The sequence below is a fragment of the Poromitra crassiceps genome (genome assembly GCF_964638095.1).
Source record: "Poromitra crassiceps genome assembly, chromosome: 1".
NCBI classification, from domain to species: Eukaryota; Metazoa; Chordata; class Actinopteri; order Beryciformes; family Melamphaidae; genus Poromitra; species Poromitra crassiceps.
In genome coordinates this window covers 71,444,322-71,711,821 of record NC_139623.1, presented here as the reverse complement: position 1 = coordinate 71,711,821, position 267,500 = coordinate 71,444,322, and the positions used below count along the sequence as shown (strand labels likewise).

Sequence of the window (267,500 nt, the reverse complement as noted above, 5' to 3'; positions counted from 1 at the left end):
CTGAATAATTTTTCTGATGCTGAAACCATGCTGTATTCAACTGCTAATGCTTACATAACTACTAACTCTACAAACTAACTCTTTTAGACAGAGAAAGCACACATTCTATTAGTTCTTTTTAGATGATTGGTGTTCACGAAGTCTTAACAGAAAAGAATCCTCGGCTCTTGTAAAATGAGCCAGAATCCTCAAAAAAAAACCTGGCAGAACCTACCTACAGCATTGAAAAAAGGGCTGGCAGTCAATGTGTTAATAACTGAAGTCATTTTTAAAATCATTTTGAAAAACATTAGCATCCTGAATTAGAAAGGGAGTGGACGATTTCTACGAGATGAGAGGTTTATTTCAGATGGATTAGAGCTTCCTTCCTAATACAAATTGCTTGAACAAGACCTCAGGGTCAAAACACTGCAGGGCATAAAGTGTTCTAACCTTGAAATGAGCTTTATACCAGATAATATTCTTTTTTTAAATCATTTTCACAAGTCTTTTTTCCAGCACATGGCATAAATATACAACTCTACTGTCCTTTTTGTGTATTTTAGCTCCAAATTCCTCTTGATTCTCATACATTCCCCCTCACAACAGATAATAAATCATACATTTAGAACCACAGAAGATAAATTGTATAAGAGTTGCTGCTGATAGTTAAATCCATTTCCATGTAGAGTAACAACACGCCAGCTCTTTTCGGTGGAAGTAGGCTGGAAACAGTTATGGGAGTTTCACTCAGCAATGGACAGCCCTATCTCCCACAAGAGCTGATTAATGAGTTTCAGTTGGCAGAGGGATTATCTCAGCTCTCTACGATCCATGCTCCGCTTGTTTGCTCATGTGCCTTCCTGTATCTGTGAGAGCGGAGGAAGAGAATTCACAACTGAATGACCTTAAAGGTGACATGCTGTACATACATATAATGCAACAGGGTGGATTTTTCATTTAAGTAGTAAAATTACTCGGGGAAAAATATACTTAAGTAAAAGTAAATTGTATTTAAATTTTAAAACAATTACAATTTCCCATTTGGGAGACCAGACGCTTTTATCCAAAGCGACATATGAGATTTATACTCCACAAGCCGAATGAAGTGCCATAAAGTTCTGGTCCAACAGGACATAGGTGCTACTAGGAGGCAATGCACAGAGTGCATAGAGTCCATAGAGGCAGATAAAGATGTTTTTTATGATCATTATTAGTATTACACAAGCCATCAGGTGAGAAGGTGGTCTTTAGCCTTTTCTTAAAGAGTGAGAGGGACTCTTAAAACTTGAAATTTGAACAGACATTAAACTTGAACTTTCCCATTGAAATATAAAAAGTATACAAGATAATGTAGATTTAAATAAGTTATAAAATAAAGGATAAATACATTGATTAACTTTTGAACTATATTCGAAAATGAAAATATGGGATTTGGATCACTGATTTTCAAATTGAACCTTTAAATTGTCATCTCAATGTTTTATTGATCATTGAATGTAATAAGGGATATAGACACTACCATAGTTGGCCTGCTAGTGCTAAGTGTATTTTACAGTAGTAGCAATCCTAGTTGCTGGGCGGCTGTAGCTCAGGAGGTAGAGTGGGTCGTCCACTAATCGCTTTGGATAAAAGTCAGTCAGTGGTTCGATTCCCGGCTCCTCCAGTCTGCATGTCGAAGTGTCCTTGGGCAAGACACTGAACCCCAAATTGCTCTCGTTGGTGTGCCAGCACCCTGCGTGGTAACCTGCCGCCATTGGTGTATGAATGGGTGAATGTACCTACTGACTTTAAAGCGCTTTGGATAAAAGCGCTATATAAATGCAGGCCATTTACCATTTAGTTGTTAAGTTATAGTAGTCGACTGTTATTGGTGATTTTATTTTATTCTTCATTTGCCAAGATGCTCACATTAAACTATTTCTCCGTTTACAAACAAAAGACAGTTACCGAGTGCTCACTGGTCGGCTCCAGGTGAATGGGAGGTGCTCTTGATGTACACAAATTGATCCAGATGAAGAAGCAGCAGCTTTCTTCACACAGAGTCAAGGATTCAAGTTCAAAAGCCTTTCTTTTCATGGGCATATCAAAGTTAAAAAAATCTCAACACTGCCGACCGGTTTCGACCACGAAGGGTCTTCTTCAGATCGTGCTTCCTACACGTCCTGAAGAAGACCCTGTGTGGTTGTGTTGAGATTTTCTAACTTTGATATGCCCTAGAACAGAGGTTCTCAAATGTTTTTCAGCCAAGGACCCCTTACAAGATAGAAAATATACCGGGGACCCCCTCATTCTGATTTGTGATTTTGGGCTAAGCTTAATTGTTTCCACGGTAACGTGCTTGACTTTTAATTTGATAGGTTTATTATTAGAATGTAATCCATGAACCATTTTAGATTTAAAGCATAAACTATTTTCGTTGAACTATGAAGATTTTGCAAAAAAAAAATATATATATTTTTTTTAAATTACATTACATTTACATTACGTCATTTAGCAGACACTTTTGTTTTGTCCAAAGCGACTTACAATATCACAATTTGTCAACAGTACAGAAAACCACTATGCAACACAATCAATGACAGCCAAGATATTTTGATAGACTAGCACCATGTAGGAAGTAGTTTGAGAAGGAATAAGTAACATGTAGCATTTTTTTTTTTTATATATTTTTTTTATATATATATATTTTTTTTTTACTTGAAAACTTTTCGCGGACCCCCTGGCAAAGTGCCACGGACCCCTGGGGGTCCGCGGACCCCCATTTGAGAACCACTGCCCTAGAAAATAAAGGCTTTTTAACGTTAATATTTTATCTTTAATCTTTTAACTCTGTGTAAGTTCTGTGCCTGCAGAAAGCTGGATAAACTATTTCTCACTTGTTTAACTTGGAAACAACACAGAAATCGAAACACTTCATCTTTGATCCTAAAAAAGCAGGCTCTTAAAAATACCTCAGTGTATATCAGTCAAGATAAGTGTGTGGCAATATAATCTAGAAGATGTTGCTCTGGTGAGATCGTAAACCTGTTTCACATCGCATGCGGATGAGGGTGACTGCTCCGTTTTAGTTTTATTGGATTTAAGTGCAGCATTTGACACTGTCGATCATGATAGGCTTAAGAAATGGGTGGGGATCTCTGGCTCAGCTTTTGAATGGTTCAGGTGATACTTATACTTTATACTACATAAAATAGAAAATGTTATGTTGCGATTGGTGAGCATGTGTCCTCAATTGCCTCATTGACCTTTGGGATGCCCCAGGGTTCAATTTTGGGGCCTATTTCTTTCGGCCTATATTATGCTCCCCCCCGGGTCACATAATTTGCAGTTTAAATATCTCCTACCATTGTTACGCTGACGACACCCAGCTGTACATTTCTGTTAAACCCGCAACCACCAAAATAACCTCAATCTATTGCACGACTGCCTATCCACAATTCAATCATGGATGGCCCACAACTTCCTCCAGCTGAAGTCTGACAAAACTGAAGTCCTCATCATTACTCCCAACCATGAGCCCAATTCAATCAGTCAACATCTCGGTCCTCTAGCCAGTAACATCACCTCTCATTCCAGAAACCTCTGAGTCATATTCGATTCACACCTGAAATTTGATAAACATCTTAACTCCGTGGTTCAGACATGTTATTTTCAACTAAGGAACATCAGAAAACTCCGGCCGGTTCTCCAATCCCATGATATGGAAAAACGTATCCATGCTTTTATTTCTACCCGCCTTGACTACTGTAACTCCTTATTCACTTGTCTCTCCCAAACTTCTCGGAATCGCTTGCAGATTGTGCAAAATGCAGCAGCAAGGGTGCTCACCAGGGGCTCTATCTTCCCTCTGGCCTTAAATTTACGTTTATGGCTTGGCCTGGCGCTATTAGTGGGCGTGGTCAGGCGCATTCCCTAATTTGTCCTTGGCGCTAAACAGCAGAATCCGCAGCGCTAACCATTTAACCACGCCTTTTTAAGCATAGAATTATTCACAAGTGTTGGATTGGTGGTCTCCAGTAAACCAATCACATTCTTCCCTTCCAAGGTCCCGATCCACCGAGATACTCCAGTCCGGTAACTCCGGTTGCGGCTGCATGCTGTCATCTCTTCATGTCAATTTGGATATCTCAGCGCATCACAGATCATAGCCTGAATAAAACTATTCAACCTACAGGCAAATACAGATCTGTTCAGCAGGGCTGATGGTCTCCCTGTACAATATAGAACGTTAACTATCGGTGGAATTACTGATACCATCCACTTCTGTGATCTTTATATGTTGTAAACACATAACTTTAGTGAACAAGCCCCCCCACTCTGCTCATTCGGGGCAGGCTTAGTTTTATAACTTGTAGGCTACCTGCTGCTCCTGCACATCACAGCACAGGCTAAATGATGCGACATAAATATACATTATGTAAAGTCATAAATGTGTTTTTATTGAAAAAGTACCTGTCAAGTAAGCTAAGTGTTGTTGGAGTGGACATCACAGTACAACCATGTTATGTTGTCAAACTCGACTATAACATGTTGTATATCACCTGGATTACATGTACGTTTCACATAGGGTTGTGTTTTCATTTTTATGTTTTATTTTGTCCAATATTGAAATGTTCTAGAATTGCATGTTGTGTTAACATAAATATTATTTCTATCTACCACTTAGCCTACTTAGGCTGATTTGGTTGCTTGTTCTTGTCAAAATGTATTAAGCCCCAATGCATGCTGGGAGAGATGCAAATGTGTGTCTGTGTGTGGCATTTGGTAGGGGAGGGAGGCACACAACATGCCGTGGCGCACTGAATAAGGCCTGGTTTTGAAAAGCATTAACTGCAAAATTAACGATCTTTGGGAAGATCGCTTTAGGCTGGTATTTAAGGCCGAAACGCCCATTCTGGCCTATTCTGGCACTGTGCCATGTCTCTTCAGCGTAAAGCGCATTTTGGGGCGTCAAAACATGACGCTATCTTCCCGAGTCAGCGGAACAGGCGTAAAGCGTGTTTTTTTGCATTTAAGGCCAGTTTAGCACCTAAGGCCAGGGGGAGAATAAAGCCCCAGGACTCGACGTCACTCCCACATTACTCCCGTCTTGGCCTCTCTACAATGGTTACCCATCAAATTTCGAATTGATTTTAAAATACTTTGAATTACTTACAAGGCCTTACATAGCCTGTCCCCTAGCTATATCAGTGACCTGCTAATCCCCCACACACCAGTAAGATCCCTTAGATCATCAAACCTGGGGCTTCTTTCTGTCCCTAGGACAAATTGAAAACGAAAGGTGACCTTGCCTTCTCTGCGGTGGCCCCCAAACCCTGGAACAGGCTTCCTGCTGCCGTCAGGAATTCCACCTCAGTGGAGAGTTTTAAAAGGCATCTAAAAACTCACCTTTTTTCTGCTGCTTTTTTAGACACTGTGCCTGTGGTGTGATTACACCTCATACTGAGCTGCACTTTAAATTGTTATGTTGTAATACTGTTGTAATTCTCTATTATTGTACTCTATCATGTTGTATTTCTATTGTACAGCACTTTGTGACCATGGTCTTTGAAAGGTGCTATATAAACAAACTTTTACTTACTTACTTACTTACTTACTTAGGCTATTTGAAATAATACAGAAAACTTGATCTGTGTTGTATTAAGGTTGATTGACAACATTGAACCATTGATCCTGCAAAATCCCACTCAGCTACATAACTAGCTGACCAAACTATTGTTGTTGTTGTTTTTCTATTTTTGTACTGCTTTTTACTCTGTGATTCTCCTGTATTGCACTGCTTTTTACTATTTCTTATTTTTTTACCATGTTATTTTACTACTGAACTTTACTGTCTACAGTTTACAATTGCTTGTAATGTATTGTGTATTGTGTTCGGACCCCAGGAAGACTAGCGGTCGTTTCGGCGGCAGCTAATGGGGATCCTTTTAAATAAACAAACAAAAGATCTCTTAACCAATTGCCCGTCTTTTCGTTTGAGGAGCTCATCTCCCTAATAAAGGCAGGACCATCTGTGGGTGTGTACAGTATGCGATGTTATACTTTGCATATTCAAATGTGGGGAGTGCGCTTAGGGCAGGCATGCCCAAAGACCGGCCCGGGGGCCAATTGCGGCCTGCAGGACAAATTTTAAATAATGTGGCCCTCCACACAGTATTGGTTACTCAAGAACCAACAGCGCTCTGTGCAGCAGCAGACGGGCACTGCGCCACCGTTTCAGTTAGTCAACCTTTACTGGGTCACTGGAACGCTCAGTTACTTAGTAAAAGGCCTTTTGAAAGACGTTAGGGAGCCTTGTCATGAATGGCTGTAAAGAGATTTATGGACACATCAAAACTGCAGTTAAAAGCTCTTTGAACACTTTCTGAACCACCCAGACATCCTCGTCGTTGGACCGACCAAACATCTCGCTCTGTGTCCAAATTGTGTGTTATAACGCTGCGTGACGTGCAGCACGCTGATTAAGTGTGCTGTTGTGATGGACTGTACTATTGTGGGTTCATATTGAAACGGCACGTATCTAAATAGATAATATTTAAAAAGATAAGATATACAGGTTTCATCTTGGTTGTATCTCTTGCTGTGAATCATTCAAAGACCCAAGCCTTCGAATCATACTATATGGGACTTTTGTCTGCAATATCACACGTACACGCACACACACATGCATGCACGAACGCACAAACACACGCACGCACATGCGCACACACACACACACACACACACACACACACACACACACACACACACACACACACACACAGGTATGTGACTGCATAATCGGGCACGTCGGGCCTGGCCTGGCCTTCAATTATTTTATTTTTTTTATTTTTTTTGTGTGCCCCCAGTCAGGCCACTTACTGAACAGCAGGCCAGGCGCCGCCTACTGGTTTACTAGTGGTTTTATTACTTTATTCAGGGTTAAAGTGGGTGCATCTCATTGTAAAATTGGACTCGGCCCAAATTGGGCTTCAAACGGCCCAAATCTGGCTTCAAACGGCCCAAATTGGGCTTCAAACAGCCCAAATTGGGCTTCAAACGGCCCACATTTTTCGTGCATGTGCATCGGCACGTATCGGCCTGGCCTGCTTGGTATCTAATGCCCAGCCTGAATTATAATCCCAGTCCGCCCCTGCACACACACACACACACACACACACACACACACACACACACACACACACACACACACACACACACACACACACACACACACACACACACACACACACGTACGTACAGGTCATTGTGAGGTCAGTCATTCACATAATGCATTTCCTAGCCCCTAACCTTAGCCCATAACCTAGCCCCTAACCTTAACCATCTAAAAATGCCTAACCCTAAACCTAAACCCACTTCTTACCTAACCTTTAAAACCCAAGTCTTAACCTTCAAACAGGCCGTAAGCTGTGTGAGAAAGTGCGGACCAGCCAAAATGTCCTGGGTGGTATAAAGCTCAATTTGGTTTTGTACAAGAATACACATTCACCCCACACACACACACACACACACACACACACACACACACACACACACACACACACACACACACACACACACATAAACAATGCGTGTACACACACAGAGGCAAGTGAGATGACACAAGTGTTTTGAAGATAGAAGCTGCTGCCTCCCTTTGGACAGTGTAGAGAATGACAGACAGATCGGAGCCAGACTTCAGAGACTTGGCCATTTTCCTTTCAAGTGACCGTGTGGGAGGTTAGGTTTTAGAAGTGTAACATCCAAGCCTAGACAGCTGGCCATAGATCATATCCTTTTGTTTTTGCACTGCCCTCTCTTTGTTGCCGCCTTCCAACACTCATTTCCCGTTAATATCAAGTGTGACCTCCTTTCCTGTGAACTTCTCTGAAGACGAAAACATGTCTGTTCTCACTCACAATCAGTCTTCAGTCTGGTCCAGCCAACACACACAGACAGAATATAATAGGGCTTTTCTTAAAGGCGATCGTGGCCTCTTCAATTTTCACACTTCATTTTTTTCTCCCCCATTTTTGTGAATCTCAATGTAACATTTCAGAACAATTCTGAAACAGAGTGTGACCTTGTAAAGAAATGCAGAGCAGGGCTTGGACCTCTAAAAGGTAAGCAGCCAGACACTGAAGACTAGAGAGTCTACACAAAAAATCATCTTTAATCACAATAAATGATTAACAACTAGAATATCTAAATTTCCTAACGACAATTTAATTGTGCTTGCTGTCCTCGTCACGCCCCGCCTCCTTGAAACGCCCCTGCCCATGCAGCCCCAATCGGCAATGTGTAGCTAGGACGTCTCTAGGTGGTTAAAGGGTGTAGTAACTGGTTGCTAGGGTGTTTCCAGCTGGTCGCTAGGGCGTTTGTAGATGGTTGCTAGGGTGGACTAGGTAATCATGGGGGGGCTATGTGAGTAGAAGCGGGAGGAGCCAAGGAATCCAGGCACGAAATCATTTTGATTGTAGACGCTACAGTTCAAAAGTTATGGACCAAAATGTAAAGATGGCTGTTATAGCGCCACCGTCAGGTGAATCGGTATAATTTTTTAGGTCACAGTAGAAGAGTACGCTATGAACATATGGACCAATTTGGGAACAGTCGCTCTTATGGTTTGTGAGCTACAGGTACTTGATGTTGCTACAGCGCCCCCTATAGACGAAATGACAGAATATTTTTCCTATCAGCTCAGACTACATCCCTCCACACCTGTACCGAGTTTGGTTAGCATCGGACGTTGTGTTCCGGAGTTATAGCGATTTCTGTGAAATAGGCCCCACCCACAGAAATTTGGAAGTCGAGTCTATCGCAACGTTTTTTCAAAAACCGCGAAATCAGTGTTGTGCAGGACAGTCCACACATGATGGGTGCTTTGGTTTGGTGAAGATTGGATAAAATTTCAAGGAGGAATAGCAAAAACAACAACATTTTAAACAAAATTCAAAATGGTGGGAAATATAGTCAGACGGAAATGGGCGTGGCCTATATGAGTAGATGCGGAACGACCCAAGGAATCCAGGGAAAAAAGAAGTTTGATTGTGGACCCTATGGTTCAAAAGTTATGGACCAAAACCTAAAGAGGGCTGTTATAGCGCCACTATCTGGTCAATTGGTGTAATTTTTTCGTGGATAGTAAAAGGCCCCTCTGTGAACCTCCCTGCCAAGTTTGGTAGCTGCACCTCGTATGGTTTCTGAGATACAGCTAATTTAATGCACGATGTTTTGAATTCCCATTCAAGTGAATGGAGATTTTCCCCCGCTTAATTGCAAATAGCAGCCAAACCGCTTGACCAAACCCTTAGCAAAGTCATAGCACCCCTGTCATCAATGAGCCACACATTTTGAGGTCTGGCATGTCTACAGTATGTGCTGCGAAACATGTGGGAGTTATTACCAGGGGCGTAGGCAGAAATTCAATTATGGGTGGGCCTGGATAAAATTGGGTGGGTCTGGATAAAATTGGTGGGGCAATTGCATGACGAAATTTTGCGCGCAAAGCGCGCAAAATTCCTAGATGTCATGAAGTTGTCATGTCAGACTCTGGAGATGATGTGCCCTGCATTTTTAAGCTACAAAACCATTAGCTAGCAAGGCAGCAGCAAGTTTGCCTCTAGAAAACAACCAATTAAAAAAAAAAAAGAAGTGGGTGGGCCTGTGCCTACCCAGGCCCACCCGTAGATACGCCCCTGGTTATTACGCACCAAAAAAGTGCAGATCGAAAAATAGGAGTTTATAGATTGTGCCTTGCTTTCAGCAAGCACAATAGAGACAGTCGGCATGTGTGGGAACGCCCACAAAATGTTAAACGGCTGGCGCACGAGTGGGGTAAAACCGCCGATATATCTCATGGGCTGACTCACCAAAAGACGGTGCTGCGGCTCTAAACTACAGGTTTGGGGGTTCTAGAGCAGAACACAAGACGTCTGCTCAGATGTGCGTTTACTGCGGTGGTTAAATCCCCGATCGTGTCTGCCAGGGCTGGGCTATCAGCTAAATTCTAACTTTTACCCCACCCTGACCACGCCCCCAGCCAGGCTGAGCCAGCTAAACCAGCGTCTATTGTGGGCGTTCCTAGAGCCTGTATGGGCGTTCCCAGACATGCCAACTGTCTCTATAATTATATTGTGCAAGCTGAATATAAAAGTGTTATAGGTGCAACAGTGCTGTAGGCTTACAATAGACACACACAAGTCACAGTGGGCCAAGACAGCGACCCACACCTAAAATTGCAACACAACATGAAACACATTAGCCCCCACGGGGACACCTCGCCATTCCGAAGTGTCGGCATTCCGATCATTGACTTCTATGCTTTCGGAGAGGCGGCCCTTTTTTATCTCCAAAAAATGTTTCGCCGAGAGGTTAGGTTACGCTTAGGCGTGGGGGGTGGGAGAGGTTAGGTTTAGGGTTAGGGTCTGGGGGAGGGTTCTTTCGCAATGGCGAGGTTAGGGTTATAATTTTGTCGGAATGCCGGTATTTCGGAGTGCCGACATTTCGGAATGCCGAGGTGTCCCCAGCCCCCACATACACATAGCATACAATATACAAATGAATATATATACATGAATAAATGGCCAACCCACTCCCCAAGCCATAGCAGCCATGCTCACCAGACTACAGCAGAATATGGGCCCCAATCTGTGCAGCTGCAAGTCGCCCGGGACCCACCGCTAAGACAACTGGACCCACCGCTAAGACAACTGGACCCACCGCTAAGACAACTGGACCCACCGCTAAGACAACTGGACCCACCGCTAAGACAACTGGACCCACCGCTAAGACAACTGGACCCACCGCTAAGACAACTGGCGCTGGGAGGATCCACAACCCATTAACGCGCCGATACAATACAGCACTTAGTTATATGACAGTCATCATAAAACAACATCCAAACCAAAATACAAACATTAAAATACCTGCGCAGCACCACCAGTCGCATACGCCGCTTCCTGAAGCCTGTCTGGCCAATAACTCCTCCCTGGAAATAGTTTCCCAATTAAACCCACACTCAGACGCTTCACTGATGTTTAGGGATATTATCAAATGCACAGATTTACTCTTATACTCAGAAGGTACTCAACATGCACGAGCCACGGTATTAGCTTGTCTTGACTCTGGCTTTCGAAAACACGTCTCAGCTCTGGTTCAACCAGCACGGAAATTGTTTGCTCGTGCCGCCGCCGGAAATATATCTGTGGGAAGACTAGGTCCGCCTCCAATCTATGGCCAACACGCAACCTGACTTGCGTTCTTCAGTTCCACCCGGCCACAAGAGCACAGATTTTGAACATTGCACATAATAGGAGACATTGTACTCTTACAAAGAATGTAACCATGACATCATGCCATGTGTCTGACTTCCTATAGACCAATTTGAGTGGACGTCACGGGGTTACGTCAGTGGTTGCAAAAAACTTACATTGATAGGAACAGAAGTTTATAGGTTGTTCCATTGCAACATTGGTGCACAGCAAATCCGCCATTTTGCCCTGAAAGAGACACCTCTGATTGGCTGGCATGGTTCTATGCTGTTGTCCCATTGGCCATTGTGGCTTTTTTCAAGCCAAAATGGTGGCAGCGCTGTTGTCAAACACATATCAACTCTTACAAAGATACAAATGGGAGTGCTGCATTACGATTACGATTACGATTACGAAAACTTTATTGTCCACAAGTGGAAATTCATCTTTGGTTCCACCGCAGACATGTCTCAAAAGATAAAACACAACAATACACATGACAAACACATGAAACACATGAAACAATGTAATTATGACAAAGAACCTGGCTAGACATCCACAAATAACCACACATCCACAAAACAGTCAACACACATTCATCCACACCGATGCACAAAAGCAGGCTACACCTCCCAATGCAGGTCAAAATGACAAATCATAGGTCTACGACCTGTCCAATTCAAAATCAATTTAAAAAACATTCAGGAGAAGACCTGCTGTACAAAAAACCTCAGCAAAATAAGAAATTAAAACACCACCCTAAGCAGAATCTACCGCATCCTAGTTTTATTTATTGCCATGACAGCATCTGGGACAAAGGACTTCTTATAGATGTTCCTCTGGGTTCCATTGGGTCAAGACATCAATATAGGTTAGCAGAGTAAAAATCAGGTGCTCTTCCAGGATGGGGCATATATTGATACAAGATAAAAAAGAGGTAGCTGTCCAATGTGGTTGCAGGAAATTCCCCAGGTGTTGAAGGCAGCAAAAGGAGACATCCGAGACACTCTGAATCATATTAAAAATCCTTTATTCTAACAGGGATACCAACGCGTTTCCACTCAAAGAGTCTTCATCAGGGTAATGGGAGCAATCACATACAGGTGCTGTATTTAAAGCCCACTGAGGGGTCATGTGATGAGTCACATGGGAGTGATGTAACAAGACCTTTAAAGGAGACACCAGATATGATTGTATATAGTCAACATGGGAGACAAAAGAAAATAAAAAAAACATGGAAAAAGTGTCTTTCCTAAAAAGAACACTTTTTCCATGTTTTTTAATTTTCTTTTGTCTTGTGCGAGGACGATGTCCGGCACTGCCTCTTTGGCCATTTATTTGGATCCTAGACCATCCCCACAGACAGTGAGTAGCGGTTCACTTTCTGCAACCAGTTCAGCCCTGCCCACAAAAATATGTAATCGTTGTTTGTAAACAAAAAAATTGTCTATTGGCAGCTGGGTGTGTCAGAGGAAGGTCACATGACTGTTATATGTCTTCAAATTAAAATTGATTGCAAGTATGTACAGTGTGTAGATTTATTTCACCGACTCTGTAGGCCGTATGGTGTTCTCCCACACACTGGTCACCAACAACAGACGCAATGCTTTAAGATTCAGTCATTACAACCAAAGAAAGTTCACTAACTGGTGAAATTGAACGGCAAAGAAGCAATTCTAGTCAAAATAGCCTACAAGTAAAAAAAACAAATGGTGATGATAAATTGCTATTTATTCACTCATTCATGACCGACATTCATGATCTTCAGCAAACTAAGCTAACTATGTATGGTGCTGAAAGAAGGTAAGGTGTCGGATGTTGCAAGAATACGAGTACCGCCAATCGCCAATCACTTGCAGAAGTTACCTGGTGGTTAGTGTGCATTAGTCAGAGTTAGACAGTAGAGTAGCAGAAGTTACCAGGTGGTTAGTGTGCATTAGTCAGAGGTAGACAGTAGAACATAGTTTGTGGAAGTGCAACACTGGGAAATCCTCTAAGCATAAGACCATATTTGGTCAGTCGGAGGTTTCTATCAGAGGCATTGTATGTACGTAAGAGAGTGAGTCACAGGTGAAACTGGAGAGGGGGAGGGGAGAGAAAGAAAGAAAGAAAGAGAGGATGACCAGCCAGGTAAGTAAGTCAACTACTGTATTACAATCGACTTCAATCACAACACAACATCACAATGTTCAGAAGTATATTGAAATTTAATGAATATGGTGTGTTTTACAATACCATGTGATGCTACAAACAAAAGTCAGCTGTTGAACAAAGACAGAGCAGGTGAGGGAGAGGGAGAGGGAGACTGTGGGTGTAAACAAGGTACAAGGAGAGGTGGGGGGGTGGAGGACCTGAAGAGCAGGTTAGGGATGATGGTTTCCCTCTGTGGCCCCTCCCCTCCAGAGAGCAGATCATATGAACCTGCTCCTCTAAGCCCTCTCTCATTTGACTAACCAGCCTGACTGTCACACACGTACCTCCGTATTTCACAGAAGTAGACAAAGACAAAGGCGTACGTCACTCCAGGAGAGGATCGAAGTGAACATCTGTGAAGTCAAGCCTGACCGATAGGGAGGAACCAGTTTCAAAACAAAGCAACCGCAACAGAGAACGAAACCAGGATGGTGTCCGCCGGGATGCAAATGCTCGGCACGGCCCTGGGGATCTTGGGCTGGATCGGTGCCATCATCGTCTGCGCCATCCCCATGTGGAAGGTCACGGCCTTCATCGGCGCAAACATCGTCACCTCGCAGACGTCCTGGGAGGGCATCTGGATGAACTGCGTCCACCAGAGCACAGGCCAGATGCAGTGCAAGGTCTACGACTCCATGCTGGCCCTCAGCTCCGACCTGCAGGCCGCCCGGGCGCTCACCATCGTCTCCATCATCGTGGGCATCCTGGCCATCCTGCTGGCCGTGGCCGGCGGCAAGTGCACCAACTGCGTGGAGGACGAGGTGTCCAAGGCCAAGGTGGGCGTCGCGTCCGGCGTCATGTTCATCGCCGCCGGGATCCTGTGCCTGGTGCCCGTCTGCTGGACGGCCCACAGCGTCATCCGCGACTTCTACAACCCGCTCTTGGTCAGCGCCCAGAAGAGAGAGCTGGGCGCCGCGCTCTACATCGGATGGGGGGCGGGCGCCCTCCTGCTGATCGGAGGGGGGCTGCTTTGCTGCAACTGCCCCAAAAAGGATGAAGGCTCCTACGCGGCCAAGTACAAAGCTGCCAGATCTGATACCTCAGCGCCGACATCAGGGAAAGACTATGTCTAAAAAAAGTGGGAACCTTCTATTTAGCTGAGATACAGCACCATATTATTGGGACAGATGTACCGGTGCTGCTGGGTTGTTGTGAGTGTTGAGTTTTTACCCATGGCAATTTTTGAAGAAAAAAAAGGCAAGAGAAGAACCTCGCCCAAAGAAGGAAAATGTATTTCTGTGTTGAGGCAGTTATGTGTTTATGTATGTTTGTTGATATGAATGAGTATTCCACTTTGCAACTTTTTTCCTTAAAGTGTCAACTTTACTTTAAGCTTTAACCTCAGTCTTGTTTTAAAAATGCTTCTTTTGTTTTTATGAAATATATGTATGAACTTCAAGTACAAGTAATACTGTAAATAAATATTTTGTTTACAAAGCTGAGACTGTCTGTGCTTGGTTTTTATTTAGTTAGACGTTCAAAATGCAATTGTATTTCATTATACTTCTCTCAAAGGTCCCAAACGGAACGAATAACTTTATTTCACTTTTCACCCACTTTGTGTGTGTCATAGCAATTAAAACCTATTTTCACGGTTAGTCGCATAAATATTCATGCACTATTTCCCTATGATCAAATCAATGCGGAGACCATTTTGAATAACCCCCCCCCCCCCCCCCCCCCCCCCGCACTGAGAACATTTGAGACACATCTATTGTCTGTGTTTCTTGCAGATCAGGTCTAGGTGTGGCACAACAATGAGGAACCAGTCTCTGTTCAAACTGAGAGAGCCTAACTGCAAATTAGCTTGTACAATAATGACTCAAACTGTCATTTGTCAAGAGGGTAAATATTTACCTGCCAACTATTGCCATCACTTTACTTTGATCTTTTGAATGTAATACTACTTTTTCTTTTTACAGTGAATCTTTATGTTTAAAAAAGAAAAATTTAACTACACTTCCTGAGTTGGAAAACACACTTTAGCTCCAACTGCTGCATGCTGTATGACACTCTAAGGTCCTACAGAACAACATGCAGCAGATGCCCATAAAAGCACAATACTGTAGGATACATGAACCTTCTTAAGAAAAAAGTTGTTTTGTGTTCATTTTAGAATATCTACTTCCTGAATTGCTTTAATTAAATGAAACTGAGTGTGGTTTGCGTGTGCGTTTGCTCATCACTTTGTTTGTGTGTGTGTGTGTGTGTGTGTGTGTGTATGTGTGTGTGTGTGTGTGTGTGTGTGTGTGTGTGTGTGTGTGTGTGTGTGTGTGTGTGTGTGTGTGTGTGTGTGTGTGTGTGTGTGTGTGTGTGTGTGTGAGACATTCACACACCAACTGTGTGAATGTTAAACTAAAGATGGTGACTTGATGAAACCCCCAGGATGGAAATCAGGTGTGTGTGTGTGTGTGTGTGTGTGTGTGTGTGTGTGTGTGTGTGTGTGTGTGTGTGTGTGCGTGCGTGCGTGCGTGTGTGTGTGTGCGTGTGTGAGAGAGAGAGAGAGAGAGAGAGAGAGAGAGAGAGAGAGAGAGAGAGAGAGAGAGAGCGAGCGAGCATGCACACAGATGGGGAGCAGGAGCTATTGTTCCCAGTATCGAAGCATTGCTCGAGGTGACAAAGCTTATAGTGTGGGAACAATGGAACACACAGAGAAAAGAGGGACAGGGATATCAAGTCTCCAGCCTGGCCCTTTTGTCTGGGAGCGCAGAAACGCCTCCCTGAACGTTTGAGCTACACCAGATTCCTGTTATACCTTCCCACAGTGAGACCTCCACAGCAGCAGACGTACGTACGAGCATCAGAGCGAAGTGAAACATCTAGTCGTCGTAGCGGTAGAAGAAGAGACCCAACAGCAGCCACAGCTAATTACAACCGGACAGTGTGCAGCAGGACTGACGTGAACATTTTCACAAGAGCGATCCTAGAAGTTCTTCCTCCTAGAAGTAAAGTGTTAGTCATCATGGCTTCTCAGGGCCTCCAGCTCATGGGTGTACTGCTGGCCTTCATCGGCTGGCTGGGCACCATCATCACCTGTGCTTTACCCATGTGGAGAGTCACCGCTTTCGTGGGCGCCAACATCGTGACGGCGCAGGTGATCTGGGAGGGCCTGTGGATGAACTGCGTGGTGCAGAGCACGGGGCAGATGCAGTGCAAAGTCTACGACTCCATGCTGGCGCTGCCCCAGGACCTGCAGGCCGCCCGGGCCATGGTGATCATCTCGGTGATCGTGGGCGTGTTCGGGGTGCTGATGGCGGTGGTGGGCGGCAAGTGCACCAACTGCATGGAGGACGAGGTGGCCAAGGCCAAGGCCTGCATCGTGGCCGGGATCATCTTCATCGTCGCCGCACTGCTGATCATCATCCCCGTGTCGTGGTCCGCCCACGCGGTGATCCGGGACTTCTACAACCCCCTGGTGGTGGCGGCTCAGAGGCGGGAGCTGGGGGCGGGGCTCTACGTGGGCTGGGGCGCCTCGGGGCTGCTGCTGCTGGGAGGAGGGCTGCTCTGCAACAACTGCCCCCCGAGAGACGGCGGGAGAACCTACATGGCCGCCAAGTTCGCCCCGGTCAGGACCGTCTCCTCGGCTGTAGACTACGTCTGAGTGTTGATCTCTCTGAAGGCTGCATGTGTGTGATCTGATAATGACCAGAAATAAGCTTCTCCGAATCACTAAAGAGTGATTCTGAGAATGCAAAAGGGAGATGAGAGCTGTGAAGAAATTCTTGAGGATGACATCTTGCTATGTAGTTGGTTGATATGTTTTGCAGCATTAGTAAAGTAGCACAGAACAGCACAATAAAGTATATCTGCCGAATGGGGGGGGGGGGGGGGAGTAGTCTGCTTATCGATCTGGATGCAATATGTCTGTATCACAAGGATTGTAAGGGATTGTGAGTATACAGCTGCTATCTTTTACTGATCAATCTTTTTCACAACTCAATGTTTCCACCTTTTGTGAATCTCAGGACTGAAAAGTTTGACTTTTGATTAGGAATGAAATTCCTGTGTCCTTAATTTGTCCACTTGAGAGTATATTTCTGTAACTGGAGTTGTTTTATGCATATGAGAGTACAGCACGAAGTGAAGAGATCCGAAGACAAGCACTTCTTTATTAAACAACTTTCTGTCGATCAAAATATTAAAAGATTGTTGGGCCAAGTATACTGTATTATACATCTTAAGTGAAAAGCAAAACTGGTAACAATGAAATAAAAATGACCTAAGTGAACCGACTGGATTTTCATTTTGATACGGTAAGCACAATTCAAACACGTTGTGATCTTTTTTTTTTTATCAAATCATAATCGCAGATGAACTTCTAATTCTCTTTAATGTCAAAATTAACAAATTTTTACATTCTACACTCAACATTCTATACAGCAAACGGCTTATTTCCCGCTCTCGGGTTGTCTCTGTGCATACAGGTCATAAAAGTGAAATAGTGTAAAAGTCTTCCCTGTTCAATACAAGACTCCTCGCTACCTACCACTCCATGATAAGGCGTTCAGGAATGTGTGGGAGTGGACTCATGTATCTGGCCAGCTGAGATGTTTGCCAGCTGAGATGTTTGCCATGGTGTAATCGGCTGCCCTTTTGTATTGAGACAGTAGTAATTTACAGTTTCTGTCTTGAGTAAAATAGACGTCACTGCCAGCAGAGACAACAGGGCTGCACTGTGCATGCTTGGATACATGTTGCTAGGGGAACTGTTTTCTATCTCCCAAAGAATGGATTTTTACACATTTGCCCTGTACTGGCACATCTGCCAAGTCCTGTCAGGTTGATGTATCCTGAAACCACTTAATGGTTTCTTTTTGTTTACAGACATTTTTCATTTGAAACCACAAAGCAAATTAATGATAGGCTCCCCTTGTTTTCACTATTGTGTTTCTTCTTGCATTATGGTTCCCACAGCTGTTGTAATCATACGTCAGGTTTAACAAAAACAATGTTGACAAAAATACAGCATTTTTTCTTTTTTTACTTTAATGAAAAAAAATATAACATTAAATCAAAGAAAACTTGATGAACAAATGTATGATTATGTACCCCACCACCAAAGTGTTTTTGTTGCAAATTGTTCATCGGGCAAAGCTGAGCCTGTTTATTTGTGTAAATTATATCGGAATTATAACTAACTATCAATGATTCTAACACAACAACACATAGACTGAGTCATACAAAAAGGATATTCTTAATGCATGCAGCCACACACACACACACACACACACACACACACACACACACACACACACACACACACACACACACACAGAAAATGATGGGATTATCCTAACATATATGGCACATACCTCAGTCTGTCTTGTCCAGTTAAGAAACAAAAGGCTACACTGTTAGTCAAAACAAATTAGTCAATCACAAAATCACTGCAAATCACAGCTCACACAATTTGATAAGCAACACGTATACCTAATAGGATCAAACATCCTTCAAAAGACAGTCTCTCTTGTCCTGCTGCAAACAGCTCAAAACACACTCAAACAAACTCCTTCCCGGGCGTGGTGGATTTAGGCGGGGAATACTTTGCTCCGTTATAGCGTTCTCCTCCCCTCGACGCCGCCGGACACTGACAGCAGAGGAGAGCGCCGCCGATCAGCAGCAGTCCCGACGCGCCCCAGCCCACGTACAGGCACGCGCCCAGCTCTCTCCTCTGTGCATCCGGAACCATGGGGTTGTAGAAGTCCTTTATGATGGTGTTGGCGGGCAGACACACCGTCACCAGGCACAGGGCCCCGCTCAGGAGGAAGAAAACGCCTGCAGAGATGGCCACCCTGGCCTTGGCTGCTCTGTCCCGCACGCAGGTGGTGCACTTCCCTCCGACCACGGAGAGCAGCAGGCCGAACAGCGAGAGCAGGATGGCGATGACCACCATGGCCCGCGCCGCCTGGAGGTCCGGAGGCAGGGCCAGCAGAGAGTCGTACACCTTGCACTGCATCTGGCCCGTGCTCTGCACCACACAGGTCATCCACAGGCCCTCCCAGATGGTCTGCGCCACCACGATGTTGTTGCCGATGAACGCAGACACTTTCCACATGGGCAGGATGCAGATGATGATGTTTCCGACCCATCCGAGCACCGCCAGCCCCACTCCCAGAATCTGCAGCCCCAAAGATGCCATTTCTTGTTTGCTGATGTGTCTCCTTCTTCCTCTGAGCTCTGCTGCACTAGGTTTTCCTAGAGTGCGGGGCAGTTTTATACACCGATTATCCAGAGCCCCCCTCCCCCCCTTCCTCCTCTGGGTGGGCTTTGGCTACAGTACTTAGATGTACACATCAATCATATTGCCTTTGAGTTCAGACATGGGTCGCCCCTCTTCCCAGATGCCTTTGGTGCCTGTACGAACCGTGCTGAGGAAAATAAACTGTGGAATATTGTGCTTTTAGTCAAGAGAGTATAGGTTCAAAGCCTGTTTGTCCTGCTGGTCGTGACAGTATTCAGATTTTGTAAAAATGTCATATATGAAAATCTACATTTATTGAATCATGAAATAACAGGCTACTTTATATTATCGGACAACTTTTTGTTTAAAAAGATGAATGATTGCTACTACAAAGCTCTCTCAAGTTCATTGCACATCAATGTTTCACACAGTAACAGGGGACTCGGAAACTTTGCAGATGGTAGAAAGGGACCTGACTTCTTCCAATTATTTCTCTGTCACTGAATCTCATTCAGCAAAAGTTAAATGTAAACCACTGAAAGTGATATTTTGATTTGGTAAAACGTTGGCACCTATGGTTGCTGTCATTATTCCTAATTATTCATGTATTTATCTCTAGAGGTATTTGTCATTGTTACATCTTTGTTTTCATGTTAGTATTTCATATGGACCTATGGCACAGCAAATCTCAAAACAAAAGTAAACTTAAAACAGAGTGAATCTGTTCAGATCAGCAGTGACTGACTAATTGACACATCTGGTATCAATAAGCCTTGAGTGTCTGCACAAGTAAAACAAATAAAAATAAAGTAAAATAAAGTGGCAACTGAGCAGCCATCAATCTCATACAATATTATTTGCATTCCATTCTGTACAGACAGTTCAAAATACAACACTGGAGAGTGCTTTAAGATCTTTGCAGACAATACACACAAACACATTCCCATGCAGATGTGCTATTTAGTAATTGAGTCACCACATCATACACCAAAATCATATCATAAGCTCAAATGTATAGTCAAAACCGTTCACATTTCTAAAACAGGATCACAACTTCTTACAAGAAGCTATAGAGATTTGATGGCAACCGGCTCACTTAACGACCACAGGTGTTTTCAATTTGCACAACCAATCACCAACTCTCCAACCAATGGGTATAAGAGACACAGGTGAGACACTTGGCTAAATCAATCTGTCATTGTGAGTGCAGCCACAGCTCCCAGTACTACTGTTGTTTTGTTCCCTGCTGAATTGAGGCAACACTATGGCGTCTGCTGGTCTCCAGGTCTTCGGCATCTTCCTGGCGGTCATCGGCTTTCTGGGAGACATCATCATCTGCGCCCTGCCCATGTGGAGGGTGTCCGCTTTCATCGGCAACAACATCGTGACGGCGCAGGTCTACTGGGAGGGCCTGTGGATGAACTGTGTGAAACAGAGCACAGGACAGATGCAGTGCAAGGTGTACGACTCCATGCTGGCGTTGCCCCGTGACCTGCAGGCGGCCAGGGCCTTGGTGGTCATCTCCATCCTGGTGGCCCTCCTGGGGATCCTGCTCTCCACGGCGGGGGGGAAGTGCACCAACTGCATCGAGGACGAGGTGCACAAGAGCAAGGTGGCCATCGCCGCGGGGGTGTGCTTCATCGTCGGCGGCATCCTCTGCCTGATCCCAGTGTCTTGGTCTGCCAACGAAGTCATCAGGAACTTCTACAACCCCGTCATGGTGGACGCGCAGAGGAGGGAGCTGGGTGCGTCGCTCTTCATCGGCTGGGGCTCGGCCGGTCTCATGTTGATGGGCGGCGCGCTCCTCTGCTGCCAGTGCTCAGGAGAGCGCAAGGATGGAGGAGGATACTCGGCCAAATATTCTGCTCCCCGCTCGACAGCCAGTGGAGGAGCTTACGTTTGACAGCTCTTCAAAGTGCCTTGGGGGGGGGGGGGGATGGCAAACGACCAGCTCCATGAAGTGAACTATTTTAAGTTTTTGAAATGTGTTTTAATTCTGATTTTTACTTTTTAATGCTTTATTAAATGAAATCAAACTTTACATCATTGCATGGCTTTCTCTGGGGGGTGGTGAGGTGTACATGGCATGTGTGCATCTGCTTCAGTGCAGACCACAATGATTCTTTATTCATATTGTATTCCCATGAGTTTGACATGCATTTGGTTTAGTTGCAAACATTTTCCTACCAAGATGACTTCGGTTAACCCAAATTCAGTCATTAGGTTAGTAAGAAGGTTGGCTTTTTGGGGTTTTCCAGGTAAGCAGCATATTGGAAGGGATGGTTTTTTAATCTAGCCCCATTTGTAACTTAATTATTGGGTTACCAGAGTTCCTCCTCAACACAATCTATGCTGTACCTCATAGTAGCTCTGCAAAGTTGGGCAAAAAACGAATGCAAGGTGAATGGGGTCACAGTCCTGTGTGTACAAGCTGACTGAAGCTCACTGAAAATTACTTTGTGCACTGGAAGAAGCTTAGTGAGCCTCAGTCAGTTTGTACTTTGGGGAACGTGACACTGCGCCGTTTTTGCCCAACCTTCCAGAGCTGAGGTACAGCATGGATTGTGCTGAGAAAGAACATTAATTAGTAAGTAACAAATGGGGCTGGACTTTAAAAAATTGCTACTAGCCCATGTACATGAAATGCACACAATACTTCCAACTTCTCGTGGTGTAATCAAAGTCTGGTGGAAGTCCAGAGTTGAAAAGGTGTTGATACCTTGCTTTTAGCTGAAATGTTCACGTCGAGCTCAAAAGTTCCACTGAAAACGTGAGTGTCAATGACTGCTTTTACATGCACACAATATTCCACTTTTTGCCCATATTCTGAAAATGACTATTCCGACTAAATGAATAATCCACTAACATTCCTGTTTACATGGGGGGGGGGGGGAGAGATGCAGTTAGGCAGAGTTTTTCTGTTGAGAATAAAAAGAGTAGCACTATTCTTACCAGCATCACTTGGTCCATTTCAGGAGCAGCTGCTGCTGGAAAGTTTGGCGTTGCGCAGCCAAGTCTTTCATAAAAAGTAGGCTAGTAGTAGCCTACGTTATTACCTCGCATGCTGGCAAGCATTGTAGACTTCCGTGGGCACCACTCTTTAAATATCTCTTTAATTCGCTGTTTCTCATCTCGTGATCAGAAATGTTGGCTTTTCTTTTTGCATGCCAGAGATGATGGATGATATATCGCCCGCCCTGTTCTAGCACACATCAGCTGACCACAAACAGGCAACATGCGTCGCAAACTGCGGTTAAAAACCCTGATTGAGATGCATATTCCGAATGCGCTGTATACATGATCAAATAATCCTCCTAAAACCCGAATAATACTGGAATAACCCAGATGTCTTAATCGGAAAATGCTAAATTCGGGGAACAAGGGCAAATTCGGAAAATGCAACTGGATATGCTGTTTACATGACACTTATCAAATTCAGAATATTGTCATTTTCCGAATAATAGTGGAATATTGTGTCCATATAGACGTCAACTTGGCATCTGGAGAGTTGGTTTATGCCAGTTGAGCAGTAAGGTTTTTCTTTGGTCGGCATTTACTTCCAATTGTTTCTGAGAATCCTCTTGTTTCCCTGGAAAAGTCCACAAATGTTTTGTGGACTAAACTGAACCCGACCTTCCACTGGCATGAGGGTGATTAAGATTTAATTTTTTGGGTGAACCTATCCTTTAAATACTGCCGGTGCCAGATCTCTGAGGTGTGTGTGTGTGTGTGTGTGTGTGTGCCCCCCCCCCCCCCCCTTCCCCCCATCAAGATGACAACACACTCCTTAAACGCTTTCAAAGGGGCTCACTGAAATGCATCAAACTACCCACTTCAAAGTGTAAACTTTAGAGTGACTGAGTGAACAAACCTGCACACATAAGTCAGGGAGTCAATCCTCGGATCCTTAGCTTTTTGCTTCCTAAAGTCAGCGTTTTCTCACTCAAATGAAACTTGCGTCAAAGCTTTCAGCTTGGAGAACAAAACTGTTCTTTATACATGGACGGTTCCCCAGGTAACCGCTTTCCCCTCCCACTTCATACCATGTAAGAATCAAGACAAGCAGGAAACCTGATACACAAACTAGCTCAGTCCCTTCAGTCCCCTCCCTGCTTTCATTACCTGCCTGCAGTGCAAACACATGGAGGATCACACGACGGTAACTAACTGCTTCACCTGTTTTTTTTACCAGCGGTTGAGAGAGAACTGGACAGCAATGGTGATCTGCCGCCGCTCACCTGAAAGGGGATTTTGACATCTTTAATTTTAAACTTATTCCCTCGACTTTGATTTTCTTTGACACAAAAATGAGCAACAATCACATTATTGGTATCTGTCTGGCCATTCTTGGCTTGATGGGCACCATCCTGATATGCGGCCTGCCAGCCTGGAAGGTGACGGCCTTCATTGGGGCAAACGTCATCACCGCCCAGGTCTTCTGGGAAGGCTTATGGATGAACTGTGTGATCCAGAGCACGGGCCACTCGCAGTGTAAGGCCTATGACTCATTCCTGGCTCTACCGCAGCCGCTGCAGGCGTCCAGAGGACTCGTCTGCGTCTCCATCGCCGTCAGCGCGGTGGCCATCGGGCTCACCGTGGTCGGAGGCCGCTGCACCAACTTCTTTCGGGACGACTGGCTGAGGAAATCCAGCCTGGGCATGGCCGGAGGAGTGGTGTTTATCATCGCAGGGGTCCTGTGTATTATCCCGGTCAGCTGGTCCGCTCACGGCATCATCACGGGCTTCTACAACCCGCTGGCCACCCAGGAGAGGAGAGGCGAGCTGGGGGCGTCCATCTACGTGGGCTGGGTGTCTGGAGCGCTGCTCATCATCGGAGGAGGGATGCTGTGCGGCACCTACAGGTGCTGAGGCAGCGGAGAAGATGAGGGACTGCAAATCCCTCAGTCAAATACTGTATTATACTAGAATCAATAATGTCATGTATTTAGTCTCACAGAAGGGAATTATTTCTTATGTTCCTCAGCACTGGGGGAATCCTTTGACTTTCTGAAAAAGATCCCGTTCAACACGGACTTCAACAGATTGCACGATACTGAGATTGTATGACAAATTGATGTGTAAAATGTGAAAATGGCAGAACACTATAATTTCTTTTAGGACATTTTTAAGTGTAGATTAATGCCATACCACTGTATATGACATTTTGCTTTTAAAGTTAAATTAGGAAGTCTAGATTAGCTAACAGTTGTATTGTATTCTGTCAATGTACAGTATGTTAACTAGAAAATCAAATAGAGTCCGCACACTGGATTTTAAAGGCTCCTGGTCAATTTATTAACGTTTCGATCCCAAGGATCTTCGTCAGATCGTCTGACGAAGATCCTTGGGATCGAAACGTTAATAAATTGACCAGGAGCCTTTAAAATCCAGTGTGTGGACTCTATTTGTTTTTCTAATTCTATGATTCATTTGTCCAGCACCTGACTTTTTGTAGATGTGCATGCTCTCCTGTTTTTTCAGTATGTTAACTAAACAGATTTTTGAAGCTGAAATTTTGTGAAGTAAATGTATGTGAAGTGTGGATATTAAATAGCTGGTGTAACTGTAGCCATTTAGTGTCATTCATCTTATTGTTCTTAAAACCAGTTAAAATTCTGCCAATGGTTTGAAGATATGTCACTTTGGGGGGGGGGGGGGTTTCTACCAGTATCAATATCTCAAAATTAAACCAGGGAAAATAAGACAGAGCACTCCACTAGTATGAAGAAATTGTAACTTCAAGAAGTTGAAATGTAATAGAAACAATTGAAATTATCTCACTTCAGCATCCCCCCCCACTTTGTTTCAGAAACATAACAGACTCAGTGTTTTGTACAGAAGACTACAAATACATTGTTGTTGTTGTATATTTGCTACTATATGTTTGCATTTCAGTCCATTTTAGTATTATTTTATCAGCTTTTATCAGACAGACCATATTACATATTACATTAGCACAAATGGGAGACACAATGTGGTTTACATAGGTGTTGCAAAACTGTAATGCTGGTTGGTCAGGATGATTAAAACAATGTCTCTGTAAGCAATGAGACCCAAAAAGAACACACGCACGGACGCACACACGCACGCGCACGCACACACACACACACACACACACACACACACACACACACACACACACACACACACACACACACACACACACACACACACACACACACACACAGAGATGGGCAGTATTTTAAATACATGTATTTCAAATACTTTTGTGTATTTTGCATTAAGCATTTGGCTGGACAGAGAAAAAGTAAGATGTAATCGAGTACCGCAGGGATGATGTATTTTTGTAGGCTTAACCAGAAATGGCCACCATGTTGGTTCTTATGGGGAAAAGGCTGGATTTTAGAATGGGTATTTTGGTAAATGAATGAAATAAGATCTGTGGTTAACAAAAGTTTATGGGAGTGGTAATTTGTGTTCAGCAGGATAATCTTCACAAACAAAGACCACTTTTATGACTTTTAGAACGTTTTCTGAAAATCTCATAAAAAAACACATTTACTTCCGGACTCATTCCTGCGGTACTCTATTTGTATCAAAATACTTTCAGAGCTTGTATTTGTGTATTTTAAAGTTTATTTAAACACAGAAAATACATTGTTTATTTTATGTGATTTTATTCTCAAATTGACATATTTATATCCCCATGTTTAAACTGTGGAATGAAAAAAAAACTCAATGTGAGATGTTGCTTTTTTTTTATCTGCCTCTGGCTTACCCTCATAACAAACCCGACCACAAATCAGAGTCAGAGTAGGGCAGGTCGTGAGTCAGATGGGCCCTTCCCATGGGGTCGCGTTTACCGTGAATATGACATGATCCAGTTGAACGCCCACCACATGTGGTATTCACGACATGTTAAGTGGACCACTTCTGATAGCTTCCAGTTGTGACTTGTGACGTTTTTGGAAAATGGTGGACGCCATGGAAGTTGATGGAAAGTAAATACATTGTAATTTTAGCCATACTAGGCAACTCGCATGCTACGCGTGCTCGATTCCAAGCCTTGGCCGCTGCGTGGGCTCGCCCGCCCTGCAGCTCGCCGAGCTGGCCCTGCGGCTGTGCAGCTCGCATACACAGGTTGCTCCTTGATGACATACTTCAGGGATGCTGGATCACCTGTCCTGGAGCTCAAGATTCAAGATTCAAGATTCAAGATTTTTATTGTCACTCCATGGTACAAGTATCACGTGTGAAATTCTTGTGCTGTGGACTCCGTTTACAACATAGTACAAATATAACAGGGCATATGGGTGCAAAAACAACAAGAGACACAACAAGCAATAAGGCAGTATAGTGATAAGACAAGTCAGAGACAGTGGCATATTCACTGCACATAGGTGCACACTTTAGACGTGCTTAAACATTTTGAATTCTGCGTATTTGACATACAGGTGCAAATAACATATTCCTTATTAAACATACAATTAAACTCGGCATTTTAAATTCGGCGTATTTGACATACAGGTGCAAATAGCATATTCCTTATTAAACATACAATTAAACGTTAGACATACGTAATGGTAGCAGCTACAGTACGGTACAGTGCGGCTACTACACTATTTGTGTATGTTAAGGAGTCTCGTGGCCTGCGGGAAGAAACTGTTCCTCAAGCGATTTGTGCGTGCTTTCGGAACCCTGTATCTTCTCCCTGAGGGTAGCAGGGAGAACAGGCTGTTGTGGGGATGGTTTGTGTCTTTGATGATCTTCAGGGACCTCCTGAGGCACCGCTGTTTATACAGTTCATGCAGATCTGGCAACTCACATTCTGTTACGTGCTGTGCCGCGCGTCTCACTCTCCGTAGCGCCCTGCGGTCCATGGTGGTACAGTTCCCGTACCAGGTGGTGAAGCCGCCAGTCAGCAGGCTTTCAATGGTGCCTCTGTAGAAGTCCCTGAGGATTTCTTTCCTTAGCCCAAATTTCTTCAGGGGCTTGAGTCCGTGTATTCGCTGTTGGGCCTTTTTGACGACAGTGGCGGTGTGGCCGGCCCAAGTCAGGTCCTGGTGGACCCCCCCCCCCCCCCCCTGTAGTCTACAATGATCTCCTTGGTCTTGGAGACGTTCAGAGAGAGGTGGTTGTCCTGGCACCATTGTTCCAGGGCCCCCATTCCAGCTGGCAACATACAGCTGTCCATTGCTGAAGATGGGGGTCTGAAGCCTGACTCCCACTTCTTTCAGTCAGTACGTTTACATGCACAGTTAAGTCGAGCTATGGTTATAGCTTGATTAGGCTATTTACTCGGACTACTGTCCTTGTCCCAGTATACATGCACGGGTGGGAAATCGATTTATTGTTGGGATCATGTTGCCTCCGCTACGATAGGTGCACTCTTTCCCCTCAGGCTCGGCCAATTCTAACAACTGGTAGCAGCAAGTCTCTTAATAATGCAGCTATTTAATAAAAAAATATGATATAATTATACAAACGTTTCCCCTCAAACTACTCAAACTAGGAATTTCGCACGCTAAGCGCACTCGAATAGGGTGGAACTCTGGACAAACAGACTGACACCGCCCACCCACCTAGGCGCCATCGTGCAACTGTGCGCCATCGCCTCATACAGTTGCTCAAGTGACATCACTATGATGTATTTTTTTTTGTATGTTTAAAGTACAAAATACGTATTTGTATTTTGATACATTTTCAACCCAGTATTTTGTATTTTTACATATTTTTGTGCAAGTATTTGTAATTTGTATCACACACACACACACACACACACACACACACACACACACACACACACACACACACACACACACACACACACACACACACACACACACACTCTGAGGCTACTCACTGTTTTGCATAAAACATCTGAATGTACATAAAAGCCAGAATATCTCGACTTGCTGCTCACATAATTACCTAATATGTATTTACAGAAGACAGCTTGGAGCACACACACACACACACACACACACACACACACACACACACACACACACACACACACACACACACACACACACACACACACACACACACACACACACAACCTCCCTCTCTGTTGATCTTTGTGTCATCTGACTTTAGCACACAGTAGAATGTGTGTGTGTGTGTGTGTGTGTGTGTGTGTGTGTGTGTGTGTGTGTGTGTGTGTGTGTGTGTGAGAGACACAGTATGTAACGTCTGCTGTCAGCAACTTACTCTCCATTTCCAGCAAAACAAGAGAGAAATGCAATTGTATTTCTTCAAAGACCCCAAGAAGACTTGAGAGAAAAAATAAGGAAGAAGTATAATATTTTGGAGCCAAATAAGTAGATTTTTTTTTTTGGGGGGGGGGGGGGGGATTAACATTAATATTCTGGATTGAGTATAGTACCAGCAGGTTCTATAGAACTAGATGGGAGGGCAGGGGAGGCTGATTGGAGGCCTGGCACTGTGCCTGATGGGGATTATAGGCGTGTGTGTGGCATGTGGATTGCCCATGTGGCGTGAGACATCATTTGTGGGAGCAAATATTGTAACTGCGCAATCGGTGAGTTGATATGATTCTGAATATCTCATCTCACATAGGCTATATATATATACATATATATGTATATATATATATATATATATATATATATATATATATATATATATATATATATATATATATACTGTATATCTGGCTTGAACTTTTACAAGTTGAGCCGAATCTCACATTTGGGCATTTCACTGCCGTTTCCTCTAAACATCTGAAAACAAAAAGGCAGATTCTTTTTTAGATGGCATTGGATGACGGTGAAGAATTAGCAACGTACTGAGGAATCAATGGAATATCACCATCTATTATGTGAGGGCTATCATTAAAATGTATGCTACACCACCCTACCTTGAACTAGATCAGTCATCTTGATCAGTGTATCTGGACACTGCAATGCAAAACTGACATTTTAACATTAATATCTTGTATCCGGCCTTTGAAGCTCATTTTATGATATATACTTTTTATTGTATTTTCTTCACTGTTTAAGACAAAGAAGTCATATTGGCGTCAAGTGAAATTGATTAAAACCAACAAGATTATCTTCCAGTACTCTAGTGTGATCATTTGACTAAAAATCTAATGAAATAATGCGTGATAGGTCTGGAAACAAGTTCAAATCACTTGCCCTGTTTTGCAGTGTGCTTAGAGCTGAGTCAAACCAAAAGACTTAAAAATGATGCCTCATCTACATCAGTTTAAAAAAACCAAACAAACAAAACCAAACAAACAAAAAACAGAATAAAATAACCACTAAAGCTGCGTTCACACCGACCTATTAAAGTTTTTCGCTAGCATCGAGTTTACATACAAAGTCAATGCAAAGGAGCGATTGAGCGTATATTCGCCCGGGAGAAAAATCGCTGGGCGTGATCCGAGCGACAGAGACAGAGCGATAGGGAGAAAATACGCTTGTGATGAAATATCCCAACTCGAGAGCGAAATTACGCTGGCATCAGTCGCTCGCTGTTCAACGCTGATTGGCTGCCGTGTGAGAGCGAGTCAAGGATCACACTGGCTTGGAACAAACCGCTGGTTTATTGTCTGGCAACAAACCGCATTGACAGCTGATTGACAGGCTGACAGCTGACATGAAGTGAAGTCTGAACTACCGGTATAGAGCTCACGTTAGGAGCATGCTGATAGGCTTAGCTTGTAAACAACTACGGTGGCTCGTAGTGGACAAACATCATGACATTGCGTAACGTTATAGCCCCCAGATGTCCGTCAATTCGTGTGCCTGTTGACGGGCGATTTAAACACAGCGACAGAGCGATTCCAAAGGGGTGAATCGAGCGACAGAGCGAAAAATAAATATCTCGGTGTGAACACAGCTTAAGAGAAGACCTTGACTCTCTCACTGAAGACCTAAGCCTTCCTCTTGCAGGTGTGGGATGGCCTGTGGTTTCACTGTGTGGTCCAGGCCACGGGTCAGATGCAGTGTACGAGGCACAAGGAGCTCACGTTGACCCCCGACATCCAGGCGGGACGTGCCCTCATCTTGCTGTCCATCCTCACCGGCCTCCTGGGCTTCATCGTCACCCTGCTGGGCGGAGGGGTGGTGAACTGCAGCGGGGCCCCACCTGACCCACCCAACTACACCGAGCCTGAGTCCACCTCATCCTCCAAAAAGAAGGTGTTGGAACTATATGCATATATAGGTTAGATACTGTGTAGTGTGTGGGGAATATTGACATTATGTACATTTGTATACTAAGATGAAAATGTATCCTTATTTTGGCGTTGTGCAGAAACTATACACAAAAATGCAAAAATGACCATCTTAGCAAGTACTTTATTTCGTTTTTAATCCAAAAATCATATTCTCTGCAAAACAAGTGAAACTGGAAGGCACTTGGACGACCAATGCTGAACAATTGTCCAACTTGTTAAAACCCAAAGGCATCACTTACTTTTGAAATTAAATTGATTTAGGAAACATACTCTTTGGAATCAAGTCTCCATCTCCATTATGGCTTAAAAAGAAAATGGTCTATTGGCAAAATTCCCAGATCCAGATCGCAGCCAAAATGTGGTCAATCAATTGCCCTTAGCCCAAAGCCTGTCCACCACATTTCATGGCAATCCATTCATGTTTTAGAGATATCCTGCTGACAGACAGACAAACTAACAGGTGAAAACATCATCTCCTTGACAGGGGTAAAATTCCCCTAATTTCATGGGAAGAAGACATGCAAATTTCAGAAACAAATTAAATTGCTTTATTGCGAAACAAACATACAGAGAGCCAGTGGGCATTGTTACTAACAGCATCTAATCAAGGCCGGATCTACCATATGTGCAACCTGTGTGCAGTAGCCTACTGACACAGTGCATGCATCTCAGGCAAACCAGGAAGTCACATTGGTTAGAGAGGGAACCCTGTTTGTTAGTAGTTCTCGCTATGGATTTACTTAGGAAATGATCGTTTCCCATAACTTTGGATTAGGCATCTCGCGCTCTACGCGTGCTCGATTCCTAGGCTCGCCCGTCCTGCAGCTCGCATTCGCAGCGCGGCCTTGCCCGCAGCTCGGCTGCTGTGTGGCCTTGCCTGCCCTATTGGCGTGCACAATGTATCCCTCTCTCTCTCCCTCAGTCTCTCTGCCCCTCTCTCTCTCTCCCCCTCGGTCTCTCCGGCCTCTCTCTCCCTCCTCTCTCTCCCTCAATCTCTCTCCCTTAGTCTCTCTCCCCCTCTCCTCTCTCTCCCTCAGTCTCTCTCGTGAGCCTCAGACTGATGACATCACTGATGTCACTGATGATGTTATCAGTGTGTGTCTGTCTCTTGTGTGTGTGTACAATACAACAATACTGGTGTTGACAGTGTTGACAGTAATAGAAGATGCCAAATCATTCAAAACAATAAGCATTTTGCTTTTAGAAGCATATTGTGCCAGCGTGCAGCGCTGTTCCAAAACGTGTCAACGTGTGTCGTTGCCTGGGAAACGCACATCCCATAATACAACTGTTCGCATCGCATCCCATAATAGTATGATGATACTTGGGATGCCATTGCGAACATAGATGCGAAGAGGTTAGCTAAAAGTTTAGCGTCGCCAGTGAGGGCCCCCACCGTTGCGATCGGGTTACATTTCGAAATCCCTCCAGGCCTGAAAGTTTTTCTAGGGGAAACACTGTACCATATACTGCCATTGTAGTGCTTAGCTAATTAGCAGTGAGGGGTGAAACACACTTTCTAATGCACGCAGCCCTGCTGAAAAAACCAGCATGCACCAGCATAGCTTTTTATGCTGGTGTACCAGCATCCCAGCATCACATGCTGGGATGCTGGTAAATTTGTTGTGTTTTGAAAACACAACAAGTTATGCTGGTGTACCAGCATCCCAGCATGGGATGCTGGTGGTGTGACCAGCATGGGATGCTGGTGGTGTGACCAGCATGCAATGATGCTGGTATGCTGGTGGTGTGACCAGCATCCCATGCTGGTCACACCACCAGCATGGGATGCTGGTGGTGTGACCAGCATGCGATGATGCTGGTATGCTGGTGGTGTGACCAGCATCAAGGTCTTGTGACCAGCATGGGAAGCATACACCAGTACACCTATGCTGGTGTGCTGGTGTGACCAGCATACACCAGCTATTCTGGTGTCAAAACACAACATGCTGGCCTATGGTTGAATGCTTGTTAACCAGCACCCCATGCTGAGAGTAGTCAGACCAGATAAACATCACAAAAGTATCTTTCTTGAACTAGTTAAATGAAGACTATTTCAGGTTTACATAACAATATAATTATTTATTAAATAAAAGCAACACAGAGAGGGAGTGGGAGAGAGAACCGCACATACAGCAGTGCACCTGAACAGTCAGCCTGTACCTGTCTTTATGTCAAAAGTATTAAAAGTAAAAGTGCGACTCAACTCAATTAATGTGCTGAAGGCAATTAAAGACTCATTACAATTAAACTCAATTAAATAATAAAACTACTGACTAATTAACAATAACACAACAAACAGGCAACATCACCCGACAAGAAAAGAGGTCACCCCAGGAACAGCTGGAGAAGAGGTGTGCAGGCAGAAATGTCTGGGAGCAGGCTCAATTGGGGAGAACAGGGAAGAACCGCCAACCACCGACATTTTGTCAATAGCCTATGCTCCCTTGAGGAGCAAAGGCCTTAAGTCAAATCAGAAGTAGAGAATTCCACTGAAAAACAATGCAGATTTATTTTGCACAAAATCTCACAATCCTAAAAACTTTATGGAAAAAAACAATGTTTTGCAGGCATTCATTTACCGTAATTAATTAATTTCAGTTATTGAGAGTTGATTTGAGTTCAGTCGTGGACCAGTGATGTCATTCACAAATCACAACTTAAATCAACTCTCAATAACTGTCAAACTAAATGAATGCCTGCAAAACGGTTTACAGTTTTTGGATATGTGTGAGATTATGTGCAAAATAAATCAGCATTGTTTTTCGGTGGAGTGTCCCTTCAAGTGCTATTCTTTGCTTGTTTGTTTATGTCCATTATTTTCTCTGTGATGTAGCATCCAGGCTTCCCCCCTCGAGCTTCCACATCTGCTTCACCCAGGTTTTGGTTCTGGAGCCATTCTTTGTATCAAACTGAAAAGCAAACAGAGATAAATTAGTGGCAGAGTAACACTGTTCTTTGGTCAATATTTCAACTGCCATTTGAAAAAGTGCTACACAAAAGTGACGCATGAGCTACTTTAAAAATTATTTCACTGTACTGTCTGCCCAGGGTCTAGCTGTACAAAGACCTTTCTGGCTCACAGCCCGATTGGTCCCAAGTTCCCAACACATTTTAAAATTCATCTTGAAGTTGATAAGTCAGATACTGTAAGTGGGGGCGTTAAATCGCACCTTTCTGATCCACCTTGGAACCTGGTAAAACAGCTCATCCATTCCAGACACATTACAATTTGGTAAATAAGAGTCCAAATGCAGTGACACATGCATTAGGTTCCATGGGATCATGGCATCAGCTATGTGCACAAATCATTTATTTAACAAGCCAGTCACCTTTAATTAAAACTACAGCCACCCACAGGATATGTCCATCTAGATCGTTTTGGTGTGAGTTGCTGAGTTTTGGAGACACCGGCCATGTTGTGGTGCTCAAAGCACACACAAAAAATAAAAATAAAATAAAATAAAATAAAATCCTTTCCAGAAAGGATAAAAAGCAAGTAGGCCTAGAGGACCACAGGAATAGGTTTTTGGAGAAAAGAAAAGTTCTCAACTTACTTAACAGATTAATGTGTGTCCTCCACTGGCTGTTTCTCCCTCAATGTATGATATCTCATCGAAAACCTGCACACACACACAGTATATAGACAAAGAGACAGTGTCCATTAGAAAAGCATGTGTGAAAAGCAGCACTTGCCCCTCCCTCATTACCACCACTGAGGTGCCCTTGAGCAAGGCCCTTAACCCCTTAATGTGTGTGTGAGTGCGAGCAGGGCCCACTTGAAAAAGAGATGGAAATGTCAATATGGTTACATCCAAGATCTACAGAGCATTACAGGGAAACAGTTTAGTGACTGTAATATTTGCACAATTGAAAAGTGAAACCCAACGAAAAAGGTCTGGGTCAGTTTCTCTAGCTTTACTTTACACATCACAAATACCAGGTAAGGTAGAGCTTTCCCCCTGTTTTCATATTTATACAGTAATTAAATCAGCTCCACCATTAAAGTCGAAGTGAACCGGAACGGAATGCACCAGCGCGAGCGTCAGACACTGAAAACGAATTGAGAGGCGGACCATATACGTGTCGATGATTTGATTTGACAATTCTGAGGACTGGCTTTGGGATTGGCCAATCCTGGCGTGTTCCACCCGCAAATCCAGTGGGATTCAGCCTGTTGTCATGCTACACGAGTGGGATCCGCAGAGTACCAGGGAGCCAGCTGCTTCGTGCGGGGCGAGCGGACAATCCGATTCATAGGTGCTGTCCGCCCGCCTGGAATCTCCGAGAGACGACCCCTGACAGCCAGGGAGGCTGTCAGGCTCGGAGGCGCGCGCCATTATCGTTATAAATGTAAATAATATTCCTGGAATGCGTGTTTTAACGAGCCAGTTACATTTCTTTGCATTCTTAGACATTACCGTTTGATTTAGTTTGCATAATTGCTCAAGTTAGTAGTTAGTTTATGGGCTAGAAACTCTGCCAGATGACAGGCAAGGCGCCATTTTCGCCTTCATTTGGAAGAGAAAATGATCCTGTAATGAAGATTTGATTGACAGCTGAACCAAAATACTAAACTAAATACTAAACCAAAATACTAGCCTGTTACAATATAGAATTATCACCCAGCCTGAGCCATAACGCCACCACAAGCGCGCGCACGCACGCACGCACACACACACACACACACACACACACACACACACACACACACACACACACACATCACGGTAAAAAAGTGTTCCCCCCTCAGCGGCCACTCTCCTTCTTACAAGTAATTGACTAACGTGAATAACCTCTTTCTGTCGTAGTAAATAACACACAAGTTAAGCCTACTTCACTCACCTCCACAAATAATCTGCTTCAAGCCGCCGGTTCGTTGTTTCTGGAGTTTATTTGAAGACCGGAGCAGTGAGTGCTGTACTGACAATTGACAAATGGTGCAGACAGGTCCAGCCGCGCGAAAGTTTGTTGATGGTCTCGCGCAGCATATCAGAGGCGTTAGTGATACTCAGTTCCATAAAATAGTTCCAATTGAATGGAGGGTATGCAGCACGGACGTCACTTTCCCACTGGAACATGCCCCCTCAATCGGGACTGGCAAAACCTAAAACCTATGGGCAAAACATTCAGCAGGTTCTCTGTTGTTTGGAGCAGTAGGTGTCATTAATCTAGGCTGATTACTGCATTCAAAATCAGTCTTGCTGTCACTCAGTGGGCGTGACCATGCAGTGACTTCTGCCTGTGACATCACGTGCATACCCTCTATATGGGAAAACTGGCCTCAGAAATGAGTCTGACCCACGGCCACCTAGAGTTTAATTAAAGCCTCTGTTACAGTAGAAAACATAACATAGCTTGAAAGTAATAATAATAATAATAATGACGACAACAACAACAACAACAACAACAACAACAACAACAACAATAATAATAATAATAATAATAATAAAATAATAACAATAACAATAACAATAAAGGTAATAATAATAATAATAATAATAATAATAATACATTCATGTGTAATGTTATTTTAAAGGACTATGCTTGATATAGAATTGCATTAGCCTCTTGTATTGTGTTATATTAGCCTGTTACCCTGTAAGGTGTTTTGTTGGGCATGGTTAAAACTTTTTTCTTGTGTGTTGCGTTATTTGTTGCTTATGTTATAACTTGGCCCTGTACCATTTATTTTATCTGGCAAGCTGTCAATGGAGACCAGAAGACGATACAAAATATAAAAAAGAAGGCATATAACCCTAGCCTGGGTAAACCCAGCCTCCACGTGACCTGCTCTCAGACCTGCTCTGCTCTCGTAGTGACTGAGAGCAGGTCTGAGAGCAGGTCACGTGGAGGCTGGGTTTACCCAGGCTAATATAACCCACCCTATAACCCATAGGGGATGGGTGATGGGCCAGATTGTTTCCCAAACTTTTTCACATCAAGGTCCCCTAAACTAGACCACAGACCCCCAATTTTGTGCCAGGGTCCCCCATCCAATAAAACTTTTGCTTTTAGATGTTTTCCTCATGGTTGCCATGGCAGCCATTTTACTTTCCACTATAACCTAATTATTTTTGCATCAAATCTCCTGAACCAAACATGATGACAGAAAAGGTGATGTCTACCCCTTACTGTATGTTTTCATGGTATGATCCAGTGTAGGAAATTAGCCAGGGGCAAGGCCAAATATGCTCTAATAAATCTCAGAATGCACCAAAAAAACATGATCAAGGGGCAAAAATTGTCCCCAAGATTTTGATAGGCCTAATTATATTCTCATTACATTAATTACATTTTCATTTGCTTCTCTAACACACACTAACACAATTAACTTTTGTAAAACACCCCAAAAAGGGACCTGGGCTTGGCCTGGACACGAAAGTTAAAATTAAATCCATGCCATGGACCAGCAGGGTACAGAGGAGGTCATTTCCATTGTGGAGCACTTCACAATCTCCTCCACCAGCATGACCATGCTGGTCAAGCAATCCCCAGCACAACCATGTTGGTCCACCAGCTTCACCATGCTGGTCCAGCAACTTCACCAGCTTTACCATGCTGGTCCACCAGCTTCATCAGCATGACCATGCTGGTCCACCAGCTTCACCAGCTTCACCATGCTGGTCCACCCGCTTCACCATGCTGGTCCACCAGCTTCATCAGCATGACCATGCTGGTCCACAAGCTTCACCATGCAGGTCCACCAGCTTCACCAGCTTCACCATGCTGGTCCACCCGCTTCACCATGCAGCTCCACCAGCTTCACCAGCTTCACCATGCTGGTCCACCTGCTTCACCATGCTGGTCCACCAGCTTCATCAGCATGACCATGCTAGTCCACCAGCTTCACCAGCTTCACCATGCTGGTCCACCAGCTTCACCATGCTGGTCCAGCAACTTCACCAGCAAGGCCATGGTAGTTTACCAGCTTCACCAGCAAGCGTTAGCTGGTGGACCAGCAAGGTAATGCTGGTCCACCAGCATCAGACCAGCACTAACCAGCATAGACCAGCATCAGACCAGCACTAACCAGCATAAACCAGCATAGACCAGCAAGAAATTCATGCTGGTCTATGCTGGTTTTTTCAGCAGGGAGAGGAGAGAAAGGTATCTCCATTCTAGTTATAGCCTACTCTTGGGAATATGGCAAATCGGACTCTCGGGAATATGGCAAATCGGGGAATCTCCAGGAATGTTGGCGTGTCCCTTTAAATACAGATGTTTTGGATATTGCACAGTTCAATGTGAACGATAGGAATCTGGACAAAAACAATGGGTATTCCCAGCCTATGCTGTGATTACCAAATTCAATGACCTAAGGTGAAGACTTTTGCAGTGTTGCTAATCCATCATCATCAAATGCTTGTCTTATAGGCGGCTCTGCTGGGTGGAGCTCTGTGTGTCCTGTCTGCCATCCTGTGCCTGGTGTCAGTCAGCTGGTCTGCAGGCATCACCATCTCGGTGTATAACGACCCTTTGGTGGCCTCGGCCCTGAAGAGAGAGGTGGGCTCGTCCATCTACATCGGCTGGGCCTCCGCCCTCCTGCTGCTCCTCGGTGGGGCCATGATCTGCTTCGTCTGCCGTGGCGAGGAGGAGGAGCGTTCCCAGCCTTCTTACCCATCCTATCACGCCTTCACGCCCTACAGCTCCAGCCGCTTCTCATCCCGCACAGCGGTAGTGACGTCCGATACTGCACGACAGAGCAATTCTTCGGGTCGAGGATCCGGCAGGGGAAGACTGCAAGATCCTCACACACCTAACAGATTAGAGACGGTAGCCCAAGTGTTTGACCGTAACTCACCGAGCGCAGCTCAGAGTGGGGCTGGGGGGTATGATGAGGCTCAGTGGTCGAGACCAGGATCTGGGCGTGGGAGCTTTGGGCGAAACCCCTCCAGCAGGTCAGGGAGAACAGAGCAAGGGAAGGGGTTATTCATGGGAACGCAGCCAAATCAGGGGTCGCTGGTGAACTATGTCGAGTATGGTCCCAGCAGAGCAGAATATTATTACTAATCCGGGATAAGAACGACTGCACGCAGGAGTTACTTAACTGTAAATCGTTTTTATTGATAGTTTATCGTTGATTTACTCGTTTATTCTTTTATAAATTCCCCTACACGAATCAATAAAGTATGACATTATCATTGTTGTTATTGGTGAATGCGTTTCTATTTTTTCATTCACATTTTGCTCCTGACATATTTTGCAAAGCAGCATCAAAAGATTGATCAAAAAACTTTGGGCACACGGGGCTTCCGGTCGCTCCCACAATTTCTTTTCATCTACCTAACATAAAAAACCGAACTACTCAGCTTTAAATTCAAGACTAAGTGGAGACGATATTCGGCTTCGTAACCGAAACGTGCCTCCGAAAACGAGGCAAAAAGACTCAAACGAGCCTCCCGGGGAAACCGAGGTTAGTATGGCCTCCATTGCTGCTCTCCTAGAGGCGCACCGAGAAGCTCTCTCTGCCGACTTTCAGTCAACCATCTCGAAGCTCGTGACGAAGCTCGACTGCATTCAAGTTACAGTATCAGACCATGCTCTTAAGATCACTGCCCTGGAGGCCAATGCGACCTCACAGGATGAACGTCTGTTAGCACTTGAAGCTAGCTGCGCTTCACTAAACGAGAATAGGGGAGAGTGGGGTGAGTTGTGCCAGTGGGGAAGTTGTGCCACCCCTTGTATCTAGAAAACCATAGAAGAAATTGGTCATGTGACCACACATTTTTGAAGAGGCATCCATTTTACTCACTCTGCAAAGAAGGGAGGCAGATTGCACAAGAGCTAAGCACATTTAAGTTCAAAAAACTGTTTTTTGCCTCTCAAAGTAAATTTTTTATGATCAAGGTTTATTGATTGTTGTGTCTGAACAATTATAGACAAGCTTGAAAACATTTCACACATGTGTTAGTGTTTTAGTAAGCTACAATATGAGGCTATACTGTTAGCATGATGTTAGCTCCAAACCAGCTATATGATACAAGTTTGTTAAAATGGTGGGGATGGGGTGATTTGTGCCAAAAGGCCTGGGTTAAGTTGTGCCAGTGCAGTTGCAGTTGATTTAGTGAAATTTTATTTCATTTTGTTCTTAAATGTTTAAATAGACCTTGTTGAAGAATATTGCAGTATTGGCAAGTGTAGCCTGGCTCTGTGATAGGTGATTTTGTTCATTTTGAACATAATTTTTATTTCTGAAAATGTTAAATATGTAGGTCAACTGCTGCTACCGTTTAGCCTTGTTTAACCCTGTTATAGTACACTGGACTTTAGTGTTATCTTTATTTTGTCTTGCTTTGATATAGCATTACAGTATATGAGATGAAAATGTTCTGTTTTACTTCAGTAATCAATGGCACAATTTACCCCAACGTATTCTCTCTAAAGGCACAACTTACCCCGCACCGGGGGCAAGTTGTGCCAAGAGACCACTTTTTTAAGAATAGCCATATTTTTTTAACAGTTTATTTAAGATCCAAAGGGAGTGTTCCCAGTGGTGCACAACATCCTGAAATATATTTACATATTGTAGTTGGAGGCATTACTGTCATGCCCTCACTTTAAAGACACCTCAAGTAAAAAGTGGCACAACTCACCCCACTCTCCCCTAATGCCAAACTGTCAGCTAAAGTTATCGATCTTGAGTCTCGCAGCCGGCGTAACAATATCAGAGTTATCGGTCTGCCTGAATCAACTGAGGGTCCCCATTGTTGTATTTTTTCTACTTTTTCGTCCCAGCGAACTCTTGGCTGTCTGGCTAGCTAAGCTAACCAGCTAAGCTAACTAGCCACTTGTTGACTTTTGCTAACAAAGCCGGCAACATTATGCTAGCGTGTTGCTAAGCTAACCAACTTCATTCATTGACTGTATAGACTTGAAATAACGTTATCGATCCACGGGTCAAACGGATTCACTTTTTTTTCCTCCTCATCGTTGGATTATTTTTATTTACTTATTTTTTTCCCCATGAAGGAATGACTTTTGAAAATCCACCCATTCTGACACTGGTTAGCCTGGGCATGATCATTTTTTCTTTTTGCCCTAGTCTCCATTCGGCTGCCTGACCAGCTAAGCTAACCAGTTAGCTACTTGTTGCTACTTCTACTGACTCTTGCTAGCGGGCCTGTTGTTAGTGCGATGCTAAACTAGCTACCTAGCAAACTAGCTCTACCTGTATAAACTCTGAAGTAACGTCACCGACGTCCGGGCCCATGGATTGATATTTTGTTTGGGTTTTCCTTCACCGTCGGACTCTCTTTTTTCTCCTTTTTCACCCCGAAGAAACAACTCTTGAAAGACTCTAGCGCTAGGTTATATGTATACTTATTTTGGGGTTCGGAAGCTCACTAGGCTTCTCTTTTTAAGTCTTCTCTTTATTTCTAACCCGCTAGCATAGACTCTAAGTTTTTTTGTTGTTGAATTTTCTTCTTATGAATGTATGTCATTTTACATGTTTATTTACTATAAATATGTATAGCAGGGGACTAAGTCAACCAAACAGAATGGAGCTCGGTGTGTGGATGCGTGTGTGTGTGTGCATGCACGTGTGTGTGTGTGTGTGTGTGCGCGCGCGCGAGCGCATGTGTGTGTGTGTGTGTGCCTGTGTGCCTGTGTGTGGATGCGTGCGTGTGTGCGCGCGCGTTTGTGTGCACACACCCGCATGCTGTATGCATGTCATGCTTTTCTTTATTTATTGTCTTTTCTTTCTGTCAAGATTCATGTGCTTTGAATATGTATGCCAAATTTTTAGCACAATGTAACTTGGTAGCCGTACGAAATTACGAATCTTGTGATCCGGGGCTGTTGAGTTACAGCCTCTTTGCTGTTTATTTTCCCATGTTTTTTTATTGCTTTTTCATTATAACCAGTGTGTGTACGTACGCGAGTGTGTGCGTATGTGTGTGTGTGTGTGTGTGTGTGTGTGTCTGTGTGAGTGAGTGAAAGAGTGAGTATGCGGGGGTGCGCACGCCGTCCGTCTATATGGGGGAGTGCCCGTATGTACACGTTGTATTTGCAAAGGTTTAACTTTTGTTTCTAACACTCATTAGTATTAGATTGTGGGAATAGAGGGACAGAAGTATCAGAACTAATATATGCTGATCTTAGGATCAGAGTTAGCGCTGCTGTTTTTTTTTTTTACAGCAGCCTGGTTAGTGGGTGGGGTTGGGTGGGGGGTTGACTCTATGTTTAATGTTTTATTTGTGTTTCTTGATGTCACTTTTTTGTGCTTTCTTTGTTTTTATCTATGTGCTATACCTTCATATGTGTATGTCATCACATCACTTCTCAGTTAGCCCTTGACATTCCAGCATTCCATGTCGATCCCTGGAATGTCAAGGGCATGGACGCATTTGTTAAATGCAATAAGGTATTCGAACATTTGAAACGGTTAAACACAAAAATCGCATTTCTTCAGGAAACTCACCTCAAACCAGCAGATCACCCAAAACTTAAAGGACTTGGAGCTTCACTGCCAGAGATATCAAGCATCTCTCACATATTTTTTGGGCCAGCCGACGCGTTTCGCGTCATCTGGCCCAAGTCCGCCTTGCGGAAGTCGAGGACCTATGAACTACAATTGTTGTGAGCCATGGTCCCGCCTCTAGAGGTCCTCCACGCCCCTTCAGAGGTCTGGAACAAAAACAAAAGGCAGCCATCTTTTTCCACCACCTAGCCTGCTGTAGCTAGGTTAGCTTTCCATAGCTCCTTGCAAAGAGACGATTTTCTCGGGAACGGAAGCACGGACAGACACGGGACTGGCGGCATTGGAAAGCTCGTCAAATTTTACATCTAGTAGTAGGTGCGTTGAAGTAACGAAATCAACGCTGAGCAATGTACCTGTTTTTACACATTTTTACAGAAAATAGTTACAACATCAGATGCGCGTAACTCCTACGAAAATGCCTTAAAATGCATGAATTTTTTTTTATGAAGACATCTCCCGACATATATACTTCGGTTTAAATTTGGTGCAATTTGGAGGCAATTTTATTTTCAATTTTTTCTTCTTCTCTATATGTTTTATTGTCGAAGCCTTCTTCTTCTTCTTCTTTGAGTTTTATGGCGGTTGGCATAATGTGCATTACCGCCACCTACTGGAGTTTGATATCAGCCAAATGCCTGAGGGGTGGGCATGGAAACGAAGGCCACGCGAGCCCAGTGCATTGTGGGAAATGTAGGATTTCGAGTCCCCGCACCCGCCCCTCCCCTCCAACCCCCCCCCCCCCCCCCCCCCCACACAGAGTGGATTTCGGTTGATATCTCTGGCAGTGAAGCTCCAATTTCAAAAATTTCAACGGATTCGAAAACCTTAGGGGCGTGAGATTTAATATATATTCATATTCCCCACGGTAAAGCCGTCCTTTAAAGGAGAATTTCGGTTTATTTGAACCTGGAGCCCTCTCCCCACATTAATTCTGATCTGACGACTCACCCAGTGTTCTCCGTTACGATTTTGATTTTTCTTCCCGTTTTCTACCCATATCGTCATTATATGATCCCTAAAGAAACATCAGAATGTTAATCACCACCGGGCTGTTTCCAGTAGTGTTTACCAGGGATCTCATATCCTCCTCCGGGGTCTGTGTCACCAACTCTCGTCAAGTCACACAGGCCAGCCGGCAGGAAAGTCTCGCGTGACTTGAGAACACTGGGTGAGTCGTCAGATCAGAATTAACTCATTGAGTGCCAAGGACGAGTATGTTCGTCAATTCGTTTAGTAACGTAGAGTGCCAAGGACGAGTATGTTCGTCAATTGCGTTTTTTGACGGTGGGACGTGGATCAAAGCCAGATCCATCTCCTGTGAAAGTATGGTGGATGTTGAATGTGTAAAAGCTATTTTAGGGACCCATTAGGTGGCGACAGTGCTCTCCAGATTAGAGAAAGGCGAGGAAAAAAGAGAGAAGAAGTAATGGGGAAACGGAAATCGCATCGATATGCATGAAGCATAACGTTAGCTGTGCCTGTGAACAGCAGTCAATCTGCTGCCACAATTGAGCCCCTCCGTGTCCGCTGCGATAGCCCCTCCATATGATTTAGTTGCCGACACCAGCGTCTTTCTGAAAAGTTACATTATTCTCAGCTGGGAGCCGGCGACAGGCTGTGAAAAAGCGGGGTGCAGCGCACTTTTCAGTGCAGAGCAAACGCAGAGCAAACGCACTCGCAGCAGAGCCCCAGAGACACTCCCACGGAGGAGGAGGAGGAGGGGGGTGGGGCACGCAGGGCACTACAGCATACAACCATTGACAGTAAACACAGACCCAGGCAGCAGGCTGGATGCACAGAGACAGGCAAACAAGCTAGAATAGGCTATCTGATGCCCACCAGCAGTAAATCAAGACCAGCAAGAAGGTGTAGGGTCTGCGCACGCAAGGGCCAGCGCTGCTGGTTGCAGCTAAAAAATATTATTTGGCCAAACAAAATTCCTTTGTTTTTACTCTTTTATTGAAGGAAATTATTTTTGAGGTGTCATTACATCAGAAAATATTAGCTTCAGAGTCAATGATGTGCTTGAAATGCTTCCTTTCACAAAAGGCTGAATATCTCAGATTCTAAATTGAAACGTGTCTTTTTGCTCAAAACAACCTATATTCTCCGGCTCATAACTAAAGAACGGAAAATGGTATCAATAAACTTTTTTTTGCAGATGATAGAAGAGAGTCTCATCGTTCTTTGTGCGTGTTCGGTGTTTACATAGTAATATCACACAATATTCTGTGGGCCTCGAGAAATCACTGAAAACGCTCTGAAACTCTGGCACTGGGAGCGTCCGTTCTCCAAAAGTGGCTGGCACTCAATGAGTTAATGTGGGGAGAGGGCTCCAGGTTCAAATAAACCGAAATTCTCCTTTAAGAGAGGGTGGGTAGGCCAAATCTATCACTCATCATTCTCAAGTAAAGCCCGTGGGGCTGCAATCCTTATCCATAAATCCATTCCATTCTCCATGACAAACACAATATCAGACCCTAATGGACGTTTTGTTTTAGTTTCAGGCAGTATCAATTCATTTCCTTTAATTTTACTCAACATTTACGCCCCCAATATGACAATCCCAATTCTTTTTTTAAGAGTTTTTGATTTAATCCCAGACAACAATTCAAACATAATAATCGGAGGTGATTTTAACTGTTACTTAGACCCATACTTACTTGTCCACACGCCCACGCTCAAACATATCATCTGTGCAAGTCTTAAATCATTTGATCAAATCGAGGAACCTAATAGACACTTGGAGAATACAACAGCCCACTGATAAAGAATTTTCATTTTACTCACATGCCCATAAATCCTACAGCAGAATTGATTATTTTTTAATAGACTCCCAGTTCATTTCCCACGTTGTTAACACAAAATACCATAACATTTTTATTTCTGACCATGCCCCTTTGTCTATTTCGCTGAACCTCTCTCTTCCTAAACAAAGCTATTCTTGGCATCTTAACCCTTCCTTACTCACCAATGGGAAACTTATAGAATATATTACCACCAAATTAAAGCACTTTATGGAATTTAATGAGTATCAGATTCCACACTATGGGAAACATTAAAAGTTGTTATTCGTGGGGATATAATAAGCAAAGAAAAAGAGAGAGAGGCGCCTACTGGAAATTGAAAATATTCTTCCTTCCTTCGAAGCGGCATATCGGAACTCAAAATCCTCAGAGGACTACAATAAGATATTGAAGCTAAAATATGAATATAATTGTATCCTGGGCGGCCAAATAAACACCCTCCTGTTAAAACTGAGACAAAAGCAATTTAAATTGGGAGATAAGCCAGAGAAGGTTTTCGCACGACAGCTCAAGGGTGATCAGGCTTCCATATTAATCTCTTCCATCAAATCAAAGGGGGGCACCCTGCTGACCAATCCTAAGGAAATAAATGACTGTTTTGACCGAAATGTTTTAGGGAATTCTACAGCGAACTTTACTCGTCTAAGTGTGATTGATGCCACTCGGTCTGATTTGAGTGACTTTTTTGACTCTTTTGAGACACCCAAGCTAGTGACGCTGCCAGAGAGGACCTAGACTCTGACTTTACATTGGAAGAAATAGCTTCCACCATCAAATCATTCCCGTCAGGTAAAGCAGCTGGTCTGGACCGATTCGGAGCCGAGTTTTACAAGAAATTCTGTGACATCCTTGCCCCACTCCTCCTCAGAATGACATCTAGCTCTAATGAGGACAACATTTTGCCTAACACACTATATGAAGCTAACATCTCACTCATCTTAAAAAAGGGTAGTGTGCATGGAAAGACTCAGGTCTCTGAGGACTAACTCAATTAGGAAGTTCTGGGACCCGTTTCTGGACTACCTGGGTGAGGTCAGAAATGTGTAATTTGCCTATTCTCGCACACATTTGAGTAGGTTGGTAGCACCATCTTGTAATGTTTTTGTTTGTTTTTTGTCTCCTATTTTGTTTTTGTTTGTTGTTTTTCTTCTTTCTCTTTTCTGTCTTTCAGTTTGAATTTGTTTACTTGTTTTTTTTGTTTTGTTCAACTTATTTGAAGATTTGTTTTGGGTTCTGTCCCGCCTGCAGCTGTGTTGGTGTTTTTTTTGCTTGGGGTTGTACACCCAATTGCTTATGGCATTAAACTGACGTCTGAAAATGAAACAATAAAAAATATGATATACAAAAAAAAATATTGATCAAAAACATAAAATGATATAGGCTATAATATATATGTACACTTTTTTTCTGAAGATAAAACTCATAATTTTGGATAGCCCATTACATTTGATTTCCCCAGGGATAATATTAGCCGTCATGCTGGTGTAAGGAACAGCATGATGATGACACATCATGGATTAGGTTTAGCACTAACTGTGAACAAAATAACTGTTTCAGCAAGGATCTGTCCTGCTGAAGTGTCCTTGAGCAAAACACAGGGGTGTTGTTCTGTAGCTGAGCTCTGACCTCAGGGGATGTTATCATGTCATGTGTGCAGGGAGCAGAAGCGTCATGCCCATTGTAACTGAGGGGGCAATTGCCCCCTCCGATTTTTGAGAGGTAATTTTTTTATTTTTTATTTTTATTTTTTAATGAACATAGGCTATAATATTATAGGTGGTGTGTGGTAGTTGAAACATAGTTTCAAGTTGATGTTTATTTATGTTTGTATTTAAAACAAAAACATAAATACTGTATAGGCTACATACAGTACAACACAAAAGGCTGTTATTTACCCTTTGTCGCCACCTGGTGAGTAAATATATATAACTAAAACCATTAAAATTGACATCCGGTCCGCGACTTTTTTTCCCATGTATCTACCAGTCCTTGGCACAAAAAAGGTTGGGAACCCCTGCTCTAGAGGACACTAGATGAGACTAATGGAATCTCTTCAATCTGTAACGAACAGTTACCTGCTCAGTCTGTTAATTTAAAATGAGATATTCCTCTAAATCTGGCTTCCCCCAAAACTTTTTTTTGGGGGTTCAGAGTTCAGAGTTTGCCCCCTCAGAGTGTTGGCTTGCATGACACCCCTGGCAGGGAGAGAGTGTGTGTCAGAGATTTTTGTGTCTGTGGTTTCTTTCTTGGGGGCATGCATATGAATGCATGTCTGCAGCATTGGTATACTAAACTACACCAGCGTTCTGGAGCAATCTGGTCCGGCGAGAATCCTTCAGAAACCAGTTTCAGCTTCGAGTGAGAGAGAACAGTGGGAAACTCCTCCTCTATCCCTTTTCAGTGAGGTAGCCGCTGTCAACATTCTCCTCCTCTGAATTGGCGGTAAACCCCACTTCTATCCGTTCCTTTGTCTCTGTTTCTGCTCCTGCCTCTTTGAAGAGCCGTGCAGACCATTACCATGGTGTCTGGAGGAAGACAGCTGCTGGGTTTGGCCCTGGCCATCTTCGGCTTCCTCGGGAGCATCATCATCTGTGCCCTCCCCACCTGGAAGGTCACGGCCTTCATCGGGGGGCCAACATCGTCATGTCTCAGGTGATATGGGAGGTTCTTGTGGATGAACTGTGTGACCCAGAGAGCACGGGCCAGATGCAGTGCAAGGTGTACGACTCCCTGCATGGCCTTACCGCAGGAGCTGCAGGCCGCCAGAGCGCCGCTGGTCATCATCGCCGCATCATCGCCGGTGTGTTTGGGATCCTGCTGGGCGTGGCCGGGGGGGAAGTGCACCAACTTTGTGGAAGAGGAGAGGGCAAAGTGCAAAGTGACCATCGCGGCGGGGCATCATCTTCATCATCGCGGGGCTCCCGGTCCTCGTTTCTGTCTGCTGGGCCGCCAACACACCATCATCCGTGATTTCTACAACCCCCTTATGACCAACGCACAGAGGAGGGAGCCGGGCGCCTCGGCTGGGGCTCGGCGGGGCTGCTGTTCCCTTAGAGGGGGCCTCCTGTGCAGCTCGTGTCCGCCCAGCGATCAGACCGACTATGATGTGAAGTATTGCCAAGGCACGCTCTGTGGACAGCAGCAAGGCACGCTCTGTGGACAGCAGCAAGGCACGCTCTGTGGACAGCAGCAAGGCACGCTCTGTGGACGCTCTGTGGACGCTCTGTGGACAGCAGCAAGGCACGCTCTATGGACAGTAGCAAGGCCTACGTTTAGACCGCCGGCGGACGTGGGGTGAACTGGGATGAGAGAACATAAAGGGAGTTTCCATTTGTTGGAGGAAGAGGAGTTGGCATGGCATGATTATGTTGTGTTACTACTAATGTGGTAACGCGTCAGCAGTATGATTGATTATGTGTATAGTGCTTTAGTCTAATGTTTACACATTGTAATATATATAAACCGTCATTCTTCCAATAAGCGCCTGTACTTTAATTGCTGCCAGTCCTCCATTTTCCGCCGGGGGTCCAAGTTGATTTAGCATAATAAGCGCCTGACCCTTTTTGCCGCCGGGGCGTTTATTAGAATAAATATGGTTTGTTTGTACTGTATGTTTTTGTGTTGACTAAATTCAGTCACTTACGGTAATGATGTTGTTTTGGAGGAAGTCAGGCGGAAGTTTCTCCTCCTGTCAGACAGTTTTATATTTTAATTATACATGCTGTAACCGACAACATGTTTCAAGTATGCATACCGCATTGTTTAATGCTACGGATTCCTGTAGGCAACGTGCTGGAGACACTGTCAACTTACGCTAACGTAGCGTAATGTTACAGTTGTGCCTTGTAAAAGTGCATTTCTCTCAGCGGAACAGCGATCATAAATGCAGTATGGATTATACCCATTATACTGGACATGCATTGGAAACTTGGCGTCTACCTACCGGTATTTGGTAAGTCTGCTTGTTTTGTCTAGTGCCGCAGTGCTGTTTGGTTGGCGTTAGCTTGGTAGCTACGTTAGCGTGCCTTCTACGTTGCTTTGCTGGGAGAGTCTGGCAAGCGAGACTAATAACGTTGCTATGACTTCTTTCCAATGAAACACAACTGAATGTGTGAGCGGTAGGCTAATGTTACTTGTTTCAAATATGGTATGGCTGCTTGGCAGAGGGAGAAGAGGAGAGCAATGAACTGATACCATAACATACTGGTAGTTGGATGATGATGATTATGATGATGATGAAGATGAAGGCTATCAGTTGTTTTCGTTCATTCCAGTCCGTTGTACAATACTAGGCATGTTCAAAACTGCCTGTACCTACCCTCTTGTGTGTACTACTATCTCACTGGTTTAAATAAGCAATTTGATACTTTCCGTTTTTGCTGAGCAGGAATTCTGTACCCAAAAAAATAATCGCCTGGGTCAATTTCATGCAATAAAGAAATAACCACCTGACTCCAATTGCCGCCGAGTCTCCAATAACCGCAGGGGGTCTGAGTCAATTTAGCATAATAAACGCCTGGGCCCTTATTTGAAGTTTTACGGTATAAAAGTATAAAACCTAACAGCATAAACCTTGATGATAGTCACTGTTATGTCTAAGACACCTTGACTACCTCTTCTCTTTTCTCATTGTAATTCATTTATTTCAGTTTTTGTCTGCTTGACATTTTCCCTGTATTATTGTATGCCATAAATAGTATAAGTTAAATAATTTCTAAGATGAATATGATTTCTTTGTATTCTTTTTTAACATTTCTCTTTAGTCCTCTTTTTTCCATCTCATCACAACAGCTTTTGTTTTTCACAGGTACAAGAAGTCTTCACTATTTGATGACGATGCCAAAGGAACGCGCTGAACAGTCTGTCTGGTCTTTCAAGTGTTTGTACATGAAAGAATCCTTACAAACAGGTTTTGTTACAATGTGACCTATACTTCAACAGAAACGTTGCCAAAATAAACACACAGGAAGACCGAGTGATAACTTGCGTATGTACATGTATGTGTGTGTATTCGTCAGTATTACTCATGTTAAAAATCTTCAGAGGATCAAATATAAGTGAATGAAAAAATCAAACATACACACCTGCCCCTCTGTGTGTTTGTGGTTTAAACAGTGGAGGAGTAACAACATTTCTCTCATTTAAAAGGGCTTCACAGTAGTGTTGACAGTAGCAGCAGTTTGCTGTTTGCAATGACAATAAAGATGTTTCTTATTAGATACAGTCACATTTCATGGCGCCTTTAACTATTTCAAGGACACTGTGGACGATTGTGGGTGTTGCATAAAATATGAAAGTGAAATGCTGGTTTGTCATCATTATCTAGCGGAAAAAAGAGAGAGTGAATCTCTCACAGCAGTTGAAGCTTGATTCAAAGGTTTGGGTTTAGCATGTGGGGAGAGAACAACAGCTTCTTCTGCACAACAGCCAGTGCTTGAATGAAACAGAATTTGTCCCAGGAGATTGTGTTACACACTGGTTACACACACACACACACACACACACACACACACACACACACACACACACACACACACACACACACACACACACACACACACACCTACACACACACACACACACACACACACACACACACACACACACACACACACACACACACACACACACACACACACACACACACACACACACACACACACACACACACACAATGGTTACACATCACTCACACACACACACACACACACACACACACACACACACACGCATGCACACGCATGCACACACACACACACACACACGCACGCGCACGCGCACGCACACGCACACACGTAGCTCATTGTCAATTTTGGTATAAAAAACACATTCAATGTGTTTCATTTGCAATGTGATTGTAGGAAGAGGTTACTAAACCAAAACAACCTCACAGAGTAACAGTTTCATAAAGAATATTGTCGGAATAGATAGAGATGGAATAGATAACGAAGGAGGGGACAGATGATGTCACACAGTTTCCTAGCCACCTTCTCTCTCTCTTTGTCTCTCTCTCTCTCTCTCTCTCTCACACACACACTCGCTCCTCCCCTTTCTTCTCCCTATAGGGTAGGTGTGGTGTGTGCCTTCACCTGAGCAGTAGCACACACATACTCTCTTCAGGTGACAGAAAAAGGAGCAGTACTAGTGAAGTAAAGAGAGAAGGGACAGAGAGAGCATGAGAGAGCATGAGAGAGCGAGAGAGAGAGAGAGAGAGAGCAGAAGGTATGTGAGGAAAACAGAGGGGGGAGGGACAGAGGTAGTGAGGTTGTAGACAGATGCACTGTGGCCAAACTGGTATCCAGATACACCTGGAGACAGGTAGGAGCAACAGGAGGCTGGACAGACCAGTGAAGTGCACTGTGTTTCCAGGGTATAGATACTCGGCTAAACTGCAGGAACAATGACGGAAGAGAAACACAGAAATGGAGGCTTATGAGCCGGGAAATAGAGAGGGAGAGTAAGAGAACGAAAGAGAAACTAGGGAATTCTGTGGAGGAGGAGAAAGAGAAGAGTGGAGTGATCTGTGAAGTCCAAGAACTCCAGAGAAAAACCTCGCATCAGAAAAGTGTTGAAAGGACTTGTGGAGGTATAGCCGTCTTTTCCCTTCACCTCATATGCCATGGCGTCTCTTGGGATGCAGATGCTGGCCAGCGCCCTGTGCCTCCTGGGCTGGGTGGGGGTGATCATCAGCTGCATCATGCCCATGTGGCGGGTCACGGCCTTCGTGGGCAGCACCATCGTCACGTCGCAGACCATCTGGGAGGGCATCTGGATGAGCTGCGTGGTCCAGAGCACCGGCCAGATCCAGTGCAAACCCTACGAGTCCCTCCTGGCTCTCAGCTCCGACTTGCAGGCCGCCAGAGCGCTCACCGTGCTCGCCGTCGTCACGGGTGCCATGGGCCTTGCGCTGGCCTTCGTCGGGGGGAAGTGCACCCGCTTCCTGGACGAAGAAGGGGGCGGGGCAGCGAAGGCCAAAGTGGCGGTGGCGGCGGGGGGGGTGCTGATCGCCACGGGGCTGCTGTGCTTGATCCCCACGTCGTGGGCGGCCGGCGCGGTGGTGCGGAAGTTCTACAGCTCCACCATAGACGCTCAGCGGAGGGAGATCGGAGCCTGCCTGTACATCGGATGGGGAGCGTCCATCCTGCTCATGCTGGGAGGGGGGCTGTTCATCAGCTCGACCTGCCCCCTCAAAGCCCACGACGCAGACACCAGCCCCTCTGTCCGCTATCTGGTGGTCCGCTCCTCTAACGGATCCACCAGCCAGGGAGGCAGCAGGGTGCCGTCAACAAGGTCTCAGCCCATTGGACCGGTGTTCACAAGGTCGCCGAGCAACGAGGGAGCATCGACAACAAGGTCTCAGCCAATAGAGCTGAGGTACGCGAGGCCTCCCTGGGAGGATGGGCCGGAGCCAGAGGCGTCAGGGGGCAGCAGGGCGCCATCAACAAAGTCTCAGATGAAGAGGCCGCCGTCGAGGAAATCGGAGCAGAGCGAAGCGCCGTCGACAAAATCGCAGCTGAAATGGGCTGCATCGCAAAACAGTTTGTCCGTCGAGTCCGAAGCTAATGAGGACGCAGCCTCGAACCCAGCAAAAACATATATTTGAACGTGTGCACACACGCACGCATGCACGCGCGCACGCATACACACACACACACACACACACACACACACACCACTTGGGCTCCATAGGGTTCCATTGCCGTTGCCACCCACGGACGCGGTTTGTTTACCAAAATGCTCGGCTGATCCCTCGTATACAGATACGTAATACTATGAATTATTTGGCAGTATACGTGTACTTATTGTGTGAGTGTTTAGTCATAAAATGCAGTTGATGCATTGGCAAAATGAAGAATGTACATGAGTGTGTTTCTATGTTGTGTCGTTATCTGCTTTTGGAATATGTTTATTATTATGATGATTATTATTATGAATATGTTTGGCAGTGCCACTTTGAAAATGTATTGGCCTTTTTTAATTGAACATTGAGTCATTACACCAGAAATGCACATGTAAGTCATGAAGAATTGGACCTGGGTGACTTGCTCAGATGCTTCCATGATGAGGCAGGCAGTACAGCAGTTTGCATTGATTTCAATGGAAGCGTTCCCTCAATGCCTGATGTCTGTGTTCAAATTCAAATATGGGCTTCGAATAGGTTTCATCTGCACATATGGCTCAACTTGTAAACAACTATTTAACTCTTCAATTGAAGTCAAAAAGAAAAACTCTCCAAGGAAACGGCAGATTTGAAGTTACATTTGTTTGAACAATTACTATGTTATTGTTATTAAGGGGATACCAAGCATCGACTGTGCCTTCATGTTTTTGTAAACATTATGTGTTTATCATGAGTCTGAAATGTGATTTTGGGTTTGTTTTACATTGTTTTTGAACAGAACACAGGTAAACATTTGTACCCCCCCCCCCCAATAAAATGAAATATCAAGTACAGTAAGTAGTAACCTTTGTTCATTCAAGTACGATCATTCACATGTTTTAGTTATAGGAAATGTAGATAGGCTACATATATGATTTACTTTAGTTTTAATTGTGTGTTATCTAGCTGAAGATAGCCCTTTTTTCTAAGCATCCCCCTTGACTTTCAGCCTCCCTTCCAGGCTAATTAAACCCACTAGACAAACTGGTTTGACAGAGAGTGAGCTTCCACCTGCAGCTGAGTTAGAGGAGGAAGGGACTCTATGATGTGTTTGGGGAAGATTCAAATTTAGTTTCAGTGGATCATGTTCATGGAACGCACTCTTTGGTTTTGTTTATTCAAATGGTTTCTTTCTACACACCATCATCACAGAGTTTAAAGATGTGTGAATGGATACTCTACTATACTATACCCTAAACGTGTAAAAGATATGTTATTATTAAGTAAGTAGGTATGTCAGTAAGTACGTAAGTAAGGTAGAAAGCAAGTAAATAAGTAACAATACAGAAATAAAAGTCACAGTGTATAAAAAAATTTGTTTCATTTAAACATGGCAGATTCTACTGGTAGCTGATGAGGAGCAGGCTGCATCTATGTGGCTTGTGGTTGTCTGCTTTCTACAATGTGCATTACACAGAATTTAAATCAGGCTTGGTGCAATTGGGTTCACATGTCTTTAAACTCTGCTACCCCAATTAATGCACTGTTTTGTGATATCAGAGTCTCTCAATAATATCATTTGCTCTGGACAGCTGATGATGTGTGACGGTTCATCTTTCAGCCCTGAGCAGAAATGGGGTTCAATGATGAAACGTTCATTCTGGCCTGTGCTCAGTGACTAGAGACCATTGCAATTGATTTCACACTCATGCCCTGACAAACACTGCTATCTTGTGGTTAGTGGTGCACACACACACAGACACACACACACACACAAACACTGCACAACTTATTCATAACCAGCAGCTTGCTTGTGAGATCAATCGCACTCATACTCAAATCATTGCAATTTTCCCCACTAATAAGTAATGTTTCCAATAAGCACTTTCCATGCATATGCAGCTCTGCTATGTGGGAATTGTAATGCTCGGCTCCCTGTGAACTTCCCTTCTGGTAGATGGCAGAATGTAGCTTTATGCAGTTGGGAGAATAATGAAATAAACAAAGAACAAACAAAAACTAATAACACATAACCCATTGCTGATGGTTGACTGCCACGACTAATTTCATGCTCAAATATGCTCCTACTATTCAACAATAATTGTACTGAGCCTCCTACATTTTATATAATATATATATATATATATATATATATATATATATATATATATATATATATATATATATATATATATATATATATATATATATATATATATATATATATATATATATATATAAATAAATATATATATACTGTATATATCCTGACGAAGCCATATTTTTTTATTATTAGGCTAAGTAGCTAATGAGCGAGAGCCATGAGCCAATCACCGTCAGCGCTGTCCGGTTTGCTGTCACAGTGCCACTGAAGCTGCAGACGGCTGCAGCCAGGTCGTATATTCCCTGGCTCCGATCTGCCAGACATTCACAGCTGATCTCATCTCTTCATGTATTATTGTTTACATTCATTCAAAACATGATATTCAAGTCATATCCCGTGCCTGCTACCTATGTCTCCCATCTCTCTCAGCTGATCTCAGCTTCCCTCTCATCCCAGTCCCGCAGGCTGCACAAAAACCCTGTACACATGCATCCTTTCATCCCTACATCCCTCATTCCTCTAACTTTCATTCAGCTAAGAACAGCAACATGGCTACTGCCCCCACTTTCTCTCTCAGCCAACACGGCTTCGGCTAATCAGCCCAACCCTCCTCTTTTCCCAACTGGTCTGTCCTTGTCGCCCCCCCCCCCCCCCCCCCTCCCCTCCCTTCCCCATCACCCAAATGTATAACTCACCTGGCTGTCTCTCTAACCACAACACCTCCACAGCTGATCCCTAGCCTTACCTCAGCGCTCCTGCCTTCGGTCATCCAGCTTCAGCATAGCGCTGTCTACAGCAGGTTCTCCAGCCTTCACCACAGCACCACCTACGATCTCATCTCTTCATGTATTATTGTTTACATTCAATCAAAACATGATATTCAAGTCATATCCCGTGCCTGCTCCCTATGTCTCCCATCTCTCTCAGCTGATCTCAGCTTCCCTCTCATCCCAGTCCCGCAGGCTGCACAAAAACCCTGTACACATGCATCCTTTCATCCCTACATCCCTCATTCTAACTTTCATTCAGCCAAGAACAGCAACATGGCTTCTGCCCCCACTTTCTCTGTCTCAGCCAACACGGCTTCGGCTAATCAGCCCAACCCTCCTCTTTTCCCAACTGGTCTGTCGTTGTCGCCCCCCCCCCCCCCCCCCTCCCCTCCCTTCCCCATCACCCAAATGTATAACTCACCTGGCTGTCTCTCTAACCATAACACCTCCACAGCTGATCCCTAGCCTTACCTCAGCGCTCCTGCCTTCGGTCATCCAGCTTCAGTATAGCGCCGTCTACAGCAGGTTCTCCAGCCTTCACCACAGCACCACCTACGGCCGGTGCTTCAGTTATTACTACAGCGCCACCTACAGCCAGAGCTCCCAGTCCTCAAGTCTTCACCACAGCGCCACCTACAGTCAGTCCCCATCAGAACCGATATTGCCGCTACCACGAGTTTCAAGTTTCAAGTTCCAATACTTCATTGCCTTTCATCATCGTTGACAGGAATTCGATTTAGTGAGCTCAATCACAGAACACAACAAGACACGACGACATACCACAGGACGGTTGTCGTGGTCAGCCCGCTTCACTCAGGGAATGACACAGAGCCCCGCCATCCAGTTCCAGCATTGGCAGCAGCCAATCTAGGCAGGAGCACCTGGCTACAGGAGGCCACCCCCCCCCCCCCGCAACCTACATCCAGCAATCGCTGGACTCCTTCATCCCTCATCCCTTCATCCCCTCGACCCCTTCATCTCTCCTCACATGGCAACAGCCCGGCCCACATGGCTTCAGCCCGGCCCACATGGCTTCAGCCTGGTCCACATTGTCTATCCTCACCAGTTTATCTGTCAGCTGCTACAGACGCAGTTTTCTCCAACAGCTACTGCAGACGCAGTCAGCCTCATCTAATGCACAGGATAGAGTAGAGTTCACCCCATCAGCTACTGCAGACACAGTCAGCCTCATCTACTGAACAGAGTAGTGTTCACTCCATCAGCTACTGCAGACGCAGTCTGCCTCATCCACTGCACAGAGTAGAGTAGAGTTCACTCCATCAGCTACTGCAGATGCAGTCAGCCTCATCTAATGCACAGACTAGAGTAGAGTTCACTTCATCAGCTACTGCAGACGCAGTCAGCCTCATCTACTGCGCAGGATAGAGTAGAGTTCACTCCATCAGCTACTGCAGATGCAGTCAGCCTCATCTACTGCACAGAGTAGAGTTCAATCCATCAGCCACTGCAGACGCAGTCAGCCTCATCTACCGCACAGAGTAGAGTAGTGTTCACTCCATCAGCTACTGCAGTCGCAGTCAGCCTCATCTACTGCACAGAGTAGAGTTCAATCCATCAGCTACTGCAGACGCAGTCAGCCTCATCTACTGCACAGAGTAGAGTTCAATCCATCAGCTACTGCAGACGCAGTCAGCCTCATCTACTGCACAGAGTAGAGTTCAAACCATCAGCCACTGCAGACGCAGTCAGCCTCATCTACCGCACAGAGTAGAGTAGTGTTTACTCCATCAGCTACTGCAGTCGCAGTCAGCCTCATCTACTGCACAGAGTAGAGTTCACTCCATCAGCTACTGCAGACGCAGTCAGCCTCATCTAATGCACAGACCAGAGTAGAATTCACTCTATCAGCTACTGCAGACGCCTCATCTAATGCACAGAGTAGAGTTCACTCCATCACCTACTGCAGACGCAGTCAGCCTCATCTAATGCACAGACTAGCCTCATCTACCGCACAGAGTAGTGTTCACTCCATCAGCTATTGCAGATAGTCTGCCCCATCAGTTACCGCACAGAGCAGAGCAGTTACGCCGTCAGCTGTCGAGATGCAGTTAGCTCCATCTGCCACCGCAGAGTGCAGTTCCATTCATCAGCCGCTGCAGACGCAGTTCACTCCTTCAGTCACTGCACAGAACGCAGTTCAATTCATCAGCCGCTGCAGACGCAGTTCACTCCTTCAGTCACTGCACAGAACGCAGTTCAATTCATCAGCCGCTGCAGACGCAGTTCACTCCTTCAGTCACTGCACAGAGTGCAGTTCAATTCATCAGCCGCGGCAGACGCAGTTCACTCCTTCAGTCACTGCACAGAACGCAGTTCAATTCATCAGCTGCTACAGACCCATCAGCTGCCGCAGAGGCAGTTTGCCACATCAGCCTCAGATACGCTTTTTTTTGGGGGCACGTAGGGTCTAGGAAGTCCCAACTCATCCACCCTCACTCCTCTTAACAGGAATACAGACACTTCATCTCAGGAACAGTCACGTCATTCTATTAGCTCCTAGAAGCCATCCTAAAAGGCCTCTTACTCGCCATTCTCTCTCCACTCAGCCTCTGTATCAGTTCTCTACATTCGGTCAACATATCTTCAATGGTTAAGCTACTCATAAATCCACGTTTACGCCGGATTCAGGCTGCGGAGGTCCCCCGAATTACTGACCTCACCTGCCTATGGTCTTCTCCTCATCCCAGTCTATCGGTCATAACTACCCGCACTTGCCACTCCAACGGAGCAATAGATTAGCAGAGAATCGGTCTCCCGACCTACTTCCACCTCAACTCCTATCTTAGTTATACAAGCCAGCGACTAAATACTACAGTTTCAGGCATGCCACAGGCATCACCTCAACATCCACTCTCTTCATGGAAACAGGAAGAATTGCCACACTATTCTGGTTCCAGAAGTACCTACACCGAGCCTCAGCTCCAGGCTTATCTCCAGAACACTATTCAAGCCACTCCTTCATAGACGTCAGACTGAGCACATCGAACCAAACCATCGAGCCCCTCGACCCTTCGTAATCTCTCGCATGTCGCTTCTGCATCCTCAATGATCTTAACGATCTCAGTGATCTTAACGATCTCAATGATCTTAATGATCTCAATGATCTTAACGATCTCAATGATCTTAACGATCTCAAGGATCTCAGTCGAGCTCACGTGCAACTCAGCTCAACTTAATCCGATTTATTTTGGGGGCCTGAAATCTGCTCGGGCTGAAACACGCCTCACGCCAGACCCGCTCGGGCAGACCACGTCTGAGACGGAACCCCCACCCTGAGTCTCCCTCTGCCCCGGTCATCAGGACGTTCCCCCGGAACACGTGACCTCCTAGAACAGACGACTCATCTCGCACCCACACTACACCATACACAACTCATTCTCTTCAGTAAAGAACCTTAACGATACTCTTGTTGTGGCGTGGTCCTTGCTAGTGAAATGAAAGTTAACGTTTAACTTAAGTTCAGGAGCTGGGCCACGCCTCAACCACTCCCCCAACTTCCTAACCACCCCTCTAAACCACTCCTCTAATTACATGGCAATATTACTTACACCTGGTTAACCTGCCTCACCCTGTTTGTCTCGATCTCTCGACCCACCCTCCCTCCCTTGTATATCTCATCCCTCAATCCCCTATCCCTTCCCGCACCCCTCAACCCTAAACATCCTCATTCCCTCTCACTAGGCACGGTGCATGCCTCTCCACGTCTCGTTCTAGGATCCATCCGGGGGGGGCCTGAAATCTGCTCGGGCTGAAACACGCCTCACGCCAGACCCGCTCGGGCAGACCACGTCTGAGACGGAACGCCCACCCTGAGTCTCCCTCTGCCCCGGTCATCAGGACGTTCCCCGGGACAGGTGACCTCCTAGAACAGACGACTCATCTCGCACCCACACTACACCATACACAACTCATTCTCTTCAGTAAAGAACCTTAACGATACTCTTGTTGTGGCGTGGTCCTTGCTAGTGAAATGAGCAACACATACTGTACACACACACCCGCGGGCGCCAATAGGGCAGGCGAGGCCGAGCTATGAGCGAGGCAGCGGCCGAGCCTAGGCATCGAGCACGCAAGATGCCTAGTGTATATATATATTATATGTGTGTGTGTGTGTGTGTAGAACTGAGCTTTAGGAAAGGAGACTGTCTGAGAGATGCCTTACAGTGCTAACCACTTACCCGCCATGATGTAAAATCATTTCAAGTGTGGCTACTGCAGCCCCAGTTGTCTACATTTATGGCAAATATCTGAATCTGAGTATGACACTAATATTGATGTCAATCTCATATGACATCCCCATCTCACACCCCATTACGATAATACAGGCACACATTGATGGTTAAATGGTTATTTTGTTTACTCATTCTAGAATATTCCAACACAGAAGTATCTCTATTGTTTATTTAACAGGGACAATGCACAATAAATGCTAAAAGCTCATTTGCATCTGTAGTCCCTGGGCGGGAGTCGGCGGTGGCATACGATTCTAAGCATGACATCAAAAACTATAACCAATGATTTAAAACAGTGTATCCATAACATCAACATCCATAACAATAGAATTACAAACATCAATATATCAATACATTTGGAAGAATGATCAAAATCTCACAATATATCTCACATCTATATATCAGTTGCTTTTGGAACAATAATCAAAATCACCTCACATTTCACTACATTTAACAAATAATCATTGCATAGTCACCATCTAGTGTAAAACTGCAGACATTTAAAGGGGTTTATAAAACTGCAGAATATTTCTGTTACTGATTTACTGCATACAAAACATGTATATTCTTTCAAACAGGACCGTTTCGCCCTAAAGTTTGCATTAGAAACATGTACACCACAATACAATACACACAACAATTCTCTAACCTTTTGTATTATTAATTTTTTAAGATTACATCAACCTGCCATGGGACTACAGGTGGAAACTAGCCCTTGGGCTATAACCTGGCATGTTTACTGTACGGCTGTACTGTTCATCAATGTGCCATGTCCCATTCTTTAAATAAATGAAATTAAATGAAATGAAAATAGAGACACTGCATGAAATAGGGGAAAGCTCTCCATTCACTTCCATACACCAGCGTCATTTTCCTTGAATTAAACGTGGCTAAAAGCGGTTGTGTGGTGGACTGCACAGACAACAAATGTAAAAAAATCACCAATTAAAGTTTCTTTGTACTCCCGAGCAAAACAAGGAAGCCGTTGACAAGAAAAATGTGGATCTAGCCAGTTCCTCTCTATAAAACAAATGAGTTGCGTGGGTTGCATTCATGTGTGATGGGTCTCAGGATATTTTGCTCTGTATTCACTGCCAGTAGGCTACACAGGATACAAAAGTAACGCACAATCTAATGATATGATAGTTAACTTTGCATCAATCCACTTTAACAGTAATGTCACGTCAGTAACTCAAACTAGACTGAAAAGCATAGATGTATGCATGTATGTATGTATGTACCTTATTTATGTATAGCGTAGATGTATTTCAGAATTTGAAATATGAAGTGAAACGATTAAATATCAATATATATGATCTTACCTGGTGATTAAATCATGTAACGTTACTGGTAAATCTCAAAGTATTTCACGTCAGGCCACTGTGTGGGATCATTTATTATCCAGCTTTATTGCTTTATTGCTATATTGCAAAGATAAACTGTTAAAGTCCGACTAAAGTTGGACATCATGTTGGCCTTTGGAATGAAACAACCAATTATTTTTAGCAGTTGACTATACTAATATTTACAATAATCCAATTATTAATGATATAGTAATTTATTGTCAAAAACACACCTAGTCTACATGTAGGCTATGAAAAAAATTACACCACATAATAAACTACCACCTATTTATTGTGCATGCAAATAATAAACATAATGACATAATGACATTCATTAATACACAGGGCAAGATGTTACTATCCTTTGTGCCAAAATCCGAGGTAAAACACATTTAGAAGCCCAGGATTATTAGCCCACATACAGCACTACAGTTGATGTGCAGTGCACTAAAGTAGACCGAAATCAGTATCAAACTCAAATTTTGGTATCGTGACAACACTACAGCCTAGATGGCAAGAGCATGGGCAGCAAAGTAATAGGTAAGGTTACTGCTTTAACATTTCTTTTGGCTAGAACGTCCAAATTTCTCGATAGAGATTCTATGTTAGTCTTGGCCAACTCGTTGATTTTGTGTCATTTTGATTATGCTTGCACTTCCTGGTTTGAGAGTTTAACTAAACTCCTCAAAGGCAGGCTTCAGACTGCTCAGAATAAATTAATGAGGGTAATTCTGAATCTGAAAAATGAATAAAAAGGGCTCCTAGTTTGTGTTTTTTTTATTCTGAATCTGAGCCCTCGGACGCATATTGGGAGAGGCCATTTTCAAATGCTTAACTGGGTTCCTGTGGAAGCTAGCGTCACTCTGTCCAGACTTAGCTTGGTTCACAAGATCATCTATGGTCTTGTCCCTGAGTTTTTAGATAAGTATTTTACCCATGTCAGAGAAGTGCATAGTGTATTTACAAGATCAAGTATTGCGAACCTGTGTTTGTTCAGATTTAAAAGTCTTACTGGAAAGGGTACCTTTGCTTTTACTGGAGCTGCCGAGTGGAATAGTTTGGATCTGCAAATTAAATCTGCTCCCACTCTTCATAATTTTAAACGGTTAACTAAATCATGGCTGATGGAAATTGTAATTAACAATTTAATTAAATGTAATTAACCTTGTGGTCCCTTAGCTAGGGTGTCCTATTTATTTGCACTTGAGCAATTCTCCTCATTTTTATATAGTTCTCTTAATCTTTATATTATTGCTTTTTTATTGACTTTTATTGCCTAACTTTTATTTAACTCTTACTATTGATTGATTTGTATTGCTCCTTTATGTCGTATGTTTATGTATGTCATGTTTTTACTAGGGACCATGCTGGAATGAAGTGTCCGCACCTTCGCAGGTTTTACGCCATCAAATCAAATCAAGCATCTCACAAAGATATGTAGTGTCACTGCTTATACAATAAAGTATTTCATTATAAGATGACAACATATTTGTTGTCTTGTTGTGAGATATGTGTGCCCTACTGCAGCAGTGGAGTGGTGCACTGTCCTAGAGTATCTTGTAGAGGTAAACAAAACCAGTTATGTATCCGTCCTCATGCCCGTTCACTGCTTTCTCCCACTCCTTGACCTCGGTGACCTCCACACGCCGCCACAGCCCCTCGTCCTCCATGTTTTCCAGCTCGCTCTCCAACGCTGCTTTGTACGCCGCGTTCTCTTCATCAAGTCTGGTTGTCATGCAAACGTAGCCACCTAGTGGAAGCAGGTGATACAACAGTAGTGTGTGCGTTGAGTGTGATGAAAGCTGCTGCAACACCTACTACAGGCTTAATTTAATCATCACATCAAAAATACAGCTTTGATTGAATGATTGATTGATTGATTGATTGATTGATTGATTGATTGACATCTTTATTGATAGTGATGACATATATATACAGTACATACACAGACACACAATAATCAAAAGGATAAAAACGCAATAAAGCTGGGAGCTTATTTCCATTGCGGTCCTTGAGGTGTCAGTGTGAGATATGAACTGGTGAATGAATGTATGCGAGCGTGTAAGAGCGTAAGAATATAGTGCATGTTTTAAGGTGCATGTGTCAAGACTATGGGGGGTGCGTGGGTGTGTCCACCATGTAGGGGATGGAGAAAACAAGGGGAGACTAAAAACATAATACACATAAAACCCTAACCCACTAAAAACATAATACACAAGAAGCAAGGGGAAAACTAAAAACATAAAAACATAGAAACATATTGCACATAATACACAATAGTGAAAACAATATAAAAGGCCTAATGAAAACAGTCAATAAAATATGTTAAACCCAGGATCGGCTGCTCCTGATCCAGCTCTTTACAGAGGCTTTAAAAGACGGCATAGATAAACTAGTCTTAATGGTTGTGGGCAGGCTGTTCCACAGCACATAGATAAACTAGTCTTAATGGTTGTGGGCAGGCTGTTCCACAGCACATAGATAAACTAGTCTTAATGGTTGTGGGCAGGCTGTTCCACAGCACATAGATAAACTAGTCTTAATGGTTGTGGGCAGGTTGTTCCACAGCACATAGATAAACTAGTCTTAATGGTTGTGGGCAGGCTGTTCCACAGCACATAGATAAACTAGTCTTAATGGTTGTGGGCAGGCTGTTCCACAGCACATAGATAAACTAGTCTTAATGGTTGTGGGCAGGCTGTTCCACAGCACATAGATAAACTAGTCTTAATGGTTGTGGGCAGGCTGTTCCACAGCACAGCTGCTGTGTAAAGGAAAGAGCTCTGCCCTGTACACCTTTTACACCTGACTGGGACAAAGTCGGTGGAGCTCCCCCTCGTGGCGTGGCCGTGCACGTCCCTGGCTTTTCTAAAATAATTTAAGAGGTACCTTGGCACTACATTATTTACTATCCTGTGAACCATGCAAAGTTTAATCTGGTTTACCCTGTCCTCTACTCTGAGCCATTTGAGGCTGTAAAAATGAGACTGTAGCAGCTTACCCAGTCCAGACATGATAAAACATTAATTGAAATATATTCATGAACCCCCAATTACTCACTTCCCACACTGGAACATTATAGTTTCATCTTATCGTATACAACTTTTTATGAGACTGTTCTCCAACGGTTATCAGACAGCAGCAGGGGCCATCACTATTATTCCACCAGAGGGAGCTCTACTGATTTCATTCCGTACAAATTCAAAAGGATGATATGATGGGCAAAGAAACATTCTTATACTCTGCAGCTAAAGAATGGAACGGTCTACCTAAACGAATCAAAACTTTACCGAGTCAGGCCAGCTTTAAAAGAGAGCTGCAGAAATGGCTCCTTAATAATAATAGTATCTAGGTAAGGGTCTCAGGGGGATTGGGCCCTTGTTTTAGGACCAACTCCCATTTCATTAGATCACTGAAACTATATTATTCATTATACATTTTGTCTTTTCTATTTTTATTGTATCTACTGTTGTTTTTTAAGGTATGTAAGTATGAAATCTACATTGTAAATTGTAGAAATGCTACATAGTTAATTCTGTCTTTCATGTCTACTTCTCTCTTCTACTTCTCTTAAACACCAAATGACCACAATGGAAATAAGCCCTAGTCTTTCTTGTGTTATCCTTGACGGTTTTTAATTTTGTGTATACTTAGGGCCCTATCGTCGTACGGCGCTATCGTTGGCGCTGCGTTTGAGCGCCTCTTATTGCTATCTTCCCAGCGTCTTAAGCTATCGTCTGCCTCCACCGTCCAGTTTTGCGCTGGGATGACACAGGTGTAGGCGTGGCCCAGGCGTGTCCGTGGGCCTCTAGCCTATCATGTGTCTCGCGCAAGTGTCATTTAGAGCTCTGGGGAAGATACCATCGGTATGTGCCGAGCCCAAAAGAGGTTTGGGCGTTGCCCGTTCCAAAATAGGCGTTCCAGCGCAATGTGTTAGAAAAATGGGCCTTGGGTGCTCTCAATTTTAACGCCAGCAAATAGCTGGTCTTAGCGCAAACAACCCCACTACGCCAGGCGTATGCCTGAGCGCAGACAGCATTCTCCGGTGCAGTGCAGGAAATCCTCCCTTGGATAGGCCCATTACGGACGGCTCGCGCGCGGACACACTTCCCTCCTCCATACACTGCAGAAAAAAACACACCTTAAGAATGAGAATTCGTTTGTCATGGTTTTGTGCAAAAAAGTGATTCGCATTTTGAATTGGATTACCAGGGGAACGATGGTCCGGCGGGGCGGGATTCTGTGTGTAGCGCGGGGAGGGGTGCTTTGTGTTCGGCTAGTGTGCCGTGTCCTGAAGGGGGGTCTCCCCGGATAAAGTGTGAGCTGGGCCGGGTAGGCAGGCCGGGTGGGTCGGTGCACAGGGTGGGTAGAGGCACTGCCGAGGCACCGAGGAAGCGCTGTGCGTGGTCCCGAGGATCGAAATCAGTTTCTGGCAGTAAATCACTTTCTGACACAACACCGGCCAGTAGGCTATACAGTAACCATTGATAGTATACAGTAACCTCTCTCCCTGCACCATTGCACCATGCAACAATAGCTTAACCCGAGCGGACAATTCTGGTATAGGCTATTGAAATAAAATCTCACACATTCCTACCCTATTAAAGAAACAAATATTTTTAAATGTGTATGTTATAGCCTATATGAGCGAAACGACTAATTAAAAGGCTACTAATTACAAAAGCTTCAATTTTCGTTACGAAATCCGAACTGGTTCTCACACTGTCACTCTGCTTGCACTAAGCAAGAAAGAAGCTGCTGCCTGCAGGCGGTGATGCTGTGGCTTTTAAGGGGAGTGATCTCAACTTGTGGTGAATTCTGTTAATAAGGGCATAAACACGCCTATCGGGGTTTGCGCTGAGATGACGTGAAGCGCAGCGGCCCGACACGCCCACAATTAGGGCTTTGCGTGGCGTTATTCCAGCGCAGAACGGGCGCTAATGCAAAATTACCGCCGTTGGGAAGATAGGGCCCTTAGTGTTTTAACTCCCCTGGAGTTTATGAATGTATACCTTAATGACACATCAAATAAATTCATTCATTCATTCATTCATTCATTCATTCAGCACAAGACAGTTAGGCCTCACCTGGTTTGGCGGCCTTGCACAGCTCTCTGACCACAGGAACAGGAACGTGACCAAGGCTCAGTGCTCCAGCGATCACAACCACATCAAAGGAACCTGCAGAAGGAGGGGAAGAGATCACAACCACATCAAAGGAACCTGCAGAAGGAGGGGAAGAGATCACAACCACATCAAAGGAACCTGCAGGAGGAGGGGAAGAGATCACAACCACATCAAAGGAACCTGCAGGAGGAGGGGAAGAGGTCACAACCACATCAAAGGAACCTGCAGGAGGAGGAGAAGAGATCACAACCACATCAAAGGAACCTGCAGAAGGAGGGGAAGAGATCACAACCACATCAAAGGAACCTGCAGGAGAAGGGGAAGAGATCACAACCACATCAAAGGAACCTGCAGGAGAAGGGGAAGAGATCACAACCACATCAAAGGAACCTGCAGAAGGAGGGGAAGAGATCACAACCACATCAAAGGAACCTGCAGAAGGAGGGGAAGAGATCACAACCACATCAAAGGAACCTGCAGGAGGAGGGGAAGAGATCACAACCACATCAAAGGAACCTGCAGGAGGAGGGGAAGAGGTCACAACCACATCAAAGGAACCTGCAGGAGGAGGAGAAGAGATCACAACCACATCAAAGGAACCTGCAGGAGGAGGAGAAGAGATCACAACCACATCAAAGGAACCTGCAGGAGGAGGAGAAGAGATCACAACCACATCAAAGGAACCTGCAGGAGGAGGAGAAGAGATCACAACCACATCAAAGGAACATGCAGGAGGAGGGGAAGAGGTCACAACCACATCAAAGGAACCTGCAGGAGGAGGAGAAGAGGTCACAACCACATCAAAGGAACCTGCAGAAGGAGGGGAAGAGATCACAACCACATCAAAGGAACCTGCAGGAGGAGGGGAGGAGATCACAACCACATTAAAGGAACCTGCAGAAGGAGGGGAAGAGATCACAACCACATCAAAGGAACCTGCAGGAGGAGGGGAAGAGATCACAACCACATCAAAGGAACCTGCAGAAGGAGGAGAAGAGATCACAACCACATCAAAGGAACCTGCAGGAGGAGGAGAAGAGATCACAACCACATCAAAGGAACCTGCAGGAGGAGGAGAAGAGATCACAACCACATCAAAGGAACATGCAGGAGGAGGGGAAGAGGTCACAACCACATCAAAGGAACCTGCAGGAGGAGGAGAAGAGGTCACAACCACATCAAAGGAACCTGCAGAAGGAGGGGAAGAGATCACAACCACATCAAAGGAACCTGCAGGAGGAGGGGAAGAGATCACAACCACATCAAAGGAACCTGCAGGAGAAGGGGAAGAGATCACAACCACATCAAAGGAACCTGCAGGAGAAGGGGAAGAGATCACAACCACATCAAAGGAACCTGCAGGAGAAGGGGAAGAGATCACAACCACATCAAAGGAACCTGCAGAAGGAGGGGAAGAGATCACAACCACATCAAAGGAACCTGCAGGAGAAGGGGAAGAGATCACAACCACATCAAAGGAACCTGCAGAAGGAGGGGAAGAGATCACAACCACATCAAAGGAACCTGCAGGAGGAGGGGAAGTGATCACAACCACATCAAAGGAACCTGCAGGAGGAGGGGAAGAGATCACAACCACATCAAAGGAACCTGCAGAAGGAGGAGAAGAGATCACAACCACATCAAAGGAACCTGCATGAGGAGGAGAAGAGATCACAACCACATCAAAGGAACCTGCAGGAGGAGGAGAAGAGATCACAACCACATCAAAGTAACCTGCAGGAGGAGGAGAAGAGATCACAACCACATCAAAGGAACCTGCAGGAGGAGGGGAAGAGGTCACAACCACATCAAAGGAACCTGCAGGAGGAGGGGAAGAGATCACAACCACATCAAAGGAACGTGCAGAAGGAGGGGAAGAGATCACAACCACATCAAAGGAACCTGCAGGAGGAGGGGAAGAGATCACAACCACATCAAAGGAACCTGCAGAAGGAGGGGAAGAGATCACAACCACATCAAAGGAACCTGCAGGAGGAGGGGAAGAGATCACAACCACATCAAAGGAACCTGCAGGAGGAGGGGAAGAGGTCACAACCACATCAAAGGAACCTGCAGGAGGAGGAGAAGAGATCACAACCACATCAAAGGAACCTGCAGGAGGAGGAGAAGAGATCACAACCACATCAAAGGAACCTGCAGGAGGAGGGGAAGAGGTCACAACCACATCAAAGGAACCTGCAGGAGGAGGAGAAGAGATCACAACCACATCAAAGGAACCTGCAGAAGGAGGGGAAGAGATCACAACCACATCAAAGGAACCTGCAGGAGGAGGAGAAGAGATCACAACCACATCAAAGGAACCTGCAGAAGGAGGGGAAGAGATCACAACCACATCAAAGGAACCTGCAGGAGGAGGGGAAGAGGTCACAACCACATCAAAGGAACCTGCAGGAGGAGGAGAAGAGATCACAACCACATCAAAGGAACCTGCAGAAGGAGGGGAAGAGATCACAACCACATCAAAGGAACCTGCAGGAGGAGGAGAAGAGATCACAACCACATCAAAGGAACCTGCAGAAGGAGGGGAAGAGATCACAACCACATCAAAGGAACCTGCAGGAGGAGGGGAAGAGATCACAACCACATCAAAGGAACCTGCAGGAGGAGGAGAAGAGATCACAACCACATCAAAGGAACCTGCAGGAGGGGAAGAGATCACAACCACATCAAAGGAACCTGCAGGAGGAGGAGAAGAGATCACAACCACATCAAAGGAACCTGCAGAAGGAGGGGAAGAGATCACAACCACATCAAAGGAACCTGCAGGAGGAGGGGAAGAGGGCAGTGAGTAGACACAAAGGAGGATGAGCGAAACCAGCAGACAACATGGATGAGAGGATACATTTCATTCCAGTTGTCCTTTCAATTGGACAAGAACAGCTATTTTGAGTTTTCTACAAAACTGCAAAACTGTGGAATAAATAACACTATGTATTGATTTAATAGGATCTATCTATCTATCTATCTATCTATCTATCTATCTATCTATCTATCTATCTATCTATCTATCTATATCTATATCTATCTATATATATAGATATAGATATAGATGTAGATATAGATATATATATATATATATTCAGAATACAGTATTTAAAATACAAAATGAGTATATCTATTACTATCTCATCATATGTTCAGGCTGGGGTGGATTGAATCCTCGCTGGTCAATGCTAAGCGCTCTCATGTCATCCGACATGGTCATCTGGCAGCTCTTCTTTGGCCTCTGTGCTAATCCATCTCTCTCGCTGGATCTGCTCAAACACTGGTCTGTTTCTTGATGCACCCTCCAGTTTTTGTTGGACCTCTGCAGACGACCACAGGGCAAGCAAACATGTGGTCTCCTCCACGGACCACTGCTGCTTGGTTTTTCCAGCTTCCATTGTCTACAAATCGTTCTGTTGTGTGTGATGATGAGATATCTGCACTCTGCACAAAATGTTGTTTAAAAATGGCGCTTTTCTCGTGTTGTTGTCGTTGGTCATGGTCATGGTAACCACGCCCCCAGCCCCTGACACGGCCTATGACGTAGCGGTGCTTTCATCTGATCCAGGAGAGAAGTGGAGCTACTCAAGCACCAGTTTCCAGGGCCGAGAGCCAGTGTTTAGGCTGTCGAAACACAAAGAACTGGTTCAAAATTAGGCTCTGGCCCAGAACCGGCCCTGAAACTAGGTCGGTGGAAAAGGGGTATAAGTTCACTGACCCACAGACCCCCTAGGGGGATCCGGGGGGCCTGCTCCCGGAAGGAAGTTTTGTACATTTTAAAGTGGAAAAAGCAAAAATGTGGCACAAGGAAGCTCAGCAGGCCAAAAGTGAAACAGAAAAGAGAAAAAATGTGCTTCTTGGATACTTATAGAAAGATTTTAATTACAAAGTAGAGTACATGTCTACTGCAATAGCTAAACAAACAATGTACATCTTCAAGAATAGACAGGGGCACAAAATGAAACGCGTTTCAACCTCTCTTGTCTTCGTCAGCCTGATGAAGACCAAAGAGGTTGAAATGGTACATTTGAAAGTAAAATGCATCAATCTGGTGCACTTTGAGAGCAAAATGAAGAGGCTAGATCTATGAAGAACTACACACATCATATTAATATCCTCTTTACTATGATGTGGCTTTACAATGATCAAAACAATATTGTCTCCTTATATATTCTGCATACAGAATTCAATCAATTCTCTCTCACTATTAATTAAGAACTTTCACATATCCAAAAACAAAGACTGAACCGACATATCTTTGGAGGACTCTCTCTCTCTCTCTCTCTCTCTCTCTCTCTCTCTCTCTCTCTCTCTCTCTCTCTCTCTCTCTCTCTCTTAGAATTTACATTCTAAGTCTAAAATAAATTCTCAAAATAATAAAAACGTTATTAGAACTTTTATTAAAAACTTGTATTAAAGTTAGATTTAGACTTGATTGAAAAAATAGCTTAAACATTTTCAAAGGGAAATACACCTTTCTGATAGAAAGTGCATGCAACTCAAGGTGTGTAGCCCTAAGCACGCCCTGATATCGCATATCGCCGTGTTGGTGTCGTTCCTGGACCAACATTCGCTCCTAGTACGGGCCGGGAAAACCCCGCCCCGAACTCATTTGATTGGTCGCCGCAATTGCTTCTTCCTGAAAACGTGCGACAAGTAAAAAATATGTTTAAGATTAGGGTTGTCGTGCTACGCGAGTGGGATCCGCAGAGTACCAGGCAGCCAGCTGATTCTGTGTGGAACGAGCGGACAATCCTCTCCGAGGGGCGACCCCTGACAACCAGGCTCTCAGGCGTGCGCCATTAACGCTATTGCGGTAAATTCAATATTCCTGGAATGCGAGTTTTAACGAGCCAGTTACATTTCTTTGCATTCTTAGACATTACCATTTTTGTTTTTTGTTCATGTTTCATACAATTGGCCAAGTTAGTAGTTAGTTTATGGGATAGGAATTCTGCCAGATGACAGGCACTATTTAGGCCATTTTCTCCTTCATTCGGAAGAGAAAATTATCCTGAAATGAAGATTTGATTGACAGCTGCCATGTTGTGATATGATTGGTTAAAATGGGGTAGAAATTTGATAGTACTAGGTGACATCAGCAAACTGTAGATTACTGTTATGAATGAAATCTTGAAAAATGAACATTTGATGTGAAAAATTGTGAAAAACTAAAGAAATTAGATTTTTGTGTTTTTTTTTGCATGCATTATTAAATAGGTGCACTACATACCCAGGTATTTGAACTAAAATAAAATAAAAGTCATTTTTGGGTTCAGCTCGACTTTAAAAGGCGTGGTTAAATGGTTAGCGCCGGCTTTAACGCCGAGGACAAATTAGGGAATGCGCCTGACCACGCCCACTAATAGTACTGCGCCTGGCCTTAAACGCTAATTTAAGGCCAGGGGGAAGATAGAGCCCATTGTGAATGTTTTTGGCATTAACAGAAATCTATCTCAACATAAAACAAGCAAAATAAGCATTATATTACCCCACTGGACAGGAAGCGGCTCCACTCCCATAATGCATTGCCGGAGGTCCTGGTACAGCCCGGTCTTTCTGGCCATTTCCATCATACCCTCGCTTCCATCAATGCCCACAAAATGTCCAAACCCATGACTTTTCATCTGTAACACAGAGACACTTTGGTTATTGGTCAAATCAAACAAATCTGGACATTGTAAATTAATAGTCAATTTGGATTAAAACCCCACATTTTTAAATATATCTATCTACCCAACTAGACAGAATGAAGAAACGGGAGTTAGAAAAACATGATTATGAGAATATGACCCAATTTTATGCTATTCCTTCTGATGGAGAATGAAATTCCAGAGCCAAAAGGTAAACAGTGAACCACTTGAAGGAAAACCAGTTGTAATGAAATGATGGAGCCAGGAGTCAGAAGAAGTCGTCTGATATGATGTATTGAACATAGATCTTGGCCAAGAGATGCACTCTTGTATATTCACGGATGGATACACAGGCTTACATACATTGAACAGAAAGTCAAAGACACTTATAGGACACACATCAGATAACATGTCTTGACGCACATCAGATTACATGTCTTGACGCACATCAGATTGTCTTGACGGGTAACTGTCTGCCTTTCCGAAGCCCTGCCACTCCGAACGTTAACTTCCATTATTCGGACTGGCGGTCGTTCACCTTTTTTTCATAGGCTCCACCATTACGAAAATTCCTGCCTTCATTATTCGAAATGTCGGCCCTTCCTCGCTTTTCTAAAGGAGCCGCCATTCCGAAGTGCCGACCTTAGGTTTAGGCGTGGGGGTGGGAGAGGTTAGGTTTTGGGTTAGGGTCTGGGGGAGGTTAGGTTCAGGCATGGGGGGAGGTTAGGTTTGGCGTGGGGCTGGGAGAGTAAATAAATAAGTTATGTTTATACAGCAGCTTTCACAGACAGTCAAATCAAGTTCGGAGTGGCGGACCTTATGGAAATCGGAGTGGTGGGATTTCTGAGTGGCAATATTTCTGAGTGCCGATATTTCGGAGTGGCAGAACGTCGGAGTGGCAGCACGTCGGAGTGGCAGCATGTAACCGTCTTGACGCACACTGGAAGGCCATTCAGTAGACTCAATCTATCTGTTATTCTGGCCCTGCAAAGAGAGCACTGTGGCAAGGTGACAGGGCACAGTGTGCGATCGAGAGGAGCTGCAAATGTATGGTACAAGTTATCTAAATATGACGTCTATCTGTGTATGTACACAGGTCATCTAACTATGAAATATGTCTGTGTCATAACTATATGTAACTAAAATGGAAATGTATATGAATATATTAATAACTAGTGATTGTCCAAATAAAGGCTAATGTGATGTAAATTTTCTCCATCACCTTCCTTCTTGCCTATTCAGCAAATACAACCGAATGTAATTCTATCCTAGACCAGCCAAAAGCTTTCCTCTCCATCCAGTCTTTTCCAGTTTTACCTGCTTGGCAACCATCCCAGTTCCACAGGCCACATCAAGCACCACAGCTGCTTCACGGTCACAAGTGAAATTGGAGGTGAGGCGGGTAACTGCTTCAATCGGTGCACGGAACTCGAGAATAACCAAATCCTAATACAGACAAAAGAGGAAATAAAACTGGCTATGAAGTATATTATATGGAGGTCATGGTAAAAAGAAACAAACAATTAAGTTGCCGCTGTGCAGTGTGTAAAATTACGCGTGAAAAATGGCTTTTGTTGTAAATTGTAATGCCCTTTGTAACTGAACTGCACTCTTGATTTTCCCCTCCACTGGAGTTTAATTTAGACTCGCTATTTTATGTTCCTGATCATTTTAAATTAATCTATAGGTTTAAGAGTCCACTAACACAACAAAATCATCCTTTCTTTAGCTAATCTAATCCAATAGGAAGGGCAAATGATTGCCACCTGTGTTATTGCTCAAAATGGGTAATGTTGGGTGATGTGCAGTACTGATAAGAGTTTTTATATTAGATCTGGTCTTCACTGTATAGATTCATGAGATACAGATCAGTAGCTACTAGGGGTGTCACAATACACTAATTTCACGATATGATACGATACACGATATTGGGTTCACGATAACGATACGATACGATATTTTAACAATATTCTTTTTAACAAAAGTAAATAATTTTTATGTATTTATTTATCATTTATTTAACCATGTGAGTCCCGTTGAAATCGAAACATCTTTTCAAGGGAGCCCTGGGAAAATACTGGAAAAATAGTCTTTCATTTGAAATACACAAAATACAAAACAAATGCTGTTTTTGGAAATTGTTATTATAATAACTATAACACAACATGGAAGATAATGCTTCTCTTGCAATAGAATGTGTCACACTGTCACAAACTGAATGTTTGTTGCATGGTGAAAGAAAAATAAAGTATACAATCTATTTCTTAAATAACTCATGCTCAATGGTCCCTAAACTTATGTAATCTTATGTACCCCTTGAGCTGTTTTGCCATGCCAGTAGTAGTCTACCCCCTCACTCATGCGTGTTGCGTGCTAAATTTGTTCTATTATTATTCAGGAGCAATTTTTTTTTTTACGATATCATTTTTTTCTGACGATACGCATATCGTGACGTTTCGATATCGCAATATATCGTGCGACGAAATATCGTGACACCCCTAGTAGCTACTTTATTCTCTGTGTAGAGACATTTTATGCTCATATTGGAACTCTAAACAAAGAGGAACCATTCACTTCTGTGGGTTGTGAGAGGGCTGAGAAGAAACTGTGTTGGCTAGTGCATTGCGCGTTTGGTGGTCATATCAATTTCAAAGAGTTGTGACTAAATTGGGAGTGATTACATAATAACTGAACTTTCATTTTGGGGTGAACTGTTCGTTTAAGTATCTGTCATCAGGTGTTAATTAGTCAAATTGAGTAAAACAGTGCTATGCGGTGTTGCCCACCCCATTTAAGTTACCTCACCTGGTCATAGTTCTCTGCCCAGCTGTTGTAGAAGGCGATCTTATCATCTACTGAGGTGTCCTTGTGAACTGACAGAATCATGTCTTTCACAATTTCAAAAGTCCTAGGACCTGGCATTATTGCATCCACCTACAGTATATCATGAGAGAACGGGACGTCGGTTAAGTTGAATGTTTGACAGATGAGCATAGGCTATTGAGGCTATAGCCTGGGCTACATTTATAACACTCTGCAAAACTTCTAGGTGTGATAATAATAATAATAACGGTGGCAATCCAATGACAGTAATTTTGCTTTTGCTATACAGCATGATAAGACAATACCCACCTTATGGTACAGGACACACACACACTACTTAGGACAGGACACAGAAATAGACAAGACAGGACAGACAGGCGTGGACAGTGACCACTAAAGGCACACTGTAGTGGTGATAGGTATTAATGGTATCTGCTATCAATAATATCATTTAGAGTTCATCTGAAGGCATGTTTGGATTCAAGCCCACACAATAACAACAGGAGGTGACTTCATGCAGAATAATATACTGTATTATTACTCAACTAAATCACACTCAGGTAAATGCAGGTGAATAAAGTACAGTATATACAAGAGAATAGGTATAGCTTTGACTTGTGATCAATAAATGGCAATAGGAATAGATGATCATGTGAATATACTGATCATTAAATATGGGTAGAGAATAAGTCCCACCGTGCTTCCGCTATTTGTAGGCAGCTCCGGTGCATCACAGAAGAATTAAAAAATAATGAAAAAAGAAGATCTGGAGCAGCTCGGACAATTAAATGCCCTATTTAGGTGCAAAGTAACAGACTAACGTTTCAACGCCAAGTGCGTCTTCATCAGAGTCGAGACTGACTGACTGACTGATTGTAGGCTCGCCCGCCGCATGGTCTCGCTAGCTGTCTGCGCGGCCTCGCCCGCAGCTCGCCTACTGCGTGGCCTCGCCTACACTATTGGCATGCGCAGCGCACAATTGCCAACTTCGCATCACTGATGACATCACTCACTGATGACATCACTCACTGATTACATCACAATTGCTCGAGTGACCATCACTGATCACATCATGCACACATTGACCGATGATGTCATAGACACTGTGACATCATCATGACATCATCGAGTGCTCGAGTGACATCACTGATCATCATCAGTACATTGTGACATCATCAGTGACATCCTTACTGACCAAAATCGTCACAGATCTCACAAAAATCGCAGATAGACAAATAAACAGACAGACAGACAGAACCCACTTACTCCCTTTTACATAAGAAAGATGTTTGATCAGATAGATGATTTGCTGAGGCCTGACTTGAGGGCGGGGCCGACCTAGTGCTCGGGGGACATTTCCAGCAGGAAGTGAGAGACAGTGAGGCATTTGATACTGTAGCTCAGACAAACGCCACACGGACACGGAGTTACAGTAAGCTGGACCGCAAACCAAAGACAGTGGTCTAACTAATGAGCCATTGACTGTGTAACGGTGAACTGAGCTGTTGGGGTCCTGGAGAGCCGTGCTGAGGGGATGGCTTTCCTGCTCGTGCTGGCCCAGTGAACCAGCCCGTGCCGAAGGGAGATGACCACACCGCCTGGGAGTACTGCAGGTGCCCTGCCCTCACTGATAGCTCATGGCTATGTATGCTAATGTTCGCTCAAACCCGGCGAACTGTCTGGTGGCCTTGTGAGACAGACAAATGACATTGAGCTAATCGTAATAAGTGAACTAACCATTAGCTAGGGCGCAATGACATATGACTTGTTTGCTGAGTTAAGATAAGAGTTATCTTATCTTATCTTTTAATGATATAACCACTTCTACCCCTCTCCTGGTCATTATAAGGGCACGGGCCTTTCCAGCTGAGAACTGGCAATGATCATCTGGGTTGCAGACAACACAAAGGTTATGTTTTATGGATTCCTCAATCTTAACTAACACTCAACTAATGGGACAAAAAGTAGATGTTCAACAAAATGGCAGTTGTCTATTTGCTGCATCTGTATAGACTACACCAGTGGTTCTCAACTGGTGTAGCCTCAGGACCCACTAATTTCCTTGTCATGAAGTCGCGACGCAAATTTCAGATTTTTTTTAAACCACTCAAATTTATTGCACAAAAAATAGCGCATTCATTTAATACACAATGCCTTCATGCACTGTTATAAACCTCAAATTAACAAAAAAGTGCAACAGAAGTGCAACTAGGGCTAAAAACCAATTGAAATAAGGCAGACTTGAATTACAGGCCTATATGTTTTTAAATTTAAACAAGTCAAACTGGTCATGCTCAGAAAGTCTTATTTGAACTGTATGAAATATGAAATAAAAGGCAGACTTATCTTGAATTACATGCCTATATGTTTTTAAACAAGTTAATAATAATAATAATAATAATAATAATAATAATAATAATAATAATAATAATAATAATAATAATAAAGGTAATAATAATAATAATAATAATAAAACAAGTTAACCTGGTCATGCTAATCCAGTTTCAATAGTCTGAATTTAACTACGGTAATATGAAATAAAAAGGAATCACATAACTTTTAATTAAACTGGGGCCATGCTAATCCAGTTTCAATCATCTGAATTGAACTAAACTTAAATATGAAATGAAAAGGCAGACTTCTCTTGAATTACAGGCAGAGCATATGCTTCAGCTTGTTAAACAAGTAAAACTGGTCAGGCTAATCCAGTTTCAATAATCCGAATTTAACTCAAATGAAATATGATTTTTTTTTTTTTTTTCCAATGTCCGCGACCCAATCAAAATGGCCCCGCGACCCACCAGTTCAGAAACGCTGGACTACACAACCTGAACCTAACCCTAGGATTGACCCTACCCAGCCACTGGATATCTGTAGACTACATTTAACACTATCGTGTCACCTGAAACTTTTAGTAATCAATGCTTGGGTAAGTTACCTTTGAAACTAGCTAGTTACTTTATTTTCTTACTTGACCTAGATAGTAACTTACATTAATAGTCTTAATTTAAGAGTTAAGAGTATTTTCACATCACCCACTTAAAATCATGTCTTCTGCTGATGTTACCACTCTTAAAAAAATCACCACTGGTCGTCACGTTAAATAACAAACTCCTTTTCTCTAAAGAAAATATCATGGTAGCTTTCATTTACCTGGTTCCACAATAAACCAATAAACTAGTTAGATCGCAGAAGCGTTAACTGATACTGTAGTAGTCTCAAAATAAACTTCAGACTGCACTCACAAGTGCTTTCAATTCAAATCTTCAGGTTTGATGGTGAAAGCTGAACTTACAGTTAACAATAATCCGTTCAAACTAAAGTAATGCAACATTGTTAGTAATGCATTATAGTCACCTAATAATATCCAAATCAGGACTGGACAACTGTGTGCAAAGAGTCTGCAGGTTTTCATCAAAGACAGCAGGCAGCAAGTGATTTCACCAGAGAAGAAGAAGTCATCAGTGTAGTCAGCTGGTCAGCAGTCTTTGTTGGAATGCACGTCTGCAGACTCTCTGCCCTCCGTGGCACATGGTTGGCCCACCCCTTATCCAAGTAGTCACGTTGTTGTTTCGTGCCCAGTTTGGCATCACAGGTATTACGATATACAGTAAAGAGGGAATCTCCCACAAGTAGACAGAAGTCAGGCAGGCATTGAGGAGAGCTAAATAAAGTTTTCGGATACAGGTGTCATGACAGTTGGGATCTTTCTATATGCTACAGTTTGGGCACTAATCACACACACACACACACACACACACACACACACACACACACACACACACACACACACACACACACACACACACACACACCTCCCCTGGGGTACTCTCAGCACTGAATATAATCACTCCTAGTAGACTCGTGCTTAAATACTAATAATCAAGAATGCCTTGGCCTTTAAAGTAGTAGAAAGGAATGCTAAACTAAATACGGTAATGAATAAAGTCTACTACACTTTCCTCAAGTTCAAGAAGCAACACAAAGAGCATGTGGTGCGAGATCACATCAGTGGAATCACATCACATCAACACAAAGAGCATGTGGTGCAAGATCACATCAGTGGAATCACAGCACATCAATCAATTATGTAGTATCAGGACCAGCAGTGGCGAATCTACAATATCTACAAGCTAATCTATAATATCTACAAGCTAATCTATAATATCTACAAGCTAATCTATAATATCTACAAGCTAATCTATAATATCTATATAGAAATAAAACAGAAGGCAGAGCAGAGGAATGCATACCTTTGGCCTGTCTCTCCAATTCTCAAAGCAACGTGCACAAAAACTGCAGGAGGTTGGTTGGACTACCTGTCTACCTGATAAAAGACAAACTAACAAAAACAATGCAAGCAACTGGCCTCAAGTGGCCCGAAGCATTACCACTTGTGCTATACTCCATCCGAAGCACTGCTAAAAGCACCACAGGTCTCAGCCCCCATGAAGTCCTGATGGGGAGGAGTATGACCACAAGTGTCACTCCCCCTTTAACAACCCATCAGGCCACCCTAATTTGGACAGAGGAATATATGAGGGAGTACATACTCTCTCTGGCTAGCCTGCTGAGGAAGCATCATTTACAAGTCTCCTCCAGGCTACCCGCACCGGGCGAAGGGCCAACCCACCCCTTTAAGCCCGGGGATTTTGTTTTAATCAAATCACTTAACAAAGTCTCTCTCGTTCCCAGGTGGTCACAACCATGTCAGGTTCTGCTGACAACAAGGACAGCAGTGAAAGTGGAAGGAAAGAAGGAATGGATACATGCAACTCGATGTCGCAAGGCACCAGACACAGGGCACCTCCCAGGTGCAGGAAATGCAATGCCTGCACTTATGGCATTATCACTGCCCTCATATGTGCAGGGCTGGTCCTCCCTATCTTCCTAGAGGAACTGCATCAAGTAACCACTCCCAAACCATCACCTACCAACTCCACTAAACCCACCACGGCCCCACGCTCTGCCCAAGAGGCGGAGAAACAAGATAGGTTTTGCCGCTCGGCTCGAGATATTAACCCTTCACAACTAGATGCCAACGGGGTTCCCCATGACAATCTCTACATGAGGTTAATACACGATTTTGCAGCTTCCCTGAACCGCTCTGATTGTTATGTTTGTGCGCCCATCCCCCGTACGGCTGAGGGGGGCATGTAGCCTGGGTAAACCCAGCCCCCAGTGACCTGCTCTCAGGCTCACCCTGCTTACAGTCACAAGGGTCTGGCCTCCCACCTATGGTAATCGATTTCTAGCGGGTGTTGGGCCCCCCTCGATAGACCACTCCACCAGCCAACCGTCATCCAATCAGCTTGGTGCACAGAGCACATGCGCAGTGCAACAGATGGCGTCATCACTCTGCGACCTTTGTTGTTAGCACTCGAGCTAACACCTTCATTCACTAGGCTACTGCTAGCAACCACAACAGGAGCGCGATGGCTACCACCAATGTGAACGATTTTTGCAGGTTGTGTAAGAGAACCCTTCGTTCTAAAGGCAAGTTGGACAGCCACAAACCACTCGAGAAGGGGGTATTTCTACGCCTGGAGAGGGTTGGTGTAAAACTACACCAACAGGATAGCAAATCATGTTGGATTTGCCAGTCTGACTGAGGTATGTACTTGTAACCTAATGTACTAGTGCTGCACGATTAATCTATACTTCCCCCGTGCACTCCCGCAAATAAGTAATGTTATGCGCAGCCAGTTTATCAGATAATTTCGCATCACATTTAAAATGTGTCCAGGTGATGAGAAGCCCCAGCTTGTACAAGCTGTCCTTTGTATGGTCGCTGCCCGTCCGCTCAGACCCGATTTCGATATAGCGTTTGGTGATCTTTTGATCAACAGACCTCATAACGGGGATCTATACTGTTACGTGTGTCTACCAACATCACTAAAAGATCATAAATGTAACGCTGTTTTAATCGATGGCTACGTTGCTAGCTAGCTAGCCGCAGACCAGCTATGAACCCCAGTTTGGATGCTCGCTGCCCGTCCACTAAAACGCGATTTCGATATAGCGTGAGGTGATATTTTGATCAACAGACCTCATAACGGGGATCTATACTGTTACATGTGTCTACTGTACTGACGTCCTCTCTGTTTATTCTTTCAGGTATTAATTCAATACCCTTCCAAACAGACCAGAGTGCCATGCCCCACATCAGCCGCAGGTATTGTGGAGAAGGGCAACTGGTCAGCTGCTGCCAACCTGATGAGGAAACACGATGGACTGATGGAGAAAATAAAGGAAGGTGTGCTTGTTATGCTGGACACTGAATGCAAGAGCCTTTGCCAGTCTGCAGACTTCATCCTCCGGCGCTGTTCGCCTCAGGACTTGAAGGCCTAACGTTGTACCATGGACTGTATACATTCTGTGCTAATAATGCTAGCATGCTAACATCCTTTTCACACACACACACTGAATATACCGAAATGCTAGATTTGATCATGGACTTAACGCTAATGTTAATCAAAAACGGCCGCAGTCATAACGGTAAGGTGTGTTTGACCTAATTGAAATATTAACGTTAATGCCCTCACATTTCAGCGTGGTTACAGATAAACCTATTTAACGCTAGCTAGCTACAGTAGATTTTTGGAGGCGTTAATGTGAATGTCATGACCTAGTGAGCGTAGTATTATACTGTATATTATACATAATCCAGATGTAACCTAGCTATAGCTAGACGTTAAGAGGTTAGCGTGAATGCGACTGAGACCTGACATTACTGGCTTGATATCATATTCCAGATGCAACCTAGCTAGATAAGCTCCACACTGCTGTATGAGTACAATCAAATGTATCAAGCCTTGATATCATATTCCAGATCCAACCTAGCTAGCTAGATGTTAAGAGGTAGGAATATACCGAAATGCTAGACTTGCTCGTGGACTTAATGTTAATCAAAAACGGCCACACTCATAACGTTAAGGTGTGTTTGACCTAGCTAGAAATATTAACGTTAATGCACTCGCATTTCAGCGTGGTTACAGATGTAGCTGACGCTAGCTAGCTACAGTAGATTTTTGGAGGCTATAGCGTTAACGTGAATGTCATGACCTAGTGAGCGTAGTGTTATACTGTATATTATACATAATCAAGATCATATTCCAGATGCAACCTAGCTAGATGTTAAGCTCCACACTGCTGTATGAGTACAATCAAATGTATCAAGCCTTGATATCATATTCCAACGTGAATTCAGCTGAGGGGTTCGCTCCAGAACGAGACTGTTGCATTCAATATTTGTACACGTTACTGTGCAGTAGTTAGTGCAGGCTAGTTAATTGTTGGAAGTAAGGTTTTTGAATTCTAAAAGGCTCACAGCACATGTTGTTTCTGACTTGGATTGATTAATCAAAATTTTCAAAATCTTTACTACTGTACTGTCCATTAATAATGACATCAGGTGACAAGCTGAAATGTCAATTCTTATAGCAAATCTAGGTAAATTTCAGACTTTAACGTAGTGTCCTGTCTTGTCTGAAGTGAATACAAGTGACCTATATTTTTCAATCCTGTCTTTGAATAAAAGTTGTACATTGTGTTATACTTGAAAACCATGTCTCTGCTCCCTTATTTGTGTTCACAATTACAACAAATCTGTATGGTTTATCTGTTGGCATTAAACCGTGGTATTTCCTTGGGTGATATTCCATATTTGTCATTAAACCTAGCTGTTCACATCTGCATTTTCTACAAATTGGGCTAAATTTGCAATGATAAATCAAAGCCACGTGAGACATCACAAGTACTTTTATTAAAAAACAAAATAAACACAATTGTGTTGTGTATCAGCTTTAAATATCCAATATATACAGTATTAAACAAACGACCAGCAGCATTCAAATGTGCAAAAACGTTATATTTATTGAAATGTGGTGATCTCATGTTAGCCTGGGTAAACCCATCCCCCACGTGACCTGCTCTCAGACCTGTTCTCAGTCACTATGTAGTGACTGGGAACTGAGAGAGCAGGTCACGTGGTGGCTGGGTTTACCTAGGCTAATCTCATGTCACATTACATAATGTTATGCCCAAATGGTCTACTGCCCAGAAGCGTCACTTTACATGTTTGGTAGGGAATTATTTTAATTATGTTAAACCAGCGTTTATCTTCCATAATGCATTAAATCATAATCACAATGCTATGAAGACATTAGCTGATCACCACAGAGCTGCACAGACAAGTTTATCAGATAATTTCGCCGTAAAATGTGTCCAGGTGATCAGCTCTGAAGCCCCGGCTTGTATGGTCCGCTAAAATCCGATTTCGATATAGGTGTTATTTTGATCAACAGACCTCATAACGGGGATCTATACTATTACGTGTGCTAAATAAACAAGCACAGGTCTAGCATCACATTATTCACTTTAAGGATCCTTATGTGGAAACATTTTGAGAACCACTGTTTTGAAGTACTATTACTATAGCTGTTTTCATTCTCACATGACAATACAACAGAATAGAGTATCAAACAAAAACATTTTTATTCGGTTCCATTCAAAAAAGTACAATTTGAGTATGAACAGTACAACAGTAGCTACAGTATGGAAACAATATGAAGTTCTGTTGGCTGCCATTAACCTCACAAATCAATCATTGCAGCCGGACTGGTCATTTGGTTCAGCCTCAAAATGGGCTGAGAGATTGAGTAGGCTAAATAAACAATACACATGAGAATTACCGTTAACGTTACAGCATTTAATAACGTTAATTTTCGTGTACCCGATGCCAGGATATTTCGGAAATAGTTCTCTGGATTTGCATACACAAGCTCACAGCGTCCATGTAAATCCTCATCTTTATCATTCTCCCCACCGATCTGCAACACCATGATTCCCACATTAACATTAACAGCTGTTTTCACTTGAATTTCCTCAACGTAGTTGCATAGCCATATAGCTAGCCATATATATTACCGTTAACGTTACAGCATTTAATAACGTTAATTTTCGTGTAGCCGATGGCAGCATATTTCGCCACTTTTTCCTTCACCAAGGTCTCTGGACTTGCATACACAAGCTCGCAGCGTCCATGTATTAAGTCCTCATCTTTATCATTCACCCCACCGATCTGCAACGCCTTGATTCCCAGATTAGAAGCCTCGCGTATCTGGTCCTCCATTAGCGCATTTAACGGCGACACAACAATACGTAGCTGTAGCCATCTATGGCTGTAGCTGTTCATAGCCATAGCTAGTAGCTAGCTCGGGAGCTATGCTTTGGAAAGACCAAAAGCTAATGGCTAGCCGCTGCAGCTGTTATACGTCATTGACAAAGACGCACCCTCTGATTGGCCGATCACGGCAGGACTGATGTTGGCAGTCACGCCGTCACTCATTGGCTGCGGGTCTGCGCGAGTCTTTCAATCGCCCCAGAAATCGATTTGAATGGCTCGTTCTCTAGACGCTAGTGACTGGGAACTGAGAGAGCAGGTCATGTGGGGGCTGGGTTTACCTAGGCTAGGGGGCATGCCCCTGATTCCAAGCCCATTCCACAGCCCAGACATGATAGGATGGCTACTGGCCATGCAAATGCTTCCCAATGCTTCCTATGGTGGTCAAGTTGACTGCACATTTGATTTATACAACCTCACCCTAGTAACCGCAACTAATTACTGCGGAAAAAAACAGTGCGACAGATTAACTTCACCAAATTGGCTAAACGCAGGTCTAGTTTCCCTGCATTGCATCGACCGGTGTTAACTATAAACCCTTTGAAGAAAGACTCCTCAATGTCTGCTAGCAATTTTATTTCCGACAAAGATGAGAACACCCTGCGGGTGACATAACAACATATGAGCGAATGCATGACATAACACTATAACATGAGTGAACACTGTTAACATAAATCTTGTAACATAAAGCATATAAATATTAGCAGACTTACATCAAACAAGCAATCACATGCTGAAGAGAGAGGAGAGACAAAGTGCACACTCTCACACGACCGGAAGGAACAGGACGTGGCAACAACAACTCACTCTAAGCTAGACTGTTCCAAAGGCAGTACTGCACTGCCCCCTAGTGGCCGGGAGTACACTCCTGCATCCCCCCCAGACCGGAAAGCCACGAACCACCGCGGGTTAACGGTCTCAGTCCAAAGTCCATCGGCCGGTCTCCGGCTCGCAACGCTTGGGTGGCCCCCTAGCGCGGGCCGGGTTGGCGGGCCGTAGTGGCGACGGCGCAGGAAGAGATGCAGCAGGGGCGGGCCGCACCGGCGACGGTGCTGGGAGAAGTGTAGCAGGGGCCACACCAGCGGGAACAAGGGGCGCGGGGAGAGACGTCGCCCCGCCTGAGGGCGCTAGCAGAGAGGGGCCCAAATCTGCATCACGGGGCCCGTCTGTCCACTGCCGTGCGTCACCCTGGGGCACCACCGGGCCAGGGGGGGTAGCCGGGGGCAGACATTCCAGGGAGGGAGGAAGCGGAGGAGGCGTCGACGGCAGCCGCTGGGTATAGGGGGCGACCGGCGTATAGCCACGGAGGAACCGCCGATTGCGCAAAGTCAGACGTCCTGAACCATCGACTCTCACCCGATACTGATCGTGGCCAAGCGACTCTACCACCACCCCGGATCTGTCCCACTTGTTGGGGCTCGGGCCCTGCTGATTCTGGACAAACACCCTCTCACCGAGAGCCAGAGGGCGGAGCGGTCTCGAATGAGCCCCCAGAGATTCTGTAGTGCGGGACATCCGCGTACGAAGGGCATCCTCCTTCGCAGCCCATGCCTGACGCCAGAGCGGACGGATATGTGGGTTCGAAAACTTCTCAAGCCGGTTGACGAAGGAGAGCGACCCTCGAAGGGGGTGACCGAAGATAGAGGTTGCAGTCCGGGTCGGGTGTGTTGTGCAGCTGTATCATCGCGCGCAGGAAGCGTTCCTGGTCGAGACTGCCCGCCGGGCCAATGTTGGACACCAGAAGGCGCTTCGCAGTCTTGACAGCGACCTCAGCTCTCCCGTTGGACTGCGGGAAACTGACGGATGACACGCGATGCCTGATCTGCCACAGGTGGAGGAAGTCCTGAGTGTGGCTCGCCATGTACTCCGGGCCGCCATCGCTCGAAAGCTCCTCAGGCACACCAAAGGTACGGAAGAATGAGCGGAGGTGGCGAACGAGGCCAGCCGCGCCTCCAGCATCAGTCCCGGCCGCAGCGCCCAGGACCTCCACCCAACCCGAGAGCCGATCCCCGACGACCAGGTAGTGGCGGCCCCCGTAGTCAAAGAAGTCAGCAAAAAAAAACTCAAATGGGGCGGACGGTGGCGGAGATGGCAGAGGGGGCGTGGCCGCCTGCGATGGAGCGTTGCGGTTGCAGTCTGCGCACCCGTTCCTGACAGCGCGGATATCCCCTGACATCCCAGGCCAGTAGACTATGGCCCGGGCGTGCTGCTCCATCGCTGAAACCCCCTGGTGGGCAGCATGAAGGTGCCGAAGGACCCTCTCGCGGAGGGACAGGGGAACCACGACGCGATCTTGGTACAGCAAGACCCCGTCCTGCGCATAGAAGGAGTCACAGACCAGTGACAAACTCGCCACGGCAGGGTCATGCGCGTCCACCCCGTTCCCGTGCTCAATCATGTCCAGTAGGCGGCCGAGGGACGCGTCAGCCACTGTCTCTTGTGCGAGGAGGGGCCAGGAGACGGCGCCGAGCTCCTGAGCATCTGTGCGGATCGAAGACATGAGCGCCAACTCCACGGCGTCAGGCACGCCTGGCGGTACCAGAGAGAGGCCGTTAGCCGAGCCCGAGGGGGAAGGGTGCCTCGAGGCAGCATCAGCGGCAAGGTTGCTCTTGCCAGGAAGGTGCACAACCTCGAAACGCCACGGGAGGGTACGCTGCTTCAGCCTGAACAGGCGTGAGTTCGTGATCTCGTCGAGAGTGCGGTCCCCGAAGATCTTCACCAGGGGCTTGTGATCGGTGACCACGACGAGGTTGTCGCATCCCTGCGTGAAGTATCGTGTCTGCTCCAGGCCCCAGGCCACGGCCAGGGCCTCCCCTTCAATAGCCGCATAACGCTGCTCCGCCGGGGACAGGAAGCGCGACCCAGCGAGTGTGATTCTCCAACCCCCCGGGCAGCAGTCCGGCACGCCTGAGGCACAGCTGCAATGCTGTTGGAGAAGGAAGTAGCCAATGCCTCGCCTGGACCAGTCGGGGCGGAGGCAGGTGCGCTTCTGCATGTCGTAGATCTCCACACCTTCGCGAATGGCCCCAATTATGACATGCTTGGACGCCTGGAAGGCCTCCTCCAGCTCAGGTGACCACAAGAACTTGCAGCGCGGGCTGAGGAAGGGCTTGAAAGGGGCCATAGTGTCGCGCAACTGGGCGTAGTTAGTCACCTGGTTGACGAGGCCGAACCAGCTCCTGATGTCCATCGTGGAGACCGGGCGGGGGAAGTCCCGAATGGCATCCAGGTATTTGGGAAGTGGCTCGATAGTAGCGTCCGACACCCTGAAGCCAGCAAAATCAACGCTCCTCTGCGCAAATTGGAACTTGTCCAGGTTCAACACGACGCCCGACCGCCCGACACGTGTCAGGAAGTCGATGGTCCTCCACCAGTGCTGCTCCAGGTCGGTGTCGTAGTGGACCGTGTCATCCACGCAACGTTCCTTGCGTTCAAAGTCTGAGAGGACAGCGTCAAAACGGCGGTTGTAGCCATCACCCGACGACAGAAAACCCTGTGGCGCCCTGGTGTGACGCCACCGGCCAAAGGGAGTGATGAAGGTTGTCAGATGACGATCAGACTCGCGCAGGGGCACACTGTGATAACCATTCCAAGCGTCCGTGACAGTCTTCCAGGTGCCCTTCGGAACACGACGTGCAAGGTGGAATGGGGACTCAGTTGCGAAAGTCTCACGCTGGCAGAACTTATTGAGAGGGGAAAGGTCCACGGTTCTGCGGGGGGACCCGTCGTGCTTCCGGGTAACCACCATGCGGTGGCACCATGTAACCGGCTCGCCGTATGGCACGCGCTCGATGACACCGAGGGCCTCGTCCCGGAGAAGGTCGTCGCGGACCTTGTGCTGCCAGTGGAGAGGCACAGCGGCTGCGGTGTGGCATGCTTTAGGAGTGGCGGCAGGGTCCACGTGCATCTCGATGGGCGGTCCCTCCATGCAAGGCAGCGCCCGATGGGGGCACGTGTTAAATGTGGACGAGGCGTACCTCTCGAACAACCACCTCTTCATCTGGTCGTTGTTCTCAGGCGTGCAGGGGAATGGCAGTGCCGCGGGGCGCGACGGAGGGACAGCGCGCTGTGGGCACGAGCACCGGGCGCCATGGGGGTCATGGCCGTCGCAGCCGCCGTTGGCGTACCTCACTGCATTGACAGACAAGGGCAGGTCCGGCGAGGAAGGGGTGGCGGAATCGCGCTCATCCCTGGGTTGCCCCGCACCACCTGTCGGGAAGTCCTTGGGCAGGAGGCCGAGGTTGAGCAGCGACCCATAGGAGAGGTACATGCCCCGGACCGAGCTGCTTACATACACCATGGAGCGGCAGGACGACCCCCCGCCGCTCTTGGGGACCGCAGAGAGTCTAGCGAAGAATGCGCCATCAATGGCTATGGGGGAGCGGTTGGCAGCCGAGAGGCTGAGGCTGACAGGGCGTAGGTCGTCACGCGAGACTCCGCAGGCGAGGTACTCCTCTAGAGACCAAATGTCCGACTGCGCACCTGTGTCTGCGATAGCAGACACCTTCACCTTGATCCCCGATAGCCGACAGCCGGCGCCGTCCCCCTGACTGACTGGATTGTCAACCGAGACGGTGATCAGTGCCCGGGGGTGTTCCCTCAGCCTGGCCCGCCTCCATTCGCCCTTGGAGAAGATATGGTGCTCGAGTCTGACTGGTGCTGCCGTGCGGCGTTGGTGATGGCTCCCGCGATAGTGGCCTGGGTGCGCCTCAGACTGAATGGTCGAGAGCTGGGAGATCGGCTCCGACTCCAGGGCGGCCTGTTGACCGTCAGACGGCGTCTGCAACCGCTCCTCGGATCCCATGGTGGCCTGCTGACCGTCAAATGGTGGCGGCCGCCGCTTGCGTCGGCGGGCCCTGAAACAGTCGATACAGAGCTGGTGAGGCTTGGTATTCCATCCACGAGACCCCTCTGTGAAGACAGGAAAGGTGTTCTGACATCCTGGGCACGCGGCTCGTTTCGCCATATCAGCTGTGGGCTCTTCCTCGAGCGCTGGAATGAGGAGACAGCCGACAGGGCGGATGACGGGAGGGCGTTACGAGCCATCTCCTTGCCCTCAACGAGCGCGATCACATCGTTCACGGGCTTCCTGAGAATGTCAGGTGTGCCTAGCGCCTCGCGGCGTATGTCTGAGTCGTAGATCCCATTGACAAGGACATCGCGGATGATGTGATCGGTGTAGCTCACATCCCTGCCGCATTCACAGACAGCAACGTAGGAACATGTCTCTGCCTTCCCACGCACTCTGGCGGCAAAGGCGCGGAATGTCTCATCGCGTTCCTGACGCAACTGAAGCAGCTCTGTGCACAGGACGCATGTGGCGACCGGAACAACGGCCAGCGAGCGCATAGCGGCGAGTAGGTCAGCCAAAGTCCCGGAGGCGGCATCCGGGTCCGCTTTCAGTAGGCTGTCACCAAGTTCGGGCCCCGCACACTGAAACAGCTGGAACGGGGCCTGGGCTGCTCCTATGCCCGAGCCTGCACAGAAGACATTCCAACGCCGGACGAACACATTCCATTCCTCTGTCGAGATGCCGGTGTCGACCCTAGGCCGCTCCAGCTTCGGGCCTTGGTGAGCTGGGGGCCGGGCCGCTGCATCCCGATGGGCATGTCCGTGGGCCGTCAGCAGCGCGATGGCAAGTCCCTCTGAAACGTCTCCGGTCTCGAAGTCGCAGCCGGGGAAGGGGCATTTGACCAGCATGATGGTGTTCTCATGAAGAAAGACTCCTCAATGTCTGCTAGCAATTTTATTTCCGACAAAGATGAGAACACCCTGCGGGTGACATAACAACATATGAGCGAATGCATGACATAACACTATAACATGAGTGAACACTGTTAACATAAATCTTGTAACATAAAGCATATAAATATTAGCAGACTTACATCAAACAAGCAATCACATGCTGAAGAGAGAGGAGAGACAAAGTGCACACTCTCACACGACCGGAAGGAAAAGGACGTGGCAACAACAACTCACTCTAACCTAGACTGTTCCAAAGGCAGTACTGCACTGCCCCCTAGTGGCCGGGAGTACACTCCTGCACCCTTCATACGTTCCTATTGGCAAATACTGTTTCATTCGTTATAGACCAGGTATACCATCACAGTTTTTCCTCGGGAACAGCACATGCGAGTACTACCTTCCGTTTAGCTGTGGTATGTATGAAAACAGACCAAAATGGTGTCCTGGGATGTCCCAGCCATTTTTGAAAAATGTACTGATAAACTCAACCTTAAAACAGGACACCTCGACACCCGCAGTGTTTGTCACACGTGGGTTATGGATTCCTAGCAGCGACTGTGCAAACACACTAACATCCACAGTATTTATCTGTGGCAATAAAGCCTATGCTTTTCTTCCAACAAATTGGACCGGTTGGTGTTACATTGCTCATCTCATCCCCCACATGTACATTAACGATACACTAATCCACAAGCATGCTTACTATCCCCAGAGAGTGAAACGCAACAAAAGAATAAGCGCGAGCACCAAATTCATTTCAGGCCTTCTGCCTTGGTACGGGACTGTACAAAATGCAATGAAATTGATCGCTTGGCCGCGGACCTCGAGAATCTGACCGCATTGGCAGAGGCCGGATTTGCGGCCCTCAATGAGGAACAGAAAGCAAACCGTTTGGTAACCATACAGAATAGAGTGGCACTAGATTATATCCTGGCCTCGACAGGTGGCGTGTGCCATCTTATTGGTCAGGAATGTTGCACCTACATTCCGGACGCATCCGATAATGTTACGCACGTGGGGCAGCACTTGAACAACCTACTCAAAGACATGGGGTCACATGATTCGGCCGCCTCCGAGGGGTGGGACATATTTGATTGGCTCAAACGCACGTTAGGTGCCAAGCTGTGGGCTATTTTACAACCAGTATTGGTTACTTTTGTCGTTCTCGTCAGTATGATCGTTGTCGTTCGCTGTGCCATCTCTCTTATTCTGTATTTAATGCGAAAACCAGTACGCCAATGTACGGTCCAGTATGCCCAGCCCCTATCCGACTCAGCCTCAGCCTCAGCCTCAGCCTCAGTCTCAGCCTCAGCCCTATGACCTGGCCTGGTCTCCATTCTTAATGGAAGACACCGACTCCGAGGAGGACCTTCAAAGCACCGACATGTGACTGCGTAGACAGCCACCTGCATTCTGGGGCTCCAGGATGCTTCCATTCAGCAAATATTAAAAGTTTATTTGTTCTCTTAATATAGATTATTACAGTTGATTTGTTTCTCTTAATATACTACAGTTGATTTGTTCTCTTAATATAGACTACTACAGTTCATTTGTTTCTCTTAATATAGACTATTACAGTTGATTTGTTCTCTTAATATAGACTACTGCAGTTGATTTGTTCTCTTAATATAGACTACTACAGTTAATTTGTTTCTCTTAATATAGACTACTACAGTTGATTTGTTCTCTTAATATAGACTACTGCAGTTGATTTGTTCTCTTAATATAGACTACTACAGTTGATTTGTTCTCTTAATATAGACTATTACAGTTGATTTGTTCTCTTAATATAGACTACTACAGTTGATTTGTTCTCTTAATATAGACTACTACAGTTGATTTGTTCTCTTAATATAGACTATTACAGTTGATTTGTTCTCTTAATATAGACTATTACAGTTGATTTGTTCTCTTAATATAGACTACTACAGTTGATTTGTTCTCTTAATATAGACTATTACAGTTGATTTGTTCTCTTAATATAGACTATTACAGTTGATTTGTTCTCTTAATATAGACTACTACAGTTGATTTGTTTCTCTTAATATAGACTACTAAAGTTGATTTGTTTCTCTTAATATAGACTACTACAGTTGATTTGTTCTCTTAATATAGACTACTACAGTTGATTTGTTCTCTTAATATAGACTACTACAGTTGATTTGTTCTCTTAATATAGACTACTACAGTTGATTTGTTCTCTTAATATAGACTATTACAGTTGATTTGTTCTCTTAACTCATTGAGTGCCAAGGACGTCGATCGACGTCAAAGTAAATAGTGACGTAGAGTGCCAAAGACGTCGATCGACGTCAAATGCGTTTTTTGACGGTGGGACGTGGATCAAAGCCTCCTGCATCTCCTGTACAAATATTGTAGCTATTGAAGGTGTATAACCTATTTTACGGACTCATTAGGTGGCGACAGTGCTCTCCAGATTAGAGAAAGGTCCGGAAAACAGCAGGAAAAAGCCCCGTGATGAAAGAGAAACCGCTCATGCTGCAGCCAGAGCCATATAGATTGCTCTGTCTGCAGCTGACGTTGGCTGCGAACAGCAGTCAATCCGCGCCCACAACTGAGCCTCTCTGTCTCTGTCTGTCTGTCTGCATAGTTTCTCCACACGATTAGCCGCCAGAAAGGCAGCACCCGACGCCGAAGGGCCAAACCTTTCCCTGCAGTCCGGTTTGGCATTTCCGTGTCGCGCTGGGAGCCGGCGCACAAAAACGGAGCGCTCCGAAAATAGACTGGGTGCGTGAGGCTGTGTGTTAGTGTGGGGAGGAGTTTGCAGCTGAGGGGGGGAGAGGGGGGTGGGGCACGCAGGGCACCACACAACTACACCACGTCACTACATCAGAAAATATTAGCTTCAGACTCAGTGAATGTGCTTGAAATGCTTCATTTCACAAAAGGCGGAATAACTCAGCTTCTAATTTGAAACGTGTCTTTTTGCTCAAAACAACCTATCTTCTCCGGCTCATAACTAAAGAACGGAAAATGGTATCAATAAACTTTTTTTTGCAGATGATAGAAGAGAGTCTCATCGTTCTTTGTGCGTGTTCGGTGTTTACATAGTAATATCACACAATATTCTGTGGGCCTCGAGAAATCACTGAAAACGCTCTGAAACTCTGGCACTGGGAGCGTCCGTTCTCCAGTTAATATAGACTACTACAGTTGATTTGTTCTCTTAATATAGACTACTACAGTTGATTTGTTCTCTTAATATAGACTATTACAGTTGATTTGTTCTCTTAATATAGACTACTACAGTTGATTTGTTCTCTTAATATAGACTACTACAGTTGATTTGTTCTCTTAATATAGACTACTACAGTTGATTTGTTCTCTTAATATAGACTACTACAGTTGATTTGTTCTCTTAATATAGACTATTACAGTTGATTTGTTCTCTTAATATAGACTATTACAGTTGATTTGTTCTCTTAATATAGACTAACACAGTTGATTTGTTCTCTTAATATAGACTACTACAGTTGATTTGTTCTCTTAATATAGACTACTACAGTTGATTTGTTCTCTTAATATAGACTAACACAGTTGATTTGTTCTCTTAATATAGACTAACACAGTTGATTTGTTCTCTTAATATAGACTACTACCGTTGATTTGTGTGATTTTGAAATAGTGCATTTGATTTTGAGATGTTCCCCTCTCTGTCTCTCCCAAACCCCCATTTTTTATGTGTTTTATCCACAGAATGTTCATATAGAAATCAGTCACATTGCTTTGGAAGGCCATGATTCTAGATAACTATAATTGTATTTAAATTTTCAATGTTGTTGTTACAATTGAAACAGTAACAATAGGAGGGACTGATAAAGAAAATTTACATCACATTAGCCTTTATTTGGACAATCACTAGTTATTAATATATTCATATACATTTCCATTTTAGTTACATATAGTTATGACACAGACAGACTTCATATTTAGATGACCTGTGTACATACACAGATAGACATCATATTTGGATAACCTGTGTACATACCCAGACAGACGTATTTAGATAACTTGTACCTTACATTTGCAGCTCCTCTCTATCGCACACTGTGCCCTGTCACCGTGCCACGGTGCCCTCTACAGGGCCAGAATAACAGATAGGTTGAGTCTACAGAGTAGCCTTCAAGTGTGCGTCAAGACATGTCATCTGATGTGTGTCCTATAAGTATCTTTGACTTTCTGTTCAATGTATGTAAGCCTGTGTATCCATCCGTGAATATACAAGAGTGCATCTCTTGGCCAAGATCTATGTCAAATACATCATATCAGACGACTTCTTCTGACTCCTGGCTCCATCATTTCATTTCAACTGGTTTCCTTCAAGTGGTTCACTGTTTACCTTTTGGCTGTGGAATTTCATTCTCTATCACTACCTGAGAACCCTGCTGCTCCATTATGCTCCTGCAGCAACTGTCTGTCTCTCCTGCAATGTATGCACTGACTAACCCCCTCTGTGACTTGTAAACATGGACATTGCTTTGACACCATTTTCAAACGCATGCTTATCTTTATCCTGTTACTCATCGCTGGGACCCACCCCAAACCCTGGTCCTGTCTCAACCCCCCCCCCCCCATCCCTCTCTCCCTCATCCCCCCCCCCCCCAACCCTCTCTAACCTACCCTCCCCACGCCCCCCCCCCCCTCCCAGCCTTGCTGCTCCCTCTCTGAGCTTTGAGAATTTCTGTGAACGTAAATCAATGGGGTTTCTACATGCTAACATCTGTAGTCTTGTCAATCCCAAGAAATGTACTGCTTTACAGGCACTGGTCCATACTGCTAACCCTAACCCTAACCCATACTGCTAACCCTAACCATAACCCATACTGCTAACCCTAACCCTAACCCATACTGCTAACCCTAACCCATACTGCTAACCCTAACCCATACTGCTAACCCGGATGTTGTAGCTATTTCTGAGACTCATCCAAAAAAAAAGCATAACTGACCTAGATATTCAGATCCCAGATTACAATGTTTACCGTCGACAGGGCCACCAGCCATGGAGGTGTTGCCCTGTATATGTTAAAGGAGAATTTCGTTTTTTTTTAACCTGGAGCCCTCTCCTCACATTAATTATTATCTGACGACTCACCCAGTGTTCTCCGCAGCATTTTTGTCCATCTTAGGCGTTGTTTTGAGATCAATAGTGTGCAAGCCAGTCCTAGAATAGAGCTCCATGGGGGCCACATGGCAGCGTGCTTTTCATCCATGTAAATAGACAGTTTTATTCCCGTTTTCGAGCCATATCGTCATAATCTGATCCCTAAAGAACGATCAGACTGCTATTCTCCCCCGGGCTCTTTTCAGCGGTAGTTACAGGCATCCCATTTCCTCCTGTCGGGTCAGTGAGACCAACTCTCATCAAGTCCCGCGAGACTTTCCTGCCGCTGGCCTGGCCTGTGGACTGACTGGCTTCAGAAACGGCCCTCAAGAAACTGGACACTCTCCATCATTCGGCCATCCGCTTTGCCACCAACGCACCGTTCCACACTCACCACTGTAAACTTTATGATCTGGTAGACTGGCCCTCCCTCAAAACCCGGCGATCCTTCCACTGGCATCACTTTATATACAAGACAATAGTAGGCAAGACACCACACTACCTCACCTCTCTCCTCCATATAGCCTGCAATGCATACAACACTAGGTCAAGTGAGCACACCAAGCTCACCATCCCCAGCTCAGTCAGATACAGATCTGATTTCGGCCGCACCTCCTTCCGCTTTGCAGCCGCAAACGATTGGAACGCACTCCAAAGCACCCTCAAACTCACAACCCTGACATCACTTTCCATCTTCAAACAGAAACTTAATCAACTCTTTGTTGACCGTGGTACCTGCTGATTAGCTCCGGATCTCTCTCTCTCACACACACACACGCACGCACACACACACACACACACACACTCACACAACCTCCCCCTTCAGTTTAGTTGTAGTGTAGCACTTCAATTCTGTGTATATCTGTACATTCTGTCTATATTTGTTCATATGCCGTTACTTGTCTATATGTTTATATGTTTATTTGTACACTCTGTCTATATTTGTACTGTTACTTGTCTATATGTTTATATATTTATTTGTCTTTTTGTTACTAGACTTTGACAATGTATCTATTCCTACTGGGCCCTCTTGGCCAGGTCATGTTTGCAAATGAGAACTGGTTCTCAAACAATTCACCTCACCTGGTTAAATAAAGGTCAAATAAATAAAAGGAGCCAAATGTCTCCAACACATACACGGTATATACCTGTATGAAGGTATCCACCCATAGTGGAAGAGTTCAGCTCTGCCCTTTCAAAATAAAATACAGCTGCATGCCTGCTACACTATTCCCTGTTTCTAATCTGGTGTAACAACTCTGCTGCATAAGTACTACACTGGAAATTATTCAACATCAAAATCAGATTTTGGTGTCTACAGCTAATAATTCATTCAAGAACACTCTCGTCATAGATTTAACCATTTATTGCATAAATGGAAATAGTTATGTTTGGCGTTGAAGGCTCCGCTCTTTACAGAAGATGCTCCTCCCTGAACAGCAGCATCAAGCTACGCCGAGCAGGGAGGGCAGCAAAAATCCCCCCATAGGGATAGAAGATTCCAGATTAATTTAAAGCCATAGTGAGTAAGAGAGGGAGCCTAAGCAAGACATGGAAAACATGTTCACTTGTTGAGCCATGCAGACTCTAGAGCTAGAATACATGATTAGCCTTTGAGCCAAGCAGACTGAGCTATAAAGGTGGAGGCTGGGGTGGTGGAGGCAAAGCATTGCCAGCAGCAGCACGTGAAGCAGCATGCGGGTGGAGCAGATCAGAGTGAGAGAGGAGGCCATATTTAAACAGACCGCCTTATTGACCGCCTAATTTCATTTAGTTCTAGAACAAAATGAAATGTGATTTCACGTGACCGGCTGGTTCACCAGGCTGTTTCTATTAACACCCGGGTACAAAGAGACACTGTCAATTAAATGTGTCAGAGTTTGAGACCTGACTAATCCACGAATGCACTGACGTCACCTCACCTGGTCATAGTTCTCTGCCCAGCTTTCTTATCACCTGCTGTGTCTTTCACCATTTCAAAAAGTCCTAGCATCCACATACAGTACATGATGAGATAACAGTACATCTGCCAGTTAAATATTTGACAGTTGAGCTGTAGGCTACCAAGGCTATATAGCCTGAGTGTATAACACTGGAAAATAAATGGCAAAACTGAGAAAAATAAAATCGAATCAAATCGAATTTTCGATTGCCCAACCCCCCGTCTTTATTTTTTGTTTTTGCTCCAACTGAAATGTTTTATGCTCACTCACGATTCAGTAGGTCACGGGTTAGCTTGGTTGCAGCCTTAAAACTCTTTATATAAAGATTGTTCTACATGTCTATGGAGAAATGAATGGGGAACTCTCCTCTGGGGCAAGAAATGTCATGCTACTGTTCAGCTCTATTATGGATTTAACATGTATTGTTTTTGGCAATAGTGTAGGGAGGCTATAGTGTGCCCACCTAATTATTATAAACTCTTTCAGTGATTAAAGGAGCACTCCGTCGATTATCAACCAGCTTTGTATCATTACAAAATCAGTAGTATATCTGAAAACTGTACAGAGTTTTGAAGTCATTAATTTAGTTAAAGGATGGGTTTACCGATGGGGAATATGAATATATATTAATTCTTAAAAAATCTTAAATTTCGAATCCGTTGAAATTTTTGAAATTGCTTGTTCACAGCCAGAGAAAAAAATAAATGAAAAAAAAAAAAAAAAAAAAAAAAAAAAAAAATTGGGCCAGGTGACGCGTTTCGCGTCGAAACGCGTCACCTGGCCCATTTTTTTTTTTCTTTTTTTTTCATTTTTTTTTTTCTCTGGCTGTGAACAAGCAATTTCAAAAATTTCAACGGATTCGAAATTTAAGATTTTTTAAGAATTAATATATATTCATATTCCCCATCGGTAAACCCATCCTTTAAGTTATTGAGAGTGTGTAGGAGCTATGATTGTGTGTTATTACTGTATGATGAATTGTTGGTCACATACGGGGATTTGAGTCACCTGTCACTGTCACATACGGGGATTTGGGTGACGTGGTATTGGCGGCACGGTTCGTAGTAAAATCAACTGTTTTACCTCCTTGCTTTGGTTTTGTGAATGGAGAGAGGGTGAGAGGGGGAAGTCTCACTTTTGCTGACCGCTGAACGCTATCGTTTACATTGCCTAGATCGCTGTTTTTGGATGCAATTCATGGATGTTTCACGCTGTATGTTCACCTGCAATAAATCTGCAAAACGTAAACTTGCTTTGGATCAGTGATTTTTCGTACTCGACAGCCAGCGCGTCGGGCCAGGTCAGTCCCCCTATTAGCCTCTCGGTGACTAATTTTTGGACTTTGATAGTCACCTATAGAGTGGATTTGAGTTAAGTTGTGGACCAGCGATGTCATTCATGCACAAATGACATCACTGTTCCACAACTTAAATCAACTCTCAATAACTGTCAAACTAAATAAATGACTGCAAAACTGTCATCAGTAGTATAGCCTATCTGCTGGTTGAAAATTGGCAGAGTGTTCCTTTAACTATTAAACTAGAAGGGCACTCGGAGACATCGACAAAGGCCAAGTCGGATCCGGATGCGCTCCAGAATTAGCCTAGGTAAACCCAGCCACCACGTGACCTGCTCTCTCAGTTCCCAGTCACTATCACATAGTGACTGAGAACAGGTCTGAGAGCAGGTCACGTGGGGGATGGGTTTACCCAGGCTACTCCAGAATGTACTGTAATGGTTCTTCCTTGACCCATGCTACACCCCTCCACGAAGTGATGGAAATCAGGCTAGTAGTTTTTCTGTAATCTTGCTGACAAGCAAACAGTACCGAATACACCTCCTGGGTGAGGTCATTAAAAACAAGCGCAAATTCGCAATAGCTGTGACCAGATATGTGATGTCAGAGTGTGTGTGATGTCATCCACTCCATCGTGATGTTATCCACTCCATTGACATTGATTTTGTGGACCAACTGAACTAACTAACCAACCAACCAACCAACCGACTTGCTGCCTTGTTTATTTCTGTGCCTACTCTCCCGTTTTGTTGCTCATCATCGTCTACACCGACACCCCCATGCTGAGCTGATATGCGAGTGGCTGCTTCTATTGATTGATTGAAGTGTTTATTTCGAATATGAAAGCAAAATAATAAAATAAAAGCCATTTCAGAAACAAAGAAAAATAGAATATATACATATTCGAAAAGGAGTGGGAAGAAGTAAAACTTATTAACTCCCACCCCTTCTCCATAAATAATAAATAATAACAAGCTTCCTGGTCTAACCCTGTCTATATACTACTGTGTAATATTTACTAGTAATTCTGTTTCAGATTATATAATATGAAAATATAAATATAATATATACACATCATACAATAACATGTATACATATATACATATTAATATACACACACATTCATATATTTATCTAAATATATGACTATAATACTCATTATATACGCATATTTACACACTCACACACATGGAAAAGCAACAAGAAAATAACCCCCAAAAAATAAAAATAAAATAACCAGTACCCTTATAACACCTAGTGATACCCAACACCTCCCTCATCCCTATAACTTGTGAAGATTGTGTCTTTATACCTACTTTTAAACTGTTTTATGTTTGGACATTGTTTTAATTCCACAGTGCACCTGTTCCATAGTCTCACCCCGCTGACTGAAACACAAAAACTTTTCCTGGTTGTTCTAATAAGTTGAATATTAAAATTAAATTTCCCTCTCAAATTATAATCCCCCTCGTGCATGCTGAATAATGACTGTATATTTACTGGTAATAGATTATTTTTAGCTTTGAACATGATTTGAGCTGTTTGGTGTTTGACAATGTCTGTAAATTTCAGTAGTTTTGACAGTAGAAATAATGCATTTGTGTGTTCCTGGTAACCAACGCTGTGAATGGTTCGTATTGCTCTTTTTTGTAAGATGATTAGTGGCTGTAGTGAAGTTGTGAAGTTGTTGCCCCAAACCTCAGCACAGTACTGTAAATAAGGTAAAACTAGTGCACAGTATAGCATGTGGAGTGATTTGTAATCCAAAACCTTCTTTGCTCTGTATAATATTGCAATGCTTCTTGAGACTTTAGTTTGTACATGTTTGATATGTGGTTTCCAGCTGATTCTGTCATCTATCTTTACCCCCAGAAATTGTATTTCATCAACTCTTTCTATTTCAATTCCATCTATTTTGATATTTACCTGTGTTTTCCTTTTACAATTACCAAAAACCATTAACTTTGTCTTGCTCAGATTTAATGAAAGCCTGTTTCTGTCAAACCACATTTTCAGTTTGTTCATCTCTGCAGTGATGTCCTCCTGTAATTGTTGCAAGTTATCCCCAGAGCAAAAGATATTCGTGTCATCAGCAAACAGCACCAAATGCAGTAACTTTGAAACTTTACATATATCATTAATGTACAGAATGAAGAACTTAGGGCCCAATACTGACCCCTGGGGGACACCACATGCAACATCCAAGCATGACGAAACACAGTCACCCAATTTCACAAACTGCTGTCTCCCCCTTAAATAACTTTTGACCCAATCCAGGACTATTCCCCTGATACCATATCTTTCAAGCTTTTTTATCAATATGTCATGGTCAATGGTGTCAAAAGCTTTTTTTAAATCAATAAATACTCCAACAGCATATTGCTTGCGATCTATTGCATCTGTGATTGCTTCTGTTGCCTCAATTACTGCCAAAGATGTTGATCGATTTGTTCTGAACCCATACTGATTTTCTGCAAGTATTTTGTATTTTTCTAGAAATGTGTCCAATCTGCTGTTGAAGAGTTTTTCCAGTATTTTAGAGAACTGTGGCAGTAGGGAGACAGGTCTATAGTTTGTGAAAAGATGTGTGTTTCCAGCCTTGTACAGAGGTATGACTTTAGCTATTTTCATTTTGTTTGGAAATGAACCGGTTTGAAATGATAAGTTACAAATGTATGTTAATGGTTTAGAAATGCCGTCAATAACTTTTTTTACCAGAGACATATTGATTTCATTGAAGTCAGTAGACTGTTTATCTTTGCATTTTTTGACAATATTCAAAATTTCAATTTCCTCCACTGCTTTGAGAAACAATGAGCAGGGATTTTCCTTGCAAGGTCAGGTCCAACATTTACAAAAAATTCATTAAAGCTATTGGCCACATCTTCCATGTTATAGTTTTCCATATCCTTATCAATGAAATACTTAGGTAGACTATTGTGTCTAGATCCCTTTTTGATAATATTGTTTAGTATATTCCATATCCCCTTTATATTATTTTTATTATCTAATAACCTCTTATAATAATCTTTCTTACTTGTCCTTATAATATTAGTTAACTTATTTTTATACTTTTTGTATTTTTGTTCTGCCTCTTTAGTCCTCTGTCTTATGAAATCTCTATAAAGTGTATTTTTCTTTTTACATGCATTTCGTAGCCCATTCGTAATCCATGGACAACTAATAGTATATTTTAGTTTTCTATTGTATTTCTTTATAGGACAATGCTTATCATATAATAAGGTAAATATTCTTAGGAACTCTTCATATGCAAGGTCAACATCATTTTTTTTTGTATATTATATCCCAGTTATATTCCAATAGTTCTATTCTTGAATTGGTGGAGTATCGGCTAATCGGCCCATTTCTTTTAGTTTGCCTGTCACACCGTTTCTCCTGGATAATGAGCTCATCTTTCCCACGGGAATGTTTGTCCCGCCTCTCTTCCATCCTCCTTATCCCAGGTAAATGATATAGCCTACTGAAGTCATCAGCAGTTAATAGTGGTCTACACGGTATACTCACTCATTGTGCAACACCAGATTATGGTTTCATTTTTAAAAGAGGGCAATGAATTGTGCTGTATTCCATTCCCTTATTGCCAAAGATATCCTCCATCTGCTGCTGCCAGACAATAAGAAACTCACACTGTCATCCACATTACATTTGTATTTGAAAATGATGTTATCACCCAAATCAATTGCCTACTGTAAATACAGTTGCAGATCTGAAAACCTTTTCTCCACACTCTTTATTGAAAATGTCAAAATAATATAAATAATATAATATAATATTATATAGTATATATAGTATTGGATATATATATATGAATATATATATCTATATCTATATCCCCCAATACTCTAGCAATTGCTTTCCTTTGTTGTGGTTCACTCTCAGAGTGAGACAGTGCCAGCTGTGGGGGAATGTGTATGTGTGTATGGGCTCATTATCTCACTGTAACAGAGAAACCAGGGAGAGGTAGAGCATCCGCTGTCAGCAGCAGGAGGTATGAGTGCAGTATTCTGCACTGCAGACAGCATTACAGGTCAGTGATCTACAGACAGCATTACAGGTCAGTGATCTACAGACAGCATTACAGGTCAGTGATCTACAGACAGCATTACAGGTCAGTGATCTACAGACAGCATTACAGGTCAGTGATCTACAGACAGCAGCATTACAGGTCAGTGATCTACAGACCGCATTACAGGTCAGTGATCTACAGACAGCAGTATTACAGGTCAGTGATCTACAGACAGCATTACAGGTCAGTGATCTACAGACAGCATTACAGGTCAGTGATCTACAGACAGCATTACAGGTCAGTGATCTACAGACAGCATTACAGGTCAGTGATCTACAGACAGCATTACAGGTCAGTGACCTGCAGACAGCAGCATTACAGGTCAGTGATTTACAGACAGCATTACAGGTCAGTGATCTACAGACAGCAGCATTACAGGTCAGTGATCTACAGACAACATTACAGGTCAGTGATCTACAGACAGCATTACAGGTCAGTGATCTACAGACAGCATTACAGGTCAGTGATCTACAGACAGCATTACAGGTCAGTGATCTACAGACAGCATTACAGGTCAGTGATCTACAGACAGCATTACAGGTCAGTGATCTACAGACAGCAGCATTACAGGTCAGTTATCTACAGACAACATTACAGGTCAGTGATTTACAGACAGCATTACAGGTCAGTGATCTACAGACAGCATTACAGGTCAGTGATTTACAGACAGCATTACAGGTCAGTGATCTACAGACAGCATTACAGGTCAGTGATTTACAGACAGCATTACAGGTCAGTGATCTACAGACAGCATTACAGGTCAGTGATTTACAGACAGCATTACAGGTCAGTGATCTACAGACAGCAGCATTACAGGTCAGTGATCTACAGACAGCATTACAGGTCAGTGATCTACAGACAGCATTACAGGTCAGTGATCTACAGACAGCATCACAGGTCAGTGATCTACAGACAGCATTGCAGGTCAGTGATCTACAGACAGCATTACAGGTCAGTGATTTACAGACAGCATTACAGGTCAGTGATCGGGATTTGTTTTTACTTTTGTGTGACGGCAACATGAATCTCATCCACACCATCATGTCTTCTCCTCTCTCAGGCTCATCATCAAAGTCTAAAGAAACACCCAGGTGTTAGGTTAACTGTGAGGGGTAGGGGTTAAGTGTGAGGGGGTAGGGGTTAAGTGTGAGGGGTAGGGGTTAAGTGTGAGGAGTAGGGGGTTAACTGTGAGGGGTAGGGGTTAAGTGTGAGGGGTAGGGGTTAAGTGTGAGGGGTAGGGGGTTAACTGTGAGGGGTAGGGGTTAAGTGTGAGGGGTAGGGGGTTAACTGTGAGGGGTAGGGGTTAAGTGTGAGGGGTAGGGGCGATGGACCAAAACAAAATGTACATGCACGTACTGTACATGCCATCTCAGCAGAAAAGATGACAACCCCCCCAAAGGGACCAGGCTTCCAAAAATGTGTAATCAAAAGTGAAAGGAACAGTGCTGCCTACGGTTGCAAGACAGAGGCTCACTATACACTAGTTTGAAGGCCAATCAATTCAAACCCCCATGCACCTGTATTGTCCTCTGTGTTCCATGTAGTCGATATTGTAGTCACGGAAATCTATTCCATTTCTTATCTTAACACATTGAATGCCAGCCATGTTTTCATTCCTGTAGGTAAGTTGTGCCAGGGGTGTTTTTGACGATTCTGGCTCATTTTACAACAGCCGAGGATTCTTTTCTGTTAAGAATTCATGAACACCAATCATCTAAAAATAACTAATAGAATGTGTGCTTTCTCTGTCTAAAAGAGTTAGTTTGCAGAGTTAGTAGTTATGTAGATATTAGCCGTTGAGTACAGCATGGTTTCAGCGTCTGGAAATTTATTCAGAGATAAATGGCTTTTTGTGAAACAGTCACTTTAACCATTCATTTTTGGCATCAGTAAGACCGTCAGACATTCTAAACAATAGTTTTGAACAGTAATTTCCTCCATAACAACAGGAAACACCCCTCTCATTCAAACTCCTCCCTCCGTGTGTCTTCTCCTCCTTCCTCCTGGCTGTACAGCGGGCGTGTCAGAAGCGCTTTTGCTGCTGCCTGCCTGTGTGCCTGCCTGCCTGCTTGCCTGCGTGCGGACGCTCCTTGTGCGAGTCAAGATGGGCCGGGGAATGCGTGGGCGATGGGCAGATGTTGATTCTGGCCTTTCTGAGGTGTTTCAAAGTGTGTTTCACCTATGATCTATTTTGCAAATCGCTCTCCGCTCTCTGTGTGCTGCTGCCGGTGCGCGGCCGCTCTCAGGCAAGACAAGTCTTGAATGGATTACTGTAAAATCGCCACGGCATTTCCTTGAACGGCTTGGTCCCGCGGCAGTTTTTTCTTTGATTTCGGTCGTCTGGGGGAGCACTGTCAACACTTAGTGGGTCGGTAAAATAGATTATACACATTATCTTGCTCCAATAGTGATCTCGAAGATGTAAAAGTTGTTGATTGATGTCCCACCGTCAAAAAAAAAAAATGTTTATGTAAGACGAGTAAACTCGGCTCTGGCACTTAAGCGTTGGATTATGTAAGACGAATTATTTCGGCTATGGCACTTAAGGTGTTAAGACAGTGACACTCAACTTGCGGCACGCGGGCCACATGCGGCCCGCGGGCGCCCCCTGTGTGGCCCATGATGGAATTGAAAAGAAGAAGAAAAAACTTACAGTGCACCTGAACGCAAACATGCAAGATACCCGCTGAATAAGTATCCAAATGTTCATGTCATTCTGGCCCTTCTGTTATAGAATTTCAGTCTGGAATATGGAATATCTTTCAATAATCTATGATTTAGCTGCTAAATTAATTAATTAATACCGCCGTCTGCTCGCTACCCAGGCACTTATGTATGTACTTAACCTAACTAACTTAACTAACTATGCGGTCTGCACAACATTGTCAGACTAAACTCCGGCTGACACCCCAAAAATCTACAATCCGCTACAGAAAAATATATATTGTATGTTTATTAACTGGCCCCTGGCCTTCTAACATTTCACGAAAGTGGCCCCCGGGCAAAGCAACTTGAGTATCCCTGTCTTAAGATATTGCTTTTTGGAATAGGTGCTGGAGATTGAAGATCCAGTTGATCTCAGTAGGCTGTGACAGACTGGAACATGCTGCTGCTGGACAGAAGGCTGCGACAGACTGGAACATGCTGCTGCTGGACAGAAGGCTGCGGGTCTCTTTCTTTTGGTTAAAAAGTGGAGTTGATGATGCGGTCGAGTCCGTCTTTGGAGACAAACTTTGGAACAAAGTTGCTGTCAGACTTTTGTTAGCACAAGACGTGTCACAGCCGCATACGGGGCATGAAATCCCCATCCACAATGTGGGGGCTGGCCTGTGTAGTGTTACGGCTCATTATAATATATGCATACACTTTTGTGTTGTCTTCCAGTTCTATGCAATACAACTTATCATGAGAACAATAATGATATAGACATACATGAGAGTCTAGCCCAAATGATATTTCAATGTTTCACCACTTTGCATCAAATGCTTCTTCTGGGATAAATTCTGGTCTGGTCTTCTCATCTCAGACTTTATGGTACCTAACCTCGTGCCACCAGGCTCTTCCCGAGGAGAAGAGCCTGGCCCCCATCATTTGTGAATTACACCTCTCGGCATCTTTCCGCCCTAGACCCCGGAATATGTCAACCGGATATGCGCCTAATTTGTATTGTTCCCCCATTGAAACGCCGATTCGAGTTGTGTAGGCTAACTAGTCGCCACGAATGGCAACGGTGCCGTATTGCATCAACGTTTTGTTTGATGTACTATGTAACTTTTTAGTCACCTCGTGTTATCAGACTCTATAGCTAACTAATGTTATCTACATGGAAGATTTTTCTGGCGCACACGTATCCGGTAACCAGATTCCGGTACCTGCCATTGCGCGTTGGTCACGTCACGCCCCCAGGTCCCGAAGCCTCACTAACGGCTCCAGACTATAGACGGGTTTCTGTTCAACGTCATCACATAGATGCGCGCGCATCGCCGGGGTAGAAAGCCGCTCCACACATTAGACATGTATGCTCCACACACTCGTTTGAGTTGACTGAGCGCAGTCAGGTGAGGCATCAACAAGTCGAACACCCCCGCAGCACACTCACTGCTGCTTTTCTTCTTCTACAGTTTTGTTTAACAGCGGTTTGTAAACAAATTAAAACATGCATTAGCGCCACCCACACAAACTGCTCAAATGACCCAGCCCTTCAGATTACTTATTTTATTGTTAATGTAGGCATTACAGGTGGCATTTATGTAAAATATGGAGTGACAGCTTGGAATAGATATAAAATTGAAGTTTCTACACTTCGCTGTGGGTTTGTGATGCACCTGTGTTGAACCAATGGGCGATCAGCTCGATGCGTTTCTCGTCATCCTCTGTCCCTGCGCGCGCACGCACCCACTAATGTTTGTATACAAGAAACCCATCTATATGGTACATGGTCTCATCAGAGGCAAATGGCTTGTGTGTTGGTATTGTCACAGTCTGATTGGTTAGACACCATTTTTGTCATAATGTTTGATCAGATGATTGGCTGAGGCCTGACTTGACCTAGCGCTCGGGGGTCATTTCCAGCAGGAAGAAACGAGAGAGAGAGATAAGCGTTTACTACTGTAGCTCGGCCAAACACCACATGGACACTGAGTTACAGTAAGCTGGTAGCCTAGGTAAACCCAGCCACCACGTGACCTGCTCTCTCAGTTCCCAGTCACTATCGTCTAGCGAACGGGCCATTCAAATCGATTTCCGCGGCGGTTGAAAGACTCCCGCAGACCCGCAGCCACCCCGCAGCCAATGAGTGACGGCGTGACTGCCAACATCAGTCCTGCCGTGATCGGCCAATCAGAGAGTGCGTCTTTGTCAATGACGTATAACAGCTGCAGCGGCTAGCCATTAGCTTTTGGTCTTTCCAAAGCATAGCTCCCGAGCTAGCTACTAGCTATGGCTATGAACAGCTACAGCTACGTATTGTTGTGTCGCCGTTAAATGCGCTAATGGAGGACCAGATACGCGATGCTTCTAATCTGGGAATCAAGGCGTTGCAGATCGGTGGGGTGAATGATAAAGACAAGGACATGGACGCTGCAAGCTTGTGTATGCAAGTCCAGAGGCCTTGATGAAGAAAAAGTGGCGAAATATGCTGGCACCGGCTACACGAAAATTAACGTTATTAAATGCTGTAACGTTAACGGTAATTCTCATGTGTATGGTTTATTTAGCCTACTCAATCTCTTCTGAGATTATAACGTTAACCTGTTAGGACGCTGTGAGCTTGTGTATATAAGTCAAGAGAACTTGATGAAAACAAAGTGACAAAATATCCTGGCATCGGGTACACAAAAATTAACGTTATTAAATGCTGTAACGTTAACTGTAATTCTCATGTGTATTGTTTATTTAGCCTACTCAATCTCTCAGCCCATGTTGATGCTGAACCAAATGACCAGTCCGGCTGCAATGGTTGATTTGTGAGGTTAATGGCAGCCAACAGAACTTCATATTGTTTCCATACTGTACTGCATGTTGTACTGCATGTTGTACTGTTCATACTCAAATTGTACTTTTTTGAATGGAACTGAATAAAAATGTTTTTGTTTGATACTCTATTCTGTTGTATTGTCATGTGAGAATGAAAACAGCTATATTAATAGTACTTCAAAACAGTGGTTCTCAAAATGTTTCCACATAAGGATCCTTAAACTGAATGTGATGCTAGACCTGTGCTTGTTTATTTAGCAAAAAAAGTGTAGTTAAAGTTATACATTCATAACTTGTTCTGCAGTCATCAATCAGACAATTCTCCAAAGCAAGTGTTAACTACATTCAGAGTGAGCCAGTTATAAAAACATAACATGTAACACATCACAGCAATACTGTAGCCTACAGTCCAGTGGTATGGTGGGCTCACTCTCTCGTCCAGCAGCTGCAGATGTCATTATCCACGTTATTGATGATTATTTATAAAAAAAATCTCATTGTGTAAATATTTTGTGAACGCACCAATAGTTAGAGAAGGAAACCTCTCTTTGCATTTTATTTTGTTTTTTAATAAAAGTAGGCTACTTGTGATATCTCACGTAGAAAATGCAGATGTGAACAGCTAGGTTAATGACAAATATGGAATATCACCCAAGGAAATACCACGGTTTAATGCCAACAGATAAACCATACAGATTTGTTGTAATTGTGAACACAAATAAGGGATCAAAGACATGGTTTTCAAGTATAACACAATGTACAACTTTTATTCAAAGACAGGATTGAAAAATATAGGTCACTTGTATTCACTTCAGACAAGACACTACGTTAAAGTCTGAAATTTACCTAGATTTGCTATAAGAATTGACATTTCAGCTTGTCACCTGATGTCATTATTAATGGCTTAACATCTAGCTAGGTTGCATCTGGAATATGATCTGGATTATGTATAATATACAGCATTTCGGTATATTCCTACCTCTTAACATATAGCTAGCTAGGTTGGATCTGGAATATGATATCAAGGCTTGATACATTTGTAGCCTACTCATACAGCAGTGTGAAGCTCATCTAGCTAGGTTGCACCTGGAATATGATATCAAGCCAGTAATGTCAGGTCTCAGTCGCATTCACGCTAACCTCTTAACGTCTAGCTATAGCTAGGTTACATCTGGATTATGTATAATATACAGTATAATACTACGCTATAGGTCATGACATTCACATTAACGCCTCCAAAAATCTACTGTAGCTAGCTAGCGTTAAATAGGTTTATCTGTAACCACGCTGAAATGTGAGGGCATTAACGTTAATATTTCAATTAGGTCAAACACACCTTACCGTTATGACTGCGGCCGTTTTTGATTAACATTAGCGTTAAGTCCATGATCAAATCTAGCATTTCGGTATATTCAGTGTGTGTGTGTGAAAAGGATGTTAGCATGCTAGCATTATTAGCACAGAATGTATACAGTCCATGGTACAACGTTAGGCCTTCAAGTCCTGAGGCGAACAGCACCGGAGGATGAAGTCTGCAGACTGACTAGGCTCTTGCATTCAGTGTCCAACAAGCACGCCTGTTTCCTCATCAGGTTGGCAGCAGCTGACTGAGAAGGGTTTAGAATTAATACCTGAAAGAATAAACAGAGAGGACGTCAGTACAGTAGACACATGTAACAGTATAGATCCCCGTTATGAGGTCTGTTGATCAAAATATCACCTCAAGCTATATCGAAATCGCGTTTTAGTGGACGGGCAGCGATCATCCAAACGGGTTCATAGCTGGTCTGCGGCTAGCTAGTAGCTAGCAACGTAGCCATCGATTAAAACAGCGTTACATTTATGATCTTTTAGTGATGTTGGGAGACACACGTAACAGTATATCCCCGTTATGAGGTCTGTTGATCAAAAGATCACCAAACGCTATATCGAAATCGGGTCTGAGCGGACGGGCAGCGACCATACAAAGGACAGCTTGTACAAGCTGGGGCTTCTCATCACGTGGACACATTTTACGGCGAAATTATCTGATAAACTGGCTGCGCATAACATTACTTATTTGCGGGAGTGCACGGGGGAAGTGGAGATTAATCGTGCAGCACTAGTAAATTAGGTTATAAGTACATACCTCAGTCAGACTCTGGCAAATCCGACATGATTTGCAATCCTGTTGGTGTAGTTTCACACCAACCCTCTCCAGGCGTAGAAATACCCCCTTCTCGAGTGGTTTGCAGCTGCCCAACTTGCCTTTAGAACGAAGGTTTATCTTACACAACCTGCAACCTGTGGTTGCTAGCAGTAGCCTAGTGAGTTAGCTAGGTGGAGTTAGCTCGAGCGCTAACAACAAAGGTCGCAGAGCGATGACGCCATCTGCTGCACTGCGCATGTGCTCTGTGCACAAAGCTGGTTGGATGAAGGTTGCGTAATGGAGTGGTCTATCGGGGGGGGCCCAACAACCGCAGGAAATCGTTTAGCACAGGCGGGGGACCAGACCATAGTGACTGAGAACAGGTCTGAGAGCAGGTCACGTGGGGGATGGGTTTACCCAGGCTAGTAAGCTGGAGCCCAAACCAAAGACAATGGTCTGACTAATGAGCTATTGACTGTGTAACCGTGAACTGAGCTGTCGGGACAGAGTGTGATGTCATCCACTCCATTGTGATGTCATCCACTCCATTGTGATGTCATCCACTTCATTGTGATGTCATCCACTCCATTGACATTGTTTTTGTTGACCAACATATTTTGTGGACCAACCAACCAACCAACCAACCAACCAACCAACCAACCGAGTGTTGTTTCTTTCTGTCAGGTCTCTCAATCTATATGAAACAAAAGGCACTCATTATTTGCTCATAATCCAATTGATCCATAATCCAAGTTCATCCTTGAGTCCAAGTAGTTTGTGCCAGTCATGAAATTCCCTCCAAGCGTTCCTAAGATATCCCGTTCCTGGGACAGACAGACGGACACACAACCCGAAAACATAATGCCTCAGCCCACGGCTGTCACCAGTGGAGGCATAAAAATGTGTAATGATTAATTAAATTCACATTTAAATGATGCAATTAATAAAACAGTAACAGTAATACAATATTAATAAAATATGAATTAAATGTGTCAAGTAATAGTTCCATTTTATTATTCTGTCTATAAAATATTAATAAATCACTGATTTGTAGAAAGAAAGAAAGAAAGAAGTGTAAATTAATTAATTAATATGATCAACTTAAGCCCACACTACCAGTATAGGTTGAGGCGATGTCTCATCATAGACGCTGGGTTAGCTGGCTCAGCCTGTCTGGGGGCGTGGTAAATTCTATCCATTGAGCAAAGTTAGAATTTAGCTGCTAGCCCAGCCCAGGCAGACACGATCAGAGATTCAACCACTGCAGTAAACGCACATCTGAACAGACGTCTTGTGTTCTGCTCTAGAATCCCCAAAACTGTACAGTAGTTAGAGCCGCAGCACCTTCCTTTGGTGAGTCAGCCCATTGAGATATATGGACGGTTTTACCCCACTCGCGCGCCGGCCGTATAACATTTTGTGGGCGTTCCCACATAGGGCCGGCCCACCCTATATGCGAACTAAGCGGCTGCCTAGAGCCCCGGGAGTTGCCAGGGGCCCCCTCAATTTTTTTTTTTTTTAATAAACATAGGCTATAATATTATAGGCTGTGTGTGGTAGTTAAAACATAGGTTGACGTTTATTTAGGTTTGTAGTTTAAACAAAAACATAAATACTGTAGGCTACATACAGTACAACACAAAAGGCTGTTATTTACCTTTTGTCGCCACCTGGTGAGTAAATATATATGTAATAAAACCATTAAAATTGACAACCAGTCCTGCATGTATCTACCGGTCCTTGGCACAAAAAAGGTTGGGAACCCCTGGTTTAACTGACCTGGCAACCCCTATGGCTGCTGGGTTCTACACGCTTGCTTGACACTGATAGGGCTACGAACGAGCGTCATCATCGTCACGTTTGTTTGTTTTAAATATTCCTCTAAATATGGCTAAAAGTCCAGAAAACGTCAAATTTTCTTCGGCGCTGCCCTAGCGGGCAGCACAGAGACTCCCCTCCTTACACCACCCCCTACTAGGGCTGGGCGATATATCGAATATACTCGATGTATCGCGGCTTGTGCCACGTGAGATGTAGAAATGACTATATCGCGAACATTCGAGTATAATTGTCATGCATTGTTTATAACTTAAGCCGCCGGCATGACTCACTTCACGTTTCCTCTTGTCAGCTCTCCCTCTCAAGGGAGCTCTGTCACACTCAAGGGAGGGGGAATCACATGCGTGATTTCTAACCCCACATAGGATAAGCAATAACCACGCCGCGTGGATACGTCAAACGCGTCAAACCGCGTGACACACCCGTCCTTAACCTATGTGCGATTCGAAATCACACGTCCGCACCAACCGAAACATGGCCGCCCCCAGTGTGGCTGTTGACAGTTTCAAATTATAACAAAACAACCACTATTGCAATTTGCAATATAGAACTGGCCCCAATGCAAAATTCACAGCTTATATGTTGCCGTCATGCCAATAAGAGTCTAAATTTAATTTTTTATGTTTTATCTGCAGACTAAGCAGCTAGGCTTTCGGTTCTATAAAAGCCATTATTTTTTGTATTGACTATTGAGTGATACACTTTACTAAAACAATCATATTATATCACAATAGTGATGTCAGATTTGCTTAGGTCAGAGCTATGGAATATTAAATCATCCATCTTTGCTCACTACATCTGCCCTTTCTTTCTTCTTTTTTACCTCAGGTGTGCATAAAATACAGGTTAAGAACTTATGGAAAAGTCATGGAAATCCATTGGTCAAAATGTGTATGAACCCTGAAGGGTTAAATTGAGCATTTATGAGAGATTTCAAAAATATCGAGATATATGTCGTGTATCGCGATATAGCCGAAAAACATTGTGATATTCTTTAGAGGCCATAGCCCAGCCCTACCCCCTACTTAAAAGTACTTCCAGCGCGGTTGCCCCCAAACCCCCGCCCCTGGGAGGGGGCCCCTAATCTATATCCTGCTTAGGGCCCCCAGATGGCTAGGGCCGGCCCTGTTCCCACACACGCCGACTAGTCTCTATAACAGTATATAATAGTGACAAACCCAAAATCTTTCTTTTACTATTTTTAATGAATAAAGATTCCACATCAAATTCTAATCTACAACATAACGTGTCGCTCCCAACACACTGACCACGTTTACAATATAAACATTTCTAACATTAGAGAGCAGTTTGGCTTTTGGACTGAATAGTGAAGAGAAACATTCATTTAACTAATTTTAATTAGGAGGATTTCAAGTCTCAAGTAAATTATACTTCTGTAGCTGCATGGTAGATGTCTGTGGCAGTGTGAGCATTTATGGTTCTGCATCAGTGATTGTGCGCCTAGACCTCCCAAACACCAGAGGGCAGTGGCGTGCTTGGTTACACAGAATCGATCTTTACATTCTCTGAAACTCGCCTTGAAGGATTTATAAGTACAGTATTTATCATCTTTATAATTTGGCGATGAGGTGTCGTACAAATCCATATATCTGCAAATCTCCTCAACTCTTCTCTCTTTGATCTGCTCCATTATCTTCCCTATTGTCAGGCATCAATCAGATACGGGATGCAGAAATACAAAGCCAGCCGATCAATCACAGTTCTTGGAAAATGGACTGCATTTATATACATGTAGCGCTTTACAATTCACACATTCATGAACACATTCGGGAGCAATTTGGGGTTCAGTATCTTGCCCAAGGACACTTCGGCATCATGGGCGGAGTTAATGGGGGGGGCCTAAAAAAAAGAAAGAAAACAAATTGCTCACCATTGTAAATCTCAATCTCACTGTCTGGCTGGATATGATCATATAATTTATATCCACTTTGACAAGAATCACAGGTATCTCTTTGCTAAAGCTATGACAGAGGGGCCTCTGACAGGGCCTTGCTGCAGCCACCAAAACTCATTGTCTTTCATACTCATCTTATGTCATCTTTCCAAAAAAGCCCTTTTCACTGTTGCTTTTGACCTATACTATTTCTCTCTCTCTCTCCCTCTCTCTCATCTATTTTAATATTTTATTATTATTATTATTATTCCCCCCCCCCCCAGATTTTTTATCCCATTTGTATCCCCCATTAGTGCTAGTTTAATTTATTATCCTGGTTGCTACTCCACCCTCTGCCGATCTGGGGAGAGCCGAAACTGGCTCCATGCTTCCTCCGAGACATGGGCAGTTAGCCAGCCGCTTCTTTTCACCTGACAGAGGAAGCTTCACCGGTAGGACATAGCACGTGGGAGGTTCACGCTATTCCAACCAGTTCCCCTCGAATTTTCTCTCTTTATTAAAGTTGTTTTATCCTGTATTTGTAAAGTGTCTTTGAGCACGGTTGGTCAAAAGCAACAGTGAACAGTGAAGCACTATATAATATCCATTACATTACTAAACATACAATAATGAGTATTAATGTTCTGTAATTCTACTCATATTCTAATATTTCTTATATTTCCATCTTATTAAACAAAAATTAGAGAGAGACCATGATGATGCCAGCCTTAAAATGAGATATTCCTCTAAATCTGGCTTCAAACGGGCAACATTTCAAATGTAAAACAGCCTGATTTTGTGTGTGTCTCCTGCAGAGGTCCCCCCCCCCAGAGCTAAGGGTCAAGCTCCGCCTATGTTCGGCATGTAGGGCCGGTGGAGCCGGGGATCGAACCACCGACCTTCTGATTGGTGGACAACCGCTTTACCTCCTGAGCCACAGCTGCCCCCCTTGCAGTTGTGTGTCTCCCTACGTGCAGTTACAGTTTTGGAGAGCAGCTACGGCATAGCTAGATCAGTAGACTAAGTGACGAACAAAATCAAAAATTCTCAAGACACTTTCATTGATAAATTATCTCAGCGTTACCTATCTCTTTCCATCATTTTGAGTTGTACCTTTGTTGGGCTGATTGTGGCCCCTGTGCTACAGCGTCTTGTAGAGGTAGACAGAGCCAGGTATGTATCCCTCTTCCTTCTCTGAAACTGCTCTCTCCCATTCCTCCACCTCGGTGACCTCCACGCGACCCCAAATCCCCTCTTCCTCCATCCGATTCAGCTCACACTCCAAAGCTGCTTTGTATTCCAAGTTGTCGTGGTTACTTCTGGTTGTCATGCAAACGTAGCCTCCTAGTGGGAACAGGCACAGTCAATCAGTAAGTTTACACGCACAGTCAAGTCGAGCTATGGTTATAGCTTGATTAGGCTATTTACTCAGACTACTGTCCTTGTCCAAGTATACATGCAATCCAATTCTAACAACTGGTAGCAGCAAGTCTCTTAATAATGCAGCTATTTCATTAAAAAAGATGATATAATTATACAAACGTTTCCCCTCGAAACCATCACTTCTGGCCCATATAATAGTGTGGCAGTGTGTTTATGTTGAGAGATGCTGCGCCCTGTGTGTATTTTAGTGATAGGACATTGTTTTGCTGTGTTTATGTGGTCGAGCGAGGTTGTGTTTATGTGGAGAGAGAGAGCGTCGATAAACCGTTCAAACGTAGGGATGGTCACATAACACAAAGCTGCCCTTGTGAGCTCAATACAGTTGAAACTAAGATATTCCATTAAAACATTTTTTTTCTAGACACAGATTTAGCTCTACATCAACGAACTTCACATTTAGCTTTAGCTAATCGCTCTCTGGCCGCTAACATAACAGTTTTACACGCTGTTCGACTTCCGGGTCAAAGAGCGTTAGCGCAGCATGCGCTGATCGCCTCGTCTAGGTCTAGTATACATGCAGGAGTAAATCGACTTCCAATCGCATTATCTGGGTGTGTTAGTCTTTAGACTTTTATAACTTCGATTTCAGTCGAGCTAACATGTTTACATGCATTTCAAAAGTCCAGTTTTAGGCGGACTAATGCAATTTTTTTTAAGTGCATGTAAACGTACTGAATGTGATAACAACAGCAGTGCCACCACCTAAAGTGAAGTCACAGATTTATTATCTTAGATCAAAATACAGCTTTCCAAAGGTGGAAAGAGTACTGACAAATCCTACTCAAATACAAGTATTGTTACTTTAGTGAAAATTAACTCAAGTACCAAATTACTCAAGTAAGAATAAAAAAAAGTAGCCTATGTAAAAATACTCAAGTAAAAGTAGATTTGCGTTCCTTTAAAAATGTTTTACATTTTAATTATTTACCCTACTAACTACATTTCACACATCCAACACGTTACCAGTGTTCCCTAAGCTGTCCCTGTCTTGGTATGTCTTGTCTTTCATACTGAACAGCTCATTCAGATGCAGCCATGGATGCTCAGTTTGGTGATTCTCTGCTTTGCCTGACGACCTAGAGCTGCTGGTAGCAGCAGCAAAATCACAATCACATACATCCATTTAGCTATCAGCAGTGTCAAATGAAACTGACATTTCTGAAGTAATGTGACGATGGGGATCATTACAATTTGATCGTCTACACCTGTCTAATTCAACTGGCCAGTCTGGAGCTCGATTTAATTTAATTGACCACTGCACTAAATGAGCCACCAGTTTGGGTGCCCTAAATGCGGAAGTGATTCTGGATGGTTAGCGAGCAGTCCCAATGCTACCGTGCTGTTTTTATAATGCAGTGTGCAAAACAAAAGTCTGAATTTACTCATTTATGCAGTGTACATTACTCAATTAAGAGTAAAAGTATAGCATTATAAAAAATACTTAAAAAAAGTACAAATCTTCAAACAACTACTCAAGTACTTGTAGCTTTATTTTAATGTTGTAGGTCCAACTGTTCCATATAGTGTTGGGGAGTTAAACTCTAAATATGCATCCTATTTTATGAGCTCATCATATGTTTTGCATGTAAAACCTTGTTCTGCAAAGTAACTAGTAACTACAGTCATCAGATGTAGTGGAATAAATGTCCAAGATTTCCCACTGAAATGTAGTGAGGTAAAAGTATAAAGTCTCACAAAATGGAAATACCAGAGGTGCCAGTACCTCAAAACAGTACAGTGGTACTTAAGGTGCACTTAGCTCCTTTTCTTCTGGGTCAAGAGAGAACATAAGTTTATGAATATAACCCCAGTTTTATGAATAAGGTGAGTGAGGTTCTCACTATGGGGACAGACCCCTCTGGACCCCTGACAGAAGCACTATTTTTTATTTCTACACCAATATCCTCATATTGGGGTGGGAGGAATAAACATTTTCTCCCTCCGCCGCTAGGGGTGCTAGCCCTGCCCTATATATATAAATACAGTAGGGGCAGCGGGGCGGGATATCGCCATTCTTAATGAGCCTTCTTCTCGCCCACCCTGGCAAGAAGGGTTGTCTGGTGAGAACCTCACTCACCTTATTCATAAAACCGGGGTTATACAGTATTCATAACCTTATGTTTTATTATCATATGGATTGTGAGGTTCTCACTGTGGCATTTGGGAGCTCCCGTATGCCAGACAGTTCATCGCTCTGACCTAGAGTGAAGTTGCCAGGCTCCGTAACTGTGCCAGTGGGGGGCGCAGTTTGTGTAGCACTCCCCAGGAACATGCATTCAACTCTATGGGAAACGAGCCAACTTCTCTCTCGGTCTATGTCTTAAATAAACACTTTCCAAATGAGTTTATGGTCTGAAAAAACATTTCAAGTCTTTTTCATGCTCTCACGCGCTCCGTTTTCTAAATTATAGCCCCATTTCGAGGAAAATAGACGGCAAACATCGGATAATAAGAGCAGTAATACTTCCGACCGGTAGAGGCAGCAACCTAGCAAGCAAGCAAATTAAGCAAATTATCAGAAAATAGCGTTACTTTATGATATTTTAATAATGTTAGTAGACACACGTAACTGCATAGATACCATACATGTAATGTTCATAACATGGAGGACCATTTAACGTTATCTATTCACCTTATGTAGCCACGCCCATTTGACCCGGTTGTGTGGTCGTGTGACGACTTCCGGCAAAAAAAAAAGAAAAAGAAAATGGCTGGCTGCTCCAATATCATCCAACTCTAAATTAACTAATAATTTAGCCAATTCTATGTAACATACCAAATAAAAGCAAACAGCAATGTCTAAGAATGCAATGCCATGTAACTGGCTCCTTAATTTTCGCATTCCAGGGAATTACGTTAACGTCTGCAGGTCTTATAGACGTAAGTGGCTCGAGATGCGCTCGGAGGAGAGAAAACCATCTGAAGTTTTCTTTGTTGGAGTCCAGGTATGTTCTACAAGAAAGTGCTCGTCATTGTCGACGATAACGTTATCTGACCTGGCTAACAGTGGATACTCGCTTGCTTGCTGTGTACCGAGCTCAAAGTAGTAGGCTACGTTCTTTGTTTTACCCCCTGCACTGTCCGCTACAAAAACAACTCTTCTTCTTTGAGGTTCTTTTATATTTCGCGCCGTGACCGCCGGAAGTGTTAGCACGACCGTTAGATAAAGCCTTAAGCCTTCTTCTCTGTATTCAGACCCGAATTATAAACCGGAAATGTTATAAATATAGTCACGTTATAAACAACCAACCAACGCTGGGGGTCCATATGGAAACAGTGTTACTCGAAATGGTTAAAAGTTCAATCAATTTGTCATGTCATTCAGTGGCGTTTTACTGCCATGTAAAGTAACTAGCTAGCATTAGCCACAGTAGCCGACTACCCATAATGCATTACGGTAAGTAAGTAAGTAAAGTTTATTTATATAGCACTTTTCACAGACCAGAGTCACAAAGTGCTTCACAAGATCAAAAGTTAAAAACAGGTACAAGAATCAAATATTTACACACATGAACAAGACACAACTAAAATACAATGATACATAGCTTAAACAAAAGCCACACTAAACAGGTGGGTCTTTAGCTGCTTTTTGAAAATGTCAATGGATGCAGCAGATCGTATGGACAGAGGAAGGGCGTTCCAAAGCCTGGGAGCTACAGATTGAAAAGCTCTATCGCCTTTGGTGATAAGAGAGACAGGGCAAATTCGGAAACTCCCCCGGCAGCCGCTAGGGGCAGCCGCCCCCCTCTCCCCGTACTTCCGTGTAGAATTAATCCATTCAACCAATCAACGATGAGCAGGAAGCGGGAGATTCAAGCCTCATTTTCTGCTATTAAATCCCAATCAGCTCGCATCGTCCAGATTTATATATACAGTCCATGGTTCCAAGACCGCTTGTGCCAGGCACAGGGCTGAGATGTCCAGACTATAGAACTGAACAAAAGCGAGGGGCGAGGTCCAACTCACCGTCGCACAAATGTCCTGGATAGGCACTCCCTTGAAGAGGGCCTAGGATAAAGACATCGCCTCCTGCAGTGGTTCAAATGGGGGGCCCTTAAAGTCGAACTGAACCCGTTCGTCACGTGCGTCGCAGTCCGTTTCAGACTGAAAACATAACTTGTCTGAGATGACAGGTTGAGAGGTGGGTCATAGTAATATGTTGATGATTTTATTTGAGAATTCTGGGGACTGGATTGGGCTTTGGCCAATCCTGGCGTGTTCCGCCTCCAAATCGAGTGGGATTCAGCGTGTTGTGGCGCTCTCCTTGGGAAGAGCCTGCTGACGCGAGGTTAGTGGCTGAGTGGAGCTCAGCGAGCCGCAGGCAGCCAGCTGCCTTCGAGACAGTACCGTTTTTGTTTTTTGTTCATGTTTCATACAATTGGCCAAGTTAGTAGTTAGTTTATGGGATAGGAATTCTGCCAGATGACAGGCACTAGGCGCCATTTTCTCTTTCTTTTGGAAGAGAAAATGATCCTGAAATGAAGATTTGATTGACAGCTGCCATGTCGTGATATGATTGGTTGAAATGGGGTAGAAATTTGATAGTACTAGGTGATGTCAGCAAACTGTAGATTACGGTTAATCAATGAAATCTTTAAAAATGAACTTTTGATGTGAAAAAGTGTGAAAAACTAAAGAAATTAGATTGTTGTGATTTCTTTTTGCATACATTAATAAATAGGTACACTGCATACCCAGGTATTTGAACTAAAAGAAAAGAAAAGTCATTTTTGGGTTCAGCTCGACTTTAAGCCCCTGTAGAACCACAGCCAAATCCCACGAAGGCACCGGGGTCCTGGATACAGGGAGGTTCCTGCAGGCCCCTCTCATAAAAGTGTGCACCAGATTGTTGTGGCAGATGTTTGACCTCCAAAAGCAGAATGGCCAGCCAATAAGACTGCCAGGTAGAGCTTTAATGTGGAAAAGGCGCTGCCCTCATCAATTACATCCTGAAGATAAGATACTAAGATACTATATGTTTTATGTGAGGACCACAATGGAAATAAGCCTTCGGGCTTTTTTGTGTTTTTATCTTCTGTGATTGATATATTGTCTGTTCTTTCATTACTATATGTACTGTTGTATTATTTTATTTTTATCACCAAATAAATTCATTCATTCATTCATTCATTCAACCACATTGGCTTTCTCAGGACAGAGATAAGGAGTGTGCCCCTATTTTTGGCACCAATTTTGGAAAAGCTTCCAACCTGTGACCATAAGGTTCTGGTGGAAGGAGCCCTTTGGTTCTGGATAATGGCAAGCACCCTAGGGGGGGGGGGGGGGGGGGGATCTAGCCACTCAGTGGGCAGGCCCAGAGAGCCAGGCTCTCTGGATATAGGTTGAACACCATCCCCCCCTGACTGAGACAGCAGGTTGCTGTACGTCAGATAAGATTTCTGCCAGCCAGTGCATTGCTGGCCACAGCTGAGCTATCAGAATGAGTGTGCTCGTCCTCGCTCACTCTGGACAGAGTGGGAGGAATCAGCGATATACATTAATAGGTGGGGGGACACGTAAATCAGCTCATGTGGCCATGTGGCGTGCACTAGTGTGTCTACGCCCAGGGGGCCAATCCCAGCTGCTGATGGAGAAGAACAATTCACATAGAGACACTGCGTAACGCGTCATCATTCAGAAGCCACGCCCGAAGACGGGGGAAAACAGAAAGCCTCCCTCCAATCCTGGCGTTCTCCTATGTCACGTGCACGGTTGCACAAAAAGATTGTATATACGGAAGATGAACACTCCAACTTACTTCCTTGACAGCTAGATCCACATTTTTCTTCTCGCCAATTCTCAATGGCTTCCTTGTTTTGCTCAGGAGTACAAAAAAACTTTAACTGGCGATTTTTTACATTTGTTGTGTGCGCAGCCTACCACACAACAGCTTTTAGCTATGTTTAATTCAAGGAAAATGACGCTGGTGTGTGGAAATGAACGGAGCTTTTCCCCCGGGGTGGGCGTGGCCTATTTCATGCAGTGTCTCTATTGAGTGATCTCCCTCGTCCAAAATAGGTCCACCGTGGCCCTGCCGTAGCGTGACCAGTGACCATCATATATCTGCTTTGCAAATGAGGCAGGCGGCATTCCCTTTGAACTTGACGAAAAAATAATCACTCTCCCACTTCTCCTGAAACTGTCCGTGCTCGTCATCAACCTTTCTTTTGCCTTTTGACAGCAACATGTTCACTTCTCAACAAAAGACAAAATTTCAGCGTGCAAATGTTTTTCTTTCCACTTGGTTTTTCACTCGGGTGAGCCGAATCACCAGCTAATGAGGTGGATTTGACATGCAGTGATGATCCCGCTGGCCTGGAGTGTGAAGCTGTGTTGCCAGATACTGCCGACGGTTTCCAGCACAAAGAGTTCAAAAACCGCCAAAATGCACACAAAACAGCCCCAGGAACTAACACATCTATGTAAATTGATCTGGCAACCCTGGTGTGAAATGCGACTCGTCTGCATGAAGGCAGCGCCTCGTCCACGCGCCTCGGGAGCGCGCTCTGTGTTTTACAACGAGCGAAGGTGCGGGCCTGATTTCACTATAACTTCATATCAAGTGGCGGGCCGTATGAAATCGTTTTAGGGGCCGTGTCTGGCCCGGGGGCCGTGAGTTTGAGACCCCTGCTCTAGAGCATTATCTCCACCTTAAGCCTTTGGCATAGTCTTCGCGCCCAGCCAAGCGCATAGGGCGCGTGGCGATTTTGACGTCATCGCACTGGGCGTGTTGGGGGGCGAGGCCTGAGCGCGGCGTGGCACGTCCATGGAGATTTTTCTATCAGCCCGTTGGGTTTTGCTGCCTGTGCCTGTGAGATCTCCGTGGTAGGCTATCAGCGGATATCTGCTGTGATTGAGTCCTCACCATCCTCATTGTCGTAAAGTCGCCTTCGAAGCATGACGTTCGATTATAACGAACTAGTTGTGTGGCTTAGCCTTCCCAAATGTTGAGGGTCGTTTTCTAGGATTTAATACATAGAATTGGGAACGTTACATTCAATTTCATTCAGACTGCCTGGCACTAATCGCCGCCATTTTCCCCTGGAGCTTCCACAGGAGGAGGGGGGTGGGAGGAGCGAGCTGCGCACTGACTATGTTCTGTTTTGGCCCGCGCAGAGTGCGCGCACCCTCCGAGGAGCCCCGCCTCCAGCGCGTGCGCGAAGAGTATGCCAGACGCTTTAGACCTGAATGAACTATGCCCCCTACTGACTTTCTTGTACAATTAACAGAGTGGACACTAAACAACAATGTTTTCCTTTTTCAGGACAAACTCTACCGACAACAAAAAGGCACTGCTATGGGTGCAAGTTTTGCCCCCAACTATGCCAATTTATACCTCGGACTGTGGGAAGAAAAGTGTATACTCTGTTGGCATTTCCTGCCACACCTTGTTTGCATTGCAGTTTTTCCCTTGTTTGTCACCCTGATGAAGGCCTGTGTGCCGTAACGCGTCGCTGCATTTTTAATTCTTGCTACTATGCATTAGATATTTAAATAAGAAGGTAATTTACCTGAAATAATCTTGTAAACTAAAATGTACCAGTGTTGAAGCCTGCGCAAAGTAAAAGATGACCATCCTACCATGCTGTACAGGGTACAATGATGGGTCGCTTGTTGCAGTTGCTCCGCTCGTTTTGCGCTCTTTTGTAATTATATTGTAATGATCGCTCTTTTTCTAACGTCTATTGCATTTTATTGCATTTTTGACTGTTTTACATTTAGTACTGTGTGATACTGTGTTATGCTATGTTGTGTTATGTGGATATTTCATGCCTGAGTGCGAGCAACTGTAACTTGTCCCAATTTCCCCCCGGGGATCATTAAAGTCTTTCTGATTCTGATTCTGATAGTTACATACGTCAATGCTGAATGATACAGACGATCAAGTTTGGACAAGATGGAGGCTGAGGCAAACCTGTATATGGTCACTTTACACTCCCAGCTCCAAGAAGCAATTTTCTGAAAATTACCATTATATATAGATCAATAGCACTCTGGAACTCTCTGCCAAAGGACATCATATCTACTGTTAACAATAAAACTACTTTTAGAAAACTAACAAAGCAATACCTTGCCAAATAGCTGTTATCAATCTGTTCAGTGGTCTATTTCATGTTTTTTTCTCTGTCTAGTGTGTTTAATTGTACTGTTATCTGTTAACACGTCATTTCATATTTTCACTCAGTTGTATATCTGTTGACCTTATTAGTTTGTGTTGTTTACAATCAGTGTGTCTAATTGTCTTTTTATCTTATGTTGAGTCTATTTTATTTTTATTTTTGTATTATATGTTTGTATTTTCTATGTCCAGGACCCCAGGAAGGTTAGAGGTGCATGCATGTCCTTCTAAGGTAGTCTGGAAGAAGCAGGTTATTCCTAAGGCGTGGCGTAGAGCAGGGGGAATCTTCATTCCTAAAGAAAGGGACTCGTTAGAGATAAGTCAGTTTAGACCTATCAGTCTACTTAATGTTGAAGGGAAGGTTTTCTTTAGTGTTGTGGCACAGAGGCTGTCTAGTTATCTAGAAAAGAATAGGCTAATAGATACTTCGGTGCAAAAGGCTGGAATTCCCGGCTTCTCCGGGTGCTTAGAGCACACCAGCATGATCTGGCACCAAATCCAGTCAGCTAGGCGTGAGAAGAGAGACCTGCATGTAGTATTCTTGGACCTGGCTAATGCTTTCGGGTCAGTGCCGCATAGTCTGTTATGGGAGGCCTTTGATTTCTTTAGAGTGCCAGGTAGTATAAAGAGCTTAGTTAAAGCCTACTTCTTAGATATTCAACTCTGCTTTACCACAGCAGAGTACACTACAGCTTGGCAGCAGCTGGAGATAGGCATTATGGCAGGGTGTACAATTTCCCCATTAGCTTTTACCATGGCAATGGAGATCATTATTAGGGCTTCAAAATGGGTAGTGGGTGGAGAAAGGCTGCAGGGAGGGCTGCGGCTCCCTCCAATTAGGGCATACATGGATGACATGACGACTATGACGTCAACCGCTCCATGTACTAGCAGATTGTTGGATAAGTTAAATAGTAATCTGCAGTGGGCTAGAATGAAAGTGAAGCCAAGTAAGTCCAGGAGTATTTCAATCATTAAAGGGAGGGTAGTAGGTAAGAAGTTTGTTATAAATGATGAGGTGGTGCCTACAGTGTTAGAGAAACCAGTCAAGAGTTTGGGAAGATGGTATGATGCAAGTCTCAGTGATAAGGGACAGTTTGAGGAGGTGAGGCAGGAAATGATTCAAGGTATTTCAAGTATAGACAAGTCAGGGCTCCCAGGAAAGTTAAAGTTGTGGTGTTTGCAGTTTGGATTGTTGCCTCGGTTGATGTGGCCACTGACAGTGTATGAGGTTCCCCTTTCAAAGGTAGAAAAGCTAGAAAGGATGATTAACTCATTCATTAGAAAATGGCTCGGAGTCCCACGCTGCCTAAGCAGTGTAGCCTTATATGGGAAAGGCATATTGGAATTGCCATTATCTAGCCTGACAGAGGAGTTCAAGTGTGCTAAGGTTAGACTGGAAATGACTCTGACTCAGTCAAAGGATCCAGTGGTTAGGAGTGTAGCGCCCACAGTTAAAACAGGGAGGAAGTGGAACCCAAAGGAGGCAGTACAGCAAGCACAGTCAGCTCTTAGACACAGGGATATCATAGGTCAGGTGCAGCATGGGCGTGGAGGCTTAGGGTTGTGCATAGGGAAACCTGTGTGGAACAAGGCATCAGTAATAGAAAAGAGGAAGATGGTAGTTGAAGAAGTACATAGGCAAGAGGAGGCAGTAAGATGTACTAAGGCAGTGTCACAGGCAAAGCAAGGACAGTGGGTGAACTGGGAGAGTGTAGAGAAGAGAAAGTTGAAGTGGAGAGAGTTGTGGAGCATGGAGGCCAGCAGAATTAGATTTATTCTAGGGGCTACTTATGATGTGCTGCCATCTCCCCAGAACTTAAATCAGTGGTTGGGCGAGGATGGTGCCTGCCCGTTGTGTTCTAGTGTATGTACATTGAGGCATATACTGTCAGGGTGTAAGGTCAGTCTCTCCCAGGGGCGATACACCTGGCGTCACAACCAGGTGTTGAAATGTTTGGCAGCTGCAGTTGAGGAAAAGCGGCTAGAAGTAAATTCTCTAGTTGCTAGCAAAGAGACTAGACAGATCAAATTTGTACGTGAGGGAGAAAAGATTAGACCAATTAAGGTCAGGCACAAGTTAGGGCAGCTAAGTGTAGGTGGAGCCTGGGAAATGAGGGTTGACTTGAATGAACAGCTAGTCATCCCAGCATATATAGTTAGCACCCGGCTACGTCCGGACTTGTTACTGTGGTCTGAGGTAGAGAAGAGAGTTTATTTTATCGAACTCACAGTCCCGTGGGAAGATCGAGTTGAGGAGGCTTATGAGCGCAAGAAAGCTAGGTATGCTGAAATGGCAGCAGAGGCAGAGCAGCGAGGTTGGAGGGCTCGAGTGCGGCCTGTAGAGGTGGGCTGCCGTGGTTTTGTGGCAAAGTCCGTTATTGCCTTACTAACTGAGTTGGGCATTCGGGGACGGAGCCTGAAACTTGCGGTTAGCAACATGTCTCAGGCAGCAGAACGAGCAAGTGAATGGCTGTGGATAAGGAGGAAACATGCTAGCTGGGGAGCTCGCTAAGGTCAGATTGATTGTTTGTTGTTGGTCATGATTAACGGTCCGCATCAACAGGGCTGAATCATTGACAGTAGTGGTGTAGTTAGGGATTGTTTGTTGTTGGTCATGATTAACGGTCCGCATCAACAGGGCTGAATCATTGACGGTGGTGGTGTAGTTAGGGATTGTTTGTTGGTCATGATTAACGGTCCGCATCAACAGGGCTGAATCATTGACAGTGGTGGTGTAGTTAGGGATTGTTTGTTGTTGGTCATGATTAACGGTCCGCATCAACAGGGCTGAATCATTGACAGTGGTGGTGTAGTCAGGAATGTCATACCGAACCGACCTGGATAGCTAGGCTTAGATAGTGAGGTAATATGCAGTTGTGCGGTGGTAGCATGGAGGGGGGTGTTTCCAGGACGCTGGATTACACCGTTAAGCCTTCTTGAGGTGTCGTGGGCCTAACTTAACGAAACGTCGGTGAAGGAAGGTGCCCACTTGAAAACCCCAATGACATGCTTCATACTGCTGTTGGCTAGGGTAGGTAACTGGTGATTTGTGTCTTGTTTATTAGTTTGTTAGCTTGTTTTATTCTGGATTGGGCTTCTAAATGTGTTTTTCCTCGGATTTTGGCACAAGGGATAGTAACATCTTGTCCTGTGTATTAATTAATACTAAAGCTAGCTTAGGCTAGTGACTGTTGTGAATAGTGCAGCTGACAACTAGGGAAAGACCTAGTGACAGCATGGAAAGACAGCTGACAGGAGGGATTAGACCCCATCGGGGCTGCAATGGGTTAGCTGCTCATTGTGGCAGTAGCCAAGGCCAATAGGCCATTGGTTACACCCAAACTTGCTACGAAACAGAATTATGAAAAAACACCCCTAGAGTCTGCGAGAGCGGGGGCGGAAGATGACTCACCTATGGTTGACACGGTTATTGACTCTGGAACGGACTTGACTATGAGTAGGGAAAACATGTCAGTGGAAGCCACTAGTTCAGATGTAGATGGAAAGAAGCGTCAGGTTTGCTTGTGTGGCTGGCAGAAGGTAACAACTTTGAGGGGCCTTAGAATCCATCAAGGCAGGAAGAGGTGCTTGGTAGAGGGAACACAGGGACCCCGCATTGATAATTATTTCTTAAGAAGTTTATCAAGTCAGTCGGGTGAAGTCCAGCGACAGGAAGTAACCCACAGCTCGCAGGACATCAGCACCCCTGATGTTGAGGCAGGTCCTAGCACCGAGGAAAGCAGAGAGGCCAGCCAGCCAAAAAGGGAGAAGATTAGCGGTCAGAAGCCTAGAGTTAAGTGGTCAGGTGCAGCGGAAAGTAGGAAGTGGGAAGATATCAATAGTGATTTGGTTAGGATGTTAGAGAAGCTTAAAGGAACTGCTGAGAGTAAGTTGGAGAAAATGGGAGATTGTATTTATGATTATGGTAAGGAAAGGTTTGGCGTCTTTGAGAAAAGGAAGAAACTAGAGGGTGAGGTAGTTAAATCTAGGCGCCAACAAGAGATAGATAGACTTATCCAGGAGAGAAGACAGCTTAAGAGGCAGTGGAGGAAAGCTACAGAGGTTGAGAAGGAAGGCATTGATTGCTTGCAGTCAGATGTGAGGGATCGGTTGGCAGTTTTAAGAAGAGCAGAGAGCATTAGGAAAAATAGGAAAAAGAAAGAGAGAGCTAGAATAGCATTCTATAAGGATCCATTTAGATTTGTGAAGTCATTGTTTAGTAAGGAAAAGAATGGTAGCCTTATGGTACCTAAGCAGAAGCTTGAGGAATATTTGGAGGAGGTTCACAAAGATAGGGAAAGGTTTAGAGAGATGACAGTCCCAGCTGATATTCCACCTATTGGTGAAATAGAGAGCCAGTGTGATGATAGCCCACCAAGGTGGAAAGAAGTTCAAGAAGTAGTGAGACGTGCAAGGGCCTCTTCAGCCCCGGGTCCTAATGGAGTCCCCTACCGGCTGTATAAGAGTGCTCCAGATGTGTTGCAGTTTCTATGGAAGCTGATGAAGGTAGTCTGGAAGAAGCAGGTTATTCCTAAGGCGTGGCGTAGAGCAGGGGGAATCTTCATTCCTAAAGAAAGGGACTCGTTAGAGATAAGTCAGTTTAGACCTATCAGTCTACTTAATGTTGAAGGGAAGGTTTTCTTTAGTGTTGTGGCACAGAGGCTGTCTAGTTATCTAGAAAAGAATAGGCTAATAGATACTTCGGTGCAAAAGGCTGGAATTCCCGGCTTCTCCGGGTGCTTAGAGCACACCAGCATGATCTGGCACCAAATCCAGTCAGCTAGGCGTGAGAAGAGAGACCTGCATGTAGTATTCTTGGACCTGGCTAATGCTTTCGGGTCAGTGCCGCATAGTCTGTTATGGGAGGCCTTTGATTTCTTTAGAGTGCCAGGTAGTATAAAGAGCTTAGTTAAAGCCTACTTCTTAGATATTCAACTCTGCTTTACCACAGCAGAGTACACTACAGCTTGGCAGCAGCTGGAGATAGGCATTATGGCAGGGTGTACAATTTCCCCATTAGCTTTTACCATGGCAATGGAGATCATTATTAGGGCTTCAAAATGGGTAGTGGGTGGAGAAAGGCTGCAGGGAGGGCTGCGGCTCCCTCCAATTAGGGCATACATGGATGACATGACGACTATGACGTCAACCGCTCCATGTACTAGCAGATTGTTGGATAAGTTAAATAGTAATCTGCAGTGGGCTAGAATGAAAGTGAAGCCAAGTAAGTCCAGGAGTATTTCAATCATTAAAGGGAGGGTAGTAGGTAAGAAGTTTGTTATAAATGATGAGGTGGTGCCTACAGTGTTAGAGAAACCAGTCAAGAGTTTGGGAAGATGGTATGATGCAAGTCTCAGTGATAAGGGACAGTTTGAGGAGGTGAGGCAGGAAATGATTCAAGGTATTTCAAGTATAGACAAGTCAGGGCTCCCAGGAAAGTTAAAGTTGTGGTGTTTGCAGTTTGGATTGTTGCCTCGGTTGATGTGGCCACTGACAGTGTATGAGGTTCCCCTTTCAAAGGTAGAAAAGCTAGAAAGGATGATTAACTCATTCATTAGAAAATGGCTCGGAGTCCCACGCTGCCTAAGCAGTGTAGCCTTATATGGGAAAGGCATATTGGAATTGCCATTATCTAGCCTGACAGAGGAGTTCAAGTGTGCTAAGGTTAGACTGGAAATGACTCTGACTCAGTCAAAGGATCCAGTGGTTAGGAGTGTAGCGCCCACAGTTAAAACAGGGAGGAAGTGGAACCCAAAGGAGGCAGTACAGCAAGCACAGTCAGCTCTTAGACACAGGGATATCATAGGTCAGGTGCAGCATGGGCGTGGAGGCTTAGGGTTGTGCATAGGGAAACCTGTGTGGAACAAGGCATCAGTAATAGAAAAGAGGAAGATGGTAGTTGAAGAAGTACATAGGCAAGAGGAGGCAGTAAGATGTACTAAGGCAGTGTCACAGGCAAAGCAAGGACAGTGGGTGAACTGGGAGAGTGTAGAGAAGAGAAAGTTGAAGTGGAGAGAGTTGTGGAGCATGGAGGCCAGCAGAATTAGATTTATTCTAGGGGCTACTTATGATGTGCTGCCATCTCCCCAGAACTTAAATCAGTGGTTGGGCGAGGATGGTGCCTGCCCGTTGTGTTCTAGTGTATGTACATTGAGGCATATACTGTCAGGGTGTAAGGTCAGTCTCTCCCAGGGGCGATACACCTGGCGTCACAACCAGGTGTTGAAATGTTTGGCAGCTGCAGTTGAGGAAAAGCGGCTAGAAGTAAATTCTCTAGTTGCTAGCAAAGAGACTAGACAGATCAAATTTGTACGTGAGGGAGAAAAGATTAGACCAATTAAGGTCAGGCACAAGTTAGGGCAGCTAAGTGTAGGTGGAGCCTGGGAAATGAGGGTTGACTTGAATGAACAGCTAGTCATCCCAGCATATATAGTTAGCACCCGGCTACGTCCGGACTTGTTACTGTGGTCTGAGGTAGAGAAGAGAGTTTATTTTATCGAACTCACAGTCCCGTGGGAAGATCGAGTTGAGGAGGCTTATGAGCGCAAGAAAGCTAGGTATGCTGAAATGGCAGCAGAGGCAGAGCAGCGAGGTTGGAGGGCTCGAGTGCGGCCTGTAGAGGTGGGCTGCCGTGGTTTTGTGGCAAAGTCCGTTATTGCCTTACTAACTGAGTTGGGCATTCGGGGACGGAGCCTGAAACTTGCGGTTAGCAACATGTCTCAGGCAGCAGAACGAGCAAGTGAATGGCTGTGGATAAGGAGGAAACATGCTAGCTGGGGAGCTCGCTAAGGTCAGATTGATTGTTTGTTGTTGGTCATGATTAACGGTCCGCATCAACAGGGCTGAATCATTGACAGTAGTGGTGTAGTTAGGGATTGTTTGTTGTTGGTCATGATTAACGGTCCGCATCAACAGGGCTGAATCATTGACGGTGGTGGTGTAGTTAGGGATTGTTTGTTGGTCATGATTAACGGTCCGCATCAACAGGGCTGAATCATTGACAGTGGTGGTGTAGTTAGGGATTGTTTGTTGTTGGTCATGATTAACGGTCCGCATCAACAGGGCTGAATCATTGACAGTGGTGGTGTAGTCAGGAATGTCATACCGAACCGACCTGGATAGCTAGGCTTAGATAGTGAGGTAATATGCAGTTGTGCGGTGGTAGCATGGAGGGGGGTGTTTCCAGGACGCTGGATTACACCGTTAAGCCTTCTTGAGGTGTCGTGGGCCTAACTTAACGAAACGTCGGTGAAGGAAGGTGCCCACTTGAAAACCCCAATGACATGCTTCATACTGCTGTTGGCTAGGGTAGGTAACTGGTGATTTGTGTCTTGTTTATTAGTTTGTTAGCTTGTTAGCTTGTTTTATTCTGGATTGGGCTTCTAAATGTGTTTTTCCTCGGATTTTGGCACAAGGGATAGTAACATCTTGTCCTGTGTATTAATTAATACTAATGGGGATCCTTTAATAAACTAAACTAAACTATTATCGCCAAAATCAATCTGAGAAAGAAAAAGTGCAGTAACTAAGCATTTTCTCGATACCATGGAGAAACAGGACTTAAGCCTGTACAGAAAACCTAGAGTGAATTTGAATTTCTTCACGAGGTGATCAATATGGAAATTGAAGTTTAGGCTTTTGTCCAACCAAATACCCAGGTATTTATAAGTATCGACAGATTGGATAGCGACACCACTGAAGGTATTGATGGAGAGGGTTGGAACCTTTGTTCGTGCAGAGGAAAAAATCATAGTTTTAGTTTTGCTTGAGTTTAACTCATTGAGTGCAAGCCACTTTTGGAGAACGGACGCTCCCAGTGCCAGAGTTTCAGAGCGTTTTCAGTGATTTCTCGAGGCCCACAGAATATTGTCTGATATTACTATGTAAACACCGAACACGCACAAAGAACGATGAGACTCTCTTCTATCATCTGCAAAAAAAAGTTTATTGATACCATTTTCCGTTCTTTAGTTATGAGCCGGAGAAGATAGGTTGTTTTGAGCAAAAAGACACGTTTCAAATTAGAAGCTGAGTTATTCCGCCTTTTGTGAAATGAAGCATTTCAAGCACATTCACTGAGTCTGAAGCTAATATTTTCTGATGTAGTGACGTGGTGTAGTTGTGTGGTGCCCTGCGTGCCCCACCCCCCTCTCCCCCCCTCAGCTGCAAACTCCTCCCAACACTAACACACAGCCTAACACGCACCCAGTCTATTTTCGGAGCGCTCCGTTTTTGTGCGCCGGCTCCCAGCGCGACACGGAAATGCCAAACCGGACTGCAGGGAAAGGTTTGGCCCTTCGGCGTCGGGTGCTGCCTTTCTGGCGGCTAATCGTGTGCAGAAACTATACAGCAGAGACAGACAGAGGCAGAGGGGCTCAGTTGTGGGCGCGGATTGACTGCTGTTCGCAGTCAACGTCAGCTGCAGACAGAGCAATCTATATGGCTCTGGCTGCAGCATGAGCGGTTTCTCTTTCATCACGGGGCTTTTTCCTGCTGTTTTCCGGACCTTTCTCTAATCTGGAGAGCACTGTCGCCACCTAATGAGTCCGTAAAATAGGTTATACACCTTCAATAGCTACAATATTTGTACAGGAGATGCCTGAGGCTTTGATCCACGTCCCACCGTCAAAATGCAATTGACGACAATCGTCGTCATTGGCACTCTACGTCACTAATCGAATTGACGACGATTGTCGTCATTGGCACTCAATGAGTTAAGAGCAATTTCAAATCCGATAAAGCAAGATGCAGGGTGTTAAAATCGGACTGCAGATTTGAAAAGGCAGTCTCGGCAGTGGGAGCACAGGCATACATGACTGTATCATCAGCATACAAATGGTACTTACAAAATTTGAACTTGTCACAAATATTATTGATGTAGACTAAAGAAATTATATTGCGATATACTGTATTGCAATACTCTACACATTTTTAACACCTGCAGTCGTGAAGCAGCACTCCTGAGCCAATTTATTGGCATTTCTCCACTCTACACATAATTGACTGAAAATTAAAAAATAGAGCTGAAAATACAATTCGCTGTGTACCACCCAGGTAGTGTAATAATATGTACATCACTTTATATTGATAACTTAATGCACAAATTGAGTCAAAACTACTGAGTGTTGAGTGTGTTACTGAACATACTGAAATAAAAAGTATTCTTATTGGGTCACTGAACAGACAGCTGTGCAAAAAATCTATGTGGCGATATATCACCATGGCCCCTATCGTTGCATCGGCCTAGTTTCTACGGCGAGCGCCTGGCGCAGTGGGCGTGGACCAGCGCACTTGATATCTTGGTCTTGGCGCTACACGCAGCCTAAAGCATTACAACCACGCCTTAAGCGTAAAATTATGCACCGTCATGCTCATTGGATAAGTGCAATAAACGAATCGCACGCTTGCCTTTTAAGCTCCAATTCCAGTGGTCCAGCAAAACCAGACAGAAGCCAAGCGCTCTGCCCCCCCCCCCCCCCCCCCTCCCTTCATCCAGTCTGTCTGTCTCCATATAGGCTATTATTCCATATTATTATGCTTCTCAAACCAATCTAACTGCAGTTTAAATACTGCAAGCATGTAAATACGCTACACTATAGCAAGATCAAAGTGAAAAGAATGTTCTAAAGGCATCAGCTAGAAAAATATAGCCTATCCCTATATGATGAGATTAATTTTATATTGGTGAAAGTTTGTCCAGAAAGATATCGTTTTCTCTCCCCTGCTGCAGGTAGAATGATGCACATAAATATACCCTACATTATGTAAAGTCATTGCATAAATGTGTTTTTATTGTAAAACTAAATGTGAAGTAGGGCCAAGTTATTGGAGCGGACATCACAGTATAGCACATGACAGTAGAAGCGCGTTCCGCAGCGCGTTCCGCTGTCACTTATCTAAATCACGTTAAATCCACAAGAGATATATATAGGCCCAGGAGGACATATATGTTTCACATAGGGTGGTGTATTCATTTCGATGTTTCATTTGGTCCAATATTGAAATGTGTACAATTGCAGGTTGTGTTACCATTACACATTAATTTAGATCGACCTTTTATATCTATTTCGCCTCATTTGGTTGCTATTTAGTAGCGAAATGGAGAAGCACAATGCATGCTGGGACATGCCAGGCAACTTACAACTTATTTTTCCTATATGGGAAGTGTGTTGTGCCTGTCTAAGCGAGGGAGTCAGAGAGAGAGAGAAGGGTGACAGAGAAGAGGCAGAAGAGCACTGGCGCACTGAATAGGCCTGGTTTCAGAGAGAGACAGAGAAGGGTGACAGGGGAGAGGCAGAAGAGCGCTCCTTGCAACTGGCGCACTGAATAGGCCTGGTTTTCAAAAGCGCAAAGCGCTAAATTTACGCCAGGTGGGAAGATATCATTACGCCGAGATTTAAGGCCGACACGCCCATTCTGGGACTGCGCCACGCCCATTCGGCCTAAAGCGCATTTGGCAGCGTAAAGCCATATTGATATCTTCCCGAAGCAGGCGCAAGGCACGTTTTTTTGCGTTTAAGGCCCGTTTTAGCGCCGAAGGCCTGTGGGAGAATAGGGGCCCATATCTTTCTGAAATATCGATACAGTATTGCGGAAAGAAATATTGCGATATATTGCCGTATCGATTTTATTGCACAGCCCTACTCAACAGTGTAGTCTCATTTAGCCGTTTGCTAGCTAGCCGCCCTTTTAACGGCACGTAAAAGCTTCAAAACTCATAAAAGTGGTCCTCATGTGTGAAGATTATCCTGCTGAACACTGGTTCGCGTTTGAATAAGCTTGCGTTAACCACAGACCTCATTTGAAGCATTGTGCCAAAAACCCATTCAAAAATCCAATAGGCAGAAACACTGAAGAACCGGGAAGTGTTAGCATCCATGTTTTCCGGACTCATTCCTGCGGCTCTCTATTGAGAAACGGCCAAGAAGGCTGAGAATGGCGATATCCCGCCCCTATGTATATAGAGCGGGGCTAGGGCTAGCGGAGCTAGCGAGGGAGGGAGAGAAATGTTATTCCTCCGACCACCAAATGAGGATGTTGGTGTAGAAATAAAAATAGTGCTTCTAATGTTAACATAAATTGACAACGTGTTCCATATTAATAACGTTACCGGTGGTAATATGAGCCCGCAGTCTTGTGCGACCTGGAAGTTAACGTTAATGTTACATCAATTTCGCAAATGCACGACGTCTGCCCAGCATGACGTTACTTTGCCGGACAGCTCCTTCACTGAATCACCTAAGGACTGTTAAAGTTATAAAATACACGTTACCAAACTTTGTTTTTTGTCTGAGAAGGCTGGTGGCAACACTAGGCTATGTCATCAAAATAAAAAGTCACCATGTCCGTAAACTACAGTACTGCTTGCACTCAAAACGTGTGTGTGTGACAGTGTTAATTATTACCATTATTACCTGTGTGGCTTGAAAAGGGGGGTTCAAAATAAAGTGGTTAAATGCAAACAATTTTCTCATGTTTTTTTATTTATTAATTAAATATTAAAGCAGCTACGAGCAACTTTTTCGATTGTTATTAAACAGTATAAATTTAATATCAATGCATCACATCTTACCTCTAATAGTCGACGAGACCAAAGCCGTGTGTATCTGAGATTGCTCCCTTAGGTGATTATTAAGTCTATAGTCTGTCTAAACTCGCGCCAACAGGGGGCTCTCTAGAGCGACCGGACCGGGTAACCCGGAAGTGAAACGCGGAAGTGAAACCAGGAAGTGAAACGCAGCTGCCTTTTTACGCCGTTTGCGCTGCCTAGCAACATAACATAAACAATGTGAACGCCACGCATACTCACGGGAACATCTCTCGTTATATTCTAACAGGTTTTTTGGAAGTTATTTTGTGGTTATGGCCGAAGTGGCTGCTGCAAACCGTTTCATTTCAATTCCTGATCTGCCCTGGCTACAGACACACTAACACTGGCCGATTCACTCGGGGTTCAAGCGAGACTACTCTGCGTTGGTATCGTCGACTATTAGAGGTAAGATGTGATGCATTGATATTAAATTTATACTGTTTAATAACAATCGAAAAAGTTGCTCGTAGCTGCTTTAAATATTAATTTATTAATAAATATTTTTTATTAATAAAAATATACCATTATAAATGATCAATAACTATCGATATCGAGTGATATGAAATATTTGATATCAATATACTTTTTTAACTATATCGCCCACAGGGGTGTAGTGGTAAATACAGAGGTGGGTAAGCTATCCAAGGTGAGTAGTTTACCCACCTTGTTTTCCCTCATTGATTTATATAGGTGATCTGAAAATAGGTGGGTAAACTATCTGCCTCATTTCAAAAGGTGGGTAAACTGCGTTTACTCGCGTTTACCCTCCACTACGCCCCTGATCGCCCAGGTCTAGTCCCCCCATAGTGAGAACCTCACGATCCTTATGATAATAAAACAGAAAAACAAAAACAAACATGGCAGTGAGTGAGGAGAAGAAGCCTCACCTGGTTTGGCGGCCTTGCACAGCTGTCTGACCACAGGAACAGGAACCTGACCATCGCTCAGCGCTCCGACAATCACAACCACATCAAAGGAACCTGCAGGAGGGGAGAGGACGGGCAATCAAGATGGAGATGGCTGAGCAAAAAAAAGGCAGACGACATGAAGAGAAATTTTTCATTCCACAAGGAGATATCCACCAACTGGGGGGTGGTGGGAGGGGATCATGACTACTCTTTCAAAATGATTCAAAATGCATTACAGTAAAGGTTAGATTTGGGTTACTAATCCAGTGATGAGTACGACCTTTGCTCCCTAAAAATATTTGTTTTGGGGCACAAAATCATCATGTACTTAGGCCATAGTATTCCCTAAGGCAGTGGTTCTCAAAGTGAAGACCCCCAGGGGTGCTTGAGGGGGTTCCAGGGGGTCCCCAGCAAAAAGGGTAATGATTTATTTTCACTAGAATTCCAACCATAAGTAACACAACAATGACAGAATGACTAATTGTGTTCATGGGTTTCATACACTTTCATAAAACATCTAAAAGTGTGACGACTCTCCCACTCTCCCGGCCCTAATTTGCAGGAGCCTGGTGTTGGCTAAACTAAGCTTGACAGTTAGCCTGTTAGAGAGCAGACTAGTTCTGAGGTATACTTTACCATGGTTATTGATTCATATAGCCAGGGTTATGGAATGGAACGCTCGCTTAAATGAACCAGGCTGATGGAAATAAGTCAGGCTTTTCCTTTAGCCGGCTTGATGAAATACCCCCACGGGTCTGTCTCTTGTTTTTCTCTGTAAAAGCAGACTTGTATTGTACACAGGGCACATTAGTCAAAGCGTATTTCTCCATGTCTTTCCTGGATTCATCAAATTAAAATAAACTTTTATGTATGTTTTTGTCATTAACGTGAATCTGCTGAATCACAACGATCAGTGACATACAGTATTATGTAAAACGCTGCATTACCCCATTGGACAGGTAGTGGCTCCTCTCCCAGGATGCATTGCCTGAGGTCCTGGTACAGCCCCATCTTCTTGGCCAGCTTCAGCATCCCCTCGCTTCCATCAATACCCACAAACTGTCCAAACCCATGAATTTTCATCTGTACAATAGGGACACAATTAGGTTAGGTGCAGGTCATAGCTATTGGTCAAATCAATCAAATCTGAAAAGAAAAAAAGATACAAGAAAACTGGTCAGAAATAGATCAATGTTGGTCTACTTTTTTTTTTTTTTTTTTCCAATTTTCAGAACAAAGGCAAAACAAACTCAGACACACACACAAAACAAACAAACAAACAAAAAACATATCAACATTACAATTATGGTGCTATCAGCCACCTAAGGTGCTTAAATGCTTAAATGACAAATGACAAATCAGCTGGGCCAGTTATTCATCATTTCTAATCACGTCAAAGTAGGCCAGGAAAGGGTCCCAAATAGTGGAAAACCTCCTAAGTGAGTTGGTCCTCAGGAACCTGAGTCTCTCCATACGAACAACCCAAATCGTGTCTGCCAGCCACAGTTGAAAAGAAGGTGGAGAGTGGGACTTCCACTAATGTTGGTCTACTTTTGATACAAGTTACAGTATGTATCAAAGTTATGTTTGGTCAAAGTTGTGTTTGGTCTTCTCTGTCCCAGTCTTGCCAGTTTACCTCCTTAGCCACCAGTCCAGTTCCACAGGCCACATCCAGCACTACAGCTGCTTCTCGCTCACCAGAGAAATGGGAGGAAAGACAGTTTGCTGCGAGACTCGGTGCACGGTAGTCCAGGACAGCCACATCCTATTCAAGGCAGTAAAACGCACGCGCACACACAGTCGATTTTGATACAGTTGTTGTTGCATTTTTGCCTGTACTTGATAAAGACAGGACAGATTGGGAGAGAGAATGAGGCCATTTACACCTGGCGCTAACATGTGTTTTCTGTGATCAGATTGCAATCAGATTGTGTTTTATCACTTGAAATGCCAGGTGTAAACACCCCCAAAACGCATTGAAGAAGGATTGCAATCTGATCGGGCAAACCACCTCCGGAGGTGGTCAGGGATGCATTGTGTACACATTGAACACAAGTGTAAATGCAATGTGTCCTCTCAATCTGGATACAGCAACTTTATGCGGATTGAGAGGACAACCATTTCTGCAATCTGATTGCAGAAAATGCATGTTGACGCCAGGTGTAAATGGAATCAGGCTGAAGTGATAAAATACAACCTGATTGCAATCTGATCACAGAAAACACATGTTAGCGCCAGGTGTAAATGGCCTCAGTAGTGGGTGATGACACCGTCCCAGGTCCCAGGCTGGACTCATTTGTTATTCGTTATTATTTGTTTATTTTTGCACGGTACAGTTGAAGTCCCGTTCATAAAATGTTATTGGTGGCCAACATGTACTTCAGTTTCCTCACCTGATCATAGTTCTCTGCCCAGGTGTTGTAGAAGCCAGTCTTATCTCCCGCTGCGGTGTTCTTGTGAGCCGACAAGATAACGTTTTTCACGTCTTCAAACATTTTAGTGACAGCTGACATTATACTGCACAGCTCACCTGCACACACACACACACACACACACACACACACACACACACACACACACACACACACACACAAAGCAACAATATTCAAATGCAACAGGGTGCACATCATGGAATTTATGTATTATTAGGCTGCTAGTTATGATGAAAACAAGTAACCTTTGTATAAACCTATGGAAAAGCTTTGTAAGTACACAATAATAACTGTGCAACTACAACACTGGGATAAAGCCGCTGTTATAGCTTCAGACACGCAAAGTGTCTTCAAAACCAGGGAATCAAGATAACTTGATTCACTGTGCAGTCAGTTCCATTGATAATGAATTGGAGACTGTGGGAGCCTGGACCTGTCTGACTTATATGACCTAAGGCTATGATTCTGACTAATGCTAATAATACAAACCCATAATTTCCCCTTAATCATAAGGAGGTAAAAACCAGGGAATGCATCTAGCTGGCACAGATCAATAATTAGGCGAACAGAATACATAGAAATACAAAAAATGAAATACCATAATATGGAGATGGCACATGAGAACCCGTAACCCCAAAAGGCCAGGAGAAGCAGCCAACATAAATAAATTCTACATATGAAATAGAAATGAAATGTGGCAAATGTGGAAATTACTGGCTTCCATAAGGGGACTATCATATCTTCGGATCTGCAATCGGACATGGGATACGGGTAGGAGAGCTTTTTGAACAGCGTTGCCCACCCATTCGAGGAAACGAACGCTGTGTGACGCTGACTGCTGTACGAGAATATCGGAGTAGAGTAGCAGCGTCACGTTATGGGGCTAGAGTAGCCTATACTTTTTTCCACCACTGCATATTAGATGGCAGAGTCAGCTGGTGAATTGTGAATAACCTACTTCAGAAATGTATAATTGGACACCTGACTATCTGCCATAGAAATTAAACAGTTTAAACTACTGCTGTTTATTAACCTCTATGCCATCTGCTTCAAATCCAAGCACTAGGATCCCAACAGAAGTCATTTGCAAGAGGTCTTACTATGGTCTCCTTACCTGAAACCTGGCTGAAATATGTCTAGTAGCGTTAGCAGTTCCTTCAGGAGCTGTATAGGAAGTCCTCGGGGGCGCACGTTCGGAAAGTATGTGCATGAGGGATCTCCCATAGGCGACTTTTCCAGCAGATTTTTGAGTCCTTGCAGACTTTCAGCAAGCCCACATTTATGTGTAGAGTAGACAAACTGTTCTTCTTCTTTGGTGTTTTACGGCAGTTGGCACCTTTAAGTTGCACTACTGCCTCCTTCTGGATGTATCTGTCCACACATTGTAATTGAAACTAACAGTTTCCCCCCTCCACACCAAAGCTTTCTAAACAACAACAACAACAACAACAACATGGGTCGTCTTCATGGGGACTGTCATCTCCTAACTGAGCTAGAAGCACTGCTATTTGTGCTCACATTTAAAATGTCTCAGTATGACCACATTGATTTTTGAGCAAAGGGCCGCAAAAATGTGAAATAAAATGCCACCATAGAAGAGCCACTGAATACCAACATACCTGGAGCCAAATAATCGTTAAAATTTTTCATTCAGATACTGAGCACACATCCCCATTCCATTAGCACATCCTACATTACATCATGTTGCCCTTCAGATAAATAATGACAACACACCTTTAAATCACCGTGACGTCACCATGTAAACAAATTTACTTCCGGGTACCACTTGGGGAAGGCGCCAGGTTTAAATGTGCGTGTTGTCAAATAAATGCTGTCAAACCCTCTCGTTGTTTTCGGCCGACTACTTTCAATTTAAATGGTTAAACGGTTGGTAAACATGCTTGTCAGACGTATCTAGCCTTTCTTCTGTGTTTGTTTTATGTAGTGTTAGCTAGCTAATAACGTTTGTTTGTCTGTCAAACTCGCTGTTTTTTTTGCAGACTCGTTAACATTACAGACAGAGCTACTGACGCCACGTTAATTTAATTTAGCTTCAAGTCTACTCTGGTCTGGTCCAACAGGTAAATTAGCTAGTCTGGTCTCCACTAACGTTAGTGAAAGTGTTGTTATGAATGATATTAAACAACAACACAACACGGACGAACCATTTTTGTCTTCTTTGTCTGTTTTTGTCTTCAACACGTCAGTGTGTGCCGTCCACCGCCATTATAATGTGTGGACCCAGGGGTAACCGGAAGTAAATGTAAACATCCCCGCTGATTTGGTCTATAGCCTACAGCAGAGGCACTCAGGGAAAAATAGTATTTTCCCCACTTAATTTGAGGTAATATAGTCTTTGTGACATTCTAATCCCCGATCGTGTCTGCCTGGGCTGGGCTATCAGCTAAATAACTTTGCTGAATGGATAGAACGGGGGTTTTTACCCCACCCTGACCCCGCCCCCAGCCAGGCTGAGCCAGCTGGGCGTTCCCAGACATGCCGACTGTCTCAACTACATATATTTAATAGAAAACGGTCTGGCGTAATTCGGGTAAAAGAGAAAATTAGAATCGTTTTTTATGAGGTGTACACATTGTACACTTATTATTATACTAAGGTTGAACCATTTAACATGTAGCCCAATATTATAATTGCGATATTTCCGATAGCTCTTGAAGGATGCATGAGTTTCGCTGAATTCGTGGACATGCGCAGTTGTGTTTGCCCAAGCTGCTATTCTTGTTCCCACCTGTAGGGGTGACTGACTGGAGTCAAAACAAAAGCTTCTGGAAAGTCCTGAACAAAGCATAGCTAAGTTGTTTCCACTGTTATTCTTCTTATTTGTCGAATATAAATAGCGGTAATCTCTTTCAGTTTGACACATTCCATCATGGAAACATGTCAAAAGTTCCGCTCTTCCTACAACTTCTTTTGGTCTGTTTTCGTGGCATAGGTGGAAAGCTAACGCTGTGGTTACGTTAATAGTTAGCTTAGCATCATTGGTCTCCCATAAAAAAAAAATCCCAGTCTTCTGTGCTGTGTTGGACGGCAGAAGTTCGTAAATTTACTCCCAGGGAACGGGCCTTATCTTTCTTTTTAACTGCCTATAACAGGTAACGGTATGGGAATTATTTTTCTTTTAACCAGCTCTTACTTCTCACAAACTTTGTGAAACACTGTGTGACTGTGAGTTCGCTGGGTGTATCCACCACATTGCTACTAAAGTGTAATAATTTGACTTCAAGCGGTGCCCCGCCGTCATTTAACGTTTACCTGTGAAAATATTTACGTGTTGACTTGTCGGTACTTTCACAGGTGTCTTTACCACGAGGCCATCAAAATGTCTATTTTGGGATTAAAGAAGAAACAGCCAAAGACTTTTAAAGTTAAAGTCATCACCATGGATGCTGAAATGGAGTTCAGCTGTGAGGTATGTATTTATTTAGGCTCCCTCCAGGATAGCCCCGAGGCGTTGCTTTCTTTCTAGCTTTGAGTTGAGTTTAACTTTATTGTCCCATAGGGAAATTTGTTTTAGGCATTGTGCAGCAGCAATAGAGCGTGACAGACAGTACAGTACAGCTGATGACAAACAGCACATAGACAAGAGGACAACATATAGTCAGACATGATGGCAGCCTGGGCTACGGGTTAACAACTCTACCTAACCAGAATGTATGTATTTTGTATGGGAGATAGTCATTTCAGTCTCCATGGTGAAATATAACAGGTTTATGTTGCATTGCTTATCATCAGTAGAGACTAAAATGCAACATTTTAGGGACACAAACAAAACCTTATTGATTTTATTGAATCTATACATCTATACCAAGATGAGGATAAAGAGACAGAGATTTGAAAGATTTGAGACAACAGATGTGGATTCTGCAATTGTGTCTAAAAGGCAGGAAGTAAAACATTTGCAAGCAAGACATTAATTAGGCCCCTGGCACTGGAACGCCTAAATGGATTGGAAGTTGGAAACCCTCATTAGTGTTCTGCTTGCACGTGTTACTTCCTGCATTTTAGACACAAAATGGGTGAATTGGGTGGGAAGTGAAAGAGGCTAATAGAGAGCCGCAGTAACGAGTCCGGAAATCATCGATGCTAACAGCCCTGGTTCTTCACAGTTTTCGCCTATGGGAGTTTTGAATGGGTTTTTGGCGCGATGCTTCTAATAATCTCTCTGAGCAACGCTGGCTTAATCAAACGCGAACCAGTGTTTAGTAACATCATCTTCACACATGAAGACTACTTTTATGAGTTTTGAAGCTTTTATGTGCCGTTAAAAGGGTGGCTAGCTAGCAAACGGCTAAATGAGACTACACTTTTGAGTCGATGGGGATATATACGTCAATAACGTCACCACTTCAAAGGGCGAACACGGAAATTCTCTTTCCCTCACCTGGTTCAGCCCGGGGTAATCAGTGCACAGCAGTGCACACATCAACAACAGTCCAGGTTGAGTGCTGACGTGACGTGGAAGCCTATGCGACAGTGTGTAGTTCTGGATTAGCTTCGCTCGAGCTTTTTACTTCTAGGGCTCGCATTTACGCTACAAAACTCATGAAAGTGGTCCTCATGTGTGAAGATTATCCGACGGAACTCTGGTTCGCGTTTGATTAATCTTGCGTTGCCCAGAGACCTTATTTGAAGCATCGCGGCAAAAACCCATTCAAAAATCCCATAGACAGAAACAGTGTAGAACCAGGAAGTTCGGGACTTCCGCATTCTGCCTACAAAAATACGTCATCCCTGCGGCTCTCTATAGGGGCTGCAGCTCAACATCAGCAAGATTGAATATCTCTCGAGTTTGATGTGCTGTCCTTCCCTTACAAAGAGGATGGGAGATCAGCTTTATACTGGAACTACCTTTAACAGTGTCTGATGATAGTGCAGATCAACACATGCAGACGAACACATTGCCTTTAACAGTGTCTGATGATACTGCAGACAAACACATTGCCCTAATTTCAGCATTTCAACTCACTAAGTTATTGTCTCTTTCTCAGGTGAAGTGGAAAGGGAAAGACCTTTTTGATCTGGTGTGTCGCACTGTTGGTTTGAGGGAGACCTGGTTCTTTGGGCTCAGGTACACAGTAAAGGACACGTACGCCTGGCTGAAACCAGAGAAACGGGTGAGAGAAGGAGGAGAACCTATGGAGATCAAACAAATGTCACATGACTCAGAAATATATATGTCAAACACCACATGTTTAAAACACATTGCACAAATAAATGCAGAGTGATTGTTTGTGTAACCCGCAATTTGATCGGGGATTCCTGGATGTCGAACTGATTTATTAATATTTAAAAAATGTGAATACATGATTTTAACTCATTCATGGCCAGTTTAGGACTGCCAATATTTAGCACAGGCCAAAGATTTTCATAATTGTTGGTCATCTTTCAAGACCCACAGTAAATTATCTATTAGCACCAAAGTGATTTGCAATACCTCAAAATGAAGATGTACGTCTCTGGGTTCACCAGGAAAAAAAAAGTGAGCTTTTAGCATGTTCTGTACTCTACTTATAGCCATTTATATACACCCTGTTTTCACCAAAAAGGTCTCTCTGAGAAGAGAAATTGCAGAAAATGGCATTTCTGTAAAGCACACAATCTCAGGCAGAACTCGCTCTCAATTCTTTTATTTTGAACTGTATTGACATCAGACATGTAAATATTATTCGTTATGACACAAATGACAAAAAAAAATAAAAATAAAATATATATATATATATATATATACATGAAGTGCTTTTTTTACATTCAACAATACGGTTTACTCAGTGTGAGTGAGTGTGATCATAGAATAGAATGCAGAGATCAGTGTAGTCTCTCTCTCACACACACACACACACACACACACACACACTCCTTACCGTGAGATCATCCGGGTCCTGTCGCATTGGAGTCCAGTCTTCCTCGCCCTCGACAGGAAAGTGGCCGTGCTGCTTGGCTCTGTGTGAAAGCCATTTCTGTGGCGAGGCTGCTGTTCTCCTCCTGCTCACAAAGTTGTGACTCCGTCTCGTCTCTTTCGGGGTGGCACACAGGAACGCGGTCCAGGGACCAGGATCGATCATGTTGGTCACGGGTTTGACTACCGTGAACAACTGATCGATGTCCGCTGCCCTGCAGCAAGCCGACCAGCTCGTGCAGCGCGCCGAGGGGCGTTTCAATGGCGTTTCTCCTCTGCACAAGGAAGCACGTTTCTGTTTTCTGTTTTTCCTCCTGCTCATTTCAAAACAACAGCTGCGGTATGTGTTTGATCGCGTGTTGTCGGCTTGACTTTGAGGCTAGGGACCTGATAACATGTCACAGGCTGGGGAAGTCTTTGAACTACGCGCTGCACTAATAAAAACAAAAACACGTCAAACACGTCATTGGCTGGGAGGGCTATTCCTGATAACACGTCAAAGACGTCTTTGGCCATGAATGAGTTAAATTCCCATTAATGTATCATAATTTGTACATTACCAGTAACCTTTTTAACACAACCATGCCGATTTGCGTAGCCTAAACATATTCACAGTCCTTACACTTTTAGTGAATTCTGAAGTTTGTATTTTTGGACCAAAATATATTTGTGAATTTCAAATGCAGATTTGTACTTGCTGCATCCTTGTGACCTTGAATCTGCTGAAGCAGATTAAATGAATTAATTGCAGATTTCACTGCTTGTAAAATATGGCAGCTGCTAGGATTTGTGTTATTGTTAACATGACTTTGTATTGCCAATTAAGCAATATCACACAAGAGGGAGTGCGGTTGTTGGCTAATATCGGCACTGCTGTGATTCGGTCTGTGATATTGCTTTTATACAACAGTTCTATTAAACAAAGCTGATTAAAAAAATGACAAAAAGCTGAGAAAATATATGATTTCTCTATTTATTCCTCCGCCAACAAAAATAGTTCCCTCAGCTTTCTGCTTTGCCGAAAAATGAAAATGTAGCCTAATCAGCCTAATTAACTGCAGGCTGTCTACTTTACTACTGTCTACTCTACAGCTGTGAAGCGTTTTGTTGATTAGAGCAGCTGTGAAGCAGAGTGATCTACACACAGTGAAGCGCCAGTGCATTATCATGAAATATTGGCACTGGTAGGATCCCTCTTGTCCAATCAAATTGCCCGGCCGGAACTAACTGTTGTATAACAGTAACTAACTGCACAAATATTGATTGGAACATTACAGTCTCCAGAAATCCTGGCTTTAGAGAAAATGTTGTATACTGCGGCTGTAGCTCAGGAGGTAGAGCGGGTCGTCCACTAATCGCTTTGGATAAAAGAGGTCGGTGGTTCGATTCCCGGCTCCTCCAGTCTGCATGTCGAAGTGTCCTTGGGCAAGACACTGAACCCCAAATTGCTCCTGTTGGAGTGCCAGCACCCTGCGTGGCAGCTGGCTGTCATCGGTGTGTGAATGGGTGAACGTACCTACTGATTGTAAAGCGCTTTGGATAAAAGCGCTATATAAATGCAGGCCATTTACCATTTACTAAACACATATTAATGCACACTTGTCTCCTACTGTTGTTTATTTGTTCACTAAGGTTTTGGACCAGGAGGTTCCGAAGGACTCTCCCATAACATTCCATTTCCTGGCTAAATTCTTCCCAGAGAAAGTGGAAGAAGAATTGGTCCAGGAAATTACTCAGCACCTCTTCTTCCTTCAGGTGAGCTGGCTGATATCATTACCACCCATATGAATGCCGGCATATCCAGAACCGTCACAAGGGCTGTGCGAAGAGTGCGATTGCACAGCGGGCCTCGCGCCTGGCCTGCATGGATTGTATTACACATGGAGACTAGGGCTGCCACGATTAGTACCGATTAGTACCGATCATCCGGGGAAAACATGACATCACCGGAAAAACAAGCAGCTTGCTCCTGCTCCCAGTGCTCTACAGAAAAAATGTCTAGCCGTCCTCATACGTCCAAAGTGTGGGAGCATTTCACCCACAATTATATGAAATGCAAAATCTGCTAAATAAGCTGAACTCGCTTATCATGGCAGCACGAGTATGATGCGCGAGCATCTCAAAAGGAAGCACGTTGTGGCGAATGCAGATGATGGAGATTAAGGCTAATTAGCTTAGCTTGTTAGCCGCTGTCTGGCAAGACAAATTTCAGTGTGAACTGCCAATAAAGTATATCGTATCGTATCGTAAAAGCCTTGCTGTAACATTGCATAGCAGCAACGTTAAGCTCATGTGTTGCTGACGGGAATACTGGAAACCTCATTTTACTCCGCAGTTTGCACTCTCTACTTACTACATTTAAAAATGTGTTAGATGCCTGAGAAGACTGAAACTTTATTTTTGTTGATATTTTGGTTGCATACATAGTGAATAGTTTTTGGTTCCATTTCCATTCCACGTAGTAGTGCCCTAAATTTATTTTGCATTATTCATTCAATGGATAGTACATATTTCATTGCACTATATGTTTTCAATTTCAATGTGTACTATTTTGCAGTTTTGCAATTTGCACTATATTACATTTATTACATGCAAGTACATTGATGCCAGAAATAAATATGCTGCTACATGCTCTAAACTTTAAAGTTCATGAAAAGATTATTTTTGAGTGAATTATCATCTTAATTGTCTTTATTTTTATTTAGGACATGATTAAAACAACTTGAAGCTAAATGTAGAAGCTGATGATAGCCTAAATCAAAGCGATTGAGTAATTGTGCGATAAGCTGCAATTTATGATCCGATTAGTCGACTAATCGTTGAAATAATCGGTGACTAGTCGACTATCAAAATAATCGTTTGTGGCAGCCCTAAAAGACTCCATCTCTGAGATCTGCTCCACCACAACGGAGCTCGTCTCTCTCTCTTTGTCTCTCTCACTCTCTCTCTCTCTCTCTCTCTCACACTCCCCCTCTCTCTCCATCTCCATCCCTCTGCTGCTTCCGAGGCGAGAAGCAGCGACCAAGCAGCGCACATTTAGTTTAGTCTGTGTGCTCTGCAGCTGTGCCCGCATAATGATGCTGTATTATTTTGACCACGCATCCATGCCACCCTGATAAAAACATTGCAACTATTTGGAACACTGCGAGTGCACCGCATGTCAGCCTGAACGTGACAGAGAGAGGGATGGTATTGATGGTGAGATCTTTCATGTACAGTAGATCAAGAACTAAAGCTAAACTGTCATAAAGCTATGACCGTTTATCAGATAACTACTAGTAGCAAATAGGGGTGTCAAAAATAATCGATTATAAGATGCATCGCAATGCGGACCTGCACGATTCTGCATCGATTCACAAATGTCAAAAATCGATTATTAAAAAATAAATAAATAAATAAAAAATCTTTTTAATAATAAAATAAAATATAATGGAAGTACATGCAGTTGTTTATTTTAATTATGGATCATAATACAATGCAATTCTAAATGCACTTTTATTTTAAAAGTAGCCACACAGTGAGAAAAAAGAAAGTGAGAAAAAAAATCATGTACCGTATTCGGAAAAAAAAGTGATGCATCGATTTAAGATGCATCGAGATGCATCGATAATCGTTAGGGGTGTCACGGTACATGTATTCATCCCGTGAGTTTACGGTACGACCCTCACGGTACCTCGTTTCACGGTACATGAAACGACACGACGAATACGTCAAATCCAGATGCACCTAAACGCTGTTTGAACGGCATTGAATTGAATTGAATTAAACGCCACAGAAGAAGACACACCAAAACAACACAAGGGCCATAGAAATCCGCGTTCACAGAATGGGACGTTTTGTGGCGATAAGCTGTTTTGCAAATTCTGTCAACATCAAGCCAACGAGGTAAGCTTGCCAATGTAACGTTACGTAGCCGTGACAAAGTCCTTTATAGTTGCGCGTTGCGGCTAAACGTTACATAACACTGACAAAGCTGTTAACTTGTAAACAAGCAACATACATCGCGTGGGATGAGTGATGCGGTCAAGCAGACATCTGCGGATGCAGACAGGCAAGCTGCGGTGAGGAAGAGGCGATGACTCCTTGTCATGTTCCAATAATCCATTAGATGACCGAACGTAATCATATTATGCTAAACAAAACTCACATCCAATAACGTTAAGGCGCTGACAGGGTTCTTTCCTGTACTTACCGTAATTTCCGCACTATAAGCCGCACCGGAGTATAAGCCGCAGCAGCAAAATTGCCTGTTTGTTACATATATAAGCCGCACCGGACTATAAGCCGCAGGTGTTTTAATGTTTTTTCTTTTTTTTTTTTTTTTTTTTTTTTTAATTGTGTTTTAATGTTTAATTACCATATGTAAGGGTTCATGCACAGAGGGGATTGTCGGGAAAGAGATGGCTGTTTGAGGAAGCTCCCATTTATTAACATTTCAACAAAACAACATAACACAACACCACCTGTGTTTTTTTTTACAGTGCACACAGTGTCCGCGGTGTGGTGAAAAGAGGGCAAGAGAGGAAATTAAAACAGAAGTGGATTTATAGTTAGAAAGAGTGCTAAAAAAGAGAGAATTCCGTTTTTTTTTTTTTTTTTTTTTCTTCGAAAAAATCCATAGATAAGCCGCACCGTTATATAAGCCGCAGGGCCAAAAAACAGGGAAAAAGCCGCGGCTTATAGTCCGAAATTTACTGTACTGGGAAAGTGAAACCCACCCCGTTGTCTGTCAGACAGTGGGGGTATCTTTCAACAGGATTTAGAAGTTTTTCTTCTTCTGCCGTTTTATTCTTCTTCTGAACATGTAGGTATTTTGACGTTGACTTATGCGTTGACTAAAGAAACACTGCCGCCTAGTGGCCGCTTTTAGATAGGATTCCAAATTAGTGCTTACATCAAACGCAAATGCTACATAAAACAAATACAACAGGGGGAGGGGTTGGTGGGAGTATTAGGCTACTCCACACATGCGCTCTGTTTACAAACTTGTGTACAATAAAGATTTAAAGTGGGGGGAAATGCCTTTGCCCTGTCAAACAGCTGGAATACAGACATCTGAGAGGGAGGCGCACCCCACACTTTGAAAATCACTGCTCTAGAGTAAAACCTTTTTGTGTGGATTGCCTAGATCTTATTAAATAGTGGACATTTATTCATTCCCACATATTAGACACTATTTCTGATGGTAAAAATAGCGTAAAAAGCAGAATTCAGACATATTCAAAGGGGAAAAAACAGTTTTTGGGATTTGTTGCTTTTTTTCCCCGTTTTCGTACCGAACCGTGACCCCAAAACCGAGGTACGTACCGAACCGTGACTTTTGTGTACCGTGACACCCCTAATAATCGTTATCGAATCGAATCGTGAGGCCAGTGAAGATTCACAGCCCTAGTAGCAAACGTGTGAAGTTGTTTGGTTGCCACTGTCCAATAGGGGTGGGAATCACCAGATGCCCACGACACAATACTAAAACGATACTTGAGTCACAATACGATAGTATTGCGATATTGCGATATGCTAGTATTGCGATATATTGAATATTGCGATATTTCGATATATTGTCTAACTCCTTTTCCTACCTTTTCCTTGACCTCACCGGAAGTAAAACATGCAGTGTTTTTTTTGTTTTGTTTTGTTTTGGCCCCACACGTAGGCTACATTATTAAGCTTCTCTGGACTCAATAGGCCACTGCAGGCGCAGACTGCAACATCGGGCGCTTCGGGCAGATGCCCGGTGGCCTGGCATGGCATGGCCTGCACTTTTTTTTTTCTTTAATATCGATACAATATCGTCAGGCAAAATATCGCGATACTATGGTGTATCGATCGCCCCCACCCCTACTGTCCGAGCGCACTTGATACACAATGGGGCGGTTTCGCAGACAAGGCTTAGATTAAGCCAGGAGTAGGTCTACCGTAAATTCCGGACTATAAGCCGCGGCTTTTTTCCCGTTTTTTGGCCCCTGCGGCTTATATAACGGTGCGTCTTATCTATGGATTTTTTCAGAAAAAAAAAAAAAAATACAAATAAAATCTCTCTTTTTTAGCACTCTTTCTAACTATAAATCCACTTCTGTTTTAATTTCCTCTCTTGCCCTCTTTTCACCACACCGCGGACACTGTGTGCACTGTAAAAATAAACAACGGTGGTGTTGTGTTATGTTGTTTTGTTGAAATGTTACGGTAATACGGTAAATGGGAGCTTCCTCAAACAGCCATCTCTTTCCCGACAATCCCCTCTGTGCATGACCACTTACATATGGTAATTACGGTAAGCAAACGGCCACTCGACCAACAACTCCCTCCCCCGACTACCAGGAGAAAATCACAAACTTCGGCGAATTCACACAAAGGAAGATCAAGGAATATTCACAACAAGACGAGCAGTAGAAGCAACACTCTCACTTACCATGGGGAAGGTACGCAGAAATTCACACGACGCAGCTTTCAAGTTGAAAGCAGTCAATCTCGCATTAAAAGAGGGAAACAGAGCAGCAGCGCGTACCCTGGGCATCGATGAGTCAATGGTGAGACGTTGGAAGAAGCAGCAGGAGGAACTGTCTCAGTGCAAGAAGACCAAAAAGTCCTTCAGAGGTCATAAAAGGAGATGGCCCGAACTTGAAGATTCCCTTGAAGATTGGGTGTTGACCCAGAGAGCAGACGGCCGAGGCGTTTCCACGGTGCAGATCCGACTGAAGGCCAAAACAGTCGCCACCGAGATGAAAATTTAACATTTCAGAGGTGGGCCATCTTGGTGCTTCCTATTCATGAGACGAAAGGGACTGTCCGTCCGGGGGAGAACTACTGAACAACTCCCTCCCGACTACCAGGAGAAAATCACAAACTTCGGCGAATTCACACAAAGGAAGATCACGGAATATTATAGGAGTGTGAAAACATCCACAATCACCAACGGGTTCCAAAACGCTGGACTGCTGCGGGATGAAGAGGATGACGCCGCCACAGCTGGCGCTGAGGGCCGTCAGAGGCTTCAGAGGCTGTTCGATGCCGACAGTGATGAAGAGGAGTTCGTTGGTTTTGAGTGACAATGAAGGAGAGAGGAGAGTGGTTGACGAAGCCACCCTGAACCTGTTCGTTTCCGACACTGAAGATGAGGACTTTGGTGGTTTCAGTACGCAGGAAGAAGAGGAAGACGAGGATTAGTGACTTGACTTCTCTGGTTACAGGTTTGCTGCACATATAGCCTATTGTTGTGTGATTTTGTCTGGGGATTAGTGACCTGACTTTTGTTTTGTTTTGTTGAAATGTTAATAAATGGGAGCTTCCCCAAACAGCCATCTCTTTCCCGACATTCCTCTCTGTGCACGAACCCTTTCATATGGTAATTAAACATCAAAACACCCGCGGCTTATAGACCGGTGCGGCTTATAGAAGAAAAAAATAGTCAATTTTGGTCCCGCGGCTTATAGACCGGTGCGTTTTATAGTCCGGAATTTACGGTAATTTGGACTACCGTAAATTCCGGACTATAAGGCGCACCGGTGTATAAGCCGCACCTTCAAAGTTGACTATTTTTTTCTTATATAAGCCGCACCGGACTATAAGCCGCGGGTGTTTTAACACATTGACTGCCAGCCGTTTTTTTTTGCTGTAGGTAGCTTCTGCCAAGCCGTTTTTTGAGGATTATGGCTCATTTTACAAGAGCCGAGGATTCGTTTCAGCTTGGAGTTTGTGAACATACAATATCTCAAAAGTACTAATAGAATGTGTACTTTCTCTGTCTAAAAGAGTTAGTTTGTAGAGTTAGTAGTTATGTAAGCATTAGCAGTTGAATACAGCATGGTTTTAGCGTCAGAAAGAATATTCAGAGATAAACGGCTTTTTGTGAAATTGGATGGAACAGTCACTTTAACCATTCATTTTTGGCTCTCTCTCTCTCTCTCTCCCTCCCCCTCTCGCTCTCTCTCTCTCTCTCCCTCCCTCTCGCTCTCCCTCCCTCTCTCTCTCTCTCTCTCTCTCTCTCTCTCTCTCTCCCTCCCTCTCGAGTTGCTTCAACTCCTCCCTCCGTGGGCGGACAAGCTTGTCACCAGTCAGTGCTTTGCTGCTCTCCTGTGCCTGCATGTCTGCACGGCCGCTGTTTGAGGAAGTCGGGATGGACTCGCTCGTTTGGAGTTTTGGTTGAGAGAAGCTTTTGCGATTCTGGTCATATTTATGCTGCGTGTTTCAAAGTGTGTTCCTCCACCTGTAATCTATCACCCGATCATAGTAGATCGGCTGAATCTATTATGTAAATTTGCAATCCCGCATCGCCAGCAATCAGCGCGAAAAGGACAGCGTTTTCCCCCATCCATTTTTCATGAGAATGGCTGGGCTGAGAATGGCGTGACAAGTTAAAAAAATGCTTTCCTTCCTCTAGCCAGGAGAGCACTGTTGCCACTTAGTGGGTCGGTGGAATGGGTTGTAAACGTTCGGTGGCTCCAATAATTATATAAGAGATGTAAAAGGGTTAGATGCACAACCCACCGTCAAAAAAAAAAAATCGATGCCAAAAACGTGTAAACACGTTGTTGGCAGGGAACAGCTGGATTCTGAAAACGTGTTCATACGTTGTTGGCAGTGAATGTGTTAATGGTATTTTTTTTTTTTTTTTTTTTTTTTTTTTTTGTGTTTTAATGTTTAATTACCATATGTAATGCTCCCATTTATTAACATTTCAACAAAACAACATAACACAACACCACCTGTGTTGTTATTTACAGTGCACACAGTGTCATACAGTGTGGTGAAAAGAGGGCAAGAGAGGAAATTAAAACAGAAGTGGATTTATAGTTAGAAAGAGTGCTAAAAAAGAGAGATTTTTTTTTTTTTTTTTTTTTTTTGGAAAAAATCCATAGATAAGCCGCACCGTTATATAAGCCGCAGGGGCCAAAAAAGGCCAAAAAACGGGAAAAAAGGTGCGGCTTATAGTCCGGAATTTACGGTAGTTAAACTAGGACATTTAAGTGGCTTGCATGAACATTAGGGGTGTCACGATACACTCAGTTCACGATACGATACGTATCACGATACTGGGTTCACGATAACGATACGATACGATACGATTTTAACAATATTTTTTAAAACTTGAATAATGACAATATATGACTGGAAAAGTAGTATTTTATTTGAAATGCACAAATACAAAACATGCTGTTGTGGGAAATTGTTATTACAATAACAACTAGAAAAAACATGAGATTGGAGATAAGGCTTATCTTGAAATAGAATGAGTTACACCGTCACTTAGATTTACTTTGAACTAAAAGGTTTCTCAGCAGTATAAATTCTCATTATGCATCTTCAGTTTTTCTTCAAACTCAAACAACAAGACTTTTCTTAGTCTATTTTTTATGCATCTTCAGTTTTTCCTGTCAAGTAAACAGTTTTGCCAGAAACTCAATTGAATGGTTTCTCTCCTGTATAACTTCTCATGTGTCTCTTCAGAGACTTGTTCAACTGAACTACTTTCCACACATTGAACTTCAACAAACAAAGACGTTTCTTTGTCTACTTTAAAAAAAAAAAAAAAAAAAAAAAAAAATTTTTTCACGATATGAGATTTCATCTCAACGATACATATCGTGACGTTTTACTATCGCGAAATTTTGTGGGACGATATATTGTGACACCCCTAATGAACATGGCTTAAATCTGACTTAGTTAGACTATGGAGTCCTGGAGTAAGCCTAAATGAGAACACCTGGGTCAAGCCTCATTAGGTTAAGTAGGAGCAAATGCTGTCGGTCTAATGGTGCTCAACAAAACCCAGAATAGAATTGAAAACACCATTACTGGAGTGAATCTTGAGTCCAAACAATGGCAGAAGCAAAAAGAACTCGCTCAAAAAACTATAGTGATAGTGATTGTGGCAAACCATCCAGTTATATGAGCGATCAGCCGAGCAGCATTTTGGTAAACAAACCGCGTCACTGGGTGGCAACGGAACCCTATGCAGCCCAAGTGGCGCGAGGCTTGAGTGTCTGACTCTAGCCGACTAACTCTGTTTACATTTTAAAAACTGCAACAGTTCACACAACTTTAACACGACTAGGGATGGGCATCGAATTTCGAATTTTCGAATAATCGTTGTTATTATCAAGGTCGACTTTTATTATTGAAATTCGAAATTCGAAAAAAAAAAAAAAAAAAATTTTTTTGAGTGAAATGTTGCATTGTCTCCCCTGATTCTAAGTATAGTCAAATCGCTTGGTTTGAGCAAGTAAAACAATTTTTATAAGCATTTTAAGCAAGGTTTATGGAAAAATGAATGGCGGATGAAATCCCATGAAGAGGGAGAGGGGGTGACTTTGGCACCCCTTTGGCACTCAGACCTGAGCCTACTACCGTAAATTCCGGACTATAAGCCGCGGCTTTTTCCCCGTTTTTTGGCCCTGCGGCTTATATAACGGTGCGGCTTATCTATGGATTTTTTCAGAAAAAAAAAAAAAATACAAATAAAATCTCTCTTTTTTAGCACTCTTTCTAACTATAAATCCACTTCTGTTTTAATTTCCTCTCTTGCCCTCTTTTCACCACACCGCGGACACTGTGTGCACTGTAAAAATAAACAAAGGTGGTGTTGTGTTATGTTGTTTTGTTGAAATGTTACGGTAATACGGTAAATGGGAGCTTCCTCAAACAGCCAACAATCCCCTCTGTGCGTGAACCCTTACATATGGTAATTACGGTAAGCAAACGGCCACTCGGTGACCTCCAAAATCGATGGATTTTACAGGTTACACAGCTTCATCAGCACATTTTATGTGCATTGCTTTGCTGCTTGTTTTTTCGATTATTTTTTTGTAAAGCACCTTGAATTGCCTTTGTGTATGAAAGACTTGACATCATTGGCGGAAATCAACCGGTTACTCCTACCGGTTCAAAGTTCATCAGCAGCCCGGAATCACAACAAGACGAGCAGTAGAAGCAACTCTCTCTCACTTACCATGGGGAAGGTACGCAGAAATTCACACGACGCAGCTTTCAAGTTGAAAGCAGTCAATCTCGCATTAAAAGAGGGAAATAGAGCAGCAGCGCATAACCTGGGCATCGACGAGTCAATGGTGAGGCGTTGGAAGGTGCAGCAGGAGGAACTGTCTCAGTGCAAGAAGACCAAAAAGTCCTTCAGAGGTCATAAAAGCAGATGGCCCGAACTTGAAGATTCCCTTGAAGATTGGGTGTTGACCCAGAGAGCAGACGGCCGAGGCGTTTCCACGGTGCAGATCCGACTGAAGGCCAAAACAGTCGCCACCGAAATGAAAATTGAACATTTCATAGGTGGCCCATCTTGGTGCTTCCGATTTATGAGACGAAAGGGACTGTCCGTCCGGGCGAGAACTACTGAACAACTCCCTCCCGACTACCAGGAGAAAATCACAAACTTCGGCGAATTCACACAAAGGAAGATCACGGAATATTATAGGAGTGTGAAAACATCCACAATCACCAACGGGTTCCAAAAGGCTGGACTGCTGCGGGATGAAGAGGATGACGCCGCCACAGCTGGCGCTGAGGGCCGTCAGAGGCTTCAGAGGCTGTTCGATGCCGACACCGAAGAGGAGTTCGTTGGTTTTGAGTGACAATGAAGGAGAGAGGAGAGTGGTTGACGAAGCCACCCTGAACCTGTTCGTTTCCGACACTGAAGATGAGGACTTTGGTGGTTTCAGTACGCAGGAAGACGAGGATTAGTGACTTGACTTCTCTGGTTACAGCCGTTTCAGGATCAGGATCAGGATATACTTTATTGTCCCCGAGAGGAAATTTGTCTTGGACAACAGTGCTACATACAGCTGCATCATAAAAAAGAAGACAACACAAAATGACAAAATAACATAACAGGAACAACAACAAAGGTCTACACATTTTTTCGTGAAGAAATGCTCCTTACATATGAAGTGCATGGAATTATATTGCAAACTGACCCGTCAAAGGAAAAAGACCCATATAATAAAGAATTGCACTGAGGATAAAAAGATGACATGTGCAAAGAAATGGGCGGGAGACTAGATAAAGTGATCTGTGCTACTGTGCAAAAGTGGCTTACAAATTAAAACAAATGGTGATAAAAGCAATTTGATAATAAAACCAATAAAATAGTAAGACCACAGCATGATCACGTTTAAAGAAAAATGGTAAAGTGCATTATTGAAATGAAAAAAAATTTAAAATAATAATAGAATAAAATAATAAAAGGATTCAATAGAAAATTATAAAATTATAAAACAGGTCCCATGAGTTTTTTAGATTTAAGCAGGTCGTTTGTTTAGGAGTGTGATTGATGTTGGGAGGAAGGAGAGCTTGTAGCGGTTAGACTTGTACCTACATGCTCTGTATCGCCTTCCGGAAGGTAAGAGTTCATATTCTGAGAATAGAATATGAGAGGAGTCATCCAGAATGCGATAAGACTGCTTGATCACAGCTTCCTCAAAGATTGATTGAAGGGACGGGTAGTTTTTTATTCCTATCACCTTCATAGCGGCTTTCACCATCCTTTCGAGCTTAGATTTACTTTGGATGGTGAGGGAGCCGAACCAGGAAGCTAAGCCATATCTGATCAGGCTACCGAGAACGGCATTGTAGAAAGTTAGCATGTTTGTGCTGCTCACTCCGAACAATCGGAGTCGGCGGAGGAAGTGGAGCCTTTGAGCAAGTTTTCCGCACAGGAAATCAACATGCATACTCCATTTAAGTTGGTTATCAAATTGAACTCCCAGATATTTATATGAACCGACCTGCTCAATTTCAATATCATCAATGATAATGGGGGCGTGTACACTCACTCCACGGGGGTCAAAGATCATCTCTTTGGTTTTGGAGATGTTCAGAGTGAGATGGTTTTGTTTACACCAGGCCCAGAAGGAGTCAATCTCATTGGAATACACTGATGGGCAGTCACCAGCTCGCAACAGGCTTAAAATAATAGTGTCGTCAGAGAATTTGATGACAAAATTGTTGGGCTGACTGCTTCGACATTCATTTGTGTAAACTGTGAATAGAAAAGGGGAACTCACAGAACCTTTGCCTGTTGAGTTGCCGCTGGGGTTCTCCCCGTAGCGCCTCTCCCGTCCCTTGCGCAGTGCATGCATGTGATATCCATTCTCCTAGCCGATTGTCACATTTGCCCATGTACACTGTAGGTCATTTAGAGGCACCAGTATTTCATAATCAGTTTAGAAAGTTCCGTGTATGGATTTAATTTTAACGTTATACTTATAGCCTACTTCGGCTATGGGCGGAGGGCAGATATGCGTTCGCTATGACGACCAGGTGTGGGCGGAGGCAAGTAAACTTAAAGGGCAACGTTTGCTGCACATATAGCCTATTGTTGTGTGATTTTGTCTGGGGATTAGTGACCTGACTTTTGTTTTGTTTTGTTGAAATGTTAATAAATGGGAGCTTCCCCAAACAGCCATCTCTTTCCCGACAATCCCCTCTGTGTAGGAACCCTTACATATGGTAATTAAACATCAAAACGCCCCCGGCTTATAGTCCGGTGCGGCTTATATATGTAAAAAACAGTCAATTTTGCTGCTGCGGCTTATATACCGGTGCGCCTTATGGTCCGGAATTTACGGTAAATATTTAATGAACCACTCATGATTGTCAAAACTGTTTTTTATTTTCGAAAATGTCAATGTCATGTAACATGTTCTTTACTTCAGTGGTGCAATGCTTGTTTGAGCTAAAAATCCACAGCAGAAGCTTTTTATATTAATTAATAAAGCCGTAGACTTAGAATCAGGGGAGACAATGCAACATTTCACTCACAAAAAAAAATAAAAATACATTTTTATTTTTATTTTCGAATTTCGAATTAAATTCGAATTTGGCCAGCGAATTTCGAATAGTGTTTTTGCTAGAAATGCCCATCCCTAAACACGACATGCATATATTATACAACAAACTCTTGAGCTAATTCTGCTCTCATTCAGAATGTCAAAATATAAGCGATGTGATGTATAGTTTTTGAGATATTAACATTTGTTTGGCACAACTCATACTATTGACTGCCGCGGGGTTCCGCATTTCTGGGTGGCAAGTGACGTCACGCTGATTCGTCCTATAGAAAGTAAGAACCATACTGCTGCTACTGAGCAAAAGAAGAAGAGAGCTTGGGCTGCAATTTGCAGTGAATTCAATGCCTCAAAGTGATCAGAACGTATGGCTCATTTCCACCACATATAACAGCACAGTACAGCTCTACTCGATCTGGTATTACTCGGCTCTACTTGATATAGACTGTGTTTCTATAGCAAGTTTACTTGCCTCCGCCCACACCTGGTCGTCATAGCGAACGCATATCTGCCCTCCGCCCATAGCCGAAGTAGGCTATAAGTATAACGTTAAAATTAAATCCATACACGGAACTTTCTAAACTGATTATGAAATACTGGTGCCTACATGGGCAAATGTGACAATCGGCTAGGAGAATGGATATCACATGCATGCACTGCGCAAGGGACGGGAGAGGCGCTACGGGGAGAACCCCAGCGGCAACTCAACAGGCAAGACCGCGGCTTTGCCTGCGGCCTAGCGGAGCCAACTACAAAGGGCTTCCCGAGGAGCGGACTTTTTTCTCTCTCAAAACAATTGAAAACCACCGCATGTTAAAGCTGAGCAAGGAGATCGATTTTATTTCACCAGAGCCGAAGGCAGCAACACAAAAGAAATAACTTCTGGAAATAACCGAAGAGAAGGTAAGCCCCACTAAACTGGTATCCAGCATTGTCAGTAGATGCCTACAGTAAACACGATTCTGCCTGACCAATCAGTCGTCTGCAGTTTTTTCACGTCACCGTATGGTACCGGGTCCACAGCCCTAGAACCTCAACAGAGCAGAGACCAAAAGCAGCACGACTCAACCCCGACTCAACCCGGGCTATCCACGTTTTTGATCGGTGGAATGAGACAAAAAAGCGAGACGAGCTGTGCGGGGCCGCGTTGATACCAGCGGTGGAAATGGGCTATTAGAGAGAACTGGGTACAGGCCTTCCTCTTTGAGACAGAGAGGAAAGTCTAGGCTCAAGCAAAGTAATGATCTCCAATGCATTTTCTTTGTACATACGAAAGCGGTCTCGGAAAGTTATTTCATCAAACTGATTCAATGGATTAGTCCTATCTACAAGTACTCATCTGGCTGGCCCCTGTAGTGCATATTGGTCTTCATTTAGATATTCCAAACAGTCCGTGCTCCCTTTCACAAACACTACTAAGCACAAGTTAAACCTGCCGCTTTGCAGGATTAATTTAAGCTTCAATTTAGTCCCAGAGTAGCTTTGATCCACCCTCTTGCAATCGGCTTTGTTTAATCCAGAACAGGCTACATCTACGACTATTTTAAGATAAGGCTGTGATTTAGAGTTAAGCCAGCTCAAACGGCATTTTAGTCTGGGACTAGCCTTAAGCCTTGTCTGCGAAACCACCCCAATATGTTCACTGTCTACTCGCGTGTCGTAGGACTAGACTTTGTTATGTGCGTGCACGTGATCAATGCGCATGCATGTTAATGAGCAGGGCCTCAGGACGTCAAGTTCGCACAGGGCCTCACCCAACCCCCCCCCCCCCCCCCCCCCCACGACGTGCCTGGGCATATCTGCCCCGGCTTCTCAGGAGATGAGCCTTGTGTCCGCATAATTTACTTTTATCTCTAGGCCAAATTGGTGAACTTGAATTTAACACTTCGGTTTAACAACTGGTTTACAACTCTTTTATAGGTGAAAAAGCAGATATTAGATGAAGAGATATTCTGTTCCCCTGAAGCCTCTGTTCTGCTTGTATCATACGCTGTTCAAGCCAAGGTAAGGAAGTCCTGCTAAGTTAAAGTTCCCTCACTGTTATTTTGACTCTTGCAACATACAATTGCAGTATGAGATACCAAAAAGGTGCTTGTCGTGCTTACATCTCATAACATTTGATCCATTAATTTATGCTTTGTCTATGTGTTTGTTTTTTTTGCTTACGTGGAATGTTGCACACCCCTCCATCTTTTGTTATCTGTCTCACTCTCAATCTCATTCATAGTATGGGGACTATGACCCAAACTTTCACAAGCCCGGGTTCTTGGCCCAAGATGAGCTCTTGCCAAAAAGAGTAAGTAATAGAACTGCGGTATATGGTTTTGTTTGTTAGATGTTTTTTCTTCCAGAAACTGTATATACTGTACAGTGTTGTAGTTTGTGTGTGTGTACATGTGTGCTATTCTTTCCTTTCCTGATCCTGTGTGTGTTTCACAGGTGCTGATGCAGTACCAAATGACAGCTGACATGTGGGAGGAGAAGATCACAGCTTGGTATGCTGAGCACAGAGGCATCGCCAGGTAGGACTGACCCAGACTGGTCCTCACAGCATGGTTGTTATAGCTCTTGGAGGGCAACAGTGGAGATGAACACTGGTACATAGGGTGTAATCCTAGATCCAGCAGTTTAAGTCTGTGTGTTTAATGTCTGTCTGTGGTCGTGAAATCCTTTTGAGAGACTGGTGTTGGCCCACCCGAGGGATGCGACAGGGACACCTGCTGTGCCCTTGCAGTTTGCCTACCGGGCAAACAGGTTGGTAGATGATGCGGTCAACATGGGACATACACCAGGATCCTGTTTTTGTGGACTTCAGTTCGGCGTTCAACACCATCATTCCAGAAATCCTCCGCTCCAAACTCACCCAGCTCGGTGTGCCAGCCTCCAACTGTCAGTGGATCATAAACTTCCTGACAGACTGTAGGACGCAGCAGCTGAGGCTGGGGAAGATCACATCCTGTATCTGAATAATCCGCACTGGCGCCCCCCAGGGGTGTGCGCTCTCCCCCTGGTTCCTCCTCCTCTGCACAAATTACTTTACCTCAGGGGACCCATCCATCAAACTCCTGACGTTTGCAGATGACACAATGGTCATCGGCCTCATCCGAGATGGCGACGAGTCTGCACTCTGCATAAAGTGCGGTCAGAACAACCTTGAGCTGAACAAGCTCAAAACTCTAGAGATGATGGTGGACTTCAGGAGGAGACTTCCATTACTGCCCCCCCCTCACCATATACAACAGCACTGTGTCTGTGGTGGAATCCTATAAGTTCCTGGGATCCATAATCTCCCAGGACTTAAAGGAGAACTTACCTCCAAAACACTTTTTTTCAGCTTTTAACCAATATATATGACTTTGGGGGTGATGTGTGAAGAATTCTGGTCAGAATTTCCACATTTGACACCAAACTGTTGCCATTTTACCATTTGTATCATTTTTCAGCAGCATATCTGGCATAAGCGCCCTCTTAGGGTCAAAGACTGCTTTTTTTTTTTCTCTCAAATGAATGGGATATTTGACACGTCGTTACGTCACGGTGTTCCCAAAGACTATGGTATTTCAAGATAATTACTCCCTTACCCCCCCTGTACCCTTTCAGCTCCTCAGAACTCCAAGCCTATTCTTATTGAAGTTTGCTCTTAAAATACTGAACCAAACGTCGTCAAAGTTGGCACATGTCTTAATTATAGTTAGTTTCCCGCTGAATGTGTCATTACTTTATTGATATCTTACCTGGATAAGCTCGAATGATGATGTTTATATTATCAGTCCGAGTTGCAAGCACTTTCTCCAGCCCAGGCAGGCGAGAGTCGTACTGTTACATGGACGAGCCCCAAGCTCCGCGGGCGCGCGCAGCAGGCCAGCAGCAGCTGGGCTCTCTGTGCTCTGAGCAGCAGAGAGAGCAGTCTGATATTTCCGCAAACAAATATGGTCGCAGTTTAGCGCACATGTAAAATATAACGCTATACTACGACGTGACAACGTGACAAAGCTTCTCTAAACATATCGGCTAATATAATATCATCACTGTGTACAAGCAACGCCAACTTTTATGGAAATCAAGTCAGCAGAGCAGAGCGACTGGCTCTGTCTGTGTGTGTGTGCTGCTCGGGGGGATTCGCATGGGAACAGTGTGAGGAGGAGGAGAGCTCTGCGCTGCCTCCTGCGCCCCCCCAAAACGCAAATTAAAAACGGATTTCATTGCGCGGTTTATCTCTAGTTAGACGAGGGAATTACGTGGAGAAATCTCGCATTGTGTTACCCCAGAGCGAGAGGTTTGTCCTCACTGTGTGCTGTGTGCTGCGAGCAGCGAGGCTCTTAACGTAAGTTTAGACAAGCCACATGCAAGCCACGCACACACACATGGGACAAAATGGGACAAAAATAATTAAATTTCTAGTTCGCCACTGAATGGCCAAATTGATATAACTATCAACCATTTCAGGATTTTCTGTTTCCATACAGGCCACCAGCGTTGGCTAATTGTTGATATTTATAAAGATATCGCCCCTCTCAAATAAATTATTTTTGAGGCAGTAGGCAAACTGTAATGGCGTCGATTTCCGAAAAAAAATCTTGACTTAACACAGCCAAAGAGTCTAGTATAGACAAGAGTATATGTCATTTCTTGGTTTTTTCCATAGGTATTTTCAAATCACTGTTCTAATACATATCTAGGGGGTAAGTCCTCCTTTAAAGTGGGAGGCCAACGTATAGGCACCGTCACCAAGAAGCCTCAGCGGAGGTTGTACTTCCTGCGCCAGCTCAGGAAGTACAACCTGCCTCAGGAGCTGCTGATCCAGTTCTACACTGCCATCATCCAGTCTGTGCTCTGCAACTCCATCACTGTCTGGTTTGGTTCTGCCACCAAAGAGGGGATGCACAGACAGTCAGAACTGCAGAGAAAATCATCTGTGTCAACCTGCCCTCCATCCAAAACTTGTACTCCTCCAAAGTCAAGAAAATGGCAGGAAAGATGATCAGTGACCCATCTCACCCTGGCCATGATCTGTTTGAACTCCTCCCCTCTGGCAGGCGCTACAGTCACTGTATGCCAAAACCACCAGACACAAAAACTGTTTCTACCCACAGGCCATCACTCGATAAACACTTAAAGGAACACTGCCCATTTTCAACCAGCTTTGTATCATTAGAACATCAGTAGTATATCAGAAAACTGTAAACTATTTTGAAGTCTGTCCTTTAATTTGACAGTTATTGAGTGTTAAAGTGTGGACCAGTGACATCACTGGTCCACACTAACTCAAATTAATAACTCATTATCTCAAATCAACTCTCAATAACTGTCAAACTAGATGACTGTTTTGAAGTCATTCATCTAGTTTGACAGTTATTGAGAGTTGATTTGAGTTAATGAGTTATTACTTTGAGTTAGTGTGGACCACTGGTCCACACTCAATAACTGTCAAATTAAATGACAGACTTCAAAACAGTTTACATTTTTCTGATATACTACTGATGTTCTAATGATACAAAGCTGGTTGAAAATGGGCAGAGTGTTCCTTTAAACCAGCAGCCACTTGAACACTTAGCTTACCCTTACTGTGGAATAATCAGAATCAGAATTATTTTATTCAACCATAGTAGGGATGGGCGCGAGTACTCGGGTACTCGAGCACTTGTTCATAACGTCAGTACTCGAGTAACATTTCTGCTGTTCGGGTACTCGCCCCACTCCCCACCCCTTTAAAAATGGTCTGGAAGAGCTACGCACGCATCGTCATGTGGATCTGGCAGCATGAACTGCACGGCCGGGCGTCAAGTCAGCCAGAATGTACAAGTACGTCATCCGCTTTGTTGCTTTCAAAATAAAACGCTTATTGTAACCTTATTTATTTTGAGTAATGCGTTAAAGCCACAGTTTCACACCATATAACATCACAACGAGTATTTTGATACAAGGATGCTGCTTCATTCGTTGAAAAACCTTTTCTCCTCCAACGTGCATCAATAAGCTATTTACTTTTGTTTAAGTAACATTATTTTGAAAGTTTTAACCGGAAGTTTTCTAGCTCTTCCCGAAAATGGTGGCTGGAGATATTCTCCCGAATGAGAAGCACGCTTCTTCATAGCGCACGCCCAATAAAACTCATTCAAAACGTTGCACTAGTTTACTGACTACACTGTCGTTTCCCATAACGTTAGTCACAAGAAATGTGGAGAAAGAATCACTTTTTGGGAGACAATCGCATCATGGTGATCACTATTTAGCAACAATGGACATGTATTGGAAATACCTTCGCTTGTTTCACAACTTGTCTGCTCCAAAGCGCTAATGCCATCCATCGGAGATACTGTCTGAGGTAGGCTTTAGATGTTAGCGTAGCGTCACCTAATATCACAGTCAGTCCCTCTCCTGACAAAAAATGCTCCAGGTAGCGCTTTTTCCATGCAAAAGTGCAAATGTTATGTGTGAACAGCCCCATAGCCTACACAGCAGATTACCCCTGCTCAGTCATTACCATAGTAGTAATCACACAGCCCACGCGAGTACTCGAGCACTCGTTCATAATAAAAGGAGAGTACTCGAGTATTTAAATTGCTTAAAGTCCCCATCCCTAGACCATAGTATGTTTGCACATACGCAGAAATTGTCTTGGTGTAGAAGGTGCACACGTTACATGAGATATAAACCACTCAATACAATACAAAAAGAACAACTGTTTTTCCTCTTCTCTGCCTACCTGACGTCCTCTGGGCTCCAGGGTTGGTCAGCTCCCTTTCGCGTTCCAACATCAACATCTTTATATGATTTTATATCAACAAAAAAACAGCCCCCAAAATATGGTGGGGACGCAATTCCGGGGGGGGGTGCAGAACTCGGCATAACACTCAATAACCCCGCGTGCCAAGTCATCTGCTATTCTCCGTGCCCTGCAAAATGCCATCTGCGTGTAGCGCAAACGGGATTTGGGTGGTCTTAACCACCAGAATTATTCACAGCTGTGGCCTGGCAATGCCTGGGCGTTACATCAACCAAACCAATCAGATTCCCGTCTCGCGTTCCCTTTAACACAGTTTGTGTGATGCATGCTGTAATTCTCTCCATGCGTAATTTGGAGATCTCACAACAACCATTGCATCATATACCTGTTAAAAACGTCTGTGATTTTATGCACTTCGGGTTATTTTGTTGACTGGAAAATCGAAACGTGTTTGCAGGGACATTTGATTGACAATAATATTGCAAGTAGGCAGCATGTTTGTGGCTCTTTACGTGTGATAAAAGTTTTTCACTGAATAATAGATTATTGCCTCACAGATAATCTGCTGTTACCAAATTTTAGCAGCAGAATTTGATGTCCTGGCATTTGTATTTTAATGGAACATCGTGCATAATGACGTATCCAAAATGAATTCCACTGCGCTGCGCAGCGTGGAGAATAATGGTGCGCTCAAGCGCAGCAGGGTATTTTGCACTAAGAGCTGTTTTAGAGGTACTTTTCAGAGCTCGTCTTAACGCAAAGAATTGCGCGCATGCCGACGATAGCAGAATGCCATCTGTGTTCCCGCATTTTGCAGGGACACGCCTGGTTTGGCATGGGGCACGCCTACCCCCATGCACACCCAGTATAATTATAACGGGCGTAGAGGTATTTAGCACGGCATGGAGAATACCATTGCGCTTGGACACACCCCCAATTTGCACTGCGCTCGGCGTTAAACAAGTGCAAGCGCAAAAATACAGCTTTTACGATGATAGGGCTCCCTGTGTGTGTGTTTGATATGCCTCTTCTATATTATTCACCCCCTCCACACAGGGACGAGGCTGAGATGGATTACCTGAAGATCGCCCAGGACCTTGAGATGTATGGGGTCAGCTACTTTGCCATTACTGTGAGTGAATGTGCCTGCCCTTGATATTTGCTAATTTAATTAAGCCTCACATGGTATTATAAAAAATGCAACGTCAAGCATTTGCAATCATGGTGTCCTGGTGGCTAACGTGCCACCAGGTTACCACGGGTTGCCACGGGGGCTCGGTCCTTCACACAGCCGATGCGGTTTGGGTCCGGTATGTCATCCCCTCTCTCTCTCTCTCTCTCTTCCTACCTTTCCTGTCTGGCTACTGTCCTGTCCTATCTAATAACTGCAAAAAGTGTGCAAAAAAAAAAAAAAAAAAGCATTTGCAATCATATTTCTTTTCTATCTCTGTTTTGTTCAATCACATTGACAGCAAAATAAGAGGGACACAGACCTGTTACTTGGAGTGGATGCTATGGGTCTTCACATCTACAGCCCGAACAGCAAACTCAACCCGAAGAAGTCCTTCCCCTGGAGTGGCATCCGCAACATTTCTTACAGTGAGAAGGAGGTAATTACCGCCAATGGACTCTGAACTCAGACAGTTGACATTCTAAATGTTATGCCACAGCACATTCACATCATATTGGCAGAAACAAAGTAATGGGATAACATCTAGTTGCTACACCATGGAAACGTTCACCAGTTAAACTTGTCGGAATGCCCGCATCCAATTATTTATGAATTTAAAATAACTATAATGAGCTACAGCAGACATGACTTCTTTTCATCCTTAGCGTGGATGGTCTTACTCTGAATATAGGATTTGTATTACCTTGGACTGCAATGTTTGCTGCTTGCAGACTCCCACAATTCAGGTTGTGGAGATATCAGAGCTACAAAAAATAAATTAAAATCCCTACTTGTAATTACCACTAGGAGGCTGACGTGAGAAGCTTTCCCGCTTGGCACCCATTAATGTCAGCATCTGACATTATGTTAATGCTGGATTAGGCATTTTCCTCGAGTCAGTTCTCTGTCTCTGAGAACTCAGCTAGAGACTGAGGACTTTCTCCCAGCTTTCGTCCTTAAAACTGGGTGGACACAATTTAGTTTAAAAAAAATACTGCATCACAGAACCAATCCACAGTCTTCATGCAGAAGGGGCGGTGACATGCAGAAGTTGTGTGCTTGTAAACAGATAAAACAAAATCAAATAATGTGACGTTGCTCGGGACATCCATTCGCAATATTTTAAAAAGTGCTCTCTGTGTTACAAAGTTCTTCGCTGTATCTCCAGTTTGTTTCACGAGGCAGGATAACGGGGGGAGAGCGTCATTTCCATTTTCATATGAGGCCATTCTCACCGCCGCTAAACAGCTATTTTGGACAAGAAGTCCCCAGACGATTGGTAGGAGCTCTCCAATTGAGACTAGGCATTTCACTGACATTTGATCCAGAGTGATGTCAAATGAGGGTGGCACTTAAGCAGTACACATAGCAGTTTATTAGGAGTGTAACGGTACACAAAAATCACGGTTCGGTATGTACCTCGGTTTTGAAGTCACGGTTCGGTTCATTTTCGGTACAGTAAGGGAAAAAAAATGGCCAAACATAAAATCGCTTGCTTATATGGACTTTTGTAAACAACAACTTGCATTTTTTGAAGTGAACACTTGATGTGGCGGTCGCTGGTGATTAAGCTGGGGTTCCAGTCAGTCTCTGACTCTGACAAAATCTACAGTATTTTTATTGTACAGCCAGCAACACCAAAGGAAGTGGTACAGTAGGGTTGTGCCGATTGGCGATGGATCGTATATTGCCGACTCACTGGCTGAAATGACGATTGATTTTCCCTAGCCGATCTCGATCGCCCCCGCTCCCCATGTGTGGCTGCTCCCTGACAGCAGAGATGCGACGCAGCAGTGTGACTGAGCAGAGTGTGTGTTCAGACCAGACCATTAACAAACGCTACTAGCCTACTGCATTCAAACATGTTTCTGATGTCCGCAACTAGGGATGTTCATCAATTGTCGAAAATCGATAATTGATCGTTAAGGAATGGAATCGATCCTGTGGAATTTGGATCGTTTTTTTTTTTTTTTTTTTGTATCAAATAAAATGGCTGAAACTATCAAATTTGATTTTCACTACGTGGTTGCAACCAGGAGAGGGCGCAATTGGACAGACAGAGAACAATGAACAGAACACCTCTGTGGGTGTGGTCTAATTGCGCTGCAGTGAGAACTGAGAAGGGGGTCTGAGAAGAACAGCAACAGAGGAAATGAAGCGTGCGAGGCGAAGTTTTGTGTGGGACCATTTCGAGTTAAAAGACGACGTCGTATATTGCAAGAACTGTGATGTAGTTTATAAGTACAACACGACTACGACGCCAATGATTCACCACTTGAACAGCGTACATCCGAGCCTGGTTAACCAGGAAGATGACGCCGCCGCCTCGTCGTCGTCTCAGCCCACCATCACTGCGGCGTTAGCGGGGAGGAGATGTGATGGCCGGCGTACAGAAAAAATCACCCAGGCCGTATGCAACCTCATCGAGACAGATATGCTGCCCATAAATATCGTTGAGGGCAACGGTTTTCAACACCTGATGAACGTGATTGAGCCAGCGTATGAGCTTCCCTCACGAAGCACTATTACCAGGCGGATTGAAAAGCGCTTTGTAAAGCGAAAGCAAGAGCTGTGTGACCAGCTAGCCACAGCCCAGTGTGTTGCGCTAACCACTGACTGCTGGACCGCCTTGACCACCCAAAGCTACATCACCATCACGTGTCACTTCTTTGATGACGGCTGGAAAATGAAGTCAGTGGTCCTGCTCACTGAAAGCCTGCCAGGCCGCCATACAGCCGACCACCTTGCTGAAAAGCTGAACCAAGCTGTGGAGGAGTGGGGAATTGAAGGCAAGGTTCAAGCATGCGTCCACGACAACGCCGCCAATATCACCGCTGCCAACAACCCCACCAGAGTCAACTGGCTATCTGTTCCGTGCTTTGCGCATACGCTGCAGTTGGCCATTAACGATGGATTTGCGCTATACCTGCACCGTGTCATCTCTGCTGCTGGCAAACTCGTTAGCCACTTCAATCACAGCGCTGTGGCAAGCAACGCGCTGCTGGCCAAACAGCAACAGATGAACCCGAATAAAAAGGAGCATCACAAGCTTGTTCAAGATGCGGTTATATAATTTGAATTAAGACTACAGTAAGAGAGGTGTGGCCCAGCTGCGTTAAGCACGCACATATTTTTTGTTTAAGAGTTAAACATGCAAACGTGCAGTCTGCAAAGTAAACACCAAATGTAATGAACAGCCTTGTTTAACTCATTCACCGCCAATGACGTCTTTGACGTGTTATCAGAAATAGCCCTCCCCGCCAATGACGTGTTTGACGTGTTTTTGTTTTTATGAGTGCAGCGCATAGTTGAAACACTTACCCAGCCTGTGACATAGTTTCGGGTCCCTATCCTCAAAGTCAAGCCGACAGCACGTTATCAAACACATACCGCAGCTGTTGTTTGAAATTAGGAAGAAGGTGGAAAGGAAACGCGCTTCCTTGTTGCAGAGGAGAAACGCCATTGAAATGCCCCCTCGCCGCGCTGCAGAGCTGATCGACTTGCTGCAGAGCAGCAGACATCGAAACCGCCGTAGTCAAACCCGTGACCAACATGATCGATCCTGGTCCCTGGACCCCGTTCCTATGTGCCAGCCTTGCTGCAGGGCGAACCTGGATTGCCTAGTCAAACCCGTGACGAACATGATCGATCCGGTAACAGCAGCGCCTGGTCCCAAAGCCTGTGTCGTGTCGCAGCATTCCTCCCAGCGAGAGGAGGGAAACGAGCAGCAGAGGAGGCAAAACGCTGATGGGGAAGGAGGGGGAAGGAGGTGCGATCCAGCAGCAGCTGTGGAGAGAACTCTCTCTCTGTGTGTGTGTGTGTGTGTGTGTGTGTGTGTGTGTGTGTGTGTGTGTGCGTGCGTGCGTGCGTGTGTCTGTGTGTGTCTGTCTGTCTGTCTGTCTGTCTGTACACTCACTCACACTGAGCAAACTGTATTGTTGAATGTAAAAAAAGCACTTCATATATATATATATATATTTTTTTTTTTTTGTCATTTGTGTCATAATGAATAATATTTACATGTCTGATGTCAATACAGTTCAAAATAAAAGAATTGAGAGCGAGTTCTGCCTGATATTGTGTGCTGTGTACATAAATGCCATTTTCTGCAATTTCTTTTCTCACAGAGACTTTTTGGGTGAAAACAGGGTGTATATAAATGGCTATAAGTAGAGTACAGAACATGCTAAAAGCTCACTTTTTTTTCCCTGGTGAACCCAGAGACGTACATCTTCATTTTGAGGTATTGCAAATCACTCTGGTGCTAATAGATAATTTACTGTGGGTCTTGAAAGATGACCAACAATTATGAAAATCTTTGGCCTGTGCTAAATATTGGCAGTCCTAAACTGGCGGTGAATGAGTTAACACTTTGAGTGCCACGGCCCTTGGGCAAAAGGTTGCTGTACTGTGCCACATAGGCCGCAATGCATTTTAATATAGCCATATCATTTTTTGTGTTCCTCTTATATGGACAACCAATAGCCTCAATGAAACTTTGAACCCTTCTGTTTCATTTAAAAAAAAAACTGTGTTTATAAACCGTTCCATTTTGGAAATACACCCCTCTGAAAAAGAGTGTTTTCGACCGAAAAGAGCATGCTGAAATTAGTTTCTGAGATAATCACATCTTTATGTTAGAAAGGCGACAGAATGAATTCTGCTTTGAGTTGAACAAAATGCTATAGCTGAAATGAAAGGTTAGAATGTCTAGTTTACCTGCGGGAAAAAGTATGTCAAAAGAATGTTTAGTTTATTTTCTACAAATATTAGTAAACAGCTTGGTCTAACATCAAAATGTTCACTTTCATGGGGTCATGCTGGATATTGAAGTCTCTATTTACATAGGGAAACAAGATATCACCTTTATTTTTATTTTTATGAAACTACACATTGAAAGCTTTCATTTGATGTGTAACATAATAACAATATTCAAAACACAACATGTCCTGCACTGTTTTATCTTCTTCACATGGACCTTCAAAATAGTTGGAAATCAAGACAACTTTATGTAAACATAGGCCAACATCGAGCCTGCTGCTGCCTGGGTGTGTGTGTACTGTCAATGGTTGTATGCTGTTAGTGCCCTGCGTGCCCCACCCCCCTCCTCCTCCTCCTCCGTGGTGGGAGGAGTCGAGTGTCTCTGCTGCGGTTTGCTCTGAGTTTGATCTGCACTGAAAAGTCCGCTGCCTGCATCCCCCGCTTTTTTACAGCGTGTCCTCGGCTCCCAGCTGAGAATAATGTAACTTTTCAGAAAGACGCTGGTGTCGCCGTGTCGGCAACTAAATCATATGGATGGACTATCGCAGCGGACACGGATGGGGCTCAATTGTGGCAGCAGATGACTGCTCTTCACAGGCACAGCTAACGTTATGCTTCAAGCATATCGATGCGATTTCCGTATTCCGTTTCCTCATGACTTCTTCTCTCTTTTCTCCTGGCCTTTGTCTAATCGGGAGGGCACTGTCGCCACCTAAGGGTTCTGTAAAATAGGTTAGACACATTCAATAGCTCCCATATTGTAAGAGGCGATGTAAGAGGCTTAGATCGACATCCCCCCGTCAAAATATAAATTTGGAGTTATTGACGCCATTTGGCGTCGCTGGCAGCCTACGGTAAATTTCTCCTGACGCCATTTGGCGTCGCTGGCACTCAATGTGTTAAGAGGAGTGTTGGAGAGGAGACACATTGAAATAAAGAGTTCATTGAGGAGAACACGTTGTCTTTCGTATTTTCTGCCATAGGCATTCATTTTGTAAAAAAAAATATATATATAAAAAAAAATAGTATTAATATGATCGATAATTGATCGTTAATTTTCACCAATAATCGATTATGGAAAATTTTCAAAATGAACATCCCTATCCGCAACGAGCCCCGCCACCAAAATCTTTAATTACAAATCTCCCCGCCGTCGCCCATCCCCCGATCCATCTCATCTCGTCTTCCCTTCTCATCCTCCACATGCCGCGCCGCCTGGCATGCAAAACTACTCTGTGCTCAGCTCCATAAGAGTAATGTTATATGTAGATGTAGGCAGGCACAATGACCGATGAATAAAACGTTGTGTTCCCCCCCATATCTTCAGTGCCTACTGCCCAGGTGGGGTATCTCGTCGTAAGGGCCTTTCTCTCTGTGTGGAGTTTGCATGTTCTCCCCGTGCTCCCCCAGGGGGTTCTCCGTATATAACCCCCCCACTAAAAACATGCAGAAGATCAGATCGTCATCGTCATCCGACCAGTGACGACAACATCTGAAGTTGGTCCCCAGGCGCTGTACGAGAAAGCGACCACTGCTCCTGGCCTGCCCCCCGGAGGAAAGGACATGCCTGGATGGGTTAAATGCAGAGGACACTTTTCACCGGCCACCGTCAGCATGAGTGTGTTGTGGCCGCATGCATGTGTTGTGGTGTTCGTGTGACAATAAAAGTTGCGTTACGAGAGTTTTTTTTTTTTTTTTTTTTATAGCGTAGTTTTGCGCCGCTGTCAGTCAGAGGCTGTAATTAATCGTCCTACCTGTCCGTCTTGCAGTGCTGTGGGAGGATGAAAGCAATCCATTCCAGTCTGTCCAAACTTAATGCCGATCTAATCTCAGTATGAGATGCAGGGAAATATATTATAGTAGCTTATGTGTTTAGAAGAGCATTGTCACGCTGTCCAGACAGTCTTGCTATAGTATTGCGTTATATTTTACATGTTTGCTATATTTAAACTGCCATTAGATTTGTGTGCGGAGATGACGGCGGGGATGAAAGTCGCTGTGCGGGGGGAGGCTCACTTTTAAAAGTCTGTAGGCTACGTGTGTCTATGTGCTTTGGTGCGACAATATCACTGCATCTCATGTTCAGTTTAACATTATTAGTATTTTATCTTATCAACGTTACTCCGAGCCGATGGCGAGCAGGCGAGGCAGTGGAGAACGAGAGTGAAAAAAGAAAAGAGGCAGACTGAAGCGCAGATCAAAGGGCAAAGCGCCTGCAAACAGGGCTGCAATCAGACCTTACTAGTGGTGTCCGCTCACCACGGACACCAGAAACATGTCCAAATATACAGCAGCAGCATCATCCATTCACTGACAAATAGTCCAAACAACACACACTCACTGCTGCGTCTGCAAGTTGCCATCAGCGTCCACTGACACACACACACTGTCCGACCACGCTTGGGGCCAATTGCGGCCCGCGGACTGATTTTAAGTGGCCCTCGTCTTGTCTCTCAAAATACACTATATGTGGCCCTCCACACAGTATTGGTTAATCAAGCAAGTTCAATTTGCATTTTTTCCCCTCACCTAATGATGACTGCACTATCATACAGTTTGTACAAGCACCAAGTAGGAACAGCACATGCAGAACTAATGTTTTCAGATGGTAAACAAAATCTTTCTAGTACATTTGTATGTGATTTTTTTATTTCAGTTTTTTATAACCAATATGATGTGAGAAGCACATGGCCCCCTGGCATTTTCACATGATCTACCGTAAATTCCGGACTATAAGCCGCGGCTTTTTTCCCGTTTTTTGGCCTTTTTTGGCCCCTGCGGCTTATATAACGGTGCGGCTTATCTATGGATTTTTTCAAAAAAAAAAAAAAAATCTCTCTTTTTTTAGCACTCTTTCTAACTATAAATCCACTTCTGTTTTAATTTCCTCTCTTGCCCTCTTTTAACAACATAACATAACATAACATAACACAACACAGGTAAGCAGAAAGAAAAAGACGAAGCAATCACCTCACCGCCATGAATGAGGAAATGACTCACCTGCTGGAGGCTGGAGATACACGGCTTGGGCTAAACTTTTACTCCGTGAAACACTATCGATTAAGTCCGACATCGCTCAGAGGTTTGAGCAGCTTGAAAACAAGTTTGAAAACGTGCAGAAGTCCATCCACTCACTCACTAAAGAAAATAAGCGAACAGAGTTTCTAATGCGGAAAAGCGCATCAGCGCACTGGAGGACAAAAACAACACAGTGAGTCCGAAAGTGGATAAAATGCAAAAACAAATCGAACCCCTGCACACGCAGGTTGATGACTTAATCAGCAGGAGTAAAAGAAATAACATTCGCCTGATCAATGTAAAAGAGGGAGCTGAGATTGGTGACATGGACGCTTTCGTGGCAAAATCCTGTGTTACATCCTGGACCTGAAGGAAGGCGAGAAACCACCAGAGGTGGACAGGGCACACCGGGCGCCTCGGCCACGTCCAGACCCCGGCCTGCCACCGAGGGCCATCTTCATCTGCCTACTCCGCTGGCCCGACCGTCAACTCATCCTCCAGGCTGCGGGGAAGAAGCCCCTCACCTGGGAGGGTACGCGCTTTTTCGTCCGGCAGGACCTCTCCGCGTTGGTGCAACAGAAACGCGCAACATACAACAGCATCATCGAAAAGTTTAAAGTCAATGGATATCGCTTTGGCGTACTGTACCCAGCGAGACTCGTCATAACCATTGATGGACAGCGGCGGAACAAGAGCTCAAAGTGAAACTGCCGAATATCTTTTGAGTTGGACTGGTCAATAGTACTGTGAGTAACTAAAATAAAAAAATAAAAAACGGAATTCTCTCTTCTTTAGCACTCTTTCTAACTATAAATCCACTTCTGTTTTAATTTCCTCTCTTGCCCTCTTTTCACCACACCGCGGACACTGTGTGCACTGTAAAAAAAAACAAAAAATACCATTAAAACACCCGCGGCTTATAGTCCGGTGCGGCTTATATAAGAAAAAAATAGTCAACTTTGAAGGTGCGGCTTATAGACCGGTGCGCCTTATAGTCCGGAATTTACGGTAATCTGGCCCCCATTTGAAAAAGTTTGGACACCCCTAGCCTATGTAGATAGTGAGTGCAAACAAACAGCAGTTGAATACAGTGTGAATACAGTGAATGTCCCTGTGACGTTTACACAGGGGGCGAGGTGTAAAAATCCCACAAAGATCACGGCTTTCACAGGCTGTGTAATAGGGGCTATTGACTGTTGCTGGGATCAAACGTGTGTCCTTTTGGGGGTGGAATGGTCTCTCTAAACACTAATGGGCTCTGGTGTAATGGCAAAGAAGCTGTGCCAATGTCATTGTGTCAATAGTGCAAAAATAACTGACATTTACAACTGTTTTCACATTGCAGTTCACGATAAAACCTCTCGACAAGAAGACAGATGTTTTCAAATTCTACTCATCCCAACTGCGAGTCAACAAACTGGTTGGTCACCTGCTTATCTGTGTAAACTCGATTCTATGCTCTGCTCAACTGCTAGAGGAAATATGAAATTCACTGGCTTGTGTTGCTTGCATCTCCTAGATCCTGCAGTTGTGCATCGGTAACCATGACCTCTTCATGAGGAGGAGGAAGGTGGACACTATTGAGGTGCAGCAGATGAAGGCGCAAGCTAAAGAGGAGAAGGCCCGCAAGAAGGTCAGCTCTCTTTCAGTTCCTTGTAACAAAAGGGTTTGTTCACATATCAGTCAGATGTATCAGATTTATAACATTATTCCAAAAAAAGGGATTTTTTAATGACTGTTGACAGTATTAAGTTTATATATAGAAGAAGAGAGAAAATGTCCTCTGTAAAAACCTTTTGACACTAATATTTCAACAAAATGAAACAACTGACTTCTGAGTTGTCAAAAACAGATTCTCGCTGATCACGCTATGACTGAGTGTGTGTGCCACAGCGCGCTGTCAATCTCTCCCCCCGCATCATGCACACAGAAAGGCATGGAAATACCAAAAGAAAACATTTCAATGGCTTCTGTGTGCTTTATACTTGTGCAGAATCGTTTTATTTTGAAAACATCCGACTGGAAGTCATCTTGTTATTATCGCTAACTAACACAGGAGTGGAGCCCGGTCAGCGCAGTCTGCGTCTCTGCTTCGTTAGCTGGTTTAGCTCGCTGGCATGACCAGACTCCAAAACAGATGGAATTAAAATGTGTCAGACAATGGTTTTGTATGCATGAGACGAAGCTACAGCTGCAGCAGTAGTTCTGGCTAATGTTAGCTGGATGGCAATGACAATGACATCCTAACGTTAGTTAACGTGTAATGTTAGCAACGCTACGTTAGATAGCATCCCGCTAACTAAGACTATCAAGCAGATTCTGTTAGGTTAACCAACATGGAATTCAAGATCGCTAAAATGTGTTGACAATCTGGCTATGCTGTCTGTTAGCTAATGTTAAACCATCTAAGAGCAGGTTTGGGTTTGGCTATAGTTTGAACTTAAACAGAGCAGCCAGCAATGTTAGCTGTCTGGATACCCAACACCCAGGATCTCCTCAGTGATTTTCACTTTTAAAGCATTTAGTGACATATCCCACAGTGTGCACTGTGCACACTGTGGGATATGTTAACAAGACCAACATAATTAAATAATTATTTTCTAGGGCTTTCCTCATACTTTGCCACCGACAGCCCTCCACATTAACAATGTTGCTGCCTGCTACAACCAAGAAGCTCGTCAACGCTTTTCTGCGCTGGCTGTAGGTTTAGACCTAGCCTTGTTTGTTTATGCCCTAAACGGATGTCCCTTTAATGTAGCAGTGTAACTGTAACATGGGTAACATGTACAATCACTAAGATCAAATTTGTTTTGACTGTTTTGATTTGATTATCCTTAGCAAACATAGGCTACAAGTAACGTTAATCAGAAAATTTTCAGAGTGACAAGTTTTCTATCAGATTAGTGTTAGCTAGTGACATAAGTATGGTTTCATTGTGCTTGTTCGGGACATCTACGTTAACGTTATAGCGTTAATGCTAGCTAGTTAATGTTAGCAAATAACCTTTAATCAGATATTTGCAGAGTGACAAGTTTTCTATCAGATTAGCGTCAGCTAGTGACATAACATAAGTAACGTTCCATTATGCTTGTTCGGGACAAATATGAAGAAGCATAAAGCTTAAAACTCCAAATCCATTTTGGTGACACGAGTTTTAGTTTAGTCACCCTATATGCAATGGACATCAGTTATGCTCATCTTTGGTAGCTCCTGGAGGCATCTTGTATAAAATAGAGCCATATTCAAAAAGGATAATCAAATTAAAACGGTAAAAACAAATGTGATCTTAGTGATTGTACATGTTACAGTATATCACCGCCGTCAATTCAATGTTTACAGCGAGCCCAGCTAGGCAGCGGAAGCTGAGAGTATCGTATTCTGCTTTGGTCACGTGACCTTCAGCATAAGGCCTATTAGATAGGATGTATGCATACATACTATAGAAACTACATGAAATCATTAATATCTTCTTGTTTACCCGTTGGCTCATTGATTATCGATTATGGTCAATTCTTCATTGTTGATTCGATTAAAACTATGATTGGGTGTACTGTGCTGGCTTTCCGTCTCTAGGTGGAGCGTCAAATCTTGGCACGGGAGAAACAGATGAGGGAGGAAGCAGAAAGAGCGAAAGAGGAGATGGAGCGAAGACTTTTCCAGCTGCAGGATGAGGCGCGGCTGGCCAACGAGGCACTGGTGAGGGCTGAACTTTCTGTTTGACATGAGATAATAATATATATCATATATAGGGCTGGGCGATATGGCCTCTAAAGAATATCTTGCGATACACAATATATATCTTGATATTTTTGAAATATCTCATAAATGCTCAATTTAACCCTTCAGGGTTCATATACATTTTGACCAATGGATTTCCATAACTTTTCCATGACTTTAAACCAAATTTCCAATATACATGAAAAAGTCAGTGAGTAAAATAATCTTCTATGTAATGTAACTACTAACAGATTACAATAATTGAAAAACTAACATGGTCATTTAGTACTAAAACAAGTTACTAGCCCCAACACTGGGCTGGGCAATATGGACCAAAAATCATATCTCAGTATTTTTAGGCTGTATGGCGAAATATGATATATCTTGGTATTTTCTACAAAGTGGGCTAGATTTTCAATTGTAAATTGGGCTGGGCGATATGGACTCTTAAAAAATTGATTTACACAATGTGATTTTTGATTTTAAAAAATCATCAGTGAATAATGATATATGGAAAATACGATAGGGTCATCGCAACTGGCCCACCTTTACAGGTACTCTGCCCTGCACCATCTGTGAGCCCGTGGCATCGCTCTTTCCTCTCCTTCCTCCTCCTTTCAGGCACCAGCGGGACTGTGCTAGGCAGGGGCGTCCTCATCCCTGTGCCAAGTCTGGACTTGGCCGCCTACCTCCACTGGACAAGAGTTGAGTGGCTACAGCAGGTCATCAGATGGGCACCCTCCCTTCTAGATGTTTCGTCAATTTAAGCCCATGACACATCGGGAGGGCTTGACAGCAGATCCAGCGTCCTGGGTCTACCCCCGCTGACCACCACCCAACTCTATGCTGTTGGTCCATCGACAGGTTGGCTCTGCCACCTCACCTCCCGCTGAATCCAAATCCAACGAGATGCTGTTTCTGCCTGTTTGGTGATGTTGCCTACCAGCCGCTTCCTAGCCACACCTTCGATCCCCAACCGTCCAAGGGATCTCCAGAGCGACTGCCCAGGGAAGCCTCTGCAGCCGACCTCTACAGGTAGGTTCCAGGCCTTCCATCCATTTTCCTGGCTCTCGAGGATGAGGGCTTGATATTTTTTGAGCTTACGCTCATATGCCTCCTCTATCCTCTCTTCCCAGGGTACTGTTAGTTCTATAAGCACCACCTGTTTGGAACCCCTAGACCAGAGGACGATATCCGGTCTGAGGCTAGTGTGGGCTATCTCCTCTGGGAATTTGAGCTGCTTCTTCAGATCTACCCGCATCTCCCAATCATTTGCTGAGGCCAGGATGCCTTTGCTCCTCCATCCTGCTGCAGCACTCTCTCCTGACCTGACAAAGTTGATAAAGCGGGGCCCGGTGTGAACTTGTTTAGGCTTTTTCCTTGCCTGTTCCACACCATCTGCCAACTGAGCCAAGATCTTATCATGACGCCAGCGGAATTTCCCGTCTGCCAAGCTTGACCGGCAGGATGAGAGAACATGCTTGAGGTTAGCTGGCCTCCCACAGAGTGTACAGCTGGGGCTCTCCACCAACCCCCACGTGTGGAGGTTTGATGGAGTAGGCAGGACATCGTAGACGGAACTCAGCAAGAACTTTATCCGATGTCCTTCCATGCTCCTGATGTCCTGCCAGGTCAGGGTCCTCTCTCGTACGCCCTCCCACCTTGTCCAGCTGCCCTGTTTCTTCATGGCTACAGCCTTGACATGCCGGGTTTCCTCCTCAGCCTTACAGATCTCTCTCTGCACCATGCTACGCTGTTCCTTTGGGCCAGCTTTTCTCCAGCTCGATCTGGTTGAGCAACCCAGTCCAAGCCTGCCCTGGGCTACTATCCCAACGATGTCAGCATGATGTAGTCGATCCTCCGCCTCTGTCAGAGCTCTGCTGGCTGACCACTTGCGGCCTGTCCTGACCACGATGCCTGCCTGGCGTACTCTTTCGTCCTTGCTGTCTCGCAGCATCATGGCCTGTCGTGTCTTTGTTGCTTTATACTCCTCGACCACTGATGTTACTGGCAGCTGCAGCTTGCTGCCCGTGCTGTACAGTCCAATGGAGCAAAAACTTCTTGGTACACCCAGCCATCTCCTCAGATAGGTGTTAATCGTCCTCTCCAGTCCCTCAACGGTGGAGACAGGTACCTCATTAACAAGCAGAGGCCAGAGCAGTCTGGGAAGTACCCCATGTTGGTAACCCCAGGCCTTGTACTTGCCAGGTAGGCCACTCTTCTCCAGGGATGTCATCCAGGTGTCTGTTTGGATAAGCATCTCCCTCACACTCTTCTTATCGTTAAGGTCCGCCCTGTACCATTTCCCCAAGCTCTTCACCGGTCTCTCCTTGACCGTTGGGATGATGGTATCATTGATCTTGAAACGGAACCTGTCTTGGACATGCCCCTTCCTCAGTACCAAGCTTCTCGACTTTGCAGGTTTGAACTCCATCCTTGCCCAATCGGTGAGCTCAACCAAGTCCTCCAAGATCCATCTTCCTTCAGGTACTGATTTTGCCGTGATGGTGAGGTCATCCATGAATGCTCTTATAGGTACCTGCTGGATGCCGCTTGCCAGCACTGCGCCCCGACTTCTCTGCTGACTTGACGAGAAGGTTCATCGCTGCGGAAAACAGAATCACAGAGATTGTGCAGCCCGTGAGAATGCCCACCTCGAGCCTCTGCCAGTCGGTGGTGAAGTCTCCACAGGTGAAACGCAGGTTGAAGTTGTCGAAGTAGCACTGCACAAGCTTTTGGTACCGCTCTGGGACATGGTAGGTCTTCAGCGTCAACTCCACCAGCTTGTGGGGTATTGTCCCATAGGCGTTCGTCAGATCTAGCCACAGGACTGCCAGGTCACCATGGTTTCTCTTTGCATCTTCGATGATCTTGGTGATTACGCTGGTATGCTCAAGGCAGCCCGACACCCCTGGAACTCCACCCTTTTGGACTGATGTGTCCATATACCCATTGTCCAACATGTAGGTGGTCAGCCTCTTTGCCAGAATCCCAAGGAAGTATGGCTGGGACGGATCAGAAAACCCACGGATCGGATCGCGTGACGGATTTTGAGCCACGGATCACAGATTTTTCGGATCAGCAAAAAAAAAATATATAGGCTATATCAGATTTTTTCTCTCAAAATTAGATTTTCGATTTGAATTTTTAATACTATTATACTTCTCTAACAATTTGTTGCCCTGCACAGCTCAAAAAATATTTTTTTCTCATGACACAATTTATGCTTTTACTCTGAAGGCAAAACAACCCAGTTTCCTGTTTTAGGTGGCACTGCGCCTAACTTCCTGCCTGTTGCTTGATAACGTAGTCACATGACACGGGTACAGACCAGACCGGGTGAGTCTGGAAACATAACGTTGATGCTACGTTATGCTACTCGGTGGCCCCACGTGTTGTTTTGTTATGTGTCCAAGGCAACATTTCCCCGTCCGGTGATAATGTGTTCGTGAAACGTGTGCGCGCGCGCGCGTGTGTGTGTTGCGCTCTCCTTATCTTGTGGAGCCCGCAACACGCTGCTCGCATTCCTGTGCTTTTTCAGAGGTGTTGAAATAAGTTTGCTGTCTTTAGTAGCCACTAGCCACAGCCTTCAGAGAGACTTTACAGCGAAGGGATGAGGAAGCTCACTTGTGCTTGCCATGATGATGCCTGTCTGTGTCTGGCTGCGCTGCAGGCGTTCTCATACACTAACGTTAAACGTTAAATGAAACGAAAGGGGGGGGGGGGGTCCGCGGACCACGACGTTCCCAACCGTGTGCCGAACCGTGGGGGGTGATCCGTACGGGTCACGGATTATCCGTGATCCGTCCCAGCCCTACAAGGAAGATTTTGCCTTAAGTGTTGAGGAGTGAGATGGTACGAAACTGCTTGATTCCTGCAGAGTTCTCTTCTTTAGGGATGAAGCATCACTCTGCAACCAACCAGCTGTCAGCAAGGAAGTCCTTCCTCCATGCCACTCTCAGTAACTTCCAAAGTCGTCTCCTGAGCCTTTCGCAATATTTGTACACTTTGTACGGAATGCCATTAGGCCCTGGGGCTGATTTCGCTCTGGCCTTCCTGACAAAGGTATTCACTTCCTGCCAGCTTGGTTCCTCAGTTCTGAAGGGGATGGATGGTTCTGCTGGTTTTATGAGCTTCTCCATATTGCCTAAGCTGTCTTCCCTTCTGGAGTCACTATGGACCTGGCGAAGGTGCTCCTCCACCTCCTCCTTTGTCGCTTTCAGCTCCCCTGATCTTTTGTCGCCCAGAAGTTTCGACAGGTATTTAAATGGGTTCTTGGTGAAGTCTGTCCTTTCCTTCATCCGTCGCTTTCTGTCCCTGCGGTGACATTCAGCTCTTCGCAAGCTCTTAATACGCTCCCTCAAGTTGTCACGAATTTCTGTGAGTGCTAGTCTCTCCACTGCTGATGCTTCCCGAAAAGCCTTCCTCAGCCTCCGCAGATCCCCTCTAAGGATTGCTATCTCCTTCAGGCGTCTGTTTTCCTTGGGCTGGATGTTTGTTCTGGCTTTCAACTCTTTCTTTCCAAAGCGATCAGCACCTATGCTCCAGATGATGGAAGCCATCGCTTTGAGCTTCCTCCCCACATCTCCTGCCAAAGTCGTTTCCAGCACCTGGTCTACGTCGTGATCAAACATCTCCCACTCCTTCTTTGCCGCTGCGGCAGGCCAGTTTACTCGTTCCATCCGAGCCACTCCTGCGTGGGTGTTCTGTTCAGGTCGTCTGGTATCCTGAGTGCCTTCCATTTCTGTCTGGTGCCTTGTATCCTCTGACACATCAGCGATGCTGTTCCTGCTCCCCTCTTCGTCATGTGCCTGGAGATTCCGGGGACTGTGGTTTGGCTTTTCGGATCAGCAAAAAAAAAATATATAGGCTATATCAGATTTTTTTCTCTCAAAATTAGATTTTCGATTTGAATTTTTAATACTATTATACTTCTCTAACAATTTGTTGCCCTGCACAGCTCAAAAAATATTTTTTTCTCATGACACAATTTATGCTTTTACTCTGAAGGCAAAACAACCCAGTTTCCTGTTTTAGGTGGCACTGCGCCTAACTTCCTGCCTGTTGCTTGATAACGTAGTCACATGACACGGGTACAGACCAGACCGGGTGAGTCTGGAAACATAACGTTGATGCTACGTTATGCTACTCGGTGGCCCCACGTGTTGTTTTGTTATGTGTCCAAGGCAACATTTCCCCGTCCGGTGATAATGTGTTCGTGAAACGTGTGCGCGCGCGCGTGTGTGTGTGTTGCGCTCTCCTTATCTTGTGGAGCCCGCAACACGCTGCTCGCATTCCTGTGCTTTTTCAGAGGTGTTGAAATAAGTTTGCTGTCTTTAGTAGCCACTAGCCACAGCCTTCAGAGAGACTTTACAGCGAAGGGATGAGGAAGCTCACTTGTGCTTGCCATGATGATGCCTGTCTGTGTCTGGCTGCGCTGCAGGCGTTCTCATACACTAACGTTAAACGTTAAATGAAACGAAAGGGGGGGGGGGGTCCGCGGACCACGACGTTCCCAACCGTGTGCCGAACCGTGGGGGGTGATCCGTACGGGTCACGGATTATCCGTGATCCGTCCCAGCCCTACAAGGAAGATTTTGCCTTAAGTGTTGAGGAGTGAGATGGTACGAAACTGCTTGATTCCTGCAGAGTTCTCTTCTTTAGGGATGAAGCATCACTCTGCAACCAACCAGCTGTCAGCAAGGAAGTCCTTCCTCCATGCCACTCTCAGTAACTTCCAAAGTCGTCTCCTGAGCCTTTCGCAATATTTGTACACTTTGTACGGAATGCCATTAGGCCCTGGGGCTGATTTCGCTCTGGCCTTCCTGACAAAGGTATTCACTTCCTGCCAGCTTGGTTCCTCAGTTCTGAAGGGGATGGATGGTTCTGCTGGTTTTATGAGCTTCTCCATATTGCCTAAGCTGTCTTCCCTTCTGGAGTCACTATGGACCTGGCGAAGGTGCTCCTCCACCTCCTCCTTTGTCGCTTTCAGCTCCCCTGATCTTTTGTCGCCCAGAAGTTTCGACAGGTATTTAAATGGGTTCTTGGTGAAGTCTGTCCTTTCCTTCATCCGTCGCTTTCTGTCCCTGCGGTGACATTCAGCTCTTCGCAAGCTCTTAATACGCTCCCTCAAGTTGTCACGAATTTCTGTGAGTGCTAGTCTCTCCACTGCTGATGCTTCCCGAAAAGCCTTCCTCAGCCTCCGCAGATCCCCTCTAAGGATTGCTATCTCCTTCAGGCGTCTGTTTTCCTTGGGCTGGATGTTTGTTCTGGCTTTCAACTCTTTCTTTCCAAAGCGATCAGCACCTATGCTCCAGATGATGGAAGCCATCGCTTTGAGCTTCCTCCCCACATCTCCTGCCAAAGTCGTTTCCAGCACCTGGTCTACGTCGTGATCAAACATCTCCCACTCCTTCTTTGCCGCTGCGGCAGGCCAGTTTACTCGTTCCATCCGAGCCACTCCTGCGTGGGTGTTCTGTTCAGGTCGTCTGGTATCCTGAGTGCCTTCCATTTCTGTCTGGTGCCTTGTATCCTCTGACACATCAGCGATGCTGTTCCTGCTCCCCTCTTCGTCATGTGCCTGGAGATTCCGGGGACTGTGGTTTGGCTCCTGCACCGGCCTCTCCTCCGTCTCACCAGGTTGCCCTGTGCGTTGTACATTACGTTCAGGTTGCAAGCACTTCATCCTTGACTGGTGTATCTTCAGACCCCTCTCGTTTTTGCATATCTTCCCACATCTGCAGACCCGGGATAAATCGCTTAGCTGTTCCGTAGTCGATTGTCCGTCATGGGTGGTCATAACAATGGTCTGTCCTGTCGGCCGATCATCCTCCCCCGCTCTCGCTCGACCCCGGGGGTGTCTTGTAATATACTTTTTCATAGCGATTAGTAGTGGGTTCCTCCTCACGAAGGATGTGCTTCGGCCTGCCGAGCCTCCACACCCCAGCTCTGGTCTTTCCCAAATGCCAGCAGTCTTTCCTAGCTATCACCGTTCTTTCTCGGTCGCCAACTTGTCTTTCCAAGTGGTCACTGGGTCAACCAGAAAATAATATATGCAAAATACGATAGGGTCATCGCAACTGGCCCACCTTTACAGGTACTCTGCCCTGCACCATCTGTGAGCCCGTGGCATCGCTCTTTCCTCTCCTTCCTCCTCCTTTCAGGCACCAGCGGGACTGCTAGGCAGGGGCGTCCTCATCCCAGAGCCAAGTCTGGACTTGGCCGCCTACCTCCACTGGACAAGAGTTGAGTGGCTACAGCAGGTCATCAGATGGGCACCCTCCCTTCTAGATGTTTCGTCAATTTAAGCCCATGACACATCGGGAGGGCTTGACAGCAGATCCAGCGTCCTGGGTCTACCCCCGCTGACCACCACCCAACTCTATGCTGTTGGTCCATCGACAGGTTGGCTCTGCCACCTCACCTCCCGCTGAATCCAAATCCAACGAGATGCTGTTTCTGCCTGTTTGGTGATGTTGCCTACCAGCCGCTTCCTAGCCACACCTTCGATCCCCAACCGTCCAAGGGATCTCCAGAGCGACTGCCCAGGGAAGCCTCTGCAGCCGACCTCTACAGGTAGGTTCCAGGCCTTCCATTCATTTTCCTGGCTCTCGAGGATGAGGGCTTGATATTTTTTGAGCTTACGCTCATATGCCTCCTCTATCCTCTCTTCCCAGGGTACTGTTAGTTCTATAAGCACCACCTGTTTGGAACCCCTAGACCAGAGGACGATATCCGGTCTGAGGCTAGTGTGGGCTATCTCCTCTGGGAATTTGAGCTGCTTCTTCAGATCTACCCGCATCTCCCAATCATTTGCTGAGGCCAGGATGCCTTTGCTCCTCCATCCTGCTGCTGCACTCTCTCCTGACCTGACAAAGTTGATAAAGCGGGGCCCGGTGTGAAGTTGTTTAGGCTTTTTCCTTGCCTGTTCCACACCATCCGCCAACTGAGCCAAGATCTTATCATGATGCCAGCGGAATTTCCCGTCTGCCAAGCTTGACCGGCAGGATGAGAGAACATGCTCGAGGTTAGCTGGCCTCCCACAGAGTGTACAGCTGGGGCTCTCCACCAACCCCCACGTGTGGAGGTTTGATGGAGTAGGCAGGACATCGTAGACGGAACTCAGCAAGAACTTGTCCGATGTCCTTCCATGCTCCTGATGTCCTGCCAGGTCAGGGTCCTCTCTCGTACGCCCTCCCACCTTGTCCAGCTGCACTGTTTCTTCATGGCTACAGCCTTGACATGCCGGGTTTCCTCCTCAGCCTTACGGATCTCTCTCTGCACCATGCTACGCTGTTCCTTTGGGCCAGCTTTTCTCCAGCTCGATCTGGTTGAGCAACCCAGTCCAAGCCTGCCCTGGGCTACTATCCCAACGATGTCAGCATGATGTAGTCGATCCTCCGCCTCTGTCAGAGCTCTGCTGGCTGACCACTTGCGGCCTGTCCTGACCACGATGCCTGCCTGGCGTACTCTTTCGTCCTTGCTGTCTCGCAGCATCATGGCCTGTCGTGTCTTTGTTGCTTTATACTCCTCGACCACTGATGTTACTGGCAGCTCATTCAGATATAATGAATAACGTTAAGTGGGTAAAGGCAAATAATAGAACAGCTAGAATAGGCTGGTAAACTCAGAAAATGACTTCACTTTACTCTAGCCTTTAAAACCAGGAAGAGACGAGTATGCAGTATCACGATATTACCATAACGTAATCTAAAACAAGATCTAGGTCTCATCTAGTCACAATATTGGCCAGACCTAACCTTGAGTGCCACGCAGAAACGCTGAGACACAATTTGTAGAAAAACATTATTAAAGTTGATTATCAATCTGCTTCTTTAAATGGTGTAGTGACGATAAATTACTTCGTTTTGAGACACGTGCGCACACACATGCACCTCGCTGTGTTGACTTTACTGACGGGTTGACTTTATTATGGAGCTGACGGGTTTGGTGCATGTTTTGCAGATAACCGTTGTTTGTTCAACATCGTCCTTGCGATACCCAAACCACTGTCAGATGATGGATCCAGTACTGTTTCTTTTTGCAACAAATTTGTCCACCTCCGGCTCCATTTTCCATACCCTTTCTCTACTACTATTTCTCAGGTTCTTGCTCTCGTCCTCCACGCTGCCTTGACGGCGTCTCTTCTGGGCGAGTGTCTGTGACGTTGCGTAGCGCGGGCGACTGTCTGTGAATATGCTTGACGGTTTGACGTATGCATGTGATTCCCCCTCCCTTCCTGTTTGTCTGAGTGTGAGAGGGAGAGCTGATAAGAGGAAACGTGAAGCGAGTCATGCCGGTGGTTTAAGTTATAAACAATGCGTGACAATTATACTCGAATGTTCACGATATAGTCATTTACTACATCTCACGTGGCACAAGCCGAGATACATCGAGTATATTCAATATATCGCCCAGCCCTAATCATATACAGTATAGGCAGAATCCCAATCTTCGTGGTCTTGTGGACATCCAGACTTTGGGGTGGACTCTTCACCTCATCTCATCTTACAGTTGTTCCTTGTCAAAACCTGTGGGTGTTTTCAAGCTGACATTTAGAGGCATGAATGTGGACTTTTTTAGAGAGTTTGCAACTTTGCAGACTTTTGTAGAGAGATGTCAAAGAGAGATCATGCGACTTCCGGTGGCACACGCTACAGCATGGCAGCGTAAAATATTGCTCTGATATCGGCCTGATAAAATCCCCCAAATTCAAGTGCTCTAGTCCAATAATTCACACCTGGTTCGATGGGAGAATGCAGGGGGGGGGAAACCTATGACAACGAGGTCAAGAAAAGATAAAGGAAAGAAAAGTAAGAGAGAGAAGAAACAACCCGAAAAAGAAGCCAGCGACACTGACGCTAGCATGGCTACCACCACATGGAAAGACGGCGTCCACGAGGACGGAGACGCTAACACGGCTACCGCTAACACAGGGAAAGATGGCGTTCACGAGGACGGAGAAAGCATGACAACCACACTCGATTCTATCCGCAAAGTGATGAAAGAAGTAATGACTAAAGAGATGGACGATCTGAAATCGGAGTTGAAAAAAGAACTATCTGAATTTCGAGCTAGCTTTCAACAGGACATGAAAGCCCAACTTGACGGTCTGACTGCGGAAATCAATCAGAAGATTAAAGTCGCCACCGGCCAAATTGAGGAAACCACCCGGCGCCTGGGAGACGTGGAGACAAACATGGCAGGGTCAGAGAAGTGGGATATTGGCGTGAAAGACACATTAATCCAGTTACTTGACAACCAGCGAGCATTGCGGGATAAAGTGTCTGATCTGGAGGGCCGCTCCAGGCGCAACAATATCCGCATATACGGGATTCAGGAGGAAGCAGAGGGCACCTCCGTGCCTCGGTTCATAGAAGAACTAATTAAAACAGAAATAGGGGAATCTCTGGGCTTACAACAGGGAAACGAACTCTGAATTGAACGGGCTCATAGAGCTCTTGCCTCTAAACCGCCGGCTGGCGTGTCCCCGCGTTCAATCGTGGTTCGATTTCTGCAGTTTACGACCAAATAGAAAATCCTGCATGCTGCCTGGCAGAAACAAATCCACATACGAAAAACAAGAGGGTTTACTTCGACCACGACTACGCTGAGGAGGTGCAACGAAAGAGAAAGGAATATATTCCGATTAAGAAAGTCCTCAAAGAGAAGAAGATCTGCTTCCAAACCCCGCTTGCTAAAATGAGAGTACACCTGGACTCAGGCATCGTTACCTACAATAGCGCTTCGGAGGCGACGGAGGATTTGGCCCAGCGAGGCCTCCCGGTGAGACCAATCCAGACAAGCAGAAGGACGGGGGACGTCACGGAGGAGACCCTCTCCAAGCTTCTTCCCTGGGGTACTGTGAGACCGCGCCGAGGTGGGGATAGAGCTGATTTTCGTGAAACCATACGAGAGAAACTTCGCCCATTCCAGAGAGAGGATGAACGAGCAGGCGGGAGCGAGACAGAGAAGACCGGGTGATGTTGGTGAACCATTTACTCCTTACAGCACTAAGAGAAAGCCCTGCTTGTAAGTTGAGCCATGGAAATATATACGTTTGTATATATTTATACAGGGCTCGACGTTAACTTTTAAAAGTGGTTGCCGGAGGGGCAACCTGGCAAGAGCTTTTGGTTGCCCGAATAAAAATATGGTTGCCCAATTTTATTCGCTTTATATTTTGAGTAATTAAGATACTATGCAGTCATAAGCCGGCTTAATAATGACGATGTGACAGAAAAGTAAGTATAATAATCTATAGTATAGTATAATAGGCCTATTCAGTGTGCGCACCGGGTGTAGTAGTAGTAATAATGATAATAATAATAATAATAAATTTGTGTCATTTCGTTTTTTAAACAAATCTTATTTTTTGTTTTTGTAATGCATTTGCACTGAAAGGATTTAACTAATATTTGTGAACTTTCATTTTCATATATTTTTCAACAGTTATTGTTCATATTGTGCTTAATTTATTAATTAAAAGCGTTATTGATAATTAAGTAGCCTACCCTCCTCCAGGCCCGGCTCCAGACCCAAGTTACAGAGGGGGCCTGCCCCTAGCTTGGGGGGGCCAAGCTACCCAAGGGGGGTCCGGGGGGATTCTCCCCCGGAAGAAGATTTTGTACATTTTAAAGTAAAATTCGTCAACCTGGTGCATTTGAGAGCAAAATGAAGAGGCTAAATCTGTGAAGAACTACACACATCTCTAATGTGTTGTGACTTTACAAATAATTAGGCCTAAACAATTAACATTAAGTGTATTTACACATTGTGCACAAATTGCATTCATTGTGACAAATTTACAATAGTTAATATCCAGCCAGAATCATTGCAAATGGATGTTCAAAGTAACAGTTAGCAATAGCATTGAGTTAATCAATGCCTAATGACAGCCAGATTCCATGTTAAACTTTAAAACAGAAAAACGTTTTTAGCAACAAAAAAAAAAAAAAAAAATTGAATGGGGGGGCCAGTTTGTTAAATGGGGGGGCCCGGCCCGGTCAGGCCCGGCCCGGTCAGGCCCGGCCCGGTCAGGCCCGGCCCGGTCAGGCCCGGCCCGGTCAGGCCCGCCCCTAACGCCGGGCCTGCCCTCCTCATGTTCATTCAGGGATACTTTGATGACAGTGGTTTGGGGCCCCCACTCTGATGTTGCATAGGGCCCCAAAAGGCCCAGAAGCGGCCCTGCAATCCCTCTCTCTCTCACCCCGTATGAGAGGCTGACAGGCCAGGGATGCAAATCATTTCTCAGCACATATACGCGGTGGTAAAACGTTTTTGAAGGATGTCCTGGTCGAGGTGTATGTTGTAGGCTTGTTGTAGGCTACATGCTTTGCAGTATAGCGTTATGCTGGAATTATGCTTGAAGTTTGGGCTGTCGCACGGAAATGAGAGACACTGAATCTTGACGAGGAAACGTGTGGAGCGTTTATACACTGTGTGTGGGTTTCTGCTCGCGGAAGTGAGCTGGAGTCTTGAAAATTCCACTTTGTCCGCCCAGCCGCATCCACGTAGTTACACAATTCGGGGTGTGCACAGCCAGGCGAAAACCGTCTGCACAGCAGCCTTGTGGAGGGGCGCGTCTGCTGATTTAACTAACTTTTCCGTGTGGACACTCGCCGATGCGGGAAGCATATGAGACCTAAGCGCTTGTTGTAGGCTACATGCTTTGCAGTATAGCATTCGTTTTCCGTCCCGTTCAAAGACGCACGGGTATTTCACCTCAATGACAATTTCCTCGTCCTTTGTTTCTGTGCGGGGCTGCGGGCGGACGAGGTTCTTCTTGCGTCTTGCAGCCGCTGTGATTGTGTGCGAGCAGCCCCACCTGTCCCAGTCAGTACTCGTTAAACATACCGCACGTGCAGCATGCATCACGTAGGTTCCGACTGGTAATTAGTAACATCGTTTCGATTGTAACAGCAATAAAATGTCACATATATGTCACTCACAACAAGTATTAAAACATTTATTTGGTGTATATTTTGCTGTTTGCTGCTGTACATATTTTGTTGCATGTTAAATCGTGGTTGCCCCTGGGGCAACCAAAGACCGAGAAATGGTTGCCCCATGTTTTTTTTGGTTGCCCGGTGCAACCGGGCAGCCGTTAATGTCGAGCCCTGTTATATATATATTTTTTTGCTTCGTTTAAGTTGATCCATTAAGACTGAGGACTTCTCAATCTCAAGGGCTTTTGACTTGCACAGAGGGATGAGGCAAGGGGATCCTTTGTCACCTTTGATTTTTGCTCTCAGTATCGAACCTCTTGCAGAAAGTATCTGACAACAGCGTGGGATAGAGGGGGTAAAAATAGCCGACCAGGAACATAAACTGGCGCTATACGCATATGACATTATTTTATACATTAATAACCCAGAGAGATCACTTCCGGCATTAATGAGTACTATTAGCACTTATAGCAATATGTCAGGTTATACATTGAATGTACAAAAATCCGAGGCTATGACTCTGGGGGACCCGGTTTCGTCAAAAGTAAAAAGGATGTTCAAATGGAAGTGGGACCAGGAGAGAATTAAATACCTTGGTATTGTCATCCCTAAGAAGTTAGAATTTTTATTTAAATATAATTTTGGGAACCTAGAGTCACAGCTCAAAGATGATATAAATAGATGGAAGATGTTACCACTGGCCAGTAAAATTGATGTGATTAGAATGAATGTGCTGCCACGTTTTTTATTTCTTTTTCAGATGCTTCCCCTTGTAATTGAAAGTGTAATGTTTAAGCAATGGGATACAATATTTACAAGATTTCTGTGGAATGGTAACAAAGTTAGGATTAAACTCAAAACATTGAAACTGTCCAAGGAAAGAGGCGGACTCGCGTTCCCAGATCTTAAGAAGTACTATCTTGCAGCACAAATCCAGGCGATTCGAACCTGGATGCAAGAAAACTACTGCCAAATGGAGATCAATGGAAGTAAATCTAATAGAAAATCACCCCATAAATATAGCCCTGGCGGTAAAAAGAAAGGTAATAAATAGGACCGAAAATACCTGTTAAAGGAGAATTTCGTTTTTCTTTTAACCTGGACCCATCTCCTGGCATTAATTATGATTTGGCCACTCACCTAGCGATCTCCGTGGCGTTTCTGGCCGTCCTAGCGTTGTTTTGAGATCAATAGCGTCCAAGTCAGTTGTAAAATGGAGCTGACTTGGGGCCAAGTGTGAGCCTGTCTTTCCTGCATCTAAATAGCTATTTTTATTCCTGTTTTCGCCAAATATCGTCATAATCTGATCCCTCAAGAACCACCACAGTGATATTTCGCCAAAGGCTGTTTCCTGGAGTCGCACAGGGATCAAATTACCTCAAACGTGATCTCGGTCACCAAGTCTCGTGATGTCCCGCGATACTTTCCTGCCGACTGGCCAAGTACAGGAGGACGCTTTGCGGTGGTGGTTTTAGCGTATCCTATGTGGGGTTTGGCGTAACCTATGTGGGATTCGAAATAACGAATCCCACTGCTGCTGTAACCTCGCGTCACCAGTCTCATTGCTTTGCTGCTGCTGTGCCTGTCTGCGCGGCTGCTCTTTAAGGAAGTCTGGATGGACTCGCTCGCTTCTTGGAGTTTTGGTTGAGAGCTTTGATGAAGCTTTTGCGATTCTGGTCATATTTATGCTGCGTGTTTCAAAGTGTGTTCCACCCGTAATCTATTATGCAAATTTGCAATCCCGCACCGCCAGCAATCAGCGCGAAAACGAAAGCGTTTTCGCCAATCCATTTTCATGAGAATGGCTTCGTCACACTGCTTTTTGCTTGCCTTCCTCTAGTCAGGAAAGCACTGTCGCCACTTAGTGGGTCGGTGGAATGGGTTGTACACGTTGTACACGTCCAATACTTATATAAGAGATGTAAAAGGGTTAGATGCACATCCCACCGTCAAAAAAACAAAATCAAATTTTTTTTGACGTAAAAACACGTCATTGGCAGTGAACGGTTGGATTTTGTTTGACGTAAAAACACGTCATTGGCAGTGAACGTGTTAATCAAAGGCAAACTTGAACATAAAGAAATCACTCTATTAAACGTATACGCCCCCACAGGAAGCACTATAGCCTTCTTTAAGAAGATATTTGATTTAATGGCATCTGAAACATATGGCACCCTGGTCTGTGCCGGGGACCTGAATATTTTATTGAACCCTAGACTAGATACAACCAGTAAAACAAGGAAAATAAACCCTTTGGAAACTAAAGTGAACAGAATGCTGCAAAACTTGGGTCTAGTTGATTTATGGTGCAAATTGAACAGAACTGAACTGGACTATACGTTCTACTCTGCCCGTCATGACATTCATTCAAGAATTGACTACGCTCTTATGTATAGTAATGACCTGCATAGAATTGGGGACTGTAGAATAGGCCAGAGGGACCTCTCCGACCATTCCGGTCTATATCTAGAATTACACCTGGACAGTGCCCCAAAGGAAACTGTGTGGAGATTGAACACAGGTATGCTGAACAGTGAGGCATTTAAAGCCAAAATGACAAATGATATGAAGGAATTCCTTCAACACAACGACAATGGAGAGGTCAACTCTGTGATTTTGTGGGACACGGCTAAGGCCTTTCTCAGGGGGAAAATTATAGCCTATTCATCCTTTCTAAAAAAGCTAAAAGCTGGAAAACTGCTTGATTTGGAAACTAAACTTAAAGATTTGGAACGGCTTCATAGTACTACCAGAGATTCCTCTGCCCTTTCACAAATGAAAAATATTAAAAAAGAAATAGATAAAATACACAGTGAAGAGGTCGAGAAGAAAATGCGATATATGAAACAGAGATATTATGAGGCCGGCCCAAAAGCAACAAAATTATTAGCCTGGAGACTTCGTAAACAACAAGCTGAAAACACAATTTTTAAAATTCGAGACCCCGTCACGAAAAAATTAACCACCAAATTGGAAAGCATCCAAAAAGCATTTGAAACATATTATAAAACATTATACACCCAACCTGAGAAGGCGAGTGAAGATACAATAGAAGAATTCTTAAACTCATTAGACCTTCCCTCATTGGGTAAGGAGGATAATGATAGACTCACCTCTGAAATCACAAGTGAGGAAATAGATAAAGCAATTTCATCACTCAAATCGGGCAAATCGCCAGGATTGGATGGATATCCACCGGATTTTTACAAATCTATGAGGGAAATAATGCTTCCGCTGCTCAGGTCCTGTTTTAATCATGTCATGACGGAAGGGGACCTCCCCCCTTCGTGGAATGAGGCCTTTATTTCTGTGATACCGAAAGAGGGCAAAGACAAATCAGACTGTAAATCATATAGACCCATCAGTGTCCTGAATACAGACTATAAACTGTATGCTTCCATTTTGACTAGGAGAATAGAAAGAGTGATGCCATTTCTGATAGATGAGGACCAAACCGGGTTCACAAGACATAGACAAACCCATGACAACATCCGAAGAGCCATTCATATTATTGACCATATCAACAGAGAGAAAAGTAGTGCAATCCGCCTTTGATTCTGTAGGCTGGGAATTCTTATATCAAGTTTTGGCCAGATTTGGGTTCTGCGAGGGTTTCATAAAAAGTATAAGGACTTTGTATTCGGTCCCCACGGCTAGGATAAAAATGAATGGCAGCCTGTCAAATCGTATAGTCCTGCAGAGATCTTGTCGGCAGGGCTGCCCCGCTAGCCCCGCCCTCTTCAATTTTTTTATTGAAGCTTTGGCTCAAACCATTAGACAGGAGGAGGGTTTGGAGGGTATAATAATAAAGGGGGTGGAACACAAGATCTGCCTCTACGCAGACGACGTATTGGTGACAATAAAAAATCCAAGCTCAGGAGTGCCGTTGTTGATGGAGACACAAGCCTTGATATTTAACTATACCCCTGATCAGGAACTGGTGAATAGGTATAATTTTAGCTGGCATCTACCATATGTCCAATACCTGGGTGTCTATTTACCAAAAGATATGTCTTCCTTGTATGCTATAAATTATGATTCAACAAAAAAATATTTGATGATATGAACAGGTGGGCCGTGCTTCCCCTCGATATAGGCAGCAGAATACAATCAGTCAAGATGACTATTCTCCCCAAACTATTATATTTATTTACAGCCCTGCCAGTTGAGGTCCCCCTCTGTCAATTCAGGGAATGGGATAAACATATTTCCGGATTTATATGGGACAAAAAGAGACCCAGAATAAAATATTCAACATTACAGTTGCCGAAAGAGGGGGGGGGGGCATGGCCCTACCGTGTTTAACACGTTCACTGCCAATGACGTATTAATCCGTCAAAAAAAATCCAACGGTTGACTGCCAATGACGTATTAATACGTCAAAAAAATGATTTTTTTTTTTTTTGACCGTGGGATGTGCATCTAACCCTTTTACATCTCTTATATAAATATTGGAGCCACCGAACGTGTACAACCCATTCCACCGACCCACTAAGTGGCGACAGTGCTCTCCTGACTAGAGGAAGGCAAGCAAAAAGCAGTGTGAGGAAGCCATTCTCATGAAAATGGCGCGCTGATTGCTGGCGGTGCGGGATTGCAAATTTGCATAATAGATTACGGGTGGAACACACTTTGAAACACGCAGCATAAATATGACCAGAATCGCAAAAGCTTCATCAAAGCTCTCAACCGAAACTCCAAGAAACGAGCGAGCCCATCCAGACTTGGCCAGCGGCCGCCAGCAGACAGGCACAGTAACAGCAGTGAGCCTGGTGACGCGAGGTTACAGCAGCAACAGAAACGAGCTTGTGACACGCCCGCTGCAGCCAAGAAGAACACACACGGAGGGAGGAGTTTGAAGGAGAGGGGTGTTTCCTGCTGTTATGGAGGAAATGACTGTTCAAAACTATTGTTTAGATGTCTGACGTCTTACTGATGCCAAAAATGAATGGTTAAAGTGACTGTTCTATCGAATTTCACAAAAAGCTGTTTATCTCAGAATAAATTTTCAGACGCTGAAACCATGCTGTATTCAACTGCTAATGCTTACATAACTACTAACTCTACAAACTAACTCTTTTAGACAGAGAAAGCACACATTCTATTAGTTCTTTTGAGATATTGTGTGTTCACAAAATCCTAACAGAAACGAATCCTCGGCTCTTGAAAGATGAGCCAGAATCCTCAAAAAAAAACCTTGGCAGAAGCTAACTACAGTATTGAAAAACGGCTGGCAGTGAATGTGTTAACACATTGAGTGCCACAGCGCTTCAGTAAAATTGTCTGGAGCCTGTGCCAGATTCACTTCCATTCAGTTGAAAACAGCTATAGAATTTTTTCTATTAGGGCTATATGGACAGGGCTTGACTCTAATGAAACATTGGACACTCCTGCTTCTTTCAAAGAAGAAATTTTGTTTCTAGACAGTTCCATTATGAAATGACAGCCTCTGAAAGAAGAGCACTTTCAAGGGTTTTCTGCTGTCTTTTTTTACTTTTTAAGATAAAGTCACTTCAATCATGAGAGACTCTTAATATAATTTTAACAAACTTTATTGAATCAGAATAGACGGTTTGAGTATGGCGTATGACTCCATGATGTGACGCTCCTCTTGCTTATGAGAGAGGGCGTCGGTGCTGTATGAGATAGGACATCCCCCCTAAGGGGATTTGTTTCCAACAGGAGTCATGACATTGGTGGTGATCTGGGGAGGTGGTGGGATGAAGCTTTTTGCTCTGGAGATGCTGGATGAATGCGTGATGCTGACACAAGGTGAGTGATGACTGCACAAGTGTGATTTAAGCTGTGGTGATGGGGGCTTTATATAGTACCAGGAGAAGGGCATTTATGATGTCATAACTGATGTCATTTATGATGTCATAACTGATGTCATTTGGGCAACTGACGTCACACTGCAAAGGTGACGTCATGGAGAAGGTGACGTCGGAGATGGTGACGTCATTTAGTGACGTCATTTGGGCTGAGGGGTATGACAGCATGGGGTGCTCTATTAATGCCTTATTTGGTCTTCCATGATTGAAATTCAGTCTACGACTACACCTCAATCATGAGAGACTCTTAATATAATTTTAACAAACTTTATTGAATCAGAATAGACGGTTTGAGTATGGCGTATGACTCCATGATGTGACGCTCCTCTTGCTTATGAGAGAGGGCGTCGGTGCTGTATGAGATAGGACATCCCCCAAAGGAATTTAAAGTTATTTCAGGAACTGGGAGAGTGAAAACGGGGGTCATGGAGCTCGCCTGGGGTATGCTTCAGTCAGGTCGTGGGCTGACAGGGGGAGAATTTATGCATGCCGGGAGATGAGGGGCTGACCGGGGTTTTTTTAAGGCAAAGCGGGGATGCAAGGGAGTGGATGTGGATAGCCCGGGCATGGGCGCATTGAAGAGAAAAGGAGAGTTTGATCACCACCAACGAAGTGCTTGTTGCCTCTTTAGTCATGGAAGGAGGGATCTTTGGGCTGATAATATGGCGTCTTGCTCTGGACGAATGTAGGATGCATAGGCTGATGAGGACCAGCGCCCCAGTTGTTGAAGGGAGGCGGAGGACACCCCCTGCATGGCTGCTGATGTGGCTGCTCCGATCCTGAAGGAGTGACTGGAATAGTTCTCTGCAGGGATGTTGCATTTCTGGAGTGTGGTCTTGAAGTGAAGGATGAACCAGGATCTTGTCATGTGATGATGGGGAGAGATGAGGAAAAGGGGGCCAAGGGCTGATTGAGGTTTATGCAAATGCCGGAATGATGGGTTATGCAGATTTGTCAGGACATTGGCTGACTTGTCAGGACGTGGGCTGACTGAAGTTTAAGCAGGATGCAGGGATAATGGGTTGAGCAAGTTGTCAGGATGTGGACTGACTTCTCAGGACGTGGGCTGACAGGTTTAAGCAGAATGCAGAGATAATGGGTTGAGCAAATTGTCAGGACGGGGGCTGACTTGTCAGGACATGGGCTGACTGATGTTTAAGCAGAATGCAGGGATAATGGGTTGTGCAAATTGTCAGGACGTGGGCTGACTGAGGTTAAGCAATGGCAAGGACACTTATGGGGTTATATGCAAATTCCCCGCCATGGGCACCAAACGGGGATTGGGAGAGAAGACCACCACCAATGAAATGCATTAATACTTCCTACCAATCATGGAAGGAGGCATATTTGGGCTGATAATATAGCAGCTTGCTCTGGATGGATGTAGGACGCATAGGCTGATGAAGACAGCAGCCCAGTTGTTGAAGGGAGGACCCCCCCAAAAGAAAAAAGGTCAGCGATGACCTGCATTTTTAAGGTCAGTAATGACCAAGGTCGCAACAACCTGCATGAGCATAGCCAGCAATGGCTTAAAGATGCAATATTTAACCTTTAGCATTATATTATTATAGCATGAAAATGTCTAAAAATGGGTAGACATAATGTTATATTCTTTAGTTGTGCACTTACTTAATCCCAAATTGTATGAGGCAAAGATTGGCTTGATATTTTTCTCATAGTTTTCCTATCTATCTGTTCTATTCCTAATAGATGCACGTTCTGATTTGTGCATTTTGACATTTGGAATATTAAAGGTGGGCTGACCATTGTTAATAAGTACGTTTTCCCCTTGGATTTGACTTTAAGTTGCGTGTCTATGTCTATTATGGGCCTTTTTCATTTGTTTTGACAGTCGTGTACTGTCACTTTGGGAGAGTTGCACCCGCACCCTCGGCTGAGCTGTTGTACGGTGGATTTAGTTCAGTTGAGGCAGAGACTGGCTGTGGAGACACACGGTTTTCGTGCCATGTCCTTTTTGATTAGTTTTGACGTCCAGCAGGAGGGGGAGCAGTGAATGTGCTGCATCTGTGAAAAGTTTTAAGTCGTCGGCAGATGAGACGATTTCGTCATAGAAAAATGAGATTCCGTTCCAATTTTCTAAGAGGTGTGCCCAGAATTTGAGATCGGCTCGGCCTCCCTCATTGAGGGTAACTGAGTCAAGGAGGCTGGGGACTGAAGATGCTAAATCGAGCAGCCTGGAAATGAATGACCTCCCTTGGGGAATAATGTGCATGGCAAAATTCAGGTGGCCGAGCAGAGACAGAAGGTCTCGTTTTGAAATGTGGCTGGCTGCTGAATAGGACTGGGCTATTTCGTGGATGCGAGACAATTTCTCGAGGGGGAGGGAGCTTGCATAAGCTTGGTGTCAAGATTAATGCCCAGGAATTCGAGAGATGATGAGGGCCTGGAGGTTTTTTCCCCAGCTAGAGGGACGCCTTTGACATGGAACTGGAAAACTGGATTCGCCCTGGAAAGCTCTGAATTGAGGCAGGAACTATGGCGACTCTCGTGCACTGTTTGGATGAGGCAAGGTGCTCTGCTGAAGCCACTGTGCTGTGACCGGGGATATGCTTTGCTGAAGCCACTGTGCTGTGACCGGGGGTATGCTTTGCTGAAGCCACTGTGCTATGACCGGGGATAAGTCAAGTCAAGTTTATTTGTATAGCACATTTCATACGCAGAGGCAATTCAAAGTGCTTCACATAAAATGGTTGACAAGAAAAGAAAAGAAGAGAGTAAAACGGACATTTAGATATTTGGATAGGCTTTGGATAAGTTTTGCTGAAGCCACTGTGCTGTGACCAGGGAGGAGCTCTGCTGAAGCCACTGTGCTGTGACCAGGGATATGCTTTGCTGAAGCCACTGTGCTGTGACCAGGGAGGAGCTCTGCTGAAGCCACTGTGCTGTGACCAGGGATATGCTCTGCTGAATCTACTGCGCCATGACCGGGGAATGAGCTCTGCTGACCTGACAAGTTATGCATAACAGAAAGCCGGGTGATGCTGCACTGCATAATCCCAAAATCCCCCAAATGTACGATAATTTCATCATTTTGTGACACTTAGACGAATCCTACGTCTATCACTCTATCTGTTTATACCAGAGGTTCTCAAATGTTTTTCAGCCAAGGACCCCTTACAAGATAGAAAATATACCGGGGACCCCCTCATTCTGATTTGTGATTTTGGGCTAAGCTTAATTGTTTCCACGGTAACGTGCTTGATTTTTAAATTGATAGGTTTGTTAGATTAGAATGTAATCCATGAACCATTTTAGATTTAAAGCATAAAATATTTTCTTTGAACTATGAAGCTTTTGCACACAAAAAAAGTTGTTATTTTTTATTTTCCTGAAAACTTTTTGCGGACCTGCTGGCAAAGTGCCACGGACCCCTGGGGGTCCCCGGACCCCCATTTGAGAACCACTGGTTTATACAATCATCTCTTCAAACAACGTATTTGCAGCCAATACGTGCAGGGTGTTTTGTTGTTGTTGCAACGCAGGCTGAGATCACAGTGTTGAAAAATCATGCCAAGTCCAAGCCTGTGGTCAGCCGCAGCCCCCCCCCCGATATAGGCGCGCCAAGGCGCGCCGCGCTGGGGAGGGGGCGTACGATAATTTCACTCCAAAAACGATAATTTTGACCCTCTGGTACGATAATTCAACATTTGCCATCTGGCAACACTGACAACGCTAAACCAGCCACGCGCATGCGCAGTATAGCATGGAAGGCCGGTGGCTAGCCAGGTAGCTAGCGCGCTACTCAGCATAGGCCGGAAAAAGTTTACAAGGGTTATACTTTATCTAAATGACTGGGATTGGATCGATGGATTGGATGCATAAGAGAGGAAACATGCTATGAAAAGAAAAGGTTGACTGGAAACTGGGACTAGAGGCATGTTGTTAAAAACCCGATTGGACACGGGAGAGGGATGTGGCCGCGGGCAACGGGGACAGAGTTGCTCAGGGATTGGCACCCGGCCTGAAATGAGTGCAGCAGCATTGCCGCAACGTTGACTGAAACCAGGGACTAAATGCATGTTTGATAATACCCGATTGGACACGGGAGAGGGAAGCGGCCGTATGCAACAGGGCAGAGTTGCTCAGGGATTGGCACCCGGCCTGCAATGAGTGCGGCGCACACACCTGGATTTGAAGCGGGGCTGGCTGGGCTGATATCACGGAAGAGATGCCGGCTGAAAAGGGGGGATACAAGCCTGAAACCTGGGGCGGTGCTGATTGGGCTGCTGCTGTGGGGAGCATGGGGCTCCCGAGCGTCCTCAGCCGGGCATCGATGAGGGACCCGACCAGTGATGAAATCGTTGCGATCAGGGGATCTTGGCTCTTTTGCCGCGGCCACGGCCTCCGGAGTGCTATGCGGACTGAGATCCGGGCGAGACGACTTGGACCTCTGTGGCGCTGGATCTCCTTTTGCGGCTGCGGCCCCTGGTGAGAGGAGCGTCCCTTGTGACGCCGAAGATGAAGCCTGGGGATTGGAGATTTGCCCGGGGCTGGCCGGGGCGTTGATCGTGCTCTGGAGGAAGGCGTCCACGGCAGAGTTGACCCTTTGCTGCTCGTCTTCAGACTCAGACATGATGATGGACTGAATGAAGCTTTTTGCTCTGGAGATGCTGGATGAATGCGTGATGCTGACACAAGGTGAGTGATGACTGCACAAGTGTGATTTAAGCTGTGGTGATGGGGGCTTTATATAGTACCAGGAGAAGGGCATTTATGATGTCATAACTGATGTCATTTATGATGTCATAACTGATGTCATTTGGGCAACTGACGTCACACTGCAAAGGTGACGTCATGGAGAAGGTGACGTCGGAGATGGTGACGTCATTTAGTGACGTCATTTGGGCTGAGGGGTATGACAGCATGGGGTGCTCTATTAATGCCTTATTTGGTCTTCCATGATTGAAATTCAGTCTACGACTACACTTTTATGAATACTTTTTGCACTCATGATTATTATTATTATTTTTCTCCTGCTTCTTTTTATTATTAGACATTACATTACATTACGGCATTTGGCAGACGCTTTTATTCAAATCGACTTACAATATCAGAACTTACAATATCACATTTTAGTCTAACACTAACGCTAGTCTAACACTAACGCTAGTCTAATTTCAAGCACATTCACTGACTCTAGCTAATATTTTCTGATGTAGTGACGTGGTGTAGTTCTGTGCAGCCTGCGTGCCCCACCCCCCTCTCCCCCCCTGAGCTGCAAACTCCTCCCCACACGCACCCAGTCTATTTTCGGAGCCTCCGTTTTTGCGCCGGGCGGCTGACGGCGGCTCCCGGGCGGATCCCAGCGCGACAAGGAAATGCCAAACGGGACTGCAGGAAAAGGTTTGGCCGTTCGGCGTCGGGTGCTGCCTTTCTGGCGGGTAATCGTGTGGAGAAACTATATGCAGACAGATAGACAGAGGCAGAGGAGCTCAGTTGTGGGCGCGGATCGCAGCCAACTGTCAGCTGCAGACAGAGCAATCTATATGGCTCTGGCTGCAGCATGCATCGGTTTCTCTTTGATCACGGCTTTCTCCTGCACAAAGTAAAGGATCTGAGCGCCAAGGTTTTAAGGTGGCGCAGCTGCCGTGTAGATTTTTAAGGTGGCGCCGTGTGATCCCTTGAAGGGATTCATGCTCACTGGCTGGGTACGACCTTAAACAGCAGAATTATGGAATAATATGAATTATGATATTGGGACGTCCACAGACGTCCCTGGCACTTCTCGTCACTTTTTTTTAGGACGTCCACAGACGTCCTTGGCACTCAATGTGAGATTATTACCTGTCTGCTCAGGTCAGACCACTAGTATTATGGTGCAACCAAAAATATGAAGCAAAGTGGAAAAGCCTTGAATTCTCCCTATCAGAGATACCAATTCAATCAATCCTGGGCTGTCCTGACAGGATGAAAGAATTATCTGGATTACATAATCAATGTGTTAATTTTTCCATTAAGATATGGATGGAGGTGGTCAGGCGATTCCAGCTCCAGAGAGAGATAAGAGTGCTGGCCTGGCCGGCTTTCAACCCACACTTCCTACCGGCGGCAAACGATCATGGATACAGACAGTGGACTAAATGTGGCATTACAGCCCTTTGTAGAATTATGTCAAATGGGGAAATGGATAGTTTTGAGAACCTAAGCCGATCTTTTGAACTTAACAAACAGGACTTTTATAGATACTTACAGATTCGTCATTATTTTCTGAAGGAGGTTAGAGGGCCCGAACCTGTAATTCTCTCACGATTGATCCACACTTTTATAGAAGCTTATAACGGGGAAGATACAAGAAGAATTGTTGGAAAACTGTATAGCGCCATTACATCAATGAATAAAAATTCAACGGATTATGTTAGACAGCGCTGGGAAAAGGATTTGAGTGTGGAAGTACCGGAGGAGGTGTGGCTCCAGGCTTGGGAGGCTCATTGCTCTGTCACTAACTCACTGACCTGGAGGGACTTTGGCTGGAAGAGCCTGATTCACTTTTTTTTAACACCAAAACAAAAATCAAAATTCACTGGATCTCAGCATCATTGCTGGCGGGAGTGTGGGTCAACACAGGCGGGCCATGCTCATATATTTTGGCTCTGCCCAAATATCCAACCCTTTTGGGAAGACATGAGAGTTTTGATTTCTAAAATAATGGGTTTCGATTTTGAGATGTCCTTTTTCACACTGTACTTCGGAATCATGCCTGATGGTTTATGTAAAAGTGACTCCTATCTCCTGAAAATACTATTGGTTGCATGTAAAAAAGCTATCACCAGGTGTTGGCTCCAGAGAAGCCCTCCTACTGCTGGACTTTTCATAGGAATCGTCAACCATATACATCTTATGGAAAAGATGACATTCACTCTCCAGAAAGACAAGGGGGAAAACCTCTGGATAAAGTGGGACTGTTACCTGCAGGAATCTGAGACTGACTAGGGTTCTCTATTTTTTATTTTTATTATTTAATTGTATCTCTCGCTGTGTCCTCTCGTTCCATCCAGCATTCTTTTTTCTCTCTCTGCTACACTTGAAATAACAAAGTTACCAATATATGAAGATCTGCACCTGGAATACCTCTCTCAAAAAAAGACCTCATGTTCGCTGCCTCATTTGTACTTGTATTTTTGTTTTTGTTTCTATTTGTGTATACCTGTCTGTCTTTGTCTATTTTGAAAACTGACAAAATAAAGAGTTACAAAGAGAGATCATGCCAAACTCCGATCTCTTGTTATTTTCTAATACATTTTTTACATCAAAAGTCCCACAATTACATGTGTTTTTGTTACCGAGGAAAGCAGCAGCAGCAGCATCGCCTTTTAAAGTTTTAGATCACACTCTCTCTCTTCCCCCTCCCTTCTTCCTTCTTCTCTCACTGCCCAGGCGCAGTGTCAGGCCAGTAAAACAAAATGGAAACTTCCGGGTAAAAATTTCAAACTAATGTCATTTAACACGTTGAGTGCCAAGGACGAGATATCTCGGCTTACATAATCCAACCGTTGAGTGCCAAGGACGAGATATCTCGGCTTACATAAACATTTTTTTTTTTTGACGGTGGGACATTGATCAACCCCTTTTACGTCTCCTACACCAGAATTGGAGGTATTGAATGTGTATAATCTATTTTACCGACCCACTGAGTGTCGACATGTCTCTCCACAGTAGAAAGAGGCGACCCAAAACTGGACGGAAAAGCGCGAGGAAGCCGTTCTCATACTGTAAAATTAATGGCGAAAACGCTTTCACTTTCGCGCTGATGCACAGCGGTGGCAACGGTGGGGGGTTGCAAGAATAGATTGGATGCACACTTTGAAACACGCAGCATAAATATGACCAGAATCGCATCAAAGCTCTCAACCAAAACTCCACGAAACGAGCGAGTCCACCCAGACTTCCTCAAACAGCGGCCGCTCAAACAGGCAGCAGCCAGGCAGCAGCAACTTCGTTGTGACACGCCCGCTGGAGAGCCAGGGAGGCAGGAGGAGAACACACACGGAGGGAGGAGTTGGAAGCAGAGGGGGGTTTCCTGCTGTTATGGAGGAAATTACTGTTCAAAACTATTGTTTAGATGTCTGACTCTTACTGATGCCAAAAATGAATGGTTAAAGTGACTGTTCTATCGAATTTCACAAAAAGCCGTTTATCTCTGAATAATTTTTCTGACGCTGAAACCATGCTGTATTCAACTGCTAATGCTTACATAACTACTAACTCTACAAACTAACTCTTTTAGACAGAGAAAGCACACATTCTATTAGTTCTTTTTAGATGATTGGTGTTCACGAAGTCTTAACAGAAAAGAATCCTCGGCTCTTGTAAAATGAGCCAGAATCCTCAAAAAAAAAAACTGGCAGAACCTACCTACAGCATTGAAAAAAGGGCTCGCAGTCAATGTGTTAAACAAGTAAATAGCCTCACCCGCACACCTCACTCCATCCGTTGGAGGAGAAAAGGGTGTTTCAGCAAACGAAGCAGCACACATTGTATCGAAATGCTCGTTTTGATGTTAAGATTAGTGCTGCACGATTTGGGGGAAAGGTGCGATTAGCGATTATGGTGCACAATATTGCGATTTGCGATTGTGATTGCGATATAATAAACAAATGGTATCTAGGGATGTGCGGGCATGAGTTTTTGACGGTATGATAACCTTGGACAAAAATACCACGGTTTCACATATCACAGACTAAAATACATGAAATATGTTACAATTTAAAATATATTAAAAATAAACAAATAAAACAATTTGAAATAAAATTATCTTTACAAAAAAATAAAACATTTTGAGATATTTGCCTGTCCCAAACATGTAAAAAAGAAACACCAGACAAATAGAAACTGCACTGTGTTACAGCACATAGAAGATGGCTCAGCAAAGTTGCAAAGTTAGTTACATGTCTGTCCAGTAATACTAATGATACTTATTGTTTATTTATTTTGTAGCAACAGATGGCCTTAAACGCCACACTCACGTGACGCTTCTTGAGAGAGAGGTGAGGTAACGTGCATCTGCAGACTTTAACGAGGGACCATGAAGGCATCATGTGACAGGCTAGTTAGCTAGTCTGGAGGTGATGCTGCCAGTGCTGGCCTGGTGCTGGCAGCTGCGACAGTGTTTTGCTGCTATCAACCTTGTTAATCTCGTTATATTCTTCATCACAGCGGGTCATCCCCACTGTGCACTTAATTGTGCACGAGTTCTGCATAAGCACCTGCAGCTCTCTCCTTATTTTACTGACGTTCTCACTAATCACACGGCTGTTTACATGCGTTTCTGAACAGGCTAGCTAGTTATTAGCATAGCTTGCTGTTAGCGATCATGGATGTTCTCTCTCGCCCTCTCGCCCGCTAGTGTTGATGCCCAGTGTGATGGCAGAGAAACGTGTGTTTGCTGCATCACGTGTAACGTTAGTTTAGAGGAGGCTCACACACACACACACACTCAAAAAGACGTGAAAAAAAAAAAAAAATCGCACACTTTTGCGGTTATGTAATCGCACGTGCTGACATCGCGATTGCGATTGCGATTTGATTAATCGTGCAGCACTAGTTAAGATTACATAATTGATAAACTGTGGCTGTAAGCATTACTCAAAATGTTAACATTAAAACAAGGGTTTTATTTTGAAAGAGCTAAAGCGGACGACCTACTTACATTCTGGCTGACGCAGTCTATGCGCCTGGGCTGTGTGGGGTGCACTCGTGCATGAGAGATGCTTTTTTTCTCTGCATAATATTCCGTCATGTAAAGTAATTAACTGTTAAGAAGTCGAATTATAGCCTGTGGGAATCACTGAATCTCACTGACTCACGCTGGAAAAGGGGCGGCAAATCAATAGGAGGAGAAGCAGGGTCGGAAAATAATGCGTTGGACCACCGCCAAGATTTATATCGCCATGGCGTGCAGAGCCGTCGCGTAAAAACCCACCTCACTTGCAGGGTCGCTCTATCGGCTAAACGGCCCGGCTTGGCAACTTTTAGACTGAAGAAAATGCCACTAGTTTGTGGATATTAGTGGGATTTTCCACCAGTCTAAAAGGGGCTTAAAAGGTGTTTTTCTTTACGTTGTGTTTTGTCCAGCTGCGATCTGAGGAGACAGCAGACCTGCTGGCGGAGAAGGCCCAGATTGCTGAGGAGGAGGCCAAGCTGCTGGCCCACAAGGCAGCAGATGCTGAACAAGAGAGGCAGAGGTTAGAGGTCACCGCCATGAAGTCCAAGGAGGAGAAACGGCTGATGGAGCAGAAGATGAGGGAGGCAGAGCAGCTGGCCGTTAAACTGGTGGAGCAGTCTGAGAGGAGGTCAGCAATCCCTCTTGGCTGGGTTTCTGTTTCAGCTAATTGACGCTCCAAACAAAGTCATGATAATTCTCTTATTTTTGATATAATGTTGTGTTATGTTATAATGTTGGATTTGTTTCCAATAGACATTACACCCACACAAAAAACAGTGAAGTACCATTGACAACAGTATTGTAAAAAATGTTTGTGTGTTCCAAACCCACATAGTCTCTTCTTCTTAGGAGCTGGTGGTGAAGCAGCCATCTGCTGTTTAGGAGAAAGTTTTGTGTTTTGATTCATCATTTCCTGTGCATGGAGAGGGAAAACGTATAAATAGGCCAAACTATCGTATCTTCATTAGGGGGGATGAGATGCTCTTCTGTTGCAGCTCCACTTTGTGATCTAGGCTGATGCAGATGTATTTTTCTATATAAAGATCTTAGCTGGTACAGCTTTAAAATATTGTATACCATATTTTGGTGTGATGTTGGTGTGAAGATGCTGTGAAACCCAGCTATGGATGAGGTTGTCTTACACACACACACATACAGTGCTCAAAATGACTATTTGATCGCTTGCAGATTTTGTACGGTCTATAATTTTAATGGTGAGTTCATTTGAACAGTGAGAGACAGAATATCAAAGAAAAAATCTAGAAAATCACGTTATATAAAAGATAGAAATTGATTTGCATTTGATTGTGTGAATTAAGTATTTGATCCCCTAGCAAAACATGACTAAGGGCGTTTTCACACTGGAACGTTTTAAGTCGACTTAACTTGAGTTTTGGGGCCGAACACGGCGTGACTGGGTCAGTGGGAACATGCCACTCGCCCTCGTAGTCGACGTAACTCACTCGCTCTCGCTCCAGCTGGAGAGGGTGGTTTCGGAGCGGCTTGCGTCGCCCTGTAATGCGGCGCGAGTGATGTGTGAATGCGCGCCGACTTCAGCTCGTCCTAAATTCCAGATACTCCGCCTTTTTTGAGCTAGACAGGCACCCGTAAGTTCACAAACATTGAATAAACAGTTATTGGACAAATTACCACCAAGGGCATAGCAAGCCTGGCGTTACAAACGTTAATGTTTACAACTTACCTGACTGTTCGCCGATAATATCTGCGTATGGTGAGGGCTTCACGGTTCAACAGAATCAATCTGCGCCTTGTCCTGCTTTGTCTGGAGATTCGCATCCGCCGCCTCCAGTACATGAAAACATTGTTTTCCAGATGCAGCCGTGCCTCGTTTTCAAATTCAACACTTTCCCGATATTGAAAGAGACAAACGATGTAAAATGCAAAAAGCAGCATCAAGAGCAAACGGCGTTGCTGTTCATTCTCCATCGTTCAGTTCTGTTTACATCCGGGCTTATTTTCCAGGGTGGAATTACGCTATACGCGTCTACTTCCATCTGGTTGGCATGGATACATGACGCTCCACTCTGTAGAACGACGGCCTGGGCGCGGTGATAAAAAGCTTATGTGAAACGGAGCCGCTCTATTTGAAAATTGAAACATTATATACTTTTCACTGTTGCGGCAGCGCCTGGCTCGACACAAATATGTGTGAAAACGCCCTCAGTGCTTAGTGGAGAAACCCTTGTTGGTGAGCACAGAGGTCAGATATTTCTTGTAGTTGGTCACCAGGAGCCGAGTGCACCAGCTGGGCGTAAAAAAGTAGGTCTTAACTCTTACGCCGGTCTTAGCTACGCCCGACGTTGTGATTTGAATTTACACCGAGTGCACCAAGCCTGACTTACCATGGTCGTAGCTGCGCCCGGTCTTTAGGCTGCGGACGTGCGCGTTCACGTGAATACGTGCTTGTTGCCAAGCAGCACACTTCTCTCAGACGAGCTCGAGACAGCTGACAGACAGCTCCAACTCAGCTCAAACTTATAGAGTTGTATTCAAAGCATAGAAACGTTCTCACAGCTACATTTAACAGCACCAACACAAACAAACAGAAACAAGATGCATGGAATTTGATCACAAGTGCAATCAGTACTGAATGCGATGGCAGACTGCGCACTGCGGGCAGTTGACGAAGTCAGGAAGAAATGGAAAGATCTTCCGAATCATCAGCTTTTAAAAACCCGCCGACGAGCGGAGGTCCTGCGCCCAAAACGTCTATTTACAGCACATATCGATCGATATTTTTGGAGACGATTCTCCCGCATCACAGGACTGAACGGCACTGACAGCACAGAGCTGTCAGTCCCGACAGCGCAGATCAAGATGACACAGCTGTCAGTGAGTACGCCTTGGGTGTAACTTTTACGCCTGCTCCATACCAGACGTGAAAGTTACACCCAGGCACAGCGCATACAGGCCTTAAGACTACATGTTGCACTAGTCATAAAATTAAGTTAGTCGTAACTTTGAGTTCTACGTCGGACGTAGCATTACACCTAGGCGTACGCCCAGCTGGTGCACTCGGCTCCTGGTTTGCACACATCTCAGGAGGGATTTTGGTGCAGATCGTCTCCAAATCCTTAAGGTTTCAAAGCTGTCGCTTGGCATCTCAAAGCTTCAGCTCCCTCCACAGATGTTCTATGGGATTGAGGTCTGGAGACTGGTAGGGCTGGCACGGATCACGGATAATCCGTGACCCGTACGGATCAGCCCCCACGGTTCGGAACGCGGTTCGGAACGTCAATGGTCCGCGGACCCCCCCCCCCCCCCCCCCCCCCTTTCGTTTCATTTAACGTTTAACGTTAGTGTATGAGAACGCCCAGCGCAGCCAGACACAGACAGGCATAATCATGGCAAGCACAAGTGAGCTTCCTCATCCCTTGTCGCTGCTGTAAAGTATGTCTGAAGGCTGTGGCTAGTGGCTACTAAAGACAGCGTCACACAAACTTATTTCAACACCTCTGAAAAAGCACAGGAATGCGATCAGCGTGTTGCGCGCTGAACAAGATAACGAGAGCCACAACACACACACACACACGCGCGCGCGCGCACACGTTTCACAAACACATTATCACCGGACGGTGAAATGTTGCCTTAGGACACATAACAACAAAACAACACGTGGGGCCACTGAGTAGCTTAACGTAGCATCAACGTTATATTTCCAGACTGACCTGGGGTCTGGTCTGTAGGTCTGTACCCGTGTCATGTGACTGGTGCAAGCAACAGCCACAAAGTTAGGCATAGCAGTGCCACCTAAAACAGGAAGTTGGGTCGTTCTGCCTTCAGAGTAAAAGCATACATTGTGTCACTTATGAGAAAAAAATATTTTTTGAGCTGTGCAGGGCAACAAATGGTTAGAGAATTATAATAGTATTAAAAAAATCTAATCAAAAATCTAATTTTGAGAGAAAAAATCGGATATATATATTTTTTTGCTGATCCGAAAAATCCGTGATCCGTGGCTCAAAATCCGTCACGCGATCCGATCCGTGGGTTTTCTGATCCGTGCCAGCCCTAGAGACTGGCTAGGCCACTCCATGGCCTTAATGTGCTTCTTCTTGAGCCACTCCTTTGTTGCCTTGGCCGTTTGTTTTGGGTCATTGCCGTGCTGGAAGACCCATCCACGACCCATTTTCAGTGTCCTGGCTGAGGTTGTCGCCAAAGATTTCACGTTACATGGCCCCGTCCATCCTCGCCTCGATGCAGTGAAGTCATCCTGTCTCCTTAGCAGAGAAACACCCCCAAAGCAAATGTTTCCACCTCCATGCTTGACAGTGGGGATGGTGTTCTTGGGGTTATAGTCGGTATTTCTCTTCCTCCAAACATGGCGAGTCGAGTTGATGCCAAATACCTCGATTTTGGTCTCATCTGACCACATCACCTTCTCCCAAGCCTTCTCTGAATCATTCAGGTGTTGATTGGCAAACTTCAGACGGGCCTGTGCATGTGCCTTCTTGAGCAGGGGGACCTTGCGGCAGAGTCCTGCGCGGGTCTGATTTTCAACACCCAGCTCCGCCCGGCCCCGCGACGTGCAGTACCGACCCCGCTCCGCGAACCCACACATATGATCAATCAGTACCGCAACCCACCCCGCCCCGCAGACTTGAGGCCCGCGCCCCGATCCGGAACCGCATATATATAATAACCGTTAATCTGCAGTGCAAACATTTTGTAGTGACCCTAACGAAACTGCCACCGTTTCACACGGGAGGCGAACAGCAGTCTTTCTGGCCGAGACTCGTCAGCTGATGATGTACGTTAATTAGCTTTTAGCAGCTGCTAGCTGACTAACCAGCTGGATAGCTCTGCTGTCAGACACAGACAGTTACAGCAAGCAAAGTGACTTACCAGCTATTTCCAATATGTCCGGTATAATCCATACTGCCTTTATGATTGCTGTTGCAGGAACGTAAATCCACGTTGGGATGAGACCTCTCCACTTTCACGGTATCCATCCATGACATGTTGTTGCCTGTTGCTATGAAAACAGCCAGTTTGTATGTTTGACTGTAGTGGAGGCTAACGTTAGCCTAACTAGATTATCTGTCCGACTCCTATTGTCTCCAATCAATCACCTTGACCACGCAGCTGAGTTTTGAATGTTTTGTGCAGTCATAGCGTCACACAATGCACGGTATGCGCATACTTGAAACGATGCCGGTTATGTAAACAAAGCGGAAAACATGCGTCAGAAACTTTTCTCCTCTTCCAGTCAGACCAGCTGCCAGACACCCCCCCTGCCAGACACACCCCCTGCCAGACACACACCCCCTGCCAGACACCCCCCCCCCTGCCAGACACACCCCCTGCCTCAGTCTGAGTGCAACAGAAAAACATACATGGCTCATACGTTGTCGTTGTTCCACCCGCCCCCCGTCCGCATTTAGTTCATTTTTACCCACCGCCCGACCCACCAGGGCCCCGCGGAACCCCGACCCGGTGCAGGACTCTGCCTTGCGGGCGCTGCAGGATTTGAATACATTACTGTTACCAATGGTTTTCTTGGTGACTGTGGTCCCAGCTGCCTTGAGATCGTTAACAAGTTCCTCCCAAGGTAGTTCTGGCCTGATCCCTCACCTTTCTCATGATCATCGAGACCCCACGAGGCGAGATCTTGCATGGAGCCCCAGACCGAGGACGATTGATGGTCATTTTGTGTTTCTTCCATTTTCGAATAATCACACCAATAGTTGTCTCCTTCTCACCAAGCTGCTTGCCGATGGTCTTGTAGCCCATTCCAGCCTTGTGCAGGTCTACAATCTTGTCCCTGACGTCCTTAGACGGCACTTTGGTCTTGCCCATGGTGGAGAGTTTGGAATCTGATTGATTGATTCTGTGGACAGTAGGGGTGGGGGGAAAAATCGATACACCATAGTATCGCGATATTTTGCCTGACGATATTGTATCGATATTTGGACGCCAAGTATCGATATAAAAAAAAAAAAAAAAAATTGCAGGCCATGCCAGGTCACCGGGCATCTGCCCGAAGTGCCCGATGTTGCAGTCCGCGCCTGCAGTGGCGTATTGAGTCCAGAGAAGCTTAATAATGTAGCATACGTGTGGGGCAAAAACAAAACAAAACAAAAAAACACTGCATGTTTTACTTCTGGTGAGGTCAAGGAAAAGGTAGGAAAAGGAGTTAGACAATATCTCGAAATATCGCAATATTCAATATATTGCAATATCGGCGATATCGCAATACTATCGGGGCGGCTGTAGCTCAGGAGGTAGAGCGGGTCGTCCACTAATCACTTTGGATAAAAGAGGTCAGTGGTTCGATTCCCGGCTCCTCCAGTCTGCATGTCGAAGTGTCCTTGGGCAAGATACTGAACCCCAAATTGCTCCCGTTGGTGTGCCAGCACCCTGCGTGGTAACCTGCCGCCATCGGTGTATGAATGGGTGAATGTACCTACTGACTGTAAAGCGCTTTGGATGAAAGCGCTGTATAAATGCAGGCCATTTACCATTTATCGTATCGTGACTCAAGTATCGTTTTAGTATCGTATCGTGGGCATCTGGTGATTCCCACCCCTAGTGGACAGGTGTCTTGCAAAGTGGACCAAAATCCCTCCTGAGATGTGCGCAAACCTGGTGATCAACTACAAGAAAACAAAACTTATTTCACACAATCAAATGCAAATCCATTTCTATCTTTTATATAATGTGATTTTATGGGTTTTCTCTTTGATATTCTCTCTCACTGCTAAAATAAACCCACCATTCAAATTATAGATCGTTCATTAATTGTCAGTGGGCAAACTTACAAAATCTGCAAGGGATCAAATCCTAATTTTGTGCACTGTACATACGTACGCACATATATACATACATACATAGATCTTGTACTATAGGCGCTGCACACATGACTTTTAGGACAGCAGATGTAGTCATTAGGGAGACTGTCCCATGACAACAAGTGTCTGCCCTGCTGAAGCGCCCTCAAGACACCAAACTAGGGCTGCACGATATGAGGAAAAGCTGCGATGTGCGATAACACTGTTCAATACTGCGATGACAATATGACCTGCGATAAATAAAAAAATGCTATAAACAAAAATATTAATGGGTAGGGGTGCTCCGATCCGGCTAAGCCACGATCCGATCCGATTCCGATTCCTGGGGTCACGATCCGATTCCAGAATCGATTCTCGATTCCAACGATTCTCGATTCTAGAATCTAGAATCGATTCTCAATTACCGGTATGTAGTTTTATATTGCAATAACCAGACAATTGGACTCGAGTCATAGGGACTCGGACTCGAGTCGACTCGAGTCGCAAATTTGACGACTTCCGACTCGACTCGGACTCGGAAGGTAAATACTTGAAACTCGACTCGGACTTGGAAGAAAATGACTCGAAACTCGACTCGGACTTAGAAAGCGTCGGAAGATCTTTCCATTTCTTCCTGACTTCGTCAACTGCCCGCAGTGCGCAGTCTGCCATCGCATTCAGTACTGATTGCACTTGTGATCAAATTCCATGCATCTTGTTTCTGTGTGTTTGTGTTGGCGCTGTTAAATTGAGCTGTGAGAACGTTTCTATGCTTTGAATACAACTCTATAAGTTTGAGCTGAGTTGGAGCTGTCTGTCAGCTGTCTCGAGCTCGTCTAAGAGAAGTGTGTTGCTTGGCAACAAGCACGTATTCACGTGAACGCGCACGTCCGCAGCCTAAATAATCTCTGCCTTGTCATTTTTTCTAACCTGTGACTCGACTTGACATAACCTGTGACTCGACTCGACTTGGGAGGGACTTGAATTGACAATCTTTGACGCGACTTGACTTGACATAACCTATGACTCGACTCGAGACTTGACTTGAAATAACATTGTGACTTGACTTGACTTGACTTGCCGACAAAAGGAAAGACTTGGGACTTGCTTGAGACTCGGGACCAATTGACTTGAGACTCGCTTGGGACTCGGATCAGAGGGACTTGGACAATTGTCTGGCAATAACACACAAAGGTAAATCTAAGACAAGAAATGACAAATGTATTAATGCTGAACTTCAAATTCAACTTCTGAAGTATTACAGTGAGGGCCTAAATTCATTTTGCAATACGAGTGTCTTAATTTAAGCATAAGTGGCACGAGATTCTCAAAGCTTGGGTCATACGAACAAAAATGCACTCTTGAAGCTAAAAAAAATCCAAAACCAACAAGTTAATTATTTACATTTTTACTTCAATGTAGAACAGTCATTTGTTACACATGAGATTACTTTTAGCCTTTTAGTCATAATGATTATTGAAAGATATTCCATATTCCAGACTGAAATGTTATAACAGAAGTGGAGTATTGGCCAGTATGACATGAACATTTGGACACTTATTCAGCCGGTATCTTGCATGTTGCGTTCATGTGCACTGTAAAAAAAAAAAAAAAACATGCGATAACACGTGACTTTTGCGATGTGTTCATCGCGCATTTTCATATCGCGATGACGATGAAAATACTATAAATCGTGCAGCCCTACACCAAACCCCCTGCAAGCTCTAGGAGTGCAGTTATTTGTCTATTTAAAGTATCACAAATAGCTTCAAAAGTACATATGTTGTTAATAATACTCCTTAATAGTAGTAGTTATAGCACTACTACTGTGTTCCCTTGACCTTAAACACACTTCTGGTTCCAGGTCAAAGGAGGCAGATCACCTGAAGCAGGACCTGACGGAGGCGAAGGACGCCGAGCGGAGAGCCAAACAGAAGCTGCTGGAGATCACCAAAACCACGTACCCAGTACGCACCAGTGACGTCCTGTGGTGATGATGATGATAGCGCTTGTTGTGTGCTCTTTGTGTTGTCCCTGATGTTTTTGTGAAGGACGGTGCTTCCTTGTGTTGGGCAGATTTCTGTAATGTAGCAATCTGTGGAAAACGGCTGAAGTTTTCATCCTTGGTCTGTGTGTGTGTGTGTGTGTGTATGTGTGTGTAAAGGGAGGCGGTAGTAGGGTGATCATTCACTATCTCTAAAGTATAGATCCAAATTGTTAATCATTTCATCAACCAAGTCCATTAGTCCCCCTTAGCTGCAGCAAATGCTGTGTACCTCAGGCCTGCCAACCTGCACGCATTTTTCGTACCATGCACGCATTTTGGCATCAAAGTACACTGGTACGATTTGTCAGTTAAAACTACGCAAAACGGCATTGACGCCTGTGAATTCAATGGTGCACATGCAATATCTAAGTGTGTCCTGTGTTGTGAATCCTACTTCAGCCTGTGGTGATGATCTGACCAATCCACTCGATGAAAGGAATTAGTCTAGCCAATCATCAGAAGCAGAGAAGGGCGGGTCATGACTTGCCTTCAACTCCTTGCCGTGGGCGTATAAACAGTTGTTTTTTTCCGCCTCTCAAACATGGCTGCTGCGGTCTTCACAGACGACCACAGATTGTGAATAAAGCAGATGCACAAAAATAGCAAAATATGGAATTACTTTGCTTACTGTTTGACAACTACGCAGGCGAAGGGAGCAACGCGTCCAACTTGGCCAAACATCCCGACTTGTTCAAACAGCGTCCGGTTAGCGAATGTGATATAGGGCTGCCACAAACCATTATTTTGATAGTTGACTAGTCAGCAATTATTTCAACGATTAGTCGACGAATCGGATCATAAATTGCAGCTTATCGCACAATTACTCAATCGCTCTGATTTAGCTATCATCAGCTTCTAAATTTAGCTTCAAGTTGTTTTAAGCATGTGCCAACTAAAAATAAAGACAATTAAGATGATAATTCACTCAAAAATAATCGTTTCATGAAATTTAAAGTTTAGAGCATGTAGCAGCATATTTATTTCTGGCATCAATGTACTGCAAGTACATTGATGCCAGAAATAAATATGTAATAAATGTAATATAGTGCAAATTGCTAAACTGCAAAATAGTACACATTGAAATTAAAAACATATAGTGCAATGAAATATGTACTATCCATTGAATGAATAATGCAAAATAAAATTAGGGCACTACTACGTGGAATGGAAATGGAACCAAAAACTATTCACTATGTATCATGTGTGTATATATATATATATATATATATATATATACACACAGTATATTCCCCAAGGTTGGCAGGTTTCGTGTGTATCTTTGGTGACTTGACATACGTTTGTGATTTTCCAGCTGATAGCAGCCTACTCCACCCCCCCTGCTCCTCCTCCGGAGGCAGGCGACCTTGCCTACGAATCTGCATCTAGTCGCCACGACTTCAAGGACTCTGACATGAAAAGGCTGTCGATGGAGATCGAGAGAGAGAGGTAAGCCAGAGTTCAATCCTCTTTGACGACACTTTGAAAAGACAGCATGAAGAGGTGGATCTGTTTGTTTATATTTTCCTGTAATATATTAATACTAATGCTTCCATGCGCACCCCTCTCCCCCTCCCTCTTCCCTGCTCTAGACTGGAGTACATGGAGAAGAGTAAGCACCTGCAGGACCAGCTGAAGGAGCTGAAGTCGGAGATTGAGTCTCTGAAGCTGGAGGAGCAGCAGCAGGCCAACCTCTACACCCTCCGCAGTGAGGCCAGGGGATACGTCCCGGAGCCCCACTACATACCTCACAGCAACGTAAGTACAGGGGATACGTCCCGGAGCCCCACTACATACCTCACAGCAACGTAAGTACAGGGGATACGTCCCGGAGCCCCACTACATACCTCACAGCAACGTAAGTACAGGGGATACGTCCCGGAGCCCCACTACATACCTCACAGCAACGTAAGTACAGGGGATACGTCCCGCAGCCCCACTACTACATACCTCACAGCAATGTAAGTACAGGGGATACGTCCCGCAGCCCCACTACTACATACCTCACAGCAATGTAAGTACAGGGGATACGTCCCGGAGCCCCACTACTACATACCTCACAGCAACGTAAGTACAGGGGATACGTCCCGCAGCCCCACTACTACATACCTCACAGCAATGTAAGTACAGGGGATACGTCACGGAGCCCCACTACATACCTCACAGCAACATAAGTACAGGGGATACGTCACGGAGCCCCACTACATACCTCACAGCAACATAAGTACAGGGGATACGTCACGGTAGCCTGGGTAAACCCATCCCCCACGTGACCTGCTCTCAGACCTGTTCTCAGGAACTGAGAGAGCAGGTCACGTGGTGGCTGGGTTTACCTAGGCTAACGTCACGGAGCCCCACTACATACCTCACAGCAACATAAGTACAGGGGATACGTCCCGCAGCCCCACTACTACATACCTCACAGCAACATAAGTACAGGGGATACGTCACGGAGCCCCACTACATACCTCACAGCAACATAAGTACAGGGGATACGTCCCGCAGCCCCACTACATACCTCACAGCAACATAACTACAGGGGATACATCACGGAGCCCCACTACATACCTCACAGCAACATAAGTACAGGGGATACATCACGGAGCCCCACTACATACCTCACAGCAACATAAGTACAGGGGATATGCCCCGCAGCCCCACTACATACCTCTCAGCAACATAAGTACAGGGGATACATCACGCAGCCCCACTACATACCTCACAGCAACATAAGTACAGGGGATACATCACGGAGCCCCACTACATACTAGGGGTGGGGGGAAATATCGATTCACCTAAGTATCGCGATTTTTAATGTCACGATTTTTTGAATCGATCTTTTATTCCAGAATCGATAATCGCAAAAAAAAAAAAAAAAAAAAGATTTAGGTGCTTGCAGTCAGGCCACTCACTGAACAGCAGGCCAGGCACCGCCTACTGGTTTACTAGTGGTTTTATTACTTTATTAGTTAGTCTGAAGTAATAATTACACTACAGGGTTAAAGTGGGTGCATCTCATTGTAAAATTGGACTTCAAACGGGCCAAATCTGGCTTCAAACGGCCCAAATTGGGCTTCAAACGGCCCAAATTTCACGCGCGTCGGCCCATATCGGCCTGGCCTGCTTGGTATCTAATGCCCGGCCTGAATTATGATCCCAGTCCGCCCCTGTTTTTAACTATATCGCCCAGCTCTACTCATGATATATAATATACAGTCTCTAGTGTATGATTCAACTTTTCCCATGTTCTAATCTAGTGTAAAAAAGCAAACAAACTGAAAAAAGAAAAGAAAAAAATCGCAATAAATCGTAATATCGACCTCACAGCAACATAAGTACAGGGGATACATCACGGAGCCCTACTACATACCTCACAGCAACATAAGTACAGGGGATACGTCCCGCAGCCCCACTACATACCTCACAGCAATGTAACTACAGGGGATAATAAAATCAATGGAAACTGGAGCTCATGCATTGTGCGAGATTTTTATGCCTCCGCCGCCGGCGATAGCCAGGCCGGAGGCATTATGGATCCGGGTTGTCCGTACGTATATCCGTCCATACGTCAGTACGATGTTCGTTAACGCGATATCTGAGGAACACCTTGACGGAATTTCATCAAATTTGCGTTAAACATCCACTTAGGCTCAAGGATGATCTGATTAGATTTTGGTGGTCAAAGGTCAAGGTCACTGTGACCTCTCAAACGCCATTTTCAATCTTGTTAACGCGATATCTCAGGAATGCCTTGACGGAATTTCATCATATTTGCCTTAAACATCCACTTGGACTCAAGGATGAACTGATTAGATTTTGGTGGTCAAAGGTCAAAGGCCAAGGTCACTGTGACCTCTCAAATGCCATTTTCAAGCTTGTTAGCGCAACTTCTCAGGAATGCCTTGACGGAATTTCATCAAATTTGGCTCAAACATCGACTTAGACTCAAGGATGATCTGATTAGATTTTGGTGGTCAAAGAAGGCCAAGGTCACTGTGACCTCTCGAACGCCATTTTCAAGCTTGTTAACGCGATATCTCAGGAATGCCTTGACGGAATTTCATCAAATTTGCCTCAAACATGGACTTGGACTCAAGCATGAACTGATTAGATTTTGGTGGTCAAAGGTCAAGGTCACTGCGACCACTCGAACGCCATTTTCAAGCTTGTTAACGCAATATCTCAGGAATGCCTGAGATACGTCCCGCAGCCTCACTACATACATGTACCTCACAGCAACGTAAGTACAGGGAAGACACAGTGTTGCTCTTCAGGCAGTGGTCAATTCATCCCTAGTTTTAAATGTACCAGCATTTGGCTAGTGAAAAGGGCGTTTGGCAATGGGCATGTCCAATCACAGAAAGGCTTTTAACTTCCAAACGGATTCATGTAACACCACAAAACTTTGTAGAAAGGCTGGTCATGTGCCAAGTAGAGATGCTGCGATCCGATCATGTGATCGGATATCGGCGCGATATCAGCCAAAAAACATGGATCGGATCGGATTCCAGCGAAAATGACCGATCCAAGGCTCCGATATAAGCACTCCATTCCATGACTCCGCTCCAGGATTTCTATCCAGCATGCAGCAGCAGCAGCAGCACCACACAGAGGCCACGTGATCACAAGTTACAACAGGGCTTCTAGTAGCAGGCAGCTAGCCAACTGGTATCACCGTAGCACTACACGGAACACGGCAACGGCATAGAGAGCGAGCGAAAAAACCCAACGATGTCTGCCATGTGGGAATATTACACACTAGAAAGCGAAGGGGACCCAACAGCCAAATGCAAAACTTGCTTGGTCTCATTCCACCACTAAAAACTATCCTAGCCCGGGTTGTATTGGGGTCGAGTCGTGCTACTTTTCGTACCTGCCTCGTCGTGGTTCTATTCTGTGAACCCGGTACCATACGGTGACGTGAAAACATTGTTGACGACTGATTGGTCAGGCAGAATCGTGTTTACTCTGTCTACTGACTGTCATATGCAATGCTGCATACCAGTTTAGTGGGCTTACCTTCTCTTCTGTTATGTATATTTTCATCAGTCTTTTGTGTTGCTGCCTTCGCCTCCGGTGAAATAAAATCGTGGCGGGTGTTCAATTGTCTGAGAGAGAAAAAAGTCCGCTGCTCAGGGAGCTCCTGTAGCTGAGTGCAGGCTGCAGCGCTCCGCTAGGCCGCAGCGGGTCTTTGGTGAAGCCGCGGTCTTGCCTGGTGAGAGGCCGCGGGGTACAGGCTTCACTCTGTTGCGCCTCTCTCGTCCCCGCGCAGCGCAGCGCATGCCTGTGAGTTTGACTAACTACAAAGTGATATCCATTCTCCTGGCCGATTGTCACATTTGCCCATGTACACTGTAGGTCATTTAGAGGCACCAGTATTTCATAAACAGTTTAAAAGTTATGTGGATGGATTTAATTGTAACATTATGTTATAGCCTACTTCGGCTATTAGGCGAAGGACAGATATGCGGTCGCTATGACGACCAGCTGTGGGCGGGGGCAGATGATCCGCGGTGGAAGCAAAACGTCCATCGGGCCGAAACAAGTAGAGCCGACTGGTGACGAGCTGTGCAGGGCAGTAAAATGTGGTGGAAATGAGCCATAACAGCAAACCAGTGGGGGCTGTTAGAGAAGACATCCAAGGTTCTCACCCCCTTTCAAGAGCTCACAACTAATGTCAGTGCTGCCTCTGCCACCGCAGCTGATGTCATCTTACTTAAAGTAAAATAAATGGGTACGTTTTTCTCATAACCTACTGTTGTGGAACTTGTTGACTATTATTCTGGGGAGGTTATGTTCTCTGTTTGAGTAATATCACTTGATTAATCTTTTATTTAACATTCCAGACTACAAAATCAGTACTAAAAAGTAAAGCTAAAAATGTTTGTTGCCTGCTAGCTATCAGACAGCATAGAGAGGCTTAAATATGTGCTGTATCGGTATCGGATCGAAATCGGTATCGAATCGGGTATCGAAATTTGGATCGGTTTTGAGGCTAAAATATCGGAATCGGATCGGAATTGAAAAATCTCGATCGCAGCATCTCTAGTGCCAAGGACTGATTTACTTTCCATTAGGGGTGTCCCGGTAGACAAAAGTCATGGTTCGGATGGTACGTACCTCGGTTCTGGGGTCACGGTTCGGTACGAATACGGTACAACGGGGAAAGAAAGTGCAACAAATCCCAAATTCTGTTTTTTTCCCTTTGAATTTTTCTGAATTCTGTGTTTTGCTTTTTACGCTAATTTTACCATCAGAAGTAGTGTCTAATAAGTGGGAATTAATACATGTCCACAATTTTATGAGATCTAGGCAATCCCCACAAAAAGGTTTTACTCTAGAGCGGTGATTTTCAAAGTGTGGGGTGCGCCTCCCTCTCAGATGTCTGTCCTTGATCCTTGATCCTTGATTCCAGCTGTTTGACAGGGCAAAGGCATTTCCCCCCACTTTAAATCTTTATTGTACACAAGTTTGTAAACCGAGCGCATGTGTGGAGTAGCCTACCAACCCCTCCCCCTGTTGTATTTGTTTTATGTAGCATTTGCTATTGATGTGTTTGATTTAAGTACTAATTTGGAATCCTATCTAAAAGCGGCCACTAGGCGGCAGTATTTCTTTAGTCAACGTCAAAATACCTACATGTTCAGTAGAAGAAGAATAAAACGGCAGAAGAACAACAACGTTAAGATTAGACAGCAAGCCTGTTACTACTGCAATGCTGTAATGACTGAGATCATTCACTAAAGACTAGGGGTGTCACGATACACTCAGTTCACGATACGATACGTATCACGATACTGGGTTCACGATAACGATACGATACGATACGATTTTAACAATATTTTTTTAAACTTGAATAATGACAATATATGACTGGAAAAGTAGTATTTTATTTGAAATGCACAAATACAAAACATGCTGTTGTGGGAAATTGTTATTACAATAACAACTAGAAAAAACATGAGATTGGAGATAAGGCTTATCTTGAAATAGAATGAGTTACACCGTCACTTAGATTTACTTTGAACTAAAAGGTTTCTCAGCAGTATAAATTCTCATTATGCATCTTCAGTTTTTCTTCAAACTCAAACAACAAGACTTTTCTTAGTCTATTTTTTATGCATCTTCAGTTTTTCCTGTCAAGTAAACAGTTTTGCCAGAAACTCAATTGAATGGTTTCTCTCCTGTATAACTTCTCATGTGTCTCTTCAGAGACTTGTTCAACTGAACTACTTTCCACACATTGAACTTCAACAAACAAAGACGTTTCTTTGTCTATTTAAAAAAAAAAAAAAAAAGTTTTTTTTTTTTTTTTTTTTTTTTTCTCCACGATATGAGATTTCATCTCAACGATACATATCGTGACGTTTTACTATCGCGAAATTTCGTGGGACGATATATTGTGACACCCCTACTAAAGACCAATCATTTGTTTTATAATCGTTTCCGTTTGTTTATTCATGTTGTAAGAAGTTGTTAGTTACTGTTGAAAGATATAATACCCCCACTGTCTGACAGACAGCGGGGTGGGTTTCACTTTCCGAGTAAGTACGGGAAAGAACCGTGTCAGCGCCTTAACGTTATTGGATGCAAGTTTTGTTTACCATAATGATTACGTTCGGTCATCTAATGGATTATTGGAACATGACAAGGAGTCATCCCCTCTTCCTCCCCGCATCTTGCTTGTCATCCCACGCGATGTAAGTTGCTTGTTTACAAGTTAACAGCTTTGTCAGTGTTATGTAACGTTTAGCCGCAACGTGCAACTATAAAGGACTTTGTCGCGGCTACGGAACGTTACATTAGCAAGCTTACCTCGTTGGCTTGATGTTGACAGAATTTGCAAAACAGCTTATCGCCTGAGTCATAAAAGTCATTAGGATACTGCTCTGCACTTTTTTGACGACGCTAACGAGAGAGCAGCTGGACGCTTGTTCTGTCTGTTCTGGAGCGACCCCCGGTAATGTTTCCTCTCCACAAAACGTTCCATTCTGTGAACGCGGATTTCTATGACCCTTGTGTTGTTTTGGTGTGTCTTCTTCTGTGGCGTATTCACTGGCGTTCAAACAGCGTTTAGGTGCTTCTGGATTTGACGTATTCGTCGTGTCGCTTCACGTACTGAACCGCGATGCCCGTACGGTGAACTCACGGGACGAATACATGTACCGCGACACCCCTACTTTCCATGCCCACTGCCCAAAAGGAGGCATGGCAATGGGGGTAGCAAATCACAAACAGGTTAGGCGCCTACGTTCGAAATGGATTCACGTAACACGCTGTGGCGGAGGTATGCACTCTACCAAGTGCCCTCTAGTTATCATTGATATGATTTTGCTTTCCTGTGCTGTTTAGTGTTTCCCATTCAGTTGAGTTTGGAACCAGGAATACACATCTCCTCACAATACACCTGCAGTGGGTTGCACCAGCTGTGCATACGTTGAAACGTGAGCTAGTTTGAACGTAAAGTCTCACTAAGTCCGAATTTACGCACTACTAAAAATATTTGGGTTGCACCAAGTGAAATAGTTACGTCGGCATAAGTTAGAACTTAAATTTTACACCTACGTCTTACTAGGTGTAAAGTCAAGAATAGCAGTTGGCACGGATTGCAACTTGGCACCGTGGCGCATCGTCCGCAACGCGCTCTCCGTGATCAATCAATCAATCAATCAATCAATCAATCAAACCTTTATTGGCAGACGCTTGGTCCATAGATGACACATACACAATTACAAAAAGCACATAAGGGCACAATAAAAGAACAAAAGTACATTATAAAAGAGAGTCATACCAGAATTTCCACATATGTGACTGGTATCTCACAGTGCTTAGCCCAGGATCAGTGAGCAACTTAATAATAACATTCTGAGACACGTTCAATCTACAGATGAACCTGTACCTCAGATTTCTCAGGAGCGCCTGGAAAGTGGCCACCCCGCCTTACAGAACAGCTCACTAGCACTGCTCCACCTGGGCTTTTTCAGCAAGATGCGCATGCAATCATTTTAGGCAACCTGAAGTTTATGCATGCTTGCCTTCTTAAACTTTGCCCACAGGGGGGCAGTATAGATAGGGGTACAGTAAGCCCTAAAGAGTGTGATCTTTACATCATCAGAACAGGAGTGGAATTTCCTGACCAACATGTTAGCCTGAATGTATAACACATGCCGCTGTCTATACATATCATCATCATCACCCATATGGTCAGTAATGAAGTGGCCCAGATATTTGGTTTTGTCACAGACACATAGAGCATGCTCAGACAAAAGAAAGACAGGAAAAGCAAGATCCCGGTCCTCTTTCGTTCTACAGATCATAACAACACTCTTCTTAGCATTGTATTTAACATCAAATTGGACCCCGTAATCAGAACAGATATTCAGCAGATGTTGAAACCCAGCGCTGCTGGGGGAGAAGATCGCCAGGTCATCCGCATACATAAGGTGGTTAATCAAGGCGTTACCGATCATACATCCTGTTCTGCAGTCTCTTAGCTGGACAGAGAGATCATCCATATATAAATTAAAGAGAACAGGGGAGAGTAGCCCCCCCTGCCGTACCCCATTACCAACACAAAAAGGGGTAGAGACACTATTGCCCCATTTTACCAGCATACTCTGGTTGGCATACCAGTATGCCAGTATGCGTATTATGCTGCCAGGCACACCTCTTTGACTTAACAGGGCTCGACGTTAACTTTTAAAAGTGGTTGCCGGAGGGGCAACCTGGCAAGAGCTTTTGGTTGCCCGAATAAAAATATGGTTGCCCAATTTTAGTCGCCTTATATTTTGAGTAATTAAGATACTATGCAGTCATAAGTATGGATGCACCGATCCACTTTTTTCACTTCCGATCCGATTCCGATGCCTGAATTTGGATATGCCGATACCGATATTTTTCCAATACCATAGCTATTTTTTCTTGCATATAGGCCTACAGTACAGACACAAATTTGGCCAATTGAAGAAAATAGGAAAGAAAAATACAACTTGAAAAAAGCAGACAAATTGAAGGAAATATACAAGGCAAAAAAGGATAAATATGAATCAAATCTGAACTATTTAGGCATTGCTGCTTTAGAGAAGGACCCTCTGCCTGTAGCTGGCTCCTGCTAAGAGACATAATTAGTATTTGGTAATTAATTATCTCATAACATTAGCTACCTGGTTCATAAACAAGAACAATTAGGTCATTAGACATTTCCATTTCCACTCAAATGTATTAAATAACATTTCAACCATCGTTTCAACAAACCAACAATTAAACACCCCTGCCACTTTAAACACTTGGTCTGATCCCCCGGAAAGCCCCTCCAGAAACTACCAAGTGGTACGCTCCGCATCTGGGGACTTCCGGTTTTGGAACGGCTCGTCTAGTGGGCTCGTCTATCTAGAGCACACCGCATTACAGAGAGACGAGGATGTGCCGTTTCACATGCAGCAGACAGGTTACAAACAATTAATCCGTGAAAAGTAATAAATATACATTTAATTGCCGAGATACGTCTCTTGTGTTTTTATTTTCACTGAAATGTTTTGTGTAAATGAGTACAACCTGTTGCTATGTATGATTCACTCCATAACGTTACTGCTATCATCTGATGCAACATCAGAGAGAGGGAGAGAGAGACGCAGCGATAATAACATGGCAACACGGACAACTTATCAGTAATCACTTTAGCCTTCGTGTCATTACAAGTTGCTGTCTTGCTTTTTGGTGTTTCAAGAGTAAATATCTCCACTCCACGGACATGTTGAGTTACAGCAGCCTGCTGCAAGCTAGTGCGCTCCAAACTGGAATGGAGAGGAGTTGTCATTTTAGGTGCGCACAGTTAATTGTCTGGAATGCATCTGATCGGCTGAGAACGCCGATCAAAGCCGATAGAGGCCAACTCAATTGCGGAGCATCTCTAAATAAAATGTCACATATATGTCACTCACAACAAGTATTAAAACATATTTATTTGGTGTATATTTTGCTGTTTGCTGCTGTACATATTTTTTTGCATGTTAAAACGTGGTTGCCCCTGGGGCAACCAAAGGCCAAGAAATGGTTGCCCTATTTTTTTTTTGGTTGCCCGGGGCAACCGGGCAGCCGTTAATGTCGAGCCCTGCTTAATTTTAGAAACAGCTTATGATGATTGACTCGATCAAAAGCCTTCGATGCATCTATGAAACCAACTAAAACAGAGGAGTTCTGCCTTTTATAGGCTTCGACAACCTCCTTCAATGCATAGATACACAAATCAGTGCTATGCTTGGCCTTAAAGCCAAATTGATTGTCAGTGCTGGATATAAACAAATTTAAACGATCTAATAACACCATTTCAAATACTTTGGAAATCACACTGGCTAGGGCAATAGGCTCAATTATTACACCCTTTGATATTTATGACTCACGCTTTTGTTTCCCACAAGCTGTAGCACTGCATACAAATTAAAATAACCGCAACAATTTAGCGAGGCAGGATGGTGGTAAATTAGCCTACAATACTGATGAGGGGCTCACAGATTAACGTTAACAGTAATATGAACCTAAATGAACGTTACTCAATAACGTTCTCATTTGGTTAGTGTTGATGAAATATGAAAGCACTAACTTGCGGTGGGCAACATGTCCCGACTGTTTTCATTCCACTTAATTAAACAACGGTAAATAAACACCGTTTCCACCGCGCTTTTCACTGATTGGCTACAGGAAGTGAAAACGTCATTTTCCGCGACAGTATTTTGGTTAGTATGGACTTTAGGGTCTACTAGTTAAGATGTATCTTACGTCTCCGTGGTGCAACTAAACAAAGACACAACTTTAGTGTCAAACTAACTAGTTTGAACGTAGCAGCCAGTTAGTGTGGACTTTACACCCCAACTTAAGAGAGAACTTACGTTCAGCTGGTGCAACAGGCTGCTGCACCTCAGCCACGTGCTTCCCACTTCCAAACAGCTCATATTTATCTTCTTTTTGCAGCGGAATTCGGCGTACATGTCTCAGATGGCGTTCTTTGAAGAAGTCTGATCCTACTCCCACAAGATAAGGACGAGGGACACTGCCTGTTGTGGCTTTTTGAGACATCCCTATGTGCTTGGTTTATTTTTTACCTGACAGAAACTAACACACACACTCTCTCTCTCTCTCTCTCTCTCTCTCTCTCTCTCACTCACTTACACATACACGCACACTTGGGATTGTGTGCTTTGAAAACACTTTTTATCCATTCATCCTCTACAACACAGTCGTCTGGTCTTGCTAGGATGTACCGCCTGCTACACTACAGGTTCCTCCACAGTTGTTTGTAATATACAGTATATATATGAACACATTATATTTGCCTTGCATCTAACACTGATCCAGGACATGGTGCTGCAAATGGATGTGTGGATGAATTTTGATTTGACGGCAGTGTTGTTTTATTAAGGGATATTCAGCTGTGAGCTGTTTAGATGTGACAAGATATACTGTAGATTGATGCCTTTAACATCCTTTAGCCTTGGGAGGTTGTCTGTTCTCTCTGGGACTGGGAGGATGTCTAACATTTGGCACAAACCAACTTTAGGCAGGGTTTCTACAGTCATGGAATATGGTAGTCATGAAATTGTCAAATTGATTTTTTTTCCAGCTCTTGGATAAGTTCTGGAATATTGAATTTTGTCCTGAAGGTTTTGGAAATTTTGATGTTTTTTTTTTTTGTTTGTTTTTTCAACCAGCAAAGTGTTAAAGGAACACTCTGCCGATTTTCAACCAGCTTTGTATCATTAGAACATCAGTAGTATATCAGAAAGCTGTAAACAGGTTTGAAGTCATTAATTTAGTTTGACAGTTATTGAGAGTTGATTTGAGTTAAGCTGTGGACCAGTGATGTCATTCATGCACAAATGACATCACTGGTCCACAACTTTACTCAAAGCAACTCTCAATAACTGTCAACTTAAATGAACGACTTCAAACCAGTTTACAGTTTTCTGATATACTACTGATGTTCTAATGATACAAAGCTGGTTGAACATCGGCAGAGTGTTCCTTTAAGTCAAAATTGGTTCCTACTTCCTTCCATATATAACAACACTGACAGGAAAATAAAAAACATGAGTCCCAAGCTATTGTTGTAAATAGGCTGGGGCACTCCAATCAACTATGGAGTGAAGAAATGTAACGTGTGGAACACATACAAATTGGCCCTGTGAGACACTAACAAATCTCTGTGAAAAGGGTGCAGGGACCCTGTCTCCATGGAAACTGTCTAGAGCCGTTTTCACACATGCGTACAGGAAAATTACCTGTAAATCAATATCGGCCATTTCCCGGAATTTCCCTTCACACCTGAGCGCTCGCATGTGTGAATATAGCAGCGAAATTGCCTGTATGTTGGGGGGCGGGGCAGCACTGCAGAGCGGGTGGGAAGTGACGTGTGCACTTGGATGGCGAATCCTCCTTATTTTGGGGGTCGGCAAAACTCCGATGGTGAAATAAGTTTGCTTGTCACACAATAAATCACACTCGTTTGACTTAAGAGGGCATGTATGTTGTATCATTCACATTCGCTAACCAGTCTTTGAACTGAAATATTTGAAGAAGTTGGGATCCGTGTCTGAGAGAAATAGCCTGGCTGGTTCGATGTTTATCCGTTCACCTGCGTCGCGTTGAAGCACTTTTTGCAGACTGGCTTCGTTTGATGTGTCCGGGCTTGCCTTCGCTGTCGGCAACGTAAGCAAAATACTTCCACATTTCGCTTCGTGCATCTGCTTTCTACAAGCGTTGGGCGGCTTGCAAGACTCTCAGAGCTGTCTGTGTCCCTGTCGGGCTGCTGACTGAAGGAGGAGGACTGAAGGACTGGCCAGAGAGCGAGCAGGCAGCAGAGAGGGGAGAGGGGGAAATCGGCACGCCCACACATGAAGCTGACATACCGCTCTTATTATCACAAGATCATTTCGCCAGTTTGCTTTAATGTGCGCGAATGATTAGATTATGCCCGCTGGAACATTAAGCAACGTGTGTACACCTCGCCCATGAGAAGGACCGGCAAAGGACTTGACACGTTTCTCACTTGTGTCCCTTATCGCGGCATACCGCTCTTCTGACTGGCTCGAAACTGGTGAAATGTCCGCGATGACGGGGGAACGCTTATACCGGAAAACAACTTTCACACATGAAGGCAATAGACCGCTTTCCGGTCATTTAGCGGTAAAAAGCGCATGTGTGAAAACGGCTTAGGTGTGACACTCCATGGAAACTGTCTAGGTGTGACACTCCATGGAAACTGTTTAGGTGTGACACTCCATGGAAACTGTCTAGGTGTGACACTCCATGGAAACTGTTTAGGTGTGACACTCCATGGAAACTGTCTAGGTGTGACACTCCATGGAAACTGTCTAGGTGTGACACTCCATGGAAACTGTCTAGGTGTGACACTCCATGGAAACTGTCTAGGTGTGACACTCCATGGAAACTGTCTAGGTGTGACACTCCATGGAAACTGTCTAGGTGTGACACTCCATGGAAACTGTCTAGGTGTGACACTCCGTGGAAACTGTCTAGGTGTGACCCTCCATGGAAAATTGCGTTATATTCAGTGTTTGATCTTTCTTTTGATCTTTGTTTTTATTTGCATGCTGTTACTGTATCTTGGTACTTGGATCGCCTTTCTTGAGAACAGCGCCTTCATCATTTCTAGTGCCTCATCATCCCCAGAACGGTTGATGGATAGCGATGCGCTATACAGTATATACTTGCATTTCAAGTTTTTCTAATGTGTATTGTAGACTTGTGCCTTAAACTCTTATTTTCTACCAATATAATTTGTGTTACTGAGGTTGTATTATTGTGCTTGTGTGCCTTGCAGCTGTTTAAATTGAAATGTGTGGGATAAGTTGAGTATCACACCCTGACTGAGTTCCAGAGGAGCAGATTGATGGCTTTGACATTGTTCCCCTTCTCTCTGTTCATGTACCTCTCAGGGTTAGTATTGCAGATAATCAGGGCGAGTGGAATCTCTCATTTTCCCAAGACATGTTTTCTACACAGGATGTGTTGCTTTTGTGAAAGCCATTCAGAATAGCACCCATTAAAGTTTTCAATTTTTTGAATAGACAATATTTGTATTTAATTTAGATCGGTTTGATAGTACTTAGAGTGATGTACACTATTCAGATTAAGACACTAGGGCAGTGGGTACACTACATTTCACGAATAAAAAGGTAGCTGAAGTGAGTTTGTTTACTCCACCGCATCCCTTGGTGCATCTTCAAAAAGGGAGAGGCTAGATGCCGAGACTAAAGCCAGGTATTCTGCAGGTATGTTGTTTTTTACTGGTCTAGATGTTCGCTCGACTTGATTATGAACTGAAGAACACGGACAAATAATTGGGGTCAATAATGCCATCACAATCCTGTAAGTTTAATTGAAATTGTAATTTTATTTGAGATCTGGTTACAAATAAGGGCCAAGTCTAACCTTGGTCTTGTGTGAATGGGAGTTTTCTTTTGGCCAGATGTCCTTATCGAAATTAGTTAATGTTCTTTTCTCTATCAGTTTAGTGCTTGGCATTTCTTTTCATGTTTACACGTGCCTTAAATCAGTGGTTCTCAAACGGGGTTCTGGGGACCCCCAAGGGGTCCTTGAGGGGGTTCCAGGGGGTCCCTAGCCAAAAGGGGAGTAATTTATTTGAGCTATAATTCCATTCATAAGTAACACAATGACTATTTTGGTCATGGGTATTATACACTTTCTGTAATAAAACATCTAAAAGCATCAATCTTATCATATGGGGGACCTTGGGACAAAATCCTATCAAATGGGGGTCTGTGGTCTAATCTTTGTCAGTTTAGGGGTCCTTCATGTAAAACCACTACCTTAAATAACACCATCTATCACACACTTGTGCATCACCTATAGACAGCCTTTTTCCTGAATTTGACTAATGTACAGGAATCTCTAGTTTAAAGAGACTTCCAGTGGGATTTCCCTGCCAAATCTAGTCCAGTTAAGAAAACGTGTATTTCACACCAGAAACATGTTTTTGTGCCATAGTAGATCATGTGTAATATGAGATGGCATCATGTGTGCTTCTTCATCATTAATGTACTAATCTTCCTCACCATGTGTCAATCAAATGCATAATTGTCTTAATAAACATGCAGTTTCAAAAGGAGAAGCAGCTGTTTTTTTTATTGTATTTTAGATCCACTGTAGCATTTGTGCCTGTTTAATCTAACATCACACATTGTGAAAAAACCAGAGACCTATTATGCAGTCACCTCAGCTGGAAGCAAGACTCCAGAGAATTGGGTGGCAAATATATTTCAGATTTGGTTGGAAAGGATGAGGACAGGATGTTGTCATGTGTTGATGCCAACTAGGAGGAGAAGGCAGGAGAGGAGATCACCATCAAAGGATGCCACAGCAGGTGAGAGCTCATTAGGACTCGGTAAGACACTTGGCTTTTTTTCCTCCTTCTTTTTGCCTTTTAATTGTTTTGTTGGTCAGTGCACGCAGTGGCGCAGGCCCTATAACAGGGTTTGTCCACCCAATTTGCAAGCCCATTTGGAAGCCATTTGGTCCCACTCAGAAACCATAAGACCTGCCGCTACCAAACTTGGTAGTTAGGTTCACAGAGTCACCTTTACTATGGGTGGAAAGATTACACTTGTTCACCACTAGGTGGCGCTATAACAGCCCTCTTTACGTTTTGGTCCATAACTTTTGAACCGTAGGATCTACAATCAAAATTATTTTTCCCCTGGATTCCTTGGGTCATTCCGCTGATAGCCCATTTCCGTCTTAACACTTTCAGTGCCACGGCCCTTGGGCAAAAGGTTGCTTGCTGTGCCACATAGGCCGCAATGCATTTTAAAACAGTCATATAATTTCTTTAATAATTACTATGTAAACACTGAACACGCACAAATAACGATGAGACTCTCTTCTATCACCTGCAAAAAAAAGTTTATTGATCCCATTTTCCGTTCTTTAGTTATGAGCCGGAGAAGATAGCTTGATCGAACGAAAAACAGAGCTTTTTTTCTACGAGCTGAGATAATGAGCCTTTTGTGAAATTAAACATTTCAAGCACATCACTGACTCTGAAGCTAATTTTCTGATGTAGTCACACCTCAAAAATAATTTCCTTCAATAAAACAGTGAAGGCAAGGGAATTTTGTTTGGAAGAATAATATTTTTAGCTGAAACCAGCAGCGCTGGCGCCTGCATGCGCTGCTGGTTGCAGCTTCTTGCTGATCTTTTGCTGCTGGTGGGCATCGGATATTCTGGCTTGCGTTTGCCAACCCTGTCCTGCTGTCTGGGTCTGTGTTGTGTACTTGGCTCTGCATGCCCACCTCCCCCCCTCCTCCTCCCCCCCCCCCCCCCCCCCCGTTGTGGGAGGAGTGTCTCTCTGCTCTGCTGTTTTCTCGTTTTCTCTGCCTGTGCTCAGCACTGAAAAAGTCAGCTAGATCCTGCTTTTTTACAGCCGCGTGTACCAGCTCCCATGCTTCGAGTTGAGAATAATAACAAATCCACGGCTGATCATGTGTTGCAGCGGACACGGAGGCTGTTGCAGCGGACATCGAGGTGCTCAATTGTGATAGCAGATTGGCTGCTGCAGGGGCACAGCTAAACGTTGCTTCAATGAAGCCGCTGCATACGGACGGATGCGATGCGATTTCCTTCCCCCCAATGACTTCTTCTGTGTGTTTCACTCCACGTTCTCTCATCTGGAGAGCGCTGTCGCCACCTAAGGGTTCTGTAAAATAGGTTAGACACATTCAATACCTCTGAATATTGTAAGAGGCGATGTAAGAGGCATAGATCGACACCCCCCCGTCAAAAAAAAAAAATCGAGTTATGACGCCATTTGGCGTCGCTGGCACTGTACGGTAAATTTCTAATGACGCCATATGGCGTCGCTGGCACTGAATGTGTTAACTAGATTTTCCGCCATTTTGAATTTTCTCCAAAAGCGTTTTTTTTTGCTATTTCTCCTTCAAATTTAGTCCAATCTTCGCCAAACCACATCACACAGAGTGTGTGGACTGTCCTACACAAAACTTATTTCGTGGTTTTTTGCAAGACCGCACCGTTGTGATCGAATCGACTTCAGAACTTTTGTGGGTGTGGCCTAGTTCACAAAAATCGCCCTAACTCCGGAACGCATTGTCCGTTGCGAATGAACCTTTGTACAGGTGTGCAGCTATGTACTCTGAGCTGATAAAAAAAACAATTGTCATTTCGACAATAGGGGGCGCTATGGCAACAATAAGTACCCGTAGCTCACAAACCATAAGAGTGACTGTTCCCAAATTGGGTGTATATAGGTTCATTGAGTACTCTTCTACTCTGGCCAAATTCCACAAAAGTTACACCGATTTACCTCACAGTGGCGCTATAGCTGCCCTCTTTATGTTTTGGTCCATACCTTTGGGGCCATAGCTTCTACGATCAACATTCTTTCTATATAGACCACGCCCATTTCCGTCTAATTAGATTTTCCGCCATTTCGAATTTTGTCCAAAAGCCTTTTTTTGCTATTTCTCCTTCAAATTCTGTCAAATCTTCACCAAACCAAATCTGTCCTGCACAAAACCTGTTTTGCCGTTTTTTGAAAGACCTCACCATTGCGATATAATCAACTTACAAAGTGTTGTGGGTGGGGCCTATTTCACAGAAATCACACTTTACAATAACGTACACAAATACTATAGTAGTTACTAGTAAACTAACCATTAACTAATAGCCAGTTAATGAGTAGCTAATGAAAAATTTGGCATTAGTCAATCACTAGTTAATCATAGTTAATGAGTAGGTAGTCATTAGTTAATGATTAGTATCTAATTTCCTGACTAGAGTAGTTAATCATTACCTAATGATTACTAAATGTCAGCTCGTGAATAGAGTAGTTAATCATTACTTAATGATTCCAAAATGTCAGTGCGTGAATGTATTAGTTAATCATTAGTTCATCATTAGCCAAGGTCACATTGTGAGTATAGTAGTTAATCATTAGTTCATGATTAGTTGTTAGTTCCTTAGTAGAGTAATTACTCATTAGTTAATGGTTAGCCAATGGTCAGTTTGGGAGTATATAGTTAATTGTTAGTTATTCATTACTTAATTACTTAATTATTACCTGTCCATTAGTTACTCTTTTTGTGTACCCTATTGTAAAGTGGTGCATCATACTCAGTAGTTTATGAATACTGAATCATTACTTAATTATTATCTGTCTATTAGTTAGTCTTTTTGTGTACCCTATTGTAAAGTGGTGCATCATACTCAGTAGTTAATGAATACTGAATCATTACTTAATTATTACCTGTCCATTAGCTACTCTTTTCGTGTACCCTATTGTAAAGTGGTGCATCATACTCTGTAGTTTATGAGTACTGATTCATTACCTGTCCATTTGTTACTCTTTTCGCACCCTAATATAAAGTGAAAGATATCCTTATCAAATAAACACTGCCTCCAGGTGAGATTCGAACCCTGAACCCCAAGATTGTTAAATTGTAAGTCTGGTTCTCTACCATCTGAGCTAACCAGCCTGTTATTTGGTAGAGCCATACTATAGGTCTGTAGAGTCAGAGACTAAGTATTATGTCCTATCCACATACTACTTTCTGTTCAAGTACTTATAGTTTTTAAGATATATTCCACCCAAATACTACCTTCTCTCCAAATACTTATAGTTTTAAAGGTATATTCCATCCAAATACTACTTCATGTCCAAGTACTTAGGTATGTTTCAGCCAAATACTACTTATGTCTAAGTACTTGTAAGTACTTGGACAGAAAGTAGTATTTGGGTGGAATATACCTTTAAACTATAATACTTGGTCTCCGGCTCTACATTCGATAGTATGGCTCTAACAAGCAACAGGCTGGTTAGCTCAGATGGTAGAGAACCAGACTTACAATTTAACAATCTTGGGGTTCAGGGTTCGAATCTGACCTGGAGGGAGTGTTTATTTGATAAGGATATCTTTCACTTTATATTAGGGTGCAAAAAGAGTAACAAATGGACAGGTAATGATTCAGTACTCATAAACTACAGAGTATGATGCACCACTTTACAATAGGGTACACAAAAAGAGTAACTAATGGACAGGTAATAATTAAGTAATGATTCAGTATTCATAAACTACTGAGTATGATGCACCACTTTACAATAGGGTACACAAAAAGACTAACTAATAGACAGATAATAATTAAGTAATGATTCAGTATTCATAAACTACTGAGTATGATGCACCACTTTACAATAGGGTACACAAAAAGAGTAACTAATGGACAGGTAATAATTAAGTAATTAAGTAATGAATAACTAACAATTAACTATATACTCCCAAACTGACCATTGGCTAACCATTAACTAATGAGTAATTACTCTACTAAGGAACTAACAACTAATCATGAACTAATGATTAACTACTATACTCACAATGTGACCTTGACTAATGATTAACTAATGATTAACTAATACATTCACGCACTGACATTTTGGAATCATTAAGTAATGATTAACTACTCTATTCACGAGCTGACATTTAGTAATCATTAGGTAATGATTAACTACTCTACTCAGGAAATTAGATACTTAAGCAATATAGCATGAGAGCCAGTGTGTTGTGCCAAATATATCCCCCTGATCAGCTGTTATCCCACGAGGCCGCAGTGGGATAACTGCTGAGCAGGGGGATATATTCCACAACACACGCAGCTCGAGTGCTATATTGCTTTTATAAAACGGTTTCCAAGTATGATAATATAATAATAATAATAATACTATAAGTCCGACTCCGACTGGCATGTCATTCTGATAGTCAGTTGAAACACTACTGTAAGGCGGGACCGCAAGAACATGCGGGTGATTTGATTGGATCGTTCTGGAGACTGAAGTTGACATTGGCCAATCCTGGCGCTTTCTGGAAACCCCGACAGGCAGCTCGAGCGCAGCGTTGCATTCTCAGTGCTTGCTGAGAAGCTGAATGCTTTCTGCAAAGCCCGACACCAACTAACGTTACGGGGTTAAATGCGGGGTTAACAGCCTTTCTTTTGCAAAGAAGACATTAGCCCGCATCTATTCTTGTACAAAACATCATTTTCTGCGAAGTATTAGTAAAGTTATAAGCGAAGATCGATTCACAAGGATCTGACAGCTGTCTCCGCCATTTTTTTTTCCTACGTTGTCATTTGAGGTAAGCCTTATTATTACTCTCTTAGTAAGAGAGTTGCCATGGCAACCAATAACCCATGGCCATGGGTTATTGAACTCGGTTACTGGAATTATACAATGGCTGTGAACCAATCGGATTGCTTGATTTGAGAGAGCCGTTTTATAATAATCATTAACTAATGACTACCTACTCATTACCTATGATTAACTAGTGATTGACTAATGCCAAATTTTTCATTAGCTACTCATTAACTGGCTATTAGTTAATGGTTAGTTTACTAGTAACTACTATAGTATTTGTGTACGTTATTCTAAAGTGTTACCGAAATCGGTATTTCGTCTTCTAATTTTGTCCAAACTTCACCAAACCACAGCACACAGCATGTGTCGACTGCTGCTCAAAACATATTTTGTGGTTTTTTTGAAAGCCCGCGCCGCAGCGTAGGCTATTTCATCATGAACTTATGATTTTGGGATACTGTTAACTGTCTGGGAGAGATGTAATTAGAACAATAGAAGTTGAAGGGGCACCATGAGGCTATACAGAGGGGTGGGGTCCTTTTAATGCGACAAATACACATCTTTTAGAATTTCACAATAAATAGACGCGCCCACACACACACACACATGAATGTATTATAATAAAATGTTTTATTAAATGCAACTACATAATTAAATAATTATTTTCTTTCTAGGGCTGTCTTACCATACTGATTCTCCATTAGCCTATATCCTTCATACTTCTGCCACCGACAGCCCTCCACTTTAACAATGTCACTGCCTGCTACAACCAACCGGCTCGTCCACGCTTTTCTGCGCTGGCCATAATGCTAGGTTTCCACCTAGCCTTGTTTTAATTCTCCCCTTTGTTTTGGTTCTCATAGCGTTTTCTCCTGCTGGTATTTCTAGAATGAGAAACAGTAGAATGCACATCCCCACAGTTCTTGAAAGAAAAAAACATTTCGACCAGGAAGGGCTTCGTCCTGACAGAGAGCCCTTAGTATCTGGAGGAAACTCCAGGGGAGTGCATGGAGAACATGCAAACTCCACACGGAAAGGCCCTATTGACGAGATAGTCCACCTGGGCAGTGGGTACTGAGGATATGCTAAGGGGGGACACACCCACAGCGTCCCGGGCGGGAATCTGTGAGGCGACAGTGCTACCACTGCGCCACCATGCCCCCTATAATCATTTTGTTTGGTGGTGTCTTTCAGTCTATTTCAAACACTTGTACAATGTCTGATATGAGACCAGTTTAACTCTAAAGTCAGAACATATACGTTGTTTTTTCGTGCCATTTTAAATCATCAGTTTAATTCAACTAAACCCTCAATAGGGCCACCAGCGAAAGCAATGATCATATAACCTGCCTCTGACCTTAATCCCACATGCTGAATATGGTCTGAAATCTGGAGAAGTTGAGGTTGAATGATATAGCTCCCACCAGAGGGCACAAGAGACTACAGCTCAACCCAGTCTGTCTGTGCCACACACTGGCTGTAAAGGCTATTTGTAACCAACAAGTAAACAAAAGGATGTGGGAAAACTCTAATAAACACTTCATAAGAGAGGACATTTTTAATCTATTTTATGCTTCCATATCAGGCAGAGTGATAGGTGGTTAGGGGGGAGTGAAGAATAGAAAGTTTTCATTAATCTAATTATTAACTGAGGGTAATAGAATCAGATAAGCTTCAATCCCATTAAAATGCCTTACCCTGAGGATTTGAGTGTGTCTGTGTGTGCTCAGCTGTGAAACGGACTACATGATATTGGCTGGCATACAAAAGAAGTATTCTTCCAACCTGTGGCAGCTTGCATTTTCCCATCCTATCTAATCTCAGGCCTTGGATTTCATTCAGACTGCCAAACATAAACACTTGTCACTTGTCCTGTGCATTTGGCCAGCTGAGGAGACAAGCTGAGCCTACAAGTGCACCTTTCCGAAGGCTTAATGTCACGATGCGACGTTCTCGCTGGGTGCTGGTCAGGGGCTAAGGTTGAGGATGGAGGCACCAGCCATGTGTACGGCAACCATTTTAGGGCCTCCTCCGTCAGAGTATTGGCATTCCTCAGTCTAAGAGTTGTCAGTTCTTGTGTCTCCTATTAAAGTTTAAACCATGTCGAGTGTGCTCTGAAACACCTTCAGTCCTCACACGAAAACACTGTCATTCTTCCTGCATTACTGTTTCACTCCTCACACGTCAGTCATCGCACAATACGGCGTCACTCGTCAATCATCAGTCCTCACTCGTCAGTCATCACTCGTCAGTCATCAGTCGTCAGTCATCAGTCCTCACTCGTCAGTCATCAGTCCTCACTCGTCAGTCATCACTCGTCAGTCATCAGTCCTCACTCGTCAGTCATCAGTCCTCACTCGTCAGTCATCACTCGTCAGTCATCAGTCCTCACTCGTCAGTCATCAGTCCTCACTCGTCAATCATCACTCGTCAGTCATCAGTCCTCACTCGTCAATCATCACTCGTCAGTCATCAGTCCTCACTCGTCAATCATCAGTCCTCACTCGTCAGTCATCACTCGTCAGTCATCAGTCCTCACTCGTCAGTCATTAGTCCTCAGTCATCACTCCTCACATCTCACGTGAAAATGTTGTCGTTCCTCCTGCAAACTAGCTGTCAGTCATCACTCCTCACATCTCACACGAAAACGCTATAATTTCTCCTACAACATGCCTCAGTTATTGTATCACTCAAACTAGCTGTCAGTCACTCCTCACGTCTCACATGAAAACGCTGTCATTCATTGTTTTTGGTTGTTCTTCCGTGTGTGATGGGAAAACCGCAATATGGTATATATATATATATATATATATGGTCTATTGTCATCAAACATTAAACTAGATGTTCCTCTTAGTGTTCCTATGTTAATTCTGTTGGGTCTCATAGATTACTACTTTAATCTATATTGTAAATAAAGAAACTTGCGCCTTTATTTTGAAGGCAAAATCACTCAACCGGAAGTGAAGTTGTAAAAAATTGTTGCTCAATTCACGGAGGCGTTCTTGCGGTTTCCCCATCACACACGGAAGAACAACCAAAAACAACGAATGACAGCATTTTCATGTGAGACGTGAGGAGTGATGACTGACAGCTAGTTTGAGTGATAACTGAGGCACGTTGCAGGAGAAATGACAACGTTTTCGTGTGAGATGTGAGGAGTGATGACTGACGAGTGAGGACTGATTACTGATGAGTGATGATTGACGAGTGAGGACTGATGACTGAGGATTGACGAGTGATGCCGTATTGTGCGATGACTGACGTGTGAGGAGTGAAACAGTAATGCAGGAAGAATGACAGCGTTTTCGTGTGAGGACTAAAGGTGTTTCAGAGCACACTCGATATGGTTTAATAGGAGACACAAGAACTGACAACGCTTAGACTGAGGAATGATAGCTAATACTCTGAGGGAGGAGGCCATAAAATGGTTGCCGTACATGTGGGAGAAGTCAGGGACAGTGAGTTTCAGAGGAAGAGTGTGAGAGACATAGCTGAGGAAATGACCGAACAAAGCATCGCCACCCCTGATATCTGGGCGGAGGTGAGGGTCACCCCTGACCTCTGAGCGGAGGTGAGGGCCACCCCTGACCTCTGAACGGAGGTGAGTACCACCCCTGACCTCTGAGCGGAGGTGAGGGCCACCCCTGACCTCTGAGCGGAGGTGAGGGCCACCCCTGACCTCTGAGCGGAGGTGAGTACCACCCCTGACCTCTGAGCGGAGGTGAGGACCACCCCTGACCTCTGAGCAGAGGTGAGTACCACCCCTGACCTCTGAGCGGAGGTGAGGGCCACCCCTGACCTCTGGGCGGAGGTGAGGGTCACCCATGACCTCTGGGCGGAGGTGAGGGTCACCCCTGACCTCTGGGCAGAGGTGAGGGCGCTGAGAGACATGGTGGTGGAGGAGAGGGTGAAGCTGACGAACATGGAGGCCAGACTGAAGAGCAGCGAGAGCCAAGCCAAATTAGATGTGTTTTGCATTTTGTGCTGCAAATAATTGTTACATAATAATTGTGCAAATAATGCAAATTCAGACTTTTCTCTGTAGCTAGTACAGTTTGAAACTATGAAAATACATAAATAAAATATGGCCTTTTGCTACAACCTAGCCCAGGATTGAGCAGAGGAACGGGGTAATTTATGCCATACTCCACTACTTAAAATATTTATTTTTGTCCTTTTCAGTCATTTCACTAGCATAGGGCCTTACCGGCATACGGGGAGAGACAATGGATTGTGTCTCTGAGAATCATTCTAGCAAAATAACCAATGTTTACTTCAACATATCATCATCAGGTCGAGTGGGTTCCTCGGGCAATGATGGATCTCCATTCCTCCCTCGCCTGCATACACGTTCCAATTTCTCCTGCAGTCAGCCCGGTGTCCCACCTTAAAGTGTCTCCTGCAGTCAGCCCGGTGTCCCGCCTTAAAGTGTCTCCTGCAGTCAGCCCGGTGTCCCGCCTTAAAGTGTCTCCTGCAGTCAGCCCGGTGTCCCGCCTTAAAGTGTCTCCTGCAGTCAGCCCGGTGTCCCGCCTTAAAGTGTCTCCTGCAGTCAGCCCGGTGTCCTGCCTTAAAGTGTCTCCTGCAGTCAGCCCGGTGTCCTCCCTTAAAGTGTCTCCTGCAGTCAGCCCGATGTCCTCCCTTAAAGTGTCTCCTGCAGTCAGCCCGGTGTCCTGCCTTAAAGTGTCTCCTGCAGTCAGCCCGGTGTCCTCCCTTAAAGTGTCTCCTGCAGTCAGCCCGGTGTCCTGCCTTAAAGTGTCTCCTGCAGTCAGCCCGGTGTCCTCCCTTAAAGTGTCTCCTGCAGTCAGCCCGGTGTCCTCCCTTAAAGTGTCTCCTGCAGTCAGCCCGGTGTCCTGCCTTAAAGTGTCTCCTGCAGTCAGCCCGGTGTCCTCCCTTAAAGTGTCTCCTGCAGTCAGCCCGGTGTCCCGCCTTAAAGTGTCTCCTGCAGTCAGCCCGGTGTCCTCCCTTAAAGTGTCTCCTGCAGTCAGCCCGGTGTCCCGCCTTAAAGTGTCTCCTGCAGTCAGCCCCGTGTCCTCCCTTAAAGTGTCTCCTGCAGTCAGCCCGGTGTCCTCCCTTAAAGTGTCTCCTGCAGTCAGCCCGGTGTCCTCCCTTAAAGTGTCTCCTGCAGTCAGCCTGGTGTCCTCCCTTAAAGTGTCTCCTGCAGTCAGCCCGGTGTCCTGCCTTAAAGTGTCTCCTGCAGTCAGCCCGGTGTCCCGCCTTAAAGTGTCTCCTGCAGTCAGCCCCGTGTCCTCCCTTAAAGTGTCTCCTGCAGTCAGCCCGGTGTCCTCCCAGCCCGGTGTCCTCCCTTAAAGTGTCTCCTGCAGTCAGCCCGGTGTCCTCCCTTAAAGTGTCTCCTGCAGTCAGCCCGGTGTCCTCCCTTAAAGTGTCTCCTGCAGTCAACCTGGTGTCCCGCCTTAAAGTGTCTCCTGCAGTCAGCCCAGTGTCCTGCCTTAAAGTGTCTCCTGCAGTCAGCCTGGTGTCCTCCCTTAAAGTGTCTCCTGCAGTCAGCCCGGTGTCCCACCTTAAAGTGTCTCCTGCAGTCAGCCCGGTGTCCTCCCTTAAAGTGTATCCTGCAGTCAGCCCGGTGTCCTGCCTTAAAGTGTCTCCTGCAGTCAGGCCGGTGTCCTCCCTTAAAGTGTCTCCTGCAGTCAGCCCGGTGTCCTCCCTTAAAGTGTCTCCTGCAGTCAGCCCGGTGTCCTCCCTTAAAGTGTCTCCTGCAGTCAGCCCGGTGTCCTGCCTTAAAGTGTCTCCTGCAGTCAGCCCGGTGTCCTCCCTTAGTGTCTCCTGCAGTCAGCCCGGTGTTAAAGTGTCTCCTGCAGTCAGCCCGGTGTCCTGCCTTAAAGTGTCTCCTGCAGTCAGCCCGGTGTCCCGCCTTAAAGTGTCTCCTGCAGTCAGCCCGGTGTCCTCCCTTAAAGTCTCTCCTGCAGTCAGCCCGGTGTCCCGCCTTAAAGTGCCTCCTGCAGTCAGCCCGGTGTCCTCCCTTAAAGTGTCTCCTGCAGTCAGCCCGGTGTCCTCCCTTAAAGTGTCTCCTGCAGTCAGCCCGGTGTCCTCCCTTAAAGTGTCTCCTGGAGTCAGCCCGGTGTCCCGCCTTAAAGTGTCTCCTGCAGTCAGCCTGGTGTCCTGCCTTAAAGTGTATCCTGCAGTCAGCCCGGTGTCCTGCCTTAAAGTGTCTCCTGCAGTCAGCCCGGTGTCCCGCCTTAAAGTGTCTCCTGCAGTCAGCCCGGTGTCCCGCCTTAAAGTGTCTCCTGCAGTCAGCCCGGTGTCCTCCCTTAAAGTGTCTCCTGCATTCAGCCCGGTGTCCCGCCTTAAAGTGTCTCCTGCAGTCAGCCCGGTGTCCTCCCTTAAAGTGTCTCCTGCAGTCAGCCCGGTGTCCCGCCTTAAAGTGTCCTGCAGTCAGCCCGGTGTCCCGCCTTAAAGTGTCTCCTGCAGTCAGCCCGGTGTCCCGCCTTAAAGTGTCTCCTGCAGTCAGCCCGGTGTCCTCCCTTAAAGTGTCTCCTGCAGTCAGCCCGGTGTCCTGCCTTAAAGTGTCTCCTGCAGTCAGCCCGGTGTCCTCCCTTAAAGTGTCTCCTGCAGTCAGCCCGGTGTCCTGCCTTAAAGTGTCTCCTGCAGTCAGCCCGGTGTCCTCCCTTAAAGTGTCTCCTGCAGTCAGCCCGGTTTCCTCCCTTAAAGTGTCTCCTGCAGTCAGCCTGGTGTCCTGCCTTAAAGTGTCTCCTGCAGTCAGCCCGGTGTCCCGCCTTAAAGTGTCTCCTGCAGTCAGCCCGGTGTCCCGCCTTAAAGTGTCTCCTGCAGTCAGCCCGGTGTCCTGCCTTAAAGCAGTGGTTCCCAACCTTTTTGGTCTTATGTACCCATTGAGCTGTTTTGCCATGCCAAAGTACCCCCTCAATCATGTGTGTCGATGATTTTCTGAAATTTATTATTAATTATTAATTAATTATTAATTTATTAAAATGATATTAAACTTTTAGTAGGCCTATCTAACACATCTGATTATTAAATGAAAATCATTTGAATTACCCCCTTTAAAGCAGCTACGAGCAACTTTTTCGATTGTTATTAAACAGTATAAATTTAATATCAATGCATCACATCTTACCTCTAATAGTCGACGAGACCAACGCAGAGTAGTCTCGCTTGAACCCCGAGTGAATCGGCCAGTGTTAGTCTGTCTGTGGCCAGGGCAGATCAGGAAGTGAAATGAAACGGTTTGCAGCAGCCACTTCGGCCATAACCACAAAATAACTTCCAAAAACCTGTTAGAATATAACGAGAGATGTTCGCGAGAGTATGCGTGGCATTCACATTGTTTATGTTATGTTGCTAGGCAGCGCGAACGGGGTAGGCAGGTAGTCTCTTAGAACAGACGAGTTGGCTTCCGCAATTTTCAAATGCTTCCGCCATACCGTCTGTACTTCGTGGGGGAGAATCATGCACCAACCGGAATGGGAAGCAGAAAGGCGGGTCTTCCGCTCATTAGTCCAATCAGAATCCAATATGCCGGCAGAAAGGCGGGTCTTCCGCTCATTAGTCCAATCAGAATCCAATATGCCGCATTCGCGTGTCGTGATTGGTCGGATTCCGTAGAACTTCCTTCCAGTCTGAAGGTTTTTTTTCCCAACATCCTTGTGCATGTTCTGGGGGTGTAACGTACAGACTGTATATAGCTGCATTCGCCGGATGTAGATGAGACAGTCTGTTTTAAGAGACTAGTAGGCAGGCAGCTGCGTTTCACTTCCGGGTGTAGCCGGTCCGGCGGTAGGAGAGAGAGAGAGAGAGCCCCCTGTTGACGCAAGTTTAGACAGACACAGACTTAATAATCACCTAAGGGAGCAATCTCCGATTGACACGGCTTTGGTCTCAGCTACTATTATAGGTAAGATGTGATGCATCAATATTGTAATTATACTGTTTAATAACAATCGAAAAAGTTGCTCGTAGCTGCTTTAATACAATTCTAACTGTTTTCAATTGGAAAAAGTCATCAGTTTTACTAAGATGGGCCTATGAAATTACTTGGAATGATGTTTTAATCATTTTGTAAATAAATTGTAATCCCCAATCTTTACAAGTAGGCTACGCCCTGCAAGCTGCTTAAGTACCCCTAGGGGTACACGTACCCCTGGTTGGGAAACACTGCCTTAAAGTGTCTCCTGCAGTCAGCCCGGTGTCCTGCCTTAAAGTGTCTCCTGCAGTCAGCCTGGTGTCCTCCCTTAAAGTGTCTCCTGCAGTCAGCCCGGTGTCCTGCCTTAAAGTGTCTCCTGCAGTCAGCCCGGTGTCCCGCCTTAAAGTGTCCATGTTAGTTGCTGTCTTCCCCTTGAATTTATTTGACACGTCTTAAATGCCACAGGTATACATTTCATCAGCTCAAAGGAGGCAAAATAAATAAGCATACACAAAAGTATAATGTATGTACAAGCCGTCAAGGATAACACAAAAAAGCCCAGGGCTTATTTCCATTGTGTTCCTTTGGTGTGAAAAGATTGAGTTGAATTTAGGAGAAAAGAAAAGAAGACGTGAAAGTACAAATATGACTAACAGTCGGCCAAACAATCACTAAAAAGGTCTTCTTTTAGTTCCAGTAGTAATAGAGTCCAGCGCGCTTCAGCCAGGTTTGGAATAAAAAGGGTCCTGGTGCTCAACAGTGGAGGACAATATGCATAAAATAATATTTTACCTGGGCACTTCACACAGACTACCCGAAGTAAAGACACCGGAGCACTCTTTTCCGTCTGCACGTTTTAATAGAAGGGGCTGACTGACGTTTCGACAGACAAGTCTGTCTTCCTCAGAGTCAAGCAGAACACTGAAAAATGGGAGGTTTATATACCCTCCTCCACAGTGATGTCATTAGCAGCCATTTTGAATAATAATAATAGGAAAAACAATGACACAAATATGACATCAAACAATTTACAAATGGGGATATGAATGTGGGGGGAAAAAATGTATATATATATAATACATATATCACTGTTTTCCTAAGGACGATAGGCTACCTATCGAAGGGGGAAAAAACCACAAATCAACATATACCCATCACTATTTACAGTATTTACATGTTCTAAATAAAGACTTCCACTAAGAGTCAAAAGGAGAACAGAGAAAAGAGGAGAGACATCAGAGGAAACATGAAAGGCTAGGTTGGTCATTAACTCCTCCAGTGGATGCTGCATTGAGAGTGAAGATCCAGAACGCTTCCCTTCTCAGGAGTTTGTTGATCATATCTCCACCCCTAGGGGGTGGCTTCACCTTCTCGATGCCCAAGAACTTTAGGGAGGAGACCGAACCATGTTTGGCTTCAGAGTAGTGGCGTGCCATCGCATAATCCATATTTTTGTTACGTATGGCAGTTTTATGCTCACCTATCCTGATTTTGAGTGCTCGTTTTGTCTGGCCTACATATATTAGACCACAAGGACATTTCAACATGTAGATGACATGAGTGGAGTTGCAATTTATAAATTCTTTTATTTCATATTTGGTCCCATTGAGGGGATGAAAGAACAGTTTTGCTTTGTGTGTATTAGAGCATTGTGAACAATGACCACAGCAATAGAAACCAGCAGGGGGCCCCGGTAGCCAAGTGTTAGGGGCTGCAGCCGGGGGCATATAGCTATGCACAACTTTATCTCTGATATTACGCGGTCTTCTAAATGATATCAGAGGAAGGTTGGAGGTGATTTCTTTAAGTGATGGCTCACTTTTTAGAACATGCCAGTGTTTTAACATGATGTTCTTTACCTGGCCAGCAGAGGGATTGTATTCTGTTGAGAAGCAGATACGGGGAGGGGTCTTCTCTCGGCTGTTTTTAGACAGGAGAGAGACACGGTCCGTCTGTTTGGATCGGTTGAGTGCCCGTTCAATCACAGCTGTCCTGTACCCTCTTTCTAGGAAGCGTGTTTTCATCTCCTCAGATTTTGAGATGAAGTCCTCAGGGCGGCTGCAATTGCGCCTTAGTCTGAGGAATTGACCCACTGGGATATTCTGTTTTAATTGTTCTGGATGATTGCTGCTGGAATGTAATAGTGTGTTGCAGCTTAAAGGCTTGCGGTAGATGGTGGTCTCTAGACTGTTGTCACTGTTTTTGGATATGGATAAATCCAAGAAATTTATATTTGTGAGGCTATGTTCCTCTGTGAAAGTGAGACTGCTGTCTGTACCGTTCACGTACTGCATGAAATCACCAAATTCATTTTCAGAGCCATCCCAGATTAATATAATGTCGTCTATATACCGGTACCTACGGTAAAGGTGGATTTTGGAAAAGAATGGATTAGTAGGGTTGTTGATAAATCTTTCTTCCCAGTGGCCCATAAACAGGTTAGCATAATTCGGTGCAAAGGCTGCACCCATAGCTGTGCCCTGAGATTGAATATAATAAGCACCTGTATACTGAAAATAGTTCTTTTTTAGGGCCATTTCTGTAAGAGACAGTAAAAATTCATTTGGTGGAAGAATACCTACTTGACGCTTCTCAAGGTAGTGGGCTAGAGCCTCTAAACCCCTTGTATGTGGTATGTTCGTATAGAGGCTCTGAACATCTAGAGTAGCTAAAATGCTGTCTGGACTCACTTTAAGATGGTTGACAGCATTTAAAATGTCCCCTGTGTCTCCTAAATAGGATGGCAGGTCTGGTACCAATTTCTTGATAAAAAAGTCTATGTATTGGGATAGGGGCTCAATGAGACTCCCATTGCCAGACACAATAGGCCTAAGGGGAGGATCCATCACTGATTTGTGGATTTTAGGTAGGCCATAGAACACTGGGCAAATGGGATGTTTAGTGGTCAAAAACTATTTTTCTTGCTCAGTGATCCAGCCTTTCTGTACAGAAGAGTCAATAAATGCATCGATCTCGGATTTAATATCAGCAGTGGGGTCACAACGTAGGGGTGAGTAGAAAACATTATTATCAAGTTGGCTCTTAATGCCTCTGTCATATTGTTGAGCATTCATAACAACAATAGATCCCCCTTTATCTGCAGACTTAATCACAATATCAGGATTAGATTGTAACAATTTCAGAGCTGATCCTTCTTCTTTTGTTAGATTGCTTTTGTAGCTTCTAGATTTCCGAACTAACTTAGACAGATCTTGCTCAACCAATTTAGTATACGTAATGACAGATGGACTGAGATTGGAATAGGGTATAAACACAGATTTTTTCTTGAAAGGTGTTTCTTCTCTCGGGCTGTCAGCTATTGTAGCATCAGCATTTCTTAAGACAGTATTACTGTTCATCAAAACATTAGAGGCAAAAAAGTGTTTAAGGTGTAACTGACGAAAGAATCTGAAAGTGTCCACTTTTAATTTGAATGGATCAATAGAGTTAGTGGGGGCAAAGGAGAGTCCTTTACGCAGAACAGATGTTTCAGACTCACTTAGTGGCTGGCCAGAGATATTAATCACTACTTCTTCCTTTGGGAGCGGCGTGGTGGGGGTTCGGGGGGTAGGTCTCCTGCAGCCCCGCGTCCCCCGCCTCGTTTTCTTCGGCCGCCGCGTTGAGTCATTTGATTGGCTAAAAAATAGCCATGCTGTCGTTCATCATTTCCGTCAGACGAATCCTGTTCACTCGCTGTGGAAATCCACGGCTCCTTGCCTTTTCTGGACCAGGTTGGGCGGGGTCTAGATGCAAATCTGTGGCGCGTACCTTGCCACTTGTAGACAGTTCCCTCCGAATAGTCCTTAGTGTCTCTTTCATACTTCTGTACCTTGTATGCTTTGATCTCCTTTTGAAAGGTAGCCAGAGATGCTGAAATCTTACTGGCGATTCTGGCAAATGTTTCTCCATCCACCTTTGTTTTGATGTCATCTTCAATTCGTTTAGTTTCAATGTTGATTTTCTCGGTTTCTGCCTTTGTCTTTTTGATGGCAAGCAGGATCAGATCCAGTGAGCACTTATTTAGGATTTGTTCCCATTGATTTAGGAACTCTTTATCATCCAGGCCAAACGCTGGCACTTTGTTAATCCTCAGTCCTTCTTTTAGTTCCGTGTGTCCGTGTGTGGGCTCCCACAGTACCAGCTTCTGTGCTGCTAGCTCCGGATGTCTATAACAGTGTCCAGCAAGCCTCAGCCGCCTGAGTCGTATCTTCTCACTTAGCTTAGGCAGCTTCTAACATAAGATCATAACTTTCAAAGGTAAAACTGTCAACAATAGTTCTGCTTGTATGGGTGTTTTCTCCCCTACCATGGGTACAAGGTACAAAGGCTATTTTCATGAAAACCCAATGTGAATTAGAGGCTGACGTTTTTTCAGGAATCCCGGGATTCCCCGGGGGTTTGGGAGTCATTTGACTATTAATCACGTGATTGCGTCGGAATGGGGGAAAAAGTCAATGGCGTGAGTGGGAATCATGACAACAATATATCAGTTTTTATATTAGGCCTATAAATATGGCTGAATGGTGTGAATTAAAACTGCAGCAGAACACAAAGTAATCTAAAAAGGACGGGGAGATCAAATCAAAATCATCGTGTTGCCTAAAGACTAAAAAATAAAATGATAATGTGAGAGGGTTGGGACAGGACAGGCTTTTATTTATTTTACTCTCGAGATTGTGACAGGACGGGGGTATTTTTGTGAGAGTAGGATGGGACAGGAGTGAATGTTACATTCCCATGTTTGAAGATGAGGAACACATAAACATAAACCGGGGGACAAAGGAGGCAGAGATAGTGTTTCACAAAATAATCAGTATTTATTACAAAGATCAAATTAAAATGGTTACAAATAACACCAAATGAAGACTGCTTCCTAAAACAAAGGAAGACCGTTCATTTAAACACAAAAAGCCAAATTTAAATTTAAACCAAGTTTGCAATTACAACAAACCACCAACAAATAGAATTAACACACTTTCTAGAAGGGTCCAGTTTAACACACTTTTGACTCTCTCCTAGAGACTCGGAAAGAGTCAAAGTTTGACCGATCCCAGTCCACAACAGTAGCGTAGCCAGACTCGGCTCATTGGGTGTGCCACAGAAAGCCAGGGTGTGCCGGAGGGCGGGCGAAAAATTTGGGTTTTTTCAAACCAGATTTAGAGGAATATTTGTGTGTTGTTTGCTCCTTTTCGCACTCATTATTGGCAGGTAGAAGCAGTCAATTAAATTGTATTTTTTGGCAACATGTAAAACCACTTTGTTTAGTATCTCAAAAAAGTCTCACCTACTTTTTCCAATGAGTGTTCTAGTCGGGAAAGAACTCAAATTTGGTTGGCATGTTCGTCTACTGCAGAGAGATCTGTAGCGTCAGTGTCCTCTGGCCCCAAACCTCCGGTGTGTTGTTGGCTGCGTTCCCCGCTGTTAACGTCATTGTTTCGGCTGCATCATCTTCTTCATCATCCTCTGTCTGTTCTCCACTGTACACCACCAATACAGGTGCGAGAACGGGTGCACTACAATCCGCACTTGTTGAGGGGGAGGGTGACGACAAGTCATCTTCTTCCTCGTCGTTTCTTGCCTTTGCCGAAAAAGCTTAAAAGCGAGCTTTGTTTCATGTCTTCTTAATTTGGCGCTGCTGTTGCTGCTGCTGCTGCTGTGCGTGCATTTGTTTACTTTACGTGGACGACAGCTTAACTAGTTTCCCATGATGCTCCGGGGCACATAGGGCAGCGGACAGTTGGACACAGTGCATGACAGCGTTGACATGTGTTTTGCAGACAAAACAAAACACTTTTTTTACCCCATTTTTTTGGGTGCGCCAGTGGCCTGTCTGGGTGGCATTTGCACACCCTAGCGCACCCGTGGCTACGCGCATGGTCCACAATAGAGTGACTCACTGGCCCTGACTGTCTAACCATGGCAGTGTTAGTGCCATGAAACACCTAGCACAGAACCACTATAAGGGCCCTGACTGTCTAACCATGGCAGTGTTAGTGCCATGAAACACCTAGCACAGAACCACTATAACGGCCCTTACTGTCTAACCATGGCAGTGTTAGTGCCATGAAACACCTAGCACAGAACCACTATAAGGGCCCTGACTGTCTAACCATGGCAGTGTTAGTGCCATGAAAGACCTAGCACAGAACCACTATAAGGGCCCTGACTGTCTAATCATAGCAGTGTTAGTGCCATGAAACACCTAGCACAGAACCACTATAAGGGCCCTGACTGTCTAACCATAGCAGTGTTAGTGCCATGAAACACCTAGCACAGAACCACTATAAGGGCCCTGACTGTCTAACCATAGCAGTGTTAGTGCCATGAAACACCTAGCACAGAACCACTATAAGGGGCGCGGGCGGGGTGTGAAATATGAAAAGAAAAGGTGTTTACCAAAATCCCTATTTTTTTTTCAATATTTTATTTTAGCACACAAACAAGGCAAACAGACAGGCTCATACACATGAAGACGAAAGAAAATAAAATAAAACAAATACAGATATTCTTGACACTCAGTATTGTATCATACTACCAGTTGCACAACGTATCTATCTACATGCTTGCAGGACATATCGTAGGCGAGTCACCTGTCGCCCCCAGCCTCACTGAGGTAGGCTAAAAATGGGTCCCAAATAACCAAAAATTTATTAAGTGAGTTGGTCCTCAAGAACCTAAGTCTCTCCATCCGTATAAAAAAAAAAGAGGGTGAAGAGGGGGATTTCCATTCCTTCAGGATAAGTTTCTTGGCAACAATTGTCCCCTGTGTCAGAGACTGTTGCACCACCATAGGGAAAATTCAGAGAAGAGTCCGAGCAGCCGAAGATGGCGAGCTCTGCCTCTGGCTGAAGGGTTATTTTGTAGGCTTTAGAATACCAGTCAAATATTTTGGCCCAGAATCCTGTTAGTGAAGGGCAGAACCAAAAGGCATGAGATAGTGTGTACCAAAATACCTATTGACAGTGTCTCATTTCCTGTACATTATGCACAGCCTTAAAGTACCAATTCTCTCCTTTTCATGTGTGTTTTCTCAGAAGTGTTGTGATCGACACATTATGGACTGTACTGTATCATGAGAAATATGAATGAACATATCATGATTTAACATGTTTTCCTCTCTAGCTAAGAAACCTCTATTGAGAGGAGACAACTGGCTTTTGTGGTTGCCCCAGGACGTTTCACACCTCTCAGAGCCTCAAAGGATTCCGGCCAGTGTTTTATCTCTAAGGGTAATCAAGCCATAAAACCCCCCTTTCCTGTGAGTTCACCTTACAGAGTGGGCGATGTTGGGGATTACATTCTCTTATGGAACTATACATTTGATAAAATATGACTGAACAGTTCTCTCCAGGTTAAAACTAAATTTTTGACCTGTCCTGATCAAAGGCTGATCTAATCAGGAGCCCCGTCCTCACATCCTGAGATCATTCAGAGAGCCAGACTGAATCTAATCAGCACCAAGATGCTGATTAAATCATCCCTCAGGTGACTTCACACCTCTGAATGGTTCAAAGCACAGCTCACCACGGGTGGGGTCGCTCCCTCCCAGTCCCCAGACTGAAAGGAGCTGGGCCACCCCTCCCCTCGAGGGATCGGGGGGGCCCTAAGGACACTCCCTCCCTCTTAGCAAAAGAGGGTTCGGTCGAACCTTCTAACCAGACGCCATTGGCCAATCAGGTGTACGCCCACGTCCACCGATTGGTCGAACTACCACAACAAAACCGCTGCACACAGCAGAGTTCAGAGAGTCTCAACTAAGATTCCGCGTGCAGCTGAACCAGGGGTTGGAGGGGCAAGAGAAGCCGGCTCCCCTCCCCCGCTCGCTGCACCCCCTGAAACAAAGGCCTAACCAGGCCTGACCACAGCCACCAGAGGACTCCGAACCCACAGCAGGCCCAGGGATCGCCTACCAAAGGCCTTAAGTCCCACCAGACAGAGCATGCGTAACTGAGATAGCTCTACTTAATCTCAGTTTAATTTAAGTCGGTTTAGCGTTATAAGTCGCAGGGAAAAACCCCTTACGCTTCCAGACTTGCCACAGCCCGGCACAACGCCCAGCTGTTGACTAAGCTTCCAGGCAAGACCGCCTGATGACGACCCTCCTAGCGCACCGCACGTGCAGGAGAAGAAGAAGAGCCACACCGCAGCAGGGCCAACCAACTGCTGCAGACGAAAGACGCCCAAGACAGACCGTGGCTTGCAACCAGCCACAGAGAGGGACCCAAAGCAGCAGACCTCGACTCCACGAGCAGAGAGACTGCACGTCAACCCCAGGCATCGTCTACCCCCAGCAGACGTCCGCTGCCCACTTTTCCAGGCCAGGGTGAACCGCGCTGCAGGCCATCGCTCCCTCAAACCAACGCCATCCGCTCCACGGCACCCCAGAGGCGCGTGCAGAGCAACAGAGGAACCCGCTCATGGAGCGAGACCCACGTGAGAGTTCATTCATGGTTTAATGGTCCTGGGCAGTTAGGGTTAGAATGCATTACCCTGTATGTTGATGTACAATGTTCGCACACTGTTGAATGATATAGACGCCTGAAGGTGAGCGCCAAGGTCGGAAGAACTTGGCGGCCATCAGCGGGCCATTCTCTCTCTCCCTTGTTCTCTCTCTCTCCCTCTCGATCCCCCTCTCTCTCCTTCCACAAAATTGGCAAAACCGCCATTTTGAAAAGGAGGCGGTCTTCACACGACCAGACCGCCTCTCAGCCAATCCCGTGATTACCTCACAGAGACAGGCTGAACGAACCTCCCCTCCTCTCTCTCTCACACACACACACACACACACACACACACACACACACACACACACACACACACACACACACACACACACACACACACACAAGTGCTAATTAACACCCACTTACACACACACACACACACACACACACACATTCAAGCCTGCTTCTAACCTGCAGACATAAGACACACACACACACACACACACACACACACACACAGTGATACTATGTTATTCATATTAGGGGTTAGCTATAGATGTGATAGATTAGTAGTTGTAAAGTAAATGTGATGAACTGATATTTTAATCATTATGTTAATGTCAATTGATATTGTGATTTATTAAATCTTTTTATTACATAATGCTATGAATCTTGGTGGTTATTCATGAGGTATTTTATCTGTGGAAATCTGTGACAGAAGCTTACGAACTTTGACCTTCAATTAACTGTACAATGTACATTATATCATTATGAGACTGATATGACAATTTGGTTTGGTGTCTAAACTAGTCATAACTTGACTTTTAGACAGGTCTGTAGCCTTAACTACAGTGGTGCCCCAAATCTTACAGAGAATACAATATTTTCTGTCAAATCTAATAAATGTATGAATATTAATAATTATTAATTATTAATAATCATATTTCATAACCAAACCAGCTCCTGCGAGCACAACAGAAGGCTCTTTCACACCGGCCTTGAAAGCCGAAAAATGCACGGAAAATAGAATCCGCGCCTCCGATGTGAAAGTCATGAACGCGCGTTGGTGGGTAATTGTTGTACGCCTTTTGTCCCGGGAGCATACCTTGTCACAGTGCCGGTTTAGCAGGCAACCCGCCTCCACTTGAAAGCGTCGGAGCAGCAAGCCGGAACAGTGCGAATGCTTCATAAAAAAATTACAGGGGAAATCACCTCATGCAGGAAGAAATAAAAAAGTAGCCTGCCTATACAATCATGCGCCAGGAGGAATGCTCCGTGCCTGTATTAGGTTAAGCTTGATAGGGGTAAACATCAATAGGCTTTATGCTCAAACGATGTTGACATTAGTAGCCTAGGTAAAATTAATGGATATAATAATACGCTTCAGAGGACTATAGCTGTCTGTGGCGAGTTGGTCTGACGATATTCCTTCTGGAAACCAGCTCCAGAACTGCAATCTGTCTAGCTAACCACTTGTGCATTCCCTACAAAAACTACTAACGTTAAGTAGTCATGTGCATTTATGGCCTATACTATTCCCCCGACGAACGTTATGCAGACTGCAGCTGTTTGATATGCGGGCATCGTCTTTCAGAACGGAGTAGGCTACGGACGCTAATTAGGCGACTTAATGGGAATAATTTGCTTTACACAAAAATGGAACCAAAAGATAAGAATTAGCCTTGTACTTAATAGGCTACATGATGGTGCATGATGCATCCATAAAGTTGATCAGATGAATATTGAAAGCCTGGTTACCATGCTGCATGTGGACAACACTTTCGTGTTTTCTGCACCTGCACAGCTGCACCTCGTTGGCTGGCATACATCAGCGATGTTTGGTTGTTGAATGAATTACACAAGGTGACACCATATCGATCTGCTTAGTCAGTGAATTTACTTCTATGAAATGTGTTGTATAAATAAAGTTGGCTTTCCTTGAATGCAATTCATGCAACACTTCGCTGCCAGAAAGTCGGCAGATGCACTCCGCGGCGGAGCCCGTTTTGATATTAAGGCGAGTCCGCCCACCATGCGAGTGCACTTATCCTCCCTGCTCAGCGGACTAGCAGAAGGAGGGAAGTCAAGTCAAGTCAAGTCAATTTTATTTATATAGCACATTTCATACATAAAGCAATTCAAAGTGCTTGGAAGTCTTGGTTGTTGAATGAATTCGTTCAGTAGCCTAGGCTACACTAACCTATAAAAATATTCATTTGGGCTAGGAGGAGCTGGAAATCCCTCCGCTCGCCTTTCAATCCGGGAGCGGGGGATTTCACCTGAAAGTACACAGCAGGACGGGAATGTGGCCGTGCTGCTTGGCTCTGTGTGAAAGCAATTTCTGTGGCGAGCGGGCTTTGCGGGACTCCTGAACTGCAATTTTGCGCGATCTGTGTGTGAAAGAGCCTTGTACTGTAATGTGTGTGTCTGTGTGTGTGGGGGGGGGGGAGCTGAAACAAGTAATGAAAAGAGTACTGAAGCAGGGTGGACTAAAATGATCACAATGAAAAAGAAACTTACATTTTTACAAAACATGTTAAAAAAGGAAATGGGCGTTTTGTTGCATCGATGGCCGCGATTGATCCACTTGTATGAGATTAGCTTATACTATTACACACTATTACACAAGAACTAAGCGAAAGGGAGGAAGTTAAGAAGAGGCAGGAGTTGGGTGTCTCTCTGTGTGACTCATCACAGTTTGATACCAGGTGAGAGAGAATGGAGGAGTTCATTCTGCCTGGAGAGAGGTTCACCGCCTCTTTAGCTCTGGAAAGCCTCAGCTTGTTTCTCCCGTCTGTTTGAGCTGAGATCTGTCCCACTGCATTTGGCACACAGAGTAGAGCAATAGGAGAGAAGCAGATACATTTAGAGAATGCAATTGCATTTTGCACCCCAGGCTGCATTGACTGGAGAGGAAGGGCTAAAGACAGAAAGGATCGCGTCCTACACAGTAAGAGAGAGAAAGAAACAAAGAAAGAAACAAAGAAAGAAAGACATAGAGAGGGAGTGAGTGAGAGAGAGACATTTGAAGGGGTTTTGCTGTGTGTGCGTGTGTGTGTGTGTGGAGGTGAAGTGGGGTGGAGGTGGGGGTCGTCACCCATTATACTTACAATCAGAGGGTTTTAATATATTTTATTTCACAGTATAGGCCTACCGTAGAAAATTGGGCAGAAAAAAAAGTGGCAGAATTGCATCTTGGGAACAGGCCAGGTTATATACAGGCACCTGGGTATCTACTGTATGCTTCATCAGAGATATTGATCCTCCCAATGGCTATTCTGCTCCACTGCAGATGAAAGTGGACTGCTTTCCTGCTTTGTATCACCTTCTGAACTTTGCTAAGAATGAATGAATGCCTCAGAATGGATGAGTAGAAATGAGCTGAATGAAATAGCCTCCTGTTACCCCAACCACCTGACCATGGTTTACAGAACAACCACCTGAGGCATGGTTTACAGAAGAATACAACCACCTGAGCCATGGTTTACAGAACAATACAACCACCTGAGGCATGGTTTACAGAACAATACAACCACCTGAGCCATGGTTTACAGAACAATACAACCACCTGAGGCATGGTTTACAGAACAATACAACCACCTGAGCCATGGTTTACAGAAGAATACAACCACCTGAGCCATGGTTTACAGAAGAATACAACCACCTGAGGCATGGTTTACAGAACAATACAACCACCTGAGGCATGGTTTACAGAACAATACAACCACCTGAGCCATGGTTTACAGAAGAATACAACCACCTGAGCCATGGTTTACAGAAGAATACAACCACCTGAGCCATGGTTTACAGAAGAATACAACCACCTGAGCCATGGTTTACAGAAGAATACAACCACCTGAGCCATGGTTTACAGAAGAATACAACCACCTGAGCCATGGTTTACAGAAGAATACAACCACCTGAGCCATGGTTTACAGAAGAATACAACCACCTGAGCCATGGTTTACAGAACAACCACCTGAGCCATGGTTTACAGAAGAATACAACCACATGAGCCATGGTTTACAGAAGAATACAACCACCTGAGGCATGGTTTACAGAAGAATACAACCACCTGAGCCATGGTTTACAGAAGAATACAACCACCTGAGCCATGGTTTACAGAAGAATACAACCACCTGAGCCATGGTTTACAGAAGAATACAACCACCTGAGCCATGGTTTACAGAAGAATACAACCACATGAGCAATGGTTTACAGAACAATACAACCACCTGAGCCATGGTTTACAGAACAATACAACCACCTGAGCCATGGTTTACAGAACAATACAACCACCTGAGCCATGGTTTACAGAACACTACAACCACCTGAGCCATGGTTTACAGAAGAATACAACCACCTGAGGCATGGTTTACAGAAGAATACAACCACCTGAGCCATGGTTTACAGAAGAATACAACCACCTGAGCCATGGTTTACAGAAGAATACAACCACCTGAGCCATGGTTTACAGAAGAATACAACCACCTGAGCCATGGTTTACAGAAGAATACAACCACCTGAGGCATGGTTTACAGAAGAATACAACCACCTGAGCCATGGTTTACAGAAGAATACAACCACCTGAGCCATGGTTTACAGAACAATACAACCACCTGAGCCATGGTTTACAGAAGAATACAACCACCTGAGCCATGGTTTACAGAAGAATACAACCACATGAGCCATGGTTTACAGAAGAATAAAACCACCTGAGGCATGGTTTACAGAAGAATACAACCACCTGAGCCATGGTTTACAGAAGAATACAACCACCTGAGCCATGGTTTACAGAAGAATACAACCACCTGAGCCATGGTTTACAGAAGAATACAACCACTTGAGCCATGGTTTACAGAAGAATACAACCACATGAGCCATGGTTTACAGAACAATACAACCACCTGAGCCATGGTTTACAGAACAATACAACCACCTGAGCCATGGTTTACAGAACAATACAACCACCTGAGCCATGGTTTACAGAAGAATACAACCACCTGAGCCATGGTTTACAGAAGAATACAACCACCTGAGCCATGGTTTACAGAACAATACAACCACCTGAGCCATGGTTTACAGAACAATACAACCACCTGAGCCATGGTTTACAGAAGAATGCAACCACCTGAGCCATGGTTTACAGAACAATACAACCACCTGAGCCATGGTTTACAGAACAATACAACCACCTGAGCCATGGTTTACAGAAGAATACAACCACCTGAGCCATGGTTTACAGAAGAATACAACCACCTGAGCCATGGTTTACAGAACAATACAACCACCTGAGCCATGGTTTACAGAAGAATACAACCACCTGAGCCATGGTTTACAGAACAATACAACCACCTGAGCCATGGTTTACAGAACAATACAACCACATGAGCCATGGTTTACAGAACAATACAACCACCTGAGCCATGGTTTACAGAACAATACAACCACCTGAGCCATGGTTTACAGAAGAATACAACCACCTGAGCCATGGTTTACAGAACAATACAACCACCTGAGGCATGGTTTACAGAACAATACAACCACCTGAGCCATGGTTTACAGAACAATACAACCACCTGAGCCATGGTTTACAGAACAATACAACCACCTGAGTCATGGTTTACAGAACAATACAACCACCTGAGCCATGGTTTACAGAAGTATACAACCACCTGAGCCATGGTTTACAGAAGAATACAACAACCTGAGCCATGGTTTACAGAATAATACAACCACCTGAGGCATGGTTTACAGAACAATACAACCACCTGAGCCATGGTTTACAGAACAATACAACCACCTGCGCCATGGTTTACAGAACAATACAACCACCTGAGCCATGGTTTACAGAAGAATACAACCACCTGAGCCATGGTTTACAGAACAACCACCTGAGCCATGGTTTACAGAACAATACACCCACCTGAGCCATGGTGTACAGAACAATACAACCACCTGAGCCATGGTTTACAGAACAATACAACCACCTGAGCCATGGTTTACAGAAGAATGCAACCACCTGAGCCATGGTTTACAGAACAATACAACCACCTGAGCCATGGTTTACAGAACAATACAACCACCTGAGCCATGGTTTACAGAAGAATACAACCACCTGAGCCATGGTTTACAGAAGAATACAACCACCTGAGCCATGGTTTACAGAACAATACAACCACCTGAGCCATGGTTTACAGAAGAATACAACCACCTGAGCCATGGTTTACAGAACAATACAACCACCTGAGCCATGGTTTACAGAACAATACAACCACATGAGCCATGGTTTACAGAACAATACAACCACCTGAGCCATGGTTTACAGAACAATACAACCACCTGAGCCATGGTTTACAGAAGAATACAACCACCTGAGCCATGGTTTACAGAACAATACAACCACCTGAGGCATGGTTTACAGAACAATACAACCACCTGAGCCATGGTTTACAGAACAATACAACCACCTGAGCCATGGTTTACAGAACAATACAACCACCTGAGTCATGGTTTACAGAACAATACAACCACCTGAGCCATGGTTTACAGAAGTATACAACCACCTGAGCCATGGTTTACAGAAGAATACAACAACCTGAGCCATGGTTTACAGAATAATACAACCACCTGAGGCATGGTTTACAGAACAATACAACCACCTGAGCCATGGTTTACAGAACAATACAACCACCTGCGCCATGGTTTACAGAACAATACAACCACCTGAGCCATGGTTTACAGAAGAATACAACCACCTGAGCCATGGTTTACAGAACAACCACCTGAGCCATGGTTTACAGAACAATACACCCACCTGAGCCATGGTGTACAGAACAATACAACCACCTGAGCCATGGTTTACAGAACAATACAACCACCTGAGCCTTGGTTTACAGAACAAAAAAAGCCATGGTTTACAGAACAATACAACCACCTGAGCCATGGTTTACAGAACAATACAACCACCTGCGCCATGGTTTACAGAACAACCACCTGAGCCATGTTTTACAGAAGAATACAACCACCTGAGCCATGGTTTACAGAAGAATACAACCACCTGAGGCATGGTTTACAGAACAATACAACCACCTGAGCCATGGTTTACAGAACAATAGAGCAAGGTTTTGACAAGCTCTAACCTGACGCTGCCAGATGGTTTGTTTTCACATAGTAACCATCTGGAAACAAGTCGCTCAGGAAACCGTTTCAAAGGGCAGGCCTTTTTCCAAAAACCTGGCAGGTGATTGCATGAACCATCTGTTTATCACGTCTATCACAGGCTCACTCTCGCTGGCGTCACACCAAAGCCCGCCCAGAACTGCTGCTTAGTGTGAACCACTGGTGGTTCACATTCAAACCAATAGATTGGAGCGTGGCACACAAAGTGAAATATTTCTAGCCTTTATTTGTTTCATTTTTTATAATTTTGGCCTACAGCTCCAGAAAACCCCCAAAACAGTATTTCAAGAAATTAGAATAGTGTGAAGAAAATCTTCTCAGTTATGACTGACGCCAGCCTCAGTCCACTCCCTCTGAATCTCCGCCCAAAAAAAATATCGTCTTTGCTTGACAATTTCGCTGAAGCCCATGGTCATCCATGGTATTTCCATGATATTATTTTTTTTTGGAAAGGATCTATATATATATATATATATATAGAGAGAGAGAGAGAGAGAGAGAGAGAGATATAGATATAGATATATAGATATATATATATATATAGACAAGAATTATTAAAATGTGTGACAGTCAACCCATATGACTAATAATTATTTACGATTTACCAAATGTATGTATGATGTATGTAAATGATGTATGTAAAACACCAGATGACCAAACCCAAACTATGCATCCCAGTTTCACCTTGTTCTTACTATTCTCAGGCCAAAAAATAAATAAAGAGATATGCATTTTTGCATGGGTTCTGTTTTCTCTCACACGTGTGTGCTTGTCTTTCTGTCCAAATGTCCTCCAGAGTGAGGGCATAGAGATGTCCTCACTTCGCAGGACATAGGCCTACCTGCGTTCCCACTTTCTCCACTTCAATCTTGCTTCTGTGACACTGGGTTAACAACGTTCTGCAAGATCCGCATATGACTGGAACATCATTGGTCCTCCTAGACTAGTACAACCTTTTTGGCTTCAGTACCCCCTTTCCCTGATCTACCCCCTTTACCCGGCTACAGCATTTTGCTTAGAAAACTGCAAGAGAAAACTGTAGAATATGATGCAATGAATGAATGATGACGCACCTTTTGAAGAATATAACATTACAAATAAGAAATGGATGATTTCTTCTGGGGCCAAAGTGTAGTCAGGTATTAATTCAGGGGCACAAATTGTGTTTGTTGCATTTATCACTAAATCTTTTGTCATACAGACGACATACATCTGTAACTTCCCTAAATGGATTTTTTTTGTCTATACTTTCACTCACTATCACTATCACATACACATTACCATTCATAATGTAAAAAATACAATTTTGAAAAGGCACTGTTACCGCACTGTTAAAGTTCACTGCCCTACAATATGATTGATTTAAGAGTGCCCCCCTACCCCCCTGCTAGACCTCTCTGTGGAAAAAGGCCTGATCAAGCTATAGTGGGGCTAAGTTAAGGTTAGTTTAGAGCTAGGACTTGAGTTTAGTGACTTACAGAACAGTAGATTGGTTCAAAGTAGGTTTAGCAAAAAGAGAGGATTTGATATAAATAAGTAAAAACACTTACAGAATTAATTTACAATAGTGCATAATAATTTAAGGCCTTGATAGTGACTGTGATGGAATTCTGTAAGGAAGGGCCCTTTGTGTTGATGTACGCCAGTGGACGAGCAGCAGCACTGAGGTCTTGAACTGAGGTAAGATGAGACAATATTCTGTGACCAAATTTCTAACTATGAAAAAACAGGAGAGCATGCACATCTACGAAAAGTCAGGTGCTGGACAAATGAATAATAATTAGAAAAACAAATAGAGTCCGCACACTGGATTTTGAAGGCTCCTGGTCAATAAATAGAGTCCGCACACTGGATTTTGAAGGCTCCTGGTCAAATGAAAAAACAGGAGAGCATGCACATCTACGAAAAGTCAGGTGCTGGACAAATTTCTAACTATCACATCTCCAATTTATACACTCGATTTATGGGTAGGCTACTAACTTTTTCCTAGTGTATCGCCAGCCAGCCTTTGTGCACACGTGGCAACGAAGTTCTGAAAGATGAACTGAGGTAAGATAACCAAGAGAAAGTATTCCGCAACTTAGATCGGTTCAGATTTAGGGAAAGTGAGGATTTAATATAAATAGGTAGAAACACACTTGCAGAATTCATTCACAATAGTGCATAAGATCTAATTATGTAGGCCTATATGAATTCACTCACAAAGTAAAATATGCAAATCATTTTGCACTGTGAGCTTTTGGATCTTATATTTTAGCTTGTAACACTGCTCTTTTCTTTTTACCCTTTTTATGTAAAGTACTTTGAATTGCCTCCGTGTATGAAATGTGCTATACAAATAAAACTTGCCTTGCCTTTTAATTAGTCGAAACCGTTTTTCACGGTTCTGAGATTGAATCCGTATCTAAATACAAGAACCCAGGGATTTTAATCGATGATCCTCTCACTTTCAAGCCTCAAATTCAACAACTGGGGAACACATTGAAGCTGAAATTCAAGAGTTTTTATTTTAGAAATAAGACCTCTTTTTCCTTTGAGGCCAAAAGCGGACTTTGTTGCTGCCACCTTTATGTCTGTGCTGGACTACTGCGGTGTTTTATACATGCATGCATCTTCACAATGCACATGTAACCCAGTAGAGAATTGGGTTCATAATGTTGTTTTATTTATTATTTTTATTATTATTTTCTGATTAGAACAGTGATTCAAAAGTTGCTTCTTTACCGATTTTGTTTTATTTAGATACATTGGTGTCACCTGTGTTATGTCATGACATGTCACTTTTCTGCCAGAGCAAGATTTAGAGGTTGACCCAGACGAATGCAGCCTTCTGATAGTAACCTTGCGTCACCAGGCTCTTCTCGGCGAGAAAGAGCCTGGCTCCCGCCCACAATTGATTTTGTCACCCTACTGGTTCCGACCTAGAGCCCGCCCTAGACCGGATGGCAGCGTTTCTAGCTCGTCAACTTTCACGTTAACTTGACAATTTGAAGTATCAGAACGGCAAACAACAAAACAAAAGATGGACGTACCGAACAAAGTTTTTGAAGAAGTTCTTTTAGAAACATTGCGGATTCACAATCTCACATCTTTTAAGCCAATACAGAAGCTTTGCATCAGACAATTAATCGAGGGAAGAGACGTTCTCGCATGTCAACCAACTGGTTTTGGGAAAAGCTTAGTATTCCAAACCTGGCCGACGGTGTGTCGAGCCATATTGCATGAACGTTTTGTTTTATGTAACGCTAGCTTTGTTTTGATCAGGCTCTAGTTTAGGTAACATCACCGCGTCAAGCTAACGGCAACAAATACGTTGTTAGGCGCATTGCCATCCGGTGTTAATTCTGGTTCCCGGGTTTACGCCCCCATGACAAAAAGCGGGGTGGAAGGTGCCCAGACTATTCTGATAGAGTGAAACGAGCAGGACACGCCCCTCCTCACTGCTGCCTGCAGTGAGGATACAACCCCTTCAGTTCAGAGCAGCGGAACAAAACAGAGAGAGAACGTCAGAGCAGCTACCTCGGTCAGAAAACGAATTGATTAAACCGAGATAAAGTGATTGAAATTGATCAGCGCATCGAGTGTACCGTCAAAGGACACTTGTGTAAGCAGTAGAGGAGTTGGATTGGCGACGGAGGGCGGAGGTTGAGTTGCTTTTCAACACTTGTCTTGGTGAGTTAGCTGTTGTATTAGCATACCACAGCACGAGGTGCTACGTGATACTTTGCGATTCTCTCATGATTTTCATTGTCAATCTGTGAGTTTGACGGCATTGTTTGCTGCTGTGGTGTTCAGATCGGAGAGGGGAACGGAGGACCTGGGTGCCAGGAGTTGTAGACAACTTTTGGCGAGCGTCCTGGTGAGTTACAGTACAGCCAAAACGATGTGCTATGTGGCTACTTGCTAATGAGGGTGGCTAACGTGATGTCAGCATGTACAGCCAAAACGTGGTCTCAGTCTATCCTCTAAATGTGAAGTGACACTACTGTGATGTTAATGTGAAGCAACATGTTTTGTTTTGATATGATGATTGTGAATAAGTTAGCTCATTATTTTCTTTGATGTTTTATTTATTCATTTTTGTACTTTTATGTTACAAGATTGTTTATTGTGTGCAATTGAAGTGCAATTGCACAAGAATGTGAAAAACACATGATAATGTGATCTAGCAGCTATGTCCACTATTTAGAGGGACAGTTAAGTAATTTTTGTTAAAAATGGTTGAACATAATTCATGGTTCATTCATGATGGAAATTCATAGTAAATAGTAAATTCATGGTTGTGCTTAAAAAGCAGGAAATTCATGATTTAAAGGAGTACATAATTATCTTAGGATGTTAAAATATAATTAATGATTTGGGTTAAAAGGGATAAAAACTGTCCATACCAGATAACGACTTTACACTTGAAGTTAAAATTAATTAATTCACTATTGTGCTACAGTAGTGTTTTGAGAATTGATAAGATTCACTGATTCATTGATTTATGGCCATAAGAGAGGAATTAGTGGATCAAGATCGTAATAGCCTTGTTTCTACACAGGCTAGGTTTTTGAGATCCATGGAAATTGACTGGATGTTGAATTGGATTCTTCCTGACGAGGAAGTGGCGAGCCAACCATTGACCCTGAAATCACCCTGACCGCCTCCTTGCCCAAGGAGTCGGACCCCGTATCACCCCAGAGGATTCGGCCTGCTTCATTCTTACCAGTGTGGTAGGCCCGTGGAACCACATTAGATCTGTGAAACACACAGTGCACTTTAAACTTTAAAACCCGACTGACTAAAAGGATACTGACTTGACTGAAGAGAACTGCACTGGAACAAGTGACCAAAGAGACACTTTCTTGTCCTAAGGGACATTGCACTATTTTATTTTAGTTTTGGGTCCTAGGTTAAAGCACGGTTGTGTGCTATATTTTAGGGAGCCGGCTTAGGTAGGAAGGGTTTTTGTACACTTTTATTTTGTTTTCCTACAATAATAATTGTTTATTAACCATACCCGTGGCTCCAGTCGCTTGTGTGTGTCAATTATTTCAATCAGTAATTATATTCTTCCCAGAGTTGAACCTACAGAACTGGTCCATATATCTTAGAAGTCTATTATATAATCCTAATTTGGCTATACAGACAAAGAGACGGTTACACACACATGATGGATACCATCTACCATGGAGCCGGAGCAGTGAGATTTATCAGAAATCTTAAAGCCCTCATTCACCATTGCTCTCTGTATGCTCGGGTCGGTTGGTCTGCGTTATCCACTGGCATATCCTTATTTATAAAGCTATTCTTGGTCTGCTTCCACTTTATCTATGGAGCTACATCACTCAAAAAAGTATTGGAAGCTACTGTCTTCCTGTTATCTGTCCCTAAAGTCCGGACTGAACTGGGAAGAGGGGCATGCAGCTCCCTCTGCTTCAGTTACACAATTGCCTGAATCTTCAGGAGCTTGTTAGTTTTTTCAATAGAGGAATTTAAAGTACTTCTAAATGACTTGGAAGCAAGCTTATCTGGCTGTAGATGCTTTGAATGTTGATTACCATTATGATTCTGTAATTTGTCATTTGTTTTTAGTTTTTAAAGGGCTCTGTCGAGATTTTTTAATCTCAATGAGTCCCTATACTCCTGGTTAAATAAAGGCTCAAACTGCAGACAGAGAGAGAGAGAGAGAGAGAGAGAGAGAGAGAAAATATGCGTGCATGCAGCTTTGAACACAAACATGCATGTATATCATGCATGTTTGTGTTCAAAACTGTGCCATGCTGCATTGCAGAATGTCTGGTCTTTCTCTTGTGTGTATTGTTTGCCTTCTGTGTAGTAGATGACTGATAGCACTCACTGAACTGAAGATGGCCGCCCCTCTGAGTCCTGAGCACCCATCCAGTCCTATCAGTCTAAAGCAGAGAGCCACACAACCCTCACAGCTCACCTGAGAAACAGCATGCATGCACAAACACACACACGCACACACACACACACACACACACACACACACACACATGCATGGGAATAATGTGTTTCTTTGAGTGTGTCTGCTTATGTGTGCTACATGTACTGTATGCATGTTTGTGTGTGTGTGTGTGTGTGTGTGTGTGTGTGTGAGAATGTGTGCACCGGCTCATGTGGGAGATTGTGTGTGTGTGTGTGTGTGTGTGTGTGTGTGTGTGTGTGGTCTGAGACTGACAAGGTCAATGCCTCAGATCATTCATCTTGTCCAGTGGGATTTCTCTAATCTGTCAAAATCTTTCTTCAGTTGACTCTGCACTGAATGGCTGAGAGATCTAGACAGGCTGTTTTATATATCTACACAGGTTTTGGGAGCGGGTGTGTTTGTGGGCGGGTGTGTGTGTGTGGGGGGGGGGGTCTCCAGACAGATCTAGAGCCAGCTAATGTTGTGCCTGAACGTGTTTAACCTAACCTCAGATGGGACAAACAACCAGATAGCAAAATGAAAACTTTCAATCTCTGTAGTCGATCCTTTCCGTTTTACTTCAAGCAGTGAGAATAGCAGGGGAGATGGACACTTTTTTTTGTCAGTTCAAACAGCTGGTTATAGAGCTTTTTGGTGCAACTGTGAGCAGCCTGTTTGGCTAATAAACTTTGTCAATGAGATGCAAATTCATGCAGTACTGTGGAGGGAAACAGCTAACAGAGGTGCACACGTACATACACACACACACACATACGTACACACACACACACACACACACACACATTAAAGCGTAACTTTCCTCTTCAAACACCTGAAGCTTGCATGTATTTGCCAGAATGTGCATAGTAAATGTCGCTCAGTGACTCACACACCAGCGGTGTCAGCTGCAGCACATGGAAGAGTCACACACCAGCGGTGTCAGCTGCAGCACATGGAAGAGTCACACACCAGCGGTGTCAGCTGTAGCACACGGAAGAGTCACACACCAGCGGTGTCAGCTGCAGCACATGGAAGAGTCACACACCAGCGGTGTCAGTTGTAGCACACGGAAGAGTCACACACCAGCAGTGTCAGCTGCAGCACATGGAAGAGTCACACACCAGCGGTGTCAGCTGCAGCACATGGAAGAGTCACACACCAGCGGTGTCAGCTGTAGCACACGGAAGAGACACACCAGCGGTGTCAGCTGCAGCACATGGAAGAGTCACACACCAGCGGTGTCAGCTGCAGCACATGGAAGAGTCACACACCAGCGGTGTCAGCTGCAGCACATGGAAGAGTCACACACCAGCGGTGTCAGCTGCAGCACAAGGAAGAGTCACACACCAGCGGTGTCAGCTGCAGCACATGGAAGAGTCACACACCAGCGGTGTCAGCTGCAGCACATGGAAGAGTCACACACCAGCAGTGTCAGCAGCACATGGAAGAGTCAGGCAATCCATCGCACAAATCAAATCAAGCCAGTAACGTGCAAAATCCAATCATGCTGCAATAGCTATTCCATGTGGGGCTTTATCTAATAATTGTTATATTCCTAAACATGATATATCCATTTCAGAAAGTAAATACCCCAAAGTTTCAATTTCCAACTCATCACATATTAATGAAATGAATGGGATTCAGTTTGTAAAAGTATTTTCTTTTGACAACCCAAGATATTCACTGAATGTACAATTAGGGACACTTTTCATTCTTTTCATGAAGTAGCCAAGACTGATGATGAGGTCCATCGAGGCAAAAGCCATTATTCCTTATTGATCTGCCTTATTAAATCTGCACCAATCACATGGGAGGAGATCAACAGAAGCAGGCCAATTAGAGAAGGCTTGTGAATTCAGATGTGGATTGTGCAAAAGGGGCTCAAGATCTTTTTCCCCAAATAGTGGATAGCTCCTTATGGCATTACACTCCCAGAAATGATTTGTGGTGAATCCAGCCCAGGGGCAAAACTAACATCACAGTAGAGTAGCATATGAATGACAAATACATCCACATACTGGACACATAGGATTGGGATGGGGAGGAGCTGCTGTAAGCTCACCATGAGCTCGGTGAATCGACTTGGAGGTCACACACCGTTTTGCTTTGCTAAGCAGATCTGATGAAGGTGGCCGCTGTGTCAAATTAGATATTGATCTCAAGTGTGTGCGGGTGTGTGCCTTTGTGTGGGTTGGCGTACTGCACCATTGAACTGCAGATCATATGGCCCACATTTATTGAACTGCAGATCATTCTTTGACATCAAGTAACTCAGGTCATGCCAGTAATTAGTAATTAGCCTATACTGCTCACTGTAGATTTGATGTCTTCAATGCTTCTCTGTGTGTGTGTGTGTGTGTGTGTGTGTGTGTGTGTGTGTGTGTGTGTGTGTGTGTGTACACACGTGCCAGAGTGTGTATGTATGTATTAGTAGTCATGTATTTAGCAAATATTAGTAGATCGATTCTCATTTGTGGACAGACAGCGAATGTGAAGGTTGAGTCCTCCTATCTGTCATGCTGCTTGCTCACAGCATGAGGTGACTGTGGATTTGATGCAGATCAATAGGACATGATGCTGTCAAACTGA

At 44.3% G+C, this 267,500-nt stretch overlaps 5 protein-coding genes and 6 pseudogenes across 13 annotated transcripts; 8 read left to right on the top strand and 3 right to left on the bottom strand.

Annotated features, from left to right (window-relative positions):
• The first annotated feature begins 13,668 nt into the window (after nucleotides 1-13,668).
• Nucleotides 13,669-14,848, top strand: LOC310776669 (claudin-4 pseudogene; annotated as a pseudogene). The gene has a single exon. The product of its transcript is annotated as a claudin-4 pseudogene (transcript).
• A 1,520-nt stretch (nucleotides 14,849-16,368) lies between these two features.
• Nucleotides 16,369-17,007, top strand: LOC310776691 (claudin-4-like; the record flags this gene model as incomplete). Its single annotated transcript, XM_083636849.1, has 1 exon — nucleotides 16,369-17,007. One exon carries the CDS (start codon nucleotides 16,369-16,371, stop codon nucleotides 17,005-17,007), a length of 639 nt encoding a protein of 212 aa, XP_083492975.1.
• A 1,896-nt stretch (nucleotides 17,008-18,903) lies between these two features.
• On the bottom strand, nucleotides 18,904-19,545 carry LOC310776679 (claudin-like protein ZF-A89 pseudogene; annotated as a pseudogene). Its single transcript has one exon. The product of its transcript is annotated as a claudin-like protein ZF-A89 pseudogene (transcript).
• Nucleotides 19,546-20,851: 1,306 nt separating this feature from the next.
• Nucleotides 20,852-21,490, top strand: LOC310776702 (claudin-like protein ZF-A89; the record flags this gene model as incomplete). The annotated part of the gene is made up of 1 exon (XM_083636858.1): nucleotides 20,852-21,490. One exon carries the CDS (start codon nucleotides 20,852-20,854, stop codon nucleotides 21,488-21,490), a length of 639 nt encoding a protein of 212 aa, XP_083492984.1.
• A 2,231-nt stretch (nucleotides 21,491-23,721) lies between these two features.
• On the top strand, nucleotides 23,722-24,895 carry LOC310776713 (claudin-4 pseudogene; annotated as a pseudogene). The gene has a single exon. The product of its transcript is annotated as a claudin-4 pseudogene (transcript).
• A 4,061-nt stretch (nucleotides 24,896-28,956) lies between these two features.
• On the top strand, nucleotides 28,957-38,769 carry LOC310793292 (claudin-4 pseudogene; annotated as a pseudogene). Its single transcript has 3 exons — nucleotides 28,957-29,091; nucleotides 30,470-30,718; nucleotides 38,134-38,769. The product of its transcript is annotated as a claudin-4 pseudogene (transcript).
• Nucleotides 38,770-47,566: 8,797 nt separating this feature from the next.
• LOC310793210 (claudin-4 pseudogene) lies at nucleotides 47,567-48,308 on the top strand (annotated as a pseudogene). The gene has a single exon. The product of its transcript is annotated as a claudin-4 pseudogene (transcript).
• Nucleotides 48,309-51,185: 2,877 nt separating this feature from the next.
• On the top strand, nucleotides 51,186-53,473 carry LOC310776637 (claudin-4 pseudogene; annotated as a pseudogene). The gene has a single exon. The product of its transcript is annotated as a claudin-4 pseudogene (transcript).
• Nucleotides 53,474-62,665: 9,192 nt separating this feature from the next.
• LOC310793111 (methyltransferase-like protein 27) lies at nucleotides 62,666-74,769 on the bottom strand (the record flags this gene model as incomplete). The annotated part of the gene is made up of 5 exons (XM_083654862.1): nucleotides 62,666-62,868; nucleotides 66,206-66,298; nucleotides 71,742-71,877; nucleotides 73,201-73,329; nucleotides 74,689-74,769. 5 exons carry the CDS (start codon nucleotides 74,767-74,769, stop codon nucleotides 62,666-62,668), a joined length of 642 nt encoding a protein of 213 aa, XP_083510988.1.
• Nucleotides 74,770-112,797: 38,028 nt separating this feature from the next.
• LOC310781753 (methyltransferase-like protein 27) lies at nucleotides 112,798-140,161 on the bottom strand. Of its 2 annotated transcripts, XM_083642370.1 has the most exons (8): nucleotides 140,081-140,161; nucleotides 139,030-139,286; nucleotides 137,877-138,013; nucleotides 137,120-137,248; nucleotides 136,431-136,566; nucleotides 135,463-135,555; nucleotides 114,534-114,764; nucleotides 112,798-113,386 (listed from the first exon to the last, which is right to left on the bottom strand). In XM_083642370.1, the coding sequence occupies exons 3-7, from the start codon at nucleotides 137,994-137,996 to the stop codon at nucleotides 114,562-114,564; spliced, it is 681 nt and encodes a 226-aa protein (XP_083498496.1). In that variant the 5' UTR covers nucleotides 137,997-138,013; nucleotides 139,030-139,286; nucleotides 140,081-140,161; the 3' UTR covers nucleotides 112,798-113,386; nucleotides 114,534-114,561. The 2 variants fall into 2 exon arrangements, with proteins under 2 accessions (XP_083498496.1, XP_083498495.1); XM_083642369.1 differs by lacking the exon at nucleotides 139,030-139,286.
• A 771-nt stretch (nucleotides 140,162-140,932) lies between these two features.
• On the top strand, nucleotides 140,933-226,863 carry nf2b (NF2, moesin-ezrin-radixin like (MERLIN) tumor suppressor b). Of its 2 annotated transcripts, XM_083649229.1 has the most exons (17): nucleotides 140,933-141,028; nucleotides 141,231-141,345; nucleotides 142,925-143,050; nucleotides 145,465-145,587; nucleotides 159,546-159,629; nucleotides 159,853-159,921; nucleotides 160,065-160,147; nucleotides 165,409-165,484; nucleotides 165,825-165,962; nucleotides 174,648-174,722; nucleotides 174,822-174,935; nucleotides 176,876-176,998; nucleotides 205,890-206,107; nucleotides 214,135-214,237; nucleotides 215,630-215,763; nucleotides 215,907-216,072; nucleotides 226,282-226,863. In XM_083649229.1, exons 2-17 carry the CDS (start codon nucleotides 141,256-141,258, stop codon nucleotides 226,327-226,329), a joined length of 1,770 nt encoding a protein of 589 aa, XP_083505355.1. In that variant the 5' UTR covers nucleotides 140,933-141,028; nucleotides 141,231-141,255; the 3' UTR covers nucleotides 226,330-226,863. The 2 variants fall into 2 exon arrangements, with proteins under 2 accessions (XP_083505355.1, XP_083505356.1); XM_083649230.1 differs by lacking the exons at nucleotides 215,907-216,072; nucleotides 226,282-226,863 and having other exon boundaries at nucleotides 214,135-214,260.
• Nucleotides 226,864-267,500: the final 40,637 nt, after the last annotated feature.

Coding starts and splice junctions, on each gene's coding strand:
- LOC310781753 (XM_083642370.1), bottom strand. CDS start 137,996: ATGTCAGCTGTCACTAAAATGTTTGAAGACGTGAAAAACGTTATCTTG. Junction 137,249..137,876: donor GGGCAGAGAACTATGATCAG/GTGAGGAAACTG, acceptor TGCCTTGAATAG/GATGTGGCTGTCCTGGACTA. Junction 114,765..135,462: donor GTGCAAGGCCGCCAAACCAG/GTGAGGCTTCTT, acceptor TGTTCCCACTAG/GAGGCTACGTTTGCATGACA.
- nf2b (XM_083649229.1), top strand. CDS start 141,256: ATGTCTATTTTGGGATTAAAGAAGAAACAGCCAAAGACTTTTAAAGTT. Junction 159,922..160,064: donor ATGAGCTCTTGCCAAAAAGA/GTAAGTAATAGA, acceptor TGTGTTTCACAG/GTGCTGATGCAGTACCAAAT. Junction 206,108..214,134: donor GTGGAGCAGTCTGAGAGGAG/GTCAGCAATCCC, acceptor TTCTGGTTCCAG/GTCAAAGGAGGCAGATCACC.